Consider the following 288,358-nt stretch of genomic DNA (forward strand, 5'->3'; position numbering starts at 1 on the left):
GAATTAAAATTTGTGAAAGTATTCTGAACGCCACTCGTCAAAACTATTGGTAATCTACTTGTGGCAGGTTTCACAAACACCTGTCTTTCCCTGAATGTTTCCGTTCGAGCCAGCATTCGACGGTTCGCAACACCAGAAGAACATAAGCAAATTTACAGTGGGAATCGAAATGTTCATTATGTTCCAGCGATTTGGGTCAACCTAGGAAAATAACGACCAGTACGCTAGCTTGCGTTTGCGAGACGGAAAGGTAAACAGTGCAGCAGTGGCCTGATCGAAATGGAATTCGGAAAACCGCGAATCGTTATTCGCTGCGTGACACGTACCTTTCTATATCGTTCACTTGTCGGAGTGCTATTTCTCTCATTTCTTTACTTTTTACTTTTCTTCCTCCTTCCTTTTTTCTGCTGAAATTATAACATTTTAAGTCCCAGTATGTATACGAGAACGATGATTTGATAATAAATCGCTTTTCGAATTCACTCTGATGTCGAGTGGGTTTGCGAGCATTCGCTAATGGCTCTTTACCTAGATACGAAGTTCCAATTATTTTCGTTCCGATCGAAATTAATAAACCGACCGTTACACAAATATCTCAAGCAATGCTCGATTCGTTAATAGAAGTAGTCAGCGTTTCCGTAATTACGAACTTTCTCTATCAAGGAAATTAATGAATATACAGCGAGTTCGTGGCTTGGCCGAGCTAAAAATGAAACACAACGAAATATAAATACTCACGATTATCGCATAAAAGAGAGAACGAATGATATACAAAGAGCATGAAAAATTCGCTCTTCATGAAAAACTTCCTCTTTAATCGGAACAGAGCGTCCGAATCCTTGACATCACGATAAATATGTGACACACGAGGTTCGAACGTGATCGTCCATGGCATAGACTTTCTATGAGATCGGTAAACATGTCAGCCGAGAAGCCGGTCGAGTAGTGCACTTGTCGAAGAAGTTTCCAAGCGCTTTATCGAGATTTCCTCGGTGAGGATACGGACGTCGTTCTCGACTCGGTGCTCGCTGGACCATGACAATCCGCGTGGTGCGCGTGGCCGATAAAAAATGGGTTTGCTTAAATTCACCGTCAACCGAGGAGAAGCGGCGATCCCTTGGACGCGTGCACCCTTCCTTAAGCGATTTAGCCGGTTGGCAGGACGATAAATAATATCGCAATTGCCGTGCAGAGGCCGTACTTCGTGCGGAAAAGTAATGAGAACTTTGCACCTTACAGGCTGCCCGGTGAAATATCGGGTAGTGCATGTAAAACGTCGCCCGGATGATTTAAAATGCATGTCCCTTCGGGAACTACGCTCGCGTGGCTATCACGGCGATCCGTAAATCAGCTAGTTGTTCCGTGAATCTTTTAACGTCCTTTGTGATTTCTTTCGTAGCAGCCGAATCTTGAGAAATCACACCATAGCCCCTAGCGTATAATACGATAATAGCAGAGAGACTGTTTGGCTTTTCAATTACGTCCAATGGCGGTTACGTTTGACGTGTTAGATTTCACGCGTGAGATTGTTAAGCAGTCTACATTGGTCTATATGATACATTTACTACCGCACATAAGTAGAGAATTATAAATTTTAGAGAATTTATGTACTCGCTAGGACAACTGAGATATCGAAGTTTCTTTTTCAGGTGGTGACCACGATATATGCTACGCGAGCATAGAAAAATGAAAGCCCATCTATTACAGATGCGTCGTTTTACGCCGGTAGGATTGCAACAATAGGGAGGATGAATTTGCTTTATGTTGTGAAAGAGTCGTCAGGGAGTCTGCGTTTAGTGAGGCAAAAGAATCTCTCCAATGCGAGCCTGACAAAAAGTAAGATTATCACCGATAAATCTTCTACCCACTCCATCCATAAAAAAAGAGTTCCTTTTCCTTTTTATGAAATAACAGGTAACCGTAGAACCTGTTTCATTCGCGATTACGTATAATATTCAAAATCGGTATCAGTATTAGAAAAAAAAAAAAAGGAAAGAAACAAAAATAATATTGCGTTTCAGGCGTAGTATTCACGAACGATATGGCTTAAACCTACTTCATAAACCACCATAACCTTATCATACCCACCTTACTCCTTGATCTCGCAACCTTCGATCCATCTCTTCAGCAGCGTGAGCTGCAGAAGTTATCGCGATACAAGGAATGCGGTTTTCGTGCTTATTCAACAGCCAGACGCGATTATGGTCGCGCGTAGGGTGAGAAGAGAAAGGGGGAAAAAAGGCTGCAGGACGTTGTTCATTCTAGCGAGAGGGCCGTCACCGAGTCTGGGCTTACTAGACCAAGAGAATCCTCTCTATGCGAGCTGGATAAAAAATGGGATTGCTTAAATTCACCGTCAACCCCAAGAGTCGGCCCCTCGTTCGCAAGAAGTTTGGCGAACCATTGCGGCAATAAATAATGGCGAATCCGCCCCTTTCGTCCCATAGACCACGAAAGACAGGAAGAAAGAGAGAGAGAGAGAGAGAGAGAGAGAAGGAACGTGTGAGCCAAGAAAGTAATGAGAACTTTGCACCTCCAGCCCCTGCTTGGTATAATGTCGATTCATACACGTATCGCCGATTTAATGTACACTTGGTGGAACCGTGCGTTGGTTATTATTTACTGCGTGTACATAAATTTAATGGGGAAGCTAGTACGCCGCGTACATCGCAAGCCGCCATTTTAATGGTATCTTGAGCGCGTGAACCGCGAACGTCTCTATTAAAAAGTGTTTTATCTTGATTTATTCCCACCTAGAGAAATTGCTAGAGATTATTTTGGAGAGGAAGCGAATGGGAGGGGAGTAGTAACGAATAATTTTATTATGCCGCTGATAAACACGGAACATTTGGAGGAATCGCGTTATTAAGAAAAATAATACACCGCTCGTTGCCGATATTAAATTTCTAACGAAGCTTAAAATGTTCTGCTTTTCTCACCGACAACTTGGCTTCTTCGATAATGTCACTTAAAGAGATTAGATCGTGGAGCCGTTGTCTCCAAACGAGCCGAGCCATTCCCGATATTATGAAGAGTGTGTTTGCCGTTTCATGCGCGTTTTCTGGTAGCCGATGATAATTGTGTTAATTTATTATCCGCTATCGTTCACCCGAGGTACGGCTCTTCGTTGATTAAGCGGGCCGCGTGATTAAGCTGAAAGCGTGTAAGTATGATTCATCGTGAGTTTCCAAACAACGACGCCGTCCGTGCACACGTAATCCTGATTAAGAAAGCTCCTCGACTTCCGGGCTCGCCTCCCGAATCCATAGACGGTTTCCCGATCAAACGACGCACGATACGACCGTATGGGTACAAGATATCGCCTCTGGCCTTCACGCGATCCGGAAGAAATTAGCGAATTCGATTTAGAAGCAACCGGTTGCACCTTCTGTCGACTGCCACCTTCCAGCAATGAAATTGGTGATTTACTACGGTTGCCGTGGCGAAACGGCCAAGCGCAGACTCGATCATTTCTTCTCCGTTCGATCTGTCCTTCGTGAGAGTTTACGCTACACGAGGAAAAAAGGGAAAAAAAAGATGGTGTCATTTTTCTTGCGAGAAACCTTTTCCCAGTGCAGAGCGGCGCATGTACGACTGGAGAGTTTTTGCGAAGCAACGCATTACACTGCCTACCAAAAGGCTGCTTCCTTAACACGTTTTTCAGAAAACGTCATAGTTTATCGAGTCAGATGTTTTTCCCGGGTTGCGCGTCTCTTTCTATACGGAATCAGCAAAAACAGCCCTTCGGATCCATAATTCATACACCCTCCAGCGCTCTTAAACGTTATCCACCCTCTGATTTCCAATGGTATCGCTCTATTATACTTCGAAAACGGTGAACCGTAACGTTGCTGGTGGCTATGGAAACTCGTGCATCCACGACACTCAGTGTCGTTTTCAACCTGTGGTCATCGTGATTGTTGCAGTTATGCTTTAAACCACAGCCAGGCGGAATAGCATTTAGGCCGGCATAGCAGGGCCGATTCCTGGTAGCGAAATTTTTACCTAGTCCACCTTCTAGGGCGTATTTCTCCTTCTGTTCGGGAAAAATAAGGGTCGGGCGATTAAATCTGTGGCACCGGTGATTTCCTACTGACAGCCGTAATAAGTCGTCGGTTCCGGAACAATATGATTTCTACTCGTGGAAAATTGGTTTGCGTGTTTATGGTATAGCCAACAGATGGGACCGGTAAACGACCATGACTGTTATTTTCCGTGGCCGAAGAGTTCGATAGTTACTCGAACAGTTGGCAACCTGCCTGGCAGTCTCCTTATCGTTAGGTAAACTTTAGATTCTCTGTTGATCCGTTTTCCTCGCTCGTGGAAACGTTTAACGCGAAACAATACTGTTAAATTACAAATTTCACGGGATATCGGACTCACGGATATGTAATTCCCGTTGTATTTTCTTCCGTCCTGGCCACGCTCTCTTTTCTCGATACTTCTATTATACCTTAATATTTTCTATCAGTTCAAGACCTCATAAAGAGCGAAAATTTGCGGGATTACAGGAGATGCCGGATCATTTTGAGGAGATTACTTCGTTAGAGCTTCACCTTCTCAATTACCAAAAATAGATTTTTCTCATTTCCACTGTGGAGGAATAATCAACAGACATATCCGGTCTGTCGCTGTCTTCCGACACCGACATATCGATAGTAGTGTCCTTTTTCCTACTGCGATCGATATTCCAACTGTAGCGCCACGCGTTAAGGAGTTAAAACCGTCTCAGTGTATTACGACGTGCACGAGTTAGAATTTCTCGATTCCGGGCCATATGGTGTCAGCGTATTACGTGATGCTGCGTGCTCGAGGAACTAACGTGCGATCGAACTCGATCAGGTGAAGTAATAGAATTAATCGAACGCAGTGCCAGTTAGATTGAGCTGACACGACAACGACGATATGTGCACGGAGAAACATATCGGTTTGTGAGTCTTTGCCAGTTCATAACTGTTGCTTCCTGCAGTAATGTAGGATCCTGGCCGTATACGTTGGCAGTTTGCCCCGAGTCCTGGGTACAGTCAATATTTTGGGCAGGTCTGGATCTGGTTGTCGTAGGTATTACCGCCTTTCCTGGATTCCTTCGTGCTTCGTGGCAGCAGGTAGAAAACCGTATAAACGCTCAATTGACCCTGGTGCTCGGCTAGAGGATCGAAGGACTCCCTTGTGTATGCTTTCCTCCTCGTACACACGCTCGCTTTGTGGGTGCGACGATTGTGTTTGCCGACGTAGTCTGGTGTCGAATCGCGTCTAAACAGGAGATATCTTATTTCCGTGACGCCACATTGGAGAACGTGTCTCTCATTCTATGCTCTGATCCTAGCACGATCGGTGGTGTACGGTCAGTTTTTACCGGTCGCTATAAATTCCATGGCACAGAGATGTCTATCTTTATGGATTTCTGTTTTACGACTTGAACAAATAGATTTTAGTTTCGGCTCAGGTTGCTTTTTAATGTCACGGTGTTTTCGATCCACATCATCAGATAAGGTAAGCGAAATCCGCCAGGGGTAGAAATCTGCGATCGATCGGCAAACAGATCAGCGGACCGCCAAACTTCCGCGCGAGGAGAACTATCGGGCCGTGTCGTGCAACTTAAAAATTTCATTTTCGAGATAAAGCTAGGAGAATTTTTGAACTGCGATTAGATCTATAAAGAGAGAGAAAGAGAGAGAGGCAGGGAAAGAGGGAAATGGAGGTAGGGTATACAATTTCCCGGAGACAACGTAAACGAAATTCGACCCTTAACCCGTTTGCGATGCCAGATACGTGACGAAAACTCGGTTGTGCCACTACCAGGAACATACGTAACTAAGCTGCTATATGGAATTTTCTAAAACAGGGTTAGAAACACTTTCTAACAATAAAAAAATCTATTTAACAATAAGAGGATCACAATTTAGAATGATAAAGCTTTCTAATTGTAAATTTTGTTGTCTATTCTCACACGTAAGAAACGAATACATTACGTTGTAATACGTACATTTGAACATTTTAGATTCTTTATCTCAATTTAAACGTTGATTTATGTATTTTTATTATAGATATCTTTTGCTCGAAATAATATTGCAAGTTCTTTGATATTTTATTTGTAACGGCACAACGAATACGCACGAAATACGAATCATTTTCATAGGAGAAAGTTATAAAATACAAAACAATCTTCTTCAAAAATAATATCAGAGACAATATTTCTTTCAATGCTGCATCAATTCTGACACAATACTTGGATTAATAGACTTATTCCGAAGAGAAGTAAATTGAAGATGGACACTTGATATATTACAACCCAATAGCTAAAGTTAACGTTTAGTTACACAATTATTTGAAAGTGTTACACACTCAGCATTTCGTCCTGAACGTGGCAACGATTAAAGTACTAGGATGCCAGCGGAGTACGAGTGAAATACTGAGTCATTAGTATATCAGCCGTGTTACGTAGTCGCGACGCATGGGGTTCTGGTACTGCGTCATCGAAAAACGGTGTTACGACTATCGCGACCGGCATCTCATCCTTCTCGGAAAAGCGTAATACCGCAGACAAACACTGCAGAACGCAGATTCGGCACTCATCGAAATAATCTTGCCTGGTCGGAGGCAAGGGGACGCCACGAATAGGAAGCAGCCGTCGTAGCGTCGCGGCGCTCCGCTATCTTGTGTTTGGATAATACACACAGATAGTCGGATAATTCACTTGTCTCGTCGAAAATGAAATTACGACGGCGGCGGTGTAGCTATGTAAAACCCGGCAGTTGGAGAAATAGCAACGCAGCGGCCGCGAGGCAATGCATAAAAGCAGTACAACGTGTATTATTTTACATTTCCCAGACGGTTTTCCTATGGGGATTCAAGAGAAGAGTATCGTCCCCTTCGAGTCTCCCTTCTTCCCTAAATAATTCTCTCGTCGCAAGCCCCGCCATCGAGAAACACGGTAAACTTTCTCGTCCTTAGAAATTTATATTCAATAAAACTACTTTACGAACTATTACCACTTTATTACTATCCTGTAAATAAAAGCACAGCGGCGAGTCGTGTTTCGCCTGTTTAGAGTCGAATTCTGTGACAAGGGCCGCGTGGGACGAATTCGCTTCTAAGTACGGGATTACAGGAAAACGAGTCCCCTTTCGTGCAATATCGTCGAGCGTATGCCTACTGCCGTAGATCAAACGGTTAGAAATTCAGCCTGTAGGAATTTGTATCTGTTTAAACATAAACTTGATCTTGATTGTTGTAAGGAGAACGGATCGTTATTGCGTGTAAAATAATAGTAACTTAATTGATACGTAGTGGAGATTATGCACACGCCTGCATTGTTATTCAAGTCAATCATAAAACACGATAGCTTGTAATCACCCTCTTTCAAGCTATCAATGCTCGTATCTCGCGTTTCTGTGTTATCACGCTGACTCGGCAAGAGTATTCCTTGTACAAAGGTCAACCGTGTCAAATCCTCGGTTACCCTTGCGGAACTGCAAAGTCCTGAATGTAATAAATGATCCATTTCCCTCTCCACTGGAACTGGCCCGGTTCCGTTACGGTTAGACAGGGGAAGGAGGGGCGGTCATGGAATAAATTAAGTATTCTGCGGAGGGCGGACAGGCTCGTTCACCTTCTGCACAAGGAGATAGTTTAGTTTTAAGGAAACTGGCTGGACGATGGACTACCTCCTGGGACGTCTGGACAAAAGGTCCAAGGCAAACCAAACTGCTTTCGAAATCGGGAGAAAAAAAGAAAGGTAACGAACAAAGAGAAGAATGAACAGGAGGATCAGGCGGACGAACGTGTGCGATAATAAATCACTTTGCAGAGGATCTTGAGGGAAATTCGGTGAGATCTCATCCATTAGGATTAGGAGCCTAAAAACACTGGACGAACGGGCACGAAAAATAACAACGAGCACGTTTAGCAAATAACGGAGGTGCGTTTATTTGTTGGTGTTGCAGGAAATATTTTCGAAGTCGGCGCTTACGTACAGCAGTCGGTGCTTGCGTTATGAAAACAACACTTTGGGCTTTCCCTCCATCGCGTCGGCCAGGGCTTCAAAACCGCGCTGCAGAATATTTACCTCGAGATTGCCAGCCCCTCCCCTTCCTTTAGTCTTTCTCTCTCATTCTCTCATTCTCTCTCATCTTCTCTCTCTCTCTTTCTCTCTCATTCTCTCTCTCTCTTTCTCCCTCATTCTCTCTCTCTTTCTCTCTCTCTCTTTCTCTCTCTCTCTCTCTCTCTCTCTCTCTCTCTCAGTGTTCCCCCTTCGTTCATACCCCTCATATTTTGCCGTCGTTTTGGTAATCCGGGAATAGAAATACGAGTGGTTTCACCCTGACATCAGAGGGTATAAATTGAGGTACCTGGCGCGAGGCCGATTACACGATACGAAGCATCGGATGAGAGAAGGAAAATTGATAAGTCGCTCGAGTGGCGAATACCGTGAAGCGTACCACGGATTTTCGATCTGTTAACGGACGTTGACTCGTTACGATTCGTAAGGGGAGAATACGATAGAAAATATTTTCAAGCATATAACGATATAACAATACTGTTTTAAGCCCGTTAGATAAATATTGAATTAAACATTGAATGTCTTTCTCGACGGATCGTACCTTTTAAACGGAACATTTCGAACAAGTTCTTCTATGTAGGATAGATTTAGCGAACCTTCGCGTATCGTAGCCACATCGCTCGGCCATCGAGCGTTATTGGGTGCCATAAACTCATGCATAATGATATGAAACACTCGGGCTGAAATGAATATTCTCAACAGCTTTACCCATATTTAGCGAATATTCGGGGCGTCATGAAATATGTAGCGTATTTGCATCCCTGTACAGCTCGATGATCCTAGCCGCGTGTAAACCGCTGACAAATTCACACATTCGAGACATTATAGACGCATTATCAACGAATACTGAAACGGTAAATTTTCAGCTCAACGTTCAAACGGAGATATGGTAAACTAATACCTGTCTGATATTTTAATCAAAGATGATCGATATGTTCTAGCTCGGTTTGGACTATACACTAAGTGCAAGGTTATTAGTTACTTAACTTAATCGAGTATTTTGCAACAAACTAATTCCTGTTCAATCTAAAAAGAAATCTTTGGATTTTAAGGGTCTTCAAAAAAATATTATTTAACGAATATCGTGTATAATATCCGCTATTAAAAACTGAATTAATATCGTTTTAAATTGTGATATTTTTCTTTCTAAACGTACAGTATAATTTTATTGAACAAGTGAAACTTCCAGAATCGATTCTTAATTAATTTCTTAGTATCAACATCCATCAATGTGACTTTTGAACAGCTGAATCATTACGCCCTTGTTACAGTAAATAGCGTATGTTTGGACTTAATGTCTGTGGATATCTCAAAAATTAAATAAATATTGAATCGAGCGACACGATGTAAAGCTAGACGAATAATCTCAACAGATAAACGAAAACGAAAGGGACCGTCCGTACAAAACTATGACTTCTAAAATACAGAGAGTCAATAAAGTCCCTCTCTCGCTCGTGCAATATCATCAGGGGGCAGAAGTACGATCATGTTAACTCGATGCTTCGTCACCCTCGGCGCCGAGTTTCGAGTCAAGCCGGTGTTGAAATTTTGTTCGATGAGCGAAGTACACGCGGGTTTAATTTGTAGTACAGCCGGATATGCGGTGTGGGTGGCGAACATTGGCGGGTGGATGTGTGGGACGAGTGGGCGGGTGCGGCGGCGGACGGGCTGCTAGTCAAATTTATTGAAACGCACGCTATTCTCCTCCCGTCCCTGGAGACCGAATTCTGGTATTGCGCAACGGTTTGCCCGATAGAGTCGAATTCTACAGCAACGGTACACTCGAAGGACTGAGGGGGGTTTGTTAAGGGATATTCCGTGGCCAGTCGCTCCACCTCACTCCCTGCCCGACTGCCGCTCTGTATATTTTGTAATTTAATTGCCGCCGGACAAGATGGAACATGCTTCCCGGTGAATCAATTTAAATTCCGCGGGCCCGTCGGTCGAGAGAACTTAAGCCGTTAAATTAATTTGTACTACGCGTCGCCGGTTAGTGCTCGAAGAAAGCAGTACAGCGGTTTATTCGGGTTTGCCTGTATAGTAACGTTTCCTTTGCTGCTTGTATACCACATGGTTTCTAATACAGTTCGACTATACGTACGGTGGACCGAGTCTGTGGCTGGAAATGTTTCATTGAAGCGGAGCTCCATGAAATTCCTGTCTCAATTATATCTTTACAATTTTACAACAAACATTTCTATATTAGATACGAATACGATACAAGAGCTTTTGTGAATTCGTCGTACAGAAGTAATTCGATTAGTAAGATGGTTTCATTACAATTTCATTACGAAGTTGATATTCAGCAGGGAAAGAATTAAATTACACGAAGAAGAAAATGCAGCCGGTCAGGGCCATCTACATTTACCTAATTGACTTCGAAATGAAAATTTTCGCCGCTCGTATAGTACTTCAATTTATCGGGACGTTATCCCAGCCAGTCCCGGGAGACGTCGGGTTGTGCTTGAAAACAGCTTGTCTGATAGAGTTGAATTGTGCGGTATGTTAGATACGTGCCTCCAGAGGAATAGGCTAAATTGCTATAAAATATGTCAGAGAGAACTTGGAGTATCAAACTAAAATAGAACCTAGAGAGCTTTATTGTTTGTCCTTGCTGTCCGCCTTATTCTCACTCGTTGACTATCGTTGAATTTGGAAATTGTATATTCTTGCCTTCTTTTCCAACTCTGTTATCTTTCTTTTTCTCTCTTTTACTCAGCGGCGGATACAAAAACGTTTAAATATCTTAAACGATATCTTAACGAGTATTAACCGCAAATATTTGAGAGGCTCGGCATATAACGTTTCTATTACATTTTATTGGTCTCTAGTTTGCAAATGGTCATCGATACGGATACCGAATAGAGGGATAAGGGTGTTTCGGTCGTATCAGTTGTCGAAATAGGGCTATTATTTGCGTTTGACCTAAATGCTGAGTCAAGTTTTGCGTGAGCTACGAAGGAATAAGGGTCGTTGAAAAGGGGTGCTGAATCAGACCATGTCCACACGACTCGTTTAACGTTTTCTTATCAATCGTCTCGAAACCTGGAACTACTGCGCGTGCAAATTTAAATCGCGTCGAATGGTATCGCTGACGATAACCATGAAATGCGAAATTTCCGTCCAGTTTGCCATTACGAGAATCGTAGAAGGCAAAGGAACAGGATTTTGTTTAGCGGCATGGTCGCGTGAAAATCAGCTTTATGGAAGCAAATTAATCTCCCGTTGTTCTCTGTAATTTCTCTAATACACGGTTTACATGACACAGCTGGATTGTTCGTAATAGTCGAACAGGAAGGGTCATGAGATTATTCAAATCCGTTTCCGAACTGAACCATTCGGAACTATATTCGAGAACTTGTCGTACCGTTCTCTACCTGTCTTACGCTTGTTATACTATTCGTAAAAGACGAACTTCCCTCCGCGTAACGAGGTTCCAGACAAGTTTCGTTGCAGCGGCGATATTTCTCCACTCACGCGAAAAAATGTAAAAATATGCTTCGCATATTTTCAGACATAAATCGCGGAATTACGTCACGCGAGTGTTTCGCTATTTTTATTTATAACCCGCGGCATTAACTTTTACGTGAAATCGATAGTCCGTTTGTTCCTTTCCAGTGTCGGTCTGCGCCAAAGAAGGGAGAGAGGGCCGTAGAGAAAAAAGAGAGCGAAAAATTTAATACGTTATTGGTGGCGAAGAGATTTATCGAAATGCGCGTTGCTCCTCTCCCTTGGGAATAAATTCCGCGCTGCACGCTGCTTTACCAGACAGAGTCGAATTGCACGGGGTGGTAGATACGAAGGACTAGAGGGGTGGCTAAAGGTTACGCCGAGGCAGGGCTGTACATTTGCATCAAAGACTCTGGTCCGAGGTACTCACGTATATTTTTCTTTTCGCACATTATTAAAATAAATGGACTTCCAAATGAGAGACGTTATCAGCGGACATTTTACTTGTAAAACCTAAAAATCTAAATCGCAACCTGTCTACGAAACCGTAACGTACCGTGCATGCTGTGTCTCTACGATTCTAAAATCCCTTCGTCACGCTGAAATAAAATCATACTACGGTTCGCATAACATCAAAATCTGCAGAATTGCAAACACGTTAGCCGAGATAAACACCCTCTGAATTTCACACTTAAACGATATTCACCCTAAAAATATTTTTCCCCGGTTACAACAATTTCCCTTGTAAAAAAAGGACGTATGAAAGAAAAACTAGTGACTGACTCCGTTACGGTCTCCTGTTTCACTCTACGGTCCCCGGTCAGAAGGACTGGAAGTTCATATCGAGTGTAGAGGGTGCGACTCGATTTCACCCCCTGAATTCACCGACAGCATTGGGCAGGGAGTAGAACACAGATCCGCGTACATACCTAGCCGAGACAATCATAACAAGCGGCTTGTCGGAGCGAAAGGCAGCAACGGCAGCGCTAGCGTTACCGGGGTAGATGAAACACCGGCGGGCTTAAGTTCACCCTCCTAGCGCCAATGAAAGAAGACCATGGAACGGGGGGATGAATCCGCCTGGATACGCAACGGTGACGATTACATCGAGCCAGGAGGCTCCGGTGGAATTCGCCACGGAACGAGTCGGTTCAGCGAGCGTCGCGAATCGCTCCTATAAATTATCCTTGCTAAAACGACACCCGGCATTCGCAATTATTTAAATGTACCGGATAACGACGAGAACGATGAGTCCACATCGAGCAGCGAGGAGCATCGTGCGGGAACTACGGTATGAAGAAAATGACAGAGTGTTCGGTCTGATCATTTTAATACCTAGTGGAAGAAAGATCCTTGGAGGGTACCGTTCGCGAAGTGTTCTAACTTAAAGGAGTCACCGACCGTGTAGTTACGTTCGGCAGACTTCGATTTTTGTTGAAAGTTTTAAGAATGTAGAATAAATTCGAGCGAAGAAAAAGAGAAAATCGTGAAGACATCACACGGGACAACGTCTTGCATTTAACGAATTTGACAACTCAGATTTTGTAGGTCCCCACTTTCGATTTACCAAATGGTACTTCTGGAATTGCTTTTCCGACAGAAATCTGGCATTTGCTTGATGGAGCAATTTATTGAAACGTTGTTCTTAGTTCGTCCCAAGGGGTGAGTGCTTCACTCCGCAGCAGCTTCACCGAGGTAGTTGAATGGCGCACGACAGACATAAAGAAGGTTTTTCAAGAAATATGCTGAGGTTGCTCCTAATGCTAGTATTTCCGAAATACACCTCGCTATTCTTCAAACGTTTTCGAGAGAGCCGAGGAAATTGGTTTTGAAAGTCTACGTTTAATATCAAATTTTCCTGAATGTTTGAACTTACTAAAATGTTTTGCTTTCGATTTACATTCTCTCAGAGCAAACATCCATCGTGCAATGAACAGAAAGTAATCTAAAGGTTTATTATTATTATGAAATTTATTATTTATTCGAAGTTCGAATTTTGTATCATTCTTTATAAAACATACGATGTTATCTTGTAGTCAAATAATCCAATTTTCCGATAATATTAGACTAACAGTTGAAAAGTACGGAGGGAATTCCAGCGATTCAAATATTACATACTTTGGCAGGTTCGATCCCAGAACCGAACGTTATCTAATTGTAAGTTAACGTGGAAGCTTCCGAAGTGCCAGTCCAAGTGACTTGAAGGTACTGAATGATGATAGCGAGCCGCGTACAAAGAAGAAAGTTCAGAGAGAACAGATAGGTCCAGGACTTTAAGATGGTATTAAAAGATTCCAAACTTTCTTCGTCAAAGCATCGGAATGTCCTCGATATCGAACTTTCAAAGACGCTACCTTGCTTTTGCTCCATAAGTCACCATAATTCAACTTTAGACGTAAATAGGTTGTACTTAACAATTCTCTTCGATGTTTCCAAAATATGGCAAGTTCGAGCTTATTAAATCATATAAATAAATTTTAATATTTACATTCAACATTTAATATTTATGTTCTATTGAAAAGAAATATTTTGGAAGAATAAAAAGATGCTTTCTGCTATGTATAAAAGACAATGGCGAAGAATGCGCCCTTGACAATGCAGGATACCGTTGATTAAAGGAGCAATCATGATCACCCTGAGGCTGCAGGATACAGGAGACACGACACACCGTATAGTGAAAAGACTCCACCCTGGAGTTCATGGAACATCCTGAACCACACTAGAGTACTCTGTGTAGTCTGTGGTGTGTTTTACGTCTGTGTCCTGAAATTCTGATCGAACGTTAGATTTGTGCCCCTCAACTTGAAACAGTCTGAAACAGGTCTTACAACAATAGGGTAGCACGTGATGAATTCTAATTTAAAATCTGACTCAACTATAGACACCATAGTTGACCAAAATGAGCTACTATCATGGTCGCATATCTGGCTGATGGCCCAAATAGTGATCCAAATTGGATATCTGTCACTCATTTCATCATTTTTTACAAACGATTATAACTGAATTAAAGTTAAATTTTTTACGAAATCGTGTCATAGCTACCTAAATTAAAATAACATTCTGAACAAAGTCACGCTTTAATCGAAAATAGCTGTATGACACGTATTTTCTAGATCAAAATAGTCTATTTTATTGATATAATTATAGAATGATGGTTCCCAGTTAATTTAATCGTAGAGCGATGTCGTCTGGTATACAGATTTAGAAATAAGACATTCGTTATACCTTCTTTGCTAATGTGCAATTACTTATTCGAATGTTATCGTTTTAGCATAGCAACGTTGTCGAGTACACGTATAAATCATATCTCTAACTACCCTATGGAAGAGTGACACAGTGTTATCAGAATAGGGGATCTCAGTTGGTGAATAGACTCGCATATAGGTACATATACATACATATCTATTTTGCGTTACACCGTAACCCCTCTATTCAAGTGATTCAATATCGAATCAGTTCCGAATCGAGAAGGATTTAACGAAAACGAATTACGAACAGCGAAACAGAATTATCGGGGCAAGTAAAACGCATTCGAATTCCGTTTGAAGGAAAATGCGTACTCATGCTCTCACACGGCAGAATCAGTAAAATGCTATTTTCGCGAAGGAAAAAATTATTCGAGACGTTTCATTTGGAACGATGGCGAGCGTTGAAAGAATGCTCGCAAGAAATTCTTTAGCGCAACACTTTCTATAGTAAACTCAGATTTCCACTGCGAATCTATTCACAAGCCATTTAATACATTTTTGTTTGTTTCTTTATCAAATTTCTTTTGACCGTTTTCACGCGTCACATGTATCTCGGTTCCAGCGCATTCTTCATTTGCACGCGTTTTTAGAGCGAAAGTAACCGTTGGCGCGACCAACAACGAAAACACGATTCGAAGTAACGTGCAAATTCTCAATAACGCGTTCGCGTGATACACGATTTTTCTTCCTTCCCTTCTTTTTCCTTAAATACACGACGTATTACATTTAATGTCGGGCTACGTTACATATAATCGGTGCGCCAAGATCTTGCGTAGTATTAACATTTGTCTCGCACGAAACGAGTCACAGGAGAACGAACACGGACGTAACGTACCGAAAGACGCGTGTTCTATTAAGTGAAATTTCGTTTCGTTTAATCGAATCTAAAGGCTGGAAAAGGGAAAAGGAGAAAAAATGGAGAAAAGAAAACGCTGCGTTTTCTGGTTCGGTCACAATGGACGTAAATTGAAAATAGACGCGTTCCCGTTCCAACCGAAATCTTCTGTCCCAATTACCATCAAGATATATTCAATCGTAGGGACATCTAATCAGACACCACAGCCGAGTGAATCTGCGGGCAGTTTATAAATTGGACCCTCCTTGTATATGCTGATAGAGGTCTAGAGAGAAGGGAGAGCAGAATCAATGTGATGGAACTCAGAATTAGAAGAGGAGGAACTACGGGGGAGAAGTAGATTTCAACCCTCCCGAGGGGATTTTCAGGCTAGCGAGTTCCGTCCGGGGTACCTTTAGTCTCTCTAGTCGTGTTCCACGAGCCGACATCCAGCTGCACTATATGGTGACATTCATCTCGATTCAATTTTCTCGGATAAAAATTATAACTATATCGCCGCAGGATCCTCCACGGCATTTATGTTATTGTCTCGACCGAAGCACCGTACCGTTTCATGATAATGGTCAAAGAACTATACTCAACAATGCATTGGATTTATTATTTTATTATAATGATTAGTAATTTTTGTATTATTATTTTCTTTTTAATAAATAGCACACGTGAAACAGAGTTGGAAAATTGACAACCATCCTCGCAGATGCGCAAAAAGAATCGTACAGTAGCACAAAGAGACATTATCATTTCTCATAATAGATTTCCTACTCGACAAAGTAAGAAGTTTTGATAAGCCGCTTACAGGGAATTGAAAAGATATCGATTGCCTTTATACTGGTAGCGCGAATAATAATCTTTTGAAATTTTAAGGATCACCCTTTATTAAGGTAATTGTTTCCTCGAGTGGCTGTATCGGCTTGTGCCACTTGCCGAACAGAACTGGAGCCGTATGACCTGTGCTACGATAACGATACACCTACGCCGCGACTTGCTGGCTCCTGAACATGGAGTTTCTCCGAACCGAAATAGCGGACACTGCGCTCGGTTCCACGAGACACCGGCGAGACGTTAAATTGGAATTCGTAGCAATTGTAACGGGCATTGCCAGTCGAATGAGTTACGGTACGGTAGATTTCCGGTTTCTTATTCCACGCGCCTGCCATTGTAACGCCGGGTGGTAAACGGAATCGTGTTTTGCACGACCGTGATATTTTACCTGCCTACGACACGAGACATAAGAAGAAGCGGTCTCGCCACCATGAACGTAAAATCACAGCCGTGGGAGGTGAAGTGAGTGGAGGGAGAAGGGGGTGAGGAGAGATACGTCATACAAATGGGTTGTCATTCATTTCCACCGGCTTCCCTTGATTCTGATTCATGCCTCCCGCAGTTTCGTATTACTCATATATAAAAGAAGCGTGTGCGCGCGGCTTAAACAAAGCTCAATTCACCTGACGCGAACCTCTCGTTCCGAGCATGCCAGTGGTCGCAGCAGCTTCGTGTGACACGCACCCGTTTGCACGTACCCCAATGGCTGTACCGGGTCGATCCGAGCGCGATTATCTTATTTAAATTACATCGAGACTCGAAGAGATGGGATGCTGGCGGGTGGTATAATCAAATTGAAACTACAAGCGTTGTTCCGTGGCGGCTCGCAGAAGGGTTCGATGGTACGACGCTACGCTGTCGAACGAACGAATAATGAAAAATAATAGGTGGAGTATAGGTCGATCTATAACAACCTTAAACCGGTTACGATATTTCTTTTTAAAAGCACGAACGTGCTGCTCTCGTTGCACGGATAATATGCGTACTTTTGTTTACTTCTTTTCTTGTTCTTCATCAAGAGTTCCTTCCTACTTTTCTCGTTATACGTGAAGAAAGAAAAAATAAAGATAGAGAGAGGAAGGAAGAAGAGGGAAGAGAGGAAGAAACGAAGAAGTCGAGAGACAAAGAGAGAGAGAGAGAGAGAGAGAGAGAGAGAAAGACAAAAATGCAAATTGAAGTTAGCTCGTTTGCATAATTCAATCCTTTATGCTATCTTTTCGATCGATAATGCGAGAAGTTGCATAATACATTTTTTATTAAGCGCAACTAACACGAACAAGGGGTGCGGGCGTTTTATGCGGTGCGCCATCAAATATGCAATAAATTTCCGCGAACGTAAATATTTCAGCGCGTTTAGCAAATCTCCAGTTGGTGAACTGTCCGTACTAAAACCGCAATTTCCTGTCGCTACATAAATGTCGAAAATCCTGTAAACGACGTTTTAATTAGAGACTTGCGTTCACCCGGCTAAACACACCGCGAGCGTCATTTGTGCTGGCGTCAATTATCATTTAAATAGTCCCCGCTAAATTGTACATGCATTATACACGTATATATGTGTTGCTGTTTCATAATTTATACTCTTTAACGAATGTTTACCCGGTGATCGGTAACGGATAATGAGTTTACCTTTTCGTAGACGACTTTTTTCCTACGATTTCGCTTCGCAAAGGATCGATATGGTCTCATTATCCATTCGTGATTTCTTTTTCAAAGCCTATCCATACCGCTTTGATCGGCTTTCCTTTATGCTCCAAACTTCCACGCAACTTTTTATTAACTAACAACAAGTTTCGCGCGCGAAACCTACGACGAATTCGTGCTCATCAGACGGCTTCTTCGAAGATTCGTAGGCTGAGCTGCTGTATAGAAAGTTTCTTCCGTACTCGTTTGTAGGCACAATCCCGAGAAAACTTCGTTTAACTTCTAGAGACAGCCCAGGATACGTCAGAAACATAATGTGTTACTTGTTCTGCATTGTTTATAACGAATATTGGAGTGTGCGTCTGCAGAAAATAAGATGAATATAACGTAGTGGTAACTTTATGGATTATTCGTTTACGCTGTTGTAAGAAACAAAGTGGATTGATTAAGTTGCTAGATAGAAAGGATAATGATCCAAGTTTATATACTTCTCTATGCTTCTTATTCTTTATTTGATTAGTTTATTTATCTTCATAATTGGGAATTTCCGTAATACCTAGTTCACTCGAGAAAAATGTTACTTTTTCTTTCTCTTATCCGGAAGACTTTTAATTAGCCATTTTTAGAACTTTTAGGCAGCTGCCCTTTAGAAAAAAATATCCGACTTGGGATATCGACGGTCCGTAACAAATCGTGTTCATAAAATTCCAGGATTACGTACACACAGCACGCCCCTCGCATTAATCCCAAGGATAATTCGATTCATCAGGATCGAAACTGTAGTCGTATACTTAATCTATCTTTATAGCGTATCAAGATTGTGCCTACCGATGGCAAATCGTGGAGAAAACCCCTCAGAAGCTCAAAGGCTTTCAAAGTTCGTCACGCTGGTTATTCGTTAAATGTTGGAAATAATTCTTCCATCGTGCATTTGGACAGTGATATTCTTTTTATTCGACAGAAAAAGGGATTTAAGCTTATTTTTTTATATATCCGTCGAAAATTTGTTATTTATATATAAACAAAGGTCCTATAAAATGTTCACGATAGAACAAAAGGAGAAATTTTGTAAGTGGATTTTCCTACGAATATTAATCTTTATCGACAAAGAGAATTTTCCGAACAAGGCTACATTCAAGATACATATTGTTCGTTTCAAATGTTCCATATTGGGAACGAGCGTACTTCCCTACGTTTCGTAACTGATTCTCCTACATTCCTTGAAGTATACGGATATTTCAGAGCAATTCGACTAACGCAGTAAGTATCACCGGTTGTTCTCTGTAGAATGTTGGAGTGTTTGCAGAATTCGTAACGTACGAATATTTTCAACGAACCGATGTAACATTGAAAAGTTTCGAATGCTCGGACGCATCAAGTGCGAGTGGAGTATTTGACCTACTCTTAACCCGGTTCGTTTTACAGAAAAGTCCGCTTAATATTTTTTTTTGTTCTCTTTTTTTCGCTTGCTTTCAAGTATGGTTAAATTTCAAAGAAAATTGAGTTGCTAATAGAAAACGAGCGGTTATTTGGAGCGTTTTGACAAGCGTAGGAGAGAACTAAGCGCACTGTCAACAGAACAAACTTTATTCGGCACTATCGCAGTGCACGAAATTTAATTAACGGATTAAATCGTGAATGACGGCGATGAATTAAATACCGCGCCGTATCGCTCGCGTGTTTCGAATCGCTTTGCACTGGAGATTAATTTTTCTGAAATCAACTATGGGGATTCCGGTGCTTGAAATTCTCGATAACAGAAGACAATGACCGATGGTCCGCTGTCAAGGTTCGATTGAAAAAACGAAAAGAATAATTGAATTTAGATTTTAATTCCATTTCATCATCGATACGCTCGATACGGTGAACGCCTTGTTTATCTCTAAATCCGGAAGAGTTTTCCGAATGGAAAAGGAAGCGGATTATCAAGCGGATTCCATGAATTTCCGTCGACAAGGAAAAAGGATTGTATCTCGATATCATTAATTATTGTGCTAAAGGGATACAGTAAGAATCCTAGCAATTTATTAATATCACAATCTGAACAACGAAATTAAAACGATGTACGAGTTTTTTCAGTGAAAAGATACGAAATGAAGCCTGGTTCTTTTTCCTCATGGCATGTTCGAGTTTAACTAGAAACTCGCGATCGCAAGATTAAAGCAACGAAATTGCTGGGCAGAACGGAAGATATGAAAGTCGGCGGAGAGAAATGTTGTAATTTTTTCGAAAATATCCCGTGTCCAATCGGAGGCAAGACAATTTCGGTAGCAAAACCGAGCCTCGTGTTCTGATTCTCGATTCAATAACAGAAAACATTGAACGGAAGGTACACACGCGGTATCGGCGCGTACACATCGAATCCAATAAAAACCGATTTGCCCAATTTTTCACTGCGCATAAATGGAATTTCGTGCTGTGGACGAGAAGCAACGTGGCCATAGGTAAACGTGGTCGATATATCGCCGATTTATTCGTCGGCCGTGTCGACTAATTAATTAAACGATAAAATTCGATTTCTTCGCTGCTCGTCAATTCGTAACTGACATAATTATGTACAGTGGATGAAAGGAGGAAGAATAACCGCCGACTATATTTGAATGGCTCGATGGAAAAGTTGTGCAAATGATAAAAACCTGATTTGAGAAAGCTGTAGAGACAAAATTCAATAGAAAAATATATACTTATGTATTTGAACATTCTATTGAGATATATATAATTTTGTGTGCTAGTGTAGATTAGCCGCGTAGTAATGACACACGTATGTGAATATGAGTGTATGGAAGTATGTGTGTGCACAGCGTCTCGAAAAACAGATGAATGCAACTGTTCCGTTGGCAGTGTGGCATAGAAGATGGTAAGACAAAGGGAGTGCTGAGACGCGTGTAAATGTATATCGATGAAGATCCTGCAAATCGTTTATTAAATAAATCTAAAACTATTTTAATATAAATTCTAAGTGTAATCTTAGTGTTCCTTTACTTTTAAGATCCACAATTCCCAACACATTCAAATACATTACTACCTGTGTTCATAAATGCTTGAATATTCATAACGAAATCTTTCAAATAAATACGTATGCAGATGAAAATATATTTATACTATCTTTCACTTTCTCGTTTAATTTTAACTTCACGATGCCGAGATACTAAAAAATTTAAACTATTCTTATCGAACAGTCGAATAAGTACCTAAAAATACATAGAAGGACGGGATAATGCCTGACAGCTTGAGTGTGCTGTTATCATAAATTAAACAGTATCAAGATGAGTAATTTATTGTAAAGTTGAGAAGAGGAAGAACGTCATAAGTAAGGAGACGACAACGACCGAAGGGGGTCAGTTTTTCGGGAACTGTAGCGTGAAAACGGGCGAAGCCACGGCGAATCGTCGCCAGTCACGCCCAGATACTATACTCGCTTTTGTATTCAATCCCTCCGTTGCCCCTCGGCAATTTCGTTTACGTGGACCAATGGCTCACAATAGGGTCTCACAAAGGGATGATCGGCTCCCCACTAATAAACCGGGGAGTTAGGGGAAATCGGACTCGTGTGCCGGATTCTATCGCGAGGATGAGTGGGTCAACCGATAAATGGCATACATCGGCGACGCCGGCGTCGCTCGCATCGTTCCTCTTCGCAAGAAACAAATCTATACGTTCGTTTCAACCGAAAAAGAGAAAAAAAATGTTGGATGGAAACGAGAAAGCTATCAGTGATTCGGTTTGTGGTTATTTTAATCCGTATGGAGGATATCTGTGATCCGTGATTAGACTGGTTTTCTTCTCTTCTCGGTGCACATGGATGCGGTTAACGAGATTAATCCTTTACAGTTTTACGCCCTAAGCTCTCTCGGTTGTGCTACGGGGTGTAACGTACAACTGAATTTTATAGGACTTCGTGTTATACGAACTGAAATTCAATCTTGAAAGATATTAGAGCTTGCCGTGAGCTATGCAATTTAGATTTTAGTTCCAAAGCCTCGAGATATGGTGTACAGCGTAGTGTTGTGTGAAGATATAAATTATGATTTATTTTTATAACAAACGTAGTACATAAGCCAGACTTTAATGGAGTTTTCCAGTAAATTTTCGTAATGTTCCGCGATAAAATTATTTAAAAATCAAGAATGGTACAACCTTCCAACTTGAAGTTAAATTTCTATGAATTTATTGATACGGAAATGATCTTTCGTTAACTTAAAAAATAGTACAAATTCTTAGAAAAGATATATTCATGGAGCAATGTCTAGCAGTATTCGTGAGTAAAGGCAATATGGTTCCTAGCGGAGCAATACAAGAGGCAAGTTGCAGGGTAAGTAGTATAACGTGTTCGTGTAACACTTGAATAACGACGGTTCACGGGTGCAGTTCACGGGGAGCGACCCTATATAGTTTTGCCCTTTGCGATTCGCAGGACCATTTAAGCCATTCCAGTAGTTTTAACACGACGAAAAGACGACCTGATTGGTCCGAGGCGGTTCCCCAAGATAGTCCCGCATTTCTCATTCGAACCACCCTGAAACACTTTTGGGATTCTTCGCCTACTATGAATTTACAATGAGAACGACTCTTTGTCGTCAGAAACTTCGTTTTTACAGTGGCTCTTGGGGGAAAGTTTTGCCATTACAGGCTAAACGTTTTTCATAATGTGGAACAAACAGATGCGCTAGCCTAGCTTTAAAATCGCGCGAAATTCAACACTGTCTTCTTCTGAAGTATACTTTATACGGAATGGGACTAAATAAGAAACGAAAGGTGTGAAGAGAAGGAAGACAAAAGGATAGAGGGAGAGGGAGATAGAGAGAGAAAGAGAGAGAGAGAGAAAGTAAGGGAGCGTGGAAAAATTACAGAAGTGAAAGAAAGCAAGAAGAATGCAGATAGTAAGGGAAAAGGACGAGAAAGAGAGAAGAGGAAGAAGCTGGGATTAAAGATGAAAGGGAAAGAGGAAAAGAATCAGAAGTGATAAGTTTAGGGAAAGGAAGGTAAACAAATAAGAGAAACAGTAAAAAGTAGGAAGAAAGAAATAGAACAGGGAAACAAAAATTTTTTCATCAAGATAAAACAACAACGTCACATCAGTCACGTTCAAATGACTATTCCAAGTGAGAAACTATATTAGTCACTCGCCTCAAAGAATGTATTAAGTCCTTCCCATATTTTTAACACGTGCAAAATTCGTTCTATTACTTTTTTTACTTTACCTTTCCCCCCATAGCATCTAGTTCGGTCACAGCCGGGAGTTCTGCTGGGGTTACTTCGCAGCCCACCATGGAACCAAATGGAAAGCAACCCCGAAATGGGCACCCCTCTCTCGACCATTAGATGTTTTTACAATGAATCCCTATTTACCGGCCTGTCAATGCAATATTTATGTTACCCGATATTACGTCTCCTAGCGAGTAATTGAAATTTTCCTAACGGCAAAGAGGTCTAGTCTTTCGATTTGGCTCCGATTTGCCTCGCTGAGTCAGCCAGTGATTTCTTCTGTGCAAAATCATTCCGTTCGATTACCAACAAGTGTTCTTGCGACACGAACCGATCGACAAATCCATGCATTCGCTCGATCGTCCGGATTTTCAACCAATACGGATCCTACATCTCCTTTGGTGAAATTCATCCGCGAACACGTGCACGATATGTATACGCATTCTCTCCAGAGAACCATGTAGCTCCTTTTTATCCGGGACGTCGAAGGTAGGAATATCGATGAAGAACGTAAGGCAAGCAGAAGCTCCGTAGCAGGCAATTCCCGTATATGTTGCATGAATTTATTGTTAATTTCCCTCGAAGCGAACCGTCACATCTACCTATTATCATTCGTTTCTTCAAACCTCTCTCTAGCTACCAGTTAACTTTCATTTACGATTCATACGTATGTATTATACAATATTTCAAAAAAGTTACGTAAAATATCAACGATCAGAATAACTGGGTAATATCGTAAAATATTTATATGGTCGTTTGACGAGCCTTTTTCGCAAACAAACCGAGCTTGCAGCGCATTTGCAGTAATAATATTTACGATTTTTCGCTTGGAAAAACATAACGATTATATTACGAAAGAGTCTCGTTAATTAACACAGGAATCGTTCCTCTACCTTTTATCTCTTTTCTACCCCTCTTTCATTTCGCTGATGCCAGAACTCACTGTTTCGTCGTAAACGATGCTACTAATTACGGGCGGAAATGATTTTTTTTTTTTTTTTGGCAACCTTTTTCTTCCTATGCGTGAGAGTTTCACGTCAGCGAATTACAACATGAACCTTGTCGTTTATATAGCAAGCATGACCGCATGCGGTCCATTCTAGAAGATGGTCGAAAGTAAACAGTTCGAGCAGCCAGAAACGTTTTAAACTTTAACGCGATACATCATGTTACCGTATCCACACGTTCCGACACAATATCAAAAGGAATTCCTGCGGAACGATCGTTTTTACAACCCTTTCTATTTTCGATCTTCAATTTTGCAATAAAAAAATATTTCTTCGCGAGTGAAGACTCTTCATACATCATCCGCAGGATAGAATGACAAACATTGATCGAGTGTCAACCGATTTACTATTATACGAAAACCGAGGGTTTTGAGACGAAACATTTAAGTGTTGTCGAGTTATCCTATTTTATATTATCTATAGCTGAAACTATGTTTTTCAAACGATTAATGATATCAAAATTTTAACGCGCGGTTGAGATTTTATAGATACACGTGTATAATGTATATTCACCGATTTGTGAAAGAATCAAAAGATTCTACAGCTACACGTATGAAACTTCCGTTATATTTCTAATACGCCGTCGGCTATTTAATCAAGAATTCACATCATGCTTGTATTTCGATATTTGGTAAAGCATATCGAACAAACATCTAGTTCTGACGGACGCTAGGGTTCGCATCGATTTTTTTTCGGATGAAACGCCGACAAAGACCCGGAGCACGGATTATAACGGGAAAGTATTTTATAAAAAATTCTTTAGCTTCATTAACATACTTGTACAATAAGTGTTAACGTATAAAATGTATCGACTTATGATACACGCAACTAACAACTATACTTAGATGTTACTTCGCTGAAAAGAATAAAATTCAAGTAATCATATTTCCGATTAAAAAATGACGAATCGTAATGTCCCATATTGATTATTGATATATCTTTTTTTTACAAAATGGGTTTCATAGAAATGAATCATTTGACGTTTCCGATTATACGAAGTGCCCTTCCTTTTTATTTCGATATCTCCGTCGATATGGTCCGTGCACTTTTTGCTGAGAATGGTCATGCGAATTACGTTTCAAGCCATGATGTCCGGTATAAACGAGAAACGCGTGCAATTTGCTTGCATCGTATCGGGAAACGGTGTTTGCGGCCGATGTATCGTAATATGTGTGCATATTGCAGCCGTGACACATTTCACAGATAATATCCAGAAATATTCCTAGCAGGAGAGCTCCCATTTTTACATTAATACTCGTTCGGAGGCTTAGAACGGGAGGGGTAGACATAGATAACGGAAAATTACGAAATTTATTGACTTTGTGTCTGTATTAGCGTTGCTTCGCGAAGTTACAGTATAATCTTCCTGCTTATATAGTATACTACATGTATTTTATGGAACACAATAGATAACGCAATCCCTTTTTAAGAAGATTTCCAGATCGTGTAATAAAAGGAACATTGGGGATTGACTGATAAAATACGGAATTGAGTAATTTATGTTGAAAGATTTAAAGCCAATTTTTTAGTATCAGTTACGTTTGAATCGATAATTATAACAGCTTTTAAAGAAACTTTAATTACGAGATATATTTGATATCTATATATTTACTTATAAGCCTCTTTTGCAGAATATTCCTTGATAACGACTGATACGATCAAACAACTAACCAGTATCATGCCCTAAAAAAGAACTTTCAAGCGATAAAGAACTAACACGTGGAAGAATAGCATAGAATGATGTTTCCAATTCTGTAATGTCGTCCTGCCCGTATCTTTTCATCCAAAGATCTTGGCAACGATCGCGGCACAAACATTTTCGTCGCATTTCTTTGAAATTATACTCAAATCGGCTAATAAAATTGAAGATGAATCCTATTGACTCGTTTCTTCGTGGCTTAGTATAACTCGAAGTTACGGAACACTTACGAACGCCTTGGATAAAGAAAGGCCGAGAACACGTATATAAAAAATATAATATTCAACGAGAAAGGAAAGGTTGGATAGAAGAGATGGTAGAGCTTGTTCAAGATCATGTAATGCAATCTGGGTGTAAATCGCAGAAGTGTGCGCCGAAATGCGAATAGCTGTTTGACGCTGCAGTTCACGTATGTAGAGCAAGTGGCAGCATTCCAAATCTCGCCACTTCGTGGGATAAACATTTCCGCCAGGACAACCGCTTTCACCGGTTATGGATACCTGGCAAGGATCGTATGGCTCGTATGAAGTTTGCGTGCACCTTATTACCGCAGTGAGGATTAGCCAACGTTGTTATTGTCGCTGTACCCTACATTCGATGCTATTAAAGGAAAATCTTTGATTCACTTACACTCGAACGATTAGGACCAGGATTAACGACATGAATTATTCTTATCGCAACTGTCGCAAGTAGGTCGCTAAAGTAATACATTGTAAGTTATTCCAAAAAATAGGCATGTTCAATGTATGGCACTTGCTTCACAATTGCCTCAGGCAATTCTTGAATTTCTATAAGCACATGCAGATGCTTTCGTATATGATAGGTATAACATAGGCAAATTGATAGCTTACAGGATTTAATGCACTCTAGTGGTCAGTTTATGTGTTTCAATATAAACATAAGAGAGAAAGATAGACACTTGAAATATTTTACTTTGTATACCACCTTTGTGTATCAGTAGAAATTATTAGAATTCTCCAGAATACAACACCACCTGAGTTATGAGAGTTAGAGGTACAATTGGTAAAACGAAAAAGCGAAAGAAAAAATGGCAGAAAAAACATATTCTATGGAAAGATCAAGTGTATCGTTGGCCGATATCGTTGCTCGGTAGCAGTGTATGGCACTTTAAGTAAGCGAATAAACTCTTAATATTTTTTATCTCCTTCGGCTGTAACATTTTCCTGGCTGGTAACACTTTCACGAACTTTCTTCTGGCTTCCCTCTTCTCGCCACTCTCCTCGATCACGAAACTTCGTAATAAGGATATACGCAAATATTTTCAAGTTGGAAGTAGTTCCGTAGGACGATGCTCGTCGTTGAGTGTACAGTGGACGGAGGATATACCGTGAGGAAACCTGCACCCGAATACTTCGTGGCACTAATCGCACGAAGTGGTTGTAATCGACAAACTTTTTGAACGATACCCGGCCCTTCCCTGCTACGCCGAGACGACAAACGTGGGAACATCCACGTTCGCGCAACTAATGGAATTATACGACAGTCCTGACGATGGAGTGGCTCCGGTAGACTTAGGGAACCAGCCACGCCGCGTTTGTCAAATCCTATTGGCAAAAGTTTTTGATGGATTTCATGGAAATGTCGATTCCTTGTTAGTGCAGCTCGAACGGTCTTGCATCTTGTAATGCATCGATTGAACGTGTTTTCGTAACGCTGCGGATAAGCTCCGTTGAAACTTTTTAATACTTAGGATTTTTTAAATTCATTTGTAATGAATTATTTCTTTCGTACGTGGAATTTTTATTCTTCTACTGAATTGCAAAATTGCACTAATGATTACACAATGATGATGCATATTTGTGATGTTTGTCGAGAAATTTCAAGTATCGGTGATTAGAATGACAAGTATCGAATAGGAATTGTTAAATGCCATGCGATTTCATTAGAGCAACATAACTTTCCTGATTCCTCTAATGAATCCAATAATACCTAAATTGCGTATTGATAAATCGAGTTAATGTAGGATTCTGGAAAATTCGACCGCGCTATGGCTCTTAATAATAGCTATGTATCACCGTGTATATGTATATATGTATGTATGTATGTATATATATACACGCTATTTCAATATATCACTTTACTAAAAAAATTCCAAATCACATAGACAACTATTATCTTCAATGATAATTCAAGCTCCAAACACAGTCTTGAAAAAGAACCCATGAAAACTTGATAAATACCGATGTTTTAAGACCACGGCGATGGCGCCGGTTCATTAAACCAATGCTCGAGAAATCACACTTCCCTAATGAACATCGATCGCCACTTAAGAAAGGACGTTATCTCCAGGAAGCGGGCTGTGTCCAGCGTTATACGGCGTTAAAACAACGATAGAACGGTGAGGGAAAAACGTGTTGGTGGGTTCTAATGGACAGAGACAAGAGTCGTGACGAAGAAGGGTCAGCAGAAGGCGAAGACAAAGATGTTCGCGTTCACCACTACCCTTTGGTATAGTGGTGTACATGCATGAAACTCGCAGTGTTTCTCACCCTTGACGAGTCGTACAGGTCGAACGGCGAAATGTTGATGAAAGGACAGCTCGGAGAAGAATAGAGAAAGAGACATCGAGTAGGACACGACGCGAGGCCGACTGGGCAGGGAAGAGAAGGCATTACCGCCATGCAGGTGGAGGTGAACGTGTTCATCTTCGTTGAGCTGGCTATCGTAGTAATTACGCTTTCACATTGTACCAGCCGAGCCTCTGTGTGTATGTTCCGCGCCTCAACGTCGTGGCACAACCATGGAGGCAGCCAAATAACTACACCGAATCCTTATACTTATTTCCTGCCAGTGTTTTGCATTATAACGTGGAAGAACGAAGCCACTCGCGTTTTCTGCAGGTCGAGTATTACGATTGGTGAGAGCTAAACGACCGGGTAAAAACTGGTTCAACTATGAACCGAACAACACGATGGAACTGTCTGAAAACGGTCCTGACGTAAAATAGCTTTTAAAAGTTTCGAAGACGCACTCGTTAGTTTTACCTGCCGGACAAACCACATACATCCCGTTTCTCAGCCGCGTTGTTTCAGCTACAGATCGTCAAGCCACAGTTGAGAGAAAAACCGGAAGGCTGCAAAAGACGAGCGTACCCGGCAAGAAATTCAACGTCTTGCCGGGCTGTCTCGCGGAAGCTTCCGCAGTGAAAACTCCGTAATTGTGTTTCTGTATGGCTGCCACGGCATGAAACGTACGGAGTCGTTAAGGTGCTTCGTTTTTCAGTGTTCCGCGGTCTGAGTTCAGTCGCAAACATGATCGATGAGCACGCGAAGGTGCTCCTGGGATTCACCGAAATTCCGTGTACGCAAGTCGCTACAGAGTAATGAATTGATAGAGTGTCTCGAAACGATGCGTGCGACCATACGAGAACAAGACAAGACGCAACATCCTTCATCCACCGAATAACTCGAAAAAAATGTCGTATATAATTTAATCTTGCTTCGAGGATGAAATATGTGCCGGTATTTGCCATTACCCCTGGTATATAGCAATGTCTGTGAAAGTACGTTGATTAAGTTATAATAAGATTATAAGTTAAGTTATAAGAAGATTTCATGTTTTATACGTGGATATTCCTCGTCGCCATAAAATGGGATTCTACCATTATTATATTCAAGACCGGGCACGCGCGTGATCCTAACCGGTTGTACCGATACCTATTTGTAGAATGTGTATGAAAATCCTTAAGTCCCGTAAATCACGAGTTATGGAACAGACGTAAATTACGATTATTGCTGGTTTTACGACACTCGACAGCACCTTCGTAATCCGACTGTCACGCTGTAAAAGCGAGAGTAAGAAATTGCAATAAGTAGAAATTTTACGATTGTTCGATCGTCAAGGTTACGTGTGCATAGGTTTCAAGGGCAGACGTCAAAATGTAAAGAAAGAAACAAAAAAGAGAGAAATACGGAAAAAGCGCCATTTAGTTGAGCCCGGCACGAGTCATTGTATTGGGAGTCATAAACAGATGAACGCTGGAATTAGTTTACTGGCAATACGTCATTCGCAATTTATTCGTTAATGGTCGACCCATTGAGCGAGCTCATTGCCGTCGAAATGGGATTTTCGTGTTTCCTCGAGGACTTCAAAATATTGTACCTCATCTAAATTGCTTTTCCGGCAATAGGATGATTTAGTATTTGACACCAAGCAGTCGTTAGTAAAATTATTTCCTTTCCAATAGTGGTTCTTCATTGCGAAACGATCGAAATATATATGATGAATTTTCAAATGCAAATACTTGTATACTGATACGCTATCCAAAACATAAATGATGAAGTATCCGAACCATAATTATATTATATCACTATGACACACTGAATTTAATTTATTATCCTCTGATTAAAAATTTAATAGAACGAAATGTGTTCATTTGAACGATGATCTCTTGTCCTGGTGTATTACGAATTTCGGTGCATTAGTGGCGGGCACATGAAATGGAATTCAGAATTGTGGCCTGATATCAATTTTTAATGTGCAGCTCTTTCAATGAATTGCACGCAATTATCGTTATATTACACGGCGAATTGAACGTTAATTACTTCACCTGGTATAAATGTAATTGTTATTCGATTTGGCGACAATTTGTGATATCGGTACATAAAACATATACCCTCGCCGACGTTATTGCCTTTCATATCGTAAATTGTTTCGAAGGTCTCGAAAGGCGAGTAGCTCTAGCTCGTGCCAGACAGGAATTTAATCCTTGGCTACTAAGGATTAAGGGTTCAAGAGCGAATGAACTTTCATTAAAAAATCTAATTTTCGAGAGGGACTACGTTTAACCTAGGGGATAGAATTAAATTTTATGCGCTTCCTTTTCCGCTCGCGGAAGCATGAAACTTGGTTCGCTTAAGAGATGCCTGAAGCAGACGACAAATGCCATTTTGTCGGTGAACGTACGAGTATTCGTAGATTAGTCGGCTAAACAAGAATGATGTTATTTTTTATATTCTCTTAAAAATTGTGCACGGTTCTTCCAACATATACAGAATGAAGATGAAAGTAAAATGATTTTCTTTTGTTTAAGAATGTGTATGCGTTTGCCCTAAATATGCAACTGGGATTTATTCTTACAACACGGTCTCATCTCAAAGTAAACGGATCTACATATTCAGCCAGTTAATTGCTTGGTTCGTGTGATGCGGGTATCATGGTGAAGATTAGCGAAACCTCGTAGAGCATGAGAACTAAACCAACCGATGCGCGCATTAAGTTTATGCGTTTGCCGTGTGCTACATTCGAAATGAGAAGATCAGCAAAACGTTTAGGATGTCGGTTTAAATTCAAAACTACTTTCTGATGCGAATCTAATACAAGACATCGACAAAAGAACTTATTACGTTCGCGTTTATGATATTCAAACGTGAGTGAGATACGGATTAAGGTGGAATTACGTTTCGCGGGGGATAAAAGCTCATTTACACGGTGGAAGTAGCAATCCATAGCGAAGTGGCTCCCAGGGATGTAATTATATTCGTCCTCGGCAGTATTAAAAGAATATATTCCTAATGAAAAACGTAGAGTCGCCAGCGTACAAAATAATTGAGCTCATTGCCGGTTGACGATGAATCTTCCTTGAATTACTTCGCGCCGATTCTTATTTTCGAATAAGAATAATAAATGTTCCAATTAATTTGCATCGATATGTATGTATATTGTACGAGTTGAGCAAATTTTTGTAGAAAGGATGTAGGAAACGTTAATTTCTCTTATACGTATAGCTGTTGCACAAAATTATGTTTAAAAATCTCGTAATGTTTAAATGCCGATTTTGTATAATGATTTTATTCGAGGATTTGAGAGAATTCATAAAGCTTTTTCGTCGAATTTGTACTTTTATGCAAACTTGTACTATTAAAATTTAATATTCAGATAGTACGGTTAAAAAGATACTTTTCAGTATTCGTATTCCTTTTTCCCCCCTTTCCCTGCGCGTATTTTTCCGTTTGTACATGTAGAGATCGTTTTATCTTTGACCATATCATACGAAACTCGGTAAAATGCGAAGTTTAATATTTTATATTCGTACCAAATTTAAGGACGCGTAAAAATTTGAAGCACAAATATTATAAATATCGCAAATGAAATTATTTTGCTAGTCGTAGTGTCAAACTTTAATTAACGCTTTACTAAAAAAATATAAGGATATTACCAAAAAGAAAAAAACGTAATGTATAACACATCGGGCGAATTTTATTTCGTCGATTTAAAGCCGCGTCACGCAAATTGAAACACAGTTTTGTCAAACGCTAATTATACTTTCTAAATGTATCACTCATACGAAAAGCGAACACTGTTTCGATGGAAGCAAAAAGTGTCTTCGTGATTCATGAAATTTTACGTTTTTAATCGGAGTTCGTCGACAGCTTTCGTCGTTTACTATTTCGGCCCTCTCACGCTCGAGTTTTAAATGAAACGAAACGGTCTTCGAGGAGCCACTCGGTATTTGGATCTCGAGCATCGTGCTATGTAAGCCATCGTATCCTTCAAAGGGCCATCGTTCTGGCCCCAAACACGAAGGGTCAAAACACTTCGGTGCACTTGCCAGCGAGAAATCCATCCTTCGCGAGTATGATAAAAAGATCTCCCCACCCATCGTTTCCTTTCCCTCACCCTTCGCTTCCTGTAACCCCTTTCCCTCTCTTACTCCCTCTTTCTTTTTCTTATTCTAGAAGAATGGAAGGACTCGAAGTGGCGAGCATGTGCCACGGGATTGGCCGGGGTACTTTCTTGCTGTTCGTTCGAAAAGCGGAGTCGAAGCGAGTCGGGTCGAGTCGAATCGGGTGCGAGGGTGTACATGCGCGCGTGTACTAGCGCCGAAATATTTCTGAAAGAGCGGCGGCTGACGGGAACGAGATCCGGAAAGTCCTTGGAAAGAGTGCACCTAAGACGCGGTGTCGGGAAAAAGTGAGAACGCAAGACGGACGAGAAAAGAAAGATGCAGTAGAGAAGGAGAAAAAAAGAAAGCGAAAAGAGAGAAAAAGAAGTATCGAGAAAGAGGTACGAGGGTGAGGGTATACACCGAAGAAACGGGTGGTCGTTCGGTCGTACGTGAAGGGTCGGCGTTAGGCAGTTGGAACGTGGAATAGCGAGGAAAAGGATAGATGGAGAGAGAAAAAGAAATGAAGCGTGGTAGGGTGAGAGTAAGGGCAAAAGGACGACGAGGGGTATGAGGGTGAGAGAGGAGTAAGGGAGGGACAGAGAGAAAGAGAGAAAGCTGGACAAGGGGTTGGTGTGCCTAGGGTCGCGCGAGAAGAGAGCCGGGGAGTGGGGAGATTCCCTAGCAGAAACCAGTCGAGTCCCGGCCTCAGGTCGCGACGGGTGTTCAGTTTACAGGCGAGCGCCGTACCGTACGGTTGGCCTGCATGCTGTTTCGGGTTGTATATTCCTATGATAGTTATTGGAGGCGGTGAAAACTTTGCAACCTCCATAGTTCCATACGGTGAACGACAACGTGTTAATTTCGAAGGAAAGTATCGAACGATAATAACGATATTCCTTGTAGTGAATAAAACTGTCGAATCATACTGTATAAATGGCTTACACTTCGTTAATCGCGTGTGACCACATCGTACTTTCCAAATATTCCTAACCAGTAAACCTCGTCAGTAAAATAATATAACCGTGACAACATATACAAAACTATCGTGTCTGGATGTACTTACCAAGGGAGGTTTTGCTTCGAAACGTACACGCATACGCGGCATAAACAAACAAAGACCAGAGGTCTCCTTGAAACAGTAGCAGAGAACCAGTCGACGATTTCATAGTGTAAACTGCGGGACGAACGTTCGCGGTGTTCTTGTTAGTTATCGTAGCCGCCGCAGTTGTCGTTGATCGTCGCATCGGGTATAAACGGTGAAAAACTTGGACCACACTCGAAGGACTCTAAACCGTGATTCAGTGAGTGAGAGTGACGGAAGTGTGTAAACAGGGCGAAAAGTGGAAAAAGGAAGAAGTTATCTTTTTACCCTACCTTTTTTTTAACGGCCAAGATAGCTCGCTAAGATTTTTTTTTGCCACTTGTACTTCTTCAGCCGAGGAGCTCACCGACTATTAAAACTGGCAGCAACTTCAAGGCACTTCATTCGCCGAGTGGTAAGTTTTATCTGTTATTATCTTTTATTCTCTATCTATTTCTTCTCTATCTGTCTTCCCTTGTTTTTTTCTACGTACGATCGTGAATTAGGCATACTTGCGTCTAACTTTACTCGACTTTCCGATTGATAAGATTTGTACGCCATAGAAGGAGTTCGAGAGATTCTCACAAAGAAATCTCTTTGACGACATCGACGTTGATCGGTCGTCCACTTACGAATACGATGACCCCTCGATCTGCTCCGGAATAGAAGACGCGCGACTCGTCGAGATAGGCCCCATCCTACTTTTTCGTATTTCCTTTTATCTTGTGCACTTTACCTGATCGTCTCCTTCTCGTGCTTTGACCGTGCCACATCGTAGATAGGATCGCATGCTGCGCGACTGACGTTTACGCGCCAAAAAAAAAGATGGCTACCTCGCGGTGATCGCCAACTTCGAGTTATCGCAACAGGATCGCAGATCGAGTAGTCTCGATCGAATTTTCCCTGATGGCTGGCGATGTCGCCAGTCTTGACGGATGGAAACGTGCTTGTTCGTGGATGGGGCTCGTTATCGCTTATGACGAACGTAACGTGAGTACGAATTACAATTTGTTCCGTTTTATCCGATAATAGAAAGCCGGAAGAGATCGATCTTGTCTCCTTTCGTCAACTTGTCACACAATGTTTTATCGGCCTACTCGTTCAATATTTATGTCCGTTGACGTCCTTCAATGATTCGTATACTCCTTTTCGCTAGCATAGTTATTCTTATTCTTTTACAAAATTAATACTGTATAAATATCAGACGTTGTTTAAGATCAGAGAGATTGCGTTTATTCGAACGAGATGGTGAAAGAAAGAAAAAAATACAGAAAGAATTCGTTACAAATTAGTTTTATGCTTAATCCTTACTTTTTCCGCTTCAAAATTTTCAATTGAAATAGTATCCACTTTTCTTTGGTCGCCAAGAGTTTGAGCGTTCGTTACCGGGGAATTTACTATTCACTAGGCTGAATGCTTAATTTGCGTGTATGTCGCTTTTGGTTGCGTACGCAATATATCGTCAGAACCCAGTTCGACTGCAATATTCCCTGGCTTTTTGCAATTCGAATTTTCACAATCAAGCTGCTCCTAAGCAACGACTGTGTCCACGAATGTTTATCTTGATACCGTGGAAAATGCTCGAGTTTCACTTTGTGCAACGGAGCAGAGGCAGGACGAAATTTCGGAGTAATCGAGGTTAGAAAACTTTTAAAAACACAACTATGGTTCGGCTTTTCGACAGAATTTTTGAGAACTCGGAATAGATATGATGAATTACAAACTTTTCCGTTTCTCTTATCAATTCGTTTTAAATTCTTGAAAACTGATAATGCATCGACCTATAATTTTATTCTAACGAATGTGGCGAATTACATTTGGAAGTTATATAGAATAAAGGTATAGAAATGATGCATATCATAATTACAAAGATGATAATATAATACTGTAGAATAAGATAGGATCCATAGGAAAAGAGCGATCGTTATCCAGCAACATAAATGTAAATATACTTATTAGAAGAGAATATAAAATATAAAAGAAAACAGAATATTTCGCATTTAACATTATATCGCTCGCGATGTGTCTTTCTTATGTGCCTGGATCGCCAAACGCCTATGTTCTTTCCTCAGTTCGGCTTTGAAATTTGAAACGGACACCAAGGTCAAATAAACAGTTGCGAGACTAAAATAGTATCTTTCAGGCGATGCTGTTGACTATGCCAGTTCATCAAATAAATTATACTTTGAAATTGAAACTACAATAATATGATAAAATACAGGTATCGATTCAAACGTAAAATTACAAGTGTTTCGGAAACTACTCGGTAATATATAATCATGTATGATACTTAACAATTTTGAAGTACGTTAGAAAATCCTAATGATATTCCATAACTGAAAGAGATTTTCTAAAATTCATAATAGAGCATCGTGGACACGATTTATACATCGCTTGGTTTGTTCAAAGACGATGATGATGAATGACCTAATTTCTACAGGACCAGTTAAATAGTTCTTATGAAGAGCCCGAAGTATAATGGCTGTATCCATCGTGCAAGACAGAGAATTTAAGAGCATTGTCGTGTAGCGGAGCTGAGTCGGAAATAAGAAAAGTTTGAATGAAACTCTTTGCTCAAGGTCCACCGTTAGGTTAGGAAAAGTCCTTCTCCCGTTCGCCCGCCATATCCTGAATGTCTCTAAATCTTCGGGGGACCATCTTCGGCCGTATCTGTGCCGATGGAGGACGATGGCGATGGTGACGATAAAAAATACGACACGGAAATGATGAGAAATAAAAGCACACCGGCAGTACGTTTTTATGCTGTAATCTTGATGGTTACGTGATACATGTGGCAACGCGTATAAAAGAGAGATATATTACTTTACGAAGGAAATGAGATTTTTATTCCCCACGTCCACGGAAAAAGAGAGAGATCGGGTTGAATTCTAATGCGTCCGAAAACATTAATTTCGAGTTTGAGGAATTACGCTTATCGCCGACGGTTCTCCGGATAGTGTATAACGCTAGTGCCCTCTAGGCTTTCGTCTTTTTTTCCACAACGTCCCATTAATTTCGAGCCAAACGATTCAAAGGAGAGAAAGTTTTTTTATTCTTTGTTCAAAGTGTGTTGCGCGCAACACCGGGTCCCCGTTGATATCAATTCTTTTTTCTTCATGCAATATGTTTCCACTCACACCTTTATCCCCGCTCCGCTTTTTCTCTCCTCTCAACGTTTTGCATCGAAAATGCTACGAATGCAAACGTGTTGGCCGAAATTACAGGAAATCAGAGTACGATGATTTTAAAGAACGAGAAATCTGACTTCGCTCGCTTAGCAGATCGAGGAACCATTTCTATTTTAACGAGTAAGAAATTGTTCACGAGCTTTTGTTATTTTTCGAAGCTAAAGATAAGTCTTAATTTAGCATAGCAGAATATTCGATCGAATTGTATTTGGATTATTGATAGTTTTTTAAACAAATATGTAAATAATTAGTTACATATTTGACAAAGGTTGTACATAATTAAAATGCATTACGACTTTGACAAGTTCTGCAACGCGCTATTCTAACGATGGCCATTAATGTATCGATAATTAAACTCTCGTAATTAATTGCTAACGATGGTAGTGTGACATTACTTGTACGATTGGCTGATGAAATTCACATGATCTACTCCACGGGTACCCTACAATTAGCCACGTTCTCTAAATAGCCGGTTCTATTACAAATGACTCGGCGTTTTTGGACCGTTGTTCTAAACGACTTCTCCGAATATTTTTGACAAATCACTTTGTGCTCGATCCTTCGCGGAGCCAGATAGTTGTATAGTTTCAAATGTCTTCCGTATCATTTGCGTCTTACATCCTGTTACGTCACGCCTAAGCCCCTAGCAGCACAAGAAATGAGACATCGCGAAGGAAAAGAACTACCGCATCGGCCTCGTCTTCGCCTGTGCGTCGACTTCGTCTATCTTCGTGTTTTGATATAGAATACGTATACGGTTTGGTCGGTTAGTCGTGTGTAGCAGGTCGAGCAACATCGTCGTTAGCCGTCGCAACATCAGCAACAGCGGCAGCAGTTCGAAAGTTTCGGGCCAAGGCGTAAAGAAAATTTCCATAAGTTGAGGGATGGCTTCTTCGCAAAGTGAGAAAAGATTGTCGCACGAGAGGCGAAAGCGCCACGAAGACCGGAGATGGTGCAGGCGGATAGCGCCACCACTGCTATACATTATTCGCTTGTCCTGTGTCACGATCTTTACCGGCTATCTCCTTTAAGCCCCTCTACCGAAGGTCTTCGTTTGTCTGAAGTGCGAGACCGTTTGCGTTTCCATCTCTTATACTCGTTTCCTTTCTCGCATCCAACCATCCTTTCTTTCCTGCGGCCAACACAGCAGCGCGTGCTTTCTGCTCGTCGCATCTGCATAGAAATCACGCGAGAACGGCTCCCTGCGTGTTGCGTGTTATTTCTTGACTCCAGCTACTGTCAAATATAATTTTCTCTTTCCTTTTCTTCTCTATCCTTTCGTCTTTGTGTAATTCGGTAGCATCGCAAGCTTGGCAGTTTAGTTGAGAATTTTGCTTTCGCAGAATATAACTTGAATGAATGCTGATATTTTCTGCATGGTATCGCGGTCACGTTGAATTTCACGTTGTTTGGAAGAATTCAAATGGAGAACTGATTTAATTTCTACTTACTTCGCACCGATTATTTGTCATTTGTCTTTTCATCGTTTGCAACGATTACCTCCTTCGCTATAGTCGGACTATATCGCGATCTTCATTTCCTTCGGTAGTTATCGCGATCCTGCGTATTCAACAGCGACTCGATAATGACGTTAAACACGTACCATGTGGGCCTCGAAGGAGTTGAATCGTTAGGTCGCCGTCTAAATCGTAGAAACAGATAAGGCGACGTTAAAGGTCGATATCGGTTGTGCAGAACCGCTCCTCTCCCTCGCACTCTCTCACTCTCTCTCTTTCTCCCCCTCTATCACCCTACGAACGGTTGGCTCACGCGAATTCTCGTTTTGCGAGCCGCGCGATACGATCTCGTATATTTCCCGCGTAGATTTCGCGCCTCGTATTGATCTGACTTATTTTATGCGGCTAATAAATTAAGAGTCCGGTATTAATGCACGAAACGGGCGTTACGTTTCTCTCCTTTTCTAGCACTGAATTACAAGTTCCTGTATGGATAACTTTTCTTTCTGTTAAATATTAACCGTTCATTCCCCTTCACTTTGAAATTTCACTTACATTTTGTAACAATTTCATTTATTTATAAGTGTCCATGTCGAATTAAAATTGTGAGAGAAGATCTCGTATGAGTTGATATAGTTTTCTTTGGCCAAGCTTGATCTACGAGATCCTTTTTAAATATTAAACCTTCCCAAATAATGCTTCTGTCACTCGGCAGAGCCAAGTGCCCAAGTCCTAGTTTATTGCGTTTCAATGCGGTAGGTCTCACAAGTGTGTGACAAAATGCAGAACTGCCCTCGACTTGTGCTCTCTCAAGGGCGACATAAATTTAAGGATTAATAAGATTCTGGAATAGCGTGTACTTTGACGCTTTAACGTCCGCATACTTTAATTTTGGAATCAAGCTTAACTTTATTTTTACGACGACTACTCCTGTATCAACATCTTGAGAATTTTTTTACTTTAGTCATCATAGGCATGTATGTATTTGTAGAATTAATTCAAACAATTTTTCATTAGTACAAAACTCACACTGAAAAAGAAAAAAAAGGAAGGAGAGAAAAACAAAAGAAAAAAATAAATAAGTTATCATAGTAAAAAATGATACTTGTAAAAAAGTACGATAATTCAAACAGAAAGCATGCAGCATCGAAGTCGGAGACGGAGGTGTCCTGCCGTGAGTGTAACATATGCTAATTCTATAGCGTGAGCTCTTCCCTTTTTCAAGCGGCACGAACGTCTCCTTTTCCCTCAAGAGAGCGAGCAAATCACGCATTTTATCCGTGTTTCCGTTCGTATCGTCGTTGGTACGCGTTTACAGCGTGTGCCCTCGTATTACCATACTTGGCACCATTGTTATTCCAAGCATTGGCGTGTCAGAGTATAATTGAATGTATAACTGCATGCATACCCATACCCTATATTTGCCTTTATTCGATATATATATTTAAGTTTCTTTTTCTACGTTAATGTGAATTTTCATGCTCGTTAGGTTTGCAATGGAAGTGCAAAGCAACTCGTCAGCGGTGTGATTAACGTCTCGGCTAATTCCAATTAATTTGATCTGTAGGCGTAACATTGACAGTTCGTTGCACTCTGGTAATTATCTTAATGCAAAGTAAACTTTGTTGCACTGTCTCGTTAAAGTACGCAACCGAATTACAGAGATCGTCTTGAGTCTGTTTCTTCGTTTGGAATCCGACTTGTGATCCTTTATTGTGTGTGATATTACAATATTCTGTTAATGTATAAATTCTTCAATGTTGACTTGATTTGATGTTTCTGTCTATGTCATGCGATACACGAACGTGAAATTAGCAAATAAAATTCAGAAAAATCCCATTTTACGGGTTTCACCGAAAAAGTATCAGTGAAACAGTTGCAAACGAGGCAACACGCAGATATACGTTTATTAAAACTTCCATTCCAACTGATGTGTTCTGCCAACTCGAAAAGTGGCCAAAATAGTTAGAGGATCTCGAGTTCGAGAAATGAAGAAAATTTCAGACTCTCTGCCGTACGATTCAAAAGCATTTGATGCTACATAACATTTTTTTTTGCTAACTATACCAATTCATAGAATCTTCCAATATATTAATGATTACGACTCGACTCCTCAACTTATTTTCTTAAATTACGTTTATGATAACTATGATTTTATGATGATCTTTAAAAACGAATTTAAAACATATCATGCAAGAAATTGATATGAAACATGAAATATATGCTTGATCATCACACGAAACATTGCAACGAACTTCAAATAGGAATATCGAGGCACGTACAGTTTATTGTACGACGGTAGATGGTAGTCGAACAGAAGAAACGTTCTGGAGAGGCAGACATACGCCTACGTCGCCTTATCGCATTCCCTGTGACGCGTGTTAATTGCCTTTAAATTCCATCCAGGGTCGTAATAGGCACCGCCCTAATGATAGTCGAAAAGAATACTAATGGAGAGAAAACGAAATTCTCAGCGCAGGAGGCTGATCTGTAATTTCGTCATGGAAATGTCAAAGATACGGATGGCAGCGGAGAGTACATCGAGAGAAAGGGGGGGGGGGAAGAGAGAGAGGGGGAGAGAGGGGGGGAAGAGAGAGAGAGAGAGAGAAAGGGAATAGGGTCCGAGGGAAGGGAGTAGTGGGACCAAAGGCGCACTTACAAATTACGACGATGGAGAGTCGCGAGCGGTTGCGATGGACAGAACCCGGTAATTTGGGAAGGGCGACGAGATTAAGCTGCGCCCTGAAAACCATGATTTTGTCGCAACAGAGGTATACATTATCCGCGAGAATTAGGAAGGAGGAAGGGCAAAGAGTTGAAAGACGACGAAAAGCATCGCTTTGACTTGCTAATTTCGTGTCGGTCGTATGAGTCATTCGATGTTTTCGATTTTCACACGTAATTATGGCGCACGATTTATTCACGAACGTATACCTCCGATACCATTCATTTCGTATTTCCGATAGAAAAGCAACGCGCTCTTGTGCACCATTCCTTGGTTTTGTTCCAATTTCTTTCAACAAATATCGGCAGTGTGCCCTCCCCTTTTCGCTAAGTCAAAAACACTGGTAAAGCTATGAGAGTTGGCTGTTCACTTTTCCGTAGAACAACGGTTCGTACTATCGAGATATCGTGTTTGCGCAGGATTGTAAATTCGCATTGTTTCGCCCTGCGCGTATCGATAAAGGAAAAATCGTGTGAACGCGTTCGAAATCGGGCGATTTCGCTGCGCGATAATTAATTGTGCCATCGTGTTGGCCGATGACAGGGACATATGAAAACTAGACGGACCCCTTTGACTTGCTAATTTGAAATTGAAATTGCGCGGCTCTGGCTGAAAAAAGAGCGTGTTAGCTTTTGTTCGGAGAAATTTCATCGATGGAAAACGTATTGTCTGGCCCGTTCCGTTACGCTTCGCCGATGTCCATCGATTCACGCTTTTGTCGCATGCCGAAACCTCACGGTATGAACTAAAATGATTAATTGAATATCGGTATATCGTGGCGCGAGGGAGCAATCGATCCCGATGTCGATGTAACACCCTCCATTTTTCGGTCGGACAAGTGGACGAAACAGAAGAGATGGGGAGAAAACAAAAAAAGAGAGAGGAAGAAAAAAAAGACACTGTCGTTGTGTCGAGCCGAGTTTTCATTCACGGAGCCATTCGTGGTTTTGCTTCTTGAATAAAGATCGATCCGTATTCTCGCAAAATAGACCGTGCGACCGTTGCAATGTCATGAAATTAAAAAGTCGATATGCACGTATTGGGGTCAACAAACCGGCTTTTCAAATTTCATTCATTTTCCCCGTGTTGGCTGCCGCGTGTTTGCGCGTGAAATGTTTATTCACGAAAAGCCCGAAAAAACCACAGCTTCAAGTTAACCTGCAACTATTGGCATTCTCACTCTGCGCGTAATATGTTTCGTTTTAAGTTTCGGAATATTCTAATAACGATTTTATTTTTTATTAAAGGAAACACAAAGCTAAGTGTTCTGGCACGTGTAAACCGTAAAGCTAACAGATCGGTCGTGTCGTCTGCGTTAGATGACAAATGCTACAGCTAAGAAATGGACGAGTGGCATCATATATCACGTATATAATTATATTATACCGCTTCTGGTGTGTATTTATAGTCATCTCGCTGGTTGCTTTGCACACGGAACAACACCGAACGCTGTGTCACCCTATCTGCTCTCATCCGGCTCCGAAGTAGTATGCAGGGAGATAACAGGCGGTGGGCTGGGCCACCAAGGGGTAAAATATTAAATTGTCCGTCATTTATACCCTTCATTCGCTCGACCATCCTCAGGAAACGCAGATGCTTTTGTGAAGATAGTACTTTTTCTTTTAGTCGAACAGCGTTCCACTTTTATCGTGCTCGTCTATCGCTATGAGCTTTTGAACAATTAACCGCATTTATTCCGCCGTGATTGCTGTTTAACTTTGTCGATTTTTCACTTCTGACACATGGAATAATTTGAAAATCAAGTCTCTTTTTACAACTAGAATACGATACTTCTTCGCGCCATATTTTAAGCGTACATATATTTCGTTTCTTATAGTATAAGTGCAAAGTTTATTTATCAATTACATACCCAATTTGCGCTATTTCTGCTTTTCTCTTTCATCTCATTATCGTTTATACCTAATTTTACTTTATACGACAAAGGCCGATTACCATTATTATTATTTTAACGATTTATGAACAATAGCAATTCATCCTTTTAATGTCATCCGAGCTTGATCGACCAATTCTCGTTGGAAGGTCGTTCTATACGAAGAGAATAAAGCCGTGCAGTTTGTTGTTCTTTGAATGAAGGCAGCCACTGTACGAGCTCGTTCATTCTCGAGAATGCATTTACGTGGTTGCAATCATGCGCCATTCTCATGAGTGCATACTAATTCGGAAATCTTCTGGTCCGTCCGAAAGAGAGAGAGAGAGAGAGAGAGAGAGAGAGAGAGAGAGAGAGAGAGAGAGAGTGAGAGAGTGAGAGAGTCAAGAGAGAAGCCCTTAAAGCCATCAAGAACAAGTTGTTGCACACTTCTCGACGTGACTTCGAGTTCTCTCGATGGATTCTCGAGTGCAACGGGCATTTTCTTTAGGGACTCGAGTGCTTCCCTGCTTTCGTAACTCCGAATTGTCAGGCTGCGCAGGCAAACATCGATCACCCCTGCATTTTCTTACACTCCTCGCGAAAAACTTTCGCATCCAACCCTATCGTGGCTCGTTCGGGCCAGCTTAACGAGGAAACTTTAAAATAAAGTCGCGAAAGTACTGCTTCTTTGGCTTCTTTTGGCGTACTACGTAAGGAGGCGGATTATCTTATAAAGGTACCGTACCGCTATTAATCGAGTGTATTCGGAAAGAAAACACGTCTCACGTGAAAAAACATGAAGCATATTTCTTAGTCGTTAACTGACTTGATTTTTGTAAGTAGGACAAAAAAATTTCTTTTAATGTGCATATACAGGTTTGCGATGTTCACCGTAAAATTATTGTTTTAAGAGCTAATATATACATTAGAATACGAACATAATTCAGCTCTTAGGAGCGAAATCAATTGAATTTTAAAAAAATTTTCAATTTCATAATTATCGTGAGAAGAGGTAGGGTGCCAAAGAAATACTCAGCGATGTTTAACAGTATATTTATTAACAATTCTCGCTTTCGACTCTTCGTACAACTCTCGATTCCAACTGACGATTCTCACTTCTCGGTTACAACTCCATTGTTTCCTTGATCCGATTCGCTTCTTTTTGTCGCCTCTCAATATCCCCACTACGAACGCGTTCGTTAGGCGTCCGTTGCCACGTATGCCTTCTTCGAAATATTCGGCGGAAGGACCGTAGGGATATCGATGGTTCATTAGGCCTGTCGGCACTTACGCTTCGGTGATATACTTTGTACCGACAAAACCGTTGGAAAGTTTTGTTGCCGAGTGCCGCTACAATCGTTTAACTTTTCTGAAAACTAAACAATTAATCTCGTAGAGTTCGGCTCGAATACATGTGGGCTTCAGTATGATTTAATTATATTTACATTTCATGACTCTAGATACACATAAGTTACAGTATATCTCGAATGCTAGATAACCTAGACATCGAGGGGCAGTGACCAGTTAACCGCGGCTCGATTTCTTAACACGATTAAGAGTCGGTGCGAACTGGCAATCCGTGCGTCACGAATTGATTTTTAATTGCAATTAGCGTGTCGGTCCGGTTTAACGACGCAATTACTTTGTTATTAGTATTGTTATAAACGAATTAATAATTAAATCACAATTAGCGTCGGAGCGGGCAGCGGAACGAGGCTGATCCAGATACGGATGAAAGCCGCGTCCTCGAAAACCGGCCCACTAATACACTCGTTCGTTTCGGTATTTGAGTCATTACTTTTTAATTATCTTTATCGCGTTCCCGCGTATAAATAACGTCGCTATACAAATTGAGAGGGAACGTGTACGCGCGCGCCAATTGGACACGAACAGGAAGAACAGAGAGAGAATGATCAAGGGGCAAGTAGGAGGGGAAAGGAATGGCGCGCAAGTCGAGTAAATAAATTTGTCGAACTCTCGTCGCACGGTGCTCGTTATGGAAAGCATTCGAAGTATGCAGTTCAATGAAGCAAAGGGGTGAGCCGTGAGCGGATAAACGTATAACGCTTCGCAACGATCTGTATCCGCGTGTGAACGTGCTTATAATCGCGACAGGAATGAGTGCGACGTGTTTTTTCTCTATTCCACCTGTTTCTCTTTTTCACTATCCTTTGCCCCCTTTCTCCTTTTACCTCAGTCTCTCGTTTCATGTCGGACACAAATTATCTGCTCTTAAATCGCGCGATTTTAACGAAGCCTTTGCGTTTTCTGTTTAACGATACGCGCGCGGTGCCGTTCTCGACGCTGCGGAATGTTTGCATGTGTGGTGCGTTGCTATTTAATGAGTACACTTCGCGTTACATTCTGTTAATCGAAAACTTGGATTAATTATTTCACGTGCGGGGTAATACATAATTGCTGATATGGTGTCTGGAAATCGAGCTAGTTTTTGTTGAATGAGAATGAAGTATTCAACAGGGTATTCTTGTTTTTCTTTTTTCTTTGAATTACGAGAAGATTAATTTAAGGATCACTGGCTCTGTATATGTGTACTATATTTCTGCGAGGAAATATCTCAGTTCCAATAATGCCACCTGTTATGAGAAATTTAGCAATTTATACCGCGCGGATGCGCGTCACTCGAAGTCACTTTAATTCGTCGCGATTGAAATAATTTCAATTTCGCCGACGACATTGACTTCTCAGTTTACATGGACAATTAAGATCCAGCTGAGAGCGATATTCCCTTCGACCGTTTCTTCGAGATGAATCTCCATTTTAATCTCGAACCGACGCTCTGCCGCTTTCCTTCGTTTCCTCTCAGCGGTTGATGAATATTACAGACGAACAGAGAAGAACCGTCTTCTAATGAGTAGATCATGTGGCCAACGGTTAACCCTGGTTACGTAGAAAAGGATTCAGGTCCTTTTCCTGCGCACAGGGATTTGTGTATACGCTGCTGAATATATCATACATACAAAACCCTTTCGCCAATAATTATTTTTGCGAATTTTATTCCATGGAACTTGTTAAATCTAGAGAATTACCGGCTTCACTGCACTTTAAAAAATATATTTCATTTTTAACATTTTAATGATGCGATATTTTAATAATCACATTGCAGGATATTAACATTAAAAGCGTTTTAATTCTACAAAGGCGTAAATATAATATTCTATTTGCTTAATCTTCTATGTACTAATTTAATACTTGTATATTTAGACACTTTTGTGAAAGACTTCCGCTGAAAATTTTAATTTAAACGATTCTTCCTGGTGCGATTACTTCGTACTGATGTTAATAATTTACCGCTTGTTTTAAAGAAACAAACTAACGACTAACGTTCGAATAACGTACAACTGGTATCGTATCGTATAGGTATTGAACGATCGCCGAGGCCAATCCACGACGTTGAATACACGCTACAAGGATCCTAGGGATTCACGCGTTTGTCTGTGCAGGCGCGTGTGAAATCTCCGCTTGTTAGCCGAACTGTTTCGCCGACAGTCGTTCGCCGCGGATGTCGGGTTAACGTGAATTTAGCTGGATCAGAGCGGGATCCAAACTCGGCGCACCATCAAGAGCGGCTTGAACGGTTCGACGCGTTTTCTGGTCGATGGGTAGAAGTCGCGAGCGGCCGATGGTGGTACAGCCGGTGGGAATTTATCGCTCGTCTAGCTAGGCGTATGACAATTAGCTTGGAACACCCTTAGAATAGTCGAGCCCCGTTTTAACGAGACCATACCGTTTACGAGTCGAGTTCAGAGTCGGGCTTGGATTTCATGCACCTCGAAGGAACTAATTAGATAAGGGTTACCCGCTTCGGGCGTCATTCATTTTCTTCGGCTTCGCTTTCTCTACTCTGTTGTACAAAGTCTGTTCACCTCGCACCCTGTACGCTCTGCGTACGATCTCGTACGCCTATCTCGCGTCTAGGGTTCAAGGAAACTTTCGCAAAATAAATCCGAGTTATATCCGCGTTCAAAACGTGCGCACACTCTAAAGACGACGGCGACGGCTCGCTTTTAAACTGGTCGTTTAGAGCTCAAGTTAAAATATGACCTGTTTTTTAGCCGCTTTGTTTTCTCGTTTTCCACTTCCGACCGTGCCAGTTTAATTCATTCTGGAAGTAGAACTGAGACACACGACTAGTGACCTCGAGGAAAATAGAAAAACAATATATTGAAACGTCGTACGGAGAATAAAAAGGAGAAAGGGAAAAGGAAGGCAAGGGTGAAGATAGAAGCAGCGTGGGTGCTCTTGATGGAGAATTCCGCCGCGAATTTAGCTTTGCGTTTCTCTCATTCTCTGTACGTTCCTCAAGATCGCGTTTTATTCGGATTCCTCGCGGTAAATCTTATGACGGAGTAAGCGCGAATAAACGCATGACCGCGACTCGGTTCCCGCCTCTTATGCCGAACGCGTTTCAGTTCCATCTATTTGAATACGAACAGGGACAGCTTCACGCAGAACACGTGTATACGCGAAACAATGTAACGAGATAGCCCCGCATGGACGTGGTATACGGTGCGCGCGTGGTGTAGTTGCAATGTACGTCTGTTCTTCGCGCTATTACGGTAGCAGCCGATATACTGTTTCGATTATAGTATCTTACTGCCTTCCTTCCTAACGAGGCCACCTCGACTATGCGATAATCTCCGTTTGCTTTCTCTCCTCAGCAACTGTGCCATTGACTCGCAAGGAAACCAACCGTACAGATTGCTTTTCATCGCCCCTTTCGCTTTCTACTCGCGTGCAACGTTCTCTTCGTGCGTTCCGCTCTTACCTTCGAACTTTATTTCTTCCGCTACATACTTCTATCACCGGACATCATCGATTTGCTTCTTGCTCGCTCCACGATGTTCCTTCGTTCTGGCAACGCATTACTCTTGATGTTTTCTTCAGCTGTTCTCGCCCCTTTTACACGCTATTTGTTTTCCATAATAAATCACTGTTTATTTTCTCGTGTTTCCCTGTCTGGATTTGCGCGCACCGTGTTCATGTTCCGTGCGTGTTCCGAGATACCCGGTGGCTGGACGATCGAGAATCGACGATTACGGTTAAAGCAGGCTCACGCTGTTCGTGCTTGCGCTCGTCACGGAATCGGATGATTCGTTTCGGCCGCTTGCTGTAACACGATTTTCTCGTCGTTTCGCGCGCTGTCGACGCCGCGAGGCCGAATTCCATTCGCACCGGTTCCAACGTCCCATAAATACTCTCTCAGTACGTAGGTTAACATACATATGGTACGTGTGTCCGGTCAGCGAGCGTGCTTTTTCACGCGCAATTTCCGCTCTCTGCACGATTGCCAGGCGCTCGCTGCTGCAGAGCGTCGTTGACGCCCGTCGAGATCAAGAACGATTGCAGGTGAAAGGGAGTGTCCTGCTGACAATCGATCGATCCGATCGCGCGCGCGAGAGTCGATCATGGAAAACGTTCATTCAGTCTTTCTACATGACCGATTCTTGGAAACGTTTCGAGATGGCGAACATTGCCCCCTGGGCAGGTATGTATTTCTCAGGTTAGAAAAACGATCAGTGGGAAGGTATAAGTTTCTCACGGGTACCGGCGATCGATCGACCGCCACCTACACAAATATTTATATAAAAGCGTCATGTAGCCCGAGTGTCGGGTGGTTGTAAATATTTATCGAACACGACGAGATCTTTTACGGTTCCCCGATGAAAACGGTCTTCTATAGGAAATACGAAACGGGGCTCGTGACAACGGGGAATAAGAATTTTCAGTGATTTGAACCAAGTTACCTGGTTCCGGCTTCTAATGCGGCAAAAGGATATCGTAAATAGTCGGTTACGCGAGTGGCTTTCGGTATTCCTACCGCTGCCTCATCCTGTGAAATCTAATCGAGACGCATACTGCCGCGAGGAATAGTGCCTCCGTTCGCGCTACTCTCGGATACCATAAATATGTGGACGTGGCCGGGGAACAAGATACATTCCTACGTGCTGCTGTGCTCGGCTGCGATCTTCGACTAACGTGGGCAGATGCCAGGTTGCAGGACAACGGTTACGACGATGTAGAAGCAGGGATCAAGATGAGAAGAAGAAAAGGAAGGCGAGAAGACGGGAAACAGGAAGAATAAGAAGAAGAGGGAGGTAACGGCCGAAGGAGAACGGATGGAAGAAGACATTGATGCAAGATGGAGTCGACGAGTTTGCTGGACGAGCTTGTCTACGTAAACGTTGCCTTTCCTTCCTTTGCGCCTCCGTATACGTGTCCCCGATTTTCTCACCGGCATTCGAGTGTACGTACTAGCGTCTGTTACGCGGCCCCAGCGACGGCGTGTCTCTCTGGACCGGGATGCGTGTGGCCCGCCACCGTCCGCGCCTGGAATTCGAATCCACCCGTGCAGCTGTCCGAATACGTCGAATGCAACGAACGATCGAAGTTAGGGAGCTGTTTGGAACATTTTTCTTTCTTCTTTACTTTCAAAGAGTGCACTCGTACAAGGGACTTTGAAATGCGGAAACCAGAACAGTTAATGAGTGAACGATAAGTTTACGATAGAAGGCAATAATATGCATCTCGATCAGATTGTTGGGAATATAAATTATAGCCGACCATCGTACGAACATGTTCCTTATACTTATTTGTCATCGTTCTGAGGAGGATGTTCATGACGCGAAACGAGTTCAGAAATAGAAATTTAACGCTCTTTACGATGGCAAATGTGTTGCGTGAAATACGGCCGTGTTCCCAGCAGGATTCAAGCATAACGAAAAAGATATGATCCTTTGATTGTATCTCATCGCTGGGCTGTCAGCGTTTAGCCGCGAAAAGGAAAACAGAAAGCTGTTTACGTGGGAGGAGCGATTGTTTCTTTTTCGCGTTTCTTCGTATTTGCATTCCCATTCCCTTGCACGTTCGTGCCGCGAATCGTGGCCGCGCCTGTCACACACGATTCACTTTCGAGAGACGTGTTTCTCGAGAAATACGTGCGGCCCGTTAGTCTCGCGCGACGAATCAGCCAGGGTTACAGCTGCTTGACAATCCTTCTTCGTCATGCCGCACGCTGCCATTCGGAGAGCCGAGCCATTCGAAAATATACTGGCACCCCAACAGATGTAATTTTCTGACGCGTGACACGTGTCTTTTTTTCGACAAATCTGTCGAATTTCTGATGAAAAATTTGTGGAGTATCGTCTATTCTTAAACCGTTGGAATCAACACTTTCGTAAGAAAGTCGTAAGAAACAGTTGCTTGGAAACGTTATTAATTTTCAATTTGTGTCGTGAGGGTTAGATCCGTGATAAATCAGTAATGGATGGAGAATTAATGAGTCGAGAGCTCGACTAATAACTGGCTATTCATCGAAAGAGTATCAAAGATAGCTAGTATAAAGTACGACACTGGTAAAAAAATGCTAAATGTATGAAAGAAAATACATTATGGCTGTCAGTGACTCGACCCCCGCTATACCAGTTAAAAGACAACACTAAAAATACAGATTAATACAGAGTATCTGAACTATGTATTGTACATGGACCGTGAATAACTACAGCAAGGCTTCTGTTTTAATGAAAGTCAAGATTAATTTTACCAAATACCTACTTGTAAAGTTTAATACTTGCAAAAACATGTGACCCGCAACTCATCATTTTAACATGTTCAATAGTTCCAGCGCTAAACACGATCAGCAAAAATTTCCCCTTCTAGTATCGCGACAAGAAACTGGGTCACGTTAGGGAACCTGCGATCATAAAGCTGGGCCTTGTTTTTGGTCCCGTGAACGATCCCAAATCCGAATTCGTGGTCGGGAATTCGTGTCACGTTGAGCTTCGCTTAGGAATTCATTGCGGGCACGAGGAATACAGCTGTCCGCTTGTAGCCCTTCGCAATGCGCCGGTACCGCGGAACGCGGAAATTCGAGCTTACGCGAAGGGGAATCCGTACGGCTCGATACGCGTCCGGCTTATTGACTTCCGGTGACGTGGGAATTCCTCGTGACCCTGTATTACCTGCTCGTTACTCGTTTCTGACCGGCATTCAGATCATATCATGGGTCTTCCTCGGTGATTAATCGGATTCGATCAACTGAACATCGAAAATTTTCGGAAAGTTGACTGAGTTATATGTTCAGAATTCTTTTTGACGGAAAGACGGAAACGAATGAGAAGATTAAACGGAATAGTGGTACCGATGATTATATACACGTAGCAGTTACACATAGCTAAGTCAGACGGACTGCGCGGTTGTTCGAGATAAAGCAATAAATCATCGAATGGCCGGTAGCAAGAAACAGATTTGTTATTTTAACGAGAGAAGCGAGATTTTTGCTTTGCTGCTGGATCTAAACCGGTTGATAAATATTAATCGGAACGAACTTTAAATCAGAGAATTTTCGATCGATTGTTTGTTTTATGTTTCTTTGTTGATCAATTGGATTTTTCCTTCGCCTTTTTGAAGTAGGATCGTTGCCGTGTCGCAAGTGTTTATTACGAGCCGTGGTCACGGGCTTGTTTGCAATTTAAGCGTAATTGCGAGATTTATAGGTTTAATAATCTCTCTGGCGTTACACTGCCTACCGGGCTTGCGATATTAATTTTAATCATTTTTCGCGTGGAACTTGTATGACTACAACCACTTTAGGAGTGTTTTTTCCTCGAACGTTATTATCCCCACGGTAGCGTTAGACGCAATCAGCTAGTGCATGATGCACGTGCACTTAAATAATTTTCATGCACTTCCAACGGCATTTAATTGCGCGAAAGTATTCGTTATCGCTACAGCGCGCTTGCACAATTATCTCGGAGGGCTTTAATAAATGAAACGTTACTCGGAAGAAATATTCCTCGCTTCGATGTGCCGAAGCGTTAATTAACATCACTCTATCGGCGTTTCCGCTTGTGCCAAGAATTCCGTCACGACGGAGGGCGAACTTTACAATTGATCGCACGGAACTGCTACACGGTTTCCTTGCTAATTGTGTTACTTTTATTTCATCCTCGCCCCTATTCTCCACTCCGTTTCCTTCCATTACGATTAGTTGCTACTTCGCTATCTATATAGTGAAACGTACAGAGGAACTGTATGTTTCGCTCTTCTTATTCTGTTTCTTGGCTGTACAAATTTATCGTACGTAATTTGTATCATTATGTGATTCACCTCCTGTTCTTTAATAATTATAAACTCAAATCATTTTTCCTCAATATCTCCAAGAAATCACTGATCATCCCTGGATATGTTAAGTGAAATTGCTTTTGTAAAGGGTAGATAAAAAGCTATAGGATATCAGGAGATGTTACATGGCAAACTGTTGCCTCTTATGACCGAGATAAAAGATAAAAAAACAATTTCTCAGCGAGACAATGCTTCTATTCATACAGCCGCCATTACAAAAAAAGTGCTCTCAAGATATCGGAATAGGATTATTATTATGGCCAGCATCGAGTCCTGATCCGAACTCGATCGAGAACCTGTGAGGAATTCTAGCAAGAAAAGTTTACGATCACGAATCCACCTATAGAAGATATTACTGAACTTAAAAAACGAATAAAATTTGTGTGAATTTTTTTTCAAAACAAAACTTCAAATAAGTTAGTGAACTGTGTTCCTAATGGATTAATAGAAGTGATCAAAAATAAAGAGAAATCCATAAAACATTAAATGAAAACGCAAAAAAATGAACATTGAGTTTATATTTTTTCATAGATAAAAACTCAATTTTGAGTAAAAATTTAATTGTTTGCAGACTTGAGAAGAAGAAAACTCTCGTTTGTTGTATCTTCAGTTGCGTATTATATTATAGTATGAAATTATGTAAAAATTTCTGTTAATTTTTGTTTTAATATTATGAAAAATATAAAAATGCGGTTGAATTTATTACTATTCGCGCCACTGTATGTGCACGTAGATACACTCGCAAAGCCCTGTTAATGAGGAGCCTTAATATTAGATTTTCTATGCGTTCGTGCTGCAGTGCACGTGAGTGCATTCTTCCTACCTAATGTTTTATGAATACAGACAATAATTGCGTAAACGGACATGCACGTAATTTAATCGCTTTTAAAAAATGTTCACCTTGAAGGTTAGTTACGTTTTCACATCAAAGACAAAATTCCTAATCAATTGGCTGAAACAAAGAGATCCTCGGTTCAAGAAGAATAGTTTAGAGTCTTCGATATTCCAAAATCAATCGTATATTGATATTTAAGAAAGATACAAATTGTACTAAAACTGAAAGCTTCTACATAAACGGAAAAAGCACGAACTTGTTGGACAATCCAAACATATTGATATCCAAACACGATGCTATTTTAACAATTAATTTATCGTGTGAACTAGTTCGCGTCGTAAATTCTCCGTTGGCCATCAATAGCATCAAGTATCGAGTTATGCGGCGCAAACCGAGGACAGGCATTAACACGGATCGAAAGCTGTCGTAGTCTTTGACCGAGATATAGAAGTAGGAGTTGCGCGGCAAATTGATGGTTGTATCCCATACTTAATGCAGCTGAATAGCATACACGATGCGTGTAGTTTCTCGTGGTGGCCAAAGGTCAGGTGACCTCGTCCTGCGCTGATCATATACCTACCTAGCAGTTGAACGTGAAAGACGAAAGATTTTATGCTAATTCTTGCGTGGAGCCTACTCTTTTCCGCGACCGAGTATTGTCCTTTAATAACCGCTCGACTCCGACCTCTTTCAACCCACTGACTGCCTAACCCAGTGGAGGAGAATAATGATTATTTCGCGAAGGGACGCGGTTAGGAAATTACCGTGTAGACGGAACGATTCATTCCGCTTAGAGACAAAGACGAACATAACGACGTGCATAAACGAGAGCGAGCGTTGATGGCGTTTGGTCACGGTTCTTGGAAACGGGTCTGGCTGATGCGAAAAGTTCCACTTTGCCGCTTTATTACTTAATATCGTCGAATTTTAGCTAGTCCTCTTTCTCGACGTCGAAATGTTTAATTCTCTTTGAGAGGACCTCTGTTTCCCTACTTGTTTCTTTCTTTCTTTCTCTGTCTTTCTTTGTGGTGCAGTCATCCCGTAACGCAGGAAGAATTAGAGCTTTAGCGATTTAAAGGAACCACAGTAATTACTGATATCACAAAGGAGTAATTATAAATATTCAAACCACATTATGGAATCGGTAGTCCGGTTTCGGGTAAAAGAAATAATTTTGTGACGATAGACCGCAGAAATCGCTTCGAGATGAAGAACTGACGGAAAGATAAAGATGAGACCCACCAGCCGTACAATGAGACCGATGATATTACTTCGGACAACGCTCATTGAAATACCGGCTGCAAAGCCGGAAGAAGACTTATTTTCCTGCTTTTCTCTTTGGTTTGCTGCGCGTCTTTGTGCCCGTCCGTCTCTCTTTTGCAAGTAGCTTAATTTGTAAGTCTATCTCGTTGTTTGCAGCAACGAATATTTTTACCATTTATCGCGAGTTCTAGAAGACGGTCTCATCTTATACTCTCGTTGTTCCTTGCTGCTTTAAATTCGAATCATCGCGATATCTCTATAATTAACACGTTAATCTGTTTCCTCTCTCTTAGCTTAGCCGTCCCAAATATTTTTCATCATTCTGCTAACTTTGAACGTTAACGAATTCGCTGCTTTGGAAATTAGATCTCCTGAAACAATGTCACGATTTTAATATCTATCGCGTATACCCAAGGGATAGAACAGAGGACGTAAACGCAGTACAGCTATATAATATTTCGCGATGCCTGTTTGCTCAGACTGCATAGTTTCCTTTGTAATGTATGCATTTTCTCGTTCCCATTTCTTGCTCTAGTTGCTAACGTTGTTAAACTTCCATTTGTTGAGCGCGCTAAAGGTACTGTACTAAAGCACGAACAACTTGATATTCGCCGCATCTGTTTTTCCTTCTCTGCTTCTCCTCGTTTTCTCTCAACATTTTTGCTCTTTCGTTTCGCGATGTTTGCTTTCTCCAGATTTGCATAAGCCGTATAACGCAATATTTTTCCCTCGATACTAATCTCTAATTAATCCTGCTATGCAATATTAAAAAGGAATTTAAAAGTTGTTGGAAAAACTACCTTACCTCTACGCTTTTCAAATCTTCGTTTAGTTTCCTGCAACGTTCGAGTACATCGCGTACCACGTTAAACCACCATGGGATCAGCGTACGTTATAAACCATTAAATCTTCATAGAACAAGTCGATTTCGAACTCGGTGCAAGCTGATCCCAAACTTAGGCAATGTACATCGGTATTTCTACACGGAAATGGACCGTACGTAGGAATCAATGAGGCTATCATCGAGTGTTGTCACTCGTAAAACACAGCCGTGCCCTCGAAATCGTTTCCAACATCTGCTTCGTTCCGCCGCGCCGTTCAACGGTATCGTTTACATGTACGGTCTGGCTCCCCTTCTCATCCCAGCACGGGAACTTATCATTTCCCGGGTTCTTCCTTTTCTCGGCTGGCGCGTTCCTTTCACCGAGTTCCTCCCCAACGGTGTAGACGAGAAAGCGACGGTTAACTACCGCCAGAACCGCCACAGCCACCGTCAGGTTGGTGATGTGGCGATGTTGGTGGCGATGGTGGTGGTGGCGGCGGTCGGCGGTCGGTGGGTCCGTGGCGCGTCGTTAAAGCATCCTTCTCCGTTGTAGGACGTCGGATTTAAGCGCGAGGCGCACGATTTAAATTTAAATAAGCGCGACGAAGCTGCGATAAAATATAATTAAGTCGGCTACGGCACGTCGGACGTGGTGCTGAAGTGGCGCAAGGGACACGGAGACCGTGGGAGCAACCACGAGAGAGTAGAACAGAAGAAGAAGAAGAAGAAGTAGAAGAAGTAGGAGGAGGAAACGGCGAGAAGCAAAGAAGAGAGAGCATGCGGTTGGAATGAAAAGACAAGTGCACAGTCTGTGAGAAAGGGATGAGACCACAACGACGACGAGCGCTGGCTACTCTATATATGTACATTATGCGTATATTACGGTAAAAGCGAGCCAGGATATCACGTCGCTACTTAACTTGACAGACTTAATGGCCGACCGTAATGGGCACGGCCACAAGAAAAAAAACGTAATTAAGAGTGGCAAGGATCCCGGTTGCCAGTTACCTACCCAGGTCCAAGATTTATGTTATGCGGTAATTTCTGCGAAATCCTATCGTCCTGACGAAACGAGGGATTTTATTCCCGTAAACACGACGAATCCGACTAGCATTCGTTGCTGCTATTATGTGTATTCTGTTCTCGTTTAACGATTTTGTCGTAACGTAGAAAATCGTTCCCATTGAACCTCGGTTTCGTCGTTGGAGGCACTTTGAGCCAAAGGTGGCGTTTTTGTTTACTCTGTTCGTGTTAAAAGCAACGTTATTTCTGCGGATACCGCCGCAGGTGGCAAATAGTATACGCTTGTAAGGTGTAACTTCTCCTCGGTCGTTTCGACGACGAACATACACTATCCCTCTTCAGAAGATACAGACGATGTCTCGACGATTTATTACTCGCGGTAAATGCAACGTACACGCGTACGTGGACGCTACGATTTATTGTCCTCCTCTCAGAGAGCTCAGGTATCTTATTAAAACGGTTGACTTTCATGCCATAAGTAACAGCAAACCCTCCGTACTATTGAAGAAACTCATCCACCTTCAGGCTCGTACATCGATGACTTGCGTGGTTTGTGATTTGTTCAGTAACTTGTCCTATGACGCGCGGAACAAAATTCCAGGGAAAAAAGCGTTTCATCAAAATCGACGCGAAACACAGTCGTTCGTCTATCCGAATGGCGGCGAGACGTTATATGTGGATGGCGCCGAGCATTTCTCATCGTAATGTGATTTATGGAACATTTTTAACTCCCTCGTGGTAACGTTAGCTCGGTTGTTGGACTGATCTGCTTCAGCCAAGCTCGACGCTGATGGTATTGTATCTCATGCGCACTGCCGCGTTCGACGATCGTGTTTTATCATTCTTGCGCATACGCGGTAGGTATTGTTCCCCATTGGCCTCGACGTATCGTCGATACTTCACGCCCGAAACTAATTACCAACTCGAAAAATGCCGACTATTTATTACGCTTAGCCGCTCGGCCGTAGCTCGTTAGAAGGTTGCTGCGGAACACCACTCCCACGCGTGATTTACCGTGCTCATCGTATGTTTCGCTTGTCATTGCACACGCATTGAAACCTCGTTATTTTTGTTACGCGATTCGGTCCACCGTTTCACTATTTAGCTCGTTAATTTATGGCGTACATACGTATCTCTTCTTAACATACCCAGAGAGTCGAGGACGAAAACGAAACCCCGCAGGTGGAAGACAAATTTATTTTGTTTTCCTCCGGCCCGACGCGGTGCTCGTATTCAAACAGAAAGAGAGATCGAACCATGGTCTAATCCGAGAAAATGGATGTTTGAAACTTTTATTTCCGGCAACGTCCGTGTCGATTCCAGTCATCGTGCACAGAGACGTCGATACCGAGGCGACAAATTAAATACCGGGTACCGGTTGTTCGTCCAATTGCCATTTATCAAATTATAGTCCACTTTGTAATTGAACGAGAACACTCTCACACGCGGCATGAAGCGTACTTCCAATCCATTGCGATCGCGTCAGGAGTACCAGCCTGTGAAGAAAACACCGGTCCACTCAGATTTAGTAGAAAAAGATACAATAGCTTTGTTCTGTCCCGTTAGACAGTTGGGTCATCGCTTTAATTCATAGGTCAACGCACGTACCCGGGTGCACTTGCTCCAGTCACGAGTATTTTTCCTTCTAGGGCGACTGTTACATCATTGCAATAGCAGACGCCAAGTCTGTTATACCGTTCTGGAACCAAGGTGCCATGTATCACGATATTTTTGTGCGAACGATGGCTATAATTTGGCCATTGCGTCGGAGGTCTCATTAGTAACCGACATCTCATTATATTGTGTCGTAAATAACGCCATTCTCGCACGCACGCACGCCGTAGGCTAGGAAGATCATGCGATGGTTTTACGCGGCGTGTTTGAATCCTCCAATACGCCGTGCTGGCTCGTAAAACAAAATCGTAAAGTCAGGGTCGAAGAACCCAGGGTGAAACCTAGGTGAAATCTTGAAAGTCACCAGAACCCTTGTTCGTCCCCTTGTATATTGTATCTCTGTGGATGTAAATTGGTTGTTATATAAAACTTACGACGTTCACGAGTCACTATTAATTTCGATAGGATTATGTCGCGTAGAACCAGCCTAAGGATTAAGTTTCTCGATTTGAGAGCGTCGCGTCGTCAAAATACGCGACGCGTTAAGCCATTCGAACGTTATATAACACGATATTATTAACGAGCCTGATGGTTTTGTATCTCTCAAGCGGAGCGTGAAGCATTCGATTTCAAGACTGGTGCGTAGGCGTGTTTATGATAATCTCGTGTATGATGGATCATAGTAGTCGGTTTATACGATCGTGAGAAATCGTTATTACCAAGATCGGAGGAAAATATCCGCGTAGGTTCTCCTCGATTGGTCGACCTGGCTTCCCGAGCTGGCAGACCAGTTTCGAATTTCACCACCGATATTTTCGGACCGGTTTCCAGGCCGGGTTTCCTCCGGGGCGTTAAATTAAGTTAAATCTCGTTTAATCTCGGCTTTCTACGATTCTACGGAAACGTTCCGTGGCCCGAATTTAGATAGAGCTAATCTAAATTCTCCGATCTCAAGCTCCCCTAATCCCTGGCTATGTATTCCAGGCTCATTCCCCTTGTCCTTCGTCATCTTTCGTAATTCCGTGGAGTTGTTTTCCAGAGCTTTACCATTGATCGTCCTTACCCGTATTCAACCCCACATCCTTCCTCCCGTCGATCGTAAACGACGAGATTCCACGAACGTGGACTATCCGCACGCGGTGGAAAGTGGATTTCATGGAAGAATTTACTTTCGGTGGCTCGATCTCGATTCCGCTTAAAAGCCCTCCTGTGTCTTTGCAGTTGCCGAGCACTGCGCGTAGGCGTATTTATAATAAGCGATAAATCGTCCAGTATACGATAATACTCGACGTGAAGCTAGTGTTTCACCGACGGACATAAAATTTGCACCCCCCGCGACTCGGTCCCGTGCGTCCGCGTAAAATACACGCGCATCGGTTTAAGTATGCCGAGCGTGGGCGGTCGTACGTTCTCTTGTACAGGCGTGCACGTCTACCGGGAATATACACGGCGTGCTCGTCCGCTTGCCAGAAACCGATTCCCATGGGACGAATCATTCGATACGCTCGAACCATCCAGCTCAATGAAGCACCGTGACACGAAAATTCTAGGGAAATTAATCTACCGATAAAATACCGGTCAGCTTCTCTATGCCTTCTGTCGAGCGAACGATAACGTCTCCTTCGTATATCCAGCGAAATTCAACGATACCAGATATTGTACGATTGTGCTTGAATTGTAGCAATCGATATGTATAAACGATCACTGGAACACTGTTAACGTTATACTAGACACTATGTTTTATCTCAAATAACTAGAATGGCTTGGAGAGCAAAACTACTGAGTTTAACGAGAAAATATGGTAGAAATCGTGTACCGCTCTCTTTTATGTATAAAGTATAACGTATACGATACGTATAACGAGAAAGGATGAAAAATTGCAATCGTATTCATAGAAGACGTTAAATAAACTTGACACAATTTTCGAAACTTTTCGGCAAATGCAATATCGAGCTCTTGTTTTTGTATGCATTCTATAATGCAAGATACACAGTGGTTGCAAAGTACGTTACATATGTAAAATAAGTTTCGTACCATTTAGTAGTACGTACTTTGGCATGATTAAATAAGTTTGATACTATGAAATGTATACAACCTAATAAAAATACACTTCATTAGAAAATAAGAACATGTGCAAATAGTGTTTGTAGCCAGTGTATATATTCCTTCTTGGTGATACACTGTACCAAATTGCTATACCTATATTAACAGCAACGAGATCTTACGTAAACCAATAAAATGCCACCGTGGATAGAAATTAATTTTCACGTGCCCCCATAATATTCCATAATATATTCAGTGCTTACTTTTACGACACTTTCGTTTTGTGCGAGCATCTCGCTTTTATAGCGCCGATCCCTGGCTCGTCAAACACCCCTGGTGTAGAGTGTGGGCGATCGTGGGTGGCGTTTAGGTGCGTCGCTGGTAATTACTCTCGAAGTCGTAGAAGACTCTATCGGGGTAGGGCGTAGAATTACCGGAGGGCAGGGTGGGAGGGAAAGAAGCATAGGTGGAATTTATAATGACGAAGGCGGAGAAAGACGCGAGGTGCATTTGCATGTAGCAAGGATCAGGAAATGGCTGTGTGCGTGAGCGTGAATCCGTCACGTCGCGCGGTCTACTTTCCTACTTTGCGGTTTATAAGAAAAAAAGTAAAAGAAAAGAGAGAAAAGCAGGAGGCAGGAGAAAAGAAAAGCGGAAAGTTTAAACTGCCCACAATTTTCAGATCGTAATTAGGTCACTTTAGCGTGATGAACGTGGTAGTTTTTTTCGTTCACGCGCTGACCTATCCGGACTTTCGTGATACTTTTTCATCGGGATACCATAATACTTCTTCCTCCTTTTCGGAGAATATTTCTGGTGAGTTCAAGACTTTCTTTACAGCCCTGGCCAGGAAAAATCGTGGGAAGGGGAACATTAAAGTGGGATTTCTTACGTGCATCCAACACGCGCGTCTGTGTCTGGCACATTCTTAAATCCGAATCGCACGACACCGCCGCGAAAACAAAAGCATGCTTGTCCATTGTAACGGTATAAATGCGTCTGACGCACGTAGCAAATTCCAGCTTTATAACGATGAGCGATAATTAATAGTTGGGCGAGATTCTAAAAATTTATCACCTTTTTCGTTATTTTGACAAACGACAGACGTTCTGAGAATATCATCCGAGAATTCAAGATACGCTTGCTATATTGGGTGCTTCACCGAGAAATTTTATCTTTCTTCGACGTATCGTTGCTAATAAAGTCAGCACGACCTAGGCTTTCAGACCCGGGGTAAAATTGATCGTCCTGTATAACACGTTTGATCGCGCCGCGGTTGTTACCCGGATGGAAGGATTACATTCACGAATACTGTTCAGATATTGAACGAGCAGGTGAGACGATCGTTGGAGTTCGATAGTCGTAGAGACCACTTGGCAAACCACTCTGAAAGTTGGCAGGGTTCCTTTTATATTAGGGGGGTAGAAATGAAGTAGTCCCAACGTCTCCATCCTCATTATATAGCTACGCACCCTGGGTACTTTACGACAGTTGACCCTCGTATAATGATCTGTTCTTTTTTAATTAAACGACGTTCCCATTTCGCAAATATATTATGATAATTAATGGAACGTGAAAATTGAGAGCAAATTTCATCGAACGATTACTCTTGCATCATCGGGACGATCGATAGCGAAATCTATCGGATTCGCTTTATTATCGCCGCTGAATGAGTCATTCGTTACTTCTTAAACCTACAACATACTCGATTTTCGCGAATATTCGATATCAAGCGAACGATTTTAATCGTTAAACATATACATTCCTTTGAATGGAATTCTTTCGATCATGTTTGGATAAAGAAATCGTGATGTTACGAGCGTCGCCACGCAAAAGATTAAATTGGCAAAGCGATGCGAATCTCTTTTTTTCGCTACAAGTTCACGTTTACGGTCTCGTGCGGCTCGCGTTTGCACACGTTCGCGAAAGCCGCTTTCGTTCGTTAACTACAGCCGAGCGTAACTCATAATTACAAGTACCACGGCAGACACGCTCAACGAGCTCCGTTCGCGGTCAATATATGCTAATGTGTGGCATTTATACGTACGCGGGGCAATATGTATAGGCCACCCGGTGGAAAACGAAGGGTGTAAATTGTGTAAGGCCCTCGTATACGAGTCGAGGCGCGCTTGACCGATTAAGCTAGACGGCTGTAACTACGGTCGATACTGCGGATGAAGGAATTAATAAGGCGGTCGGAAATCACGTTCTATATTTCATCTGATCTTTGCGTGCAGACTGTGTGTCGGGAAAATCTATTCGCCGTTTAATCGAGTTACTTTTCATTCGATTAATTATTATCATCGTCGTTCTTGAATAATAAATATCCCGTTGAATAGCGTGGGATTTTTAACTACAGACTCGTTTCCAATTGACGTCCTCGTAATTACTGGTATATTCAATTATTTTTCCCGGATGCAACTATGGAAGCTGTCGCGCACGACATACGTTTTTTTTTCTTTGCGTTGAAACATGCATTAAAACTTGGCGAAGAAAGTTCGACAGTTTTAGGTCAATGAGCGATTAAAGATAAGCAAACGAAGCGTTTTGAGGGGTAGTCGGCTGACTTTCGACCTTCGTTGCATCGATGCGAACAAAGTAGCGTAATAACATCGATTATTTTTTGTCGTTGAGGGGAATATCGAGAGCCGGAGCGGTGAGTTCGCTATTTTCGATACTCGATAATGAGAGACGTGGCGTGTGTACGTGCTCCCGCATATTTACCGGTCCATTGTCGCCAGGCAAACATTGTTTCGAAACCAATCTCCAGGCGACAAACGAACAGCCATCACACGTTAAAGAACGCGGATCGCGTTTACTTGCAATCAACGTGAGCAATGAATGTTTACCGTAATCCCAATATAAAAATCAATTGTATCGGGGAAATTAAATGTCGTGAACCATGTTCCCATGAGTCGCGACATCGTCACGTTCCTTGCAACGAGCATATTTCTCCATTTTCCCGGATTACATTGTGGGAACTCCGCGGTACCGCCACGTTTCAATTTGTTTGCCGTACGAATCAGACTTTGTCCGTATTACGAAATCAGCGGGGAGCGATTGTTTCGTCGCAAGAGACCGGAATACTCTTGATCGCCTTACACCGTCTAATAACATCGAACCGATCCATGTTAATTACCGAAGCGGTTTGCAAATACGCCAGCAATCGTGCTCTCGAGTTCTGTACATAGAAGTTGCTGTTACACATTGTTTCGTCCATTGTTAAAGATATAAGTAAGTAAGACGTAACTTTACGGTATGAATTGAACTTCTCTTTGAATCTCGAAACGCAGATATATAGATAGAAACATATGTTATTTTTGTTTAACTTAATAATTCTAACGTAATGAGAGATAGAACTGCTTTATTATACGTGTAGATTGTCACGATATATCATTTGGAGAGGTGCCATTGTCCGCAAGTCTTTGATCCCCCGTACATGACTCCATCCCTGAGACAGCTAAGTAATTTGCCAGAGGCCATTATTTCAAGGTTCCGTTGCCGCGATTATAGGCAAACTCTAATAACGACAATTATGTCATTTCTACGGAATTCGACCGCCTGCGGCGACCTAGCACAATGCCTTCGTTATCCACCGAGATTCGGGACCTATCGAGTTCCCGTGGCTTCCCGCGCAAAATCTGGGATTGCTTCATTTCCGGAGTCCAGTATTCAGTTCCGATGGTATTCCGGTTCCTTTGAATCAAAAGAAAAGAACCTTCTACCTAACGATAATCAACTTCTTTTTCATCTGGTGCACGAAAAAGTTTCTATATCTGTTCCGTTTATGAGTCATAGGAGAAAAAACTCTCGGAGTTAATCTACGGACAATCTATTCATCCGGGGCCGGGAGAAGTTCGTAAAAGATTGTAAGCATTTCGGTTCTAATTCTGTGGTCTCGTAAAAGCCAACAAACGCAGAGCTCGTTGACGCGTGCACGAAGAAAAACGCGTCACTCGCATCCCGAGCGGTTATTTAGGGAGCTGAAGCGCATCAGCGTCCGCCTTCATCTCCCTCGGCTACACATTTTTTCTTTTTCTCTCTGTTTAACTTCACAACGCTCCACAACGGAACAGCCGCAATCGGGCCGGCTACGTACGGTTCGCCACATCAAACAGACGAGTGCCCTTTGAAGATGAAAAGCTCGCGTCGCACAACAATTTAATCTTCACGGTAATAGTGAACGCGGTACGGGTGCGAGAGGAGAGAGCGGAACACAGTTTACGGAAGTCCCCGGAGGTTCCCTATGTCCTGGAGCAAAGAGAAAGAACGAAAGGGGGGTCGACGGCGGTCTGTTCGGGGACGGTGTGGAGTCAAGTCGAGTTCCGGTGCCCGTGCGGACTCCCGGCGTAACCAACGAGGCGGTCGACAAACGAGCAAATGAACACACCGTATCACATAATTAGGTACGCCTACTGCCGTCATAACGAAGTTTGACTTGAGAACATGACGTTCTTTTCTGCAGACTCACGACGAGGCTCTCCGCTTTGTGTTTCCTATCATTGATGCTCGTCATGGTTCGAGAGATCGCGATTATATACCGGGGGACATTCCATCGGTCGTCGAAAACGCTCTTTTCGCTTCCTAGTATCACTAACCGTTTCATTTCTAATCAAAACAATCATATTTTGCTATGGTTCGATTATTAATGTTGGATTTAGCAAGAAGGTTCTAAAGCAACTCATTCATTGATATCGATATTATTGATATCAAAATTCTTCGTTTGGTGAATATCATTAATATTGTGAAAATATTGAGAAGCAGAAAGACTACGATAGATTACATAGTCTAATTAGTAAAGCAACGAAGAGGCTGCTTTAGGAGAAGAAGAGGAAAAAGAAATACGACTAATATTTACTTTAAATACACAGGGTAGTTCTGTTAGAAAGATCAATAGATTCCGCAAGGAGCAGGCACGTCCGCAGGAGCGCATCACTCGCGCGACCTCATTACGCGCGGATTGATTGTGATCGTGGCTGGACTCTGCCAACCGATAGTCGTAATTCTATTGAACTCGAACAGACGTTGTTTTTTTGCCGGGTTTTTTTCCTGAGAAAGCTCAAAGGAAGAAAACGGCGTCGAGGGTCACGGTAACGAGTGGACAACGAGCAGCACGTCGTTTGGTTCCGAACCCTATCGAAGTATAACGTACAACGGATTGATGATGGCCAATTTACGTGAAAGACTCACGAGAAAGGTTGAGTAACGAAAAGGGAATGAAAGAACAGTACTTCGTAAAATCTCCTTTTCTTTAATGAAGGCACAACCGTTCCATTACGTAGGAAATGAGAAATTTATTTCATTACACAAAGAACGGGACGACTTTTGTTACTTTAAACGTGCGCCACGAGTGTGTTGGTATTTTATTATGCCTGGAAATGAAAGCTCTTTGCCAGTTAATACTATGCTCGCTAATACCCGATCGTTTTACGAAGCCTTTGTTCACGTTATTTTCTGAAAGCCAGGCCACCTTGACGCGACAAAAGTCTAAGCGATACTCCTCTTTTTTCGTTGATATTCGAAAACGTGTACAGTAATTTCAACAAATTCGCGGAGAAAACGAAACCAATGAATCTATCCCGGATGTGCCATGTATTTACGTCCCTCTAGGAAACGATAGAACTGATAAGGCACCTTTACCCCGTTGTTATATATCGCGGATCATAATTCAAGCTATCGAAGTGACTCCGCGCGCGCTAGTCAGCCTCGGTTTGTTCATTCATCGATCAAGCAGGTCGGAAAAATTGAGCTGGTAGTTAGCTTGCTATCGCATCCTCCAACACGCGTCAACGAAACGTACATAGGTATTAGTATTGCGTAGGTGATAGAACGTGGTGTTCCTGTATCCCGCTGCCCGTGTAGACCGATGAGTGGGCGATTAATTACACGTTCGCCTTAATTGGTCGTTTAATTAAGAGTCGTCGAGAGCTTGCCCAAAGCAGTTGCAGTAGCGCGTCACGCGACATTCGTTACCGCCGAATATTTGCTCGGAGATCGGTCCGTCCTGATTTCGTTGGTCGTATGCGACACGACTGAACGTCGCGGCGCTCATCATAGCGTCTATGTTCGGCCGCACAAAGAATCCGAGTCGGCGACAGTTGAATTCGTTGACTAATTAAGCCCCTTGACGCCGTAATTAGCCACGTGTCACCCCCTGATATCCTCTCTCCCGCTGGATTCTTTCGTCGTCAAGAGATAAATGCAGGCGCGGGCCCGGCGCATTACCGCCGTTGTCGACTCGTCTACGTTGTCGTCGCAAACCAGTCCCTCTCTCAGCTTACTCAGCCCCCGACTATCACTGTCCGTCCGCGTCTCGTGGAACGAATCGTTGTGGATTAATCCGTGAAAATGTGTTTTTGTTTGCTCCCGCGATTTGGCCGCACTGGGGCGACGTAGCCGCTTTGAAACGCGAGTTCCAGTCATACACGTTCCTATGGGATTCAAAGGTCTATTGATTTCCTTCCTCTCCGTTTCGTGCCAGTTTTTTTCTACCTGCTGCGTAGCATCGGAAATTGTAACGTCGTTCCCATTCAGGAGCCGCAGCAGCATCGACGGTTACCCGGTTAATCCGAGCTATCAGCCGTTTTTCTGAATTGCTCCCTCTCGGAAAACGTTAATCTCCAGATTACTTCTTGTTAATTCCTATCGACAAGTCTCAAGGTAGTTTCGGTGCTCGAAATGAAGTATTATACGTACTCGATGATAACACGGCTGATGAAATATCCAATTGACAGTTCAAGATATCACGACTCGTGAGCACGTTCAGCTCCAGTCAGCCGATGATTCCTATGATTGTCACGGAATATTCTCCGGGTACCGCGTGACAATATAATTTCCCCTGCTGTCTGGAATCGTTAAATAAATCGACGACACCCAAAATGTGTTGACTCGACGTAATTGACGCGTTACAACGGAATATTTTTCCTTTTGCCGTCGGAACTCGTTCTTCGATGTTCGAAATCTGCCCTGGCTTTGCTAATCGCTCGAAGAAACAGCACCCCGTGAAACTAACTAATTGTACGTCGATGATTAATTCGTGTCTACGCGTTAAATACGTCACGAAAGGAGTCAACGCTCGAAGTCATCAGCGGTGCCGTGGGTGTCAAAGGCGAGCGAATTCGAGCGTGAACCGGACGGTACTCGAGGCGACAGGGAACACGGGCCAGCTCACATTCCCTCGTTTTAATGACAGCTTGCCATTTACGAGCGTAGCTTTGGTCGGGCACTGGTTCCACTCAGCACCCGCAGAACCTTTTGGAATCCTCTCGTACCAGTAATTCACCTTGGCAAACCTGCTCTTTCGCGCTTCCTTTCTGTTCCGCTTCCTCTCCACTAACATTTTTCCAGCAGAACTGCCACGCTCATACCGCTCCCATGGACTCGCGCGCTGCCTTTTTACGGCCATCTCTTCTATTACTTCGTTTTTTTACTCTCTCCATCTCTCTCACTCCCCTTTTCTCTGTCGTCTTTTATCGTTGCTCATTTTTGCTAAATATTCCCGATACCGAGGCAAATTTATACGAAAGGCGTGTAATTACCGGCGCGTATCTTTTTCACCCTTTTTTTCCTGTCCTTCTCTCTTGCGCTTCCGCGTCGCAGCCAGGGATAGGGTCGAAATTAAAACGAGTGAGGCGCACGCGTGTTCCGCACGACCTCACGGAATCTCATTTAAGTGATTAAATTGTACGCTCGTTTCTCGGGCCGTGACACATCGGATCGCGGTCGTTTTCGGTGATTAAAACGGCCGGTATATCATTGCAACGAATTTTTTGATTCATTAGATAATTAAACACGCGTATGGTTACTTGCGAACACAGAACTCGTTAATATCCAATAAAATACGGAATAGCCGAGTTCGAGCAGAAAACGCCAAGTAAAGACGCAGAAATAGGGAGAAGAGTGGGGGATGAAATGATAAAAGAAATAAAGAAAGGAAAGCAACGAAGGAGAAAAAGAAAGGTACTACATGGATGTGAATACGTAGAGTCTGTGCACATGTTCGATGGAAACGTAGAGCGTGGGTAACGAATCGGTACGGTAAATAGTTCCCATTCGCTCGGTCGAAGGTTGCATATTGATAAAACCGTAAGCGGACATTCCAGCGTAAATTGATGCCCGGCGGAGCCATATGTGTATAGCGGAATGGTCCGTTGCGTGTTTCACCACGTATAGCAAGTACGGAGGTCGCGTGAGCCGGCAGAGAGGTCAGGAATACTCCGGTCCTGGTTCCCGTCCCCATCTCCGAGTGTTGCTGCACTTGCGAATGTGTTGTGACTCGTATTCACCTTTCTTTTTTTTTGCGTCTCAAGAGCACCTACGTCGCGGCACGTTTTCGATTTAGTTTATCTCTCCCTCGTATCTGATCACGACGCCATGGAAATTTTGTAAATCGCCGATACCATCTGCATGCTAAAAAAAGTGCTCTCGTTGAAATTCCTGGACAAATATTGAATTTGGGATTAATTAGACGCAAAAGCGATAGGAGTGCGCTACAGCCGCAGAGTTTCCGCATCGAAAATTGCATCGATTTTAAAGCTCTTAGCGTGTTTTCCAATACGATCATTGCCAGAAATAACGACTCCGTACTTCATCGGTATAACACGATAACGTTTCATCTCTCGTTGGTATTTTGCGTGTTAATAGCATAGACGTTGGAGATTCGTCGAGTAAAAACTCGGCGCATTACGTACGACATGCTGCTACACGCATTGGGTTAATATTCGTTTGGAAAATATGATAGTATTCGAGAAATATCGATAACACTGTAAAGCTTGAAATTTTATCGCTGTGTCGCTCAGCATCGTATCTCCACCTCTATAACTTTCCTGTCTGATTACAATATTTCTATGTGTATTATACCAAAAAGAAAGTATAGTAAACAAGACGATTAAAAGTATCTATCATCTACCACATATATAGATACTTCGTGCACATGTAATGTTCAAACACAGCTGTCTATCGTCTCTGAATGCCTGGTTCAGACACCCCTTCGAACAACAGTCTGCAATCTGGGCTCCTTGCTTCGCTAGGAAACGCTCTCGATAGCGAACAAACACGAGACAATTCCAAAGCTACCGATCCCTGGCGTTAATATCCGCGTCTCTGCGCGAGGCAAGATTATCAAAATGATACATTCTCGGGGTGCGGTGTACACGTGAGCCACGCCGATACAGCGAAAGCACGTAATGCATAAGGCCTCAGGTAACTCGGCGGCGATTGCCGACGTTGCTCGCGTGTTTCCTTTCTACATCACACCGGCACATACCTATATGTACGTGGAAGGTTACGTGTTTCGCGCGACGACGGCCAACCGGTAGGAGCTGCACACAACGAGGCAAAGAGAGATGGGCGAGAAAGGTAAGGACAGAGGAGGAAGAGGCTGCCTGCCGATCCTGGGTCTCGTCTTCGCCGAGGTCGTGCATTTACACAGGCGGGGTCATCCACAGTCTCTATGGTACCGTTACACCGTACGAAGCATACATATTCTCAGAGCAGTTATCCCGGGTGTACGCTTGGTTCGCCTGTTTTCCTCTGGACGCTCGCATATTTTTCTGCATCATGGTGTAAGCGTGCATACAAACTCGTACAGAGCCGGGACCGGTAACGTTGGTCACGTACGTTGGGTTTCCTCGTGTGTCCACCGGCTCAGCCTTGGCATGCATAAGTCAGAAATCGTGCCACGAGACAACAGTTTTTCGGACGCGGAGCTATCGTCCTCTCGCTCCTTCCGTAACTAACTCAGTTGGTCGCGTTACGTAGGTACCGCGATGCTTCCGTCCGCATGCCGCTGCGTTCTGTCTCTTGGTAAGATCCGCGTGACCATTGTTTATGGATGAGATTGTACGATCTCGCGGAAGACACGTTTACGCGCGCGTAGAAGAGGAATATTATTCTATGAACGCGATGTTGTTTATCGATTACTAGGAGAAGGTATATAATCTTGTCGTTCTAGCCGATGTTATTTATCGACAACCATTTTCGAATTTGCGTCAGGTCTGTTTGGTTAAAATATAAATATTGCGCGACTCTGATTCTGCGACCATGGAGAAACGATATTTTGACTATAACGCGAAACGATGATAATGCCATCGTGGTACGCCTGTTGTACACGTTGACGCGTAAAGGGACAGAATAGTAATATTGTTATACGTGGAATGGTAGATAAAAGGGCCGAAACAAAACATAAAGTCCAGACTCAAACCCTCTCTTTCTGTGTGTTTCTCTCACCGTCTGCCTGCCTCACTTCTTGTTTTTTCCCATCCATTTTTCCTTTTCTTTTTTATTTATTGTTTCTAGTTATACATCGTTCTAACGCTATATTGCGTTTCATGTAGTCACGCAACCTGTCAGGTATACGCGACCGTTTCTTTCTCGGATACAGGAATATCGAGTTCCTGTTGTCTCGTCTCGAAATTGAATCTCCGACGGTGATCTCTTTTGGCGCAATTTATATCGACTTCGCCGGAGTGGAAACGGCACTCTGTGTATAGACCATCCGTCGTCTTCCAAGTAACTTTATAATGAGATTTCGCGACTGGACCACCGTCCTCGATGTCTCCTCTTTCATGAAAACGTTTAATTCGTATGCTATGTTCTGGACAGAGATCGTCGATAAAGCTAGTTGGATGCAAGGGACTTATTGCGCTCACGTTATCCCCGCGCGATGACAGAAGAAAGGATCGAGAGTGTCAATAGCAGAAGGATCAGAGCCGAAAATCGATTGAACCAAAGCGGAGGCTCGAAATAAATGCAACGTTACTTCCAGACGATATCGGTGTTTCGTCTAAACTAACTTATCAGACTCAGTAACGCCACTAGGAAGCGAGTGTTCGTCTCGTACGATTAATAATAATAATTCTGTCAATTTGTATCTCTTCCTGGATAAAAGCAATTACCGGTTCGCTTAAACGTCTCTCTTCGTAAATACCAACATACTCTTTTTTTCGTATTATGCAAACGGGAACGGTGGGAAAATTACAATGCAGAACAAAGTATCGGCTATGAAAAGTGAAACGTTAACGTGATCGAACGCTTCGACATTTGCTATCGCAATAACCTAGAGCGTTGAGTAAACGGAGAATGGTTCGCAGGAACAGACAACGGTCAGCGATACGCAAACAGGGACGTTATTATCGTGCTACTGACAGTAGGCTTAAGACTTAATCGGCCGTTGCGATCGCGTGCTTCTAATTTCACGCTCGCTATCCCCCAGCCCCGGTTCAACATCCGGCTAATCGAATCTTTGAAGCCCTCGTAATCACCGTTTGAAGACCGAAACGTTTGCACGCCTCGCTCTACTGTACACTGACCGACATTAATTTTACCGAACTTTCCTTTTTCATCGCGTGATCCCATTGTCGTCGATTTAACCCCGACTTTCTCTCGTTCTATCGGTTTTCCGTTCACTCTCTCTCTCTCTCTCCTTCTTTTTATTTTCGACCACAGGACACACACGTGAATCGTGACGATAAGCGACGACGCGATGTATCTGGCTGAAACAACTTCTTTCTCGGACAAGAGGTTGGTTGGTGGAGTTCACGAAGAAACGCGTAAGTGGTCGAAAACTTTGGGCGGACAGTGGGTAATACACTGGCGAGACACTTGTACTTACAACGGCCCGAGAGCAATTGGACGAAAGTTGAGATGTGCATATATTCAAGATACGTCATCCGCTTCCGTGAGTGGCGGTGCTTAGGAAATTAGGAGCGAACTTATGGCGCGTATGCATCTATTTTTCAGCGAGCGTTTGCGTTACTCGCGCGGAGATAGTACGACAGCGGCAGAACGAAGGGGCGAGCGATGAGAGAAAGAGAGAGATGGAGCAGCTTGACGTCTCATCCGTCTTCCAGTGCGCATATGTCCTCGCCAGAAATTACCATTACGATGGATACTGCTCTCGGTTCCATGTTTACGCTTGGCTAGTGCCGAGTTTTATGACAGTTACCGCCCCCCCTCCCCTAATAATGGTGACCGTAGCTCGGCTTCTGGTCTGGTCACGGAATTAAGTCTTAACGCCGGCACCGGGTAGAGAGCACGGAAGAGGATGCAGCCAGAGGCAACCGGAACGACTCGGGAAAGGGATCGATACCAGCGGAGAACAGAGATGAGAAACGAGTGTATGACACCGGCCTATTGTGCGCTATCAAATGATATTAGGGATATTATACCCGCATCGTGAATACGTTCTCACTTTAGGCGGTTGTACTCAAGATATTCTCATCTTACTACACTTTGTCTTCCAATGCCGTATTAATTAAGGCTGTCTCTGGCTCCAAAGGAAACTAGACTAACGCTCTCGACGACATTTACACGTTCTCCCATTCATTACGCGGAATCGTTGCAGTTTATCTTTTGTTGTTTCCCTCGATAGCTTGCCTCGATAGCCTCGGAAGCTTTGACTCTGTCGCCCGCGAAAGACAAATTCTCACGGTATATAAGTATAATACATACGAATCTTCGTTCCTACATAACCTTCAAGGAAATCACGCGACGTTCTTTTATCGTTCAAATTATATCGTGGAATTATATCTTGGTATTTCTGTGCGAACATCCGGCTCGAAGAAGCGTACAATCCGCGAGTGACATTAGTATGGTTGTCCCGGCACCCTTCAGGTATGCGAGGTGGTTTTCGCACTTTCCTTCCGGAAAACATCGGAGGGACGCGGTCGTCGAGTTTCTGTGTAGCCGCGGCCAATTACGAAATGTCTCAGCAGGTTGTTTTGTAGTCCGTTCTGTATTATCCTATTATGCTCACTGTTGGCGTTTGCACAGGAGCAGATGGCTCGTGCGAACCCGAGAATAATTTCGCCAAGCATTCTTCCACCCCTTTCCCCAACTACCCTGCTCTTTTTTCTTCTTGTTCGTTCTCCTTTCATCATGCTCCGTCTCTGTTCGTCCCTCCGGTGTGTATTTCACCCTGCTGTCTCCGTTCCGCTTTTTCCCAACCATCGTGTTTCCGCTTCTTCGTTGTTGCCAGAAAATCCATGATCTCTGTTGTCCAGCGTGAAAATACAAGCGGACGGATCTCGTTACACTTGAATCGTACCCGTATTTATTTTATTCCATGACCACTCTTACGATGCAGTGGCGACGCATTTTGCCGATTCTAGGAGTGCCTCTTGTGACCCGGTTTACTATTACCGAACGATAAAGGGAGAGAGGAAACGATGGACGAGGAGTGTGACGCGAGAGAGGCTGGCTTGATTTTTTTTCGATAGGAAATAGGATCGTCGGTGCACGGGATAGCTTCGAGTATCAATCCTTGAGTTATTTTCCGGTTGAAAAGTTTTCTCGTTTATAGGGAACCCTAATTTGATCCGCGGTCGTTTCGCCGACGCACGATCCCATGGCGAGATCGTTAACTGGGGTCCCGTTTTCGATGAACGTTTCCATCTGAGTGTTCCCACACGTGGCGCAAACGTCGAACTGCGCTCCACTAGCAGCACCACCACCACCGTGGTCGAAGGTAATCGACCACGCGCTCGTCCGTGGAATTCAGCCGCGAACGCGTTTTCTTGGAACGAGGAATATCGGCGAGAAAAAAGCGTCGAAGGAATGCATCAAGCTCGCGATGGTCAAAGACCTTGAGCGTAGCTGTTTGCGATAATGATTGGAAATAATAGCGTGACGTACCACTTTCGATTGCATTCTGAAGTTCGTACACGTTATGAATAAACACGTAGACATCGATTGTGTGTAAATCTCGTATTATGCAGAAGTGGAAAGAAAATTACAGGTGTGATATCTATTGGGTTTGAATTGTTTATAAAGTAGCGATCGCAGGAGCAATTTAAAAAGCACTTAATATGTAATGTTACTTTAACGAAGTGAATGCAAAAACAGATTTAACCGTAACCTGGATAAATTAATGCACTTTCCATAGTGCACTCTCACTAAGTGACTTTCATTTCTGCCACATCTATTCATTGGATTCGTAAGTCAGAAAATACGCCTCTATCCTTAAAGGGGTCACTTGGACTTTCACGATATATGGGCGTATCTCAGTAATATTACGCTCATGGAGCGGTACAATTAATAAATGTGACCATTTTTCCAATAATACGCTACAGTGGAAAATGCGTACGATATCGAAGTGAATATAATCCATTACGACCAATCTGACCTAGATTCCTTGCGTTCATTTCCTTTTCAACTCTGCACAATACACGATTCCCGTAGAATATTCTTTAACGGAATCACTTGTTGGACTAATTGGTCGCGGGAATTGGCAGGTTCACCGTTGTTACGGGAATGAAAAGTTTACCTAACAATGTTCGGTTTCTGCAAAAAGGTGACTTAATAAGCGTTTCCCGCGATTATCTTTCGCGAGGAACGCGTCGATTAGTGTGTACTGGTGACGCCGACGCTAATTTAGTTCGCGTTCGCGTGGTAAAGGGTATGCGTTATTAGAAACGTGAATAGAGGAGTAACGTGCAGAATGAGAATTGTTTGGAAAGGGTATGATGTAGGGTGGAAGGTGGGAGTTGGTTAGAAGGGTTGGCACATGGAGAATAGAAGCGAGCTCAAACATGTTTGATATTAACTTCATTTAGCCGCACAGTCGAACAATTTTGTCAGTTTGCCGGGCACAGTGTAAGCAAGTATCGCAGGAAATGATGCATTAATTAGCCACCGCGTATAACGTCGAAAATTGTTTCCGGTTCATTTTCGCTCGACCAACTTTTCTGCTGTATGTATATATACATACATATATACATTTATTCGGTTCTTGTATTATAACGTACATGGCGAACTGATAATTAGCGTGACTTATTTTAATTGGGAGAATATTGCCCGTAACAGAACTAATTGGCCTTTATCGTTCGACATCAGATTATTCCAGAATTGATTAATAGATTTCATAAATATGTAGAAGAGATAGTATTCAGAAATATTTTGATATTAATACCCACTTTTATTGTTTTGTTCCAGGTAAGCAACTCTTGGTATTATTTGATACGTTACTTAACGAAGGACTTGTCGGTGAGTTGAATCTGTCCAATCTCGTTAGAAAATACCTTTCACGATGAAGAATGTCATCGTCAATCTCGCGACACTTCTTAGCCCCGCAATACTTTTTATGTTTTAACATTTTAATTTCAAGCCGGAATTCCTATGGAAACGTGTTTCGAATATCTGGGAGGTCTTAAATGTCTGCAAATTCATTGCGAAAGCTGCGGACCTATCGCGTAGTTGGGATATTTCGTGCTTCGAACGAGACTCGAATATCTTCATTCCTCTGTGTAACGTTTTCTGCAGAACTAACGAAACTACAGAAACATCGTATTTGCAGGTAGGACTGCCAAAAAATACACGTTTATCTATTTGTTGATAAAATTTCGAGAATGCTATTGTGCTCTGTAAAACCGTGTTACGTAGCCCGTATAACTGACATTTCCTTCCTGGTGTCAGAAAAGTAAAACAGAAAGGAAAAAAATAAAGGAGAAAAAACGAGTATCCCTTAAAACGTTTATAATCCAGAGACCGCGACAGAAATACCGTTTATGCCCTGAAAAACGATGCGACGTCCGGGTTAACCAATTTCATCCTCGGAGATCTAATTTCCTGCCGTCAAGATGCGTTACGCCGGGACATCCGTGTTCCTCTTTATAATACGGCTCGTTTCCCCGTTGTAAACGCGTCAGCCGGAATTGCGTCCTCGTTGTAAATCTCGTTGCATTCTTGCACCGGCTCGACCTCGCTCTTGCTACGCCACGCCACGCGTACACATCGCGCCATGGTGCACCCGAGCAATTTAAAGCGCGATTACCCGACCGAGTTCCATCTCCGGAGAAACTGTGCACCTGAATATTTTAATCCGTGACGCAACGAACCGAGCTCGATCAGGATAAACGAGCTTCGCGTGACAACTGGCAGATTCCTCAATGACTCGGTGCGATACCTACTGTTCGCGTCTGGCTTTTGTTCGATCTCTGCCACTGTGAGAACAGGTAACTTAAAATTTATATAGGGAGAACGCATATAGATGAAGTTATCTTTCGGCATAAGTAATAAAAGCAGATAGATTTCGTCGATCTTAACGCTATCTAATATGATCATAAGTAACACTCGTATAATTCTAGATGACTCGTGATAATGTTCCAATAGTCCTGTCAGTATTTTCGATAGGCATCAAATAACCTTGACACGAGCTTCCACGACTTCGAACTGACACGAATATTATTTTCGCGACCTCAAATGCTTTTACCGTGGCATCGAACGTCCGTAACTTGACCTTAAATGCTATCGACATGACCTTAAATATCCTAGATATCCTTCGATGATTTTCTATTCTTGAAATAATCAATTCCTGTGGAATAATTTTTAATTGCTCTCGATATAATCTGACATTGTCCTGACCTTAATACGAACTTCGATGTTCTTTGAACGATATCACCTGATCTTTACGTGAATTTGTAATTCTAGGTGATGTTCATTTGCTTTCAAATAAACTTTAATAACTATATATCTCTGGCATGACTTTAAGCATCCCCATATATAATCGCTATTTATGATCACGTGACAGGGATCTATTAACCTTGCAAGCGGATACACACTTTGACAAATGAAATTACAAGAAGATTATAAATTGGAATTTATTGAAAGCGCAAATAGATGGAGGAATTTTCAAATATTAATGAAGCTCATGATTTAGGATAGATCGGAGAGATTCTGCGACTAATGCGACGATTCAGCCATAACATCACTGCAGAGCATACTGCCATTAACATGCCATTACGGCTCATTAATGATAATCGGCATCGTTCCTTTGAGAAGTCCCGAAGGCATTCAACCGAGCAAAGGCATCGAGAATAATCGTCGACCGGCGTAAATTCGCGCTTACCAGCTCGTGATTAGTATGCGCGTCTCCCACAAAGATTATCCTTGCGTTCTCTGGATCCGAATGCGAACATGTTTTGCCGCTCCGAGCGATCGGAGAGCAAATCGGAGTGCGAGGCGTGGTCGCAACTTGAAAGAGGTCTTCCTCTTACGCCCCTCTCTTCTTCCCAAATAAGAGTAAAAATAAACGTGAACGAAATTGAATATTTAAATGGAGCACAAACTAACATGTCTCGGTTATAATTTCAGCTTCAGCCCATGACACTTGATTAAATTCTGCTCGTGTACATTTTATACAGCGACATCGATCCTGTCAGAGACGACGCGAAAGTTATTCGCCACGCCCTATACTCGCGATAATACGTGTGCCACTTTCTTCTCATTTGCTAATGACGTTGGACTTCGTCGGAATTCGAATCTTCTCTCCTGTCCCATATTCCCTGAAGGGGGTGGACAGATTATAAACGAACCGACACGTGTACACGCCGAACGTTCCAAGTAGTATATAACTCCCGTATGTCGTCTTTTCTCCTTTGTCAAGGGGACGAATATAAAATCGAGTTAAATCTCTGATCCTTCGACTATGTGCCTGTTCAGGGTCTCACGATTTAAAATCAAGGAGATATTATGCGATGGCATAAAGCGAGAAACGCTGATCTAGCTGAAGCTCGCGTTAAAACTCGCGTTAAAATACCTATATAGGATTAATTGGAGCATACAAACGCGCGACTCGGCGGACTCCACTTTGTAAGGTTTGAATTTAACTTACTACTTACCTACCCTACTCGACGTAATGGCCGTTCCACTTACGCGAATCCCGCGTTGCTTCGTGTCAATTCGACGTCGTTCTGATGCTTTCCGTGGTATATCGTTAGTACACGGTCGTGCGCGCACATAGCAGATACGGGAGCGCTGCGTGGTTGAAGAGAATTGGGTCATGATTTCGCATATCTCGTTGAACGTTTAAGAAACGGCCGAGGTTAAAACGATGCTGTGCATCTAGCGTGTTCCAAAGTGAAGTCGCGTCTTTTTCTTCAAAAGCATTCGCTCGTGTTTCTCTTTTCGCCCACGTTAAGCTAGCTGCTATATATTTCGCGTTATTTCGTTGTTGGGAAAGTTCAGTACATGTATGTTACGAATTTGCATTTATAGAGTGCACAAGACTTAAAGTGCGCATCTTCGTTAATTATACGTCGTTGTCCTAGGTCATGGAAACTGGAAATGGTTAAATCCACTCTGAAATATCGAATTCACGTAGAAAAAAAGAGATCGCGTTCCAGATTGCCACGTAAACCTCTTTCAACAAAGAGCTTACCCTGGTCGAACCACGGACAATAACGAGTGTGCGTCAAATCGAGCCACGTTGGAATAAGATAAATTCCTGCCGATCTCCTTAAATTCAATGTAACACTTACCTGCATCCCGCGTCATAATGGCTGCTCCAATTACGCGAATTCCATGTTGCTTTACGCCTCTCTGACGACGCCTTGGCGTTAATGAGCCGTTAATACGCGGGTAGAGACCAGCTTTTGCGTTCGTGTAGACCTTATTCTGCACGGCAAACACTTTCGCTCCTCTAAGAACCGCTTGGAACTTGGTGTATCGCCATCGTGGTCGGCGCAAAGGCGCCTTGACAACCTTAGTTGTTCGTTTCTCGCTGCGAGGAAAACTACGCTCTTCTCTAATTGTTTTAATGACTCCGCTTTCGTACGGACATCCCGCGTGCGCTATTCTCTGCGAATCTTTCTTCTTTTTTTCTTGCCTTGGTTTCTCTCTTTCCTTTCTTCAAGCTTTTTTCTTCCCCGTGCTCCACCACTCCATCCTTCGTCGTCGTTCTCTTCTACTTTTTCTCCTCCTTTTCCGGCTCTCCGAACGTAGTTAGAACGCCAAGGCAGTGCGCAAACCTGGCACTGTAGCCGGCTGGCAAGTGCTCTTTTGCGGTCGGTCGATTGCTCGGTCTAACCATCGGTGCATCCAGCTATTTCTTTTTCCGCGGCTTTCTCAGACGCGAATCGTTCCACTCGTTTCAACAACGTCTTAATTAGGATTTCATTAGCTCGTGCTATGGTCGCGGTCAAGCGGTCCTTTCGTGTCCGCTTTTTTCAGCTCTTTTAGCTTTCGTGCTCGCCCGAGCTTGACTCCGGACGAGTCACCGAGTTTTTCGGAATACTCCAAATCGTCCGATAATTTTATGCAGGATCCACGAGTTTCGTAAGAACGGCTACATCTTGATAAGCTCTTTTTTTGTCATGATGAATTTTGGCGAGATTCTCCGGAAGAACGTCTTCATCTGTTGCAATCAGTTCCGACGTTGATGGTCGTGTTTTAAGACCCGAAGTTTCTTCCAACCGATTCGACGGATTCTTTTTAATTTGTATGCGTTTGTAGAAAAGCCACGTCGTTCGTTTGATCGCTGAAAACCCGTTAGGCCTTGTCGATGTTCCCTGTTCAGCGCGATCCTCAGCATTTCGAAATTCCTTCATAGAATTCGCCCGGCCGGTGAATCCTATCTTCCAAGAGACACGGATCGACGAAGAATTCTTACTGGACGGCCGAGCGAGAGAAGTTGGAGCTCAGGATAGGAGAACTTGTCCCTTTGAAAAGCGGAGCGGAACGCAAGATCGATAGACTTTCCGCGCAATAATTCAGCGCATCTCCGCAAAACTAATGCAGGTGGCGGTAATCCTTGGAGCGAATAAATCGGCTGCCGGTCGTAGGTTTGCGGTGTGCTTCTTGGTCCTGTCCCTCGGTACCACTCGCACAAAAAGCCGAGCCATCGACGCGAGGTTGCCTTCGGGATCGCCTATTATACCCACGTAATCCTCACGGGGCTGGCTGTTTCGTACTTTCTCATCTTTCTTCCTTCTTCTCTTTCGTCTGTTCAACGAGCACCAGGAACCAGCGATCCTTTTCACCGTCGCCTCCGAAACACAGACTCCTATAAGCCGGTGGTAGAATCTTTTTCTTTACATCGCGTCGCGGCGTACCCACTTTTGGTCCTGCCACAGGAGAAGAGAGCAGAGGATTACAGTTCATCGTCCACGGTGTCGAAACTAAGCCCCCGGTCCTGATATGGGATTATATACACGGTTGAAATATCGCGCGACGAACCACCGGCAGAACGTATCCATTTCAACCGTTCTGTGTTCACAGATCTACGTCACGTTTCTGCTTTATGTATCCCCCTGCCCGTTTTCCCTACCGACGCGTTCATGGCTTTTCGTCGTGGAAATATAGATTCTCGGTTAATACGTGGATACCCGGCGTAAAGCCTGTCGATCTTGTTGGTCACGGTAGCTCCCCAAGGGTGAACGCGACCCGCTCTATGAAATTTCGGTATTCGTAGGAAAGCGATACGTTGGCACGGCTATTGGAAAAAATCAATGTCGTCTACGGTATGTAATGTTGATACGCTTTTAATAGGATCTCTCTGTTAAATACACGAAACTAAGACTTATAGGAGGATCTATTTGACAACCATTTAAATCGACACCATTTCTATGGCTTTTTCTTTGTGTCTGGATATCCAGTCATCGATTATGTATTCGTCGCTAGTATCTCTTATATAAGATAGAATTCTATAATTATCATCGCGTCCGTGAAACTATTAACCTAAGTAGAAGATTCACTGCATTCAAATACCCTTCGATCAGTCAAGAATCCTAAAATTTATCAGAAGCTTCACTGATGTTTTTTTCGAGGCATTACAAATAGAGAACCGAAAAGAAGATCAGCGGAGTAAACTTATACTCATTAAACAATACGATTAACAGATACCTATTTTGGTCAATAACGCGCTACAGCCGAAAATGTGCGTGAGATTGATGCGAGCATACGGCTACGATTACGGTAGATGCATGTTGTTACAAACTACATTTTAGTATTCAGATGTTTCCTCCGTTAGAACGATAGTCCGTCAATCCATAAATGCATCCATTGTAGCCATAGCTTAATTTATTACGTCCAATTGGATCTGTTTTTTTTAATCCAGTGCAGTGATCACCCGAAAAATCATAACCAGTACTGGACTCAACTTCGTCCAGTTAGAAACTCGTATCGATCTCATAAAAAGAAGCAATCCCCTTCGGGCATTATCATATCTGTCGGTCAGAGCGTGAGGGTCAAGGGGAGCGGAAACCCGATCAAAGAGGAGACCCTCGCATTGTGGAGTCTAGTTTTCCGGTGCGCATTTCGCAGTTCTGCAGTGAGTCGCGTGTGTTCAATATCAACATTGCATTGTGTAGACGCATCGGAGCCACCGGCCTTCCTCTCGGTCACATCCCTCTGTGCATGGATATATACAGGCATTCGAACCCCAGATACATGTTTACAAAAGGAGTAGCGTAGTGAGGCGGGCGTCTTCCAGACAGCGTTGGTATTGTGCTCTGCCGCTGCCGGCTTATATGTACTTATGTAATGCGAGACCTCCACCAATACGTCGTGTCAGGGTCCATTCTCCAGTGGCGCTTAAACCGGCTGGTAAGTCCCAGCTGCCATTGAACGACGTGGCGCGGTACCAACAACACTGCCTGGCAAGAAACTTCAGGCGCGTGCAAAGGTTCTCAGCATTCCGTTGATGCGATCCAGTTCTTGACAGATAGTCAGGGACAGCCGGTTATCTCTGAGCTACTTTTAAACGGAGAGGGTACACCGATGTTATGTACCTGGTTAGCAACGTTGTTTATTTGTGGCTTAATGCGGGTCAGATATAGATGGGATAAATCTATCGTATATACAGTGGCGTGCAAAGTATTTTTATTTAAACATATTTATATCGGTTTTCTTGTGAAATCAGGAATTTTCGGGAAATTGTAACTGATCGTGGATTTAAGGGTATACTGTCTGATAGAGAATTATATAACAAGTAATTGGTGTTTGTTGTTGCGTATGTATTTATTCAAAATACTTAATTTATTCAAAATTAAATACTTAATTTCAAATTCAAAATGCTAAATTAACGTGTTAGAGAACAGGTGAAAGAATTCATACGGTAAAACGTCAGTATACACAAAAAGGGTGTCGTCTACGCAATAATTCCGTAATTGTTCTTCGGTTGGGGTTAGCGACGGGATTGTCGACGAGTGTTTTGGCGATGCTTAATGCTTTGTGAGATCATAGAAAGATTTTGCATTAAATCTGAAGAATGAAAGATAGAAAGTTAGTGGATCAGGTCGTTGTTCGTTTATGATATCCTAGTGCTGATAGCGAAAGAAGTGAAAGAACCGAAGAAAGATAATATTTTTGCGAGAGTTGGGTAAAATGACCGCAATTAGGCCAGCCATAGAGATTCGTTAACTAGCGGGCGTAGTGTTTGCATTTCCAAGAGTCACTTAAAACTAGTCGGTGTTCGTAAAATTTTGAAATTATCGAGGCAAGCGCTTTCCCCCCAGACCGAAGCAAATTTATGTTAATCCCTGGTAAAAGTTTTTTCAAGTCGTAAAACTTTACGCGTTCTCCTCGTTTAGCGTCGTCGACGAATTTAACTATTTACTCGTGAGTACCCGTTTAAATGGACCGCATAGTCTGCGGAGCCGTACTTGGCTCGATCAGAAACGAACGTATATCCTCTCCTCCCTCTTTCCTGTACAAAAAAGAAAGGAGAGAATGAAACGGGAGGAAGAAAGGAAAAACGAGCAGAAACGAAGCGCGGAAGAAATCTGAACGAATTTCCGCGATTCGTCCCGCCCTAAACGCATAAAAACTTAAGTACTCTCTTTCAAATTGTAGCGGCGTCCTTTGTTCCTTCTCGTTCTTTCGTTTCCTCTTCTTACGTTTTTCAAAGGTTGGAAAATCAGACGAGGGGACCAGGTCGGCAACGTTCCTTGAGGAAACTCGGAATAATATTTCCGGCCAGGCTATTCAGATTTTAATCAAGTCCGCCTGTCAGTGTGCAAAAAGGAAACTTACCCCTATTGCAACGACTGGAAGAGTAACCGGGACCCGCTATCGGAGAATTCATTTACCGAACTTTTTAATTCGATATAGAAGGACGCGCGCGAGGCAACACGTTCGCCAGCGAAACACGAGCTCGCGTCTTCGATTCATCTTGCTGCTGGGTAATCGTTGAAACTCGATTAAAACCAAGTTAACCCTGGTTATTCCCGTTGCTTCCCTGTATCCTACTTGGTTCGATCGATCAAACCAGAAAAATTTCGCATTGCGTCCTTGCATTTGCCCACGATACTACAATCCTCGCTGATGTCGATCCTCTTAAATCTCGAACGAACGAGGTTCTGTTATATGAACAGAAGCGGAAAAAGAGCAGGGGCGATGGTAAGAAATAGACACGGCGAATTTTAGATTAATTAATTGCGTTTACAGCCGAAGAACTTGCAGACGCCGGTGCGGGAATATTTTCGTCTCGCGCCTCGTAGAATTAGATTAACGTAATTTCGCAACGTTGCATCGTCAAAGGAGAGGATCGGTCCACCATCTTGGCCAGCAACAGGTCCGCGAAAAATACTCGCAGAGGAGGAGTAACTGGATAACGCGGTAATAAAATATAATAGCTCGACGTAACGGCGCGATAAAAACGCGGAGTGGAAGCACGCACGATTGTCCTGCCGTGAGTATTTCCGGCCATGAAATCGTTTCGAACGCGTGACATTAATAACGTGAGGACTTTATCGGTCCATACAGTGCTAGTACGCTGGTGGTACGCTTTCGAACTGCGCGGCTGGCCGACGCACTCGCGCTAGCGTTATTTTAATTACTCTTTCTACTCCCATTAATGGAAGTTAATTCGAAATAACAATTTTACCTATCGCACGAGTACGCGGCGCTCCAAATCGTTTCACCCTTCGTCGTTTTACGCAGTTACGTTTCTTCTCATTTTCTCGCCGCCAGTTTTCGTCCTTAACTATTCGAGTTCGTGTCGCGACCGGTAATTTGCTTTTTATCGCGAGTCTGCCATCGAGAAAAGTTTTCGTCGCTGGTCGTAGTCGCTCGGTCGGCTGGTTGGCTCGTGTTCATGAATTTTATTAAGATTCGCGATAAAATGGCGTGTATCTGCGCTACCCACGGATACACGGGCCTTGTACAAAAACAACGACTGTAGGAGGATTTCGTGTGATCCATGGTGCGGTTTTAACAAAAGGGACAGTGAACACATTAAATTCGATTCACGCGTAGATCTGGAGCAAACGATTCGTTTATTAAAATTCAACATTGGTATGAAGCGAAGGAACTGTAGAAATACGGAAGCAGCTCGACGTTCCTGTGCTTTGAGTAAACTAATAAAAACCAACTCAAAATTAATCAAAATCAAATCACCTTCATAAATACGCTATAACTGCTTCCCTATTGTTGTAAATACTACAATTTTTCTTTTTTCTTGTCTAGACAAATTTATAATTTAAAGATCGCAAATCTCTTAATTACGATTATAGCAAATTCCTCGTAGGTCAACGTTCAACCCGTGCAATTCTAACAACGAGTCGACGTATCTTTATGATTTTTGACATATTTCACGAACGATTTTCCAACGTTAGTAGTCGCTCCATCTTCCCGCCATTCTGTCTATTATCTCCCTCGCTTTCCCCTTTTTCGTGTTACTAGCTTCGCTCCTTTTTATTCTTGCTAGCGGATTTAATCGAATGAATCCGTGATGTTAGTCCGGATTTCAGTCGAGCAGCTTTATTACGAGATTCCGGGGAATATATCGTAGTCAACGAAATGGCGTGCTATTTTTTTCTTCCTGTTTTACGCAAAACATGTTGTACCCACTCCTCCGTTCCAATTACAGACGCGATTTTAATCAGCTTCGGAATTTACGCGGCGCACAACTCCGATACTTGCGCTCGATCGTTTCGTAGCAGATTAAAAAAAAATTAAACAGCATCCATTAAAAAGGATATTCGCGTTTAACGTTTGAAAATCGGTTCACACAATAACTTTATTGTTAATCCCCCAATCATATTTCCATTATAGATATGTAATGATTAGATAGTGGATGCTTATGGAAATTCACATTTTTATAAACCGAATGGAACCTAAATGGAGATTTGTTTCCAAAACTTAATATTATATTTTGGATATTTTATATATTTGTAGATATTATTTGCATTCTGTGCATTTTAGCACCTTTAAATTTCTCATAAATGCGTAAATATCCGCAATTTAATAATTATAACTTTCGTATTTGAATGATAAATTAATATTCAATCACAACATCGATTCCTTGCACGCCACCAAACAGAGCTTTCCGCTTTCGTAAGTATATTGTATATGAAACGCTTAAACAATCGCGGGTGATGTTGCACGGAATTGGTTCGAACAATATGTCAAGACCCGAGGAAATTGCGAAATCGAATTAACTGAAATGAACGTGTTGCGAGCAAGAAACGATCGTGGCGAACAATTGCTTTATTTATTGCGCGTAGCACGTTACAAAACACGTTAATGATAGCGTTAAATGGGTTCGCTTCTACGAATGTTCGTAGAACACACGTACACAGATCCATCTTCTTCTCTCCTCCTTCAGTCCTATTCGATTTTTGCTCTTATCGCGGTTCAGGTACAGAATTTTTGGTAGAGATTTTCTCGTCACTTCGTTACCTCGCCACTCGTCATCAGGTTCGAAGGTAATTATTAATATTGCCGAGAATACACACGATGTGCTTGAAATTCCTACACGACACCACCTCGCGAACATGTTGGAAATTACGGTGGTACGGGGGAAAGGGGGGCGGTACAGGAAGGATAAGTCGAAAAGACGGTGAGGTAAAAGAGATGGGAGAGTGACAAGCTGGTGTGAGCGGGTTGGTGGGGTCGTAGTGGACATTGCAAGCGGAACATGCGGCGTATTTGCAGATTTATAACCGGGCGACCGAGCAAAAGGTGTCGCCAGGGAATGAGTAATGATATATTTGCCCGCATGCGAGGCGTTTCGAGGCGTTGGATACGCCGTGAGCGTTCTTGCGATGCCGAAAACGTGGGCGATGGAGTGGCGCGGCACTCTTGGTAGATTGTTGGGAAACAACGTCGTATCTTCGATCGTCGCCTGTACCCTTGCTTCGTTGAGTATCTTAAATATATGCAGCAAGGTGAGGAACGTGTCGTCCTTTCATGATTTCTATCTTTGTTCGACGCTTCTGCCGCATCAGTTTAACCGATTCTCTGATTTCTCGCATGCGCATTTGCGTTTCGTCGTCACATTGACAGGAATCCTATTTGTGTTTTGTTTAAACGGGATCGGAGAACTCAAAGAGCCGAGAAGGAACCCGATGTTCGGAAATCTTCGTTTGTACGACATTCGATAATAAGTGTAGACGGGGGTTGAAAAGTAGGTATAATATTTGATCAGCAAACGAGTTCTTTTCTATCGGACAGGAGATTAAACGGGGGTAGGAAGGGTGCTCGAAATAAGTGGGAAGAGAAGCGGAGAGCGTGTTGCAAAAGGTGTCTTTCGGAATGAATAACGATAATGCTTCGTGGAGCGCGATGTGGCTATTAAAATTGCAAAAGGCCCTCTGCAGGATTTAGACTGTCTCACGAATTTTCCTACTCACATCTCTCCTTCTCTTTCTCTCTTTGATCATCGTTCCTTTGAACTCACGAAAGACGGAAGACATCTTCTGCAGAATATTAACGCTGCTCTTCTGTTGACCTGAGAGTGTCGACCTTTCTCCTGGTGCTCCAGTTAAGAATCGCGACTGGCGCGAAATTCGAGCTCGTGAGACACTTCCGTACAGACTGCAAGGACCGCCGATAAAAAAAAACGAGAAGAAAACGGAGACGGGCAGAGAGAAAAAGGAGAGAAGGAAAGGGAAAAGAAAAGAAGGAAAAGCGGAGGGACGATATACAAATAATCCCGAGCTCCGTTGAAAGAGGGGAAAACTGGAGTGCTTCGTTTTACTAACAAAAACTTGGCGAAGTAGCGAAGAAAAGAAAGTTTTTCCGCCGGTTGGATCTCCTTTGTATCATCCGGCATGCTGAGAAGACGTTCCACCGTGTCGTCGAGTAAATTCCCCAGCTATAAATTCGCGACTTTAGCGAGAATTAAATTTTTATCATCTCGCGATTCAGCCGATTCGATTCGTCTCAAGAGGGGAACGTACCAGTGTAAATTACTTTTCTCACCGGATCATTGTTATTATTCGACATTCTCCTGCTTATAATTTTTTTCATTGTCTCACCTTAGTCACGAAGTTCCCGTTGGTTACTGGAACACGTCTCACGAATGTACACGGCAATCCGGTGTACTATTTCTCGCTTCTCCGGGTCATAGTTGTCGTCCATTTCGATCCATTCCCTTTATTTACTCGCAGGTGGTACACGAATAATTTAGAGGCATATGCCGAGATGCTTTTAACAGAAAAGGAACGACTCGGACATGGCAGATGTTTAGATGTACGGCCGAACGATTTTCGAATAAAGAGCGTGAAAACCAAGTCCCCGAAAACCGGGTAAATACGCGTCGAGCGTACAAAAGGGGCACAATTTTGCTAACGCCGAGCATGAAAGATCAAGGTAAATACGACGAATTGTTCCCCCGTCAAACCGCATGAATAAATAATAATGTGTCCCCTGAGGATTTCCACTCTCGCAGCAGGCTATCCGTCTTCGTCTACCTAGGCCACGTCGTAAGCGAACATATAAATATTTCCATTAAAACCTCCTTAAAACGATCCTTCTTCCCATTCATGGTAACCGTCCGTGCGAGTACCAGAATACATACGTATACCTATACTAGTTGGCTGTTTAAACGATCCTCTGCATCCAAGTGACAGGTCTGACACCGCTTTATTCACTACCTGCTCGGTTGCCGGTATTTGCCAAGGGTTTGGGATAACGGCAATAGCAACAACAACATCAACAGCCCTCGGGTACTGTCGTAGTTAAACGCCCCACGGTTATCTCGCTTGGGTACTTGGATGCTTTCGCATTGAAGAAAGGGTTGACCTGGCATATATTGGTAGGAGAGAGGAAGGAAGGGCTGGCTAGGTCGGAGGAGGAAAAAGCATAGACGTGCCAAGCACAATAAACGCCTAGTCGAACAGGTTCACCTATTACGCTCGATAGCTAAGCCACGTTTAATGCACTTCCGCCGACCATGGAATCTTCGATCGGTTATTTGTATGCGCGATGCAGCCGATCCTCTGATCCCTTGATCCTCTAGTCGCGCATTCACCTCTTCGGCGATCATTGATGGAAAGGAAGCCTTCGCGCTCCAGCTCCTTCTATCTTCTTCCGCTAATGTCTCTTCGGAACTTCGGACCGATGAGTCGATTACCTAACCACAACGTTTTAATATCTCTATCTATGGCCTTTCGATGATGAATCATGATTACAAGACATTCTGCATTCCGCTTGGATTGTAATTTCGAAAGGAAATCTACACTAGACGAATTCATGCGGATGTATATATATTCAAAATGTTTTATGAATATAGCCGATATTTTTTACTTAATCGACAAGCATAAGTGGGATACGATACGCTTCACCAAGTATCAAGTAAGATCGCATTCATTGGAACTATCCAGATACGTTACGTTACGTGTCGCACACAAACACATACATACACATATATATAGCAAAAGCTATCGCGCGTCTTTAAAATTACTTTTTCCTTTACTATCGTCGGAACGACGTATTTTTGTGAAACTTTTCATCGATGCAACAAAGTATCTCGGTTAAGTGCGAAATCTTTGACCTCATAGAACGTGCGCATCTTTGACATATAACTTTAGGAAAAGATTGGCGCGATAGGATCGACTCTTTCATACCATGCGTTTTATAGGAAAACACCCGGGAGTTTGGTGCTTTCGATATAGCCGAGGGTTCGTGCCTCCCGTTAGCCCCGGGCGAGATCGCAGATGACCCTATTCTTCCCATTCTTGCCTGCAACTACTCGCTTATATGCAAACAAAATTTCCGTGCCGCGCCGCCACGAAAAATATAGAGAATTTTCCAGGCGGAAGCAGGAAAGCGTTTTTGAACGAAAAGTTCGTTGGGCTCTTGGTAGAGAGTTAAAAAGTTTGACTCACGTTAAAGGTCGTTTCGTCGGGAACACAGAACAAAAAAGATGAAAAAAGAGTTGGAAGCTTCCTCGTTTCTCGTGCGTTTTGCAGCTTAAGTTATTCGAAGCGCGCCAGCACGCTCGCAGAATTGATTTCGACGTTTATTTATTGCCGGCAGAATGCTGAATTTCTGACGAGCGAGCGCACAAACCCTCTAGTACAAATTACACGCTAGCCGGATTAATTGATTGTTGCAGAGCACTACAATGATTTATTATGTTGCCGGTATTCTCGATCTTTCCATTGCCATTAGTAATTTCGTGGGACGTTGTGCCTCGTGGAATTCACCGGCGTTTCCAATCAGAGTTTCCATGGTTGAACCGCGCGTTTTTGGCTTCTTCCTTCGCAACATCCTTCGGCGACTCAAATCTCGCCGATCTTTTTTATCTCTCGTCTGTTGCTGGACATTGTTGCATGCATATGACGATTCTCCCTCTTCTTAATCTAATTTACTCAGCAGGTTAAACAATTTTCCGTTAGGACCGATAAGTGATTCACCATGGTCCGTTTAAATTTACAGAAAAGTCCATCACGCTCTGCACACATGAAACTTTAATGTCGTTTCGCCGTGTATTCTTAGAGCCGGTGCTCATGCTGTGCGGTACGTACCGAGAAGATGGTTCCCTCGGTAGCTCGTTAGAAATTCATGACTATCGACAAGTTAGACTTCAGCCTGAAAAGAGACATTTCGGTACGTCCGCTATGTATCTATTCATATAGAAGTTATCAGCTGTACAAGCGCACAGAAGAATTTGCAAGGCATACGACGACTTTCTCAGCGCGGGGACAAGAGAAAGAATCGATTGTTGACTGTAGTAACAGCGATGATTTCAACTTGTTTTAGCTAGTTAGTTATCTTCCCCGCTTCTCGTTTCGCTCTCTTTCGTTTATCGCATAAGATCCTCCTTTGAAGACAATCCACGATGCTTTCTTGCTCCTTCGACCGCGATATTTCTCTCGGCAATTTTCTTCTTTCGTCGCATCCAAAGCGTTTTATAGGTCAACTGCTTCCGTCGAAACAGAGACACGGACTCCTCGGTAGAGGCATCGAATCGATCTAGCCGCAGCGTAGTCATCCGGCTCGATTGTCAGTCAACGCATGATATCTCGCGCAACGTTCCTGGAGTTATGGCTGAAGATTAACGCAAGTGATGTTAGCACACCTGCTCACCCAATCTCACCGTCTCGTGTTTATCGAACGCGCATGTAAACGCGCGTATCTCCACATTCGCGCGCCACTCATCGCAAGGAGGTGCGCAAACACGCGTGTGATACACCCAATGAATCGTGCATTATTTCACACGGCGCGAAATTCGTCGTCGCTCCCGGATCGAAAGTGCAATTAATCGTTAATTAGATGGATCCGACTACGAGGCGCTGCTTGCCGCAACTAATTGAAATTTGGTGTCGGGAAGATCGAAGAGGAACACCGAAATCCGCGGAGGCGAACAGAATTAACTTTAACGTTTCCAGACCTCGTTAACAAAGATGTACCGAATGCTCTCGTTATATGAGGCGGTTGTTTAAACCGTACACCTAATTCGACACGTAAACTTATCGAAAAATATGCAGCTCTACATTTTCTCTATATACGTGAAGCGAAATTCAATATGTCGTACATGCTTCGTTACTTACCGAGCGTCTTATAAAACGCACCAATGCCAAACACATGGTGCATAACCACGCACGAACACAACACCCCTCCCCTATGTATGCAGATATGCGCGCATATATGTATGAAGGAGTATGTATATACTCGTGCACACATACGCACACATACATACACACACGCGCAAGTGTGCAAGAGCAGGAGAATTCAGGAGACGCCACTCACCCAGCGCTTGCGCCTTTAAAATAATATTTTATCAGGATTATTGTCGATGGAAATGGTAAAACAGCTTACGCTTCGCAGTTGAGCGGGCAGAAGCATTATGCAAACCAAGTTCACCCCTCGTCTTCCATCTCCGGTGTTCGTTTTCCCTGCTCCGTCCGTTGAATCACCGACGCAATCGCGCTCACGTTGTCGTTCTAGTCTTACCGAGCACCCTTACTCCTCGCATCATCACACGCACACCCTTTATCCCTTTCGCCGGGGCTTCTCATTAGGGAAAAAAGATATCCTTCGACCGAGGTATTTCAGGTGCTGAGTCTCGTTGTTTCTGAATCCGTATTCGAAGGGAACGAATCGAATGCGTCTGCTCTGCCTTATTGTCCTTCGCCCGCGTCGCGTTCACTCTTGTAATTAACGCGCGCACAATTAAGTAGCAGCGTGTCTGGAGATGAGGATAAAAAATATCTCGCATCTGCCCCATCCCATCACCTCTCCTGTCTTTTTCCAGCCGACCGATATCTTTTCAGATTCTATCTCGACGATTTCTAATCGAGTCGATGGCCGTGGAAGAGAGAATCGAGTCGAGGAAAATAAATTGAAGCTCGAAGGGTATATCGGCTATAGTCGTTCCAATGAATGAAAAAAAAATCGAGAATATCCATTATGGCATTTCACGAGCGAACAGGGATGAAAACGAGAGGATCCCCAGGCGTCTTGTCTCCAAAGTTCCCAACATTGCTGACATTTTCACCCTTGCGATTTCTATCTTTTGAGCGTCGTCCCGTTCTCTTGCTAAGTCCTTCCACACCCGCTAAATCTTTCGCCTGGTTCGCTCTTGCTATCGCCGCCAACGTGACGGGTTTCCTCGTTAGAAAAGAAGCTAACAATCACCCAGCGTTCACCCAGAACGAACTGCTGTCGTCGTAGTAACGGGGATGGCTTTCTACCGATGTGCCAGGGACAGGTGCTCTCCATGTTATGATTCGACGTATTACTTGTCTGATATACATACGTTCTTACCTGTGCATTGTACGTGTACACGTCGTTGCACCTGTGCGAGCGTATTTCGGACGTCGCGGGTCCGTGTATTCATCGCACTGGTGACGATCCATCGTCGAACACCGTCGCAGGTGTTGCCACGACTGAAACTAGGTTATGCGTCCGAATATCTTCAGACCCGTCGTACCGAATTTTCGAGTTTATTGATTCCCTTTCTGTCTCTCTCTTTTTCTCTTTCTATCTTACTTTGTCATTCTTACGGTTCCGCGTTTCCTCTCTTTCTGTTCCTTCATGTTTCCGTCCTCTCTTTTCCAGCTGACACGGAAACGAGTCTGACCTTCTTGTTACATGCGCGACGAGTCGTTACTTTGATGTCGGCACCGTGGTTTTGCTGATGCTCGTTCGTAAAAGCCCGCCTTTGACGATGCAGATAAAATAGCAGAAGTCACACACAGCCACAGCGAGAAGTTAGTTACGAGAGAGGCGAGCGAAAAGCGCGTTTCTTTCTAGGAAAAGAAAACGATGTAACGAGATCGAGTTAAGCGAAGGGCTGCGATTGCCTTCGATTTCTCTTAGCTGGTCTCGCAACCTCGCGAAAATTCCATCGATTGACGAACTTCGTCCAGAGAACGTACCACATTGAACACTTCCTTTCGTCCTTCTATTTTCCCTGGATACACTCGAAGCTTTGTCTCGCCCCATCTCGACTCGCGTGTCCGCTCGTCTGAGAAGTTACTTCCCATCGACGAAAGAAGATCGAGACTCTCCCGCGAGAGCTTCACTCGACGGATATTCCTCGTCGCGGATGGAAAAGCCATCTCTTAGAGCTTAAGTGGATCCGACCGCTTTCACTCTTCCGTATTAATCAAACTATAAGTGGATACATTTATTTGGACGAATCTAGCGGCTTTACGCACAGGTTACAAGTACATTCACAAAAGTCTTTATATTATAAAAGGACCATTTTTATATAAAATGAAATGTTGTAAAATCCCACTCTAAAATTGTAATGCGTTCTAGGTCAAAAGCATATTAAAACATAAATCACGATGAATAAAAATGGTCTTCTTATAAGTATTCAAAGACTTTCGTAGTTGATCGTAGCTCGAACAACGACCTTTAAGTTTTATCATCGATCCACAGTGATCGCATGAAGCATGGTATTATTACGTTTCGCGCGATTCGACCAGTTTCACTCGATTTTCCTCGAACGAGAAATTTTATCCGAGAAACGTACGATTTTTTTTTCGTAGAACTCGACTTCCATTTCTACCAAAATCGCGGTACACGTTTTTCAAAGTATTTTTCTGGTTTTTTTCCGTTCATGGGGATTTACAAGCTTTTGAAAATTGGTCGCGTACACACAATCGTCTGAGCGACCGCACGAATTACGTGGAACGGGGATCGTACGTATGCGCGCGTACATCGACCGCCGTCAAATATTGATTTTCCTTCGCGGATATGACAATGATTTGGCACCGTAGAAGTCCAGGGCTGTGATACGTACAAAAGTTCACAGGGCTCGTCCCGTGTAAATAGAAATGCGTGTTTCATGGTCGAGCGCAAGGAAATGATGACTCGAGGGGGTAGCGCCACAGACTCCCGACGAATTCGAAACGAGCGTCTCGTGTACGGTTCTTGTTTGTGAAAGTAAAAAGGTCCAGGGATCGTCTCGGGGAGTATTTTGTAAAGAAATATCGTTGAATGCAAGGGTAAACGGAGAGGGGAAGGAATAGGGTCTTTGGATTGACCGAGGCGCCATAACGAACTTCTTCCATCAGGTAAAACCTTAGTAAATCTCTCGTTCAACTTCGTCCAGATTTTGTTTCGTTTTATGAGGTAGCTCGGTGGATATATTGTCGAGCTGCTTTATATCGCGCAACTTCTTCCGAGGAAATCAATGGGAACATATTTTCCTTTATCCGGCGGATCGAGGTCTTAGGAAAATCTTACAGCTTCTTTTTTCGAGCGACGATCTTCAGAAGCTTTATTGCATATTGGCCAAGGTATCTTGAAAAATATCGCAACCCTTGTACTCGTTTGAACAGTTCGTGACTTTTCACGCGACCTATTGAAATCGAAGGTCCATTTACGCGAAGAAAGCAGATACAGAAATTCTTTCCCTTCCTGTGCTACTGTTGCTTGCCTGTGCGCCGTCACCTTATTCGAGTCTCTCCCTAGCCTCGCTCTCGTGAACGTTCAATCAGACACTGCCGGTGTCTGAAATGACTTTATCGCTAATTCATTTAACTTCGACCGCATCCTCTTAGGGTTGAAATTTCTGGGCTGCCTAGGGAAGTAGGGATCAACGTCGCTCCCTTGCAATACCTTGGTTAATTAGATGTGACTACACAAAAGAGAAAGGGGAGTGAGATGAAGAGGGAGAGAGTGCGGGAGGAGGGGGATGGAAAAGAGACAGAGGAGCTGCGTGTGCGGAGTAGTAGTGGCTCAGCAGGGAAGAGGAACACTTGCGCGCCGTTAAACAGCCCGAAGGTGAGATTCCAAGCAGTTGCTTATTACACCGTGCCCTTCCATTTAACGCAGTCTCTAGCTGGACGATGCGAACGTCGAGGATCGCTTTAAATGGATTTCCACCTTGGTCCTATCCCATTATGCTCGCCCTCGAATGCTCTCGTTCGTTCACGCGACCTCCGCTCGAAACGTCCAAAAGATTGGCGAAACTTTCGCTTTGAGATATTCGCCACGAAATTACCAAAGCTTCCGTTTAAATAGTTTATCAGACACCACTGGGGGAGGCCGATGTCGGTCCTTTGCCTCGCTAATGTCTAAGCTAATTAGATACAATTAGCAGTGGCAGCTTTTAGAAGCCAGATTCTACTTGGCAGCAGCGTCGACAAGTTCAAAGAGAAAATTTCGTATCTACTTTGGCCTCATTTTTGTACGGTTAATGGCACGAGACTTTATTCCAGTTATTCGATGAATCTTTGATCCTCCATTAGGCCAGCCGAAACGTCTGGCTTGCTATGACGAAAACAGCCGGAAACGGAGGTCCGCGCGATGAATGCTTGTTGCCAGCCGATGCTGGACAGTTTAATGATCGATTTAAACGGATTTCCGGCATTGCTGCACATTCAAATCTGCAGAATGCAATTAATGAACGCGCTTTGATCGATCTAACTGGATAATCTCGACCGCAATTTCAGCATCGACCTTCGTCCAGAGAATTCCTTCTCCTTACTCGTTGTGACCGCGCCACGCGCTCTCGTTCATCCCGCGAGCCGTTGTAATTGAGTTTCCTACGAGGCCGGAGGGCCAGGAATTGGCCAGGTTAAAACGAATTAGCGGAACAGGGACGCGCGCCGTTTGCTCCCTCCCGTTTTGTCCCAATTCCGATCCACCGTCTAGAGGATAATTGCCGGAAACGGTGACGATCATACAGAAACGCAAACACCATTCTAACAGGGCTGAGGGGTTCCACGCTCGCGCAAAAACCATTTCTTTTCCAAGTAAAACAAAAAAAAAAAAAAAAAAAAGGAAAGAAAGAAAAGGAAGAGAAAAACAAAATCGTGTGTCAGAAGTTTATCGTTATTACGAGATTATCGGCTATTTGTATTTGTAGCTAGTCATATCACACACATGGTTTTCACATTTCTGAAATTTACCGCTGTTTATTATATCTCGGAAATCACGTTGAAAGACTTGTTCGATTTGGAGGACACGCACACAGGAGATTTTCTATGCTAGTCATTCATTCAACCGCCTTGTTTCTAGCACAATGGTTCGATTATACTATATTTATGTAAGCAGAAACAGAATTTATGTATGCAGAACCGACGGAAGATCCCCTCTTTAATAAGTGCAAAAGTGCCATATTCACAACACTTGGAACAGGCTTTTAAATAGAAGAATAGCCTGAGAAGAGTCGTTGATGGACCGAGTTACAAAGCCGTTCATTATACTAGTCTGCTTTTTTTACCATAATTAGCTCATTTTTCGCATTGGGAAATGAGAATTATTTTTATTTAACGCGATATCGATCATAGCCCATTCATGCGATGCGATAATCCAATCAATACGAAATGTTGCTATGAAAACTTTTCCGATCGCATTAGACTGAGCACGGAATTTTCGCCTTTACGTTCGCCAACAATTATTAACATTAATTAAACGTTGTATAGCTTTAAGAGGCTGTGATGTAACGATCGATAGGTATATTTCATATTGGTGCATAATAGCGCTTGTTACGCGTGTCACCTGCCCTCGCGCTGCTTCGTATTGTTAATTAGAACGATTTTGCGATTAATATCGCGCACGTGTCTACTTAGCGCTATACACGTTCCCAGGAAGCCTGGCTCTGGTGCTGGTATCGGTCTCTCCGGGTTATCGAACGTTTTCCTCCAAGCGCTCGTATTTTTCGGCTATAGGATAACGCCGAACGCATCGATTGCGACAGGACAGAAAGCACGAAATTGCGATTGGCGCCTCGGGTTATGATTTCGATTCTTTTTTTCATCCCTCTCCACCTATGCCACCCCTAGCTTTTTCTCTGTGTGTGTACGCGTGTATACGCACGTCTGCCGACAAACATACCGTACGCGAAATATCGTAACCGGTAGCTTGCAATTTTCGTCGGCCGACAACGTCGCCCGAGGGATTAGCAATACAATCATCGACACGCCAGAGATATTCTTTCGACGTGCCATCCTGATTTCGGATGTAAATCGCTCGTTACAGAGCAGAGAACGCGTCGATTTGACGCCATCTGAACCGACCGATCCCGACTCGCCGTACGTACACACGTCTGAGAGAAAGAAAAACGATTCGCGGAATAGCTGGTCAGAATCATGAAAAGATTTGGTTAGTAGGAAAGCTTTGGTTAGCTCGTGGATTCCATCCTCTCTTCTCTGACTATCTCTTCTTCGGCTACTACCGTTCGGGTCGATGAATTTTTCATCGGGAGCTTCCGTTAATGAGCGGCAAATTATTCTTGGAAGCTCGCGTATAAATACAATCTCCATATTTAATGAATTTTATAATTACACGGCTTCCTCGACGTTGCTTTTCACCGATCTCCCTCCGTCGGTGTTAATGAGAAACACGATGCCGTAGTTGATAACGCGAATTTTAGTAATTTTCTGTACGGGGGCAGGATGATAATTGCGCGGCAACTTTTGTTTCAACTAATTTTCGTTTGGGCATCTCATTCGGATTATTCTCAGAGCGAAATGGAATATACGATCATTTCCCAATTTATATAATAATACCGGGGATTCATCGATTATGATACATTGTCAGGTTTAACCTAGCAGCCATCCAATTTTCATTAGCGGAAGAAGTTGTTGAAAAATGAAGGAGTATCGATCATTAATTATTCTTCTTCGTGGAAACTTGACTTCAACGCGAAGAAAGTGAAAGCCGAGTCCAAGTATCGGAAAGTACTTAAACGCAATCAGCGATAGATCAAGAACTGGAATCTATTACGAAGTTTGCGTGCGAATTTTCCATTATCCACCTGTACTACATCTCTCACAATTTGCACCCGTATGTTCCCATACGCGGAACAAATTGTCATAAAAACCAGTATTATAAACGACGCTCGAGTACAAAATAACACGTTCCCTCGACAAGGCACGTTTTTTTCCCATGCTCCCCTCAAGACGAAATTTCTCCTCGTAACTTCCCAACACAATTAAGAAACAAACGAATGCTGCACGTTTTATACTGATGGAAACTCGCGCTACTTCTATCGAATCCAGGGTCCCTTCCGAATAATCGCCAGACCCTGAAACCGCAACGTTACAGTCATGCTACACGACAAAAGGATGTACACAACGCTACACGCAACCTGCAACAACGATATGCTCCCGCAACGTTCTCTGAATTTTTTCCCTATATTATGTTTCTTCTGTTCTCCTTTTCATTCATAGGGAATTGTTTAAGGCTTGTAAATACTTTGAATGTGTATAGCGAATTCATCCGTAGTGAATGTGAAGGATGAAAGTTTTTATACCACTTTCAGAATTGGATAGCCAGATTTGGTTAAAGTAACAGACAAAGGACGTTGTTGATACACACAACGTTGAACGTATGAATTCTTCATGTATCTTAAGATGCTATAGTCTTCATATTTACATAATTTTCAATCCACGCAATAAATTCTAAACAGTATTCTAATCATTGCCGAAGGTAATCTCACTTTTTATAGATGTCCCAATATTTATGAACTTTACATGTACAAAGTAATATTGCTTTTATATGTACGTGTAGCATTGCAACACGAAACACGACAAGGTGACTCCTGATGGATGAAAAGATCAGACGCACAAGGAAAAAAAGAATATGTAGCGAGTTAGCGCTAGGTAATCATGGCGCATAAAATTGAGTATCATGCTTCTAAACCGTACGATGTCCGGAGACATCGATCAATTGATAAATTTTCGCAACGCGTGGCATCCTAAGACGTTTTTGCCCGGTGTCGGATATTGGATTTTCGTGGCGTGTACCGCTCTGCATGCCTCCGCGGAAGCTGATGGCTTCGGGATAAAGAATCCTCCAGGATGGATTGGATCGTTCCAGTAACACGTTGCGATTGATTTTCGGAACATGGCTTCGATCGCGGCGGACAGGAGACAAATTGGTTGAATTCAGTTCAAATTTTCTATCGATCTACCCGTCGCTCTTCTTCTCTTTTCTTTCTTTATTTTTTAGTTTTCGTTTACCCGAGTTTTCCTGTTCGAAAGAAAGATGAAAAAGTAACACGACGCGGCATGGAGAAAAGAATCGGATGTACACTATCGACCAAAAGTCTAAGACTCCTGCTGATATTTGTTGTGCTATAATTGGCTTTAATCACTTGGCGGGTAAAAAGAAATATTCCAGTATGAGGTAACTGTAGATAGGATAGATTCGAAGTTCAGTTGTTATATCAATTTAACTCAATACCTAGACTGCGAACCTAGACTAGAAATATACTAATAACAAATGTTATTGATATATTTCTGAAATGTTCAAATAGTGATTCAAGATGTAATTAATCACAAAATCTAATAGAGAGATATGTTTGTTTTGGAATTATTTAAATATATATTGAATTTCAAATTGCTCTTCTATGAAAGATAGGAAATGTGATTTATCGTGTTATCCATTTGTTACGCTGCTTTTATTTACTAGTAATTTATCAAATATTTGTTACATCGTTTATAAATTTTCCAATAAATCTATGGGTCCTCATATTTATGACCGACAGTGTACACTGTCGACTTGTACGATAGGAATATTTTGAGTTTGGTCGTGAACGACGCGAAGAAAATTGTCCATGCGGGCGTATTTCATTCCCGTCGCTTGGGAACGAGAACATACAGAGGGAATCGTTCATCACGGTCACCGTGATTTATGAAATTATGCGTGGTACTTGTAGATTCTCACGAAAACACTCTATTTAGCCGGTTAATAACGCGTGTCTCGTGTTTAAGGTTGACGAGCATGGAAAACAGGGGACAGGATATTAATTAAGATTTCAGCGAGAAGAGGATGGGGCGGATTTTTTTCGTGTTCGCGTAATTAGAATTGTTAACCATTCGGAAATAATGTTGCGCGATTTCCATCTATTTCCGTCTATCGTGTGTAAGTAAATCTCATCAGTAAGTGCATCAGAATTTCAAACGATGCGAGAATATAATATAAACTGGCGAATCCTACTTCTAAAAACCATAGAGACATCAAAAATCTGGGATTTAAAAGGATCAGCTCCGAAAATGAAGCTTACAGTCGAACTCCAAATATTGGACAGTGCTTTTACGGTTCGTGACCTCATATTCGAGGGCAGTCTACATCAAAGTTCCATCGTTAGTTCCATCGCGCATAAATTTTGCAGGTTGATCTACTAGCTGATCCAAACGTAGAACGCTCTTAAAACCGATCGCGAAATATTTCAATGCAATTGCATTCTATGCTTTTATCCTCACGTACAATTTATCAACGTCGTGATAAAACATTGATATCAAAAGATCAGTTACTCCATCAATCAGAGCGGAACGCCACGCATAATACCATTTACATCTCGAAACAAACATTCGAACCGCGTTCCAGTCGTTTTCTCACTTCTACGTAGCGGCTACGGATCGCAGATGCAAGGTCGTTTGTCGCGTTCGCCAAAGGTTTATATTATTATGCCGCGCGCTATTTGCTAAACCTTTACATAAACCTTTACATAATACAGCACGCGAGTCTGTTTAGGCCAAAGTGGCGTGATTCCTGCAGCACGAAAACAACGAATCTATAATACCCTTATTCGATGACGTTTCGCGGGTGAAACGCAGAACTGTCGTCGCGTTTTCGAAGAAAGCTAAACGGCTGTGTGTGAATTTCGTCGTTTTAGACACAAACGATCGACCGAAACACTCGGAGGGAAGATTTTTCCCGCCGGCATATTTTATCGTGTCAGCCGGCTGCAGGGCCACGTATGCCGAGTCGTTTGTCACGCTCTTAGTGATTTACACAATTACGCGGAGTACTGTTTGCTAACAGCGTGTAGAACGTAGCGACTCGACCGCGAGGACGTGGACTGACGAAGCGTCCAGACACTCTGCTGAAAGAGCATCGCACAACGTCCATGCGTTTTATTCAAGCCGTCCGAATTTGTATTACTAGACATTTCGAGTGTCAAGCATTGAGCGTGTCCAGAGGAACGGAGACAGAGCAAAGTAGCAAATGAGAGAGAAGGGAAGGCACGTTACCTACGTAGCAATTAAGGTAATGTCGCCTTCGGCGGTCCAGCGACTAACGAACGATTTGTCTTTCTCTTTGTTCGGTTGCGAAAGCGCCGCGTCTATTTATCTAAAAACCAGCCACGCTATCCAACCATCTAGCGGTTCGATTTTAATATTAATTGAAGTAATTGCGAAAGCTGTTCCACTGCACGATAAATACCGAATCGTTCCACATTGTCCTAAATTTCCCGACTCGCCGGTGGCGATCGACGAAGTGACAAATAATCCTCGTGTCACTCGTTTAAATCATATTTTCCCACTTCTGTCTCTTCTTTTGTTGCTTCGTCCTGAACGGCCTTTTTCCATTTCGATAGCTGTTTTGAAAACATCGAAACTTACAGCGCGTACTGCATGTGTTGATTTTTCAATCGCATAGCTTCCTCCTTGATTCTTCCCTCCTTGATGATCAACAATTCTTTCTCCCTTCCGCTTTTATGCAAGTCCTTGATAGATCTCCCAACACGATAATTATTACAAAATTTATAATCGGAATTCCGATTATCGCGCGACATTTTGCGCTCCGTTTAATTCGTTCGCTCTTGCCAGCCGCGGTTTTCCAACTATGGCTCTACCAGTCACGAAGGAGTAATCGTTCGAAAATGATAATTTGGTTGTTAAACTCGTGACTCATCGTCGATCGATGAGCAGTTATAATTGACGATTGTGAATACTGTGCGGACAATTAATCGTTCGTTATTAGTCACCTATACAGTCCGCTTCCTTTGTACACTCGGATCGTCCCGAGAATCCCGTGTGATCATCGCGGCAACTTTTCGAATACATTAACCTAACCCGTGGAGGACGTTAGGCTTTGCGATGTTCAGCCAAGTGTTCAAAGATTGTACTCCACTGCAACGTATAAGAGGATATGCCACGCAACGCGTGTATATCGGATCACGTGCATCCTGGGTTCAATTAAGGTTTCACGAGCCAGCTTATTAGGAGATGTTGTACGTGATAAGAGTCATATTAGCTTGACAGTCGTAGTTATTGTTTAAAATATACTTGCTACTTTTTACTTGTCCTGAGAAACACATTGTCAGAAGATAAACTTACTCGGAAGACTAATAAAGAAACTGAATTCCATCTAGATTAATAGATTTACTTTTTGAAAAATTAACACCAGTCCTGTAGTTTGATACTAAAATTAAGGAACTTTTAGGATTAGTTTGAGCTAAATGGTTCAATTAACATACGATTCACGAAAGGAAACAGATGCGTTCCACTTTCGTTTCCTTAGATACATACTATTTCCTTTGATACTGCGAACCAACAGCCTTTAAATCTTTCCTTGCGAGTCGAACATTCGACAAACTATAAGATTGGTGGGATTACATCGAGGTATCTTGGCAACCGGCAATTAAGAAAAGTCTCCGGTTTATATCCCTTATAGGAGGGGAGAACGTTTCTCAAAGAATACTTTCACAGGTGTTCCTCTTGAGGCATGCGAATTTCTTCGCGATACATATGCAATAAATCTTCTTTTGATATCGAAGCACGTCGATGTTCAATAGCTACCAATACTTTTCAATTCATGCACGTCGTCGGTTTGCTACAGCAGTGATACAAGCAAAAAGAACTTAAAAAGTTATCAATTATATAACCGTTTAACAACAAAAAATTGTCACTTTTGAAACTCAGCTAATAGGTTTTGAATTTTGAGAATTTCACACGAAATATCGTTTATGTATTTTAAAAGGGAAGACAATCTTTGTGAATTGTGACGTGCTTTTTTCTCGGTAATATGATTTTTTAAAATAATTAAAGCGATTACCTTCGTAAATAGCTTACTTTTAATGCCAATTTTCATAAATACCTCAAAATACGTCACACTATTAACAAAACGACGACGCGATAATATCAATAAATTATCGCGTTATGCTTGCTTGAATCGATACAACGCGCGAGATATCGAATGGAGTATTCGCTCTGACTGAGAAGCCGCCGCAATTTAAGATCTAGCGGCATCAGAACGGCTGCCTAGAATCTCACGAACGAAATGGATTTCGAATTTCATTGTCGTAAGTAACGCGCGGAGAAAGGAGCAAGTTCGAGTATCGATGCGTTGATTCGTTCCGCTCGTTCGTTCGTCTATCCGCAGCGAGGTGGTCTGTGGTTTATCCCTCATTACGTGCGATTCGTTTGCGGTATGGACACTCGCATCGCGCGATTTTCTCTTGTTCGTTTCGTTCGATTCAGAGGCCGCGCTGCCCGCCGCACCATCTTATTCCGCGGACCGCTGCCGCAGTTATTTATCGATTTGCAACTCGCCTCAAAGCACGTGATAACAAGGCTCCTGGTAAGAGGGTGCCTACGCCCTCCAGCTAGTGCCGATTGCCATGAAGCATGGCTATGTGTGTGCGAGTACGTGTACACGCGAAAGTACACGCTGGTTGGGTTGTCTGGTGTTGGGAGCCGAAATACCTCGGTCGTTTTTGACGGTACGGAATGTTGCAGAGTTACTTGGAATATTGGATTTAGAGAGAAAGGATTCGTCGACTGTTCGTACACCTCGGAATAGTTTACCACTCGTACAAGCCAAAGATTCGAATTGCGATTACGGTAATTTGCTTTCTACTGCTTGTTAAAGGGAATAGAGATTCCACGTGGAAGAATTTCGTGCTATTTATCCTGCGAAAGTTTGAAAGTTCGTAACGTATTTAATATCCCTCTGTACTAATGAATTTATCAGTGACAATTACAGTTTGTTTAATTGAAAAGGAAACAAAGTTTCGAATCGCTTTCTCATCAAGTTTTTGTGACCCGTGCTCCTGTTCACAGCTCTCTTCTTCTACTTTTTGTTTCATACGGTTTTTCGATAATAAACCACCAACTTTGATGTTCATTCCGAGCGAGTACGAAGCTTGATACTCGATCGTGAGATTCGCCGCTTGACGTATACGGTATTTGATAGAAATACAGAGGATAATTGAAACAAACATGATTGGCGTATTGCTACGAACAACTCGACGGAACAATGTTCGAAAAGAAAATAGATAACGAAACGGATCATTTGCGCAATATCTCAGATAATATGTTTTTTCGGCTGATATTGATGCAGTTAAACGAGCCTGGTATTTTTAGGGAGTTACTATTGTGTCGAAAGTCAGTCTTTGTTCGCGAAACAACGATCTAACTATGCGTTTAACGATCCTGGCATTGCGCGATTGGGAGTCGATGACGAGGATCCTATTGAACGGGGACGAGTAAGGCGCCTCGAAACGAATCGCCACAATTAAGCTCGCAATTATTCCCGTCGAAGACGTTACCCCGCTTCCCGTTAATTTAATTTGCCTCACGGGAGACGTTGCCAGAAGAAAAACGATCGACGAGATTGGAATCCACGGCAATGAGGTATTGAGAATCCGTTTTTAAATGCATTTTATCGCTGCCCCGACCGGAATATACGACGCAGGAAACTTTTCCCCGAGCAACGATCCAATTGCGCTCACATCTACCGATGCGACTAATAAGACCTCCGCCAACGATCGCATAAATTACACGGTTAATGTTTCCAACATCCGTAGAATATTTAACCGCGTTTCTTTCGGCACGACGTGACCATGGCGTATGGACCTGTTCAACGTTTCCATGTAATTTCGTCCGCGTCGGCTAAGCTTTTAGTAGTTCGACTGTGTCATACAAATTTTCCAGTGCTTCAAAATGCAATGCAGTTAAGGGATAGGTACGTTTAATTGCAAAAGAAGATAAAGAAAGTTACACCGGTCAATATAATGGATTTTTCTAAATATGTATACTTTTATATACTTTTGCTTATTATATCCATTCTGTATATTTGTGCACTTTGCATATTCCATAAATACGTAAACAGCTTGCGACCTATCAATGAAATTGATCAGAGCTGTGTAAACTGTGTAAACTGTGACACCAATCGCATATATTAAAATTGGGATGTTTTCGCAACATAAAATCAAGTCTAATTCAAATATCCATTATAGATTTGAATCAATTTTACCAAAATCTCGATTCTCCGATATGGCAGTTTTAAAATATTTCTCCAATCTACCCAGTGGACATAAAGTTCTATTTGAACCTTAATTTTCAATTTGCTCTACTCAGGATTGCTTTTCAAAATATTTTTCTGTATTCAACCAACATTCATAGCACCGCGATCACGCAATAAATATACTTTTGCACGGTCTAATTGAGGAAGCAGCCGCATAACATCGCGGGCGATAGATGGTACTCGATTCTTCGACTTCCTCTCGCGATTCAGCATTGGCGCTGTCAACATGCGTGCAAGTTGGCGCGTATAGACTTCCGGTAGCTGCAGGTGCGTGCACCACGCGCGAGTGAGCGAGGAAGCGAGCAGCCATTGCGTCGCGCGGACAAAAGACGCGCAGCTGAAATGCTTGCAAGAAATGTTGTCCGGAAGCAGGACTCCCTTGGCCAATCGCAAGTCCTGCAGGTAGACGCCATGCCTGTGGAATGCTTGTTGAACGTGTATGAATACGATAGACGGGCCCACTAAGGGCGTGGTTCGATGCGATTATTTCGTCCACGACAATTTCCAAGAGAGACAGAGGACCCTGATTATCGTCATACGAATAAAAAGGTTCCGAGAATCGCAGAAGCGCTGACTACCGTGGAAACTACACGCCATAGTTATTACACGAAGTTACTTTCGCGGATGTGATAAGGATAACGATAAGAAAACGGCGTGGATGATTGCACAGTAAGCATAGGCAGGAAACATTGTTCGATCACATCGTATACTGTTATTTATAATAGGATTATTACAGTGGACTTACAAGCTGACTCTTGTTCGCGTTTCTATTTTCAGTCGATTTCATGGCTGTCCATATAGATTCTCTTTCAGCAATTACATTAACAGGTAATGTATCTCGTTCGAAGCCTGTAAAAAAAAGGGAGTTGTATTTTTCAAGATACGGAGCATCAAGGAGATTACCATCGACTTGGAAAGTTTCGAAGTATCAGAGTTTGAAGTAGAGACTTTCAAGGAACAGGAAAGATTGTTGTTAACATTTTCTTAAGAAATCTTCTACACGAAACACCTGTAGTATATACGTCCGGTCGATATTGCACGATAATCGAAGTTGGTCCGTCATCAATCATGCTGTTAAAGCTTCCCACGAGCGTTTCCCGTGATTCCCGCCGATACCCTTTGAATATAAGTAGATTCTTCCTTCGGGTATCCCATGAAGGTTACTCTTGGATTAGAAGTTGATCGAAATACGATGCAATCGATCGACAGGAAAAAATTGGCGCCGATCAAACGTTGAGAAGATCGAGGTGGGTGTGACGATCGAGTTTTCCCGGTTAGTCGAGTTTCGAGTGACGTTATCGTCGAGATAAATTCCAGTCGGTGAAGCATGTTTTAGCATGCGAACGTAAGAAATATTTGCCGTAAGTCGTGCCGTACGAACGTTTGTGGCTGCCATCATCGCTTCCGCCATGGGTATCCCGCCAGTGCCAGCGCAACCCCGCTTTAAAAGGATAACGCGTTCGGAGACTTATCTCATAATATATTTACGATTGCGTTACGAAGCCACGGTTATATATTATCCTGACCCTTCCATCCTGTCCCCTTTCGACTTCTTTAACCCCTCCCCTTGGTTTTCACCAATATATTATGTATTCTGAACTCGGTGTATTTTATATGCGCGTTTTATACAACTCGTACATTTTCGATCTAGATCTATCGGGTTGGTTTCTTCGCGCCACGATACCTCGTGGTCGCGTGTGACTGGTAACGGTTACGTACGAGCTGAGACACGCGAGTGGCGCGTCTTACCGTGGAACAACGCGTATGAAATCTCCTTCGTAGCCTGGCATCCGGTACAACGATGCACGTTGGCGGATCCAACGGTGGCGTCGACCTTTCTTTTCCGCTTACTTCGATCCACTTTACTACCTTCCTTCTCTTGCGTTCGTTCCTCTATTTTATCTTCTCTCCGGTTCTCATCTTCGCTCCTCTTGCCCTTCTCTCTTTGTCCTCTTCTCCTGCTGATCCTACGTGGTTAAGAGTTGGATTACCCTTATGGTGCTCCGCGAGCTAAATCACCTATTATGCATACGCCGGCACTTCTGCGAGGCAGAGGCAAAGAGTCGACCCGACTCGACTCGAGTCAGGTTGAGTCGAGGTTAAAACATGCTGTGGTCGAGTTCTCGAGGCTCGAAGACTCTCTCGTTCTCAGTGGCAGCCGGAATCCTCCGCCTATTACTCCCTCATTTGCCCTGGGTCCATAGAAATGTAATTAAATCCCCTGAGCGGACGCGAAACGACGCGGCGTGGCGCGGTAAACCGGCTCGTGGGAAAGTCGTTGAGTTTGCTGGGACGAGGTTGGCCGGTAGAGGGGCACTTTTGACAAGCAAGCGTTAATTAGCGCCACCAGGATCGACGACCACGTCATTTTTTTAAAGTTAATTGGGCAAGCTCCGCAATTAGACGAGCTAAAGGGAGCTAGAGGTCGCTCGCGGGTGAAAAAAACGCATCTACAGGACGATCTTCCGTTTTGCAGGACAAAGGACATCTGTGAAAGAACGTCGTCGTGTTTCCATTTTTGCAACTCTTTCCTCCTTTTTCCTTCATTTCTCGCCGGTTTCGCGGCCTGTCGTGGTTGACACACGCGCGCGCGGCTCCCGTACAGAGAACAATTAATTTCGCGTTTGCAAGACGACTGCAAACTTCGCGTCAGAATTAATGCAAGACGCGGCTGTGGCTGCAACGTTTAACGCTACTGCACGGAAAGCAAGTTGCCAGGGCGAACTCGCGAAAATAAAAATATCACAGCATTGGCGTACGTGACTCGCGACGTCTGCGTACGGTTTCGCGTTTAAAATTAATTGCTTTCTCCTTTACTCATCTAGCGTGTTCCAGTTGTAGTTTTCCTCCCCATTGTTAACGCGTAAAACAACGCAACTCGAGTCGCTAAAGCGTTCTCCTTCCGTTCGTCCGTCACGCGTATAGCTTTTCTCCGCAAAGATGAACGAGCTTCGGTGAGAAACAACACCAGCCCTCGAACACGGGAAGCGAATGATCTATGGGGACTACAGTTGCATCGATGCAATTGCGTTTTCCCCGTTCCACTACTTGGAAAGTCGGTTCTTCCGCCGTTCTTATCTCTCTTACTCTTTCTTTCTTTTTCTCTTTTCACGACCACGTTGTCCCGTGCATCTTCTTATCCGGTCCTTGGAAATCTCTCTCTCTCTCTCTCTCTCTTTTTCTTTCCGCCCCTCTTCTTCTTTCCTCGAGTTACTCTCAACTGGAAAGTTTATCTTTTCGCGCGTCGAAGCACTCTCCATCTCTTTTTCGAAGGCGTGTCGGAAAGGTAGCAGCGTCGCGATTCTTGGTCCGTTTGCCTTCGCCTCACCGACGAGCGAACTTTACACTCAGTACATTATGAATATCGCGATTTCACGAAGAAGTTATACGGTTCGGTCATTTTTAAAATGGAAAACTGCGAGGAAAGTGGGTCGCGGGCTTAAAGTAACGCTTCTGCTGCTAGACTCACCAACCCTGGAATCTTCTTATCGGCTTTCTAGCTCTCGAGTACCTCTTGGCCAGCATTCGCAACTGTAACATATTTTATGTGGTTCCTATCGTTTTCCAACGACGTATTAATTAATCACCGTATAAGTTTCGAACCGTTATGTTCTTTCGTTTTTTTAAACGTTTTGACATGACTCGTGACGCGGATCGTTTAGTCTTTTCACGTTAGTCTGGACACGTGATCATTTTTTGGCTTGTGTACATCCAAATTCCATTCGGTTCGCCATTAATTTATCTGTATAGCTCTATTCGTTTGTATTTAATTACAGATATTAGTAGATCGCATCGGCAATAAATCATCGTCGTTGCACCTGGTGTGCAATTTCGTTGGCCGATGTGCTTACAATATTTCGCGTGGTCCGCGTGTAACGTTATATGTAGTTTTCAGGCTAAATAGTTACTGGCGTAGCGAAGTTAAAAGTTTTGAATTAAATTCCGTCGATAATCACGCGGGTACAGAAACGAGAACGATTGCGCGCCGCGATTTACTCGATCGCATTCTTCATCGTGATGCAATGTATCGTTCCCGTTACTTTGCATCGATCTCGCGTGTTTTTCGACACGGTCACGTGACCTGCGATCAGCGACCGGTGAATGAATAGACGCGACGCCGAGCGTCCTACCACGCACCGGTTCGCGGCTATGCAAATAACTCTTACTTTTTAACGAAGCCTGATACAACGTTTCACCGTTAACGCCGGCTTGACTTGCTGCGGCAAACCTGTGTAGATTACAAACCGTGCGGTCTCGGTTTCACGATGAAACGTGCCGCGCACGCGTGCAGATCTCCGTTCTGCGATAAAAAAAACTGCTCTGGACAATGAAAAAAGAAAGGGAGGTAATCTTCGCGTATCGTTACGCGACACAAAATGATAGCTTTGTTCATTAACGTATACGATTCGGTGCTCGTCATCCTTTAATTCATACTAATTCGAATTAATTCAATTAATAATTCAAATAATTCAAATGTGAAGGAACATTACGATATTTTAAATTTTACGTGATTTTGTAAAAATGCACCTGGGAATGTACTATTATAAACGAATTTATGTGGAAATAGAATATTGAATTCTTGAGGATTAAATATTAATTTTCAATTAATCATTAATGAAGTTGAATTGATTAAGTTGACTTTCGATAAACTCCAACGTTACTCATTTACTAAGAACTCTGAACATCTATTAGTAAATTTGGAACGACGAGGAGAAACATACCACGAGCTCAAGTTCCATTAATCTATTCTTGTATATGCGTGGTCGAGAGTCCCTCGCGTCAGCAACCTTTAAACGTTGAAACGTTTAGACCTGGTACCCGATCCTATGATAGAAGAGAGGTAGCTGAGGAACGTGTATGGGCGTCTTTAGGCGACATCTAATGATTTTACGGACGTTAATTTGTGTGCCCCGACCCTACACCGCCAGCAGGTATATGATTTCTCTTTTTTTCTCTCTGTCCCAGACTTCATTTTTTTTCCGTGGAAAGCAGTTGATGGATGAATTGGTCGGTTGTTTCAGTTCCGACGACAGCATATTGGTTCGTCGTTCGTTTAAAAAGTCTTTAAACTGGAGAAGTTCGTAACAGGACTTTCTGTTTCGTCATCGACCGATATACGGCTGGTTCTATGCTGTTTTTAGCCATTACTTCCGATAACACCGGAATTCGGATAGGAATTAAAAGTGAACAGGAGCAGCTTTATAATATTCCACGTCACGTTTATCTCCGGTGTCATCCACAGAAATTACATTTCAGCTTGCTCTTTAGCGTACACGTCAGATTTTTCAAGCAAACCCGAGCGTACCGATACAAGATATCTCCTTTTTCTGCCCTCTTGTCCCTCTTTTCGCCGAGCTTCGCAGAGCTTTAATAACTGACTATAAAAATCGGTTGAACGCAAACTTTGAGTTAACCATTTCCCCTATTTATAACTGTCAATCGATGGAAAAGATGTAATTCCGCCAGTCAACTGGATTTTATTCGAAACTATCAAATGCCTGCTAACATCTGTATTTTGAATACTTTCTGCTGTGTTTATTTCAATTTAATATTACCTACATAACATGCATCGCGCGCATAGAGAACAAGCTAGAAAAATGAAAATAAAAAAAAAGAGAACTATCGCACGATAATTTCGTTTCACATGCCACCGACTATTTCTTTCTCAAACAACTTCGCCGCGACGCAGCGTGTCGCTTTTGTTGATTCTGCGATCGCATTCACACTCTGCAATACGCACAACTCTCCTGGTATTTCGATTTCGCCGCTTTAGCGTCACTACTTCACGATTTATTTAACTTTAAAAGTAGTTGAACGGCGAAGTGGTGGGTGACCAGATTCGTACAGGACACGAAACAGCGGAAATCGGTGGGAGAAAGTGAAGAGTTTCAAGGTGGAAAGGGGCAGGGAGATAGATAGTTTTGTAAGGCGCTAAAAGGGATGAGAATAGGCGGTTGCGCGAGCGCGTACATCGATGGAAAAGCCGGCAGCCAGGGCCCCTCTCAGGCCTCGTTTGGAGGCGTCAATGTATTGGGGCTACGTTCCAGGTTGATGCCACTAGCGCTGGACGCAATTTGAGAGCAATCGACTGAACGACACGCCGCAAATCAAACCCGTCCGTGGTAGTCGTGTGTTAGCTAGGCTCACCTCCGACCTGGCTCCATTCCCTTCACACCACCCTTCCCTCTCCTCCCCTATCGTTCACCCTCACACTCTTGCTCGCATACCACACGCGTTCTCTTTGTCATCTTCCTCTCTCTCTCTGTCTGTCTGTCTGTCTGTCTGTCTCTCTCTCTCTCTCTCTGTCTCTCTCGCTTTGCTCCTCTTCAACTACCCTCCTCTATATGCCAACCTCATCCCCTCCTGTCATCCTTTTCGTTTCGCGGACCTCGACTGTCCTCTCAATTTGAGTTGACGCTTCTCCGTATGGTCGAGCGATTCGAGTTGCCGCGCGACAGCTGCTCCTGCCGATGCATCACCTCACATCCGGCGCACATTACACCGCTGTTACTGTTAATTGAATCGATCGTTTTCAGATTGGCGGTTGCTCTACTAGCACCGTAAAATCGACGAACTCACGTTGCGCATGCTGCATGCATCAGCGAGAATTCCTGATGGTGCGATGGGCGCGAACCGATCACCGGGACCAATCGTCGCGTCGCGTCGTACACGGAACCGTATAGTGGAGCGATCCGCAAATTCGGTGTATCTATTGGACGTCGCATCGGTTCGAGGAATCGGATAACGGTTCGACCTAACGCGCGTTATCTGCTTTCCTATTTGCGTTAGCTTCTCTACGAAAACAGGTTGTGACGTTCGAGATCGCAGATCAACCTGTCCCGTCACGGTTGATCTCGTTTTTGATAAATTACAATGATTTGTCCATATCGCGAACCCAACGATTCGATGGATCGATGTTTTTCTGCGAATGAAAACTCTCTATGTTCTTTTCCCATCGAAGATAGAGGACACGAATAAAAGTAAATTACATGTATTTGCTTGCCAATTTGGTTAATGGATTTGTGTTGTTCGCGGCAAGCTTTGCGCTTGAAATGTGTTCAGTTGCTAAAGAAGCAATTATGAAGAATTGGACGGTCACGAAACAAACCGGTTGACGAGCGCCCGAAATTCCGCACAGTTTCCGCGGCGTAGTTTCATTATGGGACGAACTTTGACTATTTGTATGACCTTATTAGAGGTCTTGGGCCTTGAGATCGAAGTTTCTCGAGGCCGTGTGTAACGCCTGAAACGATTATGTTTTAGGAGACCGTGTACAATCCTCGCAAATTACTTCGTTGCTCGACCCAGTTTCAGGTCGACGATACCGTTGTTTTCAAATCGCGAATTCACATTTTCAGATATTTTGTTTCGCGTTCCACTCGTCAAGAACAAGCAGAAACGGTATTATCGATCACATAGTTTCATAATAAATATTGCGTTCCCATTTCGTTAAAATAACACGCGCATTCTGCGTATATTTTACGTGTTCGCGAAAATAAAACGACGCATAAAGCGTTTAAATCCAGATTTTGTAAATTATAAAAGTCAAATTTCACTTTAATCCCGAACAATCAAGCCTCGTTACATAATCGGCGTGAAACGATCGATTCGATTTCGTTACAAAACGTATCGGAGAAATACATGTTTCAACCGTTTAATGTTATTCAATTAAAGATTTACCTATCGCGTAATAGAATGTTTGGAAAAATATGAAAATGCAAACGGCGCGATTCGAATTACGATTATCGTGTGAAAAATCGTATGATTTCTCTACCTCGTTCGAACTTCCAAATTACCGTGAACAGATAGGGGGTCGAATTATTTTGAATTCACCCTAACGATTCGGAGATAGTACCGTCGGGATTACGTCCGTTAGATTTTAACGGACGGTAAAAAAAGGCATTGTCGTGAATCAGACACGTAAGAGAGGAGAGAACGACTATCGATTCTGATTACGACGCGGAAAATTACCGGTTCGACATCGTGCGTGTCTACGTTGCTTGAACGGGCATGCGTTACAGCCACTGTTTCGTCGTTAATTAAAACGATCGGTCGCAGATTCGCGGGACGACCGCGGTGCCTGAAATTGCGCGGAACACGTGGTCGAAGCGGTGCGAGCGACCAGTGGCTCGCATCACGCGTGTTTTCCAGACAAACGGGACAGCGAGAGACGCGCGCAAAATCATTCGTGTGTTCCACCGATGCGGTGATCTCTGTGAAACGCTTAATTCTCCGCTTTTCCCAACCGCATGCACAGAAACGAATAGTTCAATGGAGCGGAGCCCACTCGTCTGACACTTGGTAACTGCGTCGTTCGCGTCCCCCGGATTTCCATCGGTCCGTTCAAGCGTCACGCGATTGTTACTATTAATCGATTCGATTGCTTTCGAATTGACAGTTCTCTTGACAGTGTCCTGCTGATTTACCAGCGGATGTTTGCACACCAAGCTCGAACAAAAGAGATTTCGCCGGCCGGCCATCTGTTTTTCCACCCCTTTCCGAATCGGCCAGCCGTTTCTAGCGACGATTCGCCAAAAACCATCGTCGACCATTCACCTGCATACACGCGTACCCATTGAATTTTTAATCGACAATAGAATCAATTCGATTTCCTTTACGCTCGGTTTTGCTCGTGTTTTTTCATCGTCACCATTATGGGCGAAGGTTAGGAATTTTTTTTATTTTCCATACCGGCACTATCTTTGCTGCCGGCTCTGCTTTTGCTGCTTCCTTCACTGTCGTTTTCGTTTTTGCTCGTTCGTGCTCGCGATGCGCAGTTCCGTGCACGGGTGAACGTGTACGTCGTTCGCTTAATCCATGCGGTCACGAATAGACTTTTTCTTTCGTCGGGCGAATTCACTGCCGCGCTCGTCTTGCTTGATTGCCGCGAACGCGGTGCGCAAATGGCGCATCGACGAGCTCTCGTGGCCTCGTTCTACCTCGTTCTGCTTTCCCTCGTTCGATCGTACGCGAGAAACTCTTTCTTTGTCCGCGCGTTTACCATTCATCCATTCCGCGACGTTAATTACGTTATATACCTATCTCCATCTATACGAGTACTCTTTGTGCTGGCAATAAAGTGAAATTGATAGCCAGCTAGATCAATGCCCGAGAGTTCGCAAATCGACGCAAGAATAACACCGGTGATATCGGTTTTGATTCTTGATAAGTCAAGTCGCCTTTATCGCGAATTAAGGTCGACATCAATCATCGTTCGCGAATCGAGTCGACGATTAATCATGCAGTTTAACGTGAGCACGTATTAGGAGTTAGGATCCTATTAGGACCATTGACGAAATAAATCAATCTGGTTGTCTCTCACTCTGGCTACGTGGAGTCCTTTTAACTACACCAGCCAGAAATTTTCCCACCGTAGCTGGCGTTGTTTTCGTCGTCTTTCGTAACGGGAGCGCATCTTCATCGAGGCCAAGTGGCGGAGCGCGGTTCGAGGGAAGTCGAGGGATAAAGAGGCTAATACGATTTTACGTGGGAAACGAGTGAAAATACCGGGACGAAAGTACACACGGGGGGCGCACTTAAGCGCGATAGAGTGGGTCGCATGCGAAATAGGAGGAATCGAGCGGCACCGGTGGCCAACTGTTATATGTGGCTTCGAGTCGTTTACGCTTTAGGACCAAGCGGCTTGGTCCGTGTGTCGGTTACGCGGTTAATGGCGAGCCACTGCTCTTAAAATATTGAAGGAAAATATAACCGAGCCGTCTACGACCGCATAAAACGCCTAAATAGCAGGCTAACGATCGAACGCTGACGTGGAAACACGAGTTACCGGGTCTTCGCTCGATGTCGATGGGACGAGAGGCATCGATACGCGCAACGCTCTTCCGCTACTTTGTTAGGTCGTACAGAAATGGCGATGATTAACGAGCGGCGAGAAAGAAACGCGACTACGTCGTTTTAGCGGCGAGCGCTTTTCCGCGTAAGGACTCGAAGCACTTGTAATTACGGGGTTGCGAGACGTAGCGGAAGCTGAAGAATGGGGTTTGTTACCTCGCACATTGGCAGGTTATAACGATGGAATGTGAGAGATGCTGTACGTAAATATGTGAAAATCTGAATATTTCGTTTTGTATTTAACCTTTTAACCCGGGGAACGTATCTCTTGAATGTAATAATCTCTTTGCCTGAAGACTTCCTGTCTCAGGCAAGACATTTACAAGACATTTGAAAGAATGAAGACATTTACAAGAATTTAAATTAACCAAACCGAAATTGATTTATCTTCATTAATTTTTAATTTTATGATTAAAAAAGTTTCGGATTTTATAGAATTTAATGAAATTGAAGAAGAACGCATGGTTAACGATAGAGCATTTTTCTTTGATTACAGATGTTCTGAGGCGCATCGGTTGTAAAAGATGAAGGCCGTAATCGCTACGTGTCTCCTCCTCTTCGTCAACGGCGTCCTCTCCGTCGAGTGGAAACACAGTGCCGTCCTGGACAATAACTTCTTAGTTCTTTGGACGCCTGGCGAGAGAGATGTGATGTTCGAGATTCAAGTGAAGACTCTCGGCTACGTGGGTCTGGGTTTCACGAGGGATGACGGCAGCGTTGGAGCTGACATGGTCATTGGATGGGTAGACAACAACGGACAGCTCCATCTTCAGGTAAGTGTCCTTAAGAGCGTCACGTTATTTCCTTCGCGATCGTTGTCAGACGGTAGCTCGAGTTTCTTCGTGCGCGAGCTTTCGTTCTTAAACTCTAAATACTCGAAATTATCGACGTTCCAACAGACAACTTTGTGTATAACACGCCAGCAAAATAACGGAGAAACGCAATTATCATTATTTCTTAGGTATGCATAGCGCATCTTGAATTGGAAACGATGGTTTCGCGAGACGATCATTTTCACCGAGTGCGTTCTAACAAAATTACATTCATTCCACGAACGTTGACTTGGAATAATTTCGACTAATTACTCCTATGCTACCGATCCCGGTGCGTCAAGCGTTCCACAGATCACTTGGAATACCAGGACCGTGTGTGCAAGAGAACTCGCATAATGATAGTTCTTCCGAAGATAAGTAATGGGTTTCTCGTTTCGATCGGTGCATTGCATAGTTATCAATCTTACCAACTGAGGCCAGCGGCCTGTCATTACGCGTGCTCGTCATTTTGTACGACACTCTGTCGTTTTATTTTTCCGAGGACCGATTATCTTGCACGATTTTCAGTCACTGGCCCATGATGTATTGTGTTTATCGAAACGGTATTTTTCGAGCTCGTATCCTGTACCGTCCGATGGGACGGATAACTTTTTCAAATCCAAGCAAACGAGACTTAACGGGAATCACGATGGATACGAGCGACGTTTGATAAAATGAATAGAAAGAACCTATGTACGTACATACATACGTATACAGCTAGAGAAAACGGCGGTCGAAAGTTCTTCCTCGATTTCCAAGTAAAACGTAAAAGACGTAGATTCAGTTGACATATCCAGCTACGCTTCGTCGAAACGGTACACGGGTTAGAAAACATCATCCTGCCCCTGAAAGTCTAAAGCTCGATAAACTAACAAGGCAAACATCGCGCGATTGTAGATACGACGAAGAGAATTTTCACCGGTAAACGTTGTGACCCGGTTTAATTTTTCTACAAGAGCCACAAAGAGAACGTGCATAGAATTTTCGGAGGATGGGGTCGGGCGCACAGTTTATTTTCAAGTACTGTTAAATTTAAAACGTCGTTATCCTGCCGCATCTGTTGACGAAAACTCTCTTCGAAAACCGGACTCAAGGGGATTACGCTGTTATCCTCCCTTTCATCAGCATTACGCGGCTGTCACTTTACTCGGTTCTTCATAACATCAGGGCCATAATCTAACGCGGAGGGAGATGGACGCTCGTTCGTTCGTTTCTTTTTTTCTTTCTTTGTACGCTTTTCTCGCGTGGCTTTTCCACGACGCGAACGGGACAGCCAACGTTGCACGAGCAACCACGCGAACGCTTCAACTCTGTCCTCTTCCTGCCTCGTCCTCATTTGTACATTTGTCGTCGAATATTTCTTTTATAACGGCTTTCCGCGCCCACATCGTCCTCGTTCGCGTTTCCATCATCGCTTGCACGCTACTTCGCGCGGAATTTCCCGTCGACGACAAATTCACTCGGATTCGCGCTGCGTCACTGTCAGCCCCTCTCGTAGACAGATGCTTTTCTTTTTATGATTAACCTTTGCGATTAATGACAGCAGTTTCACCTTTCTTGTGCACTCTGCTCACCGATGAAAATTGACTATAATCTCGGCCTCGTGCGAAGGTTTGGAGGAAGAAGATTCGCTAGGATCGAAATAATAGATTCTTAACTGGTCCACGAAAGATTTTATCTTATCTCCGAGGTACGGTGGAACTCGCCGCAACAAGAGCGAGGCGAACTCGGTGTGGAAAATAAATAAGCGGTTAAGCGAGGTTAATTAAATTCACCTTAAAAGCAATAACTACGATAGAAGTTCTGTACGATGTCTGTTCGCTCGACCGTTTGATTACAGTCGACTGACCGTGCCATTCGTTATGATTAATGTATGTTGTTGGACCGCCGATCGTTTAATGTTCATTGCATACACGACACATTGCGGTTTAAATCGGTTGCTTTGTGATCGATACTTATTAACATTCAATTGGTGCGACGAAATTGAAATGAAAAATACCATCGCTTCCTGCTTATTATTAAAGTCTAATCGAACTCTGATCGAACGAGTTGTGATCTAATCGAAACGAAACGAACCAGACAAGCAAAAATTATACCAATCAAAACGGCACAATGCAAAATTCTATCTAAATTATCGCTCTTTGTCGGCAAATCATTTAACTTGGTGAAATGGTGGCTCCTTATTGTCGTGTCACACATCGTTCGACATTAACAACGAAGGAACCGCGTTTCTTCTGAAATGGAAAGCTGCCGTAACGTGCGCATATCTGCGTAAAGGGATGGGGTGGTGGATGCAATATAGGAAAGCAATCTTCTCCGGCGACTACAGAGCGGGATAACCGAGAGTAGTGGTGGGTCGGTGCTTAGGTACATATCTACGTAGGTAGGTAGTCAGGCTGCAGATCGCGTTCGTCTCGCGTGTCCGCAATTTTTCCGGTAGAATCGTTGCCTGCTCGTTCCATAATGCATGCCGTGCCGCTCGCAATGCTCTATGCGATGCAGCCGTCGCCGGACGCTCTCATACACACAGAGCGACGTCATGGGAAGAAAAAAGAGGGGAACAGGGAAGGGACATAGAGCGAGAAGAAAGGATCGAATGGACGACAGAACTCATGTAGAGCGAAAAAGAGGAAGACGGAGGAGAAACTTGACGGCCAATGGGAACGAGAAGATTTTCGTTATGATCGTAATCTTAGAAGCAGAACAACCACGATCATCCAGACCAGCTAGGCGACCAGGCGAACACCGGATTCTTAGCGCTCGATTTCTTTCCCTTATACCCCTTTCGTACAGCTTCTTACCCTCTTCCTGGTTTGCTCCCTCTCTCCTAATCTAACAGTTCAATTCTTTTATTCGCATGGTTTAACTCTTCCCTTCCATCTTGTAGGGTCGTTGGTAACAGCACAAACGAACCGAGCTTCCTTCGCGCTGTATGATAATAAGGTAGAAGGAATCGGAGTTGGTCTAACGTCTTCATGAGCGATCGATCTCGTCGATGTAACGCCGATATCAGTGGTATCGAACCTATTTGTAGAGAGTACATTCGACACTCGTTGCTTTGTTATCGTAGTTGATAAAGGAGAATAGGTACGATAAAAGTAACGCTCGACGAAACGAATCGAAGTTGATTAAAGATGTACGCTTCTTGATACATTTACCGTTTCAGGATCCGGCTTTTGTGTGTTCAACCACTTCGATCCCCGTCTCTCCAGTCGGCTGAATTCAATTTTCCTGGTCTAATTCTTTTATTCGCTTCGTTTAACTTCCCTGTTCCGTTCGGCACGTCGTTTCAAGGCGAATCCGTAGCTCGGTGTCTATTTGAGGTCTTTTCTACCTGAAATACTTTTCGAACGAGCGATCGCGACGAGCTACGACGTTCATTCACGTTGTTCCATGCCCTCGGTTCGTTACTATAAAAAATGATATAACTTTTAGCGTATCTTTCCAACGGCGTTTCGCCATTGAATTAAAATTGCCTGAAATTTAATATCACGTTTCCAACGAGAATAGTACAGCAAAGAGGAAAGCTGACAAACTTTGAAGAAAAGAATCACGAATATACTCCATAGTGACGTCGAGTAGACTAATTAATATTTACAACTCATACATCGCGGTCATAGGTACGCGAACCACAGAAAAGGAACGTTTGGAGAAACGCGAGCGCAGCTGGCAATGGCGGGTTAAATAATGCAGTGCGATAAATCGCCAGCCAATTCAGAGCCTCTTGTCGGTCGCCGCTCGATTCGAAGAAAAGCATCGCGCGGAAGCAGTTTCCTCGCGGCGAAAACTCGGCTAATGCGCGATTATTTCAGCTAGTTGCTGGCGGTGGGTCGTCGTGAAACGAGCCGCCAGCGAAATGGTAATGAGATCTTGCTTGGTGCAGTTAATTTCGGTATCTGCTTCGGCCTTACTTCCTTCTCCTTGTTCCTCTATCTCTCACGTCATTCTCTCTCTCCCCTCTACTATATTTTATTTTCTCTCTTTTACTCTCGTTGCACACACGCCGAGTCGAATGTAATCACGGCGTGGGACCGGATGCAGGCCAGGGGCGGATACTTGGCCGCGGAAAAAACGAGCAACGACCGCGGCATTTCGCGCAGAATGAAATTCCTATTCCGCATTGTCGGCGGTTTGCTACTGCAGTTGGCTAAAGTGGCTGAAAAAGGTCGATGGAATGGGATGAAAATGCTGCCGCAAGGAGAGGAGGCTGTACAGGTTGATGCATATTTCGTCGTCGTTGTCCTTGTCTCGGACGCGTCGTTCGACGCTTGGGAAACGCTTGCTCGAGAAATCCATTAACGAGCGGTTCTGACGATTGCTGGACAAATAGCTTTTCATAATTCGACGCAGAAATTTTTTAATCTACGTCAATGGCGAATGGGGGACGGTTGAGAGGACTCAGAGAGATGGAAGAAAGAGGTGGAAGCAAAGAGGGTGGCGTTTTGGACGCTAACCAACGTTGGAAACGGAGACGAAAGCGAGTGGAGGCCGGTCAGCGCACGGACTCGCGTTCTTACATGCAAAATCTATTCCGATCTAGAAGCATCGGAATTTAGATTGGAGTTTAGCCTAGCCATAGTAGACGTAAGCCAGTGGTATGTATGAAACGGAACGCTGCGCTGTTTTTCCCAGAATATGCGGAATAACTTTCGTTTAAGATCTTTGATAACGGGTCTTTCTATTAGAATATAAACGAGACCCTCGTCGTTCCGATAAATTTTCGTTACGGAAAATAGTTGGGAATAATAAGTCATACATATATATGTAGGTTTTTGTTATACGCATATTGCCTATACGGTTGTGGTTTTATAACATTGATCTACAATTCTAAATAGTTGAAAAGCAATATCTAGGTATTTACGTCGAGTCGCTTGAATTCAAGTATCTTGAGCTGACTTTTCTAACTTGTTAGTTATATTTGATTTGATATATTCTTTTAATTTTCAAACGAAATCGAAGTCCTTTCAGCTATTCCTTGAAGCTTGAAATACATGTTCAACGACGTGAATTACTTACATACAATGTGAACTAGACACAAGTTCTTCTGAAGTGAATTTCACTTATTGCTAGTCCAGCATTCGCCTGATTTGCATGAACATAAGCTCGAGTAACCTGAATTCCTCTAACTCGATTAATTTCAAGAAGCTTCTACTCCCCGATAACCATTAATCACGATTCGATATTCCTAAGCCTCGTTATATTTCAATCTCTAATTTACTCGCAGGCTCCAAATGCCTCTACATCTTACGTAATCAAGGTCTTTGACAAACACGTTGCGAAAGGAATCGCACAGTCGCTTGTAGATTCGCTCTCGATCGTATAACTCAATCGTAGATCGAGCCGCACCTAGAAATTGACAGGAGCTTCGTTAATCGTAGACACGCGATCAACGCGAACGAACAACACTGATAAAATCAAGAGAATTGCGATCCGATGAAAGAGGATGAAGAGCGGTCGGAGTCGCGACCGACTGCAAACGTTGCAATCCACCATGGACAGAGAAAACGTTTTTTCGGTGGCACCGTGGAAGGAGAGGCTTGAAAGAATTTGCGGATATTTGCGAACACGTGTCCACATTGAATTCTATTCGCAAACACGGGCCGAGCCCGCGACGGCTTTATTGTGCGCGGTGTAGAACGTTGGGGTCGCTAGCCAGGTCTCGTACGTGCATTCTGACTGTTTGGTGAATAAATGATATGTTTAGTAATATCACATCGCGACTCGCTATTCGCGGCGCACGCAGCAACGAACTAGATGGGAATGGAACAAACGGTCGATCAAGCTGAATAAATCGCGGAACGACGATGAAATGTGCAAAACCGATACGACATCGCCATTCTCTAAATTACTAGATATAACGTATGTGAGAAGTTTTATTTTAGTTTGTCGAAAAGTGATCCTTTTTCTTTTTTTATTTTACAATTTCTTTTATCTGAAGCAATCTATGCAGTTAACTATGTAATTATATTCGTCTTAAACCTTGAGTAGTTACGCGTTCTTCTTTTACACCTTAATTTGAAGCCAAACGTTTTTTATCATCTGATTTCTACCTGAAAAGTATCAGACTATCTACCTTAATTTCTTCATTTATGTATCGCTAGTACTTGAAGTTCAGTTATTCTCAATACATAACCATCCATACTTCGTCCCTATATGTACGAAAAATAATAGATAAAATAACGATAGGCTGACTTGAATATCCTTCATCTTCCTTCATCTTCCTTCATCACTTTTGCTGTTCTCGCCGAGTTTATACAGATAATTTTCTCCTTCTTTCACAACGGCGACACAACGTGTTAACAACGACACTGCTTCTGACCTAATTCCGAAGTCCCAGAACGGGTCCACGCGGTCGTTTTTCAAAAACATGTGAAATTACCGACGCGTACTACTATAACGCGTACTATAAAACTACCGTGGTGCCTCGGCGAGACTCTGCATCACGTGTGTGTTTGGGATTAGGGAATGAAAGCGAACGCGTGGTACGTCAGAGAAGCGAAAACGGAAAGAAGGTCGAAAGGGAGGAGCACAGGAAAGAGATGATAAAAATGTCGAAACTCGCAAGAGTGCTTAACGGAACGGTGTACAACGTTCTCGCGTAAAAATGCTAGCGATGCATTTGCATACGGGGCGCGTAGATTCGTACGCGGCAGCAGCTACGTTGGAGAAAAGTGGCGAAGAGGTTGGTATGCGGCAGAGAGGCGGGAGGCTGGTATAGCTTGCGCACAGGCTATTCCCAAGGTACTTCCACTACGGGATCCCCCAATGCGATTTTACCCGTTGTAAATAGGATTCAACGTAAATGCAGTTACATCTATGTACACACACGTGTACGCAGCTTCCCGTAAATGATGTCGCGGCACTGTTTAAAAGTCCCTACGTCTCCCGACGGCGTCAAAACTTAGCCAATAGAATAGAGGGTTCCAGGAACGCAAAGTACGCTACGAAAATTTGCAAGAACGGGGACGCGATCGCGGTAAGTGGAGAATCGCCTTTTTGATTCCGAGCGCGGTGAATAAACGCTTTATTTCTAACTACGGCTCGTTAGTGGGTCAGAATGGCGGTCGCGTTTCCGGAGCTTAGTTAGCGAAAGGGTTGGGGAAGCTACGAAGTTAAATGTTACCGCATTTCACTTAGGCCCGGTCTTTAGGAGATACTTTGCTCGTCGGTTTATTCAGAGTTTGGTGATGTAATTTTGTCGGATGAAAATCTTTCAGACACGAATCGACGTCGTTTGGATCTTCCAGGAAGTTAGAGGTTGGTGTTCAGAGGTGACTGCGTGAAAATTTTAGCTGTAATTCGAAGCTACGGGAGCGATATTTACTCTGGTCTAAATAAACTTTGACGCGGGATTTCTCTCTTTTTCGGAGCTTTTTATTCAGGTCGCCGGGATTGACGCAGACACGAACTATAACGAAACAATCAATACAATCCGCCGGAGTGTACAGCATTTAATATCGTTACTTCGATTGCTCGTTCCTGCTGGAAACTAAAACGTTCCTGCGAAAGATCGAACCGTCTTCCATCGTGTTTCAATGGGCTCGCGTTCGATTTTTACATGAAACAAAGATGGGCGTTCGGTTTATGTTCAAGGATGGAAATGATTGATAAGATCATACTAGGGTATTAGTTTAATTTCGTCGAACTGAAACTCGAACTCGTCGACCGACAAAGTCAACCGACATTATCCCTTCCTTTCGTGCCTTTCATATTTTTTATCAGTTGGAATGAAGCGAACATATGCTATTTCCGCGGCCGACCAACTTTTTGGCGATGAATGTTTCACTTAGTCTATTCCATTATTGATTCCGTTGGTGGTACTTGTAGGATCAGAATAGAAACCGTGTTATACCATCCGAAATGAACTCGCCTGTTCGGTAGGCTGAACGAAAAGGGGCGGTAGCGTATAAGAGGTTTTCCCTAGGAAACCTCGCATGCCGATTCGTTCCTCCAGCTGTCCTCCTTCGTTGTCGACGTTTCATGCCGTGAACCGTACCACCAAATCAAAATTCCTCCTGCGGTGAACTATTTAGAATTCCATCTGTAGGAAGTAGGAAAGAGGATATCCCGTTTGAGAGTCTCGTCCTAGACCGAGCGTTTCGGATAAAATAAAATTGAATACCACAAATCATAGGGACCACGTGACGGCTTTGATAGCTCCGCTCGTGTAAATTATATTATACCCGTGGACGTCTGAGAAATATTTTAAGATAAAGTGTGGTACTGGTGCAACGGGAATGGAGGAAGATCGTTTTGAAATTCCACGGCGAGGGAACCCACTTTCGGATACATCGGCTTTGCGGTTCGCTTGGTATCGGCTCAACCATTCATCAGAGGTGTGTATCGATTTTACGATTTCCGTTTGCACAGAAAGTAACATACGTTCTATTTGCATCGACGTTAGAACGCAACTACTTTATTACGTAATAGCTCACTAAAGCATTTGGACACTTACCGGAGAAAACTTTATGTATATTGTGTGTGTATAGTAGTACATTTTCGAATTTCATTGACAACTGATACATTTACGAAACATTTACTGCAAATATATCTATATTTAGCAAAAAATTAATATTCGGTTTGAACACACAGTTACTTATAAAGATAGTCCCATTGAATATCACGGCTTATTAATATAATAGATTATCGAATGTTTAAATACTTTTAATTAAATATCTTGTAGCTTCTATATTCAAATATATCAATATTCATATATATCCAAACTATCAATATGGTCATGATAGTTCATACATGCATAATACATTCGTAAAACATTTCTACAAGCGTTTGACTACTATCGTAAACTAGTGTAAAGTCGAACTAAAGTTTGTATCCGTGAAACGTGCGATTAACTCAAAATTGCGAAACTGTCAACCAGATATTCGTGCAGTAGTACAGAGAGGGTTGTAGAGCGAGCCTTTGATTTTCACAACCGCAATATCGTTGAACAATCGCGACCGTAGATTTTATAATTGAACCGTTACAACGCAACAAAAGACGCTAATATTGTATTAGCCAAAAGTCGAAAGGGGAAACGTTTGCAAAGAAATTAATTTCGCTGCAAATTGTATTATAACGACTGCGGTAATTACGTTGCTGGCACTTTAGGTGTCCGCCAAGGTACCACATAATTACATTCGGAGTGGGTTTTGTAGTCTGTTACGAAATGTATGCCTGAAAGGACCCCGGGTGGAAGACTCTCCTCTGTACGAATAGCTTCAAAAGATTTGTCGGCCCGAAGCCATGCCTCGCATGCTGATTCGTCTCTCTCTTGGTCGTCTTTCGAGCTGTTCGGCGCCCCGGGCTGCGTCTAGACTCTCGAGACGAGATTACTCAGACCCAAATCCTTCCGAGAAGGACCATTTAAACCTTAAAATTCAAACGAATCGTCTCAAATGGTTCTAATGGCGCTAATACGATTGTCCTTACGATTTTCCTGGGAGAGCAATCGAATCAACCCTGTCCATTTCTCTTATTAATCGTCTCATTCGCATAATTAACTTTTATTAGATATATATTTCTCCTAGTTTCGATTCATATACAATTAAGGTGTCCAGTTTACAAGGAAACTGAAGTGTCATCATCTTCTTCGTGCTATTCTTTCACCTTATAAAATTTAAAATATTCGGTCATTATCTCGTAACAGCCTGTATAATAGTATAACTTTATAACTAAGTACGACAGTTCCGATTATGGAGGTAGTATTGTAAGTATTAAGATACTAATAAATTTTACTTTATTTAATATCTTACAATACAGGACACATGATTCAAATGAAACAGTTTGATAGTAAAATAGCTAGAAAACAAAAGCAATTCAGATTTGTCTGAAAATCAGGCGACGCCTGATTTTAATTGTTAAACGCATATTGTTGTAACATTTCAAAAATTATCTATCCGTATGACAAGAAAGAATTGAAGTTAAAACCACTAGCTCCTACTGCACGTCGATTGGCTAGTGGAGGCAACTCCGCTTAACCCGTGCGTTTCGAGTGCTCGCATAGCAAGGTAAGCACATTTTGAAGCATCTTCCCTTTAAAAAAAGGAGGAAAAAGAAGAGAAAAAAAATTTTAAGCACGAGATACGCTCTCGGAGTTCCTCTGAAAAGCTCCGTACACGTTAGTGAAAAGATCTTGAGGCTGGGAGAGGTTCCCCTATACCGCTAGAGCACGTCTCGGTCGCTCATTATGCAGACCGTGGCTCGCGTTCCCCGCAATTCCACGGAACAAATATCGTTTCGCGGCAACGGGACGCAACCGCGCGTGTTTCGCTCTCCCGCGGGCTCATTAAAAGTCCGTCGAAGCGCAAGAGAGCGGGAGAGGGTCGTGTGGCGGCCGTGAAATCGCGTCGCGACGTGGCCAGCACGTGCAACCGCGTGTTCCATTGCTTCAGCTTCCGTTCTGCCTTTTCCGTGTCATTTGTATCGTGCGTCGAAACCCGGGTTTCGCTTTAAAGTCACTTTAAAACTCGTCGCAACGAGGGACGAGCGCAAAATTCGGTGCAAGAGAAAGGAAGAAGAAGGACCGCGACGAAACGCGTGGATGGTTGAGATCGTGCCACCCAGTTCGAGTCGGGGGCCAGGCAATTTTCTCGTGAGGAGAAACAATAAAAAGCGTCGAGAGAGACAAAGGGCGAGAGTGAATCGCTGCGGGCTAAGATCATGCGGCTCGGTGATGGATCGCATCTCGTTTCGCGAATATAGATCGGTCTTGTAATGCGTCCTCGTGAAAGGTAGTCCCGAGCTGCTTTCTCGACAGGGGCCTCGATGGGCTGGCTGATACTGTCAAAAGTATGGTAAGTTAGGCGTGAACTCTGTTGATATTACTGCATCGACGATCATCTTTTGATTTTCATGGCGCAACGCGACGCGTCGAGCGATTAACGCGCGGAAGTCGAAATGTTAACAATTTATAGATTGCTGAACTCAAATATCTAAGATGTGTATATAAGTCACGTCATTCTATAAACCTTCCATTTTTCTATTTAAAAATTAGGCAAATAGATGAGAAATATTTATTTATTTATTATTTAATATTCACGTATGGCTATATGCGATTTAATGTATCACATAATAGTTATTCTGCGTTGACAAGCTTTACAATATTTCTGAAGTTTTTCTCAAGCAGAAAGTTATGCAAACAATCGGTTCCACTGTAGTTTTTAATCGTTGCAATATCGATGGGACGTGCGTAATCAAGTTATCGTTAATACGATGCATCTCTGTTGTTCCATTACACTGACGAGATGGTCGCGCGGCGTGAAATATTGGGATGCTAAAATCCGTTGTCATTATCGTCGTTTAATTATTATTAAATTATGCGATAGCCGCAGGACAAACGTTCTAACGGTAGGTAACAATGGAGGTGAGGAGGTGTTTGTAGAACAATGTTATCGCTCTTTTGCGAATTCCGATAAACGAGCATTCGGAAATCATTGTCTTCCAAATTTCCAGTTTGACGTTTCGTTTGACGTTTCATTTGACATCCATAATTAATCCTACAACGCAATGTAGGAACCGTTTTTGAAAATTGTTGTTTTATTCATCACGGTTTAGGTTCAGTGAAATCGGTAGCGATCACCGTCCTCATTCTTCTATCTTTTGTTAATTTCTTAATTTCATTACATAAGTACACGATTAATTTTTAATCCTCACGAAACAAGTCTCTTACTTCCATTAGTCCATTCATCGTAAGATGACGTAAGTAATAATAAATTCTAAAGTAAGTTTTTAAAAACGTTGCTTGTATCATCACTTTTCAATACTTTCAATTTATGTGCGTGATCAGTATGATTTTTAAACGGCTCGTTTAGGATAAATGAGACGAAAATATCATCGAACTCGTACAAGAAAGCTTTTGGATGGACGAATACCATTACCGACTCCGATATTGGCTTTAACCGTTGAAACTCATATTATTCTGGACAATTATCATATTTTATAAAACTGTTGCGTCGTTGGAAGTCCACGGCGATCCCGCGTACACTACATAAAATAGCAATTTACACCGTGTAGATCGCGTTCGTTAGAGGCGAGATTAATGCAGCGCATGCAAGTCGAATGATCGCCGCTGTCACGAATCGCATACGTCTCGTAAATACGTCACTCTGTTATCGTCGGCTGATATGAATCCGACAACTGATTCGATACATATGCAAATTCGTAGACACGTGAACGCATAGTTATTGAGCCGTGAAATACGATTCGTCGATAAATAACGATAACTTGGGGCCGCCGATTATGCCGAAATTACGTGGCCACGGTCACAGTCGAGCGAAGGTGAAACAATGATTATCCCTGTCGCGTTACCGAGCACCGAAATTCAATGTTTGTTGGCCAAGCGATAAGACTTTCCAGCTGACAAGTTTATCGTGTTCGACGATCGCTACGAATTTTGACGGGCAGCGTTTGGATTTTCAGTCTGATCACCTGCCTTCAGCGGTGCGTATTGTATATTTTATATCGTAAAATATATTGCAAAAAATGAAAAACACACGGAAACGTTATGTAAAACCGATTGCGATATCGGTAGGTCATTTCGACGTAACAAGATGATCGATCGATACAAGTTATTGCATTCCTTTTAGTTCCTTTCAAATTCGAGATACAATCTGTCCACAGATGTTTCAAACAAATCGATCATACACTTCGAAGTAACGTTATGAAACGAAAAATAAGCACTCGTTTCTTACACGCGAAAAATTTAACCGCTAAAACGTTATAACGAGAACGTGACCGACCGAGATTTTTGACGATTTTTTATCATGAAACGTTCTAACGAATTTGAGGAGGACAGTCGAGGAAATCTGATACGTAAATTTCACTCACGAAACGAGCGTGTCTTCCCAGGTTGGAGATTTTAAGTCTAATTTTGTTCACGTCATTTTGCGAGCTATATTATTTCCTGACATTCCTATTTCCATAAAGAGACTGGCAGGAATACGATAACGTGGGCCATTTTATTTCGCCGTATTGTTGTTGAACGTTACCTAATTAGCAGAAATTAGGCGTTAGGTTTCAGTGCAGGGAGAAACGGAGATTTGGCGAAACATGGCTACTGTACAAGGGAAAGTTAGTGTGGGTCTGCTAAATTGGGTTTAACTTCTATTGGGTTCCGCCGGCCGTCCAACCAGGATTCATCGATTGTATTGTGGCTAAGCCAATTACTGATACAGGCTTTTGTCTTTTGTCCTGTCCGACCGATGTATCTTCCCAATGGCCGATTCTTTAAGCAAAGCTGCCAGCGTGCACGCGGAACTGTTCATTTTTAATTCAGCCTCGTTTACCAGCCAGCAACTTTTGCGCGAAATAAAACACGGCCGAGCAGATATAACGCTAACTACGGACTTATTGCGGTTCCCATTCCCTGATTTCTCTGCGCGCAATTATGAACTGCACGTAAGAGGATTTACCGAGTCATCCTTCGCGTTCGTTTGCAGTAAATAATTGCATTTTTAAGCACATTGCTCGACCTGTTGTACTCTTGTCGTGTCAACGCCAAATCCAAATGCGACACTTTATCGCTTTTAATCCTTCCACTGTGTCGCGTGTTACAATCGAATTTCGCGGGTTTTGATAGTTGGCCCAGTACGCCGATAGCGAACAATGTTCGCTATCGCTATTCGCTATCGGCGTACAGTTAACAGCCGTCGAGAATTAGTAATTGAAAGGGACATCTATCGTTAGCAGTCAATCGTATTTATTTCCAATCATTTGCTACATTGAATTCTCGACATTTCTTTCAACACCGTTATTATTATCTATACGCGAACAAACGCATTTTTCAGTGTTACACGCGTTTGTGAATTTTCCCGTCAAATTGAATCGTTGCTCCATCGGCTGGAGTGGATATTGTAACGATTTCTTTTAATGTGGTGTAATTTTGGAGAAAGAACGTGGAATATTTGAAAAAAGTCTTCATATTATTACGGTCATGAGAAAGGATCGAAAGCGGTTCTCGTGGGAGGACGGTCTCTTTCTCAATCGAAAAAATGTCTGCGGAGGGTCGATCCGATCTTGTTGCGCTTGGCCGAGAAGGCACTTTAAATACCAGCGGCAGTCAGATGATTCGTCACACGAATAAACCTACTTTCACTCCGGGAACCGAAGGCACGAGGATGTTGACGTAGTCTCGAGTGGCGGAATGGTACCGGGGACATCATCATTTTCACTCGACACGATGCGACGGGGTAGCTGGCCGCCAATGTTTAGAAAGTGACGCGCGATCGGGCGAGATACATTTACATGGCTATTTTAAAACAACGACTGAGCAAACAGTCTTCCGTCGAAGTTTATTTAGACTCCAGAGAGAAGCCTGGATTCCACGAAAGGGATTAATGAGAAAAGAGATAGTCAGTTGGCTAAACATTCCTTTGTGCTTGTCCGAAATACTTGGGCTATAGTGAAAACGCTTGTCAACCATTTAACGTAACTAATATACTTTTTCCTTATTCGCCCTGTCTCGTCCATCGGACAGATCTATAAAACCTCGACTTAATCTAAGCATCAAAGTATCCTTTGCAATGTCGAGACGGCATTGACTTTGGAAAAAGATCCGCTAATGTACTTTTTCTGGTTACCAGAATCGAATAACACCGGAGGAAGAAATCCTTAATAATTATTTCTGTCGCATCTCCGGACTTATCCGTAGGAACAGAGGCGAGTAGAACGAAACGAGGGACGTATATTACGACGGTGTCTTACGTTCTAGACTGAGTCCAGAGACCACTCGACGGTACGATACAAAGGATCAAATCTGCCAGCTCTTAACAATCCCCAGCTTAAAACGCAATCCTCAAGGTGAAACTGGCTTAAGCGACACTTGGACGATGTTGAAGCCGAGAAGAGCATCCAGGGTTAGAGAATCGGGTTATAGAACCGACCAGAAGATGCCGGCGCAGCAACGAAGCAGATAGATGGAGGGACAGTCGCAGTTTTGGTCGGTGGATGAAGAAGGATTGCGGCTCAACTTGGCCCCTTCCTGTTCGCTGCCTAGTTGTGTTCGTCCTTCCATATCTCCGGCTGTTCCTGGAGCACTAGTGTAAAGTCGACTTTGCCGAGTCAGCTTTACCGTGTAGTTTTACGCTCGCTCCTCGCGTCCCTTGCCGGCTTCGTGCTGCAACCCTTTTCTGTCAGTCGCCCCTCGGCCCGCGCGTGCGAGCCTAGCATTGTATCGAAATTCCCGAGAGCCTTTCCTGCTTCGGGACGAAACAAAAATGCTGCTGCACGGTCGGCCCTCTTCAAAGACCCGCTAGGCTAGGCACGCTCGAGCTTCTTTCCCCTACGGGAAAGAAACGGCTGAATCGGACGCGCTTGCGACTGTCGCGCGCGTGCTCCTCCTCTCTACCGCCTTTTACACTGTACCAAGGACAAACTTACGTTACGGAGAGGCCGCCGATACCACATATTGACTGTTTCCTCGCGGATTACGGATCTACACCTTTCTTCTGGTAATCCTTCTCGAATGGACTCGAAAATTGCGATACCGACAATTTCACGTTAAGCTGAAAGGATACGTGCTTGGAACATCGAACACTAGTATTTGGGATTCCGAGCGATTGAATGGAGTAGAGATTTGAATCGACATACTTGTATACACAAGCAGGTAATAGAAACATAATAGAGACAGGAGCTTGCTTTTCTATCGGATTTTTATTTAGAGGACCAACAACTTTCAACTGACAACGAGTATAGTTGACAGACCATTACCAGTGTGAATTGTGGAATACTGTTTACAATGACTAGTAAAGAATTTAAAAGATTTAGAGGGTAGGAAAATGAGAGTAACTAACAGGAAATTTGGAAGGAAGACGCTATTGCTTGTTCGCGAGCATAGTTAGTCAGAGATGACACGTACTCGTAAGGGCATGCTAGGTACTGGGAGCGAATTCATTATATGCATACCTATACGTGTTGAAGGTAGAGAAGGTAGGAAGATGTTTTGAAAAAATTTGCATTGACGAATTTTTCCTGGTAACACAGAGATCCCGATGAGAATGTATATTGCGGTTAAGGATTACGAAGCTGATATCCAGTGGAGCGAAATGTCACAGTTTTGTTATGAAAGTCACGCACGCGCCATTATATCACTCGGTTGGGCATTTTTTCGTGAACGGTGCCCGGAACTTGGAGGTTAACGCGTGGAGAACGAGACCGGTCCCATCAAGATTTCACAAACCGGCTACTTTCTTGCTACCACGCTGCGCGGGGCGTGCGTGACACGTTTTTATGCGAGCTGCCGCGATCCGGTTGACGATGAGATTCCTCATTTTGCAAGATACATGTTTACGGCGCTGCGCTGGCAGCGCATCAACGAAGACGAACGACGAGGTCGGGTTAGGTGTGTGTAGGTTAACCGAAATCTCCTTCCCGGGCTTGTTGTTTTATTCTTTCTCTCTTCTTCCTCGTTCTTGACTCCTTCGCTCTCTGTTACTCTCATTCGGCTCACTTCATCGTAGCAGATTTTGCTCAGCCAAGCGTGTCATCATATTTTTCAACGCAGCAGCTGCGAGCATTGTCACGATCGGACTTAATGAGCACCCGTTTTCTTTTTCCTTCGGTTACTTGTACACCCTGGCGAGAAATATTAATTTTGCGGTGAAAAAAGGGGGAAAAAGAGAGATGAACGTGTAGAGATTCGATAGTTTCTAGCATGACAGAACGTAGAGGAATATTTGTCTTCTGAGAATGCTCTCCAGTTAGACCGTGGAGAAAGGAAAATAGCCGGGGTACGTGTTTTATCATCTTAAAAGAAGACTCGTTATCTGTCTTGCTTTTCTTCGCCTTTTTCGTCGTCTTACTCTGCAGTTGATCTTATAAAGCACACGCCTGGTCATATCTCTAGATATAGCTTAATGCCGTTGTTCCGTTGTAGAGAGGCAGGAATTGCCCGAGAATGTTTGCCCCATTATTCCCTTCGCTGACGATGTCCGGACCACAATAGGAGAACGGATAACAAGCAGTAATATTTTAGAAATTTATAGTCGCTGGCATGGGATGATCATTGGATAGTTTCGATTCTAGTAGACTTCGATCCGCTTTAACATGTATCTATCCATTTTGATTGGCCCCAACTCACTTGAACCTTCAACTTCATAGTCGAGTCGACTGCGCTTCAACCGGTTCAATTCGCGCCTGTTCATTCTGTTCTGGATCGTGTCAAATTGCGCAAATTCCAATTATTCTCATAGTCACTAAATTTCGAAGCACTAACGTCATAGAAATATATACAGTATCGAGATTCAACAGACATCAAGGGGAAAACAGACGGCAGAAATAAAGCCCCTATAACACGGTCCCAAATCACGGGAAGATTCATCGAGGTATTTCAGGGTCCTGCACGATCCTCTCATTTCCCAGCTCTGTTTCATCTTATAAGGCAAACGTCGACATCTCGCGGAGCCAGCTGTTGCTGGTCGTGGAACATCTTCCGAGCTTTCTCTCTGATCCCTCGCGCGTCTCTGCCCTCGTCCTTTCTGTTCTTTTTTTTATCATACTCTCTGTTGGATAGCCGTAGTCCGCCGACAACACACACTTTTCTACCGCAACACAGAACGTATGTATCTGTGTGTGATTGTGTATCAGAAGGAATGATGCATGGAGGCCGAAGGACAGAAGAAGGTGGAACACAGAAGGGAAAAGAAAGAGTATGAGTAGATGATGGCAAAGGAGGATGGAGAAGAAGGAGGTGGCAGATGAGAAGGAGATAGAGGCCTAAAGAGGCATGAACGAAGACAGTCTGTAGAGGGGAAGAGGAGGAACTAGTTATGATAATGAGGAGATGCAGTGATAGCTTCGCGTCCGCTCCAGCTTTGCTCTGCTTCGCTTGACTCCCTCTTACCTTCTTCGCTCTCTGCCCGTATGGCAATGATCTTCGAGACCGCTTACACCTTTTATGCCTTATTGTCCGAGATGGCCGTTATCCGTGCGAGGCCGCAATCTGTGGCATCGCGACCGCCGTCCTTTGCGTGTACGTGAACGTGCACGCGTTTGCCAATGTCTGCGTGCCTGCATCTCCTCTCTGCCAGTACACCATCGTATAATGGGATGGGCTGCTCACTTTAAACATGGTAAATAACTCGCAGTGGCGCCGTATTATCTGGAACGCGGCCCGAGCGTCATTTCGAGATGCGCAACGGAAATGGAGATTTTTTCGGGGCGTTGCTTGTTTCGTCGTAACCCGACCGCGATGCGTATATGTATATGTATGATGATTTCCACCGCAGAGATCTGCTTACGATGCCCCGTGAACTAGCAGTAATGGCTGCCTCACTATGAAAATTACTGTGAATACACTTTGGATACTCTTTCTTAACATATGGATACATAGACTTTGTTATTCTTGTTATAAGCTGGAAAGAAAGAAATGTCATTTCTCTCAGTGTCGTAAGAACATCCGCGAGTGTCAATGTTGAGCTGCGGTAGCATCGTGAATAATTGAGTCAAAAAAAGGCCGAGGCAGCAGAGAAGAAGATGGCGAAGATTAATCTCAACCGGAGAGGAATTAAAGGCGTATTGAGTTTCCGTTGAAAGGAACAAACTGGTTGCCGCGGCGAAGTCACGATCGGTGTGTTAACTTTAGGAGTAGGTGGGACATTCCGAGGGACTCTCTCTGGCTGCCCAACAGGCAGCGAGATAACATCTTGAGAATCTTCGAATTCCTCTGTGTTCGCCACTGAGAACGAATTATCTGTAAATTCGACAAATTATCGGTGGTATCATTCACACGCGTTTAAGAGCAACGCGGCTGGCCGATGGATACTCACGTCTTGTTAAGGATTATCGGACCACGGCAAAGGCTACGGGTCGCTGGTTTTCCTCGGACGTCAGATAAATTCCAACTATTCGGCTACTTAACTCGTATTATAGTTAATTGGTAGAACGGCTGCTGCGTCCGTTTAATGGCTCACTCTTAACGATGCTTCCATTTCGAGCTGAAACGAACGGCCGCGCTTCTGCCCTACCAGCGTTACAGAGTCACGCCTCACAACCAATTAGTCCACGGCCACGTTAGGAAAGCAATAATCGTTAATAGATTAATTATTCCGCAGGCACGTATTCATTGGCGTCCCGGTTTCTTGCGAGACATCTCGACGGCTCTCATAAATTAAGGAGTTTGAGGTAATTAAGGAACATCCAGGCGATTCGCGGCCGCGTCATTTTTTCCTTTTTTTCCAAGCCACGTTGCACTCCTCGAGAGATTACTCGAGAAATTAAGGGCGTTAATTATGGGAACGAGAACAACGTAGCGTGATTCGCAATTTCTTATCCTCGACCTTCTACTATCATCTTTTATGTCACTGACGAAATTCTCCTCGTGTAAAATATCACCGAGTTATGTTAATACTTTGAATCAGTGTACATCTTAATCGCGAAATACAAAATCCAACAGAGTAATTACTTACGTGTCGCAAAAGACTTCCTTGATTTACAGTCTTCGATCGCGTTCTCTATCGCATTCTCAATTGCGTTGCAAGCAGAAATCTAATCGAATCACAACGCAGCCGATACTTGGCAAATTAAAAGCGTTGCATGTTCGCAAGACGTTGGTCGTGGGCTTGCGGAGAGTGTACCTTGTCAGTAAGGTCCTATTTCTCTCTATACCCTGGCGAGACGCGTTCGATTCAATTCACCGAGTAACGAGCTTCACGTAACTGCGGTTTTCTATCCGCTCCATTGTGTGTGCCGGCGTGGAAAAGATGCTAGAGGTTTTCTGTACTCGCTGCCCCTGTCATCTGATTATGATGGTAAGAGCTTACGCCATTACCAAGTTGACAAGCAAACGGTCCTCAGTTACTTTTTGCCGTTCGATTTCTCTGGATAATGTATTGCGTTTACGAGTCGACGAAGGTGCCGGCACCTGGTATTCGGTTCGATTCTCCGTGGAGACAAACCTTTTGCCGGCTAGGGACATCTTGCGTGCAGTAATGAGCCGCAATAAGATAGTCAGAAGAAAAACGGGGTTGGCCTTTGTATTTCTTTTCTGCCTCCTCTTGTTGTTCCTTCCTCTTGATTCGTCGTTTCTTTTTCTTCTTTGTCGACAATGAGCCAAGGCGGACCGACGAACGCAAGATACCACGAAAAGAGACGTCGAACTCCGACGTGGGAGGAAACGTAGCGTGATAGCTAGCCACTTGCTCGTATATAACCTTATTCGTCTAACAGTTCGCCTACCTTGCCTCTCTGTCCTATTCATTTCTGGCTATCAACTTTATTTCTGTCCCCGCAAAATAGTCGTGTTTTTCTTTCGCTTGCCGCTGACAATTTTCCTGTTGCTCACTGACGCCGTAGTTGGTCGTCGACTGGCCGACGTGAAGCGAACAATTGGCTAGGTGCATTTCGAAACAAATTGTATTAGAATGTCACAAGCTTACTTTATGGAGGCTCAGTATTTTGTATTCTTGGCGTTGATAGCGAAGAAAATATTGTTGTTTGTCAGAGAGTGAAACGATTCTGTTGAAGGATATCCATTAATTAACATCTATTTCAATCAAGGGTCGTCTTATCAAATACGATACAATCAAAACCAATAGGTATCCGTATAAAGTATATTTTAGGGCAGAGCAAAATAAAAATACCTTTGTGATTTCCTGAAAATACTACGGTACCATAAAAAGGGCACTCATCGGGTCAAAAGAAGCAACACCGATGAATACCGCAGTCCTTAGAGGTTTATATCGTTATACGATGAAACGAATTTACGCTTTTCTCATCATTGCATTTACAATCATACCGGAAGCGATCTTTTTCTTCCTTGTTTGTTTCCATAACGAAATTTTATCAGCCCTGCGATTCTATCCAAAACTCGAAGCGACGTATCAAAAGTGATACAGGAACGAACCGATTAATTCAGGCGGCGTGGCACTACGCTGCAGGACGCTCGTTACGTTCGAACGAGATTCCAACCGAGAAATTCACATTCGCGCGAACTCTCTCGGCTGGTAGGCAAGCGCGAAGCAATTGGTACGAACCGAGGAAAGCTCCACGATAGAGGAAAAGTATTTCCCTAGAGATGGATGAAAAAATAGGTACAGACGAAAAGTGGGACGGATAAATGGACGACATTCGTCCGACTGCTTGGTCGGGGAACACATAATTTATTAAGGAACCTGCCATCGTTCCTCCTATTTTGGATATTCAACCAGGAATTAACCTTTTTTTACCAAAGAAAACTTCTATATTCGTATTGTTGTCTTTTTCTCTTACTTAGCAATAGATGCAAATATAGCTACATTCTGCTCGTGTAACGACTATATCCTTCAATTGGGTCGTTTTTATGATGCAGCACGTTTTGTTCGTCTTTCTTTCCTAGTGGAATTAGATAAATGTCAGACTATACGTCTTTTTCTTCTATTTTGTAATTGTTAATTATAGCTCTCCGACGTATGCAGGATGCAAGGATAATATAGTTACCTCGTACAACATACTTCAATTGAGCTGCTTGTATGGGTTTACATTCTGTGTATTCAATTTTCTTGGATATTCAAGAAATGAAGTAAACGCTGATCTATATGTCTTTTTCTCTTATTTCATAATTCTTAATTTTACCTTTGCGAGGTGTATAAGGACGATGTAGCTATATGGGTATCCCCGCTCTATAATTTGCCAACTAATAACATTGGTAAATTAAAAAGTTATAACGTGCAAGTTAGAAAATCCCCTCACGCAATCCCACAATTTGACGCCAAATAGGATAATTGAATAACTAGTAACTTATAAAATTTTATGTTTTATCGTCAGACCTGTTACTGCCATGCAAGAGAATTTAGTAGCATTAATAACTCGCAACTTATGACTTGTAAAATTTTGCTTATGATATTAATTCAACAACCGCAATAACCACATGTTTCGGTGAGATCGTTTCTACGAAGCTACATCCCGTATTCGGTTTTCTCGGAATTCATTTAGCTTCTTCCGTCGGTTATCTCCTGATAATTGCACGGTATCATCAAAGATACATAATTGAAACTGCGTAACGGCACCGTTCCTCCAGCCTGGTGAAGCTTTAGTATCGGCACGTTTCTCGCGAATACGATACCCTCATTCCGCTACTTTTGCTCTCCACCTGTCAGTCCTTTCTTCATCGCGTCCGTGAATCGTCTCACCGCAACTTTTTGTATCGCGTTTCAACCTCACGCGCAGAGAATTCTTGTCGCCGGTGTTTCCCAGGGCGAACCTTCGAGATCCGCAACCGCAAAGGATACATTCGATCGATAGCATACGATAAACCCACAGAAACTCGGCAAAGAAAATATACGCCGAATATCTGCGACATTTTAAAGGCGAGTCCAACAAAGGAAAGTTAATTTTATTCATGTTGTGGTTATTCGATGTGCAAACAGAGAAAACTTGTGGATAAATTGTAAGGCAGAAAATATATTTAAATATAAGTGTAATTATAAGTAAGAATACAATTTGAGCTGGTCCAGATCCGCACGCTAGCTGTGTTACCCTATAACTGAAAACCCCGAAGCCAACGTCGCCTGTCTACTGTTTATGGTCTGACTTCGTCGCAGTCTTTTGTCTACGCGCTGTCGATGGCTTCAGTGCTTGAGAAAACTAAAAGGACCAAATGTGGACTTTTCTTAGAAGTGGTAACCACTTCAACAATTCAGGTGAGAGCTCCAGAATGAATTATAGCAACGGAGGATAATGGTCAGTTCATTAGTTCATTAGATAGGCCAGTTCATTAAAAAAATGCTCATTAGGATGCATCTGCAATTTTACGAGTAAATTAATATTAGAGGCAAAAGTAAATTTTTAATCAATTAGGGGAGTGATGTACAGATTATATATTTTTATGGTGATCTACAAGTCTATTTTTAATATGCTATATTTTCTATTCGCGATGGTACTTTATTATTGATAAATTTGTATCTCCCTAATATCATGTTTTCGATGTGTTTTATGAACGCGTTGCGATGGTTTTGTGCAACGAGAAGTAGTTTCTTTCTCTGGGATTTTTTTAATGATGACAATAATCTAATTTTAACGTCGAAACTGTAATTGTTGATTACATATGACCAGGTTGATATAGATGTAAACTACTTATGAACGTTTAACATTATTAACAGACTAAACAGCCAACATAAATCGTACATGCAATATAATCTGATAGAATCCGATAAAACGTCAAGTATGAACACATAATTGCGTCTATAGTAGTGATGTAGACTCTATGACCAGCCGATCGGCGATCTGGTATATCGATGGTGAATAATTGAGGCGTGCACAGCGCGGAATCTCGACGAAGGTTTACGGGAGAATTTCGGTGGCTTTATCACCGTAATCTCACAAAGGAGCCGAAAGATTTTCAGCTGCTTGACATTCCTCGCATTGGGCGAACCCTGTGCGTTCACCGAAGCGTTGATCACTGCTTGCGGAGCTGCCATTCGGCTTCCTACATGAATGCCACGCGTTTACCGGTGCATATGCGTGCATGCGCCAAAGGTTATGTAAGTGGATTAGTCTCGTGTCGTACGCTGTTCTCGTCCTACCATTGTACGTAATTCACGCGTTGATTTGATCGCCTTTTAGTCACCTGATAAAACTATCCGAATACCATTTAACGTGCACGACGTGTTTAATTTATCACTAGGAATTGATTTCATGGAACGTTCCACATGTCTCAGATTCGCTGTTTCCTTTTTCCTCTTTGTCGCGATGAAATCCGACGTTAATGATAAGGTATAGATGCGCGCCACCCGTATACGTTATAATTGATATCGGACAAACGAGAGCCAAAGGCAGCCAGTCGACGTTTATCTGCAATCGATTCTCTGATTAATTCCGCAGCTATCGCTCGAGGATAACGCCAGCTTCGTTATTACAGCGTAGATCTAAATAGAGGGTAGAAAAAAGAAATAAAAGAGGGAAAGGTGAGATCAATTGCGTCCAAGGCGTACGGAAGCCATCTCCGTGGTGGTCCTCGTAGCGTCGTGAATCATCGACGGTGTGTATGGGTGGGAAATAAATTAGCGCTGCGAAAGATGTCAATTCCGATGCGCGTTGTATCGCTCGTTAAAACGCTTTACGACCGGTGTTCGAACGTTTGCGGCGTGGACGGCAGCCACCAGTTCGATGGTTAGCTACGATCAGCCACGACTGTGAACGAAACCCGGCGTGTATCAGCGATAGTTGGAATTGCGGAATATTCTGCGGTCTGGCAAATCGTTTTTCAATAATTGCTCGCCACCGCGTACCGCAAGTACGAGCCATCGGGAAGGCGATAGAGGGAAAAACGCGGACCTAGTCTGACGTTCTCCCGCCTCTGACTGGCTCTCCGCCTTTCTCGAAATTTGCGAGCTCCACCCGTCAGACAGTGGAATGTCTAATTGCGAGGCAAAACCTCCTTTAACCTGGTTGCCAGCCGCCCGTACACGATCGCCCGTAACTCGTGCCAGGTTAGCCGATCGTTCATTAAACGTCTATTTTAATGAAACGTTACGTCGTTTTCTTCCCCTTCGTCTTTCATCCGATTAAATTGACTCGAATTCTTCACTTTTCACGTCGAAGATCACGTAGAAATACAAAGATTGATTTATCGAACTGAAAGTTTTTCGTTAGACAATCTGATACGTGTTCGACGTCCGACTGTTGTAATGGTGGCTTGACGCCGAACGGATCGACTAATTTAGTCTCTGACTTGTTCATCGAACTATCGACCGCAGCTCGCAGGAACTTGCTGCGTATGAATCTTTACCGATCCTCGCTGCAATCAATCTTCTGTCAATTCACTTGGTAAATCCGGATGTACCAGCCGATTCAGATAGACTTTCTGTATAATTAAATTCAAACTAAAAGTCAATACCTTCACAAGCAATTAAGGAACAAATAGAACCCACGCGTGTATATATACTGCTTTCATTATGAAGTTCGCCGTCTGTACTTTGATTCATAAAAGACATCAGTAAACATAATTAATTTCTTTCAACATGTAGCAATACGTAGGATATTTCAAAAATTCTTATCAGTTTTTTGATTCTTTGAACGATTCAATCTCTTTAACTTGCAGCGGGCAAGTATTGTAAAAGATTCATGGGGTCGATGACATCTTATTACAAGGAAACCCCTGGAGTTTCGAGGACAACATGGCAACGAAGATAGTCCATACGCGTCTCGTGGGAATCGAACGAGCTCGGTTAAGGGTATCAGGTTTCTCGAAAACGATCGAAACGTGGGTACCCGCTTCTTCTCTCTTGTAAAATAACACGAGCGGACGATACCGTGAATTTGTCATATTCAACGGCGGCGATCTTTCATCGTCGGTGCTTCGAATCGTGTACTGTTTGGAAAAAGCTCGTCCGTCACCATTAATTTGTCTAGGACGCGATGTCGTGGCTTGTTGATCTCGCGCGTCGCGATAAGTCGAAAAAGCGAAGAAGCGACGTCGAGGCCAGGACGCGGCGGAAAAAGCGCAGTCGCGCGTGATTTGTCTAGACTATCTGCCCTTTTTCATCCGGTCGCTTTGTTTCGCTGGGGCGACCAGAATTTCTGCCCAGTCGTTTCACACCGACGCTATCATTTTCACGGAGAATTCTCCGGAGAACAAGAGAAAACGCCTTCGTGTGAGTTTCTTCCACCATATTTAGTCGTACATCTCCCCTATTCGTATCTTTTAACGCGAGCAACTCGAATCTGCCCCAGTTTCTATAAGAAATACATAACCTTGTTTCTCGATGGTTGCACGTCCATCGAGCATCGCGCGTGCTCTGACATTGGTGAGAAAATACGTATCAATGGACCGTCGTATAATACGGAAAAGAGAGGAATAAAGGAGGGGAAGAAAGCAGAACAAAATCATTACGCTAAAAGCGACTGGGTTTCGTCGGCGCACGGGGAAAGACAAAAAACGAAATTATTCCAGCGGGGATAAAAGAAACCTTGTCGGTCTTTGTCCGGGAAAATGCACGCGACCATTTTTCGTTTTCTCTCGAAAACTTTTCGACGCGCCAACTTTCCCTCCTCCTTGGCCAACTTCCGACCGGTTGCCTTCGCTACTCTACGCGCGCGCGTATACCATATCACGCCACACCGCGTCGTGCCGCGCTAAACTACACCAAGCCAAACCACAACCGACACTCGAGAGAAAGAGGTAAACTATAAAGGTGTAGCAGGCGTCGAATAAAGTTTTCAGAGGCGAGAAACGCGAACGCGTGTCAGTATCGACAGCATTGCATTGGAACGGAGTCTCATGGGGGATCGAAACGGGCCGAATACAACGAGGTGGATCGCGTTGTTAGTTTACAGGCTCCGTCACCGCGGGAGACTGCAAAGCGGAATTAATAACCGTTCCAACCCGGTAAAATACACTGCAACGGACCGGCACCGCCACCCCGCATCTCCATATAATGGGTCGGACGACGAGCTGCCGGAGATACTCGCATCCGCGGCGGAACACCGTTAAGTAAGCTTGCACGTTGTTAATAAATTACAATGCACCCGAGACATTAATTATCGGCGGCGGATTCGCGCTGATCCCGCTGACGCGCCGCCCCAAGCAACGGGAAACAATTTCTAATTACTCCAGGTCACGGGGTGAAGTCTAACAACGGGCAAAGAGACATCCGCTGAAAAAACTAATAGACCAGACGCGACCGTTCGCGTGATATTGTGCTAGATGGCAACTTGTACTTGTATAGGTTGTTTCAGCTATTGTGGTATAATTGGGCGAGCGCGGCCGGTTTCTCGCGTAGAAATAAGTTGCAAGTGCGGGATAATGTTTCCGCATGTTCCCTTGGACGATGCTTTGAACAGAAACAACGAAGCTATGCACTTTATCTGCAGTTACCAATTTCGCATAAAATCTTTATCTGCAGTTATTAATTTCAAATAAAAAATCTGATTTTCACAAATTTATCTATCATATGGAGTTGGCATGATCGACAGTGAAGTAGTATCTAGTAATAGCAAGAAGCAAATGATTAAATTGTGAAACACGAACCGAGAAGTAATACACGTGCACTTGACAGACCCTCAAAAACACAAAGTCTTTATCTTTCTACACAAGGAACTATCTTTTACTTAATTGTATCACGTCGTAAACATCCTGTACATGTTCTTTTCTAAGAATAAATTCCTCGAAGCTCCTAATTTACGTCTGCTATCGAGAAGAAAAGGTTGGCACGCGATACGCGCGGAAGGAAGGTGTTAATAGGTATACTTAGACTCTGTAAACGTGCGCGTGTGTCTATAGCGATCATCGATGGGTGCGTGACATTTTAATTGCCGTCAGAATTGGAAGTAGAATACCTTGCATTCCCGAAATCAGCGTGCGAAGACGTCAACAAGCCAATCCCTGGCACCCTTCTGTTGAACCTTTCGTTTTTTCGCGAAACCTAACTATACGTGCTCGAGAGAAATTCCAAGAGACATGCCTTCGTGTCCTGCCTTAGTCGATCGTCCGTATTTTCTCGGTTGACTGAGCCGGATCCCGTGAAACCTGTTACTAATATTTATCCTCGAAGTGACACCGGAGATCGGTATTCGACACGGCACATTTTATTTTTCCGCGGGTCTCACGCGGCAGCGAACGCTTGTACCGCAGGGGTGGGCCCAAACTGAAGAGAGACTCGACCTGTCTTCTCTCGTTACAGCTGTAAATCGGTGTGTCCGGTCTACGGGCGAAATTTATTTTGCGGATAGGATATACGATAGCTGTAGTATGCAAATCGCGGAGACGCACGCGTGACTTTATTGGCCGTGACACGTTACATACGCCCGAAGCAAATGTAAGTCGCAGAGTAGAGAATGGTTTCGCCTAGAGTTCGTCTGGTTGGTCGCCGTCGACCAAGAGGGATGAACAAAAACAGAGAAATGTTAAGAGAGGTTGTAGATAGATAGATAAAGAGAGAGAGAGAGAGAGAGAGAGAGAGGGTGGGAATGGGAGAAGCAAGAGAAGCGTGACGTGTTACACTGTTCGGCTCGTGAATTTATTATAACGGTGCCGGTAATTAAATTCATGGGATTCCGTGAAGTTTTTGCACGGTCCACCATCGAACGAAAACGTTCGTCGTCTGCGATTTTACCGATTCCAGTATGGAAACGGCTTCCAAGGGATAATCCATGAAGGAATTTGCTCGAGGCCGCGTTATTGCTGCCTGTCGCCAGTGACGGGCCGGCGAAAATGTTTTAATTTTATTCGTCGGTCCCGGCAGTCAAGCGTCAAGAACGTTCCACGCACTATCACCTTCGCTCGATCTCTTCGACGCTCGTAATCCTTTCGGTCTCTCGAATTTCCTCTCCTTCCTCGTCTTCTTTTTTCACCTTCTTTGGACCTCTTTTATCTCGTTTGGTGACGCGCGCTCTTTTGACTCTGTTTGCCTGTCGTCGTTACCTATGTAGTTGATGCGCGTTGACGCTCGGAAAACCGTTGATCTATCGCGGACATAAAGCGAAGAAAAAGATACCGAGCTCTCTTTCATGGAACTCGTCGTGGTTGAGAAGGTGTGACGCACGCTCGAATTAAGCGGGATGCTGCCTTCGAAGATCCCTTGTCTTGATCGTCCTCGAAACCACAAGGTAAACGCAGGGGGTGGCACGGCTATGGAATACGAGCCTGTCTATATAGCCTGCAACCGTATTCTAAATTTTCGGTGATACGATTTTCTTCGGCCCTTCGTTTTTGCGTGTTTTGTGTCAGAGTTAATTATTGTTATTGACTCTTCGAGCTGGTGTATAATGGGGGCAGGTATTCGACTTGGATATTTTTATGTCTCTGAAGTAAAATAAGATAGGCACAAGATGAACAAAGCTTCGCATCGCTTGAACATCGGTACGCTGTTTAAAAATTTTATATTATAATATTCTAAGTTTATATCGCTTATATCTCTATGAAAAATTTGCGCGTTCAAATTAAAAACATTTGTTAAAGCGAGTTCTCCTAAAACCGTAGCCATCTCATCGACCATGAAGAATTCGATTCAAAGTTGGTGTACGATGTTCACGGTGTTACAAAATGATTCCTCGACCAGCAATTCTACAATACGAGTTCGAAGAAGGATTCTCGTTAGGATACGATCGCGTTATTCCAGTCGGTACGATTAATGTCGGCGCTGTTTAACGTACGTAGGTACCGATCGGGGGTTGAGTATATACATAAAGCAGCGGCACAGTCGGTTGCATTCATTTGGACAATTTAGGCGGGTAAGGAGAAAACAATCAGGGTTCGGGATCGAGTCGAGTTTGGGCTCACAAAGGCACGACGCGGTCGCACAGGAGAAGCGGTAGCGAGAGATGTCGAACGAGGAGGCCCACCTCTGGGCGAGAGAAGGTGGAACTCCTCCGCGCTCGTGGTCGACGACTAATGTTAAAGCGAGATGAATGCATTGGGCAAACTGTAGTGTAGCGAGAAAGAGAAAAAGAAAGAAGAGTGGAAAGAAAAGCAACGCAGCAAAGAACGTGCACGAATCGAACAACGGGGACGGTACGTGGACGAAGATGGGACCCGTTATGGAGATGAGAGGGGCGATGGACAATGGGTTTTGGGCCGGGCCCCCTGAATTCATAATCCTCATTCCTACGGCGCACAATGATCCAAATATGTTTTCTGTATAACAAAACGCTTTCATAAATGTTTATCATCAATTTAAATATTATCTGATGCGGGTGGCATTCGCCCAGAGTAGCTCGGTTACTACCGTTGGATCGACGTCAACTACTCTTTTCGTATCTCTGTCCCTCCACCAAGGGCAGATGAAGAATGGCTTTGAGATTTTTCACTGCCTACCGCAGACTGCTTTTACGTCTTTTAGCTTTCGCCTCATCCCACCGTCTCGACGACGACTTCTTCTTTCTACCTGCCCCCTCCCTGCTCCCTCCCCCTACTCTTCTTCACTTCGTCGGACTGGTAGAAGTTACGAATGAATTAGATCGAGAAAGAGCAAACTCTCTCATGGCTCGTGTTCGATCCTCCGCTCGGCCGATGAACGGTGACTTTTTAAACCCAACTCGCTTCGCGGACGGTGTTCTTTATGTGAACTATTCCATATCAATCTTCCTAGCTATCGATATCGTGACACTACTGCCGTTTCGCCAACTTTCTAGGGAATGGCAATGACTATCGATTCAACATTCATAGAAATTAGAATTTCAAACCAATTTCGTGCGCAAGATCTGTATATTAGATTTCTGTACATTAAATTTTTATACTATAGTTCCAAAAAGTATTTGCACAACAGTATTTAGTAATTAATTAGGTGTAAATCTTGTATTATTTAGTAGTAGTTTCATATGACGACAAAAAATTAATACTTCAAAAGTAAAATTTAAAACCTGGGAAAAGATACTTCATTGAAAATAAGGGTATGTGTAAATACTTGTGATAGTCACTGTCGATTCGAAAATTATTTGTCTAAAATTAGCAGCAAAATTTTTATTATTCTAATCTTTTATGAATGTGGTTGTTTGGACGAATTGGATATTTCTTCGATGAAAATTTGTTTCGCAACGATTGTTCAATGGCAGCCAACTTCATGTATCGAAAATGCTTCGCAGGGTGATGGAGCGACGATGATTATTATTCTACCTCGAGGTGATGTCACAGGCCGACCATTTTTCTTTCACGGTGTACTTGTATCGCGAGTCAGGCGGAGTAGCGAGATATTAAATACGATGAAAATGATTTATGAGCGTGAAACGCTTTCTGGGATTTTCTATTGTCACAGGCGCGCGGTCGCCAACGATACTCGAGCAGATAATTTACGAACACTCGTAATTATGTCAAAATGATCAACAGGAGGGACCTCTGTGTTGCGCGTAACGATAATCCTACAAAATTTACCAATGAGTACATATTTCCGATATGGAACGGTGAATTTAAAATTGAAACGTCGTTCGTACGATACGACGAATGTGAAAGTTTCATATATACGTTCTGTTATTTACATGAATCTTTATCCACTAGAGAACAATTAAAATATGAAAAATAGGCGTTACACAGAGAAACTTATTTTTTAAAGAAATAACGTCGCCTTTCTGAATCACGAAATATCTTATCTACAGAGAGAAGCTATTAGCATAGCAGCGATACGAACATAAAAGTAACAATAGCTTATTTTCAAGAAAAAGTTTCGCGACATAAAGACATCTTTCTTTGTGCTGCCATTGTCGGATTATAATACCATCGAAACGCATTATCGTGCGGAATAATGCGGCAACAATTGTCAATAGAATCGAACGATCAAGTCCACGAGGAACGATAACGGTCGACGATACGATTGTAGACTGAGACACGAAGGGAAATGGATTCCCCCCGCGAAGGCGACGACGTCGTAACGCGCAATATCTCTGGAAAACAAGCAACGGAGCCGAGAAAGAATCGAATAAATTAATACTTAATCAGGACAGTGGCGAAATGCAGCGGGGGAGAAAAAATAGAAGAAACGATGACAACGATGGCGCGGGGTGGAAAAAGAAAATTTACGAGGAACGGACGTTTCGCGTTTCCACGATAATATCCTCGGGTGTCTCGTGATTAATGCAGCCGCTCAGTCGGTGAAAAGACGGCGGTCTTACAGCAGGATCGACTCGTGATCCAGAAAAACTAGCTGCACGGGACGGAAAGAATAATGGCGTCGCGCACTGATGACTCCTTTCGAAGCAAACCTCAGCGTCGCGACGACAACGGCGACTGTTCGCGTGGCCCCCTTCGTGGGAAGCTTTAAACTGCCGGCAGACATGAGCGTGTAATACCGGGATCCTTCGTTCCGCGCGCGACAACGATCTGCGTGCATTCGCTGCAGAGTTTGGTTCCTTCGAGCGGAACACCGGTGCCGCGCGTATCAGTTCGTCGGCGACAGGAAATTTACCGTGCACGGCAAGTGGTATAAGTGGATGCTGGTTGAACAATTACCACGAAATCCGAGGCACTTTGAGTCTGAAATTTCGTCAAACTAGGTCTGGTCTAGATTTGATTTCGTCTTAGAAGCAGTGAAGGTGTTCAGACAGAGAGCACGTTAAATGAATTCGGTTCGCTATGTTACAGAGAGACTAGTATTGTGGGCGATAGAATACGCTAATTTTGAGACACGATATTGCGAGATTGTAAAATCGGTCAAAGTAATTATGTTTCCGGAGTTGTGACTAAGGGATTGATAGAAATTTCCTAGAATTATGATTAATGTTGTACGAAGAAACTTTCAGTACATAATTAAAATTTATATTGAAGTTACAACTTCTGCTTTCTCGTCCTTAATCTGTTGAAATGTAATCGCGACTAACATTTGTAGTACTTTTGCTTCAAGTATATCCTTTTCATTGTATGGAAGTCTAAAACAATTTGTCCTAAATCGGTTTTATTTCCACTTATAACGCTATGACAGATGATTTAAATTATAGTCTCGTTATATCATGACCCATACTATACGTGCTAATCAATGAAAATTTATGTTGTACTAAATTAGCTAAGTCGGAGAACATCTATTATATAAGTAACTGAGATATATTATGGTATAAGTGTATAATGTACGCCATACAAACGATTCTAACAGTAAGAGCTATTTATTGTTCACATTGACGGTAGCACGCACCGATATCGACATATTACTCACACGGAAGGATAGGTAGTATAGCCAGGAAATCTAGGTTAGCGTGAAATTTGTAGTTACCAGCTTTTTGATATTCATGAAACTTTTTACCCGTATCCCTGTTTTGTTTTTCTTTGTCATCCCGTGCAATCTTTTGCAACTCGCCGACCCGTAATTGTCTTCATCTGTAACAAGTCCAGAGCTACCGCTTACGATTCCAAGGCAATACGGGGTAATGTCTTGAATAAAATATTTCCGCTATCTGAGACGTCAGTCGCGCTCAATCTCTGCAAAGGCGATACATCCGCACGGTACATCCAACATTCATTTTCCTGCCGTTCGATAATTTCCAGTAAATTCTCGGGATTCGAGGCACCGCTCTCGATAATGCGCCACTCGACACCTGCTTCTATCTTCTACTCCATCGGCGAGGCTTTCTTCGCAGCCGGAGTAATCCTCTCGGAAATCGCTCATAGACGAAACCTTAAAGTGGTAGTCGAGGAACGAATTGATTTGCAAATGGAAGAAATCGACGGGAGTTGCGCGTCGAGTTCCTTCTCGCTGCTTTTCATCGACGCCCAAGACCTTTGACTTCCAACACCAATTTATGCAGACCCATCACCGTAAAACGTGCACTACCGTCGATCCTCTAAGGATGGTTCGTAACGAAACGATTTTCACGCCTGCCTTCGCACGCCTTACTTTCTTTTCGAGTCGTTGATCGATCAAAACTTCCAACCTCCGATAGGGAAACAAATTTCACAGCAGACACAGTCGAAAGTCATTCATGGAACGAACGGTAACACGAAAGAGGGGCATCGTACTTCAGTACGATTCTTGGGCTGGTAATTGTAATTCAGCCGGCGTACACAGCTTTACTTTCGATCGGCGAGACGCACGAATTTGTCGGGATTGTAATCCTCGCGGGGGCAAATGGAATACGAGGAATCGAAGGTCGTTGTTCTGGCTGAAATATCGATTATGTCGTGCAGGCTGGCCGCGTGCTCGCGGAATCGTGTTGCACGGAACAATGTTTCGCTCGACGCAAGTCTGCTAAATTATTAATCCGGCTTCGTGTAATCGCGCTGTTAAGGTGAAAAGCCGCACAGCGGACATTCTTTGACACGACATCGGCCGTTTACGCCTGATTCAAGCTTTGGAAGCGTGTTACGTATCGAGAGGAAATAGCGTAACCTGGTCAAGAACAGACTCGCTAAAGAAGAAAGGAGTTACAGTGGAGTCTAACAAATGGTGAATAATATTTCGATGAAATGGAACCTGTTGTTTATTTTACTGTAATACGTATACGAAATGTCCCATGTGTGCGCTTTGGGAAATTCGTTGAATTAATTTCATTCTATTTTATCGTTTAATTCGCATCAAAAAATTATTTCGTTCCTTTTCCAGTTGTATTACCAGCACGTTCTCTAATTTTGGACAATAGAGTCGTAAGTATCAAGCAAACACGTTGAAAGCGTGCAATATCGTCGCGCTAGGAGATTTTGCGGCGGACGCTCATACAGATTGAAGCACCGTGAAAAACACGGCGCTATCGGATTAAATGCATCTGCAACTGTTATCTTCCCGTTGATGACTTGGAGCTGGCAACTTCCGCCGCTACATTCTTTCGTTCTCGCGTGTTTCGTCGAGGATGCGTGCTTATCCGGTTTTATTTTCCGCTAACTTTATCAAATGTATGATTTTTCGAGCGACGGAAAGAGACAAAGATAGGAAGAGACGAAAAGGCAGAAGGACGGGGAGAATGAACGAGAACACGTTGGCTGAACGCTTGGCTATCGGCTGGATAACATCGATTTTGTTGCGTTCTTACCATTGATCCGTGGTATGATTTGCTCTCGCGTTTCCGTTTCACAGATCAACTCGATAACTTAAAAGCTTTTCCTGCCTTTCGTTCCAATTAGCGGATCGTGCATACGACTTCTCATCCTACTTTCAATGCTTGTATCGACCGATCTTGCGGCTCTCGTTCCCCGCCCACTACTTTCAAAGTAATCGTGTCAATTGTAAACATACGTGTTCGAGAAAAATAACTCTACTCTTCGAGCAAAATCCATTCGCTATAAATCCCCCATAGTTGCGTTAAATCACTGTATGCGTACTTGCACCGATTTCAAATTTCTCTCCGACGTAGTGCGATTGCAAATAGATGTACATTTGTCGTGGGTCTCTTATTCGCCTTTCTTCGAAAATTCACTTTAATACTTGCATTCTTAATTCCTTATATAGGATTCGCCAGGTTAGAAGTGATACTTTACGAAACTTTTTATGTTCCATAGAGTTTGTTACGCATTACATATATACTTAATAAAATTAAATTATAAATATATTTTTTATTATGTTTGATAAAGCAGTTGTCGCAACTATTGATATTTTAAAGTTTTATTTTAAAGTATTTTATCAGTTAGCGATATAAATAATTAAATGTACATAGATGAGAACTCGAAGTGAATCCCTAAACTTAGTACATTTGGTGATACATTAGGTCAGGTGATAGATTTGCACGAGCTGTTAGGAGCAGACCTATCTGAACCAGGTAGGTCTATCCATTCTGCCTATTAAGGAGTTTATAATAAATTTCTAAATCCCTTACCATTCACGGTAGCATCGTAGAAATACCTTTATAGATACGTTGCAGAAGTGATTCAAATCAATCGTAAACCACCTATGTACATCGTCAGCCTCGCTATTTTTCCTCGTAACAACATGACCAATTGCTCGTGACAACACAAGCAAGGAAACGGTTCTCGACTGGCGAATTCCTATCGCATGTTTCGAAGCAACGGATGGCTACTTTCGCGCACGCAATTGCTCGTGCTTAGTTTTGTTATCGCACGAGCACTTGTCATTAACCCTTGTAGCCATTTTGGAGGGCCGGTGCGGCGTTTCTCGCGGCAGCGGATAAACACGAACCCATGGGTGCGTGCAGTTGTCGTTATCAATTTTATGATTTCGAGAGAACACGGACGCTCGAATCGTTTCACGCCTGAGAAACGCTGTGGCCGAGCATCGTGTTTATTTATCGGCAACTGATAACGACAACGTCCACGATAGAGGAATGTCCCACGGACGTCGTGTTAATGATTACGTGCTACGGCCGGTGGAAGCGAGCGTGGCGAATAAAATCCGTCGGCCTCGCTGTACGCATTGCGACAAACCGGAGGTCGGAGGTTGCCACCGTGGCGTAGATCGTCGCGCGACGATAATCACTTTATGACGGTTCTCCTGTGTGCTGAGCCTTTTTCTCATTTCGACACGTCAGACCTTTATGAGATTCGTATGTGAAGCATAGGTTGTTAGTTGTTACTTTAATTTATCTTAACTAATATTCTGCATTAATTAATATTAATAAATCTGCATTAAATCGTAAAATTGTTCTCCTATAAAACGTATTTGTTTTACCCGTGACTTTTAAATGCTCCAAATTTAGTTAGTTATTTTGGTCGAAGTACTGTAAATGCCTTAGAGATATTGTGGTTTAATTTATTCAACTACATTCTAATTTAATCTCCTAAGTTTCTACCTTTCAAATAATTTGCATTGGCGCATCTAAAAAAGACAGTGACATCTAGAGTCATATTCAGTCTCAAAAGTCAATTGAGATATATTTATAGTTCTGTATTAAAGGAGATTTGATTCGGGTACGGAAAGAATTTCGACAATAAGAAAAAATATTGCAAGGCTATCATAAAAAAATTTCAACGATACAAACGTAGTAGAAACACATCAAAAAAGAAATCCTAACAACAAAATTTCAAGCATATCTGGGAAAGAATATTAAATAAAAATAACAAGCAGTATTATTATAAAAAATAAGTAAATAAATCGATCCAGAATACAAGGAAAGATGTTTAAAAAATAAAATTACTAGTCATAACGTTCTAAGGAATAAATGTCAGAGATTTGTGAATGATAAAGTAAACTTCGGATAAGGTAAAGTTAAACTATAAATCGATGTGAAAATCCACAGAATACCTATATAATATATATGTAGCAACACCTATACACATACCATGTATGATCAATCGCAATAGAAGAACATCTGCGACTACGTTTGATTCCTGATTTGTCGCGGTTCTTCCGGGAATTTCGGCCATCGATCTCGTTCTTGTCGCCATGCGAGCCCATTAAGCGCGATCATTAGCTCCGGTAGGATGCCGCTGTCAGCGTTGGTGACGTCGCGTCGCATTATCGAGACCGGCGAATCGGGACAGAGTAATTGACATAATTGTCCGGCACGTGAAATCGATCGGGCATGCCGATGAGAAGGCGTCAATGCCAAGAAGGGTCTGCACTTACCATCAGATTGTTCGAATTTATCGGACGACCTGTAATACTCAAAGAAATCCACCTTCTACATCTTTCATATAAAATTACATCATTAATTTTGTAAAAATCGCTCCCTCTTCGACAATTTAAATAACTTCTGTTGTCCATATATTTACTGCGTATAATATTTGTTCAATCTGGCATATAAGGATATGCGTACGAATACGTAACTCAGAAGGCGACCAACTATTAATCAAATATGAAAACACGTAGTTATTCCGAACAAAAAGTCGAATTATGTTATATGAAATTATATATTATATCGAGTTATATTTCATTTTCTTTGTGAAAATAATGGGGACGGTAATATGCTCGGCACGAAGCTGTTCGTACCGCATCACGGATTTGCTGCCAATTATCTAGATATGTACCTTCCATTCTCTGTCACTGTCATTTCTATTCCGCCATAGAGCTCGCGCTGTCCACCGAATAATTCTTATTACACTCGAAACGATAGGAGACAATAGCTGCCGTCGAAGCAGCGTATTCTACCTAATTGGCATAATTTCTCTCTACGTAGAACCGCAACGCAGATTCACGGCACGATGATGGTAACTGTGAGAAACAGCGGTCACACACATACAACTGGGCTTGATTACATGAACAGACAACCGACCTCGTTGGTTTCGTGTCACTCGATATTATAAAGAAACTTTCTGGCCACGAGTCGCGACATGGTATTTCCGGAAACGTTTTCCTAGACCACGTTTGTTCGTTGGTTCGCTCGTGCGTTACTCTCTTCAGAAAGGAAGTTCGTGAGGAAAACGCGCAAACGAGAACGCAACGACAATTTATTAACGATCATGGCGTCCGATAATTATTTCCGTCGTGAACATGGTCCGGATACAAGCGCACGTAACCGAACGCGTTCATAGCAATGTCGCGAGAGATTTTCTCCGTTTGGAATCGGGAGATTTGTCGCCGGTTGAGCGTAGAGTATTTACATGAGCGTTAGATCATTAACGCGGTATATAGTCGCGTTGTCCTCTCAGCGTCACCGATGACGCGCCACGTTGGGACGCGACAAGAGTGAATTGGCCCAACGTAATTGCTATAATTTCCCAACGCGTGGAATCTGTTGTTGCAACGTGAGCACACTGTCCACCAAACCTCGAGATACCTGCCCCGATAGAACTAGCAAGACAATTATGTCGTGGACCACGGGCAACGCGCGTGCACGTATGCGTGCACACGAGGCATCGGTAAAATATATGGCACGCGTGTGTCTCGACTGTGGCGATCGAAATCGACGAAACGATTGAATTTACCGAAGATTCAGCGGTGATCGTAATTTTCAATCGCAGATTACGGATCTGATTGCGGATTAAGCGATACTGCCGGGCTATTTGATTACCGGGTATATCGGAAATTGTACTAACAAGTACGGTCGCGACGAAAGCAATTTATTGCTTGATCGGTGAAACGATATCGCGATAACGAGCGTGGTTGGTGAAAGTGGTAGGGGGAGAGGCTTTAATTCATTGACTGCCGTTGATAACTCGATCGAGCTCGTTCTTTCGAGTTTTCCGACTCGTCGAATATATTGAAAGTCGCGTTTCTGCCCTAACGATAAGTAATTCCACACGACAATATTTTAACATAATTCTGTTTCCCGGTAGCAATTGAATCTTATTTTAAGAATGAAACAGGGCCAGAAGAGCGATAAAACACACGTCCTATTTGGCGTTGTTCCTCAGACGCAGCCATTTCAATGCTGCATAAGCTGCACGTCCAAGTTTCACAGGAGAACCGCGCCAAACGATCACCTAAGTGGAAAACATGATTGAACAGAACATTGTTGCTTACAGGAAATTTTCTGATTCATTCCGTGTTCCAAGCCCATTCACCAGGCTGCGACCATAGATCGCGATACGCCTTGTACGATATCGCTGGAAACGACTTTAATTTACTCGATGCAAGGTCCGTTTTTTACCGTGACTTTAAAACGTTCCAATACAAGGGCAGCGGCGCGGCGTAGCTTCGTATATCGTATAATTGCACGCTTACGTACGTCTTTCTCGAAAACATTCTTTCGCTCGTGTGGGCTTAGCCGACCTCCTTCCGCCCATTTAAACTTCGTCTCTATTCTCCACGACATTTACCCGGAACGGACATTGCGTAAATAATTGCAACGCGCGTTGCATAATGAAGTAGCTGTATGGAATCGAACAACTTATGTAGTACCGCGTGTTTTTGCTATAGCATGACACCCACGTGACAATAAACACGAGAATGACAGTCGATGGGAAGAAAAGGCCATAGCACCGTGGGACGCGTGCAGCGTGGAAACGACACTCGTATCGCGATAACGTATTATAACAGCGTACACTTCCTGATTTTTTCAATACTTCCATGGGGCAGTGTGTGTAAAATGTAAACGCATGAGCAGAGTTGAACGTTGCATGCAAAAGGATATATAAAACGTTTCTTAGAAACTTTCGCGAGCTCTTGAAGAGAATAAAATGAGAGTAAAATCAGTAATAAAAAGAAATATTGATTTAAAAAATCATGTTCTGAAATGCTGTAAATAATAAATAGTGTAAATAAAAAATACTGTAGGTAAAATACTGTTCTTGATACATATTGGATATATATAATAAAAATCACCATCAAATACATTGATACATATCCATAAGAGCGGTGGTTCGTTTGAAAAACTGACTAATCGAAACAGAAGTTGAAATTTTCATTTAAATCGGTGCAGTTAAATCTATGGAGGAGGCATTGTCGGACTTCTGAATGGCGCAGACATAATTCGTATAATTGCGGAACACTTGCCACTCATCGTTCGCCATTCTTTCGCGATAATATGCAACGTTCCGCGGTATCAACCGCGCTCATACGTGAATGGCAATAAACAGTCGGTACAATGGCTGGTGGGACAAGAAGACAATTGCGATGCATAGGGACACTCACGGAAACGGAACACTCGTTTCGCTAGCGAACTATTTTCACCAGTGAGAACCATGTTTTCTGCATACTCTCCGTGTTCCCCTTTTCACTCTTCCTTTCTGTTCTTCGTGTGCATCGCAAGAGGAAAGCTAGTACACATTGACAGGTTTACAATCGTGGTTGGTTCGATCTGATTTGCTTCTGTCGTTCAGCACGTACTTCGAACGCAACAGTAACCTCTGTGAGTCTTCGAATCGAGAACTGTGAGAAGAGGTATTGTGCAAGTATAAGCTACACACGATGCAACAAAGAGAGAGTCTAAGAGTAATATGAAGGAGGAAAGTCCGATTTTCCAATCGGTCGTGCGTAGACTGCCAGTAAGGGTTACCGAGGAGAGGAAAAGATATGCTTCCCATTTCCGATGTGGCGGCGGAAATTGAAGAAGTTGCGCGGGACGACAGTGGAAAATATTTATTACTCGGCCGCAGATACTTTTCTTGACTTACGAACTGTTGCGGTTTTTCAGGTCTTTCTCGACTCAGGTTTGTGGTACCACATCATGGCGTTTTAAGAGATAAAATACGCGTCGAGTCTCGTGATTATTCTTGAAAATTAAATAACATACAATATATACGAAGAGGTAAAGTTTCTGACAGTATATGTATAACAGATTGTGTTCTCTTTTGGTGTGGTGTTGCAATGGAAGATTAAAACGACGCTAAGCTGGCAATAAAGAGTAACGTTATAGCCGAGCCAGTTTAAATTCCATAGTGTCTTATTCCGAACGACGCGGATTCCCCGCGTGCTGAGACAAAAGAGGGTAGTTGTTAGCTATCAGCGTGCACAAGCAAGACCCTTCCTGTCCTCCTCTTCTCTCTGTTTCGCTTGGAAGCCTTCACGCTAAGCGCGAAGGCAATATCGGACTGAGCTTTTCAAAGCACGATCGTCGCGTTCTCAAAGCGAAAGAATGGTTCTTGTTTCTTCCAGGAATTCGAATTTTCTCCTAGATTCACTGCATTACATTTTAAAGCAGTTCCATGTCCATTGCAAATGCTGATAGCGGAAAGACAAGAAAGAAAAGAAAGGTGTAAGAAGATCGAAAAAGAGCAACGAAGGAGAAAAGTAAAGAACGAAAGAAGAGGAAAAGCCGGAAGGTTGACCAGATCGTTAATAAAAATCTGGGCGTGCTAGAAATCTATAAGAGTCGAAACGAGCACCGTCTGCTACGCTAAGTAACTTTGACAATATCGTTCTTTTCCTGAGTTCCTACACCTGCGCCCGGTTTTTTTTATCGCTAAAACAATTTCTTGTTTTTGCCATCCGGCTCCCTCACGCATGTGTCCGCCCGCTAAATTTTTTATTGCAAACGTTTTATATTCTATATCCAATCAGAACAGGCTACAGTTGCCACGTTAGTTCGAATCTTTCACGCGTCGAGGATAACATAAATGGATATTCTCGAGTTCTTCCCTTCTTTTTTCCCCTCTCCGTTTTACTTTCCTTTTCTTTCTACCTCTTTGTACACTGTATTTTCGTTCCCGTGTACGCTTCCATCTGAAACTTGCAGGTGAGACGAATGGCGAGTCGAAGAATGTCGGGACAAAAGGAGGCCAGAAGCATAACACGCGTGACTCGTTCGAGATCACGGCGCACGGTTACGCAGGTACCGGCCGGTTCACGTGGCTGGTAAATTAAATTCTAATAAAGCTCGCCGAAACGGGAAAGAAAAAAGTAGTCGAGTAGTGGTCCACCAGCGAACAATGGCGTTGGAAGGCGTCGCAGGCAGCGCGTCTTCGGCCGACACGAACCGCGGATAATTATATCGAGACGGTGACCAGGAATTCTCGCAGAAAAACTTGTCTTCGGTCCCTACGGTGCTCGCAGTGCCGCCATGGGACGGTTAACTAACTCGCCGGCTACGTCGCTCAGGTGGTAGGTGTGTCGCTTTCGAAACGCGTCGGCCCCGTGTAAAAAAGGTGATCGGTGAAAAAGACGGCGCGGCGAATAGTTTCATTCCTCCTGTTCCCTGCGGACTTTGCCTGGTAGCACGGTTGTCTCTTGTCTCGTTCGGAAGCTTTGATATCTTTCTGCGTTGGTGAATAGAACGGGGACAAGAAACCACGCAAGAAACAGGAGTGATTCAACGTTATTAATGAGAGATTCGGTTAATGTCTGATGTATGGAACGTGCGAAAAGTTTACAAGAATGTATAGGATAAGGTAGAGTTATTTGAGTCAAGCTGCGCAATTTGCTTTGTAATCTACGTTTGAAAATAGATTATTATTAAAAATGAGTAAGTGATACAAACAATCTCATGGTTGATTTGTTCGAATCATTTTCTCGTTTCTAACATTTTCTCTGATTGCAGTTAATATGGCTACACAATATTTCCTCATTCTTTCGTTATTACGTTAAAAGCTAATGGTTTCTTGTAACATACGTCAAGCTTGATTATTTTGTGCAAAGTTCAAAATGGGATTTTAAACTACTGAACCTTAAATGAAGTTAGTTAGTTAGTATTACTTGAGAGCTTGGAAAAGCTTGTTCGATAGAATTTGTTCTCCTGTAGAAGTTCTTCTCGGAAATGATTTCAATCTTCTTTATAAATTATTCTAACGTTTTTACTATTGGATGGATAAGGAGTTTAACTCAAAATTGTTACTCTTTTCAGGATCGACACGTGAAGAATTCTAGCAAGGATCCGCAGATGGACTCCAGCCAAGACTATTCTCTGCTACTAGGTTACGAGAACAAGACGCACACAGTTCTTCGTTTCAGCAGACGATACGATACGTGCGACCCGCGGGACCTTAAGATCACGGTAGGTGGTTTGATTTATATGGCTTCCGGCGTGAAAGATAATTTCGCGTAGCGCGCCAAGTGCTCGCCTGAGGATCATTTGACAGATTTACGAGAAAAATTGAACAGTCGAGCATGATGCCAGCCGGTCGAGGAGGAATTATTTATCGCGGTTCTTTAGGAAATTGTGCACCGCAGCTATATACAGCGCGCTAAATAATTAATCCCTTCTGTTGGAATGGCAAGCGTATGGGTATACATCACGATCGAAGTACTTAATTTCGCGATCCTGCAAAATTGCCGTCAATTTCGTAACTGTCTCGCGTTTACATACCGTCACCGGACTGTACAAAAACAGAACCACGAATCGATATTAACCATCCGTGTCATTTCGCCGTAAATTTATCGTGAAAACCTGGTATTTTACAACGTTCAAATACATATATTGCTTGATGATATAAATTACATTTTTCAAAGAACTACTAATCTAGAACTGCCTTGCTATCGTTAAAGCATTTCTAATATGATCTTACGTAAGATTCAGATTTGTTGTTTTTCCAGTTACTCAAAGTTTATGCATTTAGCTATATTTACTGAGGTTTTTATTAAGCCAGAAACGTAATTTCATGTATCTATCTGCTTTTATAATATTACTTTTAATATGGTAATTAATATATGCCAGATATAATTACAGGTTGGTAGTACGTCCTTTTTATGAATAACGAAACTTAGTTACATATTAGAAACCATTTTTATTCTTCAACATAAAATTGAAACGAGAAATCACACGTATCAATAGTGATTGTTTCACACTTGTTTTTCTCACTGTGCAAAATGAAAGTGCTTAATGATAGAAAGATGTGATTGAATCGGACATGATCTAAACGCGATATTCAAAAATATTTATCTCAATACGAGTGATTAGAATTATAGCAAAGTAGAAATTAACGCGAGGCGATGGCGCGACATAGGATCGCCACAGTAGCGTCCGACAATGGGAAATCGTGGAAATACGAGCGCGATTCATTACACGTCGCAATTAACGTTAATTAACCGACATTACGGGTAGCAAATACGCGGCGTAGCGGCAGCAAAAGTGTCAGGAATTTCACGACGGTTCACGGTCGGCTAACGAGAACGAAGTAGTGCGTCGGCGTTACGGAAAGTCGTGGGCGGTATGCAGAATCATTAGCGAGCCAAAGAGGGGAGTAGAGAAGGAGGAGATATTAACATAGGCCGGTGAAAATTCAAAGACTCGTTATCATCAGGCAGCCTTCGTTCCCTGAATTCCACGCGGCGGAATAGGACGACCAAGCCGACCTAGTTCTTTATTTCGCCAGTAATTAACTCAGAAATAGATCGAGCCATGATAGAGCCGTTTAATCGGTTGGTACCGCGGCTTCAACTTCAATAGAAGAGATTATACGCGTGTTGCGAATCGCTCGAACTTTGTACATACAGCCTAGAAATTTATGGCAGTGTAGCAGGACAGCGGACGTTTTGCGTTGAACCACGATATGCTTTCGAGGGACTGGTCGCATAGCTAATATCGCTATTGATATGCAGTTATGTCTTCCGCTGTCTTCAGTCTATTTTCAAACATAAACCTAAAGCTATGTCTTTGCCGAAGCAACGATGACGAATATTTTGTCGATTTTCCATGCTTCTTGAGAAAGTTGCTACTTGTTGCCTGTTTCCACTCAAAGCGCTAGAGATTAAGGACAAATAAGAAACACATGAAGCACGTCGCGACAGAAACAAATGTTCCTTCCAAGTATATTTGTTGATTGTTTCATAGCACAACTCGTTGCTAGGAACAAATGTCGCTTTGGAACCGCGGACAAAATTGTTTGAAACATGCGGCAACAACGGCCGAAAAGTTCCTCGTTATTGCTTCAACGAGGGACGCATCTTAGGGAAAATACTATTAATGGATAAAGACAAGCTAATTAGCAAAGACATAGGACGAGATGGACTTAATTAGGCTTAGAGAAGTTACAAGTTTGTCGAACGAATTAGTCGATGAACGCGTATAATTACATATTACTAATTGTCGTTTAAGGGCCAGTAACATGAAAACGGTAATTGAACGTTTCCTTTGTCCACATCTTCATTCAAGGTTGTTTCGCGTTAACTCTAGTACCTATACGTAGACTCGTGAAACCCGAGGCGACTATAAACCGATCACGAACTTTGGAAATAATTGCACAGTTTATGTTTTACGTGGTAATAGCGTTTATAAGCCGTCGACAGCCGTGGTAGTCGACGAATGTCACCGGGAACATGCATGTACCAAGTCTGGCAACGACTCGACGGACGATGAATATTCGCTTTCTGTGTTCGTGTAAATAATTGACGCGTGGAACGCAAATATTAGCAAGGAACGAAGTGAAGTCAGTGGGAAACGCTGTCACGTTTACACGAAGGAATTCCTCTGGATTGGACGGTGCACGTCTCAAGACTCGCGAAATAGGATTGCTTTGTCAATAGAGTAATTACACATCGTTTTCGTAGAGAAGAAAATTACTTTAACATCTGTTTATTCTACTTTGGATAAGAAAAATTGAAAAGACGAACCAACCAAGCTGGTTACCGATTCTAAGGACTCGAGTGTACAAATTAATTAGTCGGAACAACTGTTCAAAATTCTACTGAATAACTGCACACGAACAAAGTAAATCGGTTTGTCGATCCTGAGAACTCGAGGAAGTCTACGTTATGTAGATGAAGATTTCAGAATCTCGTTGTCGCTCAGTCCGATCTTTTCCACGTAGTCGCTAAACAGAATTTAGAAGAAACAGGCAGTGGCTACTTCGCGATCTCGATCTCGAGAATCCGTTGCGAGGAAACTGAACGTGGCGAATGCAGCGACCGCAGGAATATCCATCTAACAGTTGAGTCATCAAAATACTTGGGTGCAAAAATAAAACGAGCCACCGCGGGTCGAGATTGTATCGGGACGACAAACGACTAAGTCAGCTCCCCTTTTCTTTTATCTGATCGCGTGACGTATCGGTACCTTACATGATATTTTTACGTGTCACGTTCGCCTCGTAGGACGACCCTAACCGGTAGCGTGGTGGCTCTCGCGGAAGGCACCGCTGAATCCGTAGGTGGATCGAGATACTTTAAACGGACCAGCGAGGTTTGTTACAGCTTACGTTTATACAGGGTTATCGGTGATCGCTGAATCACCAAGCGAAACGTACCAGGCTTCTTTGTCTCGGAACAAAAGTTACGGTTGAAGAGATTGTGGTACGATCGGCCACGGGGTTACCTGTGAGTAAATAGGTCGAACTGTAATACAATGTACTTTCCTATGAGACATCGTCGCGAAAAACTCATATGCTCTCATCGTATTAATTTCAATTCCATAAAATTAAATTATAGTATTTCAAAATAGACGAAGAACGAGAAGGAAAAGAAATTTAGTTTCTTCTTGACAATGACTTTCTCAATGACTTCTATTACAGAATCATATAGTTACTATTTGCTGAATGGGAAACTATAAGATAAACAAATTTTAATTATATGCATCGAACGAATATACGTACACGTAAAATTCTTAACGCGAAGACGTATTTACACGGCAATCTGACAATCGATCGACGTAGTTGACATAGTAGTCGAGACAAAATACGAGCTTAGTTTATACGAACGTAAGACAGAAAAGAATTTGTGTCGTGGTACGCGTCGATTTCGCGTCAAATTATCGATACTCTGCACAACTACCTAGCGGCGTTTCTCATGTATCCGTGTGCTGCTGCAAATTGGCAATAGGTACATACGAGACGGGTTGTCGCCGGTACGAGGCTTCGAACCATTGTTATTTCTACCGACAGCCATGGCGGATTAATCGAATGAGCATCAAATTAAGCGATGTTCCGTTGTAACAGGCTTACATGGAAGAGGGCTTCGATTGCATATTAATATTGCGCGGCTGGCCTCGCCTTTGCTTTAGTATGCAGACGGTCTCATCAGCGGTACGTGAAATTAAACTTGACTACGTCGTAGACGACACAGATGTAGCCAAGGGAGCAGAGGTTCTTACGTGGTCTCTCTTACTTACGGGGCGGTAATTTTAGCGCATCACTCTTGTGTGTGCTTGTAATTAGTTCATTAACGAATGTGTACGTGGGTCGTACGGTCATGACAAGGAGAAACGAGTGACGTTTCGGCGTGCATTGAAATATGTATTTTTCATAATTAAGCTTGTTTACCTGGACGAGCGCGAGTTGCACGAAGCGGAGTTATGCAAACCAGTAATTATTTCGTTAGCCATGGTGTGCTGTCGCAAACGAACCCTGACGACCGAGGCAGAGTTTCTAACGCGAGAATACAGAGTTCTCTCTGGCGTGCGGAGATTCTCCGACTCACGCAGAAATGTAAATATTCCTGGAAGACGTTTCGCGTAAGACGTATATTTACTTATGTAGCGTCGTGAAGTGTCGTGGAAGAAAACGGAACAGAAATCGAACAGAAACGATAGAAGTTGTGTAAACGGTAGCCTGTGTTGACTTTTCAGTCGAGACAAATAAATATCCAACAATTGGATCTACGACCCAGTTTTATGTATGCTCGCGGGTCGCGCGGTCAAAGTGAATGCTGTCTTGGTCCTTTGCATGCGATAAATTTCCCGATGAGCGGCAAGCGCGACACGGCGCAGCGGGACGTGCTGGAGTCAACGAGCGGCGAACTCCTGCGTCGGATGTCGACGATAGAAACCGCAAAAGTTCTACGGCACGTAGCAACTGGGTTCCCCTTTGAGAAGGAGCAGCAGTCGGGCAAGGATTTTGCGGTCGGGTAGTATTATGCAACCCAGACCTGACTGGCAATGGAACCGACGTCACTGGCAGTTTCCACTTTGCAAGATTCGTAGTCCGGTTTTTCCATGTTCCTGTTTCACTCTCTTTTTCACGTGATATCCTCTCTAGTGTGGTGACGGAAAATCGGCACGAATTGTAAAGAGGAAGAGAGAGAGAAAGGAATGGATACAGAAGGATTGCGGTGAACCAGAAAAGAGAGAAATGCAGGAAGGAAGAGAAGCAGAGAGAGAGAGAGAGAGAGGGAGAGATCGGCCGATTCGTACGTACATATTCGGAAAAGCGCATGGAAAACGAAGAGGTCGAGGAGGAAAACCGCGGAAAAACAGAGAGGATGGAAATGAAGAGAGTTCACGCTAGCTGGAGGATATGCACGTGAACGTTACTGGTGCGGTGGGGAGATTGGTGTGCCTTGCAGAGGGGATTGGCTAGCTGACCTCGTTCTGCTTCTATTCGCTTCCTATCTGTAGCCGTATCTAGTTTACCACTTCACTCCCTCTGGCTGGCTGGTTGACTGGCCGGCTCTATAGTAGCCAACGCGAACTTCCTGAATAAGGTCCTCCCTCGACACTAGAACTGATCGCTATTCCGAATGGTTCGGTTCGATGTAAAAGGAAAATCGAATTTGACCGATGCCTTTGGGATCGACAGGGAAGAGGGGTTTGGACTAAGGGGGTGGAGTAACGGGAGAGTCGCCAGGTGGGCTGACGATCTTATTGGGTGGATCCGTAGCGTCGTAGCAGAGGGCGCCAGGGGGATTTGCCGGAAGCTACTATCCGGTACGACGGGAAATCGAATCAACGTGGAAGGAGATTCCGCGGGCCCTCCGGCGCCAGATTACATACGTTTGGAGACAATTATTGGCAGAAATTCGATTCCTCCGTCACGCAGCCGAGACTGAATTGTTGCGTTAATCGGTCATTTCGATGCTATTACGCGTAGAATGGATTGTCCTTTAATTTCAATCGATCGAGAAGTCTATGTTTCGCCTCGTATCGTGCAATATCTTCGGTAAATGAATCGACTTGACTTTTTATCGATCCCAATAAATTAACCGGATAATTTTATCGGAGGGTAATCCTCTTAGCCAAGCTTTCCACTATGCAGAACCGCTTCCTTTACGACTTACTTTCCTAACCAATCGAAGATCTTCTTGAACGAACATTCAAAAGCCATCGATTTAATCGAGCGTAAAACGAAAGTGATCGTTTTCGAAGTTTCCTGCAAAATAGTCGAAATTTTTAAGTAATCGTACAGGGGAAGCGAATTCCAATTACATCGATGCTTGTTCTCCCCCATTTTTCGTAACTGGCAATCCGGCTGGTTGTCAACATGTTTGTTAAAGGGAGCCAGACGAGATTGAGTGAAACCGACTGCCTACTATGAACACGCGCGCACACACACACAAACACACTTCGGTAACTAATGACAGTTCGAAGAAGTTCCCCTGTTCTCTAAGTTTTCCAATCGACCAAAAACTTGTGAACTGACATTTACCTAGAAGAATCCAGTCCGGCAGACGGACCAGAGATTCGTTTTGTTATCGACACGGCAAGTAGACGCGATTTTCCACGAGATGGCCGCGATCAATCCCAGTCTTTTGGATCCCGTTCCAATCAGCGTTGCGTTCACCCTCGACCACGATTCGTACTCGAAACGACGCGATAAAGTTCCAACCGAGAGAAGGGTGGAAGTTTCGAATGTGACGCGATTACGGAGAAAGAAAACGTTTGAATTGTTCTATCTCTTGTTTCTCTTCGAACGTTTCCAATCTGCCGATCATGTTCCATCCGATCGTCGGTGCATTAAAATCGCATGCAGCAAATAGAGAGGAGACGAAGGCGACTAACGTGGGTACATCAACTGGCTGAACGAGACCCAAGTAATTAGGATCAAAGTTAAATCATCAAACTATTTCATCCTCTAAATGAAATTGTGTGACAATCGGACGGAATTTTGATAATTTGCTATTGGCCCTCTGCTACATGGGAGGAAAACCGTAATTCCAATGTGTCACTTGGACGTCGAGGTTTCATTGGTTGATCGAACGAAATTAAGTAAAAACATAACAGCGAACATGTTTTCTAAATATTTCAATATCTTGTTGCAATGAATATTTCTTCCTGTATTTGTTAAAACGTATAAGGAACTGGTATTAGCAAATTATTGATCGACGAAAGCTGTAAATTTGTTTATGTAGCAGATTCGGGAGGGGGGGGGGCGTAAACATTCAGTTTGTGATTGTATGAGGAGTTGGCCATTAAACTCGTGTTTCGGATTACCTCTAATTCCTCGCAGGCGTCGGGTAGAGGGAGGGGGGATTAGTTGAAGATTAAGCTGTTGGACACGTTACTGGCCATGGCTGCAACCAGGCGAAACTTCTCTAGGGTTTCCTTAGAAGCTCTTCTTTCCTTCGCGAGCTAAAAGTTATCGACGCTACGCTTGAGGCTAAATTGGATAAGCATTGCTGGCCCATAGCTTCGTCTTGGCGAAATGATGAAAGGAAAATGGCGCGGAAGAACCTCGAAGCAGCGGATGTATTTCGAAACATTTCTTCCTTCAAAATTACAATGCAATTTTTTGTACATAGCTTAACCAGGCAATTGCATTCAATCTCGGAAGTTGTCTGAGTTTTTTTTATCAAGGACATTGTCGTCGTATGATTCAGCCATATCCATTTTAAATTTCAGCGTACGATGGGTTTGTTTCGAGAACATTTGACAGATAGACGAGTGACACTTATGATTTGAAAACGATGACATGTCGAAGCTGAAATGACAAGGAAAAAAGAGAAGAATCCAGGGGAAAAGTACTTTTCGCTGTACCACACTAATTTCGTTTTACAAAAGAAAGTGCGGATCGATGCGAAAACCTCGTTACCTTGGAAAGAACGAATCGAGAGAAAAGCTTTATATAGCTGCACTGCAGTAGATCAATATTCGACGGACATATTATAAGAATTGCGTCCCAAATGTAGGATGCGATGTACGACCTGGAAAAAGAATGCATGTAAATCCACGAGATTATTTCTAAACAAATATACGCGAATATAGCGCGTCAGTGGATTATTCGTAATTTGTGGAAATGAAAAATCATAGCTACTCTAGGTCTGGATACTCAGCGTAGAATTTTCCAAAATATGTCTCTTTCATCATCCTTTTTTCTTTCTTTTTTCCAGCTGGCTGATCACCGCTCTCTATTTTTTCGTCGACATGCGACATCAAATATTAAATAGCACCAAATTTATAAAAATAGCCGAAATCATTCCACGTACAGAATACAACGGGAATATTACTTCTACTGTGTATCATTTTTGCTATGTATTTTACACCGTAGTGTTTCTTTCTTTTATGAATCCGTTTTCATAGACGTTCCGTGCGGAATTCGACGAAGACAAAATCAATTCGTCCGAAAAGATGCGCGATAACGATCACAGAGTACAGTCGTAAAATTAGATTAAAAGCGCGTCGTCAAAGCTTTTCTAGCTCGGTCCGCGGACACGAACTAGTTTATACGCGTGCGAGCTTGCCGAGCTCGATGCTATTAAATCGTAGCAACATATATATTACGAAATCGGCCACGGAGCTTAACTGCTTACACCGTAGCTTAAATTAGGTGGCGTTCGCTCACAAGCTCGGAACAGCGTTAACCAATTTTATCGTGGCCGTTAGACATGTAAATTAGCTGCATACAAAATAAGCTAATGCAAAACGGAAGCGATCGTATTTAAAGGAGGTGGCTGTGCAACGGAAAAGGGACGTCCCACAGAGAAAGAGCCAGTCATGCGATTTTAAGCTGCGTTCTTACGAAACCTGCGCTTACGCGCATTTTTTTTATTAATCCTCTTATCACTCACGGTAAATCGTGATTAAATCTCGTCAAATGGAATATTTTACTCGGTGGTAACTTTGAAATCAATGAGATGGAAAATCTGAAGGATGAAAGTGTTAACATTAACAACACTGCAGTCTAGTTCTCTAGTTCCCTATCAGTAAGAGCTTAACCATTGTTATTCCGAGGACCGATTAGGAAACACGAGTGAAATCCGAGTTCCGTAAGTATCTTTTAATAATCGTTTAATCCCTTGTTGAACTGTCTCTGTTACGCTCGTGCGATCGAGTCGAATATACGAATATGCAGCGGAACGCAAGCGTACAATCCCTTACACCCTGGTTCTGCATGTTCTTTATTGAAACACCGAACGGCGAGATTAAGCCAGGCTTATAACGATTATGCGTTATGGCTTTGCCGAGGAAACAATTTCCATTATCATTAATTGCGGTTTTATATGCAAAAATGTGGCGGCACCGACCTGGTTTCTCGTTCCAAGCATAAAAAGTGGTAAAAGACGAAATGGTAAAAGGATGAGTACAGAGAGAGAGAGAGAGAGAGAGAGAGAGAGAGAGTGAGTGAAAGAGAGGAGGAGGAAGAAGAGAGAACATGTCTCACGCAATACACAGACGACATTAATCTTTCGGAAGTTGACGGGGTTGTCATAGCCTTGCCGATCGCGATCGCGGCCCTCCATTAATAAAACTGATCCAGCGAATGATTTCACTTGTAGCCATACTGACGTGTACACATCGCGGCGTTACATCAAAAGCCACGCGCGGAAGTTTATAGTTCATAACGAGGTTTACCTGGATTCGTGAGCAAAATGTGATTGTGATTTATGATCTGAAAATAATCGAACGGTCGAAAGCAATTCCGCCCCAGTCCACCCTTTAAACGCCAACTGAACTTTTTACTGAATTCTTTCCCCAATTTTTAATAAACCACTATAAAAAAGGTCGGAGCAAAAAGGTAGACGAAATTCGCGGAAACGAGAAGTCGCGTTATACGCAAGGACGATCTTTCAAAGGGTTAATTTCCAAGTTTTTATCGAGCAGCCGTGACGAGAGAATAAAACGACGAACGTCCAGATGGTCCCCATATGTACGAAATTTCAAAGAAAGAATTCATCGGGACTAAAGATTTGTTCGGGTGATTCGATAACCTGGAGGTTCTAAAGAAATAACTTCATATTATATAAAATTCATTCGCCAATTAACCATGAACTTGCAAAAAGTTTTCACACCTCGAAATATTGCAAAAGAAGGACCACCAAACTAGAATATCGGTGTCTGGTTTTCGTTTTTCGATCGATGCATCACAGTTACCCGCGAACTGTCGAACAAAGTTCGCGCTTCGGTCTTCTCTTTAGTCGCATTTCTATCGCGCGGCTGATAACCACCGCGAGCCGATCGATTAAGTGTTGGCCCGAACGTTTAAACTGTCCGATCATTTCGACCCCAAATGCCAGCTAGGAAATACCCGTTGGCAGCGATAATGCAACTATTATGTCTGCGGCTGTGCCTAAGATCGGAGTTGGCGTAGCTAACAGCCGCCAGATATTGCAAGTTAATTTAAACTTTCTCCTGTTTGCCCGCAATCTTGTATGTTCTGACGCATCCGTTGCTATTTCTTATAATAGCACTCGCGACATTTAAAACGCCACATTATTTAGAATAGAGTTTAACCGTAAAACAACGTCCGTTCAATCCCGAATCCCACTAAAATTCCAAGTTAAAGATAGCCGGAAAAAGAGGAACGCAGTCACGTTAATAAGAAACCGGTTTCCGTAACGATTTTTTAAGAGGATGCGTGTACGTGTTAATTTAATCTCGCACATGTAACCGCGGGACCCTTGAAAAAGAGACACTGAGAAACGTCATCGCACAAGTATATATACGCTGCTAGTATTCCTTGTCATTAGAAAACTCTGCTGCTAATACTACTAGTAGTAGTAGATGCAGTTCACCTCGAGCAACCAAAAATTGCAGCTTACTTTGCATCCCTAAACCATGAGCATGCACGTCCGACCGTCGGACGTAGTATTCCGTGTCGCGTGTATCTGCACGGAATTCGATGTATACCGTATAACGTGATGTGTAAGTGCAACCTTATCTAAGTGGCAGTTTCATTCTTTGAATGAGCAGACGTCGTCCAGGAAAACGAGAGCAATTGTTCGTATTTCTGATCAGGTGCATCTCTAGGGAGTTGGCAGAGTGTATCGTGACATCAGATGGTGGAGATACTTTTTAATGGAATGGAATCTGCTAGTTGACGCACGTGAACGCGTAATCCACGTGACAAGTTAAAGCAGTTGAACTTTTTCTGTGAGGAAAAAGGTATCTCGTTCTGTTCTTCATTTGTGATAAATACTTTTTCTTATGGCTTCTCTGAAGAAGTAGTTTTCTCAGGTTAAGACAAAGCTATTTGAACGAACTAAGTTTTAATATCTCAAAATTCAACTGTGAACTGTGTGAATAATCAAGTTGGTTATTATGAGACACTAGTAGTATTTTATATAATAACGAAAAAACAAGAAAATATTGTATTCTCTATTAGAAAGGAGGAAATAACCGGAATAATCTTGCCGTATCCTACCCTTGTTCGATCGTGATTGGTAATTTTTAGCAATTCTCGAAAGGTGAAACCCTCACTTAGACGTAAATTGTAAACCTAGTACCGTCGTCCCAGGAGAGACAGCCAACGGGAGAACAGACAGAAGTATGATCTTTCTCCGCTGTAAAACTATAGTTTCCTCTGCGAGCCTGTGAGACCGGATAGAGTTCGAGTTGAAGTTTCGCGTGTTACTTCCCAATTCTCATCTCTAGCTGCACACAGGCAAACTTCTTCCCCTGCCTATTTTCTCCTATTCAGGCCTCTGCTGGATGACTCTTGTTCGAGCGGTTCCAGAGAGGACGCGACTTACACGGAAGGAAGGAGGCATTTTACCCTCTATTCCCTCTCCTTTTCTCTTCGTCTTCCCATCTATCGTTCACTCGGCCGTCCTCTTTTCTACTCTCTGCTATCGTTCCTCCTCCGTTAATCCATGTGTGCACACACTGTGGCGCATGCACCGCTGGCGAACCACCCCCTCGAGCACGCGGAAGTTAAACGAAGAGGTAATCCCGAGCAAATATCTTGGAATCAGCGATAGTTGAACTAAGTTACGGGTGAACAACTCTTTCCCGTTTCCGCAGTCTGGTTATCGCACATAATATATCGTTCTCCGTGAGAATATCGTATCAAGCTGGGTCGGTGCCATCGCGAACTGGGGCGAGGTGTTAAGACAAATATAGCATGCATCTTCCTTTTCGTTTAATTTTAGACTTGATTTACTGACGAACTGATATGTCTGAAATATTTGATTGATCTTGAGCAACAGAGGACGCGACCTCTTAAATAGGAGGAGTTGTTTTCGGATCTCTCGTTTATTTTTAATACAATTTTCGGCGTTTTTATATAGATACGCTTATCGTAGATATATAATATATATGATGAGTTGAAAACTCTAGTATCTATTTTTTAGTTCCACAATTAGTTAAATTATAATTTTATTCTCTAGCAGTGGGTTATACTAATACTGTGATTTTCAGCTAGTTATATAAATCCTTGTTTGCGTATCGAACGATAACTTTTTAAGCCAATGCTACCTATAAAAAAAACCTTGGGTTATTTTATCCTATTGGTTCCCCTTTTCTTCTTCTCCGCTTTCATTTCAAGCTTGATGTAGGAATTCTTTTGAAATAGACATCGATGAGGTTTGTATGAATCGACGACGGAATATTACGAAGATTCCTCTCTTATAAATCCGCTCGTGGCGACGAGAGCATCGAAGGGAAATGTGGGTCACCGATTGGATTCCATTCCATGCGTGAAAGCGCGCCAAAGAAATTGAGAAGCCGAGTCGCATATTGCAGTAACCTTGCCCCGTTCGATTTGTATTCGGTATCGACGAGTTTCATGCACATAAACGTAAATGTGTACATGTAAGTACAGATGTACGAGACACCTCGTGATACGATATGCGTAGTGGTACGCTGAATATCTGCATTATTACAGAGTTTTTCGAGGTAGAATTACGAAAGCGTTTCGAGCTGACAGGTAGGTCGCGATAGGAATCCAGAGACCGTATTCCCGAGGGGAGCAATTAATCAGGGCAATGAATTGGTGAAAATTATGTAACCTAGTGATTATGTAAATTTTAATTAATAGATAATAGCATGTTTTTCTACTGGTTTGTGTATGAGGGTTACTGCATCGTCCACTTGTTCGTTGTTAATCGTTAATTAGCAGCATACACTTTTCATGAACGCGTGAGATATTTAGTATCCAGAACTAAGTTTCCAGGAAGGATGCTCGTATCTGTATGAATATAATTTAACAAGTCAGCTATTTCAACGGATGCATTTATTATTTACGCACGTATTATATTATCAGGAGTAAGTCATTTGTCGGCATTAGTATATGACAATTTGAAATGAAATGGTAATGAAAATATTCTCAATGTATCTATGATATTCTTATTAGTAGCGATATGAGCTTCTAAAATAATTGATGCCTTTAAAATAGGTTATTTCAGACGATAACTACGTAGAAAAGTAAGCACTTCTTTATATTGCATGAACACAATCTTCGTAAAGTTCGTTTGGATTAGTCGACTTAATCGAGTTCAAGCAGCTTGGCTTCGCGCAAGCCTGTGTTTATAAAAGACAAAATAATAGAGTTGATGTTGTTTGAATCAGAGTAACCTGACTGAAGGGAGATATCTAATGGGAAATTAGAGGAGATGTTACCTCGGAAATCAAATCATGTTACTTAGCAACTGTTGTTCCATCCAAATCGATAAAATTTTAATTTCATTTGAAGCTTAAACGAGTATTTCTAGTTTGAATGTAATCTAGTAAAATAGTTTAAAGTTTAAAATTTCATACTTATTCAAACTTACAGATATATTTTAAATCAAGTAATTATAAATTAAATATTTTGAATTCCAACTCGACTGACCTGCAGACAACTCGACTAAAGTATCCGAGAATATAAAGAGAGAATAAAAATTATTTATTCCCGTCAGACGAAAGTATCCTTTAAAAAAATGCTTTCAAGAAAGTCATGCGGGCACCTCGCGTCCTCCCTGGAAGCGGCATGAATTTCCAAAAGCGAAGGTAACGTTTGGAATTACCGTGGACATGGAAAAAGTTCGCGCTCGTCTGTAATCTTCTTTGCCCGTGAATTACGCGCTTATCGGAGCGCTACCCCTTTCTCCGCGGAATCCTTGGATTAATATAAGTTGAGACCCTGCAATCCCGTAAGCTCGCGGTCGACAGCGTGCTATACGCGTGACACGAATTCCATCATTTGGCGTTTCCACACTGTGTTGCGTGTTCCCGGTTCGATTAGTCCTTTTTCGCTAAAACGCGGCGCAGTAGTAACAGGTGTCCAATACTCGTGTATAATGTCCAAACAAGCTTTCCATCGTTTATCAGAGTAATCTGCAATGTAACATCGGTTTTCCACGATTCTAACTTCCTCACAGCAAGTCAGGTAGCGACAATGCAGGTGCAAAAGCGGCCGATTCACCAATACTGAGGGATCCCAGAATAATAAAGCAACCGTTATCAATTCTTCGAGTAGAGACATTGTAATAGAACGTGGCTGGAGAGCATGGTAGTATGCCAAGAGAATGGAAAGAACCGTCATTCGAGAACAAAAGAGTGAATCATCCGTGGAAACGTAATTGCCGCTTCGGTTAGAATTTCTCAGTTTTCGATTCGAATTTAGTCCGCTGATTCTTGGATCTCGGTTAACTCGTTAGACGTGGACATTAACCTTTACTATAGTCGAACGCCATTACGTGCCCGTTCACTGCTGAGTATTATTCGCCTTGTTCTCCTACAATGTGAAGATAGGCGAACAAAAAGTAATGGTACAAATTAGATTTTTCAGTAAAATCCTACGTAAATTTTGAGAGCACAATCTTTTATTCAATGTATTTTGTGTAATGTATAACTTCTGATTGTAAAGTTCGACATATCATAGATAATCGACTTTTGCTTACTTGAGCTCCAACTTCTAAAATTATATTTTACAAGAAAAATCAATAAATAATCCTGCTTTTTCGATATTTGTGAAATTTATCAATACTTTTCATCGTCATTACATACGCTAGTAACAAAAAAACGACGCATTAAGAAAAACCACATTGACAACTTCATATAGAAAAATGATGATGGTACACTGTGTTTTAAGTTTACTTTAGAATTTATGACTTACATAAAGCGCTTTTTGAGAAATGAACATTAATCGCATGTACCAGTGCAACGAAATTACAGTTTAATATTAAAGAAATTAAAACGTATATCGCGAATGTCTTGCACATGATCATAGACGTTTCCATTCCATTCGAAACGGTGTAACGAAATTAGAATCGGCGATAGTGGAAATTCAACGTAATAATAAAACGGACCAGATACGATTGCAGATTCGGGTCAATTATCGCGTTATGTTTTCGAAACTTTTAAAGACTTAATTGTTACGTGTTTCGCTGGTTAGCGAAAAAAAGCAAAGTTGTGGCTTGTGGCAGTAGAGCCGTAGCGCCGAGTCCATGAACAGAAACGATTAGAGTTTCAATTGAAGTTCATCAAGTAAGTGGATCGTTGGTGGCGGCGCGGTGTCGCGCTCACTAGGGTCGGCTGTTAACCCTCCGGCAAGGACAGGCGAACTTCGATGTTGTTTTATGCAAAGTGTTCTAACCGGAAACTTTCATAATTCGACGGGTCGCGATATCGCGCGATTTTGGTCGCGTGCTGTTCGAACAGACGGTCCAGCTAATTAACGGGCACTTCATTTCATCGTCTTCGCGAACGTTCAACATCGTCGTACAAACGCTTCTCGTGGTCTCTCGTTCTCTGTCGGATTTTAAATTTCTCTACAAACTTCTTGTTTGTGTCGGAGCTGATTTGCCATGCGATGGAAATTCGCCGGAAGGCGATGACGCACGAAGGTACTAAAAGCCACGGAGATGGCTTTATCGTGGCTACGTTAATAACGTTACAAGTTGCGAAATACCTGCCACGATACATATGAATACACGTATCCACATGTATAATTTTGTATGATAGTGAACTATATACGTCTCTGTTCATAAGTATTGGAATATGCACAGAAAGTGAGATTATCGTCAGAAATGATAAGAAAACTGTTTAAAAATTATAATTTGATTTGTAACTTATGTGTACAGTTAAATAAAAACTAAAAATTTAATTTTTATGTGTACATTACGTATTTTGTATATATGTTTTATAACATCTCCGAGTTTTACATCTGTTTCATACAAATCTTTTCGATGAAACTTGGATTTCGAAATTGTGACAACTAAGAGGTGCGATTCTTAGTACAATACGTTCCCTTTTGTAACTTATATAAGTACTTACACTTACAAATTTCTGCATCGTTATTTTGCATGAATACAAATTTATGGGCGAAATCATTAATCGTTTCGTTTATAGATTAAGACAATTGTCACAGTTTATATGAAACCATAGATTACCTTAATACCTCTGAAGAGTGATGCACATGTGAATTGAATTTGACGCGCGGCTATCGGCACGTCACGCGTGTTTTTCCAGCATTCTGGGCAACGTTTGTCTATTATAACGCGCGTTCTCGGAGATAAATCACCAACTATCGGCTGAGAGCGCTATCATAGCTGTCTCTGGTCACCGTCTAACTTGTCGCGCGTGTGCACACATAGAACAGGAAAGCTATGTTCGCGGCTTTTGTCGATCCTGTTGCAAATAGAAAATAATATCGCAAGCTGGGCGATAGTTGTACAAAAGCGCGCATACGTAACAGCGAAACGCATGGTTCACAAACACCGACAATGGGAATAACGCGGCGCGATCCATATGTTTCAGTTACGCGGATTCCACTTCCATCAGCGTGGCTCTATTTCGAGGTACACGCGAGCCGGCTCCATCATCAGCTTTTTATAGTGTCGATTTATGCGCGCGGATTCGCGGCAGCTTTAAAACATTGATATCTACGCACAATCTCGTAAAGTCCACGGAAAATGGTGGCGTATTTAGGTCACGTTGGCGCCACACAAGAAAAATCTCGTTCCGATGGTTGGGAACGTTTATGTCGTATGCTGAGTGTGTCGACTGGAAATATCTAATTAATAATTACGTACAGTCGTACTAGTTTTTGCTTCTTATTGGACTCTTGAGGATGACCTAAACTGCTTTTGCTCCGGAAATATGCGAAACTTTTGATATATCGTATTCTTATCTTTTTCTTGTAAGAAATATTCCTGGAAAAGAGCTTATCAAGAGAAAGAAATGTAATAAAGGGAGGAATCCTTGATGACAGAGTTAGATTCATTTCGTATAACTTCCCAGAAATATCGCGTTATCTCGCTATAAATATTAGGGAAAGATATGTCGCGAACCGAGATTCGAACTTTAATCTTTTATTTCATCGGATAATTAACTTAACCGATTGAATTATTGTTTCGCGATAATGTCGCAACAAATCCTTATCTTTCCAACAACGCAAAATCTTGGTATACATACAAAAATAAGGTAGTTGTTCTCAATATCTTATGTCCGCCGCAAACAAATCTACAGAGCTGTCTACTTTCCATTGGAAAATCGACGTGGCTTTAAATCAATGCGAAGTCACCATTCTAGATCGACCGCATAAGAATTCAGAAAGCGCGGGGGCGTGCATGTTGAGATGACGGTATTCCGATTTGTCAGAGCGACGAAGAATTCAATCAGGGTTGAAAATAGCAGGAAGGTAGGTAAATCGGCGTCCGTATCGCTGCGTCTCCACGATAGAGGCAAAAACATATTCCATTCCTATTACGCGGCTTATTCCTCGGCCCAATCTACCGGTATTCCTCGCGCTGCCAGACGACACGCGCGACTGAGCGAGGCAAGGCGAGGCAAGGCCACCATCGCCGTTTTCCCTTTTGCAGACGGAATATATAGCGCGGCGAATACACCCGTTTGCGCTGTAGAGTGGCAACCACTCTTCCGGTATTCGCCACTCGATCTTCAATTTCGTCCCTCTATACACGAAATCCCAGCATTCCCACGAAATCCGCGCTATTTCGCGCTATTCGACTTGCCTGATGCTATCCAGCCTCCAGGCCACCCCTTCTTCTACCATTTCGCGTATTTGCAGGAGGACTACTCGTTTCTCCAGCTGTGTTCACGGCTGCCGACCGTCCTTCCCCACACACGTGTGTGTTCGAGGCTGTCTGCAAAACTTCTAGCAACGAGCACACAGGCCCGACCGTGCGTCATTGCTACCCTTTGCCCAACGAACGAACGTCGAATCCTACCCCCATCGATGCTCTCCTCGTCCCTTGGCTTCTTCCTTCTGGCCTTTCTTCGACCCCTCCTTCCACGCGTGGAACGATTTCGAATAGAACCCGAACAGTACCGTGCGCGCTGCATCGAGTTTCGACTACTTGCCCTGGCTTTGGCCATGCTCCATTTTTCTCGATTCTCCTCGTTGCTTGCCTTCCGGTCTTTTAGTGTTTTCCCGCCTTGTTGCTCGTCCGCCAGCTTATTCGGCTAAATGGCAAATACTCCGCGCTGGTCTTTTGGTTCTGTTGATTGGATGGTTCGGCCGGCACGCATGAATGACTTGATACGGAACTTTTGGATCAATCGCAGTGCTCCGGCTACGTTGCTGCTGCTGTTCGATTCAAAGCCCATAAGGTATTCGTTCCCGAGTTCCCATCTTCTCTGTCTGTGTGCACGCGTAATCCTGACTCCCTGTTGTCGAGAGAGCTAGCTCGGTCCATACCCTGGAAACGAGCCTGTCAGTCGTCTCTTCGATCCTCTTGCTCGCCTATACGCGTATCTACGGATTCTGTATCCGTTTTCCGCTTTTTGGCAATTGTTTTACCCGGATGCTACAACCCGTGATCCTCGCGCACTCTCGGCTTCGAAATTTATTTATCCGTAACGTGGAAAACGTTCAAACAAGCGCGCAGGGTGAACGTTCGCTGCCACGGCAGGAATACCGAGGGAAATATGAAGAACAAACGAAAATCGTGCTCGGTGAAGATAGAAAAGGGGAAAGATCGGAAAGAATTTTCATAGATCGAATCGAGCGATGTTTTCAATCCAATCTTCGCGTCTGTTGCGCGCCGCGTTCGTGATTTCGTTGCACGTCAGAGATATAGCTGCGTTCAGTTCCCGCGTTGTGTTCCATCCTGTTGCCCAAACAGAACGTGCTTTTCTCGTTCGTGTCTCTCTTTTATTCAGTTTTATCTCTCGCGATTCTCCACCCCTTTTCCCACCGAACGGACGATTAAATTAACCCGACTCTATGGGCGGAACTGAGTTTCTCGAAAGGAAATTGAACCGCAGCCAGGAGTGGAAAATTCACCGAGTTAACTAATGTCGCGACGAAAAGGTATGTTTATCGGTAAATGAGTTTTCTGCGACACCATAGGCTGGATAAATACATCACTTTGCGTATCAAAGTTAACAGTAGCTCGTGAACTTTGCAGAGCCTCCGTTTCCATTTTCTTCGATCGAACAACGGTGCCGTTAAAGTGTAGCGGGAAAAGTAAAAACACAGTAAAAGGTAAAGAAAGAGAGGACTGATGGAATATAGTTTCATAGCGATGCAGTTTTAACGTTCGTTTACATTGCACGTTAGCGACGAGTATGGCACTGGTACAATAAACCACGATTGGCTACACGCGAGCGGAACCGTCCAATGGACATGTCCGCAATTTATTACCCTTTATATCACGAACGATGAAACAGCCTCCCCGAAGAGAAGCAGAGCGAAGGATTGATAGGCGTGGAAACAAACGAACGAGCGAAACCGAGGAATTGAACGGAAAGTGTGACGCAGGAGGGAGGAGTGGCGAAAAAACGAGGCGAAACGAAGGCTCAACCGTGGAAAGTTCGCTAGGGGCAATTGAATCGGTTTCACCCAATCAGCGACGCCGTTAATAGCAATCAACGGTCCTTCCCTTTCGGTCTTTGGCAAACGATCGGACTAATTACTGATCGGGATAAGGCGCGCGCTGTGGCAATATGTGCACGGATATCGGACGTGCCGAACTTGCTTCCTTTCCTTTCCGCCCTCCCTCGTTTTCTACATCCAATCATCTCCTTCTCTTCGTTTTTCCTCTCTCCTTTCTTCGTTGTCCTTTCCCATCTACATCCTTCCTCGAAATCAACGTACACTGATCGGGGTGGCACGCATGCGTCAGCACTAGGTTACGAAGCAAAGAACAGAGAGGATGGAAAGGAATGGGGTAAACGTGGCACGATAGGGCTAAAGGGTGAGCAGGAGGGTTATAGAGTAGGGAGGAGGAAGATGGAGAAAGAGAAAAGGGGGTGGGTTTTCAGTGTACGATAACGACTGGCATCAGCAGCGTGCTTCTACTTCTACCTTCGTAGCCCTACGAGCTTAATGTACGTACCAGTGGAAAGGGTAAAATTGGAAGGGATGAAGAAGTAGAAGGGACGCAGAGAGAGAGCGAAGCGAGGAAGCAACGTGTACTATACGTCAAGACAATAAGTACCATTAAGATAACAGTGGGGGTCTTAGATAACCCCCGCGTGAACCTCGGGGGTCCGTAATGGAAGATTCCATTTTATTCCAGAGTTATTTTTACCATGTGCCTTAAAGAGACATCGCGTCTGTTTCGTTCTCGGTAATGATTCAATTTCTTTATTTAATTCGATCGATATTTTCCTTTCGAAGATACCGAAGAAAATTCTACCTTCAATACTGCGACTGCTGCTTTCTTAAAAATTCTATCACATAGAAATCGAAAAAATGATTTGAAAATGATGAAACCTCTCCCTTCAAAGAATATTTGTAAAAAGATTTCACGTGTATCTGTCAGATCAAACACTTCGTTCACCGAATTAGAACATAATCGCATAGATGTGTCCCATGAACAGGAATATGGTCTTTTTTCAGTTATAACGTCTGATTATAAAAATGTAGAGGCACGACGAACGGTCATGATGGACGACAGTCCTATAGATACCACAAGGGAGCACGAAATTTTATAGTTCCAGACATCCATTGTTCCGAAATTGTCTTGCAGCCTGCACTAATGACAATGATTAATATTGACCCACGTGTACGTTGAAGCGAGTAATACACTCTCCTGGTGAGACATAGTGGGTAAACTTTAGCGTCTGCCAAGCCCCACCTACGCCTTGCTCTTTAGGGATTCCTCGGTTCGTCGACAAGACAGCCAGCGTCAAAAGTTAGGATATCTCATGCTCGGTCTCGTCGTGTTCCGACAATCGACAAGACTAACTTGTGTATTCTTATTAAGCTCGTCCTCCTTGTTAAATACGAATTAAACGGATCAACTATGGAAGCGCCAGCGTCTTTTCAGTCGTAACTTTAAAGCTGTTGTCTCAACAACATCGCTATACAGCAATTGCAACTTAAATTAACTTCTCTAACTCGTAAACGGGTCGATCGAATGAAAATTTTTCTATACTCCAGTTTAACCCTATTTGTATAAACGTATATGCATATATAGACATATATAGACATGTATATACATGACAATAGTTAAATTTAATAATTCTTACGTAGAATCATTCGTTAACGATATTTTTATCTTACGTAATTACGAAAACGACATACATATATTTACCCTTCGTATCGATACATGAAGCAATTACAAGGAAGAAACGTCAGCATAAGATCGCGAATAATTCACGATGACCAGTGTAAATAGCATGGTCGCAGACGAACACATGCGTATTCCGTGGGATATCCAGGATGTCGATGGAAAGCGGAAAGTCTTGTAAGTCATCGATTATACAAGAGCTGCACAAGCCTAGCGGCATGCAGACGCGAATATTCAACTGGCTATCCTTGTATAGAAGACCGTTACGTCGATTCAGAGGATAAAGTCTGTATCCGTTCACTTTTAATTTCAGCTATCGATCAATCTATCCGGGTGTCCAATGCTCATTGCCTTTGTCTCGCTGTTAGTCCGCCGCTGGCTAGTTATACTTGGCGAGCTGCAATTTCGGATACTTGCTCTTATTCGCCGGCTAAACAAAACTACTTGACATAATTCCTCGCTCCGGATATCAACGTCGAAAGTCGAGATTGCTGGTTTTAAGTCGTTTCGATTTCATCGATCGTCGTTCGTTTCCTTTAGCCAGAATAGCTTGGAACTTTTTAATCCATGGTAGAACAGCAGCGGCGGATCGATACCAAGACTGATCGTAATTGTTGGTTCTTTTCACGAAGGTACGAATTGGTAGAGAAATTCTCTGCGCAGAGCTATGAACTCGTAGATATTGATGAAAGAGAATTACTCTTATTGATCCCATCGATACTGCCTTAGTCCACGGTAAATTGAATCTATGTTTCAGCTATTTGCTGAAATAACAGAATGTCGATGTATCACCATCACGAGGTTAGTAGATCGCTTAATCGGCGAGATATCGAGTCTCAAACGTGCAGGTACTTACAGCTATCACGATCGGTTTCCTCGATGAACATATAAACGTGACGTCTTGATCTATTTCGCGTGGATCTTAACGGAATATACCGAAACTTTCGGTCGAGTTTACTCGTTAATGACTGAGTACATAGTAGAAGCGTATTCAGGTATCCCAATGGCCACGTATTCATCCATGTTAGCTCGCCGACATCGAGCTGATGAGGAAAGGTATACACTGATGATGCGCCGTGCCATTCTGGGATCGAAGCGATGGAATCTTGTTAGTGCAACTGTCTCCTTTCCGGCGTTGACCCGACGGTATACAAACGGGACCAATCAATGTTTCCTCATGAATTATGTTGGATCAGTTTGCGAAACGGAGTTTCGTCGCCCTCGTTCGAACACTGGAAAATTGTCCCTTTGTTTCCCAAACTGTGGATAGGACGAAGATAAACAACGAGCACAGCTCGGTTCTTCTCTTTCCATCTACGTTAGTTTCACCGAGAACTGGCAGGGCTAATCCTATGCATCGAGAATTCATCGGAATTTCGAGCGCGTGATCGCGTGTCGCGCGAGTATCGCTCGCGGCCTAATTACGACGCGAAATATTTATAATGGCGTCGATCGATCCCCGCCGGGTTTATAAAATTTTATCACACCGGGACCGGGCATCATTTAAAATTCAATTTGTTTTACCAACAACGCAGCGAATAGCATAGAAAATAATACAGGAACCCGAACGCTTCGTGGTTCGTGTGTCTTTGCCTCGCCTCTCGGTACACGCTTTAAACTCATTATTCACGGCCGCGGCCGGGCAACTTTAATCGCGAAAACTTTAATCACGCGATTCTAAAATTATCAGCCGGCGCTATGAAGGATATTTCGTAACACCGGCGAAGGCTAGAAACAAGAGAGAAAAAAGATAGAGGGAAACTATCGTCCCGTGTCCATGATCCGATGCGGGGGCGTGCCTTCGTTTCGTCACGATTCGTGCCATCACGATCATTTACACGTGTAAGAAACATCCCCTTAACTTCGAAGTTTGTTTCGCCAGAATATTTATTATTTTTTATTTCCATACGATTTATTCTCGTCGCTGCCGAATTCAATGTAGAATGCGAAATTAGTAGAAAATAGATAAAAGAGAAACGAAATTTACGACGAAAAACGTTACATTAATCAATTTCGAGATCTCCGAAGCGAAACAAATTTATTACCAACGCAACTCTTCTAAATCCGTTTATTTATGTTCTGCGAAAAAATTGCATGGGAGGAAAGGAAGAGAGAAAAATGCCGTGCATACCCGTAATAACTGCAGTCTATTCGAGGGCCGATGGAAAAATTTACAGGGAAATTCGATTATCCCCGCCAGCGAGAGATTCGAGCTGCAGGTGTCGGATATACGCGCAGCGTTCCGATGTGAATTCGAATCTAATCGATGTAGACGTGCTAGCTTGTAACCGTGGCAGCGACACTTTCAATGGGACCGTGTTACAGATGACTGACTGCGCCAACGATATGCATATCGCGTTCCAGTCGAAACGGCCGTGAGATCTGCCCATCCAGAGAAGGGAAGAAGCCTGGTGCTCCTGCGAGATTTACGCACATTACGTAACGCCGCTTTGATGATCTCTATCGGTTGAAAAGTGAATCGATTCCCGGGGCAAATTGTTATATAAGTGGTTAGTTACCTTTAGAAGATTTAGTCTCAAAGTTCGACACGCAGCCACTTAGATTTCTAGAAAAATTGCGAGAAACCGATGTTCCAACAGGGGAATTTGACAGAAAATGTCAATAGCTATTCACGAGATATAAATTATAAATATAATTAAATATAATATAATAGAAATTCTAAATAGGAATTTGTTTCGTCCCCGTAAATATTACAGTGAGTTGTCTAGACATTTTGCATATTTTTGTATAATAGTGACGTTTCCGAATTTAAATTTCCAATAAATGCACATTCACCAATGCTGATCATAATTCACGGAATTGTTCTCTACTTTTCTACTTGTAAATTTATCATTGTGTCGCCGGAATTTCGACATTTGAATAAGTAAAACCATCTGAAGTCAGAGTTACTGGCAATATACCGGAAGTCGGTGCATGACAAAGTTTGTTCGTGATAAAAAATTCGTGAGTTAACGCGACTGGTTGAAATGAACTCCGAACTGGGTCATTTGATCTAGGGCTACGGGCAGCGAAACCCGCTAAATAAGGAACTAACAGCAATTAACGCTGTTTTCTGAATTAGCCAATGGCAACGTAAATTCTGGTAGGCTTCCTTCAACTTTGTCACGGTTTCTCGGTAAATGCGAGCGATATTCGTCGGTTGAAAATTCGTGCAAATAACGAAAGAATCCGGTTTCTACTCGCGATCGGGATAATGGACCAGCTTTGGAACGACACGGCCGATAAAGGGTGGCAAAAAGAAGGAGAGGGTAGTTCAGGCGAGCGAGATGCTGCTAGGGACGAAAACGACGATCGTGATGGGAAATGGGCGCGAGTGAAATAAGGGTTGAGAAAGAAGAATGGGTTTGTAGCGGGAGAAGTAAGCGTCGGAAGTTTGAAGCCCTTAATTGCTTTTTAAAACTTTCAAGTTCGACTCGAACCTCTCCCTCGTTCTTCATCCTCGTCTCCCGCAACCTCGTCCCAGTCCCACCCTTTGCATTCCACTTTGGAATGTTCAATATTAGTTTTCCCTATCGGAGTTACAAACACGTTCGGCAACGGTGGCGGCGGAGGGGGTGAGAAAGGCTCGTTGAACGGAGTCGAGCCGCTAAGAGGGTGGCGATGCGCAAGAAAACTCGACAGCGGACGAGGAAAGGGAGAAAGACAGTTCTACTCGTCGATAATCAGCTTCCCCCCTCCCCCCTTACCGTTACTGTCTCTCATTCTACCTTTGGTTTTTGCACTCGAAGCAATTAACGACGCCTGAAAAAGGAGCCGCGCTACGCTTCGTCCCTACTTTTCCATCGGTTCTGCCCGTCCTTCGGGCGTTGATCTCGCCTCTCTTCTTTCGCGAAACTCCGCGGAGAGACCGTAAAGTGGCCGGACGTTTCCAAAACTTTCCTACTCCCTTTCTCTCCCCATCCATCCTCTCTTGCGTTCTTTCGTTTTGCACGTGTGACGCAAGCTCTCAGGCGACGATATACTTTTATTGTACCCGACGAAGTTTTGGCGCGGTGATGATCAAACTATTCTTATCCACGTGAACAACCGCTAGCCGTTGATCCGTGAAACGATTCGCCGTTATTGACGATATATCGATGAAAACCGGCGCTTTAGTTTTAAAACACCTCTAGTTTCTCCTTTTGGCCCGCGAAACGTAAGTCACTGAGCGGAACGATCCTTTTATCCTGGTTTTGGGAACGATATGCGTTTAATCTACATTTCGATCCATATTGTATGAGTGCTAGGATATTTTCTCCGTTCAAATGTCCATTCGAATATACGGGGAAGGAGCAATTTCATAAAGAGGCGCGTTCGCAGTTAGGGAAAACGAGGTTGTTCCTATCTTGTTCCCTCGATTTTCTCTGAGTTTCGAGTCGTTCTAAGGGCGGTCTACGACAACCGTCTTGGAAAATCTTTCTCCTCGCAATAGCGAGAGGTAGTAGTTCGTTCGAGCAAGCGACCAACATCTCTTTCAGTGCTAGGTTAGAATCGGAGCACGCCTTCTTGCATCCAAACGCTGTGGCGAATGGTTAATCGCGAAAGGTTTTAAATTCGAGAGGAGCGGTGCAAAGGAGGTGGAAAATGGAAAGGGAGGACCGAAGAAAGGGAAACAAACGAACTTACGCGGAACGGGACGAATCGCTTTGACAAAAGGCTCGTTCTCGCGATCCATTACGGTATTCGGACTTCTGATTAATCTCTTTCCTCTCGTATTGCCTCGACTTCCAGGCCCTTTGTGACTTTCAGCTCATTGTTACGAAGATATTGGAACTTCCCGCCTCTCTTGTAACACCGTTAAGCAATTAAATCGAAAGTTTCACGACGTGCCGTTAAAAAACACAATTAAACCGGATCTGTCTGCGGCCACGTCATTTTCAATTTTTGCTCGATCCTCAGACTCGGCGCTCCTCTATTCGGTGATATTAGGGGGCGAGCGTAGGACTAAATCTTTTATGATACGATTCTCTTCTCGAAGGGATCGAGCGACACCATTTGCTCGCATCGCCAAGCGACATCTTTAACTTCCCAAATGGGATCTCGTCTCCTGGTTTCAACGACTATTGGAAAGGATAATCGCGAGCTACGAGTTCTCATAAGATAGACGCACGGTCAGGGATATAAGGGTAAGGAGTAAGGGTCGCGAGAGGGAAAGAGAGGAAAGAGAAAGAGATTTCCGCGTTTCGAGAGCGAAGAACAACAAAGTTTCTTAATGAAGAATAACGTTCCCAGCGAAGGAAAGATATTTCCACTTAACCGGGGATTCTCGTAGTCTTTCCTCTCCTTTGCCTCCTGTCCACCGGAATTGCTCCCCATTTCTCCCCTAATCTTCCGTTGTTCCAGCCGAAACGTTCACCTCCAACTTGCTCTCCGCTGACTATTGACAGTGCCGTTCGAAAGAGTACTATACCCTTCGATCCAATCTCGCATCCAATGAAACGCTCCAGAACGAAATGAATTTCGACCATAACGGATTTTAACTTTTCCCGATAGTCAAGCGTCCCTCTATATTCTGTTCAATCTCTCCTCCCTCTATATTACCTGGAAAAATTTGAGATCTTGCGAACGGAATTCAGTGAACTTGAAAACCGGGAGAGGACGCGCGTAATTTCTTACGCGAGAAGTTCAAAAGTTTTACGCATCGATTTTACTTCTGTTCACTGAAACTATCCACCCACCATTTTTGTTCCCTTCTATTTTCACAAAGAAAGGCTAGAAAGAGCGGAGGTTCCTGGAGAAAGTTGTCGATTCAATGCAGAGCACTCCTCCGTAGATCGTCTCTGAGCACGCGACACGTTTAATTTTCTTAATGATCAGGCAACCTTCGACTGGGCGCACAAAGAAAGACAGAGATTCAGCGCGGAGAAGCGTATGACGTCGTCAAAGAGGCTTTCCGGGCTCGACCGATAGCGTCAGATAGCGTGATTCCGTCCGGGCTTCTCACGCGATGCCCATTTCCTCCTATCGACCTTCCATCTCTTCGCTCAAACGGAATCTTTCGATCTTCTCCGCTGGATGTAGGTCGTCTAGGTGGCTCTGCACCTAACTGTGGCTATCCAATTCAGGTAAACGGCGCCCAATTGTCTCGAGCTGGAATGAACGTAGGCGCGGAAACATGTAAGCCCCGATGATTCCCGGGGCTGGATCACTGCCACTAGTCGAAGCGGCGATTATCGAAGAACGTGAATGGCCGACGCGTGAGCTGCCTGCGAATCCAGCGTCACTCGATTCCGACGACTGCGTAATTCCGTTGTACGTCTCTGAATCACCGTTCGTGTTACCAGTTTTTTCCCCTTTTTTTCACTGACAGTGCACGTCTCGCTTTTATCGTTAAGGACTGTGCGATTTAATCTTACCCGTCGTTATGAAACGATAACGAGATCATTTGGGACGATCGTTCGCGTTGGAATGCCAATTGGGCTTCGTGCGCTAGACCCGTGAAATTTTGGAATCTAGGGTAGTTTAAGCAGTTTAAGCACCTGGGTCGTTTGAGACCAAGAGAATTTTGTGCAATTTTATGAATGATTCTGTAAGGTAGACTATCGATGTATCATAAATAAATATACAGATATGAATATACAAATATGGAATCCAATATGAGATTAATTAATCCTAAGTAATCAACTAGAATCCAATCTATTAGGTTGCCTGAAAAGTTTCTTTCGTTTTACTAGGAAATAATAGACGCATAACGTTTTTTGTTTTATATTGTTTTGTCGAATTACGTACGATCTGTTTTGTTCTGTTCAGATAAACACCGCGACTTGGCTTCACGTTTGTATGAAGCTGCATTGTTGTAAAGAACACGTTTGCGAAAGAAAGACACTTTTCGGACAACCTAATACGTTATAATAGGCGCTTCAGTCAATTAGACTCAATGCGCGAAACTTTGGAACCCAGAATAGTTCAAGTACTTATATAATTTATCTGAAACTATTTGTGGATGAAAATATTTATATAGATTATTTCATTGCCAGTAACGCGATGAAACACTAATCAGCGGAGTGCAATGTGTCCCGAGAAACAGATTAACGGTGAAAGAAGAGTATCCAGGCAACAAATCTCACCGCTGTAATTAGTTTAGAAGCAGCTGATAAGGGAGTCCCTCGACCGAATGAAACATTAACGAGACTGCATCTGGCCAATGCTTCAATCAAGTGTGATTGTTCGAAATTGTTCGAGGGCCAGCACACGTTGGCTCATAACGCGGGTCGATATACGTGTTTCGAGGTCGACTACCATCGGCTGTGGATAGGAATACCATTGCCGGTATCATGAGCGGGACACGCGTAGCATAGGGACACCCTCGGCTCGCGTGTGACCCTTCTTTTACGAAGGGTGCACCCGATGCGGGTGCATGACACAGGCACAGATTATCAGTGCACACGACGCAATGGAATTGATCCCCGAAGCATGCCCGTACGTAAAACTTTCGGAGATGAAAATGCTGCCGATTGATTGCTCGCTTGGTTCGCGTTCACGTGGGAAAATTTCGACCACGTCACGTGAATAAACCGGATACGCTCGTTGGCATATTTATTAAACGCGAACAGAAAAAAGGCTGGATTAAGTAATCCCGCAGTGAAGCGGTCCAGGTTTTTGTGATAAAACTGCGTGGACGATATTTAAAATAGTCGAAACTAGATAGTCTATCGATGTTTTGATAGTACCTTCCGTTCAATGTACATTGTATTTCGTTCCACCGAGAGCAGTATCGATGATGATTCAGATTGATATTCGATAATTCGTAATCGCTATAAGCGTAAATATCTGCATGCCAGTTCTCTTGCATTCGAGTCGAATGATTCGACAGAGGATCCTCAAAAGGCTTTGACTGATCATCTCGTCGGCATGGATATATGTCCTTTGATGTAACATTTAAACCTTCAACCACGTTTAAACGACGAATCTGTCAAATAGCTCCAATCACGTGTTCTCTAGGAAGCTTTGAACAAAATGTAGCTCTTGCTCATTGCACATGGCAACTATGACGCTGCGATGTTATTCATAGCGGTAATCAATTTATCGTGAATATATTTTGGGACATATCCATGAGCTTTCCGAATTAAGAAAATCGCCTTTCCATTCCGGATAAAATTTTCCTTATATGTAATTAACTTATATATTTGTGTTTCGCTATCTGAGTGTATTCTGAAATATCTGAGTGAACTACGAATTCCTCTATTAATTTTTCAGAAGCGCTGATACGAGTTATATATTTTGCACGTAAGATTCTTTAATTATCTATACATACTGTATAGTATAATATATTTTACCAAGGAGTACCGTAAGCGCGACAAAAGGATCAAACTGTAACTTGACGATGAGTGCTTCAAACTTGCGCTACTCGTGATCAAGACATGCCGCGAGTGCACGCGCAGATTTCATACACAATTTAATCGAAAAGGGCAAAACGAATGCGGCTGGCTACTAATTTCGCTGGTGGCTGTGCAACACCAAGCATACACTATTTTGTGCTTGGAGTTGTGCCAGCAGCCAGGTAAATACAAGGTTTTCAGGAAGATAACGTTGCGTCGGTCCGTCTCTCTAGAGAGAGGTGAATTTCAAACAAAATCGGTCGACCATCCTTATTTCGAAATCAGTTTGTGAAACTAACTAGCCGGATTATCGAAACATATTTATTGACAAACGCGATTAGCCTGGCAGCTCAATGAAAATGACAGCGCCGTACAATGGACGATTCGACTTTTCTACCGATCGATTCTCTTGCATGCAACGGAAGAGCATTTGAAGGGAGCGAGCAATCGAATAGTCGACGGATTAATTAATTTCACTCCGATAACTTGGTAATTTGGTTATTCGTTGATGGGGGAAGGCGTGTTGATTTCGAGGGATCGCGAAGAAAAGGTGGTGAGTATCGACGATGGTCTATGCGTGCCTATCTAATTCCGTCGATATAATCGAATCGCGATAAATTCCACGCGAGCGATTCGAAGGGAAATATCGTTTGCGGCAGGCGTGGTCGTGAGTTGTGAATCGTGACCCCTTCTCGAAACTCGATCTATTCGATTCCGTGTTACTCGCAACTCTATTACCGACATTCACTAATCAACTTACGTCGGTTTTATTTTAGTCGGACGAAAAATAATGGGTAAAACTGGTGAACGATGGCGAAGAGCGGCAAGGGGCGGAGGGAATGCGGACGCAGACGGGGGGAGGAAGCTTAGCCTAAAAGCAACGGGGATAGTCTTCTATAATAGGACACAGGTTAACGCGACGTACATGGGAACGCTTTTTCCTCTTTCGGGCGATGTTGTCGAAACTGCAATATGCGATTCGCCTGACAGCAGGGGGATATTGCGAAATAAAAAGGGTTAAATTAAAAATTCTCGGTCGAGTGCTCCGTCCTTCGCCCGAAGAGAGACTCTGAGAATATGCCTGTGGAATTTGAACGTGAAAGCACGAAGAGAGTTTCCACCCTCACCCCGATCCAACCACCTCTCTTACTCTGCTTTATCCTTCTCGTTCCTCTGGTAACTCGAAGTCTTCGACTTTTATAGCAAGCCAGGTATAAAAGACGGGCCTTTGTGCCTCCGTAAGCCGTCCTTATCGATATTTTTCGATAACAAAAATGAAGGACCGAGCCTTCGGCCGTGGCCCTTGCCGGCCATACTCGACTCGACTCGACTCGATCCAACTTTCGATCCGAGACTCGATTCCACTCGAACTTCGGCAATCATTTTCCTTTGTGTTCTAGAACGACACGATGCAAGTGGTTTGGCAATATCATGTGGAGGAACCGGTGTCTGCTGCTGGAGTTTTGCCGGATCACGACGCCATCCGAGGATCGAGGCCGCTTTATCTGGTGCAAAGGGACGCGCAACCGAAGCCAACCTCGCGCAACCAAGAAGCCGAGCCGCAGCTTCAAACGTGGGACATATTGAACCAGCAGGTTGGTATCGAATCATTTATCCACGTCCCCTGGTGGCATCCAGACGATCGATTACCGACGCTATGAATGTATTTTATCCTTATGTAATGTAGAACGTGTGGTACCGCGTTCCATGAACGACCGCTGTTCGACGGGCCGATGATGTGCGAAACCGACGCGCGAAATCACGTGGGCGGAAAATTATGGTGTAATACGAGCCATTGCGTGGTGGATATACCATAATATGATTATACCGCGTGGAGGGAGGATATGGTGCGATGCAACGCGTCTTACGTATGCATAATGATGGAGAGACCGGCGTAGGTGGTAATAATGTAATGGATAGGTGCTCGCCAGATTTTGGTCGTTAACAGTGAGATTAAAGGTGTAGGGTAAAGATGAAAACGAATGCTTCGCGCAGTGTGTATCGATAAAAGTTTCGCGTGACGTGTATGTTATACGCGTGAACTCGTTCAAGATGGTTTTACGAAGATATATTCGAACGATTGTCTCTCTCTCTCTCTCTCTCTCTCTCTCTCTCTCTCTCTCTCTCTGTTGTTTATCCAATTATTCAAGGAACAGTTGGCTCGATTCGGCATCCGACGTGTTCGCGCGTAACACGTAACAAGAGAGAACGAGCTTAATATTCATCGGTACGGTGAAGAGTTTCCCGGAAAAGGCGATTAAAGAGTTTTAATTACGGGCTGGAACGTAGTGTCAACGATATCATATTAAACTCGATCTCCGTGGAAGCTACTTTTCCGGAAGCTTCCGTGGCTGAGTTTACTTTCCGAGGGAGAAGTGTGTCGGACGAAATGAATCGCGGCTCTGTTCCGATTCGTCGCCAGACTCTCCCTCTGACACGGTTCCATCGAACTTCGATAATGTCTTTGAAGTTATTAGACACATTCATTGTGACCGCGGTTATTAAAATTTGATTGTAATTGAACGGGGAATGCGGTGAAAACTTTTCAAGGAAATTGCACGGGAGACGGCTGCTCGTCTAATACCTCGGTAACGAGCGTTCGTGTGAATCTTCACGCTAGACGATGGCAATATTAATAAAGATCAAAGTTCATCATTCAATTTCTAGTATCCCATATCTTTGGCTAAAACTTTCTTTCAAATTTCACGTCTAGGTTAATCGTGGAAATTCGTGCATTAAAAAATTCTTAAGTTTCATGAACTCTAAAATTCCTATATGCCAAAGTGGATAAACTTCTAGCAGAATTTTAAGGAATGGTCACTAATTTGGTCCGCGATCTGTTCGTATCCAAGGAGCCATTATTCGTTCGTTGCTTGAAGGCGGTCGGTCTCTTTTGTTTCGTTGTTCGAGTCGTGGTATTCTCGCGGTCAATTCAGTCACGCTTCTGTTTCGCGAACGCGTGGACTCATGTTAGCGAGTGAGCCAGCGAGTAAAATAGAGAGAGAGAGAGGGAGAGAAAGAAAGGGGGAAAGAGAAAGCGAAGCGTGGGTGGCTCGGGTTGCGCGTGAGATGAATGTTCGAACGCGTTTAACGTTCAGCCTGGTACGAGTGGATTTTTATCGGATGCAAGCCGCGGAGCATTGTGCGCCGAATTTATGATGGCATAAATCTTAACCGGGTCACATCCGGCAAAAACTATTCGTTCATTAGCGTCGCCGGGTCATAGATTACGGGTCGACGCTATCACTGGGATCGGACAATGCTAATTCCACGGGCTGCCGAGCTTTTGCTTATAGTTTATACCGACAGAGAGAAGGAAGGGATGGTTTAGTACGGATTTACGTGGCGCCTATTCTGCGTCGTCGACGAGCAGAGATCGATCATTCGCGTGAATAATGAAGATGAAAAATACTCGAGTACTCTATTATCGATGCCAGAATTCGAGAGCACTCTTGGCGGCAGTCTAAGAGGAACTATGACGAGTTTCAACGTGAATGAAGTCGTAAACATGGCGTGATTGGCGGATGGACGATGTGCAAATATAGCGAAGGAGAGATGTCGAAGTTATCAGTCAGCTTACGCTTCAGTGTCTTTTCGCGTTGGCAGCTCGATCGGTGAAAAATCGGGAATTTCAGAGAACGTCCTCTCTATTCTCTCTTTTTGTCTCTCCCTCTTTCGTTCCGTTTTCGTCGTATCTTGTGAAATTTCCACCGTCGAGGTTCCTCGCGAAATGCATCGTATCTGATTTTACCGATAAATGGCACTTTCGATATTTTTGCGCGATTCAATCGAACGACGTGTGTCAACGAATCTGGTAATGGAAACGAACGGAAACGGCTTGCATTATCAGGAAAAGCCGGGAACGAAATAATAAATTGGAATTACGAGGGAGGGGTAGGTGGTTGGTTGAAACCGAACGACTCTAATTTCATCAGCTCTGTTTACAATTTGTATCCAACAGGATCGCGAAACTGGGGTGTTTCGGTGCTCATCAGCTGAAACAAATTACCGCGTCTCCCAGCTGGAAAGGAATTACTCGTTCGCCCAGCAAATCGAACGATTCCCTTTCTCCTTTCTGTTTTTACTTCGATATCTCTCTGATATGAAATTGTTTGTAGTACTGATTTGATTGCTTTTACTTTAATTGTAACAGAGGGATGCAATGAGCACAGTTCGAATTATACAATTACGTACATCTTTCTAAAAGATATAACAAAAGATCGTGATAATAGTAAGACCGATCTCACACGGATATACGTATATCGCGATGCGCATATGATACATACTGAATATATATGTACACTAATGGAAGCGATAACACGACAATTCTCGGGCGACGCAGTATCGCGATACTCATTTCGTGTTCTTGTCAACGATAGGAAGGCGATAGATGAGACATTAAACCAAATGGCGACATTCACACGATACGCAGCTCATGACACGTGTATCACGATGCGCGTATCTTCTCGTGAAACCGGCCTAAAGAGTAAAATTTCAAATGTTATGCAGGCTCGTCAATATAGTAATAGCCTACAAGTGCGACAAGTTAACAGCACAAATAATTGTGCTAATGTAAATCATGCAGCAACGAAGTTTCGTACGCATATTTGATATCACGCAGCACCGAATTCAGTGGAGAAAGCTTCATACAATTTCCAAGTTTCCTCGACCTAGTTGAATTGCTCAGAATTACAGAGCACTACTATAAATTACCATGGTCAGCCCCGTACGTCATCAACTATTTAATTCTGTTTAGTATCTCCGAGAACTAATTCACCGTTCTTCGGGATATTCTTCGTCGCTCTTCCTTTTTGTTATTCCATCTTATACCTACAATTTCTTTATGAGTTACAATACTTTGCTACGGTAACGCGGCTCGTTCACAAACTTCTTAATCCTAGCGATGTCTGATTAGTCGACACGCATTCTCGCATCGCCGAAACTTTCGTAACGCGATCGCGGTTTTAATTGTCACGATGAGAAGAGCCGTCTGCTCGTCTCTGTTTCTCTCACAGTTGGAGACGGCCGGAAAGCGGCGACATTAAAGTTGCCAGAGCGTCGTTTATCTTACGACCACCGCGCCTCGTCTCTCTCCGTTTCTTACTTCTTTCTTATACAAATGCTACTTGTTCCTCGCTAACTACGTACGCGGAAGTTCCTCGCCAGTTGAATAACTTTTGTATCGCGACGAGATGAATATGAATGTCTGTGGACACAAAGAGAACGAGGGCCAACTTGTTAGGACGGGTTTGCATTGATTCTCCCTTTTCCAAGACCGGCAGTGATACTTTTTTCGCCGGCCATTCTCGGGACGAATCGAAAGGGAAACTTCACCAACAAGAGAGCGCCAAATTCGCCTCAGGCGGATGCCGTTTCACGCCTCATCGTCATCCCTGTTGCCTCGTAAATTTATATAGTCTCGTTTTTATTTTCACACGCTCTCCCCCAAACATCATTTGCATACCATCTTTCTGACACATAGATAATTTCGACTTTTCGCCTAATCCGCTATTGTGTTGATAGCTCCGCATGAATGAAGCTTTCGTTTCATTGCTCAACTGGGAAATTGTAGTTGATGTTTGCAAGAAACACAGAAGTTTCCATGAACTATGAAGTTCATTAGCGATGTTCGTCATCAATCATAGTCTTGGTAAATGTGCCTCATGAAAGGATACGCCATCATTCTTCATTCTCAATATAGTTATTCAGAGAGTTCTGACGAAGCTCCCCCGTTGAATCGCTGTTACATCTCTCGTAACAGACACGTTTCCTGTATATCTTCTGTTTTTTTTTTCCTTCATACGCTTTTCAACGGGCTTCTTTCACACGTCTAATTTTTCTCGCGCCTCGCTCGACCCTATCAGATCTGATTTCGAAAAGGGATCGCGACGCGTTATTAGTTATTTATAGGAGCAACCGACCAAGAGAAAAAGTTGGCGCCGCGATGAGAAACAGGAAAGGGCGAAATATGAAATGCTTATGCGAGCACGACGGCCGAGTAACATAAAACGCGTTTTTACGTGGGCTGTCCTTCAAAAGAAGTCATCCATTTGAACGCATACTGCGCGAAACCCGACATACCCGCAGGATAATTATCGTCTCTTCTCTTTCCAAGAATCCACGCAGCGAAGGAAAAAGCGGCCAAGGGTGAGGCGTGTCGTGAATTGCTCTCACGATGACGTCTATTTGCGTTGAATTCATAGCCTGAGCTTGTGTACTGCTTTGACAATTTAATGTTTCGTTTATGGAAGTTACTAAAACGCGCCCGTGTATGTGTTATGAGTGTCATTCAAATAGAATTCAGTGATAAATGAAAAGAGCACAGTTTATTTCCAGTTCGATAGTTCACGGTTTTCTAACAAATATAATCACAGTGGTTTCAAATTTTAGCAATATAATCATGACAGTCGTGTCTCGATACAATGCCAGAGAAGTTTCAAAATGTTTGTAAAACGTTAATAATACACTCATATCTATGTATAAAAGTTTGCGATGAGTATTTCAAAAGTTTCAAAAATCAGTCTATTCTAGATCTAGATGTTTCACAATTTATAGATGCAAGATAGAGATACAGTTAGAAATGGATACCTCTATTTTTTAGGCCGTTGAAACCAAGTTTCGGGTATATCTAAAATTTCTCCTGATCCCGGCGCTATCTATCTCTGACTAACGTGTCTACCGTAATACACATATAGAGTATCTATTCCGGTACGAATCGACGTACCACGTACATATTTGGAAGAATTCCTTGTATGAGGTCAACATCCATTTCTGTCGATTCTTATTTATCCAGATTACACCCAGACGAACATAAAAGTTTATGCTCAGTTTTCGTGTGTTAAAGTGATTCAGCAAGCATCCCTCGCACGTATCGGCTCTCATACTGCGTGCACCGGCAACATCAGCTTTTTTACGAAAAGGAAGGGAGAGGGAGAGAGAGAGAGAGAGAGAGAGAGAGAGATCTGATTGGCCAAAGGAAGATATTCCGTAGGAAATGCAGCCAGAAGCCCGAGGAATCGTAAACGGGGCTCGCTCGACCGAAATCTTGACCGAACCCTAAGGCCGTTCAGCATATTCGACCGCAAAACAATAAACGCAGTCGTCCTTCTCGGTAATCTTGACATCGATAATTTCGCAGAAGCGCGTGGGAGAACCCTACGGCGGCGTGGCCCAAGCTCAAGGCGGTCGAACAGCACAGCCGCGAAAAAAGAATCGCAATTTTCTCTTCAGAATCGCACACATACCCCGCGGCTGCAACTCGAGCCTCAACCTTCGTTTCCTACTCCATCCGAACCTTCCCGTTCTTTCTTTATATATTGCGAGATCTTTTTCGGCATAAATGCAATCTCGATCGGCACATCGACAACTTTTCTTCGATCGTTTAAAACGTCTCGTAATCACGGTGGTAAGGAATCCTTTGGTTCGTTTTCTTATTCTTTCTCTCGATCTCTTACCGTAGATTAAATTTACTCAATACGCCTTTGTGCGTTCCTTTGCTGACAAACGGTCTGCGGCAACACCTGAAGATTTCCGCCAGGTATCAGACGTCTCGACGTTAATATATGTGCCTCCAGAGGAATCCTTTTGACCTGCAGTTTGACTATTCAAACGACACCTTGACTTTCTTTCTCTATTGGAGTAGTTTATATAGTTGTATAATATTTTCAAAAATATTCAACTCGTTGAGTTAGATTAGGAGGCTTAATATTCAGTTTAATTATCATCGGTGTGAAAATGTTCAGTTTTTTTTTTTTTTTTTTGAGTAAAAGGGAAACGAGATGACGGTAGTTTGAGAAACTATTTCATCTGTACACGATCGTTTAAAACAGCAATAGTTTCGCTCATTTCGCCGTGTTCGCCTTCCCTGGATTATCTTTGTCACGCGAATTGTTGGAGGAAACTCGGTCGAAGACAGTTGCAATTAGAAAAACAATTTGGAGGCTGACAGTCCAGCGATAGCAAGCGTGTACCGCGTTAAATACCACGTTCCTCCATTAACGCGTATAGACAGATCTATACAGTTCCATCCAGTTTCGTGCAGCGTCGGATGAATTCCCAGTCCTATTATGTGGCGGCCAACCTGTACAGAGCGTTAACATTTGAAAAGTTTTGAGGAAACATTAACTCGTGCGTGTACGGCTAACAGCATCCACCGCTATACCCTTATTCAATCTCGATTCGTTTCTACCCTCTTCGTATCCATACCATGTATGGATCGTTGTATGTTTGCGACCGTTTCTCCTATATATAGCCGCAAACTGCTGTAATAAAGTTGATTAAAATTTCAAAGTGACTGTATTATATAACCTGGAAATCCTTCGAACTCTGGAATAAACGCGAAGTCGATTTATTTTTATAGGGTGGAAAAGTTTCCTCGTTTCGATGCACCTGAACAGCTAACGCAAAGAATTACGCCCGTTTAACCAAGCATCTTTAAATTACTTTGCAGGTTCGTTTACCCAAGGGACAAGACACGCTGCTTTGGTGTCGCGTTCTAAGGATGCCAAACATTGATCACAAACACCACGTCGTGAAGGTAAGTTCTCCTCGTAACTGTAACCTACTTACTCTTAACCCTGCTCGTGCCGCGTCTTACGCATCTAACCCATCTAAACTTGATTAAACCGTGAGCGTATGAACAGATTCTCATCGACGTGGAAGCCGTCGAGCACCAGAGATCTCAGTCAGTTTGTCGACTGGAAATCCTTGCAAGTATCTTCCAAGGTCCGGGAACGATCGTTTCGTCGGTCGGTTTACGGTTAATGTCGAGAGTCAAGAGCCCCTCCATTAGAACGAACGACTGATGAAACCGTATAAATCGCGCTTCCGGCAGATACAACGCGAATTCTTTTCTTTTACGAACACATCATCGCGTTGCTTTCACGCGTATATGGCAAAGTATCTTTACACGGTTCGAGAGGTCTGTCATTCGCGCGAAATCATTCGTCGAGTTTGATCTCTATTTCCAATCGTGATGTTCGAAAATTCCGATAACGCTTCGTGGTTTTGATGTATCTATTTCTAAACGACCGATCGACGAGGACGTGTGACAGTCGACCTGTAAAATCGAGTAACCGCGACTTGTTTTCCATCAGTAAAACGCACCAGCGAAAAGTATTTTCTGGTCTTATTCGAATTTGCTCGGACATCATATCTATATGTATATTTATCGTTATGATATATTTCATCACCGCGCTAATGTTAATCTTGCGCATGAAGCAGCGGAATGACATGAGGTGCTCGGATCTAACTCGATTATTGATTGGGAAAACAGAATAAAACAGAAATGGACGGGTAACACGATATTTCCTAGTAGTTGTGATACGTAACATTAGAACAATATTTCTGTATGAATCGTTGGCGACTACGTCACGTAATGCTATTACGTTGCGATTCTCGTCTAACGAAGTCGCGAGAACGACCGTTCTATGTGAAAGTTAGCCTTTATCGAGGTATAGCGTATGTTCGTCAATAGGCAACACATGCTTAAAATTTCTGACGTGCGATTCATACTGATTCAAAGGCACACGTCGATTCGTTGAAAAGATCCTTGATTTATCGAAGATAACTTTTCATCCATTCGTAAACGCTGGTACGTACGCGATGAATTAAGTTCTTCCAAGTCAGCGGCGCGAGCCATTCTTTTTTTTTCCCTCTCTCCCGCTTTCTTCCTTCTTCTTATCTGACAGGTGTTGAACTGAGCGTGCATGGACTCTTCCTTTTTCAGTACGAGCCGGTGATACAACCCGGAAGTCACGATTACCTGCATCACATGACTTTGTACGAGTGTCGTAGAGATCAGGCGCTATTGGAGTCCGCCGCGAAGACGTCCGGCAGTGTTTGCTACGAGCCCAATCAGCCGTCTCTTGAGTGTAACACAATCGCGGCTATCTGGAGCCTTGGTTCTGAGGTATGCTACGTGACACATTTAAATGTAAATGAAGAATTAAATAAATTTCCCATCCGACGTAGATATCGGTTCGAGATATAATTTCACTCGAATTAGAAAGTGAACAATTGGATTCGTTTCGGTTCAAGCGATTCTTAAAAGAGAAATTAAATGCAAATTGCTAAATCGATTCGAGCCATGGTATCAAACAATGTAACTCTGACGTTGAAATATTGTTTAAAAAGACACTTGGCAAGTTTAATTGTATTCGTCCAAGAGTCAGAGAGAGAGAGAGAGAGAGAGAAGAGTCTTCTTTCCTTTTAAATTATTTTATATGGATGACAGTACTTTCGCATGTACGAACAATTAAATCATGACACGATGTCGCGTGTGAGATTACCGGCTGTCTCGCGATCAGTCGCATCTTCTCAGGGTATTCGTGTTACCAGCGCGACCACGAAGAAACGAGTTCGCGACGCTCTCTCGCTCTCCGCATTGGTATGCATTACACAAAACCTAGAATTACCGCGATACTCTCTGCGTTGTACCAGTATGTCTCTTACGCTTGTCCCAGGATGACGCCAGATTAACATTTGTGGACAATGATTTACCTCGGTGCAATTACCCGCCTCACTGATTCAAATCTCGATTATATTTCAAATATGATTTATACATATAATTAAGCACCCGTGCTTGCTTTACTTTAAACTACACCACACACTAAACATGTTACATATGAAACTTAATCCATAATAAATAACACAATCGATAATGAAAGTTCCCTCGACAACGCACGTACATAGGTACTTTCGCGTTACATTTAAAAATTCTTCACGCAAATATTTATCGTAAATCACAGTAGTAAAAACTGAAAAGAACCATTTATCCCTAACACGAGCCACCCCATGAACCTTCGACCATCGTCCATAAATCTGACGCTCCCAATTCTCGAATTGTCAGACATGTTCCTAGCCAGCGTATAATCGAACGTTCGTCACGGTTTTTCTCGCAGGGCTTCAATTATCCACCGGAGGCCGGTTATGCGCTCGATCCGCACACAGGACCGCGCTACTACATGCTAGAAACACACTATACGAACCCACAGATGGATGCATTCATCAGCGACAGCTCTGGCCTGCGTTTGCATTACACGGACAAGCTGCGCACCCACGATGCCGGCATTCTAAGCGTCGGCATCGACCCGAACTGGAGGCATATCATACCACCCGGCCAGCCAGACGTTATCTCCGAAGGTCATTGCATCTCGGATTGTACCGGACACACCATACCCAACAGCGGCATCAACATATTCGCTGTCATTATGCATACTCATCAGCTGGGCAGGAAGGTCCGATTGCGTCAGATAAGGTCTGGCGAGGAGCTGCCACCCATTGCGTCTGACACCAATTACGATCCTAGCTATCAGGAGTATCGGAAGCTGCAGAAGCCCGTCAGGGTCTATCCGGTGAGCGTTTGTTTCTCTCTCGTGATCATCGACCAAGTCGATGGTCGTGTTTCTGCACGATATTTCTTTCGCAGCGATTTAAATGGCGATCCAAGGAATCGATATGATAAAATTCTTCTAGAGGTGATAGGAAAATGAAGCGTATAGCGATGGAAAAGTTGTGTACTTATTTATTCGGTATTAGCGAAGCATATGGGGTAATCATAGGTGGGTGTATGTGTTTTTCTTACAGGGTGATCATTTAATAGCCGAATGTACATATTCATCTAAATCCAGACAAGCAATCACGCTAGGTGGATTGTCGACGAGGGAAGAAACTTGTTTGGTATCCACGCTTTATTATCCTCGCATCGAGCTGTCGCTTTGCTACTCTCTGCCTTCATTGCCGACGGTTCTGCAGAGTTTGGGAATCCAAAAGCTGATGCAGTGAGTATTTGTCGTAACGTTTTCTGTTCGTGTTTGAATATCGACAATAATTTCGATGAGACCTCTCTTGTTCGTTCATTTTGCCAAACTGTCCGCTATGAAACAAACGAAACAGTTAGGTTGACTTGAATTTCGCGAAATAATCACGCCTGTCGGTTCGTCGGTTGTTTCATTTTTCTTTTTTTTTATATCGAAAGTTCAAAGACCGTTTGAGATTAATTTACGCGGCAGGTTTGATACCACGTTAATGATCACGACGTATGCCTCTACATACAAAGCAATGACCAGACGTTCGCTCCTTTTACTCTGATTACTTTAAATTGGCAATTAGGGACGGCGATGGCCCGTGCGTCACGACCGCACGACCTGTCGTTAGTTCAACGAGCGTCGGTTATATTGCGCCAGACGCATCGTTTATTGCATTACGTAATGTTACGTGTGTCACGAAGACGCTTCCTGCGACGTGTCACGAACCTTAATGTAACAAGCGTCCTGTTTCACTAAACACACTCCGGCTACATTGAATACCGTAGTTAAATTACTGTTATTACTACCACTAATATCGGCAGGTCGTCGCTAGTTGGATCGTTAACTCCGACAGAGATCATTGTCATCTTTGCGTGACATCGCGACCAAATTGCTGTATCGACCAGAGGCAGGCAAACAACGCTCCTACTTCAAAACCATACACCTGTTACCAATAATGCAATCATTACCGGGCCATCAAACTAATTAGCCTAAATACCTAAACGATCAGCTTATTATCATTGTGTAGACGACCATAACCAACGATATGAACTCCTATTTTCTGTCTTATCCGTTCGAAATCTAGTTCAATCTCAGGACGTTGACTAAAATTTCCTGGTCAAGAAAGAGAGAGGCACACGTAAACGTGTTCCTGTTTTCTTCAAGCCATACACAAAGACTTGCAACAAGCTTTGTTCTGGCAAACGAGCGCGCTTTCACGATGCGGGTCACGGGAGCAAAGTCGTCTTCGGGACTCCTGGAACTTCGTCCCTGTAGGACGTGGAATCGAGTCAAGCCGTGACAAACCTTCACGTATCATTCTTTCTCGTTACAGGGGTTCTAGCCCGGTAAAGATTCAAGAACCGCAAAAGTTGTCCGGCATGACATTGGAGGAACGTTTGCTTAGCTACGACTGGGAGACCAGTTTTCAAAGTTTCCGAGAAGCTACTCGAGGAGGCACCTTCAAACCCCTCTGTTGGACGAACAAGGGTGTGCTGCCGGGCACGGAGAACTTGGAAGTCCACTATCCTAGGATTTTGAGGCCGTACGAGGAGGTTAACTTGCCTTGCTCGAAGAAACCTCTAAGAAACAAGTTGTCGATGTTGCTCAGCGAAGACGAGGATATCGGTGCTCCCGTGGATCCTGACAGTGACGAGACAAACGCCGTCGAACGTGGGCAATTGGTGCGCAGCAAAGTGTCCCGCAGCAGTGACGGACCAACTGGCGGAAGTTCCTCGACTAGATCGGTACCACCGATGGTCTTAATATTGACCATTTTGGTGGCTGTAATTGGCGGTACGTTCAGGTGAACACTGGTTGGTCGTCTGCACGCTGATCGACCGATCGATCGATTTCGTTTATCTAGGACGGCCGTTTTATCTTCTTGTTGATCGCGCTGGATCGGGGAGGAGATGCATATGTAAGTACGTACCGGTGTGTATCCTCTGACGCGTCACTTAAACTAAACAACTATATTCATCGTTGATTGGTCGTTGAATGAGGATGGCGGTAGATACCGGGGTTCCCTTTCGCGTTCATTTCCACGTCTATCCGGTTTGTCCTACTACCGAACGATCGTAATTTTTCTTACGGAGACGATTCGTTTTACGAAACACATCGAGGAAGAGTTGATCGATGGATCAGCAGGATGGATTACCTCGATCGACGTGGGAAAGAGAAATATTTTTGATGGTTTTGAGTCGTGATCGCGCACGGAACGAATAATGGATGTTGTCGACACGAGACGATCTATTGAAGATTGCCAAATATATTTTCCCCTAATGAACGTCCATCGAAGAGTAGGATCTACGGTGTCCTCATTCAAGGATCAACCTCCCTTTTCGCGATCTCTGCTCGTGCAACTATATTGTTATAACGAATCGCGTACTCGCGCAGGACCATCGTTGGATATCTTTCGACTTCGATCACTCGTCGTTTCTCAGTTTTCACCATTTAATTTTTTTTCAAAATATTGCACAAATGATATTGTGTGTAAAAAGCTAAACGTATAAATACCTCTGTATCTACGAGGTACTATTTATCGATCCGTATCGACGCCGGCATAAAAGCAAGCTTTTAGGTTCATTCGCAAGTAATCGATTCAGAATTTAATTCGATTTCATTCGGTTAGTCGCGAAGTATTTCGCTTGAACATGGCACAGGCAAAGGCTGATACGATCAAAGGAAGTCCCTTGAAATCCTGCAAAGAATTGCGTTTCCGTCGTAACGTTAACACAGTCGGCGCTTGCGTCAAAACGGATGGATCTCTCGCCCTTTGACACGATCAGATAAAAGGAACAACGTGAATACGGATGAATCGTGAATCGAAATCGTGAGCGACAAAGTTACTCGTTGCTCTTCTATTTCGTTACTTTCCACTATAGCACTGTCTGTTATACGCGATCCGACGTATATTATATTGCGTGAAATATAATACAATAATTTTAGGATCGGTCGTACGTGAATATGAACTTATATACGTGTATAACCTTAATCGATCTTAGCCTACGTTTGTTTGGTTGATAATAATAAATACGTGACAGCGCAGAACGTGAGAACGAGAAAGAACGAGAACGAGAATTGAACGAGAAAGAGTAAAAATATGATACAAGTTTTCTAGTCCATTTTTACAAACAACGGGCTGCGTTTTCAAACTCGACTCGTCGTCTCAAGAAAAAAGCAACATAGTGTAAGTCGCGAATATGTACTAGCCGATTCTCTACTTCAGCAGTTCTCGAACGAAAGATATCCACGAGGAAATTGAAATCCTGTCTATTGTGCGGAATTATTTTGAAGCTTCTAGACTCGAAAGAATTTATATTGTTGGCTGTTTATTTAGCAGGCTGAGAACCAAGCGAATTGAACGCATTCGGGTGGTCTTGACGAAGAGAACATTTCTAAAGAAGTAGCTTTCAGGTGCAGCTTTCTAGATTTTTCAAAGAGTAATCTCATGGAGAATCGCTTGGTTCCCGCCGGAGTCTGTATATTCTGTTACTATTAGATTTATACGAATAGATACGTTTTTTAGCGGAGACCATATAAACGTTGGTCGATTCGCACTCGGGACTAACAAACCAAGTTTGCAACGTTTTTCACTGTACCGTGGAATTATTTTAGCCTCGTTACGTGTCACTTGACCAACGTTTGTACCATTTCCTTTGTAATATTCTGTACAGTTCCTTAAGTGTAGCTCTCGTTGTTCAGCTGGCTGTTCGTGCCGGAGATTATTTATTTTTTATTTAATTGTATAGAGAAGAAGTTTACTTGTCGCGTTGATACTCTGTTTCGCCCGCGTTTCCACGAGTTAGATATATATGCGTTTTTATATATTCCGCGCGCAACATGTTCGCGAAGCGCGACGGTCGGGAAGCGTACGTTGAGTTTCTTAATGCGTTCTCCACCGCTCGCTGGGGGACACTTGTCACTACGAATGGCACACGCGGTGTTGCATCGATCTCTACGTGATCGATTCCACCAACGGAAGACATGTGCTTCCGTTTCTTTGCGACGCCACGCTTTAAAGCGGTGCTTTGACTCCTTGGTAGGCAATCGATAATGATTGTCTCGTCGAGCGTTTGTGATTAATTAACAGCTTTCATAGCTGATTCAGACTTACGAATTGATGATTCAAATAACGATCTATTATCGAAACTATTACTGGAATGTCATGTTTTATTCGACTTATCGAACAATGTAACATTTGAGACAATAAAAGAATTGTTTTAAAGAACAATTTATCATGATCATGTTTAAATGAGAGAACATACAAGAGAAAAATTTACAAATATCGATACAGATGTACGAATATCGGTCGGGAATTATCAATTGTTATTAACATTTTGAAATCACCAACAAGAGTTAGACAATAGAATTGTTTCTTTTTTTCGATACAGAATTAAATCCAATCTACTTCGCGTAGTTACTTTAAATTGATCCAATTTTTGACCTGTTACAATGTACCCTCATTTGACACTCGTTCAGTCGATTAAGTCTTCGAAGCACCACTTTAATTATTGGGAAAGGAGAAAGAGAGAAGGAGGGAAGGAAGGAATAACATGTATGATGGCGTGCAAGTAGAGGACTTACGCCGGAGCACCGCGATCGATATCTTTGTAGTCAAGAGTCCCTTAATGCGCGCGCTTTTCCTCAATTCTATTTGCATCGGGGGAGAACGCAAGTTTCACAGTCGGAGACACGAGAAGCGAAAAGCTTCGTAGGCGCGTTCCTCTTTTTCCAGAAAATCACACGAGCGAAATGTCGCGGTTTCGTTTTCCGTGTGTGTCGGTTGTTTTTCATTCTCACATCTGTCTCTCGGTCGTCTATTAAAATCTCTCGTTTGTTCTGTCGATGTCTTTTAGTACCGATCTCCCACGACTTACGACGACCGATTGTCGATGATAAATCTCTCTCTCTCTCTCTCTCTCTCTTTCTTTCCCTAGTGTAGAAATATTAAAAAAAAAACCTCACTACGTAGTCGGACTAATCGGTAAAAATAATAAGCGCGTAGTCACGTTTTACAATTTAATACTACGATAATTCGTAAATGTCATAGGAGATCTGTGTGTGTAGAGATCGTAGGGAAGTCGAGCGATTATTACCTTTATCCTCGAGGAAAAAAAAACGTTACTTTTAAGCGCTGAAGGTCCATTCCTTTCCGATCATACTGCTGTATACTGCCGACGAGTATACTGCCGTGATACTGCCAATCGTCGCTTCGCTAATGTCAGCGTTCCAATTCGAAGTTATACTCCGTCTTTCTGTTATTATTGTCCCTCTTTTTCTGTTTGTAAACGCTTATAACATGGAACCATCGAGTCAGCACGTACAATATTTACACATTTAAAAATATCCATACGACACGCAGACCTACGTACACAGAAATGAAAACAGAACAAGTCGTTCGAGACTTGTCGATGATGTTAAAACATCGACGAAACAGTACGACGGTGATGCAATTGATCGACGATTGAAGGATAGAAGCAAGATAGTAAACACGTATTGAGAGATGGAACAATTTGAGAAACATTCGATCGCTACTTTCCCTCCCTTGAATTTCTTCGCTGCGTGTACGGAATGTACGATCCTTTACGGGATAAGCGATGATTTATCACCGCCGAAAGAACTTGTTATAATCGCGCCGCGCGAGAGGCGAGGAGAGGAAGTCGTTTCGAGACTTCTTCCGTGCTACGATGTCGACGCGCTGGCTTCAGTCTCAGTGGCCGTTCGCTGACGCTGTTATCGCAGGCGTCGCCGTCGTCAGGATGTTTTAGGGGATGTTGCGTGTTGGGAGGGGCTGATAGGAACTGCCGGTGATATGACCAGAACAATCAAGCAAAGTGTCACAAGTAAATGTCATTTATGCTGGGATAATTATGTTAGATAAATAGGGAACGATATTACGCATTTATATTCAATGATCTTGCATCGTATGTACGTTAGCTGGTTCGTTATCACGCCGAGATCCCTGGCTTCCATCGAGATTTCGATAAGAAAAACTACTATAAAGGTTACCGTTCCATTGTAATTTTTTCCTAACAGTAAATTACAAACATGTACGACGTATATACTAGCGAACGATTATATAATGGAACAACGAGGAAGTAACGTGCAGTACCTGAATGGAGAATCGGTACGATTGGTGAAGCATTCACCGATTACTCGCCGATTCAAACTTGAGACATAAACAAATTTGAGCCAAGTCGATAAAATTGACAAGAGAATGGAGAATGGAGATAGAAGAGACGTATGAAAAGTGGCTTTTCGGAGTGCGAGGAGAATAGACATTGAACGAAAACTCGGCGGAGCCAGGAAATCGGGAAATGTATGTACTGTATGTAGAAAAGATTAGCGACCATCGTCAACCAATGCCTGTGACCCATTAGCTAGATATTGGGGCACGGTGATCGTGCGAGAAAAAGCAAACGAGTGGACGGGAAAAAAGGAATCGAGCGAATAGCGTGTGCGTGTACATAGGTACCCTGTATATATAGTTTTTAGATTTAAATTACGTCCCGGACTCTTCATAGGCACCTACACATTCGAATTCAGATAGCTAGCTAAATAGTATCTTGTATCTTTATAATTTACATGTAACATGTTGAACTTGTACTCCCCCGCAGTGTGTGCGCGCGTGTGTCCGCGCCTAATGACACGCGCGCTCACGCACGGATCGTACGCGTTACCGGGCGTCCCTATCCTTCCAGACCGCTCTTAGATTTATACCTAATTTACACTGGATATTAACGTCTAAACGCTACACTATCATCTACACTGTAACAAATTGTATTATATTTTATATATATAAATATGTAAATGTTTTTCTAAAACTAGTCTCCACTTTTCATTCGCCTTGCCATATTTCTCATTCCTTTCATGATTATTTTAAGTATGTGTTTGTATGTTCAACTCGGTATATCAACCTAAACAACTTGTAAATTGTAATTAGGAAAGTAGGAAGAGGACTTTTATAAAAGAAGAAATTTATTACCAGTCAACGAAGTAACAAGATACTAGGCAAGTACAGTTTCTGTTTTCTCATTAATTTTCAGTGCATTACCAGACAAAGTCTTAGGAAACAGCTTTCTTAGAAACAAGCTTAATTTACGTAAACCCTTCTAACTTTTTTAATGGTAACGTAAAAGGACTTTGTTGTCGAGCGATACGCAATGAAACACCCGTGGAGCTTAATACTATAACACCAAAGGAAATTGATGTCAGCCGAAGCGTCGCGATCTACAAATTCCTAAATAGCAATCTTTGCTCTCTCGGTTTCAACAAATCGAAAAATCACTCGTTAATGAGGTCGAAGCAGCGACGACTCTGTATGTTTCAAGTCGCTAATTTACGTATTACAGAATTTCCCCCCGTCTATCACCAATTTGGCGGCAACATGGCGGAAATACGGCTCACAGGAACGTACCTAGCCATAGAAATGAACTCGTGATATCCAAGCACAGCCCCAAGGGTCGCGGTGGGCCAATAAAATTACCATAACCAACAACAAATCAGCCACCAAGCACACTATCGAGCGCGACACAACTAATTACACGCGCGTATATTAGTTGCAGGCCAGACCCTTCTGAAACCACGGCGGCTTGGAACTGTTCGGCTGTTGCTGGCAGTTTCAATCGGCGGCCCGATCTAACCGTCAGATTACAACGTGGATTTACCAAGGCGTCCAACTCTCCCTCTCTAGTGTTCATTATTCTCTCTCTCTCTCACACACGCGCGCGCGCACACACACACACACACACACATACTTGGATGATCCACTAATGAACAAGTTCCTCGGCTAAGTTCGCTAATATTCTGCCTGTACCGACTGTCGACTAATCAAACTTCCGGCCCTTGCGCGTTACCTTAACGAGACAAGCGGTTTCTTTTTTTTATTTCGGAGCTAGATGTATTCGAGAAGCTGAATTCACTAATTGTGAAGGTCCTTCAGGCGTTCTCAGAAGTTTCGGCAGCGGATATTGTGCGAATCCATAGCAATCGTGATGCGGAAGCTACCTACCAAATCTCGTTAACATTATTTACGATAATTTAATTGGACGTGGAGAGTATGACAATTTTTTATGTGTTGTATTATGTGCATGGTAGAAAAAAGTAAAAAGATATTTACAGAATGTGATTTTAGATATCGGGACAATAAAGAAAGTTTATGCATAAAAGTGTTCTTTGAGGTTTATCTTTTAAGTTGTAAACTATTTAGCTTTACGATAGAAACACTTTTCCAGCTGCGTACAAGTTGAAAAAGCTTTTCTAGTTTAAGAAGTATGTATACTTGTAAAATTAAATTGTTTTTATGACAAGATCCGATTAAATAAGAATAGATATGAAATGTTTAATGGATGAAATTGATATTGATGCGACGTCACAAAGAATAATCGCATTTATAGAAAATAATTGACTCTGCAAAAGTGTTCGGTAACATTGGTGTTCGTTTCAATTTACAGGAGTGTGATAAAGAACTATTGATCTTTTGCTATGTTTCTCGCCAAGTTTCTCACTGAAAGCACAGCAGAGCGCATTGCACCGTGATCAGGTAAAATAAAACGTGTGTATTCGACTGATAATTTCGATTGATGAGTATTTTCGATATTGCCATATAATTGTTTGCTAACAATCCGTTTTGCTTTATTCAGCCAGTTATAAGACTCGCATTCGTTCAATTTTTGCAACTGCGTTTAAATCCTAACAAATTCATAATATTTTCTTTCAATTATAATACAAACGCGAAGTCATCTATTTCGTATTAATCCTTAACAAATTTTATCTTTAATAATTAAACCTATTTACTAAAGCAGTTTTTTATTCTACTGGAAAAAGAAATGTTAAGCTGTTTGAGAAGTTTGTAGCATTTTTAACAATGGATAAGTATATTTAATGGGATTAGAAGAGAATTATTCATCATAAATTTGTGTTAAATATTTGAATGCTAAACTTGAAGTAAATATTGTTTCTAGTTCAAGAATAGAAACTGTAACTGATTAATTAAAAAGATTTCATTGTTAGAAATATTCAATAACTATTTGAAGGAGTCTATTGCTAAAAAAGAATAGTTTTTTTTTTCTGAAAAAGTAAAGCTACATGTTTGAAATTCAATAAAATATGAAATCCATACAAATACATTGTCTTCAAATATTTTTAAATTTAGTTATGAATTTTTCGAGCAACTCCAATATATTTTATTAATACTTTCGACACCTAAATTCTATTTCTTTAAGATTAGCTTTATTTGGCTGAGAATAGATTAACGAAGATCCTTAAATGATTAATTACGCCGCAGTCAAGGCTACCCAGTAATCAGCTGGAACCGAAAATTTCCAGCAATTAGCGGCTAATTCGTTGCTGTTCTAGAATGCACTCAAGCAAGTAGCTCGGTGCAATGTAACTGAGCCATGACGCAACCCAGCCGCCTTGCCGCTTTCGCTCATGTCAGTCGATTATCGAGTTTATTTAAAGTGCGCCAGGTATTATTACATTTCCGTGCGCGAAGTTAATTAAAAGCTGCCAATGAACGCGGAAAGCAATATTCCAAGACACACCGACAGCGCGCTAACGAAACTGTTCATGGAAACCGTGCTCAATTGTCGAGGGACGTCAATCTTTTCTAACGATTGTTAGCCGGTTGAGTTAGCCGGCACTGGTACCTGTGATCGATAAACAAACCGTCTCGAGAACGAGCTCTAAGGAAAGCTTAATGAAGCAATATTCGCCCGACGTTTTGCGATGGACGTTTTTTGCCCTCGACAAGCTCGTATCGGTCAGAACATCGTATTCAGAACGATGGATGGGGAAAAATGTAGTAAAGAAACAGTTTCATGTCTTGACGGTGAACAAATTGTACTTATACCTGTGTTTGAAAACTGTTCTCTGTTGGGTTTCTTTAAATATTGTTCTTATTATTTCAGTCGAATAGTAAGTAAGAATTATCAAGGTAAAGTGCTGGTAAGTACTTATGTTGGATATCAACGTCTGTTCGACTAACGTAGGATGGTTTATTTGTGGACGATTTACGAGGATAAAGGTATCGATAGGAAAGATTAAAATGGCTGGACGGTGTGTCGTGTGAGACGAGCAAATGAAAAAGGGCCGAATCTTCGATGGAATCATCGGAGATTGATTAAAAATATAAAAATGGAAAATTGATTTAGTCGACCGTGAGAGATACGAAATAGGTCGAACAATCTCATCGCACGGAATCTCTCGGACGTCGGGGTTCGTCAGTGTCGAAACAGTGTAGGTTAAAAATATATTTCTATCAGCGATATAGAAGGTAAATATGAACAGAGATGAGGATGTAACCGAGCAAAAAATACTTTAGAAAAATAGATCTGTGTTACTTCGAGAATTACTTATTGTTCGAGTTCTACGAGATAAAAAATCATTCTGTTTTACTTTCCATTTTATAATACAAAGAAATTGGCTAGAAAGGAATACGATAAGATAACGATGATAAACATACGATCGGTCAGCAGCAACAGCAAAGGATGGCCGATCGACGTTCCACTAGATGCAAATTCTGGCTAGTTCCAGGAACCAATCAACGGTTCACACCGTCATGAAATTTACGTTTTCGTGTGCTGTGTGTTACGCATGGAGACAAGAGAGCGACGAGAACCAATCAGCGTACCTTCGATCAGGTAGCAATAAATATCTAGGGGCCGAAGTATGCGAGCGACGCCTTCAATGAGAACGCGGACTGTGTTTCGGGTTCCCTTCGAACTAGCATCGACTAGCAGCGTCGTCGGTGCCGTTGATTGAAATTTATGTCCGATGGGACCACGCCAATTCCAGCGGCTCGCATAGCAATACCGTCGCGTCGTTGCCTGTCGGCAGATTTTGGCGTTTCCGCGATACACCCAGGAGGATCCAGTCTCGCTAAACTTCTCGTTTCGTCTCGATGTCCGAGCACTCTCGCGTTTACCCAAGTGTTTCGAGATTGAATTCGCTTTTGCCCGCTTCGATTTTCGTATCCCTCCAATCCCTATCCCTTTCACCCCTTTTCTGCTCTAGCTTTGCTTCCCCGTTCACCCTAGTGAATATATCCCGGGAATGGTTTATTCTATATTTGTCGCAGAAGGGTATGGAACATTTTGTTTGGGATTTTCTGCCCTAAAAGTGAAAGAGGTTATGCAAGTCGATTGCAAAACGGATCAAGTAAAGGGGGATGCGCTAGATTGCGTAAGAGGTGGACGTTTGGGAAGGTTTGGCTTAACGCTTCGTTTCGTTGCGGTTAAATTCGGAGTTTGTAAATGCATGGCAAAATGGAGGATACATAGGGGTGTTAGATATTGTTCTTAAAATATCGAGCTAAAGTATCGAGCTAAAATTTTATTTCCAGAATTGAAAGCGTTAGTTTAAAAAATTGAAATTGAAATCTGTCGCTAGCAACGCGAATTGGATATATAAGTTGTTTTGCTTCTGTACTGTTTGACGTGTTAATACTATATAATATTACGTTTTTTCGAGAGACATTTTGATATAGGAAATTACACACTATGTAAAACGAATTCCGGTGAAAATTAGTTTACGATTCAAGATGAAAATGAATTTTTCCAACGAAATTTTTACGTATGGCACGTATGAACAACGTGTATTCAACTATTACTCACGATGCCCTCCATTATCTTTTTTAACCCAACTATATGCTTGGGTTATTTCACAGCTCGGTAAATTTGACCGATTTTGCAACTGTTGAGCACCATTTTCGTGTAATTATACGCTGGTCCATTTTGCCTGGCCTCACATTATACAATGTATGAATTGTGTCGTGCGAATCCATTGGAATCGCGCTTTGATTCACGGCTCGAATTTAATTTTGCATCTTTATGCGCCTTATTTAATAATTTACTGGAACAATATTTAACTTATAAACATTATATTCTATATTATAATGCAAATGAAACAACCGTGCATATTCATTTGATGTACAACATTTAATTGGAATTTTATTCAATTCCTACCTTTTTTGTTAAATGTTTAGCTATTCAATCGTTTAGAAATCTTCTAGAAATTGTATCTATTTAAAATTATGCAGTTTAGATTTAAGTGCGTCATTTTTGCAATTAGCAGTCCAAAAGGGTAGCCCTTAAATTCGCCAACGTTGACGTTAATTTTATATTAAATACAGCACCGCACGTTTCCGCTATAAATTTCAATACCGTGTTTTGCCAGATATTATTTTATAAAGCCAGCCAACAACGGATGCCATATTTAATGCATGTGTTGAACAAAGCCAGGAAGCGCGCTCTGCTCGTGCATACGTGTAGTGGGAAGGTGAAAAATGGTTGACACGAATCGAGCCCAGAAATGCATAAATACAAATATACATTTAGAATTCACCATTTGTAGCGTTGTCAGTCTGCTTTTTAAAATCACTCGACTTCTATATGTATACTTAAACGTCTCTGAATTAAATACATTTTCCATTCCATAATGAAATAAATTTCCTTAATAATATATTCAGTGGCGTTTTGCATAAAGTTCTTTCCCGTTGAAAACAATTTTTACGTAACGTAACGTTTATCTAATTTCTGCGTACGTTTATCTAATAGTAGCTAAAGCTGCAAGAAAAATTACCGACGCGCAATTTTATCTATTATTCGAGATCAGCTACGATTGCATACATATGCATGCATTAAATGAACCATTTGCTCGTTACCGATAATAAATGGTCAATTTGCCTGAAATTGGTCGTAAGATGCGCACAGCTTATTGTACGCATTTATAATGCGCGCCACTTCTGCGAAACGTTGGGAAACTCGAACTTAAGCTCACCAGTTCCGTATAAATCTACCCTCCTCTTTACCGTAACAAAATCTAACTCTACACCGTTGTGATATCGTACACGTTACCATTCTCCCTCATCGTACTCCGCTTTCTATCTTTCTCCTTTCAACGCTGATTCTCTCTTTTAACCTGTTCCGCGTATCCCATTCGCCGACCTACTTTCATCTTCAACAATGAAACTTCGATTGTTTCTGTTGGAAGTTTGATTGTTTAATTAGTCCATAAATTAACATCGAATTATACGTCAAACCGGCTGCATTTCCCTTTACGCAAGATGTTTATGCAAGATATTTCTTTATATCGTCGAATTTTCTATCGTGACTTTTTGTAATTTCGATTCCCATTGACTGTTTTCAGCAGCAGCTCGCGATGATTTCGTCCAAGTTGATGACACTTTCTAAAGTTAATATCTTTCTGTGTGCCGCGCGCAGTAAAATCAGTCCGCGTGTGGTCAGACGTAACGCACTCTCAGATTCGGCTTCTCGGCTATCGATTAAATAGTCCAGCCTTTTGTATCGATTTAATATTTCTCTGTCGCTGTGTTTATGTTAGTTCAATAACAGGTACGTCGATTTCGAGTTTGTACAACGGACTAGAAAATCGAGAAGAGCATACAGTGGTAATTGTGGCTTTAATAAAATTTCATAGAACTCGCAAACTGTTAAGAATTCGCGAAAGCAGCTCAAGTTTTAAATTACACTGTTACATACTTATGTATATGAAATAAAAGAAGAAAGATATAACGAATTTAATCGAGACATTGCTTCGCAAACTATGAAGCTTCTCGGTACGTTCCTGTTTTTCTCGTGGGTGCAGATATAACTGCCTGTTTAAGAACTGAACAGCCCGTTAGCAAGTTACCTTTTTACATCGCGAGGACTGCCAGCCTCTTACAGTAAGTCGAATATTTCGAACGCGCCAGCCTAGCTCAGCGAACTTCCCCGGGAGCATTTCTTTATTTCGCGTTCATCGTGCGATCTTTCTGAAGTTTTGAAACTGCCACGAGCGTGGCGAAACTTATGACTGCCACCGACAGACAGTTAGAAATTAATGAGATATTCGAAAGTTCGAGTTTCACGTAAAATCGTCCATCTTGTAAACTTATACACCGTGCTCGAAACATTCCATCTTCCTTCAGTCAGTTTCACCCCGCGACCCGATGAACGTCGTTGGCTGGAACATTTGTAAAATTCGCGCGCACGACTTCAACCTGTAGACGCTTTATCCTCTAGCGAGAAATCTCTGGAATAGAGAAAGGCTCTCGATTCAGAGGCGTTTTACGCCTGTCGAAGTAAATCTTCGCCTCGTTTATCTCGTCGCGATTTCGCGGCCGGACGTTACTATTTTTTCCATCGACTTTTCATCCCACTTTTCTCCGGCGCAGTAATCGAATACCGCGGTCCTACCGCTTCGATAACGTTTGTCCTCGTGACCTTTTATTTTCGGCACTGGACAAGGAACGAACAAAATATACGCACACACACGCGCACCACAAGTACGAAAAGTTCGGGTGAAGGACCGAGAAATTTGTGAAATTTATTGATCGTTCGTTTACGCTAAATCACTGGCAGCAAAAGATACTGGACGTTGGAATAATCTGTTCGTGAGACTTTTCATGGAGAATTGCATGCATCGATACCGATTTACAGTATCTCGCCTATTCTAGCCCCTTCTCCCTTTGTTCGATCGTTGCTCTCCTTTCAAAAATTCGTCGCCTCGAACTGCCTCGAAAATTGAACATTGCGAAGAAGAGACACGTGACACGTCGAAAATGAACGTTTCCCGCGAAACGAGCAGAAATTGCATTAAATTCACCGAGTTGGATTTTTGTGGAACGAAAAAAGGGCGATGGAAAACCGTGGTAAGGTTGCGGTTTAAAGAAAATCACGTGGCAGCGAGTAACGGAAGGACATGATTTTAAAACTTTGTTAAGGGCGAGCATGTGAAAGGTCGGAGTACGTGGTTCTTGTGGTATTTCACATATTTGCATAAGGATTCGCAGTAGCCTTCTTCTCTTCTTCTCGCAATACTCGTTTCCTGTAGATATTTACACTGTTCGAGCGAACAATGGCTGAACGACAATAAAAAGATGCGCGTTATTAAAGTTTTCAATAGGCGAAACGAGAGACTGCGATACGTCGTTCTACTTCTCTTCTTTTCTTCTTCTTTCAACGTGGAATTCGAACAAATCGTTCGAAAGCTTCTGTGTGGAAAGCTGAATATTACTTTACAATTCCTTTCACCGCAAATGTTTCGAAGTTAGTAATTCCCTTCAAGTTTTTCCGTATCCGCTACCAGGTTTCGTTATCTTTTCCCTCCTGGTTTTCCTCATAATAGCGAAACACGCGGATCGTCGTGTTCGCTAAATATTTCAATTGTACACGTTCAATCGACCGTATCCGTTGTTTGCCTTGTATTTCGCGATTTCATGCGCCCCGTTCTCGTAAATGGAACGGCATTATTTATATTTGCACAAATAGGGAAGTCCCAGAACTGTTTCCCTGCTGCTCCTCGATGTAAGAATATTCCGCCGGGCTTTCGAAGACGCTCTTCAAGCGAACTTCGGCTTCGGACGCTTTGTACCATACTCCTCACGACTCTGAATATTTCTCGCTTTCACGGAATAGTCTGGCAACTTTTTCATTGATAGTTTTTCTCTCGCAGAGCCGCATAATTATTCCGTAGTCCGAATTCTATCTACTCTCGTGAATTTAATTAATGCAAAGTCTGACATTCATAATATATGATATGGAATGGTATTGCCACCGTGAGAACTTTTTGTGATCCTTTCGTAATTTCTATTCTTTAGACGGAGGTCAGCTAAAGTCTAGCTGTAAAGAGATCGAAATAAAAAATGAATGATTGCGAAAATAGAAAATCTGATCGATAGCGCGTTATATCGAATGATTTGTAGGTCTTACCTAGAGTAAGCTTCAAGCCTTTACATAAGGATTTTCAATGATCTCCAAGTGGTCTTCAAGTGACTTTCGAGTAACCGTAAAGTGATCTTTACAAAATTTCAATCTGTCTTTTATATGATTGTCGAATAAAATCTAGTACTTTGCTATCGACAACATAGTAAAAGAAATGTACTTTCTCAAAGAGCTCCATTCCAAGTCAAAAAGAGGACTATGCGAGAAGAAACGTTCTATCCTTTTTAATCCTTCGCATGAAGTTTCATCAAAGGAACGTTCGTCGCAACGGCCCATCCTTGAAGCAGTATGGTGAGTGCAAAGCGATCGGGGACTACCAATCGCCGGCGGGATCGTATGGAAAGCATGTCCAAGAAGACGTTCAAGAGGAAATAAAGGTGAAACTAGGTTTTCAATAGAAGGCAATAGAAGTAGGGGATAGCAGAAAAAGCGGAAAGCCGCTTGTCTGCGAGATGGGTGGTGGTGGTGCAGCGACCGTTCTAGAAATTTATTAGCTTAGGATGCACTGAACCGCGACACGTCACTGTAAATTAACAGCAAACACAGAAACGAAATGACCTCGGCTTCTCGAACTCTTTTTCTCGCTTGCTATCGTCCTTCGTCCCGTCCTTGTTCCATCTATTCTCGGTTCTTCTATAGCGACTCGCAGAGCACCGACGCCGCCTATTCGACTATGAATTAAAACATAAATTTCAATCAACCGGCCGAAGACATTTATAGTGGCCCCGTGGCCTCCCGACCAACGTCGTCGTCCTGTGCGTTTGCAAAGCGATCAGTCGATTGCACGGCGAGGACGCTATATACACAACGACAAAGAGAAAGAGAGGGCGACCGGACGAGAGAGGAAGTGGGAGCCATTGGTGAATAAGCGATTAGGAGCAGCCTCGAATCGATTAAATGGATATCGCCGTCTTCGTTGGCGACGCTTCGCGTTCCAGTACCGTTAGCGAAGAATTCGCTTTGAGGTCGCTTCGACGCGTGCAGGCGCTTTCTTCTTCGCTTGTTCGCTCTCTTTGTCCCTCACGGCGGAAAAAAAAGTTATTCTTAGGATCCCATGGATAGTAAAATCTTACAGTTATCCCCGGCTTCGCGGCTCGTTTTTTCGCAGAGAGAAAGCAGATCATTAAATTCGTTCCCTGTCCAAAGTTGTAAGATATTACGATCGTGCGGGTGATCTTGCAAGCCAAGCTTTAATGGTTAATGTTACATCAAATTTTCACAGTACAGGCAACTTTCGCGTATTAGAAATCTAGCTCTCCCTTTTAATTTCGAGTGCATCTCTTCTTGTCAGGGATTACGGTTTAATAATTTGTACCAAGTGACGCAAGTATAAGTAAGCGCTTCAAGTAATTCCATAAGGCGACTACCAACCGCCGTCCAATGAAGGTTGTGTCATGGCTGCATTATCGTCACAAATATCGAATATTTTATTTTATAACGAAAGCCCTTTTACCCCTGTATAAGAACTAAATTTACTTAGAAAATAAAATCGTTCAAGTAGTTTAATACAAGGCGTAAATGTAATTTAGGAAGAAATAAACGTGAAATGTTTGCGTCACTTAACCTTCACTGAAAGTATAGTAATCTTAACGCGGAATAATTTCATAATTACATTTTTCCAAATCATACATTAAACACTATTTCATCAAATTTGTCCATTTACAATTTCATTATGGTACACTCTCGAATAACCACCACTGGTAACTACAGGGTGTAAAGTATGGCCGGTAAAGTTTAAAAACACATAAATCCTCCATTCACCATAAACATTTATTTCATCCTTTAATTTTCTTCTTTATAGTTTCTCTCTGTTTTCCTCCTGATTCCTTTCGACTCCGCAACTTTAGCTTCGGAACAGAACATCAGCAGTAGCGTAAATTTATTCAACAGCACCGATGTTATCGATCCCGTGGACCAAGTTCTCGCGTCGTGTTGTCGAGTCGATATTACTTTTAATTACAGGTAGACGCGGCTTGTTTGTCCCAACGATCCGCAGCCGGTTCGTTAATTATTTCGCATGTGCGCGCTGACCCCGCGGAGTTGTTGGCAACTTTAAACAGCAGTCAGCCGGCAACAGGTAGCTCACGATCACTTGTAATAAGCTAATTATTCTGCCGCTGGTAATAGAAAACCATTAGCAAGTAGTACCGCACCACGCCATTATTAACTGTGTTCCGCCGTCAAAGCCGCCGCCATCGCGTCGACGCTAATTGATGTACACGTCGCGAATACTGATCGCCGATCCATGTATTAATACAAATCGTCAGAGGCTGAGGGATGCGTTCGAGTCCCGCAAAACTCGAGCTGTAGCCATGCAAGTTAATTTACGAATATTACACGCGTGCCAAGCGACACTGTAATTTCCTTCAAATTTTCGTATGCTACGCTACAAATTAAATAAAGAGAAGGAACAATTTTATTTTGTAAATCTCCGTTTCGTGACTTTAATGTTATTTGTTGCATTTCATGTTCAATCTCCGTGATAGGTTGTTTAGAAAACTAGTAAGAAATTGATGCAGCAACGTTACATAGGTTATTGCAGCTCGGGCGTTTTTATGATTGAAGAGTAAGGAAGGGAAATGGTTCATCGTGCTCTCAGTATGAGGCACCAGGGAGACGAAAGTTTCCGTAAATCTTTTTACCTTTTTCTTTTGATAGAAATTCTTCTTTAAAAAATTCTGGAAAAGGGGAGTCCTTTCTACGAAGATATTTTTATGAAATACAGTTTTTAAAAGAGGAATCTGCACAAGAACAGCTTTCTCGGAAATGTCTTGAAAATTCTACTTGAAATTACTTGTGTTATATTTTCGATTTTTCTGGTGTATTTCATTTGGACTCATCAATACGGCATATCCCAGCAATTAAATAATGAAAGTCGAGGATATTGCGTATGTAATTTCACTAGCACTCACCAAGTGCACCGCTAATGCTTTCGGTGAAACTTCAAAGCGTTTCGGAAAGAAACATACCACGGGTCAGCGAGGGATCTGGCTAAGCACTGTGAGGGTAGTTTTAAAGAGGGCTTTTAGGAGCCGCAGTTTGTACCTGTTCCGCTTGCAGCCGTATCTATTTTACTCTGTTCAAGCTCTGGGATTCAATTAACACTTAATGGAACGGTGCATCAGAGTGCTGGGCGATAGTGGAACGAACCTGAAAGCGTCGGACGTACGAAATCTTTGTCGTGTCTGAATCATTGAAGCATTCTCTTAATGCATCCTGGTATTAATCTCGGCCACTTTCTCATGCCAGAAAGCGTATCGAAATTAATCGTACGTTAAGCCTCTAGCCATCCTTTCGCGCGCACAAAGGAAAACTATAGTGTCGCGATCGTATACAGCGGGACACTTACTATCCCGTGGCAATAATTTCCCTGCTTATCTCGGTGTCCCGATAAATTTCAAAAAGCCGACGGGTTATGTCATCGTTCACGGCGTAATATATTTTAACCAAGCAGCGTAACAACGTCTGGGATCCAATAAACGGGTGAAAATCATCCGTCGATAAGTGACCCTCGTGTACCTACCGATAATAATAAAAATAGTTGCGGTTAAGGGAAGGAGGAAACGAGGTGTCGTGACATCGGAAAAAGTGGCCGTTATGTGTTCTTTGACCTCGAATGCGCCATGTGCACGACCATTCGAAACCCTCGTTCGACAGGGAGAAGTGACCTGCTATTGGAACGTGCACGATGGCTTCCAACAGCGGCAAAGAAGGGAACGCGCGCGCCAAACCCTGGCCAAGTTTCACCTCTGGCGAAAAAGCGAAGCCCAGGTTACGGCACGGAGCCCGATTCAATCAGCTTTCATTGTTTAAAAGTGCTGGCCGCGATACCACGACGCTACTCCCACCTTCTCTCACTCCTTGCTTACACCACACACCACCAAAGGGACAATTCTGTTTCTTGTGCGGTACAGGCCACGACACACCAACCAGTCAGCTAGTACCGCCGTTTCCGGTAAGCTCCAACACCCTTCCACGAACGCGCAGAATATATACGAACACATACACACGCGTCGAACGTCGAGGCTGAATCTTCCAAGCGCTTCCGACTTGATCGTGCCCTCTTCTTTCGACGTGAGTTACATTGACTACGCCGCACATTAATTACCATTAGAGAGGATTGCTCTAATTCCACTTCACTCGTCCCACTCTCGGCTCTGGCCTTGTTCCACCTCTTCCTGCTACCGGCATACACAGTAAAACGGGAACTAGCGGGAAGGGATTCGAGGGGTGTGCTTGTTCCTACTTTCCTTTCTGCTCTCCCATTGAGCTGGCAGAGAAACGTTCCGCAGAAAATCGCGCCAGCAGGAAACTGTGTGAGCTCGAGCGTGGCCCCAAGGAAATTTATTACGGTCACCTTCGACGCTGACTTTAGCATTTTTTTTCCTCCACGCTCCGTGATCGCTCGAATTCCGACCGTTTTATATCGACGGATATCATCGCGATTTGAATGTTTCCAAAACCTTTATCGGTTCGTTTTGTTCGTGACTGACGATGAGAATCGACGGGATGGCATAGAAAGGAACGGAGAAAAGAAAAGGAAAGAGAGATAAAAGAAGCACACACCGGTGGTTCATGGCGAAAATATGAATCGCGTTCATAACCGTGTCGAGGGTAATTTTCCCTCGTGTTTCAGCATGGTCCGTTTTTATCTAGAATTATCGCGCCGTCTTCGAGGACTGGGTACAGAGGATAGCTCCGGTTGCGTGCGCTTTAGAATGCGAAACGCTCGCGTAATTCGCGGTCGTGCATCAAAATATTTATAGCGCGCGAACGTTATAAGCTCCACGGGAAAATAATCCGTTTAGATACTGCGAAACGGCTGATTTACTATCGTGCATAAGTCGTAGACAACACACGGCTACTAACGCCATTCGAAAATATCTAAAGCTCCGGCTCTCGTGCAATTTAGCGTTTAAATAATCCACTAAGAGCTGGCCCGTTCCTAGTCGAGATTAACGTTGCTCCGAACCGATCTAGATCAGATCGGAATCGTCCTTAATTACCGTCAATTATGCATAATTAAAAAGCTCGTGTCGAGCGCATGGTTTTGCGTAAGTCTTGATTATAATAAATAGTTTTCTCGCACGACAATGTCCAAAATAACGAGAAAAAACCGCGAACTCTCCTTAACTAGTTGAATTTGAGAATTTAACTCAAGTAGAACGTATACCGTAATTAAGATTAGAAATTTGAGATTTCAACCGAAGTAGAAGATGGTACGTAATTAATGCTAGGAAATTCCAAATTAAGTAATTCAAGGTGCACACCAAACTGAGAGTAAAATTAATTAATTGTAGTATAGTGGTATACTTATCGCTTATGTGATATTTATCAGGGTATATTTACGTGAAAATATATTTAATATGAATATAATCTTATTACTCGATATTTTACATTTTTGAATTTCTGCATTCTTATTTTTCTCTCGTCGTTTTACGAGGACTCTTAAATATTTCCCAATATTTCCATTTCCATTTCCATTATTTAGTTGGTTTATATTACGATACAGCCGTGATACAAAAATGGAACATTGATGTATTAAAGGCGTCCGTTATTTGAAAGAAAATCCAGTTTTAACATCGATTCGCATGAAAATGGCGTCACCGTAATTGTCCCATTTTCGCAGTCGATTTATGATTCTAGCCGGCTAGACTCGTACGTTCTCACCGCTCGACACCGCGCGTTCAAGTATTCCACTTTCGGCGCGAGCTTCAAGACAGCTAAAACGCAGTCAACAGCTATTAATGCATCGCCTCGTTTTCACTGTCGATACCGCTTTAAAACAAATTACGGAAATTGCCCTGCACGTTCGATTCCGAGGATAATTATTCGAAATTGTCATGCGGAAAGTAAAGTAAAATGAAACACGATATATCGGTATGTGTTAGCTATTTGTATCGGGCGAAATATATTTTCAACGAACAAGTGTAATAACGGTAATAAAAAAATCATATTTTCCAAAAGGCTTTCGAATTTGTTTTTCGTATGCTTTCAAGCATCGTGTTTATTTTCAACTGGCAATATTCAACATCGAATCATTAATGTATAAATAATTGATGGAGCAATCGATAATGCGTAGGCTGGGGGCGGAATTATGTACAAGCGCCCTCGAACTGCGAGCGTTGCACCGTTTTTGAAATTCAATTTATCGTAATATCCCTTCTCTCATTGCCAATCCTCTTTTCTCTCTCTCTCTCTCTCTCTCTTAAAAAAACAAACAAACGGCTAATATGATGTAATTAATAAATGATCGCGATCACCCAATATAGGTCCCGTTTTAACATGATTCCCTTGTAACAGTGGAAAAATATCCATGAATCGAAAACGCCGTGTCACCGTTGTTAGATTTTAATTCGTTATGATTTTCGAAAAGGTCCGCGATATTGAAAAATCGACAAGAGAATTAAAATTTAGAATCCAATCAAATATCTATTTCTCTCCATCATTCGATAACATGGCTGCCAATAATAATTCAACTTTTCACGGAGCAATTTCATTTTTGATTTTTTTTTTGCGAGATTTTTTCATAGAAGAACTGGACGGAAGAGGAAACTCGTTCTGTTTAATATTTTTACGATCTTAGAGAGAGAGAGAGAGAGAGAGAGAGTGAGAAAGAGAGAGAGAGAGAGAGAGAGAGCAGCTGCGAAAGTAAAGCCACGCTAGGCTCCTCTCGAACTCGTGCCGCATGCCACGTATTATTGAATGCACGTGCATATACATACAGCTATTACGAAAGGTAATTACCGGTAGTAAAAGCTGGTGCACATTTTCCGCGGTGAACACGCGTACGTGCGCACGGCTCGCGTTACTGTACCGAATTCCGCTTAGAAAGATCCTCGCGTAGAGGCCGATGGAAATCCAGCGAGATCGTAGTCACAATCGACGTTTAAGAGATAGCATATGTTTCGAGGTAGCCTGACAATCTCGATGAACAAAAACACCGTGCTTTGTACCGAATCTGCTTTGAACATAAATCTGTTTTAATGTAAAAATATACTTTTTAAATTAAAAATTATTGTAAATAATTTAATTAAAAAGTTTATATATGACTTGTAGGTGTATACATGGAACAAAAGTGAAAAAGTTATGTAATTTAGTTTTATCTCATAATTTTCTGTTACCGGATCAATTTAAGCAGCGAATGGGAATGGTGGCCTAGCAGGGAATTCTGAGGAAACGTGCGAATGGGGTCGCAAGCGTAGTTAGGAAAATACCGAATTTCACGGGAACGTTTGCCAGTTTACGCTATGCCCTGAGAAAAAATCCAACGCGACGAATTTTTTCCAGAACAGAGGGAGACCTACTTCGGGCCTCGAGACTCCACTCGTGCGAATACTGGGTTTTAGTTTTGGTAGGATAAAAAGTTTTTTAAGTCCCCCCTTTCCTCCCCTTCTCTCTCTCTCTCTCTCTCTCTCTCTCTCTGTCTTCCTGTCTCTAGTTTTCACGCAATGCTTATAGAGGATCTTGTCTAGCTTGCACGGTTAATTTCTACATTGGTGTCTTAATTTAAATTCATTGTACCTCGTATAATTTCGGCCGCTAGAGCCGGTTTCGCGTTACGTTATAAAAATGGCAAAAAATTGATCTGTTTTTATGGTTCACCGTTTTTTATAACCACGTCGTTTAATATAGCCATGCGAGTTTTTGTTGAAAGTTCGCCGGTTACGGATTAATTACCATGGCCATACACTCCACGCTATATAGCGGGATACACGTATAGAAGGCATTAAAAAGTTGGAAAGTTTGGCGTCGGAGAAAAGATCGTGTTTTTAATGACTGCAGTCAGCAGCAGGTCAACTCGAGCCGCTCGAGGAAGGGAATAAAGATGTATGCGCGTTCTGGCAATGGAGAATTAAAGACCGTGGTATATTTGCGAAACCATCACTCTAACTGCTTCCTTCCGATGCTTTACTGTACCTTTTTCTCGCGAGAAAAGCGACCGCGACCCGTGGGTGGGGTAGTTTAGCAAGAAACAGAGGAACCAAGAAACCAGGCCGAGAGACGATGAAAGAGTGGTTCAGAGCAAGATGGAAAACTAGAGAGCTAAGTTACCGCTTCGGAAGTTGGGAAATTTATGACAATACGTTGTATTTCCGTACGCAAACGAGTGATGCACTGTGTATCGAACATTATTAAATAGGGACAAAAATCGCGTTTCTCGATCCTTTTGAAATTCTACAAGTTCCTTAATTTTGAGATCGAAACTCCGACTTCATAACTTTGACTCCTATTTATAACTAATAGACGTTGCTTTCCCAGGAACGAAGGAAGAAAAATTTATGAACATCGGCAGAACTTTCGACAGTAATGGCTGCAACGTAGATGATTTATAGCTAATGCTGCATTAAAAAAATAAGAACGAAAGATGTATGAAAGTCGATAGAAATTGCGACGGCGATAAATTCAATACGTAGACGTGCACGTCCTTTGACCTAATAGAAGGACCTCAGGAATATTCCGTATCGATGACCCCGAGGACATCCCATTTAAAGCCAACAGCATTCGAGATTTTACGTGATCGTTCACTATTCGGTATGGATCGTAAATAATTCGCCATAGATTTCGTACAACTTTCGTCGTGACCTACTGTGAGGATAGTGTAGTGTATATGAATGTCACGGTTTCATAGATGTCGTAAACGGTATCGACCGCGACCCACGGAGGACTACATACTGTACAGGCCCACTGCGGACTATGCGCAAGTGTATCCATGATTCATAACGGATTCCGAACGGCGTAATCGTGATCCCCCGTGAACCGCGACCAGTCACGAGCTACACAAGTACACAATTTCTTCGACTAATCTCATTTGTTATCCTACATCAATTTTCTTCTTTATGATTATAATGATATCTTAGCTAATGATGTCTTAATAAGCTTCTTATTGAAATTATGATTTCCTAAGAACCAGATACAACTAAGATTTGAAAGACAATTGATAGGTTTTCCATAGTAAATAGGCTTGACATAAATGTTGATAAAGCAAACAGCAATTGGGTGATCAGTGATCGATAATTGCTACTGCCGTGAACCCTGTCCCCAATGGTAGCGTAGAGGAGACCGCGTGTCGACGAAGTGACCTGGTGAATGGGTTGTTAGTCGAAGATTACCTCGACGCCTTACAATCACGGCGTCACTTTGAAACGCATGCTCTGACCCAGCTGCAAACTATCGACTCGTATGCCAACTAGAGAAGTAGTTACCTTCCCTTCAACTATCGAAGAGAACGTACTGATTAATAGCAGATTCAGCGATTCCCGGGCCGACCCTTTGCTTTCCATTGCCTCTCGAACCCGTGAATCCTAACAATGAAAACAATTCCAGAGTTTACACTGAACGAGTTTTTACTCCGCTCCAGACCCGATAATATCGTCTCGTCAATTTGATCGTTACCGCGGGATTTTAAATAATTTGAAAACAGTTCCAAATGCTCGTTGGATAATTTTGACGAGCGGAACAAACCGAAAAATCGTTTTACCTTTACCTTCAACGAGACGTCGCCCGTCGTTTGAATTCGATGAACGTGCGCGCAATGAAAATAATTCGATCGATCCTCAGTTCTTTTACAAGGTGATATTTACACGGTGCTTTATATATACGAGAACTTATCGACTTTCATTAATCGTGGAATAAAGCGTACACGTTAAATTTGATTAATCGCCATAAAATGTCTCGATTGAAAAACAAAATCTATTCCAAGAAAAATGACATATTGCCGCGAATTTAATTTAGTTACACAAATTGAGCATCGTTAAAATCATTTAAAATTTCCCACTGTAAAATAATAAAATAAGAAATCCAAGCTTTTAGCTTTCGCCGATTATACTATATGAATTATTTATATTACGTGAAAAAATGGAATTGCTTACCTCTAATGCTTTTGTGCCGATTCAAATGTCTTCGGGATCGTTTGGTAATACGTACGAACGCTAAATTGTACCGTGGAAAATAATAGCCGAGTTCTTATGCTTTGACAATAGAAAGAAGAAGATCGGTTATCGCGTTGTCTTCTTGACGAACGTTTGTACAAGTCCTCGTTGAAAGTATCCAGGACAAAGGGCGATTAGACCAAATAAATGCTTCTTACCGGTAACCGTTGTGCCTTCGCGAGCCATTTGTTGAGGCAACGAGCTGCCGGAGAACAGAATCGAAGACCTGTATCTTCTCTTGAAGGCTGCGCGCCTGTATTGAAGGCTTGAATAGGCTACGTATGAAATGATTAAGCTCGCCGGGAGAAAGAGATGGACCCTTGAAAGGGTCGGATAAGATTATAGGTTCTTTGACAGGTATAATGGTTCCAGTGCCTCGTTTCTTGGATCATTACATTACGAGCTCGTGAACTCTTTATCGGTACATGCACATACGCGGTGTAATGTCGAGTGAATAATCGTTCAGTGTGACAATTCTTATTTTAGATGCGCGTGAATATTTATAAATAGACTCTAAACGTTTCTGCACTTATGCCAAATTTAAATGTGTAAAATATCTACAAGAAACTACATTTGTAATGATCTACAGAGGGCGTTGTCTCTATCTTTATTTATAAAATTTCTTTATTATTTAACGTTATTTATATCATTTGAAATATCGTTTAAGAGTTAGGCTAAAGGAGCTCAGAATATATAATCTTTTCCTGATGTCCTTTAATGTAATAATATTCAAACAACAACCACATTCCTAAATTTTCATTAAATTAATCCTGACCGCGAGAGCTCGCCCTGCAATTACATTAATTTCACGGATTGTTCGTCGGAATGGGGCATAAATTGCTTATCGAATCTCTACGTTGAAATTTCACCGCATCCCTATCGCGTTATTTCGATAGGGAATCACGTGCCCCCGGTTACAGAATATGAACTCGTTATTTATTCCTCATAACCGGCGAGTTGCACGTTGCAGGGCGAGGGAGCAGCGGGGATTCGCCGGTGATCGATGGCAGTCGAGGGTGCGGTAAGCCTGGCTCTTCAACTTTTTATTAAAACCAGCCAGGGTTAACAAGGACGCGAGCGCGAGCTTTAGCTCGAGCGACCGTGCTGCTGGGAGTGTGAAACGCGCGTAGCTCGCTTAAGTCGCGAACGAGTCGAGAATATCGTCGGTGGATGCCGAGAAGTAATCCGTGGAGCGAGTTCGAAGGAGCGAGTAAGGGCGAACTATACAAGTAGAATAAGAGAGAGAGAGAGAGAGAGAGAGGGAGGGAGAGGGAGAGGGAGAGGGAGAGAGAGAGAGGGAGAGGGAGAGGGAGAGAGAGGAAAAGGAAGAGTGGCTCTGGCCTAGCCACGTTGGTGGTTGATGGAAGGTGAGAGGGGTTGATGATGAAGAGGTGACGAGGGTGTACGATGAAGCAAACAAAAAAAAAGAGAAAAGGTAAAAAGAGGAAAACGGTAGAATAATAGCGCAATGCTGAAGTGGGACAGACGTAACATTTGAAATATGTCGTCAGATAGGAAGACAAAGAGACAAGAAAGAGATATCAAGAAGTGAGATAAATAGAATGAGGGGAACTGAATAGCGAAAGTCTTGAGCGAGGGCGACGCGATACGCACAGGGAAACACCGTGAATGCGAACAGGGAAGGAACGAGTGGATAGAGACGAAAACGAGGATGAGGTTTTAGATGAGCACGCAGATGGGGGAATCGAGAACCAAGGGAGAGAAAAGTGAAGTGCAGGGTGATTTGCAAATTCCATCATCCCTCGTCGCATTAGTCCCCTACCTTCCAGGAAGACACCGAGATATACCTGTATATTCAGTCGCCAACGTGGCGTGATTGTGCGCGACAAAAAGACGATTTGCGGCTTTTCCTCTGTAGTTGATCCTCAAGAAGAAGTTATTTTATGTGTGTACACATCACATGGATACACCGGTGGTACGTCGTACGGTTAAATCTGCCTTTAATGCCGTATGGTCGGCGATTTTCTCTCTTCTTCATATTGGCCACGATATCGTAAAAGAACTTTATGATTCCACGAATTTTCACGACACTAGGTGGTAGTTTTTCAATAGTGATCGTCCGGTTCTGACAGTTTATGGTCGATTTATCGAAACTCTTGTAGCAGAACCTATAATATGTGTTTCTTCCATCATCTATTTATGATTATCCGTAGTTAACTATTTATAATTAACTCAATTAATAATTGACATTTTGATGAAATCATAGTAAGTTGAAATCAACATAGTTCTCAAAAATATTTTCGAATTTAATTTCCATCGACTTTCTTTGGAGTAAAAACTGATTGTTATCGTTGAATGGTTAACACAGTCAACAATTCAGTACCTCATACCAGCTTATTTTACTTCGATTCAAGGAAACAAACAGTTTATTCACGTATATCGAGGGCATAGAGGACATTTCCAAGGAACGCCAGCTATTTTATTCTTTTGTATTCCCGCTGCTTGGTTTCTTAGCGACACTTGTTTCCGTCTTTCATTTATGTCGGTTTCTCGGAGAGTTGCAATAACTGCGCAGACATCGAACAGGAAATAAATGTAATAAATAGTAGAACGCGTAGCGAAACTGATTGTTACGATGATTTTCGAGAGCGCAGGACCGGAAACCGCACGACACCTGGTGACAAGGAACGTGAATTCGAGTGTGCTATTGAAAAATTCCTCGGTTACAACGAAAACGATCGAAGAAAAGCTGTGCGCCGCTCAGAGCGACTCTGCCGCCAAACAAGGTCACTGCATTTTTCTAGTTTACCTCGCACAGGACTGCGATAACTATTTGTCTCGCAGTTCGTTTCATAACACTGTATAACGCTATACCACGCTTACGTCCGGTACGTTTGGTAACCCAGTTTGTTTTGCATAAATCACGATTATGTTAACGTTTCAGTAACTGCTGTTGAATTAAATTAAACTAAATCGCGGACCACGTGCGAATAAATTAAACAAAATTATTTAACTGGTAATTCGGTTGTTTGCGGAAAGTTTCGACGGGTAATTCGAAATTTTATTAACAGCTACGAAACGGAGAGAATGAAGCAATTTAACGGTAACGTAAATAACACAGTCATTCTATATATACATATCTTCTTTTTACTCGGACGACACTCTTCGTGTTTTCGGCGTTCATCCACTCTATTTTTCCAAACCAATCTCTGGAAAAATCGAACACGCGCACGCGCCCGCCACATTCCATTCAGGTCAACGGTAGAAAGTTTTAGGGAAACCAGCGCGCGAACCGAAACTATCCCGTTAGATTTTCAAGTTGAAACAAAGTTTTCCGTACGCGCGTGTACGCGGATAAGAGACGAGAACGAAAATTGGTCTTGCCATACGAACGAACCAAAGAGTAGCTGCGTTTCTGCGTTTTACAAAGCCATGACTTTTTAGCGTATTCGTCTACTTGCACTGCATCGGCTGTCGAGCAGTCATCTAGCCGTGTATACATGCAACCTCTCCCCCAGGCAGCTTCGTCGTTCGTTGCTGCATCTATCTGCCCTTTCAAGCCTTTTATTTCCGACCCTACCTGTTCAGAGGAACTTTTACCCTCAAAGTATTCAAATACCTGTACACTTCGCTTTACGTCGAAAACCGTCCTAGTTTTTTTCCCCTCTGCGACTGTTGAGCTCGGCTAAGGGGCAGAATGGTAAACAGCGTTAAAAATGTATATGTCTAGGGGTGAAACGAATCCAATTGTCGATGGCGGTGTGTGTTCGTGTTTACAAATCGACAGATTCGGTGAAACGTATTCTTGAAGAATGATATCGCGTGCGACTATGATTTGCGAAATATTTAAATGCTTTGGAAAGTAAGATGGAAGTTTAAAGAAAAGAACGAAGGTAAAGAAAAATTAAAAGGACGAAGAGGCAGGACGACGAATCAAGTTGCCAACTGAATTTTTCTTTCCCAACTTTTCATTTTATCATCTTATAAAAGAGCAGATCTTTAAAGCGACCTTATCTTTTCCGTTTACGACAAGAACATTTTAAAAAATTAAAAGGAGTATGAAAAAGAAAAATTATATTTTATTCAAATTTTTAACGAATAAATAGTAGAAAAACGAAGAAATACCCGTGAATGACGCGACATAATTTACTTTAGCTACTGGTCTATTTCATATGCAGTTATTTATTTATACGTCCCGCGGTAATATAACAGAGAAATTTTCCATGTTTTACAGTCAAATGCAACACGAACTTTTTAGTCCGTAATTCATTCGGGAAAGAAATTGGAAGGATGTATTTTCGAAAGCGACTCTTAGTGAATTTTTCATCGCTCGACCGTGCTTCCCCGTTCTTTCGAGACCCTTTATTTCGCTCACTACACGTTCGTTCAAACCTTTCATCTAGCCTCGGTACGTACTCCGTCACGACGTTGACCCAATTTTCACTGGTATCGTGACGCGCTATAACGGCGGATTTGTCTAGGAAAAAATTATGTGGTATCAGGGTGTTCAACGTATCTTAGCGTTTATGCCAGGTAAACAGCTTAGTCAAGACATTAAGTGGAAATATTCATGCAAAGCGTGGAAAAATATCAACCCTCTTCATTTTTTTTTCTCTTCCTTTTTTTATACCGTCTCTTAGAGGAAATTTTTCAATGTTCCGATAGAATTATTTGAATTTTTAGGCGGATCGTTGAATTCGATTTATGTATCTTGTTATGTATCTTGCTATGTATCTTGTTTGTCCTGGTCGCATTGCGTGAACTTTCACCCCGAATAGAGTCCCGACTTCGTCAGTCGTATTTGTATCCTCGACAAGTACCAAATCAAGAGGTGAGTGGCGAATAAATCGGTTGCTGGTTGCACACTCCGCCCGCAGTTTCGTTCAATCGCGTCATTCGAGTCGCGATGTATTTTTTCCATCGTGTCATTGTACACGATAAACCGGAATGATGTTACGTCTCAGTGTGCGAGCCCATTCGAAGAATTTCTCGGTGCTCGTATTTCTTTCCTCCTTTTTTTCTGGTCGATAATTCCGTTTATTCGTTCCTTTTGCACGACGAGAAAACCTCCGCGGCAAGTACTAGCAAATACATGCACTGCGTGTTTACAATTGGCAGTTTTATGGCAACTTCTTAAGTTCCGGTTTTTCGTATTCGCCGTTCTTATTGCTCCTTATGGAATTGCCTTTCCACTTATCGAAAAGCCTTCCCACCGTCGTAATTTAAAAGGAAACGATTCGACTCTTCTGATTTCCCGTACACCCACTTTCTTCATCCCTTGTCCCGCTTTTCACGAATTCCTATTTCCTGCTGTAACGCAAGCGTTTCTGGAAACATTTATATCGGCCCCACGGTGCAACCGGTTATAGTATCGTTTCGAACAATTCATGCTTCTTTTTACTAAGCTCGAGAATACGTAAAAGGGAATCCCAATTTGTTTCCAACGGAATACTTGGGAATTACTCAACGTACTTACGATTATGTTTAATCTATTTACTCTTCTCTTTTATTTCGGCTATACTTTCACCAAATATCCAACGTTTCTCAAAATTTTATAACAAACTCCGTCACTGTCAAACTACACGGTCGAACTTCCAAAAGAAGCTAGAAGAAAACAGGGAAAAAACGAATGATCTTCCCCAACCAGAAGAATCGCGTAGGTATCTTACCGCAAAGAAGAAACGTCGAAAATAAGTACGACGTAATTATTAATTGGTATAGGTGCAGATGGTTGAAAATCGCGAAAACCATGACACCGAACGTAACGTATAATGCCGAACGAACCACAGATAGTCAACGTAGATGGTCGTAGAGTATACTGCGGTATCTACCCTATCCGACTGAAAGCGAGTTTTCGTTTCGATCGTACTCTTTGCCCACGACAATTGCTCGTACAGACTAAAACGCACGAAAGGCAAACATGATCCCGAAAATTCAGAGATACGCTAAACACATTCCTACACATTCATGTAGAGAAGAGAGAAAGACTATGCGGTAAGTGCCGTCACTAACGGTGCACTATACATGGGGCCGCTCGTTGCGCCATAATCATCCTACCTGCTCGGTGGTATTGCACTGCATCGTGACCCAACGAGAAACCCGTGGCAAGGGTGTACACCCGTTCAACAACCTCTGCTGTTTTATCGTTCTTGAACCGTGGTCCTTTTACTTTGCTTTAGTTTTCTTTCTTTTCTTCTTTTTTTTTTTTTTTTGTGGCGCCCTCCACCCTCCGGTCTTCGCTTTTCTCCAGTTCGTTTTCCCTCATACCTTTCGTTACCCAGCCGCGTGTCCGTTCCATTAGTAAATTTCTAGCGTTCGTTGCTCATTCGCTTGTTTTCCTCTCAGCCTCGGGCCTTCCACCGATTTCACCGTTTCGCCTTCTTATCGCGCCTTTTATATTGCGATACTTAGGCAAGTATAGTGCTACCATCGGCAACTTTCGGATAACGAAAATCTTTATTTTAACGAGACTTTATTCGTTAGTCTACCACTTTTTGCTCCTCTCGCTATGTTGTTTTTCTTTCTTTTTTTTTTTGTAGAATATATTGTGTGTGTATTTGTCACTGTTTCGTTTTTTGTTGGCTGGAAGGAATAAAAGACAACTGTATAGGATTGTATGAGGTATTAGAAGGAGGTATCCTCCGACAACAAGATTAAGCTTTTTTTCTCCGCCCAGAGCCGTTGAAAGCGAACGAACACTTCCACCTATCGTAATAATCTCAGATAATTAATTTCAGTAGGAATGACAGAACATTTATCTTCGTTAGAGAGGAACGGTAGCTCGACGAGGATCGTTCGAGACGCAATAGCTGAGGAAAGGGGGCACGCGGTAAATCTGCCAAATAATTGCACGTTCGAAAGCGCTTAATTGCGCAGACTGCACAATAAATTACGGTCCAATTCCTGGCGAAACAGTCGACTAAATGTCTGGCCCGCGACCCGGAGTTCTCGCTAACGCGGAAGCCGGGAAAGATGTGGCTCGCGTTTCATTCTACCGCTCTCCGCTTGTCCACGAAATTAAACTCTCCTTCCCTGTTACATCGACAAAAGGCTTATAGCCTTAAATCCCATCCATCTGCCGCCTGTATTCGTCAAACTTTAATTAGCATCGACTTGGTTTATTTTTTAACAAGATTTCTCTTCCTTTGCTTCGGCATCGCTTGGTCATAACCTCGAAATTTTATTAGCTCCGAACGAGATTCAAAATAAGTTTTCAGACCCTCGTTGCAGGTACGCGCGCGTGCCGCGTTTAAATCTGTCCGCTTATTAGCCCATTACCATAAGACCGTGCCAGTAAAATTCTACGAGGAGGATCCCGCCGGCGAATCTAACAATCTGCATGGCGTCGTTGTTTTTTTAACGCTTCTGAAGATCCCCTTACATCTTTTATTTCGCGCATTAACTGTCCGGTTAATCCGTGCACGAGCACTGCCGCGGAATTACGATCGATCCGACACAGCTTGGTGCTTGCCAAGGAAAGGACAATTTTTCCCTGAATCCTTTCGCTGACCGTGCTCGCGACTATGTGTATTTCCCCACGAAAAGCGGCTCGAGGATCGGATATCGCGTCACTGTTACTTCGACGCGCATAACGATAAATGCGAGATCGGCCTCGTGCAAATACACGATCTCTTATCGCTCAAAATTACGTTTTTTAATTAAAATTCCTGTCAGCAATTACTGTCGTACACTTTTCTCTTCTCTGTGAATGCGTTCGAATAAATTCTACCCAAAACGAAAGTAGGTCGTGATGTAAGCTATCGTTATTGCGCTTTTAGTGAGATATTTTTTATCGTAATGAATTTCAAAGTGATTCTAGATTGTTACCGGATAAATTAGAGTTTGATAAACGTATTAAAGGAAAGCTGTTGCCTTGCCTGATTGCCGTGTTATTAGTTATTAGTTTGCTGTTTAATTGATTTCCTCTGGAAATCTAGGGAGACTTTCGCCATTCCGCGACGGACACGTTCGCCACGGGATTGCAATAATATACTTTCCGGTCTGTCTGAAATTCAGTTTACGCGGTTACTTCGTCGGAACAATAATTGTTTGGACGTATTATACAAGTAGTAAAGCAAATTAGTCGCAGACGTGACTGGCGTACATTTAGATCGGATATGTGCTATTGCGTCAATTGGTTTGGAGCCACAGAATGGCGCCAGAACGATTTCATTAATTACGAGAGTAAATTGAAAGGTAACGAGCTTGATGAAATACTATGCGTTGTAATAGTTCGTCCGAATATTACATATGGCCGTGTTCCCAGAATTTCTATTATCGATAGACGTCGCGGTTGAAACAAACTTAATTTAACTAACTACTTGGAAAATCGAAACGAATAAATTTCCATTCTTAAACGATCTTCCTGATTAATTCTCGTGGAGTAGATAAAATACGGGAAGACTTCGGTTGATCGAGTAAGAAAATCGTAGCTTGATTTGAAATTAAACGCGATGAATATAATATCGTTCCACTGCAACGATGGTTACACGCGATAGAGCCTGCACAAATAACCGACGAGATAGAGAAGGATATGGTTACTTGCTCGTGGGCTCGTAAGATTCCTTCCTTCATATTCCTCGAGAGTGGCAGTTCCTCTTATCTGTCCTTCCGTAACACAGGAGTTTCCCTAAGCTGATAGAGGAATTATGATAGAAGTTAATGCGAAATTATGGCGCACCGTTGAATCAGCATGACAAGCATACATCCCGTGTGGTTTCGCGTGTCAGTTTAATATTCAACCAACGTTGCTTGCAATAACATATTTCTGGAAAATAACGTCAGCGACACATTTTAAGAAGTGACTTTATTCGACTTCGCAAGTGGTCACTTACTATCGTAATAAAATCATCTCAATGTCTTTTAAAGGAAATAACGGAAGAACGATCTTGAGAACAAATTGCGCAGATACATATTTTTTCAAATTTTATTTTTTATCACAATATTACCGTAATGTCGTGACTCTCACTTATGATAATCGTTAAATCAACTCGCGTGTTTGTAATCCATTTAAGATAAAAGTTTTCGTGATTCAAAATTTGTTGATTCATTGCTGTATCATGTTGTAATTGTGATTTACGATAACAGGAGATAAATATCGCATTAATTCACCTCTATTAATGTTATTAAAAGCTATATTGATATTTTGTAACGATTTTTTGTCAGCTTTCTACAAAATTTATCTCTTTGTGCAGATTATAAATCATTTTAGCTTTACAATACTGTAACAAAATACAGATAAAACCTCAATAGTAACTAAACTTAAATCTGTTAACCAATGATAGAAAGCCATCGATATTTCATTATCTCGAAATTCGAATGAAAAAACTTGTATCATTATCTCGAAATCCAAATTAGAAGTACATATTATAAATTTTGTTAATAAGAGATAAAAGGTGAATAAAGACGGAAGGTAGATGTCATATTTAATAAATTCTTGTGTCAGATAAATCCAGTAACTATGAAACGAATTTACTATTATAATTTGGTCTCTACATGTATATTAGCTAGATACATCTTTACAATAATGCCTCAATTATTTATGTATATTTAAAGAAACAATATCTCCAATCGGGCCGTTCAAACAATTATTGTGCCATACTATGTCTTCTTTTTAATTACGATTTAATGAACTCCTGATTCAATGTAATGAAATAAATTGGCTTCAATTTATAAACAATTAATCAATGGGAATATTTGGGGAAATAAATTAATTATATACCATGATGAAATTCGTGGCAACTAAATACGAGCTCGAAATAACTATGCTTAAATATTTAATCTGTTACGAAGGAAATTAAATTGGAAGACACTTCTGTATTTCAAAATTATGATTTGTTTTTTGCGATTACATTTTGTAAAAGTAAAGAATAATTTAAGTACATATGTTTTCATTTTGTTAAAATGCATTTGGGATTAATTCTACGCGACGAATTTCTTAAGCTATCTTAATCCATTTCTTAAGTCAATGATAACAGCTATAAATGTAAGATCAAAGAAAACTAAGAAAAAATTAAGAAGGAAATCCGCCGTGGCAATTAAAGCGTAATATATTAAAAACAGCTCCACTTGTTTTAATTCGATCGCGTATAATGCGCGTTCTATCCCAACGTATTTTACGCATGCAACCTGCCCGTTCCAGGGTTTGCGAAACAAAGAAGAGGAACAGGAAGAGGGATCGCCCCGAAGAAAAGAAAAAAAGAAACGGGAGAGTTGAATAAAGTCGAGCGAAGCAGTGAGTCATAAATACCGTGGCATAATGCAAGTTCCATTTCCGTGATGGAATGGAGATGGGTGTGCGCAATGTGAACTGGAAAAATAATATAAGGCTAATAAGCTCTTAAATTTACCGGGAAACCTCTTGGTCTCGAGTTATCTATGGATTGCAGGTGTAGAAATAATACCTCGCTCCTTTGCTTGTGCATGCCTCATTTTTATCATCCCCAACGGGCGCGCATGCAAGATGCCTGGGCGAAAGCTCAGCCAGCTTAAAAGCCTGATATTTCCGCGTACGCGTTTCACCGCGCTGGACACCACGTGACTTTAAGCTTCGTTCGATGGAAAATACTGACGTTGCTTTGCGCCAATTACGAGTTGGATCTTCGAGCTTTCGAAAGCTTCCCGTTGGATTAAAAAGCAAGTCAGAATAACTATTCTGTGATTCAACAGATTGATGGTCAGATTCACGTGAATTGTCTACGAGAAAACAATATACCAGAACAATTAAATGCGTAATTATCGTGGATAATTGCTTAGTTGGAAAACATTAAAAAGTTATATCGAAGCTCCACTGTCTTCGGGACATTGTGTGCCCTGTCAGCCATACGTATTAAGACACTTGATGTGTCTGGTCAAAATGTGATATTCAATAGAAGCTGAGTGCTCTTCACTGCTTTATTTTTTTATTATTTCACTATAAATCTGATATTTCGACAAATCATGTATGCTATATAATGTGAAGTATTAACTGAAATAAAATTTGAGGTGTTATTGTATATTGAATTTTTTATTAAGTAATGTTTTATGAATAAACGTCGTCATACTTCTATCTGGCAATGTACACTATGTAGTTTAGTATGTTTGTCGAAAATGTATAAGTTACGTGGTTTAAGTTAAAGTAATTCAAGAACAATAGATTCTAAAAGAAAGACCAGCTCGTTGTTAAAGCAGATATTCTTTTCAGAGTAGAATATTAAATAACGATAATTTTGCAGGTGAGCCATGAGCCCCGGAAGGGCAGGAAACTTTTTCGAAAGTTCTACGGCAGGATCAGATAAGCGAATGCTTTAATACTCCCCCGACCAAAGTTAAAATTCTTATCGGATAAGATATCTCGGCAGCTCTCTTTAGAAGAGGAGAGATAAAGGGAAATCCAATATAAAAAGATGAAATGATTCTAAAGAGCAGGCAGAATGAAGTCCAACGTTGGATAGTAGTAATCCATGGACAATCTTTCTTTCCTTTTTTTCTACATAAATGCGTCTACCTCAAAGGTAATTAAACAAAGTTAATTTGTAACCTTGACGCTCGTAATAAACTATTATTAAAACATTTTCGATATTCGATGAACAATTTACTAACAATATTAAATATTTGTTTATCTTTTGAAAATAAAGTTTAACTTATAGAAACTCAATGACAATAAAATGTGGTTACGCTAAGATGCGCTGACATTGGTAGCAATTTTTCACTAAGCACAGCGATACCAGTTTTCTTTTTCTCTTCATGAGGCCTCGAGCCGAGGCGTGCGTCGGTCTATCGTTTCAAGTTAGTTTCCATGAACTTTACACGTCCCGTGTCTGGCGTGCCGGTATAAGGGAAAACCGAGACTTTATTTTAACTCCGCCATTCCCGAATTCGATAAATCCTTCCTAGTTTTCTTTCATTCTCCCTTCACTTACCTCCTATCCGTTTGGCCGACGCTTTTCACGCCTAATCGACGAACGAACATCGATTATTACTTGTCCCGGTTGGTCCGTGCCATCGATCCTTTTACACGAGCCAAGGAATATCTACCGGAACAAACTCGCGGTGATACAACTTCGAAATCCTCCTCCGTTATTTGTAATACAAGAGCATGACAAGAAAAAGAACATTGGTATGGTTTTGACGTTAAATTGGATTAAGTTTGTCCGCGATATTTCATTTAAACTTCTATCCACTTCATCCACTTCATCCACTTTGTTATGGCGTGCTTGTAACACATTTTACAGACGACGCTGTTTCAAAGTCAATAGAAAACGCGTCAAGAAGTTGAAGTTTCAAGTAAAATTTCATTTTTCTCGTGTCTTCTTCTTCTTCGTCGTGTAGATGGTTTTAGTATATGCGATTGCTTCTGTATGTATTCTTTAAGGTAGTATTTTTGGAGATATAATTTCCGAAAGTATTATTTTTGGATGAACACCATGCACATTCGTGTATTTCATCGCATGATTCTTGTAAGAGGCAATATCATTATCTTTCCCCGTGATATGTAAACCTACCACGGCTACCTCCTATACGCTTTTCAACGACCTCGTTCACTGTACGTTCTGCGTTCATGTCTCGAAGGCAACGACCAACTTTTCTTATGCACGATAGCCGCCGGATATCAACGGAGGAAGCTTCCGTTTCATCTATCTCCGGAACAGATTGAGTAATAAGAATTTACAAGCGCAATACTTGTTTCTTCATGCTCTCATGCTCGATCGTCACCGATATACGGTCCGATTTGATAAATAATATATTGTCTTCCTCTTTCTCCTTAGCTTCTGCTTTTGTCTCTGTTCAACACGAAATTGTTGAATTATTTGATGTAGCCAGGTGCGGAAACATAACCAGCGCTGTTTCAATAAACAGTTCGGGAAAGAAGATAAACACGAACCTTTCCGACATTAGGACAAAATGATTTTGCAAGAATTTTTCATGTAACATTATTTTCCTTGTATTTTATCCAAACTTTATATGATATACTTTCATCTCTCGAGTCGGAAAAATATTTTTAATTGGAAATCAAAATGTTGTTTGATGGAAAAGAGGAGTCCGTTACAATTTTGACAAAAACTGGGAAATCGTGGAACGATGTACCCGTTCTATAGAACAGTTTTCCATTTTATAGAGGTCCACCATTCTATTCACCATTCAGTGGTTTTCCATTTTATCCAGCAGTAAGTGTATTTCTCTCTACCAGTAACCGCATCACGAGGCAACGACGAAGCTTCTTCCCAAAAGCGCGGAGCCGTTAGTTCGCCGTTGAATCGGGATTCAAGTAGTCTTGGAAGTGAGCAGAGGAACCGTTTGTTTCTCGCAATCTGCCGGACGGTAAATTTCAAGCGAATGGCGTGTGGAATAGTGCAGAATGGGAATGGCTGTTGGCTGAACATAGGGGGAGGTCGAAGAACCTCGGTTATACAAGTTAGGGATGGAACTATTCTGAAGGGAAAGGGGAACCATCGCTGGAAGCCTCCCGGGGAATCAGCTGATCTTCGAACGACTGCTCCCTGCGGTTTCTGATGTACAATCGCTGTAGCACACGCTATCGAATTCCTGAGATACCGATTTCAGGGACGTCATTATACGGTTCGCGAGAAACCTGACCGGTTTACCATGGCTTCCTTAGCGACGTGGTTGACATTTAACCCTACTGGGATTGTACGTGATTTGACAGATACACGTGAAGATCACAGGAAAAGACATAAATATGTTTTTGTAAGTATGCTCTATTTTTTAATACTATTAAATCACACAAGAAAAATGAATAATAGTGGTGTGCCATATCTTCATATATATTTATCATAGTGCTTATTGGAATTTAGTATGCTTTAAGTATGCTTTATTTTCTGATACTGCCCAATCACACAAGAAAAATTAATAACAGTGATGTGCCATATCGTCATATATATTTATCCTTGTGCTTGTTGCATCAGACAGATTTTCTAAAAGAGAATATTCTCGATTAACAAATTGTATTATCGATTAACATGGTCGAATATTTCTAACGTACTATACATATCAGGCCTAGAGAACCAGGAGCTGGGCGGCCATTTTTGCAGATGCACTAAAAAATTGATATATATATATATATATATATATATATATATATATATATATATATATATATATACAATTACTCTAAGCTTTAATTAATATTTTATCGGTAATATAACTTTTTCTACTTACCATAGCGTCAGCCAGCTTAATGAAGTAGTCTGACATGAGAATAACGGCGAAAAGGAAGACAAAAAGTCTCACCGATTGATTCATATTGCTACCTGATTGATTCTCATAGCAATATTGTGCTTCTTATACATACCGCAATGTTGAAGCGTTTTCAAATATAAATAGATTTATGAACCGTTGCGTGAAGCAATAAAACGAACCTTTCATGATAATCGTTGGAAATATGTAATATAAACTTTGTGTTAGAAACATATAAATTTGTGAAGCAGTAAATTTTGCTTATAAAGTCAGGAATAACAACAAAAGTGATAATTGTTATCCAGGCATACCGATATCAGTTCATCAATATTATTTACGAATGCCTAAAATTAGTCCATATTAAAGTGGAAGGAGGAAAAAAGGAGAAAAAGGAACAGGAGAAAAGTGAAGCCGTTTACAACTATTAAGGTATATTAAATTTTAACTAATTAAGTTAATTTATGATTAATTAATTAATTATAATTAATTGCATTGAAATATATTTGTGAATACGAGAAATTTCTATATGCTGACCGTATTATTAGCAATGGGTACTTAATATAATGTAATAATATTTGTGATATTTGGTATTTTACACATCCATCAATAGAGGAATCAAATTAGTTTATTCAATCGATTATTGTCATCTTGTTTGATAATTACAAATTGCTCCCATTATAATGAAATTAAACATTCCTCTCATATTATACTATAACTGTCATTATAATATATAACGTATTTTTTAGAACTCCGATTTCTTTAGGTTTAAGGATAATTTTCGTTACGCATCGATAAGTAACTCTCACAAACCTGGATACCTTGTAGCAAGTTAATTACTGTACGAGGAGGTTTCTGCGTGAACTGAAAGCGCAAAGTCATTGACAGAACCTTCCTCAGTTGTTGTGACTATTAGGGAGCGTTCCACTTACTAGACTAATTGTAAGGGAACAACACAGTGGAAAATTGAAGAAAATGAAGCGAGTGTTTGTTGTACTTGGAAACCTTGATTTCAATGGATATAGTAGTTCTTCTGTTACATGTAATCGATAACTTCAAGTAAATGTGCAATAATAACAGTATCTTTTTAAATTTTGTGTCAGTCTAAATTGTATTTATTTGTATCTAATAAATACATTTACATAATTTTAGACACTGTAATGAAATTTAGAACAGATCCCTTGCGAGTAGCATGCTTTCACGTAATCTCCATTACACTATTGATAAAGTTCTTTGATCGCGTTTCTGCTGAATGCGCGATCAAGTTTTTCACGGTCACTTGGGCATCGAAATCATCAACGAGCATCTCATAAATTGGAGATAAGCTACTCGCGAGAACATCGATGATTCGAGAAGTGGTGCGCGAACCGATTATTACGGTCGATCGATGTTTATTCATTGGCGTGATCCATTGTGGTATAGTGATTTCGCGAACAGTGAAAAATCAGATTTACACGTCCGTTTCACGACGGGATAAAAGAGGGAGCCGCCGATCATTTTTCAATTACAAACAGCTGCTTGATCAGAGATATTGAATTCAGCGACACAGCTTCGGCTGAAATAAAAGCGACACGAAGCGAAATATTGATTCGAACGATGATTTCGCGAGATCCGTGGCTCGCGAATACACGCCCGACCTTTGCAAGATAAATCTGCCTGGGTGTAAAATCAAAATGTCCCGGCGAGAGATCACGTTTTATCCGACCTCAGCGAGACACCCCGTCGTCTATTATCCGGCATTATATTTCGCGTTATTCGACGACGCAATTTCAGTGGATTTACCCTTCAGCCGAGGATAAAAAAAGAGAGATAGAGAAAGAGAAAAAATTGGGGGGAGAAAGAGGAAGGAGAATTCTGACCTCTGATTGGTCTCAATCGGATTGCCGACGCGCTGTTGGAACTTAGTGACTGAAAATTGGGCAGTCGCCAGACGTTTTATACGGAAGACACGTTCGTTGCCCTCTTTGCTCCTTTGTTTTTTCTCGCATATCTATAATTGAATCGGAAGCTATCCCGAATGACAGCTTTGAAAAACAGGCAACTCGAAACGACTAAACGCATTATGAAATCGAAAATATTGGTGCCGAGCGAAACATTGTTGCATTCAGATTTAATACTTTATCGAACAGTTCACAATCAAACATTGTTTCACGCAAATCAACAAATTTCAACGAAATTATTTTAAACGAAACGTACTAAATACTCACCGTCATGTTCCACGATTATAAGCGCTGACAAGGTAGACAGTCTGTCGTGGAAGTGGGAAATCGGATGATTCTAAATACTATATACATATATCTGTCTGTCAGTCGGCAAAGAATATTATTTCATTTTTCCAGCGATTTCAAGATTCCCCTAGGAGCATGAGTTACCTGCTTGTAACTCAATCTACCTTCACAACGATATGTTCAGCCTCTAATATATAAGTAATCATAAGAACCTATTATGTGCTGGAAAGAGTCGCGCTGGTACATAAACTCATGTTTATTGTACATTTTCATGCACTTCCTACACGGCCGCAAAATATAAGACTCAGGGAAGTCTCCGAACATCTGGCATACATGGCTGCATTCAGCTCGCGGCGCAACTTCAAAGGTAAAAGTACTCCTGACTAATAAATAATTAAGTACGCGAGTCGTATGGCGTTTCACGTGGAAGACATCTCGTTAAAATATGCAGCGATTCCCCGACAGACTTGAGAGACGTGTAGCCCCCATGCAACATTCCGACGTTACCGGATAAAGAAAGTCACCGTGAGGATTGAAAAAATTACGAGACGTCTCTCACGTTAGCCTCCGATTAAGTTGAAATTTTGCGCGCTGCTCTTGTTGTCGCGAACGTCAGAGCCAACGACGATGTTGGAGTATCTCCACGTGTCGGTTGTGTGATGTCTCCGTGTTATTTTCCAATTTTTAGCGTTTGAATAAAAAATCGAATGCAATTTTTTAGGGGAATTTACGTACCTGCAGATTCTAGGATATAATTGCTCGGTCTCATGCAATTTCTAAGATATTATAATTTTCGAGTTTAAAAAGCAGGGGAGAGTTCATTTCTTTCTTTTTTTCTGCTCTCTACTCGAGACTCGCAGAATGCTGATCCGTTTCGCGCAGAATTTAGAATAAATGCAAGCTCGGCAAAATTATAATCATCGAGAACACGAGATCGACGATAAGGCGACGTTCGCAGCGTTAACGACCGACGCTTTAATGGTCGCATATGCGGTGTTCTATGCTTCACGCATCTCGATACTTGGTATTTATGAGAATACACATTAAAGGGTCATTCCATTAAGGCGCACCGGTTTCACGTTACTCGGCACGTTCAACGTTTCATTGAAAAAAATTGCGTCTTCTGTGACCTGTAATACCATCGAGGTTCGACGTTAATAGACGCACAGTTGTCACCCATGAGCTAGCGCCAACACTAAAAAATCTCGAGAATCTTATCTTATCATCTCTTCTCATACATTTAATATTATCATTCGCGTTACCTATGAGAACTTCAAGGCGCGATGAAATTTTCATGGCGCGTCAGCGTGGCTTAGAACGCGACCTCGAGAGATCAAAGCGAAGAAGAAATCAACAAAATCGGCCGCGTCCGCCACGAAACTCGATTACACGTCATTAAACGCGTCCCCGGCACTCGGATATAAATTATGTCCTCGGAGTATGCAAGATCAGAGGATAAGACAACGCCGGTAGCATTAATGACCGGTGCATTAACGGGCGCGCACGTGATTTCCCGGTCGCAAAGGCTGCGAAAGTCCCTTCTTATTAAAAAGCGAATTAAAAGCTGCTCCATTAAAACCGTTCCCCGCACAACGTTTTGCATTATTCATGCCAGAGATCGTGTCTTTGTGACCGATCGGCCAGCGTACTGAGACAATTTAATTATCCACCGCGAAACGTTCCTGCGTTTAATTAAAGGGAAACGCGTGCACGGAGGACCATGTGCGAGCTCCAACTTAGAAAAGTCTTGTCCATTTCCGGTAATTACTGCAGCGTCATCTGAGAGAGATGAACGCTACGGGATCACTATTGATTCTCTCTTTTTAATCATATCCATGTGATGCAATTTCCCTTAATATTATTACGATAAATATAGAGAGTTCCTAATATTATTCCATTACAATAGGAGATTATATACATTTATAAATGTGGCACAGTTAATTAAAACATAATTTCCTTTATGATACCGATATAATGTCTCGTAGTAGAAGTACAATTCTCTAATTATTTCTATAATTCGGGATTATCATACATACATTATTTTAACCGCAGCGCGATGGCAAACGAAATAATTAAAATTTTCCGGCTTTTATCGAATTAATAGGAATTCCATTCGGTGATGGCAGAGCAATGACTCCATTTAGAGTTTCTTTAAAATTGTTTAATGTTGATGAAGTTAGAAGACATCGAATTGATCGCACGACATAGATTGACAACATGGACAAAAATGTGACTAATTGTATTTAGTGTGCATTCGACTCACAAAAACAAAAAAAAAAGATAGAGAAATAGAAAGAAAGAAAAAGGAGGGTCGAGTACTTGTTCGACAACATCTATTCTCTTTTCCTCCTTTAGAATTAATTAAAAAATTTCATTAAAGTGGTTACAAGCCGATTCGTCAAGTAAAAAAAAGCAAATCTTTGATTGCTCGGACGTATTTCCAATCCAGATCGATGCGGTCCGCGTGAGACCGATAAACATGGACGATGGACGTCGATACTCATCCGATTCCAACGACCCAGTCTAGAACATTTATCTCGAACTGATTGAAATGCGCCACGTGTCACGATGCACGAACTTTGGATAAAGTGGTAATATTTTCACCTTCGAATATCGGCGAATTTGAGCGTTCTGAATTTATTTAATGATTCATAATTGTGGTCTAGAAATCTGGTCCAATTATTTGGTAAAATTTTGAAATGATGGAGACAGAAATGCTGATGGAAAGCATTGAAAGAGAATTATTGAAATTTTCGAATCAATCACAATAGTGTCAGGGAAATGTTGCGAGTGTGAAAATGAACTACGCTTATTGAACCAAATAACCATAATAGATTTGTATAGTTCTCGCAGATATTTTTTATATAAGATAAAATTTATAAAACTTTAAATAAGTCACTACTGTTGATTCAATGGAATATAGAAATCCTTTAAAATCGATCGATATAAATTAAATGAAAATATTAGCAGTAAATACATGGTATTTGGAAATGAAATGAACCGGGATATATAAGATAATTAATTTTGAATTAATTAACATTACCGTCAATATGCAACTGTAATAATTTTAATCGTCGGTATTAGTTAAAAATTCCTGGGAAATTCCGTTCGTGCGCAATTTTATTCCGTGGGATTTACGTACTATGGTTGATTCGAATCGCGCTGCGCACAATTGTGCAATGCATTCCGAGATTATGCTCATCGGTTCTAATAACGAAGGGAAATAGAAATTGGAAAGAAACCAGGGGGGTGAATAAGTACGAAAAATGTTCAATGGTTATCGAAAATCAAAAAAATTACATCTATATTTTTTGTAGCGATTTTCGATTGAATTCCGGCAACGCTGCGTCCGAAACATCGTGTGGAATTTCGATCAAAACGAAATAAACTACAAGCTGTCAGGCTGATAAAAAAGAGGGGAAAACATCGCGAATTCTTTATACGGCTGCATTACATTTCGGATAAATTCACGTGGCGGAAAATACATTTCGGAAATTTCAGTCGACGTGCCAGTGGCATTACCCAACGATTTTCCCGAAATGTGCCGTCAGTCCGATTTGTATATGTATAATTATTTTCAACGACTATGCTTACGGTAGTCCCGTGCAATAAATTGCACCGAGCAACTTCAAACAGAATTTTCAAGCGGTTACGATTTCATTAGGTGAAAATTACGCTCTTAAACATTACCGTCTCTACTGATAACAATCGCGACGATAATAATAAACAAAACATTCGACGAAGTCTCGAATGCGATGGAAAAAGTTGACTACACGCATGGGCAAATATATCGAAACAATTTATCCGAGAAATAATTCCACGGAGGCGATGATTAATCTCGGTAAGTTTAACTTTTCGTCGCTCGGACGGTGTAATTAATCGTTTGTCCGTTATAGACTGGCAAGAAAGTTTCTCTCATGGAGAAATAATAAAACGTACGGTACTGGGCACCGAACGAAAACGTCGAAACCTGTGGAAGAAATTAAAAACCGTTTCAAAGTTATTGTTTGTCGACGATCGAAATGTTTTCTCATTGCAGATAAAAACACTTGCTGCATACCAGTGGGACGAACGAAGGGACAAACGAAAAAGAAAGAAAATGGAGAAAAGAAAGGAATTGAGAAGAGCGAAACGACAGAAACGGTCTGGGAATCTATGCGATAGCGAGACAAATGTTGCCTTGATCAAAGGGAATTCGAAACGGTTCCTTGTGAAAGCGGCGCGAAGATTGCAGAGAAAAGGGCGAAGTAACGGATCCGTCTGATCCGACGCGGAGTTCGACTACTATGGCGTACCTCACGAGACGTATTCTACTTCGACATGGCACGCCGCAAATCCGTAAAGCTCAAATCCCACGGAGTCCCTATGGATTTACCAGGCAGAGGGAAAGGACTGGAAGCGGGAACGATGAAAAAAAGAGTGGAACAGAGAGTCGTGAAAAGGGAAGGAAGAGGCGAGAGGCGAGGTCGACGACGGGAGAGCGTAGGAAAAGTCATGGAGAGGGAACGAAAGAGAAAAGGAATTTCAACGTTCAGACGGTCGCGATCGGGAGGTACAATTTAGGAAGACTATGGCGTGGGCAACAGCGAAGGGAATACGCTCGGCCGATCGATACTATGAATATTCGATATTTCCCTGGAAGCGCAAAGTACCTGTCAAAACAGCAATTTCGAACATTAATGTGTCGTTGCAAGGACAACGTTTGTCGTGCAAACATGGCCATCCCTGCAACGCCGCGAGCCTCTTATTTGCGAGTTTCCTATCGCACCGATATGATTAATATTTCGGCATTGATCAATAGCAGTGAAACTAGCGGCGTAGCCAAACGCTCGACGACCAAAACTTTCTGCAAAGTCAACCGTTCAATTATCACCGTCTGACACCGGTCAAACTTAAGTTTCTAGTACTCTTGTTCGCGTCTGTGAACAACATTCTAAAGTTACTCGAAGAAAGCAGTCGAAACTATATCGTGCCGACGAGGATCTCCTTCCAGACATACCTACAATACTTTCAAGTTGTCTTTGTAAACTTTGAGAAGCATAAACAATGTCGTTACGTTATTACGAACAATAAAGACATTAACGTTATAAAGCTTGTTAAGGTATTAGTTATACAATGCCAATAAACAGCGAGAAACATCGAGGTTAAACACCAAAACGATGTTTTACCCGAAAGCGCAGACTGTTAATAATCGTAGACAGAGGGAGCTGGCTATTAGCTTTTCCTTAGTATGTCGTTTAAATTAATGTTTGTATGCGCAGGTTTGTAACTTCCAACCGGTAGTCGAACGGAGGCAGGATTTCTATTTGACTTTGCACTGTATTTTGAGCGATGCACGCCGCGTTACTAATGTTTATAGAGTAGATACACGCACTGCACCATGCACACGTACACGGATATACACGTGCACCAGTGCACGCACGGTAACGCAATATTTTAATATCGCTGGTTTACATTTGAATTCTGTATTTAGAACGGTGGACCCTTTGATATATCACGTAAGTAACATGCAGCGTAATGTACAGACGATAACATGGAAACGCGGTCGGGAAATATCGAAATATTATACGACTTTGTTCGAAGGCGCGATTTTAGAATACAGTTACATTTGATCTAATTAAGGTTGAAATGAAATTTTAATGAAAAGTATCGGTCCGATTAACCGAAACACGTTACGTCAACTAGCAACGAATAAAATATCCTCCCTGTCTCTTTTCCCCTTTAACCCAATTCCTGGATATCGATGCAACTATTAAGATATGTATAATTTTGTGTGCTGGACTGGGTTAAATGCGTAGTAGAGATACTTGTATGTACCGGACTGCCTGGTACGGCGGCTCCGGCGACGAGGCGCGGTGTGACGTGGCCACACATCACTCCATTAGGGGTCGTATTGTGCGCGGGGAGGGGCCCGGTGTGTCGTTCACACCGGTTCCCGGGCCCCTCTCGATCGCAGCCGGGACGGTCATCGCCGCTTTTCCCCAGAAGCGGCCTGGTGTCCGTGCAGATTTCCTCCACGTTAATAAAAAAAAAGAGATACTTGTATGTGGGTGTCAGTGTGTGGAAGTATGTGTGTGCGAGGCGTCTCAAAAACAGATGAATGTAAACTGTTCAGTCGGTTAACAGTCGGGTATCAAGGCAAGTCGGGTATAGTGTGTATCAATGAATATCTTAGAAATCGTCCATAAAATAAATATATAACTATCCTAATATTAATTCCAAGTGTAAATTTAGTATTCCTATAACATTATTTCGGTTATCAAGATCCACAATTCTCAACAGTAACATCAAGTGTGCATTTTTCATCGTGGATCACTCTCGACAGGCTAACAATGTTAGCTGCACAATTTTTCGTTCGCCTACATAGTGACAATTCTATATACGGGATGAGGAAAACGTTCGTGCAAGAAGCAAGTACGAGGATACTCGGTGTGCACGGATACAAAGTTCCGTGAAACGTTCGGGTTCTTCTTATTTTCTTTTCTTGGCAACCGAGTGTTTGTTACTTGACGCCTCTAGACTGTCTTTGTTACGGAGTTCTGCAGATCCTCGGACTGGTTCAAATTCCCCAGAAGATGGTGCTTCATCTTCAGTCAACACCGTTTCAATATCCTTTCTTCGACGTCATTTTCGATTCACTTCAGATCGACCTAAGTCTTCTTCTCAAACTAGACCGGTGACTTTCTCGAGCATAATTCTGGTACTCGATACTTGCTCTTATTTCGTCATTTTTATCGGATCACGAAAACAGATGCTTTTCAAAGTAATTTTCGACGATCGATGCTTCGACTTCTGAACCGTGACAATACGTTTACTTTAAAATCTTAACTGGCTCTCGACCTAGGCACTTGAGACGCTTCTTCGTTATAAATCTTTGCTGCTTCCGCTTCTATTATACTATGCTATCGATAAAACTTGTAAAGAAGACATTGTCATCGTCGGTTAATAAATCTATCATTTCTCGCCGAAGCGATGGGTCAAACGCCGGGATTTTTATATCCATCAAAATACTCTATCAATTTTTGAGTGAATGTGTCAGAAGGTTCGCATGAACTTGTATTTCCAAAAGAATGAAAGTGTTACGCTGACAAAGAATTAGAAAATTTTATAAATTCATTAGATCCGAAAGTCACGTAGAAATCGTAATGTTTTAATCACTAGTATCTCCATTTTGGACGACTTATCTATACTCGTAGCATCGCTAGACATCAGTTCACAAAAGAATCTAAGGAAAATTCTCTGTGCCGAGTGTTATCGTTTTAATTGCCACCTTGTTACGGGAACGGTGCGTTACGTGCGTTGAAACGGAATGGATGGTACCAGGCGACGGTGTTAAGAATTCTACGTATCTTCGGAGCATTCAAACACGTACAGCCATAAGCAAAGTTCCGGCAAATTCTCTCACGGAGTAATCCTAGGGTATGTCGTGCGATAAGACCGGCCGGAAGAATATACGACGGCATAAAGTAAGCGAAGGCGACCAAAGCCCGGCCGCGGAAGATTCATTTAAGGCTTATGAAGAAGTCTTCTCTTTCTTGAAAGACGGAGCAGCCGGCACAGCGTCCCCTCTCCCCTCTTTTCGACGAACACCGGCAGCAGCGCCAGCAGTCGTTCCACCGAATCGAGCGCGTTCTCTCGTGAACGCGCCAGTCGGGATAATGGAAGACCATCGCTGGTGAAAAGTTCGTCGCGAAAAGTTTGGATATTTTATTCGGTGCCGGAATAACTTTTAATATCCCGCTTCTAGGTTTATATCAACGATAGAAAGGGGAGAACAGGAAGAGGGAGATGGAGAAAAACAGAGGAAGGAAAAGAGAAAGGGCGAAAGGTTGGAAAAAAGTGGGCGGTCGGGAGAGGTGCTCAAGGGTTACTTCTCTCCCTCCTCTAAGCCTGTTCGCCATCCACGACTTTTTAGTCGTCGCCTCTCGCTCTGACGTCGCACTCCACCTAGCTTTGTCGAGTTTTAATGAAGAGTTCGGGCTCTTATTGGTTTCCTCTTTAGGGCGACCGCACCGTTTCTATGCCATCCGGAGGCGTTCGCGCGTTTTATTGCACCCTCGGTCGCGTATTTTCTTGACGATCCATAGAACGCGCTCTCTCCTTGACATCGGGTTTCGGATGATGAAGAAGGGGACGAGAAAGGAGGCGAGAGGGCTTTGCCCTCCGCTTAAGTCGAAACGGAGCGGAGATGGAATATTATATACGCGGCACTGTAATGTTAACTAGTTGGAAACTCGTAGGGGCCACCGACAGGGCGGGCCAGGTTATTCCTTACGGGCGCAAGTTTCCTCAAGTTTGGAGAGACGGTAAATTGCATGGGATACATTGTCCTTCGTTGAACGCGCACCAGCTACCACGCAGCTCAACTTCTACTGTCGAACTTCCGTGTGACCAGTTTCTTTGAAGATCGATCCCTTGTAACCTCCGCGTATTCTTTGTTGGATTGTTCGATCTTCTACCGAGACCGTTTAATCAGTCGCAGAGATTCATTTTATCATGGTAAATTCGAATTCGAGGATCGAGTTCGAGAGGATTGTACGCCACCTCATCGATCGCAATGATAGACGTCCCCGCGATTCACAGGATAGACAGATACTCCTAGATTGCCTTGAACTTGTAATTGCCGAAGGGTTTAGGTTTCCGTTGTGCAACGGAGACCTATCCGACGAGAGACGACCTCTTACTCGCGAAACTAGATACAGGTGACTTCGGAATTCATGGAGGATAGAGTCGTAACTGAACTCGTGGGACTTGATCAAGAGGAAATTGGTCCCAGACTACATGATACCGATACCTTCGGACTTAGGAGCTTCGTATTGACAACCTTAGTAGTCGTGGGGTCAGATACTCTGAACTCTTTGAACTGCCATTTCGGTGATCTGAATTTATAGCGTCGGATATAGACGACCCTCGAGAAAATCTGAAAACTCCGCAAGCGAAACATTATATTGACCTTTTAACTTCAGAGTTTAGATAATAAACATGTAGGTATATATGTATGTATAAAATAGAAAACCGATATTTGAATAATTAAATATTTATTCTTTATATATTTTCATTTGTTTTGTTTTATTTCATTTGATCTGTTGTAACGATTAATTTTCTACGATCGATTATTACGCAGTTGAAACTTGAGAGCAACAAAATCAGGATATAATTGCGTTCAAGTTCGGCGTCTCCTTAGCTACTGCTTAATTACGTAGTTTGGAAACGCGTCTCGACAACTCCGTTCGACCGAAGTTCCTAATCCATAAATCGTTGCCTAATATACACACGCCGGCTAGGTAATGCATGTTCAAGAGAGGGTAGTTTATGCATGGTAACCTTCGGATCTTGTTTCTTCGCGACGGAATAATATTTGCATAAATAATTTTCTGGTCAACAAGGAATTTTGGTTCTCCTACTTCATGCTAATGATATTCTATCGATATTGATTTGTTAAAATAAATCAATAATAATAGATTAAATTTCAATGAAATTTCAAAGTCAGATTCATTCCCAAAGAATCACGAGCGTAATTCGGAAAGTTGCGTGTTATCGTTTCGGAAGTTTCAATGCACGAAGTTACCATAAAGATCTGACGTTGATAGTTATAGCATTTAAATTATCAAGGAAGTTGGTTTATTGGTGTTGTATCTCTGAAGCGCGATTTCATTGTTCCGGCGGAAATTATCGCGGCCTCTTACGACGTTGCCGCGGGTAAGCAATACAGTGGCGCACGGTCGAAAGTTCACAGTACGTAAAGTGGATCTTTGGCGAGAGCAGCAGCGCAAGAAACGCGTAATTATAACTTCGCAGTTATGTCCATAAAATTGCAGTCGTAACCATAAATTGCGTTATTTTGGCCGTTATGACAGCAAGTAAACGGCCAGCACGCATGAGCTGAAACCCGTTTGCTCGTCAAAAGTACAATAATACTCAAATAGCATTAATTTTCTGCATATTAAATAAATATCAATAATACCGAATAAAACAATTTACCCTTATACTTTTTTGCAATTTGTATAATTTTATGGGAATAAACAGAACTTTAGCAGAAGTTTAATTATGATTTAACACTCGTAAAGATGTTTCACTGGACTATCAAAGGGACCGAGAGTAATAATTTTTTTCATCGTCGAGCATTTCGTCAACGAGATCGTCCCCCAGTTTAATGCAAATTTCGCTTAACCAGCGTTCAATTTACCCTTTTAAATTCGCACGACGAACCCCATGCCATTCGATTTTATTGTTCTTACAGAGACTATAAAGCCGACTGGCGGACAAAGGAGTTGATCCTTGATGCAATGCTTTCCTGCCACCTCGTTTAAGAACGAGTATTTGCATGGGCTCGAGACGTGGCGAATCGGAATTGCGTCGAATTCATTGTGAATGCGCATTTAAGCTAGAAGTCTCGGAACATAACGAACGACACTGGATGGACCGTATACTAACGTGTGGACGAAAACTTGGGAAACGAGAAAGAAAGGAAAGAAAAGAAGAGTGGGAAGTAGGGAAAAAGAAATAGGTTTGAAGAGAGAAACGGCGGTGGGGTAGTGGAAGTTGTCATTACGCAAATTTAAGGCTGGAATATAACAGACGCGAGAAATTTTACGCTTTCTGCTGCTTGGGAGTTCGCTCGTAAAAAAGGAGCCTGTATTAAAACACATTAAGTCCACCTGCTGGTAGTTTTACTCGTATCTACGTACGATGTTTTACTACTCATGGTAAAAATTTAATAAGTTCATGCAAATGAGGCCCTTATGTAAATCTGGAAGATTTCATGGCGGTCCAGATCCGAGGATCGCGGTACATATTTTTCGGCTGTTCCTTATTACTATGGAAAATTTCAACGTTGTAACTAGAACTTGCGAGGCGAACAAAAGAAAAATTTGATTCTGCGCGCGTGATCAAACTCTTGCTCACAAATGTTAGGCATTCGTAAATAAAATTGATGGACTGATATCGGCATGCCTGGATAATAATTATTATCACTTTTGTTGTTATTCCTGATTTTATAAGCAAAATTTACTACTTCACAAATTTATATGTTTCTAACACAAAGTTTATATTACATATTTCCAACGATTATCACGCAAGGTTCGTTTTATTGCTTCACGCAACGGTTCATAAATCTATTTATATGTGAAAACGCTTCAACATTGCGGTATATATAAAAAGCATAATATTGCTATGAGAATCAATCAGGTAGCAATATGAATCAATCGGTGAGACTTTTTGTCTTCCTTTTCGCCGTTGTTCTCATGTCAGACTACTTCATTAAGCTGGCTGACGCTATGGTAAGTAGAAGATGTTATATTACCGATAAAATATTAATTAAGGCTTAGAGTAATTGTATATATATATTATATATCAATTTTTTAGTGCATCTGTAAAAATGGGCGCCCAGCTCCTGGTACTCTAGGCCTGATATGTATAGTACGTTAGAAATATTCGACCATGTTAATCGATAATACAATTTGTTAATCGAGAATATTTTCTTTTAGAAAATCTGTCTGATACAACAAGCACAAGGATAAATATGTATGACGATATGGCACATCACTGTTATTAATTTTTCTCGCGTGATTGGGCAGTATTAGAAAATAGAGCATACTTAAAGTATACTAAATTCCAACAAGCACTAGGATAAATATATATGACGATATGGCACACCATTATTATTAATTTTTCTTATGTGATTGGGCAGTATTAGAAAATAAAGCATACTTAAAGCATACTTAAAGCATACTAAATTCGTTCAAATATTCAATTGCCTGAGCCTACAATAAGAAAATGCCATATATAGCAATGGATTCCGCTGAATTTGTTTAATGATCTCCTTGACCAGATAAAAAAAATCAGTAGCAGTTTAAAATACATTGAAACTTTCGTCTATCGAGTCCGAACGATTCTCTTTTCGAATCTAACTTCTCAAACTTTTCATTTTCCCATAATATACAATTCCCCTGTCGAAGAGGAGTCTTCGTTGAAGAAAAAATATCAGACCTCAGCACATTTCATCAGAATCACTGTAGAAACCAAGATTTTCTTTGAAACGCGTATTCTCTTATTCGTTCGGGTGAAAACGCCAAAGGAAATAGGAAAGTTGTAAGATACAACATGGCGAAGGAGGAAGGGAAAAAGGAGGGGAGGACATGAAGTAAGAATGGGAAGGGGAAAAATAAAGAAAGAAACTGCTTTTCAACGCGAGAGAGCGACAGGATAAAGAGAGGAATGGTGTAAGAGGGAAATGAAGAGAAGGAAAGGAAAAAGAACGACTAAGGGGGTAACTTTATCTGCGCTAGCAGAAGCGGCCCTCGAGTTCGATTTTGCGCTGCTCACTAAGTTACCTGATCTGCCCTCCATTGTCTTGTGATAACTTTGTGATACCTGGCTAAGGATTTCCTTAGATACGCCGTCTCCGGCTTGTTCCCTGAACGAGAAGAAAGACGAAGCATAGGGCTTAAGTCGTGAAACTTTCCCAACAAGCCGAACTCCCTCCACCCCGGTCGAGGGTGTTGCAAAAGTCGTATATCCGCGAAATGATCCCGTGCGCGGTACTTCCACGTGACTCTTGCTACTTCAACGAGGAAACAGCATTCCTTTTCGTTTATGTACTTTACGATATGGTCGCGTATTCGCAACTACGCAAACACGTGTTCCAAAGGGTACAATATGATTATCGACCGAGTTTAACGAAATGTTATCTGGCAGGTATGTTTTCCAGTCAATCATGCAATCCGAGTACGAATATCGTTTTTCAGGAAACAATTTCATATCGCTAAATTAACAGATAGAATGAAGTCAAGTGGAACGTTCGGCATTGCATTGTTGTTATTGTCTTTTGATCTTTACGTTTTATTGTTCTGTGCGATTAATTATCATTATGGGAGGATAATGGAACGGAAATACCAGGATTCGCCAGTTGGATACCTCTGGATTTATATATAAATAAGCTTTACGGTAACACCTTGCTCATTTTAAATTAGTACAATGTTTGACTAAGAAGGCAATTAATTTAAATTTATCTTTGTTCAGAAAATTGATTATTTGATCCGTTCGTGTTTCATTGCCCTTTATGCAGGAACAGTGATGACGAAGAATGAACAAAAGGAAAATTAACTCTCAAATATTCCCGATCACTTTTATGTTATTCAAAATCGCTTTCGGTACACAACGCGATGCGTATTTATACGCGACGATATTAATCTTCCTTTAGTAAATCCTTTGTTTTCTGAAACACGTTTACGTTTTGAGATCAAAGTGAAAGAAAATAAAAGCAAAGCAGATAATATTTGTCACAGTTTACGAATTGCTATACTGGCATTTCTTTTACGGTATCTAGCAATGTAAGTTCAGGCACCTTCTTTTCGCTTAATGAAACAGAAAATAGTTTAAGTACTTAAGTGGTAAATTATCAAAACGAATTGGAAATCCAATCGTACCTAAAAATTAGTTACAATTACTTAATCATATCTTCATCGGCCACTATAATTTTTAAAATTTTACCGTTAAAAATTTCGAATTCTTGTCTCCATTTCTTTATTTTATTCTTCGACAATTTAACATCACATCAACAAGGTTATCTGTTCTGATTGTAAAAAGATTAGATTTTATGGTAAAGATTAAGAATTTAAGAATAGTTTTATATGGTCTTGATAGATTAAGGTAGTATTCGCCTTTGTAATTTTCATATGTAAATGAGACTGCATATGCCTACATTTATACACAAGGTGGTGAATCGTTAGGTATAGATTTGTGACAACAATTGTAATAAAAGAGTTCTTATCTTCTTTAAGAAATATTCATGTGTGATTTTGGAGTATCCGCTTTTTAATAAAGACTATTGTTTTCACTTATCTATTTACGTCACTGTATACTCAAATTTTATTACTTCGTGATCTCATGTATCTACACAATCATTTATACGCTTATAAAAATTTATTATTAAATATAAGTGTTCGTAAATATTTTCACAACGAAGAACAATTCAATTCTATAGTATAAATACGAAGCAAAATATCGATATTGCATCGTCTTGCATCAAGAGCTGAATACGCTTCAAAATGAATACATCACTAATGACTTTTTTCTTTTTGCTTGTCGTCTTAACAGGCTAATTAGTTATGTCTTCGATGACATAAGGACAATTAAGTAATATTGCATACTAAGGGAACTCTTATATTAATATAAATATATATCAAAATTTTGATAAAGGAACTGTGGTAGTATTTCTAACAATTTAAAGTATTTTGGACTTTTGTGTTATATTATATGTATGTATATTGATATATGTATGCATTTATATTTTCTATTAATCAGTAACATTTTTCTCCAATGGCTTATTCCACGTGTGGATAGGAAATATGTGCCAGAGATTCATATCATATACTACTGAATTATGACGCGCTCATGCTAATTCTGTACCCTTCGTGTGCAAGTAAAAATTGACCAATAATGAATTGTATATGATATTACCTTCTCATGATTTTTAATATCATTCTGAACACGTCATATCATACTCCTACAATATTATATTGCAGTATTGTCATTTTTTTAGTATTTTCAACGTATGATTTTGAGCTGTGTTACTTCCCTTCGACAATCAAAAGGCTACATTGTAAATATTTAAACATGTGTATCAATACTATATTTCGTTAATAGATAATACATATTTTTCTCTACAAAATTTCCGCGGTAGAGGAATAAAAATAAATATATGTACATGATATTACATATTATACTATTATATCATATATTATTAGATGGCAGATTAACACTGTGATGGAACTTTTGTCGTCCATTATTGACACTTCTTGTGTGAATAGTATTATTAAAAAATAAAGCATTTGTTCTGCAGTACATCATTGTCTTTCCTATTGTTTTTAATATTGTGCTCAATGTTTAATAGCTTAGAAATTGACACATTTACAACCTGAACAACATGGAAAACTCGTTTTGTCATTGAAGATGTCTGAAGGACTTAAGTATTCATACATCTTCTCATAAATAGAAAGATTTAAATAATACGATGTCCACGGATTAATATTATTGTCACACTATTCCGGAATACTGAGTTTTTCCAAGCTTTCCTATTTGTTTAACTCTTTAGAAGAATTACTTTGTGTTTTATATCGATGCATTTTTATATATGCCTTGCTAGAGAAATAAATTATGTGGATATACTATCTATTCGTGACAAATTCATAACGATAGATTTAATCTATTGTAATAACTTATTATAAATAATAGTGTTGAAGTATATAATGAGCGCAGTATTCACATCGCACGCAAAAATTCGACATGGAGAAACATGGAACAGTTATTAAGTCTGTTTGTCACTTTAAAATAATAGCTGAAGTAAAGATAAGCAGAAACAGCTGTCTAGATAAGCAACAAATATTATAACTATTTTACTTCATATTTTGTATATGACTAGTGAATTAAAGAAAAGTTTTTAACAGTAACAATATTAAAATGCAGCATTGCATAGTCAAAAGTTGTCAATCTCTTCCATTGTCTCTGATAGTAACAGAAATATTTGTTGTTTCATCTTTCTGTTGCTATTGATCAGCATTTGATAAATGATAAATATGTTTCGTAATGCTGTATTCGAAGTTTATTACTTCGTGGAATAATAAATTGTAAAACAATAAATCGTGACGCACCAGTCACGAGAAATTGTTTTTAATGTTGACATAGCCGCATAAAACATGTGTAATGGTTTTTACATTTGTCTATATGTTCTGCGACATTGAATGATGATTGTGTATAAAAAGTAGAAGCGTGGGCACGTCAATATTGAATACACCAAGAATTGTACACAAGAGAACATGTATCAAACGATTAAAATATTTCTTTTATTTTTCTCCGTCATTTCGATACCACGTTGTTTTATAACACTCGCTGAGGCGGTGAAGATACTTTCATTTATTTACCATTTCTGCTTATAATTTTATGTGAAGCGATATTCTAACTTTTTACTTTAGTTGTTGGTTTTGATCTTTTGAAGGATCCATCCAAGTGTGGTACCTTCTACAGTAGACGATGCAGATTCCCTCAGGTAGCAGCTATGTGCCCAGTAAGATCATAATGACATTATATTATTGATTGAATTTACTAATCTCATCATTATCCTTTATCTTTTAACCGTATTGGAATAAAGTTTATTCTTCTTTTTTCTCACAGAGAGTCTGTAATGGTAAATAAATTTGAAGCTGAAAAGATAACGACAGTATTTAGAGAAGTCTTGATTTTAGCGATATTAAATACATAACTGAACTAAGTAAGATATAAAATATATTTAACTGTCTTGAAATTGTATTACATAACTGTCAAGAGGTACTAAAGTTACTTTTAATGCTATTATTGTCATACGTAGTATATATAATGTGGCGGTTACATATGCATATAAAGCAGAGAGACATGTCAAGAGACAGGAATATGAAGGAAATATTTGTCCAACCTCTTATACATATTCTTCTTATTATCATGCCAGGATATTATGTAATACTTGTGAAAGGACTGATAAGAAATTCTTTTATTTCTTTATAAAATTCCCTCGCAATATCGCTCGATCACTTTCAAGGATTCACCGAGATGTTCTTATTTATCTGAGAAGTTTTGCGATGCTCCCGCCACAAAAGTCACGTGCAACATATATCATTACTATATAACTGATTAATGTAAAGATAAACATTAACACAATAATTATAATTTCCTTCGTATGCCTTAGTATCTGTGCAGGAGACAGAAAGCAAAATAAATCCGACTTTATAAATAGCAAATAACGACGATCTTTTGAAGAAGCTATTAAATCTTAATTGCATTAATCACTAGCATACTATTACGAACTGTAGAATTCTCTAAATGTCACAAAATAAACAAACATTAAGCATCTTAGAATTCTGCATTCTCTCTTTAAATACAGCCCGATTTTCTTCCATGCAACATTTCATCTCGTTCGTTATCTTTTCGTCATCTAGAAGCTTGCAGTGGAACAAAGGTGGAGATATCGCCGCGGCATTCTACCATACCGTTAAAGAAAATCACAACACGGAATAAGGAAGATTATAAGTTGCATCGGTACGCGTTCTAACATCTGGCTTTAGTTCTTGGCGTATTACTTCTGTTTTCTAGAAAATAGGAAGCGGATGTGGAAACGCGAGACGCCAGGAGAGCGCTCGGAAAGATTTTCATGAATATTCTTTAGGTTACATTAATGCGCTTTATAAATATGTATTAAACCCACGGATTTTACTATCTCCAACAAATTAAGCTTTCCAGCTGCCTTAACCCTTCTTCCTGTTCTTCCTAGCTGGGGCGTTACCAGTGGAAAGATGCAATTGGAATAGTAATTTCAACTGCGATCTGCATCGTGCCCCACCACTTTCCATTGCGCTATCTTCGTCATGGACATTTAATATTCTGTACGACGAAGTTATATTTTCTATTATGAGGAAAGCGAGGAATTACGATACACCGTGGCGAGTTCGGCTTGATTGAAGATTTTTGTTTCATCTGAATCCGTCGACATTCACGACATAATAAAAAAATATGGTTGAAGGCGTGACGAAATAAAATAAATACACTCTATATCAATCTTTTTATTTCGTAAGGTTCTGTATTTTTCCAACTGTAATATTCTTATCTCGAAAATATGGCCGAAGCAAACATTAAACCGGCGATTCCATCAGAGTTCGTCAGTCGTTTCCGATAAAATTATTTGCAAAATATTAAATACATGCATGAAAATATCCATGAAAAACGTGTGATGTATGCGTAGAATGTAGAACGTGTATTTCTGTATTACACCGGTTTCCGTGGAAAAACATGAAAAAAGAATGAGAGCGGTAACGATGCAAATTCACGTTACTCTGTATTTCACCGATGAAATATTAGAAACTCTCCTCCTGATCTTTTGTCATTCATGTTGATTTATTATAGAGAAGATTTCTTTGCAAATATGAATTTGTAACTAAACCCTCGTTCTCGGTTTTTAAAAAAGAAGGAATAAAGTAATAACAATTTACTGCGTTACTGCTTTAATTAATTTGTGAACGATGTATAAATAAATGAAATGGAGCAACAACAGTACGTAAAATAATGGTATTGCAATAAGTATTATTATTTTGATACAGTACACGGTAAATAGGTCGCTTTAAAATATTTAGAGTTTCATAAATTGACGTGTAAACAATAAACAGATGACGGTAAATAAATTCTTGGTTTTGCAATCGTGACACGGAGCGTGTCGTTCGTTCATCGTCAATGACTGACAAAAATCCTCGATAAATAGAAGCGAGCGTTTAAAGCCGGTCAAACAAAGCCGGTTTTTGCCGTTAGAAACAAAATTTACACACTGTGCATTTTATTCTGTTATTTAAATCCCAATAAACTTCACGACCTCCTTTCTTTCTCTTCGTTACTGTATTATATTAATGTTCATTAATGGCGTTAGACTCGCGCGTGAATAAATTTCTGGAATCGCGTTCTATATTTCTCTTTGATAATGTAAAGCGCGTAACGTTTGAAAGTTTTACAATGGTGGAACGATTCTGTATAACGCACTTATATATAAATTTTGTAGGGAAAAAAATGAGTTGTCTGCTTTTACCACAAATCTGCGTGTTTATTTTCGAATTATTATCGCGATGAAACAAAGCGATATAGAGATTTTAATCGTGCGTATGTTTATTACTATCTTTTTAATAAAGAAACATTCCCTACGATTACATTGATTTATTTTCCTTTATTAGCGTATACATATTTTCAGTTATTGTGCGTATCCATTGTATCGTGATTTATATTGCAGTATAAAACTTAATAAACAATTATGCTCATGTATTTGTCGCAAAGAGACGTACGTTTTAGTTGTTTTATACAATATTCCTTTCAAAGATACGCACGACAATTTTAAACACATCCTAATAATTTCTTTATGTTGATCGTAAGTATTGCAAATGTTTCGAATCACTGCATTAAAGCAATGTTGTATTTGAAAATTTGGTGCTTCGAAGCAACCAACTATCGGCATTTCGACATATTAGCCGTTGGCATCAATTGATGTTAAAAGGTGGTTCTGTTGGTTTAACCTGAATTTAATTTTTACAGAATCATTTTACATATAATACCCATTTATTATTTACGCTATAGTCTAATATATCCATTATAACATATTTGTATGATAAACACTATCCACAGAATGTGTCAATATCATATTAACTTCATCATTTTCTTAAATAGCTAAATTCTCATATTTCTATTTCAAAATAATTGTTATATAAAATGCATAGAATTGTGAGATAGTACTTATTACTCATTTCAAATCATTTTATCATTTTATTTTGACCTTAAAATATAATAAATGAATATATCATGATTACAAAATATTTCTTGACTAATTAAGATAAAACACGAAAGTATAACTAAATACTCCGATACTACAATATTTTTTCTTCGACGTAGCTCGTTTATCAATATGCTGCACTATATCTAGATATTGTCACATGGTAATAAGAACTTCTCATATTGTTGCCCCAAAAGTTACATGTAAAGTCTGTGGGTTTTGATATGAGTATGTGATACGATTAATTAATTCCCCGAGAAAGTACAACAAATGCGGCGTATAACCAAACATTAATTTCTCAGGATCAATCTTACTGTCTTCCTCGTTCAACATGAAACATATTCCCTGAATGTTTTATGATATCAGTAATTAAGAAATAATGAATAATCTAGAACCTTAATAAACTCCATTATAAATTATAATAACACTTATTTACTAATTTAAGTTAAAAAATAAAAATAACTTATTTACTAACGAATAATAATAACACTTCATAAGTTTTTTTTTTAAACGATTTTGTCTCCAACTATAAAATGGATGGAGTAACGTTGACGCAACGATCAATCCACGTATCGATAGTTAACAGTTTGCACCACGGCAATGCGAAAAGAAAAGTTGGAAGAAAAAAGGTGCAGCTAAAGTTTCACGTCTAAATGCAATTAAGCCAATATAAAGTTGGTGGCTATGCCATGGGAGAGGTGGAAGCGCGTGTCTTGGTTCAAAGTAATCGACAAGCGAGGAGGTGTGGGCCCGATACCGCGGGGACAACTTTATAGAAGCTCAAGTGGCATAATCGAGTAAAATAGCCGGTGCCTAAGAGCAAATTAACAACTTTTTATGCGTTTAGTTCCCTGTTGACCTCCCATTTTGCTTAACGCTACGGAAGTTTCGTGAATTTAATCGTAGGTCATTATACGAGTGTGAAAACGACGTTCAAACTCAAACAGCGTGTACGTAAATGTGTTTATTCGTTGACAAACCGATGTCAGTTCAGATGAAGCGCTTTTTAAGCTTGTCTCATTGAAAAATAAACGATTTTAATCGTTTCCTTTCGCAGCTATAGCAGCTATAAAGAACTTCGCTAGTTCGCGCGATTATTTCCCTCGGTTATTTTTCTGGTTTTCTAAATTCAATCGATCACGCGATGATTTTCGAGGAACTTTATTGAATACGACATCGATTCGCTAGTAGTTGGAATTTTATGAAGATTAAGTAGAAGGAAAATGAGCACATATTACGAGACGATCACGAAATTGCGATAAATCTTCGTTATAAACTTTTGGCTGAGTTCATCTCGCTAATGAAGGGTCATTATCCGGTGGATTCATCTGGCGAAATTAAATTTTCATAATTGAAGGTATATTAAGGGTCAGAAAAAGCGGCGGAAAAGAATTTTACTCGGTAAACAAGTAAAATATTTAAGTGAATAATATGTGCTTTTATTTATACGGATCGTTATTAGGCGAATGGTAATAAACGCTAAAATGAGTATTCCAATTTTTTTCGGCTTACAAATATTACGTTCTTATCGTTTTTGCATTATTACGAACTAACAATTAATTCAACATTTAACATCGTAGAATACTTGTTTGTTTATCTTAGTTTAACGTAGGAAAGTTAATAAGATACAGCTAACAGCGTATATAATCTTTTTTAAATATAATTTCGATTAACAAATTCAACTTTGTCGGTCAATATGTCTATATTTATTTTCCTCGATCTATATACTGAATTTTAATTCTACATCGTTCTTTCATTCTATGCATAATAAATTTTTATCACTTTAAAGAGTTATTTGAAATTAAAAAAGTTACTACAACTTCATTCTGAAGCTCGAAATAACAAGCGTTACGAATGATTTTACCTGTACGTTTATTAATTACGGAACTCATTATCCGGAAATAATTAATACAGAAAACTTAATTATGAAAAACACTGAGATGTAACTGCAGCGTGATTAAATTGCCTGTATTGATGTTAACAGAAGACAGGAACAAATGTTTTGTCAGCGTATGCGCTACTCTATTTCAAATCGTTCGATTTCGCTCGCTCGATCTGAATATCCAATACCGAAAACGAATCCGTAACACGTCGTTCGATGAATAATACACCTCTATAAATGAGACTATAAACGACCACGGCGCTATTTAAATAACGGGGACTTAAATAATTTCCTTCTGATGCGAAATTCATATCTAACGAACCGTAAAATATCGCTCCATCTGCGATTATTTCCGTAAGTAATATTTACCATTTTTCTACCATTTCCTTGGCAAGTTTTCTTGTTGAAAATAAATTGCGATTGATCATTCTAGTTATTTTATATAAAATTACCAGCGAAATCAATTACCAGCTGGTTCCGCTACGGTATACAGTAAAGTTGTTAGATTATCGAGAAATTGCGTTATTAATGCAGGTTACTTCTTTCCCAGTTGCATAATAATCGCAGCAAATTTAATATCTCGCTCACCTTCTCTCTGTCAAAGATCAAATGCATGACAAGTTCCAGGTTCGTACCAAGGATTTTCATTATACCAAAGTGCCACTCTTAACACATTATTTAGTATAACACATAGTTATTAACACATTATTGGTCCAGTACTTGCCATTGGAAGATGGAAAAGAAACATCTCGATGATATGTTTACTCTCCAGTTCTATCTGAATATAGTAGCTTACACGGTACAATGTAATGTTGAATTAAAAAATGGATACAATTCAAAAATAGATGTGTTATATCTATAATTTAAGTCGTAAGATTTTACAAACATATTTGCCAGAATCAATATATCCATTGGTACCATGATTTTCCTTAGGAACTGAGTCAACGTTAAAATATCTACTTCATGCCGTTACTGTGATTTCAGAATGACCAAAGGGAGAAGATATTTTAGCAACAAAATATTACAATAGTTTAAAGTAAAAGGACATTAAACAACAAATATTATGATGCAATAAGAAGGACTTCTAGTACCAAAAAGCATTTTCCAAGAAAAGCAGCGTAAGGACACTAGAAAATCACAACAATTAGGACAATAAGGACACTAGAATGGATCACAACAATTTGAAAAAGAATTATTAATTTGAAAAAGATAGGAAACACTAGTAGTGCAAAAATTGTACAAAACTGCAGAGTTGGAAAACTTAATCCAAATTTGGAAAAATCATTAAACGAACGATATGGAGCGACGTAGAGATTCGTTTTAATTCGAGAGCAATCTTATTAAGACTGACAAGTACGCAGGTGAAATTTGCGGCCAGTGTTGGCAAGGGATGCGACCAAATCTAATTTATACAACGGTGTATAGGACCCGTTGGGCTCTCTCAATCTTTGGGTGCGGTTTGCTAGATTACAAATCGTTCCGGTTGGCGATGCAGGCAGCCGGTGGTCCTCGCTAGACACGGACAACGTTAAGGTTTACGCTTGGCACAGAAACGCAGCGAGCACCCGGAAGGAAGGCGGTCCGTGAGTCGCAAAATGGCGTCAGATGAATGCCCCCATTAATTAGCAGCTACCTTACCGCTCCTTCTCATACCTCTATCATTCATTTGAGTTATTCTTGTTTCCTGCGACTTATCTTTTCCTTCGAGCCTCGAATCACGTCTTATTTCCCGGACGAAGAATCTGCAAAGCATAGCGGCTATCGCGTTCAGGAAACGTCTGGGTATAACGTATAGTTCGCCAGAAGTTATTGTAAATTAAGATTTTATTTATCCAGGACTCTGTTGGACAATAATTTACTAACGAGTAATTACAATAAGTTGACAAGTGACTAATCGTATAGTTATAAACTTCTGTTGCATAATTTTATAATTCTACGTCGAATAGAAGAATCAGCTAAGTTGCAAAATTGTAAAAGTGACTCGAGAACTTTATTATTATGCAATAAAATTTATTAGGATTGACAACTGATCAAATTTCTCTAATAATATTAATTCAATTATGCAAGAAGATCCAGATAATTAATACTCTTGTTGAAACAGGAAGACTTGTTATATGAAACTGATATCGGACAATATGTAGACATGTTGTAATCGCTATAATCGCTTGTGAAAGCTAATGAATTTCTTGTGAATGTCGCTTCAAAATCGTGTTATTTAACATAAAGCACTTGTTTGATGTTGTTTCACATCCTACATATTGTAGTTAAACGCGTTGTCAGGCAAATGGAAGATTCTTGCGGAGGATTCTCTTACGCATTGGCATAACGTTACCAACATCAATACGGCTAATATCGCAATTTTCTTGTCTCGTTGAATATTCTATTTAACAGCATACATCCCATGGGATTCTACTCTTCAATAACCTCTTATTGTGTGCCAATTTCGCACGCCAATCTTATATGTGATTTACAGATAATGAATTATTACGAACGTCTATCACATCGAGAAAGTGTCGTTTAGCGGAATATCTAGGGTTAATAATAAATTTTTTATGATTTATGTAAATCTTAAAGTAAGAAAGAAGAGCAAGAAAAAAACTAACATGCATTTCTCAAAGTTGTTTTTTGGACGCTTTAATATCCTTTTTCAATAAAAATTTAATAGAAAATTTATTAGAAATACGTGCAAATTTTGTATCTTTTCACTTGTTAATAAACAAAATCGAATTATTCGTTTAATAGATGAATCAACATTTTCCAGAATACAGCGAATGCCTCCATAAATATTTTTCCTCTTATTTGTTTTAAAAAACGTTGAGATATTTGAACTTCCATGGAAAACATATGTCATGTTTATTCAAATTCATTTGCATAAAAGGTTTAATACCGAGCTAACACGCATGCCCAAAATTGCGATATGTTTTATATTTGATTGCACGAATATTTACAGCTGTCGCATTTTTATAGACTTTTAAACGTCCCTTAGTATATTCATATAATGTGTGGTAAATCGCGGACTACATATGGTAGATCAGCATTCATGCGCATCTGGTCTTTCGATCACTCGTCGGATCGCTATAAAATACCCACGGCCGTACGAAATTGCTCGCGGCTTTAATGAGATTATTTTATAATAAATTTCCATAACACTCGCGGTAGTGGCCCGTTAGCCACATGTTAGACAATATTATTACGTAAACCTTCGGGATGGTTCGTATCTAATTACCTTGTTTATTTAATAAACTATTGTTTCTGTCTGTCTTGCCAAGAATCAAAGATCGTTACCTTTTGTATTACGAAAGGTATTAATTTTCTTCTGGAACTTCTGTACAGCCTGTGACCTTCGTTCTATCACTCTTTCTTTTTTCGAGTCTCTTCGTACTCTTTCGTAGACGTCACCGAGTAAATTGAAAAATTTAATAAGACAATCTTACGCCCTCCCATCCTCTTATCGTCATTTCTTCTTCGTTCTGTACCGTGCGACTCTTTGAAATTAATTAATTACACGTAATTCAATTCCTCGTGTTCCTCTGTCGAGTTCATCGAAATCGTGGCGCGATCTAATTACCCGGGAACGTCGATATCGGTCGATTATTCGCTGTGACGATTTTCGACGCAACGCCGTGGCGAACATCTCCCCCGGGTTTGGGTGAGAAAACAAGAGAGCAGAGGCAATGATAAACGGGACGTGTAGAGTCACGAACCCGGTACGGGCAAACGATAATTCTCGGTCGTCGGCGAATCGGTAATTAAAACCAAATCACGGTTGTGGAGTAGAGCGTTTACGTAGAATGAATACTTCATTTTCTGTTCCTAACGCCGATTTTGATACTTGTACATAATATCGCGAGAAACTTTTTTCAAACTTCTACCGCTTCGCCGAAATCGTTCGCGCCACTATTTAATTACCAACTACCCGATGACTCGTGCCGATGAAATTTTCGACTCGCGTTGACCCACGTGTTTCTGTCGCACACGCACTACCTACCTCCATCACCTATACTTCACCCCGTATATATATCCATCGACGAAGTATTTTTTTTGTTCGGTCACGTACCGAATTACATTTTTATTCTTCATGGGTCCGCGTTTGACGACGCGTCACGTTCGTCATCCAAATCCCATCCCCTAGGTCTGTATGTACACGGTCGCGTCTCCTTTGCCCACACATAGCAATAATTCTTCGATGGATCATCCTGCCGGACTATTAATTCGTGCCAGATTCGCTTTGATCTATTACGGTGCACGATCACAGGCGCATTGTCGTGGTGGGTTGCAAGCGCGATGGCTCGCCGCGCACCGGTACTGCCGAAGATATCGGAATTCCTGCGGTCGATCGTTCCGATAAAATTAATACCGCCATCAAACGTAATGTAATTAAAATGTAAATTCAAGCGTGAATCATGATCCCAGCTATCTGTCTCTTTTCATCTATCGCTGAGCGTCAGTGTAGCAGGTTCAGTTATTGTTACGCGTTAACGATGGATCGACGTCCTGCCTCGAATCGAGCCGTTTCGTTCGATGTACCCTTGACGAAAGTATTGCAAAAGGGTTCGATGTTTAATGAGTCGTGAATTAATGGACGAATTAAAATTACGACCTCGTCACGCCTTTGAAACGCCAGTTAGAAAAGAAGGAAAAGAATCGGTCGATTTAGCTTGTTTCCTCTTTTCTTGAATAAGCGTCGTGTTGTAACGAAGCTATTCTAAGGATAGATGGCTATTCAATTTTAATCTGTATAGAGTGGCTTATAAATTGTAGCAGAAAGGTGTGGTTCTTTAAAACAATTCTATTCTTCTCATTTGAAGGATATCAATTTTAAATAAATGCCGATCAATTGAACCCAATTCAGTCTAGAGTAATGACTTAATGAACCTTGTTCTGCATATATGTACTGGAAATCTCTATTTCTTTTTCGTTTAATTATTCCATTCGTTGATTATACACTATCTATTCGTATTGACTATTATCCATCGCATTGGTTTACCAATATCAGAGTTTCACGTATAAATACTTATATTTCCAATATTATGTTATATTTTCAAACTAAATTACCTATGAAACGAATCGCAATTCCAAAAACGTGGTTATTTTGCTATAAAGAATCACACACTCCGCTGGATGATAACGCACTTTACAAAATACATATAACCTGTATGTCGCTTTTTAATCAAATTCTTTTGAAAATGCACAGGATGAAAAACTTCATTGGCAGACCTTTTCTTTCGAAATCTGATATAGAGAATGAAACCGCAAACCAGAGCCCGGTATAATCGTGACGAGACAGGAAAAATGCAAGTAGCGTTCGCATGTAGCCACGACTTGTTTGCATTTTGAGCGGACGGGTCTCTAATAATTGGCGCGTGTTCGTTGAAAATATGGCGATAGTTAACGTGTCGTCATTTGTGCGAGTATTATTTTGATTCTGATCCGCTCGTGTCGTCGCTATTTGTTTTTACAAAAATGCGCACGGCACGATGTTCCGCGAGCGGTTTAATGTTTCGTTTTCTAGGGAATTTATGAAGCGAAACAATTTATTCATACGCCGTCCGCCGCGGCACAACAATTGAAATTACTTTATTTCGCGTGTAAACCGACGAATTTAAATATGTATGCTGATTTCCGCTACTTTTGCACGAAACCGTATCGTATCCAGGAAATAGCTGGAATGCTTTTATAGGGTACCTTTATAACAACTGTCGTACGAAGGTAACAAAAACGAAACACGAGTTACCTCTTTGTTAATGCGTTCTCGTCGTTTACGAATCCATAACGGGAATCTTTGAGAATATTGAAATTTGATTCTCGCGAAGATATTACATGTTTTAACGATTCCATTTTCTATAGAATAATGTCTGAAGATTACAAGAAAAGGATATGAGAAGTATATTTTTGTAGATTTTCTGATGTTTACGCAATTTATGACTAAAGAATAGTATTTTAATATGACATAATTAAATATATACTGTATATTTTACTTTAATTCACCATATATTTTACTTTAATATGACATAGTTGAAAGTTAAAACAAGTTGTTAAATCCGAAGATTAATCCTTTTGAAAGTAGCTTACAATTTGATGAAGCTCTGTAAAAAACAAAGAACAATCTCGATAACATGGGATTAATTGAGAGTGTATTGCTAACTATTATTTAATTTTGAAACTATTTCCCTGTAAAAAATGAAAAATACGATTCATCCTGTTCTTCTCTTGTAGTCTTCGTTCATGCTTGTATAATTTACACAAACCTATCGCGAAACTGATCACGATGAGGATAATAAAAAAACTGGATGCAGAAATGATTCAATCACGAGCGGTATTGATTAAAATGAACAAATACGTGCACTTCGGTTTCATTCTTCGATAAAATATATAGCAAACGTTGGCAGATTGAATTAAAATATAAAGGTATAGGACATTTATAAATGTTGTTTTCTCTTTTTCCGTTTGCTTTTAATTTCAGTCTGCAATATAATCACATAAAGCGATCGTGACTGTTTTATTTAAATCTGATGTTTGGCCAATAAGAATACAGTAACACGGTTGATGGATGGCTACTGTATCAAAACTCACTTGTTTGTCGAAAAGTTACATACGAGCCGTTATTCTTTTTTTAACCGCTCATTCAATTTTTACGCATTGTTTCGGATAGCTCGATGGTATCGGATCGTCTGAATGGAACGCTATCGCCGATATATCGCTAAGTCATGTTCGAACGAAATGCCAGCGGAGAGAAACAACGAAGTTTAAAGAGTGAAAGAAAAATGAAATGGTCAACGAACCTCAACGAAGTTAGTTGACGTGGAGTTATACGGAAAATTTTGGTACTCTTACTCCACAGAAATTGCAGTCCTGGCGAAACTATTGCAAGTATTAAAGTTGCCAGCAACTAATTAATACTTTGCTGACCAGTATATTACATTGACCTAATTAATTATCCGGACTTCGGTACGCGTGAAATTATAATTAATAATATCCATTGATTCACCATTACGTATATATTGTTCCTTTAATAACGTTATCGTGCTAACGGCGTGCAACGAATTGACTCGTTGCGGCTACCTGCATAAGAGAAATAACCGATAACTGTTTTAGATAACCGCTGATTAAAACTATTGTATAAAATCATAAACGATAAATTAACTATCCCAGCGATATTGTATCGTTTACAAAAAATAGATATACACAAAGGGCTATAAACTTCATGTAAACGCTAACTTTATGGGCCGGTGAAGATCGAAAAAAGTACACACATGCGGAAACACGCTTTGTCAATTTAATTATTTATAACTGTTAAAGCTTCGTTGATAGCTATTACTTTTTATCATCGACGATCGATCGAATGAAATGTTTTCAGAGGGAGAGTGTAACGACGAAGACGATCACTAAAGAAGGGGGAAGCTTGAAACATTTATCTTACATAGGGTGTATCGGTAAACTCGTTAACTCGGCTAGTTTCTTTGAAGCTAGGAAAGAGCGCTAGCCAGGCAGGTGAATGACAGTCGGTCCAGTTTATCGCGAATTCCCAGCGCTCGACCTTTTCCTTAAACCTTCGCGTGCAACGATAATTAAAGGTGCTGGTGGACGCAAAACAGTGAAATTGAGCCTGGCCACGTGGCGGCAGGAAATACATGCTTAACAGCCGTATATAATGGATGCATCGTGGGCCACGAGTGATTTCGTGTTACGGAGATTGATTGCTTTCGAAAGAGTCGTTAATGATTATTCCTTCCGCCGCGATTACCATACATCTTCGATACAATGAGCTGGAAATCTTGCCTTGCCACTCATTACTTCCTTCCATGCCTTCCTCTTAGCCCGTCGTACACATAGGGTGTTAATAAATTATAGGTAAGGAAATTGATGAGTTGGCGTAGGTCATTGAGAAATATAATCACAAGCCTCGGAGTTATTGTACTGGAAATAATATGAGAAAAAATTCGTCGCTATTTCATCCGCGGTATTTTTAACTTGATACCGATTTATCAAACGAGCTGTTCAACAGAATTTAAAATCGCTATCTTGATTATATTGGCAAAACCCGAAATCAAGCTGAAAATGTATATAGAAGTTGCAAGACGTTTCTTGCAAAACATACACTTACTACAAATTATTATATTGTACAAATTATTTATTATTATAAAGTATGAAGCATAATCTTAAATAATAATTAGTGCTAAGGACGATATCTCTAAATATTAGAAAGCTTAAATGATATAATGAATAAGTGACTGTTCAAATAAATATTTTTTAGTAGATATATATATGTACATTTTCAGATTAGTTTCAGAGTCAATATGTGTAATTATGATGATCGTGTCCCATCACCGCTCTAACGGAATTTCAGAATGTTTTGTATAATATCGAAAAATCTATGAATGTTTCTATAAATTAGCATCTGGTAATATCGTTTAATTGCAGAACAACGCGATGCTCCTTCGTTTCGTAAGCATGATTACACCGCGGCGCTGGTTTTAATCTTTCCACGCTTAATCCGTTTCAAAATAGGATCGTCGATGATTCACATGCCGGTTGATCGCGAACAGTTCGACAATGAAGCAATTACAGTTAAGCGATCATCCCTATTGTCAAGTATCAGGAAACATTTTGAATGACTCTGTTGTTACAACGAGATAATGCCTAGTTCCATACAGAGTAGAGGCAACTTTACTCATTGTTCGTGTCATCGATCGGTCTGGTATCGGACATTTAACGAATACATATGTATCGAAGCTACCGATGTTTCTATTACACCGTCAGCCAGTGAGAGAATGCGAGGGAGAAAAGGGATTATCGTGGTTTCGATGAAACCTATCCGTTGCATGCGAGTTCACGTAAACTTTACCGGAACCGAGTCCACCTCCGCTAAGCGGATCTGTGTTTATGGATCATTTTTCCCGCTACGAGAGCAACTTGGCAATTCGTGCACTCGCAATAACACCATTGCAAATATTTTTTAACCATCCGTGGCGCGCTTGCAACTCGCTTTATCTTTGTCAAGAAGTTTCACTAGAAAGCTGAAAAATGTTCCCGCCTGAATATTATTGGAGACAGGATTATTTCGGAAAATGTACGTGTTTATTTTCTACATCGACAAGTTCCGGACCCAATGACTTTTCCCTTTGTGGAAGCTTTCAAATAATATCAGTTTCTCTTTTAGCAAACGGCGGGAAACATCCGATGTGACAATATTTTATGAAAAACAAAGTTACATTCAAATAGTCGAATATCAACAGAATATACATATTGTGAAATACTCCACTGTGTTATATGCTTGGCTAGCAAATTATCGAAATGGCAATTCACTTCAAATATATAAAATTTATTAATCGATTACATAAGGTACATGATATTAATTATAGATGAAGCACATCCGCTTTTAAATATAAGATTAGCTTAACACGTTTTGCTTCAATACGTTTAATACTCTGGAACATATCAAAACCCATAGGTCGTTTAATATTTATACAATCTACTGTACCATCTTGGAACATCTTCGTACACACGTAGTATTCAAGACAGAGGGTTAATAATACTTCCGCGATGCGGAAATTCTTAGCACGTTTTATTAAGAGATAATGAACTCGGGTGAGATCGCTGGGAGGGGTTTATTAATTAACAGCAATAACAATACCGATACACCAGAGTGCGTGGGCGTTCCCTAATTTTGACATGGTTTGATACACTGTGCACCAACTGTGTGTTATAATAGTAGGCAACTACTTGCGCAAACACTTATGGTGATCCCGGAGTGTACTGTTTGTTTAGTTACATTCCCGTACACGTTACTGGTGCACGCGAACACGCCGAGGAGAGAGAAAGAGAGAAGGTTGCTTATGCCCGCATGTTTCCACGCTGAAAATACATACGCTTGATTATACCGAGCGTTAAACGTGACAAGCTACGGGCACAGTAATTGCGTCACACCATTACATTTAATTAAAAGTTTCGCTCGTAATACTACCGAAGAAATCCGATTGTTCGAAGCTTGCTTAATATAACTAGCATGGAGAGGGAGGGAGAGAGAGAGAGAGAGAGAGAGAGAGAGAGAAAGAGAGAAAACCAGGACGAGCACGAAGAATCTCGTTCTCTCCCCGCGTTCCATGGCATGTTACAATTAAGCTCGCGTAAGCGTCCCGCCCTTGTCGCCACACTTCCTTTAACGAGGAAATTGTACCGAATGGAAAAATCGTCAGAAGAAATCTGCTTTCCGACATTCATCCTGGACCTAGCTAACACGATCCTCGACTGACTTCCTCCGACTTGGAGGAGCTCGTTAAATCGAACTGGGTCGTGAAAACAGCTCTTTGAGGATAGAAACGAGGACGGGACGACAGACTCGCGTCATCATTTTACATCCATGGCTAGATACCGTGGACGTTTCTAATCCTTCAGACTGATGTCGTAGCAGTTTCGAGGCTTTGCGCGTTTGCGAACGATATCCAGTTCGGTTAGAGTTAGACCATCGCATGCATCGATCGTTCACGTAATAAAACGACTGGTTTTTAAATCATTTGAATTTAGATAATCGAAGGATGTGGAGAAGGGATTATTGCGACGGATAATACATAGACAGAGGGAAATATTTAAACTGTGTGGAGTTTCGCGTAATAGATAATAAAACACGAAAAAGAACGGTATGCTTCGGCTGGGATCTTCTCGTTTAGTGCTCTCTAGGAGTATCGTAGGCGAGAAAATCCTCCATTAATAGTTGCAACTATAGCTCCGTCCTTTCCACGTTTTTCTAATTAGTGCGATAACGTACATGGAACAACAAAATCTCATTTTCTTACGCCCTCTTTCGCAGGGCTAATTAAAATTTTTGTTTACAGTGGCTGTGGTCGCTTGATGCGTCGCATTGTTGATAACGCTAATCGCGTAACTCTATAATATTCTCCAGTCTCAAGGAAAAAATTGTAACCATGGTGAAACAAACACGGTACGCGTGGACTGGCTGGAATTTATTAATGAGATTCGTTAATAAATAAAGTGGCAATTCGAGGCGCAGTCTGAAAACGTAGTCCTCCCTTTCTGGTTATGTAATATTAATCCATTATATTTATGAGTTTAAATATTGTATGACCGTAAATAAATCAAATGTTAAATGCAGTTCCGCACGCAATCGGTTCCACTATTTATGCGACGTATCTATTGTTTCTGCGGCTTCTGTGTTTATCGTGTGACAAATATTCACTAACAAGAAAAATAGAAATCATAAATCCAACGTTAAGAAGAGCATCGCTTTAAAACGAACCTACATTAACGAAAATTCACGTAATAGCGTAGTAAAAACGAGTTTCAACTGGGAAACTCTACGTATCGTCATAAAGTTACATTTATTCATCGATTACGGTCTCTGGAATTCGAATTCTGTGGTTAATGCAAAGCCACGGTTTCAGATTAAAACAGGGAAACTGGGGTAGCGTCTTTTAATTAAATCTTCCGACGAATCACCTGCAACGAGTTGGGTCTGGCAGCCTCGCATTTGAATCGCTCGTCGATGGAACTAGCGGTGTTGCGAACGTTCATGATGATGAAGGCTACGGCGAAAGAAATGAAAACTCATCGAGTAAAGACGTGCCGTGCGAAGATCGAAAAAGGATGAGTCACCATGCGCGGCTGAAAGCTATGGCACGAGAAAGGTGGCGAGCAGAAGGTCATGGTACCGCTGCTTGTCGTTGACCTTTTTCCCTACCCTTCGCTCGATTGGTTCGTCGCTTGTTCCTTGCTTCTTCCGCGTTGTATCAACGTTGTCTCTACGTATAAAATATCTATAACGTCGATTACATAGTCGCAAGAACGAAATTGGCGTAAACGTCGATGTCATTGTGCCGTCATCAAGAAGACATTACTAGTTGTTTCGCTAATCTTAGATCGTAATAAAGATTGTGGTTATTAACGCTGAGAATGAAAACAAAAAGCAATACATACTTCCTATTGCTAAGAGAATATTCTTTAATCCAATCATTCAAACAGGGAGAGATGTCGATAAAGGACGATTGGCAAAAAATTAAGGGAGACGCGAAAGAAAACACTCCGGAAGGACTTATCGGCCCGTAAAAAAGTATATCCACGTAAAAAGTATACTCCATAGCTTCGAATGATTTCGATTCATCGCGTTTCTAGTGCTCGTACAGCCATCATTTGAAACGGAACGTTAAACTCTGTTCTGCAAAGCGAATTATTTACCCCTCGTTATTGGAATGACCTTGTTACTTTCGTTTCTAGTTCAAAGCATCTGTTACCTTTTTCCTCTAGTCTCCTTGCTATTGCTGTTAATTTTCGTAAACGAAACGTCAAACGAGCTTACGTCGGACTCGACGCGATCTAATTAAGTTAGCCAATTCTATTTCCTATAATATATTTTGTGTTGCCACCGCCAGTAAAGATTGTTTCGTCGCTTTCAACCAGATTAACAACGGGTGCAGTTAAATAAATAATTATCACGGAGCTATTTTGCAACGGTTAATGTTTCAAGACTTCCGCCAGGAAATGAGACACCTTCCGTGTCCAAACGCGATGTAACGCAATTTTCTACGTTTGTTTTATCGCGATGGCTGCCACCGCGTCGAGAAATTTCATGTCACTTGGTGCGCCTGGTGAATCGATACGGAAGAAAAATAAAGACAAGAGGAGGAACTCACGAAAACTCACAAACTTCTGCACCGTCTTCGACGCGTCGGCGACGATTTAGCCGCGCTTCGTAATATTATATTCAGCTTGACGGCGTCACGCAAGTGCTTTAACGTTTAGCAAGCTTCATAATTTACACGGAAAGTTGTTACAGCACAAAAGACAATCCACGAAACATGATACGACCATCGAAATGTAGCTGGCAGCTGGTAACGAGTAACTTTATATTCGAACAATTTTCAACTCGTTACCTTGTTACTAATGATGCGAATGTTTTTGTGAAACGAGTGAAGAAAAGAAGATAAAGTATAGCAAAATATACAAAGGAAAAAGAAAGGCAGACAAAGAGGGGAAACTTTTCCACCGCTACAACAGCAAGCGTATGCATTTTCCGGCAGCGTAGTTGTTACTTATTGTTATAATATACAATTACCAATGCATAGTTTTACGACCGAGTGAAACTTTGATATCTCTTGCCTTGAAAAAGATTGTACGTGTAGTTTCTTTTAGGCGTTTTTCTACATGCCCGCGTCCTAAGAGGACTGACAGATATGATACATGTAGGCACATATTTTTAGGCAGATCTTGGAATGAAATAGGAAATAGAGCGTATTTCGTATAGTATACGCATCTTAGGTATGATATTCTAGCATCGTAAAAGTTTTAGAAGACATATGGGTTACATGTTTAATACTACATGAAAAGAGGAGAAAACTATATTGTACTATACGTTTAATAACAGCAACTTTATATCTATACTGTACATATAGCATGTGTAATAAAAGCATTCTGTGACAATAGATAAGTCGAACCATATACAATGTTTCTTCTCTTTCCCTCTACTGTGTTGAAGCTCTTCAGACTCTTATCTCTTTCTCTCGAAATACATACATGTAGACATCAAACACAAGCACTTTGACGGTGCACTACAGACACACCAGCGAGATGTCAGAACACTCCTTCGTTCCCGTGGAAACGCAGCAAATTACTCTACATTTTGCCTTGCGAACTTTCGTCCCCATCCCAAACAGTGGCGTAATATCAAACAGTTTGGACAACGCGGCGGTCGAAAATAAAGCAAAATCCGAACCATTACTCGTTCGTCCTCGTTGTGTCTCGAAGATTTTTGTACACCAGGGAAAAAGGTGGACTTCCTGGGAACGCTTGGATTCCATTTGGTAGGCAAATTCACGGCAACTCCGTAGTCAAACATCGAGACACGTAGGAGTACTGCTGCGTGCACGCGCCGACGAACGGTACGTGAAATCCAATGGTTCCAGCTATTTATGTAAACGACAGTTTCCCCGGAGAGCATAGAAGGCGTACGTTTGCTTATATTTCCGGCATTTTGTGAACATTAAGGTGGCATTCAAGTGACGTATTCGCAACTTTTCCTCTGTGGCGGGTGCGCATCTCCTTCTTTTCTTGGGTAACAGCGTGAGCAGCGTGTACGATGCTTCACGTTCGTGGTGTTTTTCTTTATTTCCCTGTTTCGGCCTTTCTTCCGGTCGCCATCGTGCCTTCCTTGTTTCTTTCACGGAGTCTTCGTACAGCGGAATGGAACGCGTCCTGGAACACGCTCCCAGCGTCGCAATAATTTACCGTTCCCCGTTTTCTGGCCAAGTAATTCCCGCGAAGATTGTCGCGTCTGTTAACTATTACCGCGCGCCGGCCCTCCTTCGTTTCCATCTTTGAATTTCTATTGTTCCTCGAACCGTTGCCGCATTGTTAAGAATAATTCTGGTTAAACGGAAACGAAAACGGAAGATTTCACGGCATCGTGGCACAGAAGAAAACGGCTGAATCCTTTCGAGAAGTATTCACGCAAAAGAAAAATTAATTAACGGTCTGGTAGAAATGGCTTCTTTGTTGATGGAGTAAATTTATTCATCAGTTATTTAAGACAGGCAGGAACGGTCAGTACGAAACAATCGAACGATTTAACCGGATGATTTAAAAGGAACATTCCGGAAATATTTTAGGATAGTTTCGAATAATTTAAACGTCGTAGAATCGAAATTCGTGATGTACCTCTCTCGTTGATCAGAGCTGTATCATAAATACTGGAAATTCGATTTTCAATTATGAAAATGTCGCTTAACTTTAACGTCGACAGGATGTCTTATTCAAGAGTGTAACTATTTTGCTTCGTTATTCGTCCGTGAATGAATAACCACGTTGTGAAAATTCAATTCCCTGTGATTTCGTGAAAGTTGCCAAAGAAATTTATTATAGAGAAATTAGATTAGATTAACTAATTAGATTAGATTAGTTTGCATCCCTTTATTATGTAAATGCAATTCTTTTAAATGGAACAATAGAGTAATAACAGTATGGATCTAATTATTTCTCTGAATGACGAAAATACCAAATATTCGACCTTTTAAAGGTATGACAAAAATGCAAAGTACGTTGCGGATAACATTTGTGCTCGAAACACAGAGCGCGTTGCATTTAAAAGCAAAATAGGTCAAAGAAATTTGCAGCCTTATTAATTCTCGTTCTAAAAAAGAAAGGAGACAGTTGTCCTACGTTGAAAACAAAAGGGCAGGAAATTTCTTTCAAAGGACAAATTACAAAGAACGATTTCATAAATTCTAGAAGAAAATCACGGGCCAGCGAGTATATAATATTTATAACTGGTATCGAGCGTTGTGAAATTAAATTGTCCCTTCGCGATGAGATTGCTACAAAAGCTACGAACTTTCGAGCACAGGAAATGAAGTCGTTGCTAAAAGCGAAATTTCCTTTTAAATCGTCCTTTTCTTTCGACGAACACGTGTTCGACAAGAACAGTAAAAATGCATATTTGTGAAAATAATCGTTGTAGGTAGGGCGCGTGGGCATCGGTTTAAATTACGACGTGGCGGGTCGGAGGACCATAACAACTGGTTCACTCGGGAACGAAACGCAAAAACGATGTTTCGCCCCCGCAGGAATAGCCGATCAATCGTGCAAACCGGGGTGTACACGCTGCATCGATGACAGGCGTCATTTGCAATGCTATTACTTTGGTCTTACCTGCAACAATGGGTAATTTGAATGTATTAATTCGGCGTTGACACGGCAACGTTCATTGTTCAGTTTAGACAGCGGGTAAAGACCGTGAGCACGTGTGGGTACGGTCCAAGTGACAACGAATACCACGACCGAGTACCAGACAGAGGGATAGAGAGTAGGAAAACGATGACAGAGAGGGACAAAGAGGGAGGAAGGGGATAGAGGAGAGACCGTGTAAATGCATGTATATTGCTTCATGAATGCGCGCACGATGAGCTTGTAGTTAGCCGTCGTAGCGTCATTATTAGCGTAGCCGGCTTATACGTCGCGCGTCCAGAATCCGCTGTGACAAATGGCCTCCTGGCAGACAAAACGGCCCGAAAGCAATTTGCACTCGGTGTGCTCCATGGCGAAATTTCCACTGGACGACATGCTCGAAAAATGTTATACACGCAACCGACCAGGCTCCACGCCGTCCGACCCGATCTCGTTTCCATCGTCATCGTTTATTAACGAACGTTGCTTTCTGATGGGGAAATAAACGCTTGTTTTCTCGGCGGAATTAATCAACGACGAAATTATAGCTCGTAATGCATACTCGCCGGCAGAAGGCATCGCTACTGGAAGGATTTCCAAACCATCGTTAAATTCGCGGCGTCGACTGATCGCATTTTTCAATGTTACGTTGCTAATAGCGTTCATTCCGATATTACATGGCGGAGCCACGGAGAGGATCTTAATGTTGCGTTAATTTATTTTCAATTCCCGACATGAAAGTTTCTCGGGTAATATCCCTGTAATTATATCACGAGCCCGTTTCGATGCTCGAATCGGCTAAAGGCCTACCGAGCCTTTATTTCGCGTCTAATTACTCCCTAGTTCGAGGCGAGAGGGTGAAAGACAACTAAAAGGGTGTTCCATGGGATCGATAGAGCAAACGAGACGTAAGAAAGGTGTATATGACAAACTTTGTGCCCGGCCAAGCCGTAAAACGTTATTTTCTAACCGACGAAGGAAAAGAGATAAGCGGGAGAAGACTGCTATCTAAACGAACCGGAAGACTTTTACTTAGCCAGTTACTGTAAACGTTTGCCCTTGCGTGCAACAAGTCACAATAAAATCTTACGGGATACAGATGAAGTTCCTCGATGAATCACACCCTTTATACATACATACATGACCACGAATGACGAATAAAATTAATCTCGCTGAAAGGATGACATTCCGACTGACTGGTTGGTTAGGGTGGAAAAAAGGTAAGGGACAGTCCGATGAAAATTGTCTCGAAGACGAATCTGTCAAGGAAAGCTGTCGTTTTCGGCTAGATCGTATCAGTGGATGCTGAGAAGAGAAAGGAAAGTTTTCTTAGTAACGCCCGAGAAATATTACCCTTTATCACATCCTGCTACGATCATTGCCGACCAATACATAGAAAGAGCTTTATTCTCGATCCCCTTTCAATCTCCTGATGGGACAATTTCCTTCGAAACGGCGAATGATCAGCCAATATCTATTTCTATACCTTTTTCTGGGACCCTCCCACTATCCGCCCGGTTCACCGATCGCCAACCTATTTCTATTAGCCATTTATGGTCGATGAGTTACTTTATGTAGTTCCATTGATCCTGTTGGCCGTTCGATTCTGTCGTATCAGAGTTCGGATAAAACGCCAGCCCATTGTTATCTTGTGGACCGCGTTAGGGGCGAGCCGGCTGCTGGACGCATCGAACCTAACACACAATCTAATCTACGGAAAGGAAGAAGTAAGTTTCGTCGTTCTGCGTCGGATGCGTGGAGAGGACCGTCGCGTACGAGATTGTTTTTCAGCTCGGGGTAAACTCTATTTTTCACGTTTCTCCCACTACGCTCAGAGAAATTGATTTTGCCGAAAAAGGGGATGCTCGAATTCGATAAAACGCAATAGCAGATTCGGGCAGAATCGGACTATAATAATTACATCAGATAAAAAAAGAAAACAAAAACGTAAAAAATTCCCATCGATCGAAAAGCTTAGTAGGAATAGAGGTGAAACAACGTGACCTTGAACCGCTGGGATGTGTAATTTCACGTCCCCCTTTGTTACTCTATCACGAGCACGTCTCGTCCTAAACGTTTTCACCCTTATCTCGAGGCTGGTAAATAAACGAAAGCGAAGCGACACTAAATTTCCTACGACTTCGCGTATCGGCAAAATCGGAGATTCAGGTCACGATAATTTTCAAGTCTGATACTGCTCGTACACGCTACTCTGATTCAGCAGTTACACCCTGACTGATGTTATTCCGTTACGATTTGCAGCAACGATCACAACCATAATCACGAACTCGACACGTGTGATGTAAAGCGCGGTATATGTAACACTGTGGTAGGGTCGTCTTTGCGAAACAACGAGCGAGGGCTACAGTCGTTATTTTTACGTCAGAATTCGCAAGGGGGCCTCGTGTTCGGGACAAAGCTGCGTACGACGTGGCAAACGAGCCGAGGATAATTCGGTCTCCGTTTGTCTCTGGATCAACCGAAGGAAAAGCCCACCCACCTCCGCATCCCTCTTCGAAACTCACGGGGACCTGTGTTTAACAGAACTCTTGCGGGAACTGGCGCCCTCCTTCGATTTCTTCCTCGCCAGTTCGAGACTCGTGACTGTCATGGAGATATTTTCGCGATATATTTTCCACGTTGCATGTTTGATTCAATCGGCTCATCGATTTTTCTTATTGTTTTGTACCTCGTTTCTCTCTTTTCCGTGGTATTTTTCTGGGATTTGTGATATCGCGCAATCAAATTCTTTGGTTTAAAGGAGTTTGGTGTAGTTAGCTTTTAATATACGATGAATATGATCAGTTGAATCGTTATGTAGATGCATTAAATGCATCCGTACGTTGTATCTGGTATACTATTATATCTGAACATAATACATCCGAATATAACTGAATCATTATCTGATGAAGTAATTGCCACTACATGTGCAACTGCGTGCACAATTACAAACGAACCATTGATTATAGTAGATAGAAAGATATTGTTTAGCCCTGTGAAAATCGCGATTGATCCGATAGATACCTACGAGATATTTCTAAATATTCTTAAGCAGGCACATTGTAAAGTGTCTTACTGATGAAGAGTAATTGTCATACATATTTTAATATTATAAAATTAAGCATTCTTCGTATTTTTATGTAATTTTTAATTTGAAAAAATGCCTGTAGCATAGATTAATGTATCCGCGTACTACGCAGGATTAATTATTTAGATTTAATTCGAGTTTAGCTGTCAACCATTTTATTCCGCGAAAGTGAAGTAGGTAGAGATAGACAACAGCGATTTGGTCGAAAGCATTACAATAGACGATCCAATCGGAATTATCGACGATTGTTACGAGTAGTCATTATCTATGACGTACATAATAGGGATTGAAATTTTCATTGGATAACAAAAGTAGAACGTTGCATAATAATGGAACAACAATGAAAGCGCGTGACTAGTTCGGGTCGGATTAGAAGCAAGGCGTATAATACTCAGTTACTTATTTAGAGTAAACCAATTAAATTTGCCGGTTTATCTAACTAATTGAAGCACAGTTAAGAGGCTAACGCAATTACGACAAATTGATTGTACTTGTCCGCGTAATTACCGGGCTCGGGCAATGTGAAAAAGGAATCATCGATCGTTTCATCCACGCGTTGATTATGATCCTTTCATTCATTAGCTCTCATAACGAGAAATTGAAGCGATAGCTCGTGTATTCGTAACGTGATCAAATGGTGTGATCGATTCGTTATTAAACTATAATGGCATAATTTAATCCTAAAGGGAAACGTTAGATTACATCATTCTTATGAAATAAAAAATCAGACACCATGTTAAATACAGCGTTTTTAATCGAGAATAATGTACAAAAAAGTTTCATTACAATTGCGTAAACGCGATGATCCTTGATTTCGTTAAGCTGTACGCGGTATTGAGTAAAAATCAATTTATTTCAGTGCATCTGATCGCCAACACGGTGAGCAGGGCATTAAAATACATCGACGGTTTTTCATTCTTCTTCTCCCACTTCGTTGTTTTATTCGTTTCGTGTTAGAGTAAGCTGGGCTTCGCTGTGCAAATGTAGCGAACGCCTTATAGGGAAGAAGATAAATTGATGCGGTTACTCAAATCAAACGGTAGTATTCAGCCGTTGCGAGTTACTAAGCTGCACGGCGTTCACTGCAAACAGTGATTTATAATATTTAATGAAAGACGATGATCGCATCTGTGCACGGAGCTACTTAATATGGAAAGTAATTTGAAATGGTGAAACATTGCGATTTATGTAATACGTGTCACGTGGAAATATAGATCTCGAAGACTTGGCATTTGTTGGCCAAACATTTAATATTTGCGATACTTATATATGACAATATCGATGCAATGTCGAATCACTCTGACGAATACTCGTCAGAACACGCATCCATCGTAACTAAAGTTTGGAAAACGAAACTCAGTTTTCAACGTTAACATCCATTATCACATTCACTCGCAAACAAACAACAAAATAATTTGATTTTAGGAAATCAATCATCATGAATAATACGAACTCGGCGACAGAAGATAAAGCACGAGGAAACGTCCGAACGAGAAACGATGGAGAGTTTCGAAAGCGGTCTCGGCTTTTCAATTCTCGTTTACTCGGTCACCCAAAGCATCCTGCTTTTACCATCATTTTTAATTCAGGTTACCACGTTCAAGTTGCGAATGAATGTACCGAGGAACCCCGACCGTGCTTCCGCGTGTCGACCCCATTAACGACGTAGCGGTGGAAGCGAAAAAGCCCGGAATATTTTTAATTGGACCGCAAACTTTGTCGGTACTGGACTCTTGTTGCGAGTTTTCCTAGACAGACGAGACTAGTGCGGAAAAACGCTGAACTCAGAAATGGCGTCAACCATGCCTGAGTCTTGATCGTCGTCGATTTTTCTTTTCCTTTCTACCCTCTTCTTTATCTTTTTTTTTACATTCTTCCTCGTACGCTACGGATAACTGGAGAATAAAGAGAGGAAGCGAGAAAGGATGAAATGGAAAAACGACCAAGTTGGAATCTTGTCAAGTACACGAACCAGATGTAACACGCATCAGATTTGAAGCTCGCTCATACGAGACACGAATTTGTGCTACAAGAGATCGTGCAGGAAACAACATACGCGTGCGCACCGTACGTGAGAGAAGCTGAAATTGGGAAGAACGAGAGGGATCGGTGTTCGAACGACCATGCTCGTGAATCTTGCACGAGGGATGCTACAGCAGCGGTGAAATCTGAAACGAGCGAGCGTTACATCGATTGCGTACACCCAAGCTGTCGTCGCGCGGCGGAAATTAAAAATTGAAGCGAACCTTACGCTCAAAATTAAGTGGCACTCGGCGTTTGACAAAGAATTCTGTCGATTGTTCTTTACCGAGAAAAAAATTGTTAAATTTGAACTACTAGCATGAAAATTTCGAATCGAATGATTCATCGAGTTGAAATATTCTTGAAGTTCATTGGTGCAAAAATTGCGACGTAACGAGGCGTTCTGATACGGAGAAGAATGATAACTCGAAGGGAGAAACATTTATCATTTCACCTGTGTTTCCGTGTTCTATAAGAAAAATGAATTTCCGCGCAATTTTCTGGGAAACATGCCACCGTCGTTGAAGGCTTCTAAATATTCAACATGTAAAACCTTACACAAAAAAGAAAAAACGAAACCGCTAAAACCCGAAGCATTTACAGGGAAACACGTAGAAGCTGGTTCGCTACTATACTGAATTCCACGAAAATTCACCGGCAGAGAATTAAATCGCGCATACGGCCACGGAAAAGAAAATATTTTTCCTTGATGCACGAAACACGCGCGATAAAGTTACGTTGTTTCCTTGCCGAGCTACTTTCAACCGGTCTTAAAAGCGTAACTCCTACGTTCCCTCCGCTCTCGTCTCTTTCCTCAGTGTCCTGGCTACAGTTGCAAATCTACTCGCAAGAAAGCACCTGCGAGGGAGAACGTAAATTAATTTAAAACGTACGATTAAGAGGTGAAAAAAAATCTCGCGTCGCAGCGACGCTCGCCGCTGTCTCGTAAATTTCGTGTATTGCAACACACGAATCGCGGCATGAAATTACGCTGTTCTCCGGCGGTCTCTGGCCTCTAAAGAGCTTCCACGAAAATTAGTCCAGTGTCCGCGTTAACGTGAATACGGTCATGTTTAAGCAAACGCAGGTATACACGTATGTATGTGCAGAATCCTTTGAGACAAGTCGGTTGTGTTCGTTTCGGCCCTCTGCTCCAATATTAAAACAAAGCCATGAAGTCGTCCTGGAGGGTTGATCCTGGATTGAGGCATCACTGGGGAGAAGTGAGAGAAGCGCGCTTGATCTTTATATGGACTCGTCACGGAATGTTTCATTCGTGCAAAAATAGGGTTGTGGTTAACTTGATTTCAACGTCAGTGAATGTCGCAATTAGACGCGCGTCACGTCGCGGCGAACGAAATCCTCAAAGCTTCGTTCGACTATTTCTCAATGGCTGAACAATCGCTGCATGGATTTACGTAATAAATGTTAGGACATAAAGGAACAACCGGGTCGAGATCGTGCACGGTCATCAAACATATTATCCGTGTGGGGCGGTTCGCGACCGCGTCTCTTTGTCCTGCGGTTTGGTTGAGGTTTCACGCAGCAATTGAATAAATATTCATTAGCGTAATTAGTATGCGCGCGCGACGCACTATCCCGCGGACCAGCAGTGTGCCTTTAATTGCAGACTTCTCTGCCGTACTTTTTCGCTTCGTGGTTTATAATTTGCTGGCTCAGGGCTCGCGCACTTTGATGACGCGCGTATTTCGGAAGCCTGGCAAAAGCATCGCTAATTTCACCGCTGGGATCGCAATTTAATAAAATAATCGGAATAACGTATCGATGATGCGTAACAGTCAATCGATCTCGCCAAAGTATTTGTTATTATACGATAGAACAATGGAATAATAACCATGTGATAAGCGTTCGAAGTATGTTTATTCGTACTCAAAATTAGACAAACTAAGGCGCTTTAATATATTTGGTTCGCAACTGTGTATCTCATTTGGGGAGAACGTTTCTCGGTTTTCGAGGCGGGTATTCGCTTGGTGTTATAATTGCAGATACGCTGAACAGGATTTCTGTTGTACAGATCCAATGAATATTCTAGAAACCTTTGGAAACGTTATGCTCACCTTCTGTAGTCAATTTTCTACGTATTTGCCTTTCATAGGTCAGTATAGATAATTATGTGTATTTATAGAATTTTAAGAAACGTGGGTGTTGAAAATTCGAAATTGAGAAGACGTATCTAATGAAATTCTGTCAGATAATTTGATGATGTCGATATAGCATAATTCCTCTTCGCGGAATATCGAAATCCGGATATCAATATAATAGTCTGCTAGATGTGCACGTGCATCCTTTGAATGATTCTTGATGCACTGTCGACGAGGCAGGATTGATCGTCTTGTATATCGATTTCTGGGCCGTGTAAATGATATCACTGTAACCGATAATATATATATGTCTGATGTATATCAGTTTCAAGAGTGTTATGATGTTAACTAATCTACCGCAATTTCCCTATTGTATTCTTAAGTAATCCTGATATGTTGCAACTTGTTAGCAAAGATTTAAAGAATTTTCCACCATAGAATCATATTTTCTGTATCATATTCTGATTTGTAAATAACAATCAACGATAGGCTTTTGTAAATTTCACCGAATTTTGATTCTGAAAATGTCATACTTATTCTTGTATTATTCGTACGATAACCGCATAATTTATTCCAGCCACGTTTTCATTCATTATCTCGATTATGTAACCATTCATATTTAAAGTAGATAAAAGCAAACCAATTTACTCAACGAAATGAATTTCACAACGATACCTAATACCGCGACGGACGATTCGCATAACGGAATTTACGGATTTAAAAGGATATCAAACCAAACATGGACTTTTAATTTCACTTTTTCCAAGGGTATTTATTATCCGTGAATGTCGGTCATTGTTTCCTGATCGCTGACTGCATTTCGTTTCACGAAGAGTTTTCAGTTTATATGCAGGAATCATATATCTGATGAACTTTCGAACACAAATTATCGTTCGTTATTTTTTCGATAAAAAAAAAAAAAAAAGAAAAGATGGGACTTCCGAAGTGGCTGTGTTCCACAGGTCATGTTTGCCAAGCTCGTATATGATACCATTCACAAACTACATCCGTCATTTTCGATTGAAATCCAAGCAAACGATAAACATTTAATATTCTTCTCGCAAGATGTGTTTATCAAAGTACTACCAACAAAATGAAACAAATGTCTTTCCGTGTATCGAAATCGGTACGATATACGCGCAAAGTAATCCATTATATTCGCGGATAAAAATAGCGAACAGTCGTCATTGCAAACAGCGAACGTGGAGTGCGGTACGTGGAACGCATCGCGAGAACGGAAACGACGCAAATCGTAACTTCGACAAACGAGCAACCGCAATCTGCAAAAAAATATGAACAACGATACCTTTCCCTGTGCAATCGTGGCTCACGAAACACGACCGCGCGCGGGCCATTTTCCGAAATTGCCACGACCGAATTTCTACCGCAACGTGTCCACGGTACTGCGTTTCCCGTAGAAAGCATAAATAAAAATGTTTTTATTTTCGATTATTTGCCTACTGCACGAAAAATCCTCGTTCACTCGTCGCTCGGTTAACGGCATCAATCAATCGCATAATTTCGATTTTACGTTCGATTCCTGTGCTAGTTGAATTGAAAAGTCCGTGTATCGGATAGTATAAGAGGCTGAATTTTTCTAAAATATACAGGGTGGTTGGTAACTGGTGGTACAAGCGGAAAGAGGGTGATTCTACGCGAAAAAAGAATTCGAAAATATAGAATAAAAATTTTATTTTTTAATTTGGTTTTTTCTTTAATTTTTTTAAAAATCTACAGTGAGATCCGTTATAACGAGACGTGATAAAGTGCACGCGTACCGACCGAAAATTCAAAGTCGATTTTCTCGAAAACAAAGCCTCAAACGAAAGATGTTTATTTTATATTTTCGACTTCTTTTTTCGCGTAGAATCACCCCCTTTCCGCTTGTACCACCAGTTACCAACCACCCTGTATATACAAATATAGTGCAATGAAATAAGAATACTGACTAATCTATTGGCATGCACAGTTGTCTCCTGGGCGGTCTTAATTTAGGTACCTAATATTTTAACACTTTAAATTTTGTTTGTATCAATTATTAATAACAATAAATAATAATTTTAATTAAAAAATAGAATATATTGTACAGAAATTTTTAGTGTAAAAAAATTAATATATCAGTGAATTAACACTATGAGGACCGGTGACGCTATGTATTAACTAACTATTAGTATACTATCTTTCTGCTTTACAAATATTCGAGATTCCTGAATTTTTCTAGAAATAGAATAGAAACGAAACTGGCTGAGTTTTGTAGTCTTAATAATCGATCACAAGAGCATAATTCATGAACTTCTTCACTGAACTGATAAATCAAACCGAAAAACTTTTTCTTACTTCATTTCAGGAAAAAAAAGAAGGACAGACGGAGAGAAACAAGATGCCGTTAAGATGAAAAGAGACAAAAGGCTGAGGCGAAAGAAGGATGTTCCGACAGCGAAGAATTTCATAACCTCTTAATTGCACATACCACGATAGCGCCACTCATTTACATTTATATATCACATTCCAATAGCTCGACGCTTGGTATGCTTCAGCCTATATTTTTCTGCTCGCGTTTTCGCAAGAGAATTTTCATGCGATCATAGGGCTCGCTGTTTGACTCGAGTTCGATCTTCGATATGGGGTGCGATTATTTCGATTTCGCTGTTGGAAATTCTCGTGTAGAAATCGGAAATACAAAATCAAATACACGTTAAATCTTGATTTACTACAAATTAGTTCAAATAAATTAGTCACATATACATTACCCTGTCAATCTATAATTATATATAATATATAATTATATACATATATATAAATAATTATTAATACGAATATTATATCTAAGAGAATTATAAACGCTTCACAATTATATATGGCAGATTTTAAATTATACAATATATTAAAGTCGTCTGATATATGATTTTAAATGATCATTAAGGTCACGTTCATTCCAGGAACTTTTATCTTTCAGAAACGCGATCTAAGATAGTATTATGTGTATATAAGATTAATGTATTGTTTAACTGATTACGTCTGCAATTTATATCCTTGCGCGTGCTTATTACGTTCCTTTTGATAAATTAATATAGAGAATGGATACTGCCTCGCTGACATAACTATAATGAATTTCTTTTTCTAAGAATAGCCGGCGTAACTCGAGTAACCAGAGATTACATATAGTTAAGAAGCTGAGATAATTTTAGAAGTTACAGAAGATAACTTGGGTACAGTCAACCATAAAAAGGCTCGCACTTATCAAAACGGGAATATTGGAAATTATCTAACAATAATTGATTATCTAGTAATCGTCGAAGAAGAACTGTTTTCATTCTTGGCAACGTAACAAGATCGTAAACGTCGACTAAATAAAGTACATATCCTCCGTGCGAAATATGCGCAGTCGTATAGAAATAAGTTTAATAGCATAAGAGGATCCGTTACCGGCGAATATCAGAGTGCTAATTTCTTGACGTTAATCCGTTGATCGATTGATGTGGAGAGACGGGATCGGCCGATAATGGCTCGTAAAACTCTCGTCAGGCGAGGCGTGTGTGAATCGAAGCGGTATCAACAACAGTAAGAACGCAGCAACGAGTGGCGCCGGGAAAAAGTGCTTTCATTAAGGACGTAACAACGAGTGGTAATGAGAAAAACAGGTTTCACGTGAAATAGCGGCCACGAGAAAGCATGTTTTTGTCTGGATGGAATGCGGTTATCGAAGAGAATCACTTTTGCCCCCTTATGCCCTGATTGCTTTCAGTTGGACAACGAGAGG

At 41.9% G+C, this 288,358-nt stretch overlaps 1 protein-coding gene and 2 long non-coding RNA genes across 4 annotated transcripts; all 3 read left to right on the forward strand.

The window, feature by feature from the left end:
- The first annotated feature begins 33,309 nt into the window (after positions 1 to 33,309).
- On the forward strand, positions 33,310 to 205,311 carry LOC126871481 (MOXD1 homolog 2). The gene is made up of 9 exons (XM_050630362.1): positions 33,310 to 34,117; positions 114,478 to 114,754; positions 157,223 to 157,372; positions 188,360 to 188,554; positions 195,409 to 195,495; positions 196,687 to 196,869; positions 197,861 to 198,313; positions 198,546 to 198,739; positions 199,821 to 205,311. The coding sequence occupies exons 2-9, from the start codon at positions 114,506 to 114,508 to the stop codon at positions 200,293 to 200,295; spliced, it is 1,986 nt and encodes a 661-aa protein (XP_050486319.1). The 5' UTR covers positions 33,310 to 34,117; positions 114,478 to 114,505; the 3' UTR covers positions 200,296 to 205,311.
- A 46,119-nt stretch (positions 205,312 to 251,430) lies between these two features.
- LOC126870970 (uncharacterized) lies at positions 251,431 to 252,211 on the forward strand. Its single transcript, XR_007691486.1, has 3 exons — positions 251,431 to 251,784; positions 251,870 to 251,923; positions 251,992 to 252,211. It is a non-coding gene; the product is annotated as an uncharacterized LOC126870970 (long non-coding RNA).
- Positions 252,212 to 256,275: 4,064 nt separating this feature from the next.
- Positions 256,276 to 257,375, forward strand: LOC126871495 (uncharacterized). Of its 2 annotated transcripts, none has more exons than XR_007691666.1 (3): positions 256,276 to 256,401; positions 256,477 to 256,568; positions 256,676 to 257,375. It is a non-coding gene; the product is annotated as an uncharacterized LOC126871495 (long non-coding RNA). The 2 variants fall into 2 exon arrangements; XR_007691665.1 differs by having other exon boundaries at positions 256,500 to 256,568.
- Positions 257,376 to 288,358: the final 30,983 nt, after the last annotated feature.

Source organism: Bombus huntii, chromosome 11, assembly GCF_024542735.1.
Source record: "Bombus huntii isolate Logan2020A chromosome 11, iyBomHunt1.1, whole genome shotgun sequence".
Classification (NCBI taxonomy): domain Eukaryota; kingdom Metazoa; phylum Arthropoda; class Insecta; order Hymenoptera; family Apidae; genus Bombus; species Bombus huntii.

Bases quoted from the DNA above. Each gene is read 5' to 3' on its own strand.
- LOC126871481 (XM_050630362.1), top strand. From the start codon at position 114,506: ATGAAGGCCGTAATCGCTACGTGTCTCCTCCTCTTCGTCAACGGCGTC. The intron at 157,373-188,359 runs GTAGGTGGTTTG...TTTGTGTTCTAG, and splicing joins CGCGGGACCTTAAGATCACG to AACGACACGATGCAAGTGGT. The intron at 196,870-197,860 runs GTATGCTACGTG...TTTTTCTCGCAG, and splicing joins TCTGGAGCCTTGGTTCTGAG to GGCTTCAATTATCCACCGGA.